Source organism: Bos mutus, chromosome 9, assembly GCF_027580195.1.
Source record: "Bos mutus isolate GX-2022 chromosome 9, NWIPB_WYAK_1.1, whole genome shotgun sequence".
In the NCBI taxonomy this organism is placed as follows: Eukaryota; Metazoa; Chordata; class Mammalia; order Artiodactyla; family Bovidae; genus Bos; species Bos mutus.
Window position 1 is genome coordinate 89553544 of NC_091625.1, and position 288358 is coordinate 89841901.

The following is a 288358-nucleotide window of genomic DNA, read 5'->3' on the forward strand; positions in this document are numbered from 1 at the left end:
CGTGTCTCTTTCAATTCTGGTTCCCTCAGTGTGTATGCCCAGCAGTGGGATTGCTGGGTCATACGGCAGTTCTATTTAGTTTTTTAAGGAATCTCCACACTGTTCTCCAGAGTGGCTGTACTAGTTTCCATTCCCACCAACAGTGTAAGAGGGTTCCCTTTTCTCCATACCCTCTCCAGCATTTATTGTTTGTAGTCTTTTTGATAGCAGCCATTCTGACTGGCATGAGATGGTACCTCATTGCTGTTTTGATTTGCAGTTCTGTGATAGAGTGATGTTGAGCATCTTTTCACGTGTTTGTTAGCCATTTGCATGTCTTCTTTGGAGAAATGTCTATCTAGTTCTTTGGCCCATTTTTTGATTGGGCTGTTTTTCTGGTATTGAGCTACTTGAGCTGCTTGTATATTTTTGAGATTAATTGTCAGTTGCTTTGTTATTATTTTCTCCCATTCTGGAGGCTGTCTTTTCACCTTATTTATAGTTTCCTTCACTGTGCAAAAGGTTTTAAGTTTAATTAGGTCCAATTTGTTTATTTTTGCTTTTATTTCCATTACTCTGGGAGGTGGTTCATAGAGAATCCTGCTTTGATTTATGTCAGGGTTTTGAGGTTAGGCAAAGTTCTGAGATGTAACACTCAAAGCATGATGAGTTAAAGACAAATGTTAATAATTTATATATGATCAAAAATACTCTTCCAAAGACACTAGGAAAATGAAAGATAAGACAAACTCTGATAAAACACTTGTACCGACTGTATACTCTCAAATACCAATAATAACACACAAATGATTTGATAGACACTTGACCAAAGAAAATGTACGATGGCAAATAACAATGGCAAACATCATCAGGGAGATGTAAATTAAAACCACAATGAGATACTGCTACAAACACATTCAAAGGCTAAAATTAAAGACAGACTATACCGTGTGCTGATGAGCACATGACATAAATGGGACTCTCATACACTCCTTGTGAGAATATGAAATAGTACTCATTGACTTCCCTGGTGGCCCAATGGCTAAGAATCCACCTGCCAATGCAGGGGACAAGTTTGATTCCTGATCAGGGAAGATTCCACATGCTGAGGGGCAACTAAGGGCATGAGCCACAACTGCTGAGCCTGTGCGCCACAGAGATCCTGCTCTGCAACAAGACAAGCCACTGAAATGAGAAGTCTGGGTGCCGCAAAGAAAGTGTAGCTCCTGCTAACCGCAACGAGAGAAAGAACAAGCGCAGAAACGAAGATCCAGTGCAGCCGAAAATAAATAAAATAGTAGTCACTTTGGAAACATTTTGGTATTTTCTTAAAAAAGTTAAACATATAATGACTATATAGCCCAAACATTCTACTACTAGATATTGGAAAGCAAAAGTGAGAGTTGCTCAGTCATGTCAAACTCTTTGTGACCCCGTGGACTACACACCGTCCATGGAATTCTCCAGGCCAGGCCAGAATACTGGAGTGAGTAGCCTTTCCCTTCTCCAGGGAATCTTCCCAACCCAGGGATCAAACCCAGGTCTCCTGCATTGCAGGTGGATTCTTTACCAGGTAAGCCACAAGGGAAGCACAAGCATACTGGAGTGGGTAGCCTATCCCTTCTCCAGTGGATCTTCCCGACCCAGGAATTGAACTGGGGTCTCCTGCATTGCATGGACATGGAACAACAGACTGGTTCGAAATAGGAAAAGGAGTATGTCAAGGCTGTGTATTGTCACCCTGCTTATTTAACTTATAACATCATGAGAAACGCTGGGCTGGAAGAAGCACAAGCTGGAATCAAGATTGCCAGGAGAAATATCAATCACCTCAGATATGCAGATGACACCACCCTTATGGCAGAAAGTGAAGAGGAACTAAAAAGCCTCTTGATGAAAGTGAAAGAGGAGAGCGAAAAAGTTAGCTTAAAGCTCAACATTCAGAAAACTAAGATCATGTCATCTGGTCCCATCACTTCATGGCAAATAGATGGGGAAACAGTGGAAACAGTGTCAGACTTTATTTTTCTGGGCTCCAAAATCACTGCAGATGGTGATTACAACCATGAAATTAAAACATGCTTACTCCTTGGAAGGAAAGTTATGACCAACCTAGATAAGCATATTCAAAAGCAGAGACATTACTTTGCCAACAAAGGTCTGTCTAGTCAAGGCTACGGTTTTTCCAGTGGTCATGTATGGATGTGAGTTGGACTGTGAAGAAAGCTCAGCGCCGAAGAATTGATGCTTTTTAAATGTGGTGTTGGAGAACTCTTGAGAGTCCCTTGGACTGCAAGGAGATCCAACCAGTCCATTCTGAAGGAGATCAGTCCTGGGTGTTCTTTGATAGGACTGATGCTAAAGCTGAAACTCCAATTCTTTGGCCACCTCATGCGAAGAGTTGACTCATTGGAAGACTCTGATGCTGGGAGGGATTGGGGGCAGGAGGAGAAGGGGACGACAGAGGATGAGATGGCTGGATGGCATCACCGACTTGATGGACTTGAGTTTGAGTGAACTCTGGGAGTTGGTGATGGACAGGGTGGCCTGGCGTGCTGCAATTCATGGGGTCGCCAAGAGTCGGACACGACTGAGCGACTGAGCTGAACGGAACTCCTGCATTGCAGCCAGATTCTTTACCAGCTGAGCTACCAGGGAAGCCCCTCTCGATATTTGCCAAGAGAAATTAAAGAATACAACTTGCAAAGACTTATATATAAATGATTTTAACACCTTCATTTCTGGTAGCAAAAAAATGGGTGAAAAATCCAAACATCCAACTACCAGGGTGAACATACATGTAAACAAACTGGCATATCCGACAGTGTATTTCTTATTAAGAGAAAGGATGAATTACTGTGCACATAAAATGGATGAAACTCAAAAGTAATATTCATTGAAAGTAGTCACATAGTACAAAGTGATTTCATTTATAGAAAATTCTAGAAAAGACAAAGTAATCTACAGTGACAGATCACTGATTGCCTGGGGACTAACAGGAGGGATTACAAATGGGCAGGAAAAAATGATAATATTCATTACCTTCATCTGGCAAGTGATGGCTTCATGCATGTGTATGTCAAATTACATACTTTAATGCTTTTGTTTGTTGAAAGTTCCTTTAAGAAAACCATTGTTAATTTCATTGGAGATTTTATTCCATTAGAAAGACACACCCATTTAAGATAATCCATTTAAGATAAATCCTCTATCTTGGTTTCCTGTTGAGATCAAGGGCAAAGCCCTTAAGCCTCTAAGAAGCCCATTGATTGAGATGAATCAAAGTAATCTGAATCAAAAACACTGGTCATTGCAAACACCACCCTCCTCCAACAACACAAGAGACAAACTAAACATGGACATCACCAGACGGTCAATACCAAATTACATTCTTTGCAGCAGATGGAGCTCTACACACTAAGCAAAAATTATAGCTGGAGCTGACTGTGGCTCAGATCATGAGTTTCTTATTGCAAAATTCAGACTTCAATTAGGGAAAACCACTAGACCTGCCTCCTGTGAAACCTGTATGCAGATCAAGAACAATTAGAACCCGACATTGGAACAACAGACTGGTTCCAAATTGCTAAAGTAGTCTGTCAAGGCTGCCTATTGTCACCCTGCTTATTTAACTCATATGCAGAGTACATCATGAGAAATGCCAGGCTGGAGGAAGCACAAGCTGGAATCAAGATTGCCGGGAGAAATATCAATAACCTCAGATGTGCAGATGACACCATCCTTATGGCAGAAAGAAAACAAAAACTGAAGAGCCTCTTGATAGTGAAAAAGCAATGAATGAATGAATACACCAGAATTTCCCAAAGTGTGTTTTATGATCTTGCTTTGATCCATCTTGAAATGCTTATTTCAAGACCCAATTCCACTACTAAGATACTGGGTGGCAAGAAAATTGAAACTGGAATATGTAATTCTACAAGTTTGAGTAAACTCCAGGAGACAGTAGAGGGCAAAGGATCCTTGCGTGCTGCAGTCCATGGGGTTGCAGAGTTGGACAGGACTTAGTGACTGATGAGATGATCTTCCCTGGTGGCTCAGACGGTAAAGCATCTGCCTACAGTGCGGGACACCTGGGTTTGACCCCTGATGGGAAGATCCCCTGGAGAAGGAAATGGCAAACAACTCCAGAACTCTTGCCTGGAAAGCCCCATGGACAGAGGAGCCTGGTAGGCTACAGTCCATGAGATCGCAGAGTCGGACACAACTGAGCAACTTCACTTTCACTTTAGTGACTGAACGACAATCTCACAAGGTTCCCATAAGGAGACAAAGACCCACTCAATGCCTTTCCACACGTCAGTCTCCTACAGCTTCTTCAGCTGTTTCTAAGATTTAAATGTTTACCTACATAAAAGATTCACATTATTTATCAAGCTTGTAATAATTTTATTCATAATAGGAAAAAAATTACTTACATATATATACAAAAGACATGTATTTTCTTACTCTGACATAAAAAACACAGAAATATGTACATATGTACAAAATATTAAAACATTCAAACTTTACAAATAAGGAAAACAAGCAAAACTTCACCAAGGATACTTTTTTGGGAAATACACTCTAAAAAAGAGGTAAAACAAAGGTGACGAGACATTTACGTGGAGACACCAGAAGCTGATATTTCAGTAGATATTATTAATTGGGTAAAGCAAATAAAATAATCTGTTAATAGATGGTAAAGAAGATTTACTTTTAAGACTGTTTAGGTAAAATGACATGGTCTTCCTTTGCCATAAAATGGAATGAATTTTATTTAACCTCTGAATCACAATCATCATAGTTCCCCTTTTTTCCTTAAAATATTTATATTTTCTGATTTACATTGAGAATTTTAAATTTTTTCACTATTAAATTGTAAAATATTTTAATAAGTTGTGTACCCTCTTTTTTCACTGAAGGGAAAAATCCCATGTATTACACTGATTTCAACATAAAATTGAACATCACAATACATTTTTTTTTTTTTAGTTAAAACCTAATATTTTTCTAACTAGCCTTCATGATCGATCTCAATTGATGTAATAAGCAATCATAACCGTCGTAAATTCTTCTTGCTTTTCTTAGTACCAGGCACAGGACCCATTTTATAACTGGCTTTTAGGGGCTTGCCATTTGAACAGTCTTCGGAGGTATGATAAGTACACAAACACTTTGTACAATAATCAAATCCACAGCTTTCTCGTTTACAGGTTGCCCGTTGTAAATAGCAATCATATTTTGCAGGTGAATTACAGCGAATACAGGCTTTAAGGCTTTCATTCTTTTTCAAAGTTTTGGCGACCTAGAAAGAAGAAAATCCATACACGTATTTTACTAAGAACTGAATGTAATTTAGCTAGTCAAAACAAGGGCACTTCCCCAATACATGTATTAGAGCACCAACACAACTCCTGCCTTTCAGGATCTTACTGCTCAACGTGGGAACAGACCACTGTCAACTGACCCAGTGGTTATTGTAGCATTAAGCTACAAATATGCTCTAATTCATAAATGCTACTCCCACATCAATGCCACCTTTTCTGTGGAACCAGGAGTTGGTTGCTCTTTTACCTCTAGCTTTTCTTTAAAAAAAACCTTTCACATTATATGGCATTTACCTTTATATAGCTATGAAGGTTACCATGTTTCCCTATCTATGTAGTGCCTGATAAAATTGACTTTTTGCTTAGCTCTCTCTTCCTCAGTTATCAAAGGCAATAATTGTGAAATGTAGTATTTAAGTTTTAGAAGAAACTTCAAGGTTTCTCCTTATTCTCTTAAGTGTTTCTAAATTAGAGCTCAACACCACTGAACTGTCATAAACAATGCCAAATAATATCTATTATTTTTGGCATAGAAAGACATCTCTGTGTACTTTCCTAATTTGATTACTTGAGTCATAAATGGTTTTCTTACTCTAAATCCTTTTAACAATAAATACCTCGTTTCCAATTTATTGATAAACAAAAAATTACCTCAGAGAATTCACTGTGTCGACTGTAAGTAGAATGTTTCTGATCACCTGGATCAGGTAACTTAGTTCGAGCATCTTTTTTGGGGAGAGTCTGGGTTGCTGATTTTTGCACAGATGCTAAAGGGGTTCTGAATAAAACATACTCTCTGGTCGAAGCGTGTGGTGAAAACTTAATGTTTTTTTCCTAATTAAAAAAAAGTTTGAATAGGATTAAAAATTATCCTCCTATATTCTCAATAATCAGAAATTTTTATCATGTTTATACATGTAAAAAAGGGCAAATGAGAATATAAAGGATTTATTCCTGTATTCAATTTACCTGCATGTGTGTAAGCACAGCCACCCACAACTATTCAAACATTTAAAGCCTAACAACTAAGTTACTGAGAGAAACTACGAATCAGAAACTGTGAGAAAGCAACTTTACATGCTTAGTACCCAGCATTTAATACATGATTTATAAAGCACTACCCCCAGAACAAAAGGTCATTCTTCCTACCCACCAGTAGATGGCAATAGTCACATTCAAGTGTCACATCAGTGCTGTGAAAGGATTCAAAACAATCTATTGAGGTAGAAAATTTTTCATTAACACCAGCTTATGGATAAAGAAACTGAACCTGGAGAATTTAAGCAACACTCGACCTTAGTCTGCCAACTCCTAAGTCTGAAATTTTAATCGTGTGTTGATCTTTATTCTCAGAAACATCTCCAAAGTTACTAAGTATTTTGCAAAGTGAGTGAATTCCCTTCCTACACTAAAAATCTTCTATATGTAGATAATTTTACTACTTTGTAACAGATAAAATCCCAGCCCCTTTATCTTTGTATTTTCTTTTAATGAGTTATGAATGTAAAGGATTTCCAGATCTGTTATCTTTACTATTTCTCTCTCCCATTTCAAAGGTAGAGAGCACTAGCTGTTATATCTTAAAACAACTGCATAGACTTACAGTAATTCTTTGTATTGCTTTATTATACAATTGCAATGCCACCTTGTCATCTTCCAGAATCTTCTTCCAAGTTGTGCTCACTTTAGACACACTGGAAAAATAAATGATTATAAAGGGAACAATTAAGCACCATGAAGGCTAAGATGAATATATTACAGAAACACAACCAGTGCAAAAAAGAAATTTCTATTAGCAGTGCTTCGTAAACCTGACTATACTTAGAACTGCCTGTGGCACGCACTTAAGATTTAAGGATGGCCCATGCCTAGTCACTTGGGTTTAGTTGGTCTAAAATGGGAGCCAGGGCTCGAGCTCCCCCCCGCCCCCAACCTTTTAAAAAGTTCACCATCAAGTAATTCTAAGTAGATCTAGGCTTAGGAACCCCAACACTTCATTTTTTCACAATATACACAAATATCAAATCGGAAACTCCATTGTGTATATAGCTATTTATTAACATTAGACAAATTTCAAACATGTGACACATTGCTACTAGTAGAAATCAATTTAAAAAATCCATTTTGTTAACAAAAATGTTGTGATGTTGATTATCCCTCAAGAAGCTAGTCAATAATAAAAATCAATACTTGTGCCTGTTTTGGTTCAGTTATATTTCATGGACCAGCATAAAGTAACAAAGAGTACTCCTGAAATTTTTTCAAAAAGCCAAAAATGAACCAAGTTGGAGGCAATCTAATCCAATACTCTGGATAATCATTTTCTCAATTGTTGTTTAGTTGCCAAGTTGTGTCAACTCTTGCGATCCCATGGACTACAACCCGCCAGGTTCCTCTGTCCATGGGATTTCCCAGTCAAGAATACTGGAGTGGGATGGGGAGAGGGGTTCAGGATGGGGGACACATGTATACCCATGGCTGATTCATGTCAATGTATGACAAAAACCACTACAATACTGTAAAGTTAGTAGCCTAAAATTAAAATAAATTAAAAAAAAAAAAAAGAATACTGGAGTGGGTTACCATTTCCTTCTCCAAATCTTCCCAACCCAGGGACTAAACCCAAGTCTTCTGCATTGGCAGGTGGATTCTTTACCACTGAGCCACTACTGCTGCTGCTGCTAAGTCGCTTCATTTGTGTCCAACTCTGTGCGACCCCACAGACGACAGCCCACCAGGCTCTGCCGTCCCTGGGATTCTCCGGGCAAAAACACTGGAGTGGGTTGCCATTTCCTTCTCCAGTGCATGAAAGTGAAAAGTGAAAGTGAAGTTGCTCAGTTGTGCCTGACTTCTAGTGACCCCATGGACTGCAGGCTACCAGGCTCCTCTGTCCACTAGGAAAGCCCTAATTCTCTGTTGCTGCTACATTGCTTCAGTCGTGCCCGACTCTATGCAACCCCATAGATGGCAGCCCATCAGGCTCCCCGGTCCATGGGATTTTCCAGGCAAGAGTACTGGAGTGGGTTGCCATTGCCTTCTCCAATGGCAATTCTCTGTTATCTCATCCTAAAAGGTTTTCTCTGGTTGGATAAGGAGGAAAGGGCAGTCAGTAAAACGTTTCTAAGAAATAGTCATAATCAGACCCATTTGTATGTTTCTGCATTTTTATCACTTTTAAACTTGAAAATGGTCTAAAAAGAACAGAAATAATTACTTCATACTTTCAAGCGCGACAAAAATCAAATTCCCATTGGACCTGTACAGCAGACCCCTAGGCTGTTGTTTTTATAGTTATGACCAGAAGATGTAGCTTAGATATGAACAATTTCAGAACCAAAAGAAACAAAGATCCTAACAGAAATAGCTTTCACTAGCATAATATGAAATTTGAAGTAACTGGATTAAAAGCATACTTTCATCACCTCAATTAAAACTACAGTGCAAGACTACACTACTATCTTTGCATGAGCTGGTAGCGCTGAGCTATCTAACAAAAATATTCACGGATTATACTAATACATACACTCAGAGCAACAATACTTACTTGATTAAGTCCATCTCACTGAGTTGTGTTAAAATATTTGCTAAGAGATGTTTGAGTCCTCTTCGAAATAGTTCACTGAGAATATCTACACATTCGAGGCCCATTTTCCTACCAATTATATTCTGTAGTCTAAAATTTCCACTGGATATAAATTCCTTCAGCTTCTCCCAATCTATTTTAGGATTTCGTTTACAATTTTTTTTTAACGTTGAACAAACCACTTTTTCAAAATGAAGAGCTGGCAGCAAGTTTTTGTTGGGATACTGGTCTGGGCTTTGTGTCTGTAGCAGGCAGCATTGTGGACTGTCATTGAAACTTTCCACCAGGGCAAGGCTACTGTCTTCATGTTCACTGAGGCCACTTCGTTGGGAAAATGAAGAGTAGCCACTGTCTTCATAACATCCGCTGGTCTCTAGTTCTTGTATGTTATTGGAACTATCAAGTGTTTGTTGTATGTGTTGATTTTCCTTGTTATGCAATGGCTTGCTTTCAGGTTCAAGTTCTACAATCCTGGGGCTCACAACGGGGGACCCAACATCTGATACCCTGTCATAGTCTTTAATGCAGTCTTTATAAGAACCTTCCAAATATGCAGTAGTATAGGAACCTTTTCTTCTACTGTCATCAGGCTTTACTGGTTTAATTCCAGAATGAACATGGTTATAGTTAAAATCACACTTCATTTTGACAGAGAGAGTGGAACTTTCTTCTTTACAACCTACAAAAAGAACATAACATTATGCCGGATGGCAAAAATTTCCATATATATCACTACTTCTTTAACTTTGGGATACAGATTTAATCACTTTGCATTCTTTCAGAACTGTGTACTTACCATGAAATTAGCTATGAAATTATCCAAGTATAATGTGAGAAAATATTACTAAAACCTAATAAGTACATATATCTTATTCTTGAGGGAGTACTTCAGTACAGTCTGCTTTTAAATCTGGTGTAACTATACCATCTGGCTTTTAGAGTCGTATCTGAATAGAAAATAGTGACAAAAGGGACTATTTAACAAATAGTCTGTGCTTACAGAATAAGGAAATATGATGCATCAAGAGTAGGGCCTGAGGTAAGAGACATCCCTAGAGAAATCAAATACTTCTAGAAATATGGTTAAGATAATGGAAGACGGAATGTATAAGGGTCAAAACAGTTTTGATAAAAGTTGCAAAAAACTTATATATTTAAATGTTAGTAATTATTATAACTGACTCATTGGAAAAGACCCTGATGCTGGGAAAGACTGAAGGCAAAAGGAGAAGGGGGCGGCAGAGGATGAGATGGTTACATAGCATCACCAACTCAATGGACAAGAACTTGAGCAGACTCTGGGAATACCTAAGAACAGGGGAGCCTGGTGTGCTACAATCCATGGGGTTGCAAAGAGCTGGACACAACTTAGCGACTAAACAACAATTTTAAGTCTTATAATAATTAATCACAAAACCTATAGGAAGTTTAGAGAAAGGACTAAAGAGCCAATAAATTTAATCATTTGTAAGTTAACCACTGGGGGTTTCCCAGGGGGCACCATGGTAGTGTTTAGAATCCGCCTAAGCGACTAAGCACACAGGCACAAATTAACCACACTAGTGACTTCTGGGGCAGGATGATTTTGCTGAGGGTTGTCCTGTCTGTTGCAGGATGTTTAGTAACTTTTAGCTATCTGATGCCATTAGCAGTCACTATTCCTCTAGCAGGACAATAAAAAATGTCTCCAGCAACCATTTATTGCCAAATGTTGGGAGTAGGGGGAAGTTGTGGGTGTGTGTGTTAGTTGCTCAGTCATATCCGACTCTTTGCGACCCCATGGACTGTAGCCCACCAGGCTCCTTTGTCCATGGGATTCTCCAGGCAAGAATACTGGAGTGGGGGAAGTTAGCAGAGGCAAATCTCCCCCATTCTTAGTTAAGAACTGCTGTTTTAAAAGATGATTAGGATTTCTAGCAGGCAATAGTGGCTGGGAAGGAATATAGTAGATGGGTTTAAGAAAACTGTTTAGCATTTTTTAAGGCAGAGTATATGGATTGTATGTGCTTCTAATGTACTCCCCCCATCTACTATACTATACCTCCTGCAAACCAATCACAGGTAGGTAACAATTTACCCTATAAGTAAATATACCTAAGTACAGTCAGTATGTTTAGTCTGTACTAAACATTGGTAATCTGTTTATATGGAATTTACTGTTTTTACTTAGAACAGAAATGCTAAGCACTAAAGGACACCTTGTAGATAGAAACTTTCTTTTAATTAAGTTTAAATTAAAAGTTTAGGGACATAAATATTCCCCCAATTAACCCTAACTCTAGAACAAATTATTCTGAGTTGTTCCCTTGTACTCAGAAAAGAGTAAAAAATTCTGAGATTTTCATTTTTGCCTCAAGTAAGGAATTAAGTACGATTTAGCTAAGACCACCCATGTTATCTGAAGATAAAGAAACCACCAACAAAGACACGTTTTATTTTGTTTAGTTCCCTAAAGGGAATGGGCATGTTCAGTCGTGTCACACTTTGTGACCCTATGGACCATATAGCTCACCAGACTCCTCTGTCCATGGAATTCTCCAGGCAAGAATACTGGAGTGGGTTGCCATGCCCTTCTCCTGGGGATCTTCTATGACCCAGGGATAGTATCCCGTCTTTTGTGTTTCCTGCAATGGCAGGTAGGCTCTTTACCACTAGCACCACCTGGGAAATCCTAAAGGGAAGAGGCCTGAAACTATATTTCAGAAACTCAATTCTTTTCAAAGGTATTCTTCCTCTGCTGCCTTTACAACTCAGTTACTGAAAGACTATCCTACAGAACCCTGTTCATTCAACATTATTCTCAAGAGTATGGACAGTTCCTTAAATTCAGAGCTAATAATGATTCAGCTACTTTATAATTGTTTAGAAGTCAACAATTTCCAACATTTCCAAACATATGTTCAAAACTCTGAGGTAGAATGTGAAGTGAAAGACGCTCAGCCAACGCTCAGTCATGTCCGACTCTTTGTGACCCCATGGACTTCTCCAGACCAGAATGCTGGAGTGGTAGCCTTTCCCTTCTCCAGGGGATCTCCCCAAACCAGGGATCAAACGCAGGTCTCCTGCATTGCAGGTGGATCCTTTACCAGCTGAGTCACAAGGATCATTAAAAAAGTATATATATATATATATATATATATATGAAAAAAGCTCACAGTTCGGAGACCTCTTGAATCAGAAAGAGGAGGACTAAGAGTCAATCCTAAAGGAAATCAACCTTGAATATTCATTACAAGGACTGAAGCTGAAGCTCCAATACTTTGGCCACCTGATGTGAACAGCAGACTCAAAAGACCCCGATGCTGTGAAAGACTGAAAGCAGAAGAAGGGGACGACAGAGGATGAAATGGTTGGATGGCATCACTGATTCAGTGGACATGAATTTGAGCAAACTCCAGAAGACAGTGAAGGACAGGGAAGCCTGGCACGCTGCAGTCCATGGGGTCGCAAAGAGCTGGACACAACTGAGCGAATGAGCAATAGAGAGTCTAGCTCTGCCACTTCATTTACCCAATGCCTACTTAGTGACAGTCTTGAGAAGGAAAGAAACTAGCCACAGATCTTTTGAAATCCTGGTATCTTGAAAGCCTTGTGAAAATCCAGACAGAGGTGGACCCTGGAAGGAAAAGTGTTGAACTTTCAAGGAAGAGGAAGGCCTGCAGGGCTGTGACTCAGTATACGATAGGGGGATAAGGATTGACAATTAATGTTGAAGAGATATAGAATGCTATAGGATTTTTAGGGTAGACTGGTTTAATTCATCGTGTAATAAAGAGCCTTTGAGGGGTTCTAAGTGAGACATCTGGTTAACACTAGGATTTCCCTGTAGCTCAAACGGTAAAGAATCTGCCTGTAATGCAGGAGACCAGGGTTCGATTCCTGGGTTGAGAAGATCTCTGGAGAAGGGAATGGAGATCCACTCCAGTATTCTTGCCTGGAGAATCCCATGGTCCTATGGACAGAGGAGCCTGGCAGAATAGTCTGTGAGGTCGCAAAGAGTCAAACATGGCTGTGCAACTAACACACAAACACACAAATAAATAAACAAATGATTGCCAGCTATGGAAAATATTGGATTATATGAATAGGAAGGTATAGGGTTGGTCAAGAAGTTCATTGGGTTTTTTCAAAAGACACTGTGGAAAAACTTGAAAACTTCTCCTGTGACAAAATTTGAACAAACTTCTTGGCTAATCCAATATAAGTGAAAGCAGGGAGGGTAGTTGGAAATGCTTATCACAGGAGTCTAGAGTTGGGTACCCAAGACTAGGATGACCGCAGGGCAAATAAGAGATAACTGAATAGATCTGAGATCTTTTCAGAAAGGTAAAGTCAACAGAGGTTGGTGATACACTGTATTAGATGTGAATACCCTGGGTTTAAATCATGAGCATCTCAGGTGAAAAACAAAAAACTGAGCAAGTTAACTCTTAAAGCTTGTTTCCTCATGTATAAAATGCAGGTAAGAAAACCAAACTGGACTAAATGCATGGTGGAGTTTCCATCACATATAGTTTAATAAACAGAATCTATTTTCACTATATTATTTTTGTAAGCCAAACCCTTCATATTCTTTATATTTAAATCACGAACATGTTCAAAGTGGCAAAATACATTCTACACAGACTTATGCATTTCAGATTATATTTTCCCCTAGGAATCAAATCCAACTTCAAATGAAAGTCCTGGCTCAGCCTTTTGCCATTTTGTGATCTAGAACATTGAACTGGTCTTTCAATTTCTTTAAAATGGAAATACTATATCCATAATATCTACCTCATGGAGTTGGTAAAGATTCACCATTGCATTTTTAAAACCTCTTATTTACCAACTCAATAGTCCAATCATGAAAAAGTGGTATTAGGTAGTTAACTGTACAAAGTTAACTTCTATTTAACTTCCCAATGTAGATTTAACATTTCATAGTAAAATATAATACTTAAAAAGACTATAGTGCTTAAAGTTAAAAAATCTTTACAGCTATCCCAATGCTAAATAATTAAGTACTACAACCTCCAGTACCTACAAGATAACCAGCATGTGTCCAATACCAATGAGGCATGGCTAGTCCTTTAAAAGAACCTCAAGACCTGCTGCCATAAACTGCAAAAATCAGTCATAATCCCCAAGAGAATATTTTAGAAAAGCCTATTTCAGAAATATTTGAACGCAACAGATTTTTACATTTCATTTTCTTAAATTTTCAAATATAGAAAAAAATCTAGGGGACAGCAAATACTCTCGTGAGGGGCAAGGTAGTAGACAACCGAAGTTAAGCAACCAAAAAAATCCCTTCTTAAAGCCACCAATCTCCAGAATTTCAGAGGGTTTTGAGTCAGGGATTTCTAGACTAAGACTTAACCTGTTAAATTATTTTTTGAGTCTTCTAGATTCCTTTTCTAAAGAAAGGACCGTCTTTCAGTGGTTACCAAATATACACCATCAAGTTGTTAACTTCTAAAATTTTTCACAATTTCTAAAGTAAAATGAATGCAGCTGGGTCTTTTTAAGAGAGAGCAACAAAGAGGATAAAAGTTAAGCATTCATTTGGGTGCCTTCCATTCCACCCAAGAGCTGGAATAAAAGACTGGGTCTCCAGAAGCACAGGGGAAAAAAAAAACAAACTAATTCTTCACTTCTCAGATGATCTTCCCCAATTCTTCAAAATCAGCTACATTTGGACAAATTCGGGGTTTCTGCATTAAAAATGCCCTTTTCCCTCCTTCCATTTCAGTCCAGGCCTTGAGACTGAGTCACTCACTGGGTTCAAGGAGGGAAAAAAGGAGAAATTAAACGTTTTTGTTCAGACATCCCCAACAGAGCCTTGGCCCGATGAGAGGGGTCCCTTCATTTGGCGGGCATTGGAGAAGGGGAGACCCTGGAAATCCCGAGGGGTCGGAGGGGTGGCCCTCAGGGCGCGGACCGGCGGAGGAGGCGGGAGATAACAGCGAGCACGATCTCCCGCGCCCGCCAGGAAGACTGAGGTGGCGAAAACCTGGGAGGACTGACTTCCGACCTGAGTGCGGGGCAGGAGTGCAGAAGGGGCGCTGAAGTGAGGGGTCGGGCACCCGGCTGGACCCCGAGGGCCGCTGGCTCGCGGGCCCTGTCAGCGCCGAGGCTCAGGTGTGGGGGAGGGGCGGCAGGGGGCATTTGGCGCCCGGGCCCGCGGGGTGGAGGCAGGCAGCCCTGCCCAGGGTGAGGAGGCCCCGACCCGCACCTCCCAGGGGGGCTGGCGCCCCGGCTCGCCGGCACAGCTGGACCCAGGCGCGCCGGCCATCCTGCCCCGGGACCTCTGCTTCCCCTCTCCGGCCTCCCCTGCCTTCTTCCTCCAGGTCCCGGGGGAACCGCCGTCCGCCCTCCCGAGACCCAGGAAAGGGCCACACGGCTGGACTCGGGAGGGTGTCGGGTCCAGGTTGTTGTCCACCGCCCCCCCACATCCCGCCACCGTCATTCCCCCGCGGGCACCCCTTCTGGAAGGCGCGCCCCGCTCGCACCCTCTCCTCTCACCCACCGTCCGAGGGGCAAGGGCGCCCGGCGGCTGTCAGGGTGCCGTAGCTGCAGCGGCAGGAACCGGAGAGCGGCCGTAGGGAGCAGCTGCAGGGCCGCCGGCTCATGCCAGGGGTAAGAGAGGAGTCGGCCTCAGGTGAGAGAGCTGCTGCCGCAGGAGGCGAGCAAGCGGCCAGCTTCTCAGAGCTCTTATCTTCCAAAAGGCGCCAGCTGGTACTTTTAAAATCTTTGAATTTGGTGCCCAAATCTGCACGGCCCAATGGGGCACGCAGCTCACACGCGCGATCCAATGGGAGGGCGGCGGGAGGGCGTCCCCTCACTCGCGCCCAATGGGAGGCTGCCGAGGCGGGGCCGAGCCGCCAGGCCCAGCCTCCTTCCTCCCTCTCCAGCACCTCTCGTCCGGAAAGATGCGGAGGCCGGGGGCGGGGCCGGGGCGGGGCCTCGGAGCGCGGGGAGGCCTCGGCTCGGCCGCACGTGGAGGGCTCCTACCACGCACGCGCGTTCCCGCCACGCTCTCCTGCAGTCTGAGGGACCGGCCTCCGGCGGGTCCTAATTTCATCCTGAAGGCGGCTCCGGCTTGTGTCTGAGCAGCTCCGATGGGTGCAGAGCACGGCCGACTTCCTCCGGTCATCTCTTCAGCGGGAGTTTGATGAGCGGCGACTCCTGACTGTCCGAGAATGCAGACTTTCCGGAAGATGAACCCTCCCCCCAGCTCGGCTTAGCCCGCCTCTCTAGGATTTAGGCGCGCTCCTCTCGCCTTCTAGTTTCGCCCCTCCCCCTGCTCAGCGCTTTCGCGCAAGCGCTGGTGGCGGGCGGCCGCCTTGGAGTTGGCGGGTTGGCGCTTGCGCGCTGGGGTCCCCCGCGTTTCTCTCAGGAGGCGGGGGAGGCGGAGAGCCCTGGGCAGCGGTGGGTGGGGCCGCGTCCCTCAGGCGCGCGGAGTTGGTCCTGCCTCCTCGGTGGCGGGAGACCCCGACTGACTTGAATCTCCTTGGGCCCGAGCTGAAGGGATGAGACTGGGACAGTCGCTTTTTTGTAAGCGTGTTTGTTTTTTTACTTTAGACCATTGTTCCTCAGCCACCTTGCTTTAATCACGGACGTTTAAGCTTATTAAATATATATCTACTGTACTCTCCTGGGTTTCCTTTCAAGTGCCAAGCACACACTGTAATCCTATTCCAGAATCAATGAGTGAATGAATCAGTCATCCTGTCCTGGGAGTTCCAAACCTAACTCCCTGAGTCTGAAGGCCCTTGGCCATGATTTTCTAGTGATGGAGGAAAGGGTGGAAGTATTCATTGCTAAGTCTTCTATTAGCAAGTTGTACCGTACGTGTCATACTGAAGTTTTAACTCTGTACGTTTAAGTGGTGACATTGCATTCCCCAGTTTCGATTTTGGTCAGAACGCAGTGAAGCCAAAGGATGTAAGCTCCCGAATGTCCGAATTCCTGTCTCTCGCAGTTTTCCCACTTTTGCCTTTCTGCAGCCTCCAGGAGAGTTAATAGTTGGCGGTGTGGTAAGCAAATGCAGAAGACAAGAGGTTCGATCCCTGGATCGGGAAGATTCCCCCCCCCGCCCGCCCCCAGGAACAAATGGCAACCCACTCCTGGTGGCCTATGGTCTGTGGTGTCGCAAAGTCAGACTTAGCATGCAACACACAGGTGCTCAGTTAAGTTGTTATCAAGTCCTTTGTGAAGCAGGGCGGGGATCAAGGTGGATCCTGCAAATGCTGAGTAACTAACATTTACAAAGTGCCTATCAGATCAAAAAGCTACCATAGTTTTAATATTCATTTAACAAATCACTCCATTGCAAACATCCCTCAAACAGTTAACCACAATCTATAGGATCTGGCTTCTACCTGACCTCCACTCCTACAGTCTTTTGCTCTGTTGGCTCTAGAATTCCGTCAAGTCCTGGAATAAGTCTTTGTGTAAAATTTTTTATAGTTCATCATGGTTTTCTGCGTTTATTTTTATTTTTTAGAATGTTGCCTTAAATTAATATTTTTCTTGGTTGCTGAAATTTTGGGCATCCTCTTAAATTTTGCACCTGAGTCCTGTCTCTCACCCCACCCTGGCCCTGGTGCTAAGTCCTGGAGACACATGGTTGAAAAGACAGAAGTCTTGACCTTCAAGGAGTTTACATTCTGATGGGAAAGAAATTGGCAGTTGACAGTTTTACTGAATGAAAGAGGAATATAAAACAACATAAGAATTTAAAACCTCTTCCCAACCCAGGTATTGAACCAGAGTCTTTTACATCTCCTGCCCACCTGGGAAGCCCTATAAAACAACATAAGAGGGTAGAGAATGGGCTGACTGGAAGGTCATGGCTAAGGACTTTGGGTGCTCAAGAAGGTTTCTGAGGCTTTGGACAAAGTTTGGAATGTTGAGGTGGCGATGCAAAGATCTGCATAATAAGCAGAGGAAGGAGGCCGAAGGTACATGGCTTATTCCAGGACTTGATGGAATTCTAGAGCCAACAGAGCAAAAGACTGTAGGAGTGGAGGTCAGGTAGAAGCCAGATCCTATAGATCGTGGTTAACTGTTTGAGGGATGTTTGCAAGGGAGTGATTTGTTAAATGAATATTAAAACTATGGTAGCTTTTTGATCTGATAGGCACTTTGTAAATGTTAGTCTTTAATTCTCACAATAACCTTAGCATTTTCATTTTCTGATTGTGCTTCAAAGTGTAAGTTCATTGTCATAGAATGACACAGCTAATAAGCAAAAATTCCAGCCTGAGTCTTTGGGAATAGAGCATGTACTTTCCTCTGTGTTACACTGGGGAGTAATATTTGTGGGAATCCTGATTGTTTGTATGTACATTTTCATGTTACTTTTGACAGGGGCAAAGTGAAGGGACAAAATAGGTGACGATAGTTAATCCAACTAGGGGATTTAAGTAAAAAATATGGGAGACCCCTGTAAGTTAATAATTTCTCAAGAAATTATTAATAATTACTCAAGAAAGAATAATTATTCAAGAAAGCAGGTTTGCTTAGCAGCAAAACCATGTAAGAGAAGCTCGTGACATGCCCCAGGAAATAAAACAATGGTGGCGTGACACCCCCATCCTGCCCAGTGAACTCAGTAAGTTAATGATCCATAGGACATGCTCTCTGCATAAAAACATAAAACATAAAAACAATAATTTGTGGACCTCGCGTGACCATGTAAGGACAAGAAAACTCCCCTGCTTAACCTGGACGAGGAACTAATGATGGAAGCATGAAATCTACTCAAGAAAGATGCAGAAGCTCTTCTCCCCACTTTTCCTTTGATTATGAAACTATTGCCCAGTAAGTTCATGCGACACCCCCTTTCCCACCCACTTGTTAACCTCACAAGCATCCTGTTCTAGTGTGCGTGTGTGTTAGTCACTCAGTTGTGCCTGATTATTTTCAACCCTATAGTCTGTAGCCCGCCAGGCTACTTTGTCCATGGAATTCTCCAGGCAAGAATACTGGAGTGGGCTGCCATTTCCTTCTGCAGGGGATCTTCTCCACCCAGGGATTGAACCCGGAACTGCCACACTACCATCTGTCACCTGGGAAGCCCAGGTGATTCTAGTAAATCACTTCTTATGTATCACTTTGCCTCTTGCTGAATTCTTTCTGCACTGAGACATAAAGGTCTATGGTACTGAAGCTCTTCAGAGCCCCCGAAACAACACCCCAGTTTCACTTCCCATTTGACCTTAGAGATCTTTATTCACCTCTATTTTTAGATGAAGACATATATATGAAATTTGAGGGGAGGGGGTTCTCCAGTTATTTTTAAAGTTTATTTTCAGAAAAAGACTAAGATGTTGGGAAAATTAAAATTACTATTGTAATGTAAGGTAAGATAAAGATTGAAGCATGTTTTATTGCATGCTGGAATAGTCTTTTTCTCTAGGTTTAAGTTACTTTATATTGATTTTAACTATTAGAGCTTTATATTGAAATGCTATTTTTTATACTTATTTTTGATTGATGATTGCTTTACAAAATTTGTTTGATTTTTGCCATACAGCAGCATGAATTAGTCATAGGTGTACATGTGTCCCTTCCCTCTTGAACCTTCCGCCCAACCTTTCCCACCCCTTCCCACCCCTCTAGGTATCACAGAGCCCTGGTTTGAGTTACTCTGAGTCATACAGTGTATTTCCGTAAGCTATCTGTTTTATATATGATAGTGTATATGCTTCCATGCTACTGTCTCCATCTCACTCTCTCCTTCCTCTCCCCAGCCCTTGTCCATAAATCTGTCTACATCTCAATTGCTGCCTTGAAAATAGGTTCATCAGTACCATCTTTCTAGATCCTGTATATGTGCATTAATGTACAGTATTTGTTTTCTCTTTCTGACTTACTTTACTCTGTATAATAGGCTCTAGGTTGATCTGCCTCACATTAGAACTGACTCAAATGCATTCCTTTTTATGGTTGAGTAGTATTCCATTGTATATATGTACCACAGCTTCTTTATAACCATGCATCTGTTGATGGACATCTAGGTTGCTTCCATGTTCTAGCTATTATAAAGTGTTGCAATGAACATTGGTGTGAAGAGTGAAAATGTTAAAGTGTTAGTTGCTCAGTCGTGTCTGACTCTTTGTGACCCTATAGACTATAGCCTGCCAGCCTCCTCTGTCCATGAAATTCTCCAGTCAGAGATACTGGAGTGGGGTGCCATTCCCTTCTCCAGGGGATCTTCCCAGCCCAGGGATTGAACCCAGGTCTCCTGCATTGCAGGCAGATTCTTTACCATCTAAGCCACCAGGGGAGTCATTGGGGTATATATGTCTTTTTCAGTTTTGGTGAATATTATTAACTGACAACTAACTTTCAATAGGCTCATGAGCACCTGTTAGTTTCATTCTTAGTGGGAAGTTTAGGCAGGACCTTTCTGAATTGTACTAGATGTCAACAGATGTATGTACCTCTTTGTTTTTGCAAATCTGTATCAGAATTGTTGTTTTTAGGTGGAAAATGAAGTGCAGAGAGAACTGTCTTTATTCTCACCAAATCCTTATTGTATACGTGGGGTGTCTGGAAATAACTGAGATGTGGTGCCTGCCCCCTTTGCTTACTGTCTGGGCCTGCAACCTAATAGATGTAGATTCTCAGTAAATAATCTTTGAATAAAAACATTATGAGTATGGGGGTAGAGGATAACGTGTACATAATATAGCTGTGAACACTGGATGAGTCAAATGCATCTAGTTACAGTGGAATTTTTATAGTGACTATATTATAGAATAGAGGAGTGACTTCTGTACCCCAGGGTACGAGTACAGGACAAGGTTTGTCAACCTCAGCATTCCTGGCATTTTGGGCAGATGACAGTTCTTTGTTGTGGAGGCTGTGCTGTGCACTGTAGGGTATGACAAGATCAGAACCTTGCGTTTTAGGAACATGAACCTGGTGGTTATGTATGCATGATCTGAATTAGAGAGGATGCAGGGGACTATGCAAGTAGTCCAGGGGATGTAATTTTGGACCAGATTTGAATGGAATCTTTGAAGATGAGGGTGTTTAGTAAGAGACTAGGTGTGAGCAACAAACTGCCTATGAGGAAGAGGAGCAGAGAAGCCCCAGCAAGATGGTAGGTGCTGGAGCAGTGGCTGTGCAGTACTGGAGAGGCTCTGAGGAGATACCCCAGATCCAAGAACAAAGGAGAAGCCCCAGCAAGATGATAGGAGGGGCAAAATCATATTCAAGAATCAAACCCCATACCCTCCATAGACGCTCACAGGGCTCAAACAAACCTTGTACACACCAGGACCCAGAGAACCCTCAGAGACAGAGACAGAACTGTGAGCATCTCCTGTGGAGTAGGGGTCAGCGGTGGACTGCCTCAGGTGCAGGGGCTCTGGGTGCAGCAGACTTGGGTATAGCATAAGCCCTCTTGGAGGAGGTCATCATTAACCCCACCATAGAGGCGCCAGAATTTACACAGTCTGGGAAACAAACTCTTGGTGGGCACAAACAGAACCTTGTGTGCTCCAGGAGAAAGGAGCAGTGACTCCACAAGAGACTGACCCAGACTTGCCCGTGAGTGTCCAGGAGTCTCTGGCAGAGGCGTGGGTCTGCGGTGGCCTGCTGCAGGGCACTGAGTGTAGCAGTACATGCATGGGACCTTTTGAAGGAGGTCACCATTATCTTCATTACCTCCACCATAGTTTCCGTTCAGTTCACTTCAGTTCAGTCACTCAGTAGTCTCCGACTCTTTGTGACCCCATGAATCACAGCACGCCAGGCCTCCATGTCCATCACCAACTCACGGAGTTCACTCAAACTCACGTCCATTGAGTCGGTGATGCCATCCAGCCATCTCATCCTCTGTCATCCCCTTCTCCTCCTGCCCCCAATCCCTCCCAGCATCAGAGTCTTTTCCAATGAGTCAACACTTTGCATGAGGTGGCCAAGTATTGGAGTTTCAGCTTTAGCATCAGTCCTTCCAATGAACACCCAGGACTGATCTCCTTTAGGATGGACTGGTTGGATCTCCTTGGAGTCCAAGGGAGTCTCAAGAGTCTTCTCCAACACCACAGTTCAAAAGCATCAATTCTTTGGCGCTGAGCTTTCTTCACAGACCAACTGTCACATCCATACATGACCACTGGAAAAACCATAGCCTTGACTAGATGGACCTTTGTTGGCAGAGTAATATCTCTGCTTTTCAATATGCTATCTAGGTTAGTCATAACTTTCCTTCCAAGGAGTAAGCATCTTTTAATTTCATGGCTGCAATCACCATCTGCAGTGATTTTGGAGCCTCGAAAAATAAAGTCTGACACTGTTTCCACTGTTTCCCCACCTATCTGCCATGAAGTGATGGGTCCAGATGCCACGATCTTAGTTTTCTGAATGTTGAGCTTTAAGCCAACTTTTCCGCTCTCCTCTTTCACTTTCATCAAGAGGCTTTTTAGTTCCTCTTCACTTTCTGCCATAAGGGTGGTGTCATCTGCATATCTGAGGTGATTGATATTTCTCCTGGCAATCTTGATTCCAGCTTGTGCTTCTTCCAGCCCAGCGTTTCTCATGATGTACTCTGCATAGAAGTTAAATAAGTATGGTGACAATGTACAGCCTTGACATATGCCTTTTCCTATTTGGAACCAGTCTGTTGTTCCATGTTCAGTTCTAACTGTTGCTTCCTGACCTGCATATAGGTTTCTCAAGAGGCAGATCAGGTGGTCTGGTATTCCCATCTCTTTCAGAATTTTCCATAGTTTATTGTGATCCACACAGTCAAAGGCTTCGGCATAGTCAGAACCACCATAGTTTCAGTCAGCTCAGTCGCTCAGTCGTGTCTAACTCTTTGCGACCCCATGAATTGCAGCACGCCAGGCCGCCATGTCCATCATCAACTCCCGGAGTTCATTCAAACTCATGTCCATCGAGTCGGTGATGCCATCCAGCCATCTCATCCTCTGTCATTCCCTTCTCCTCCTGCCTCCAATCCCTCCCAGCATCAGACTCTTTTCCAGTAAGTCAACTCTTTGCATGAGGTAGCCAAACTACTGGAGTTTCAGCTTTAGCATCAGTCCTTCCAAAGAAATCCCAGGGCTGATCTCCTTTAGAATGGACTGGTTGGATCTCCTTGCAGTCCAAGGGACTCTCAACAGTCTTCTCCAACATCACACTTCAAAAGCATCAATTCTTCGGCGCTGAGCTTTCTTCACAGTCCAACTCTCACATCCATACATGACCACTGGAAAAACCATAGCCTTGACTAGATGGACGTTTGTTGGCAAAGTAATGTCTCTGCTTTTCAATATGCTATCTAGGTTGTTCATAACTTTCCAAAGAGTAAGCATCTTTTAATTTCATGGCTGCAGTCACCATCTGCAGTGATTTTGGAGCCCCCAAAAATAAAGTCTGACACTGTTTCCACTGCTTCCCCATCTATTTGCCATGAAGTGGTGGGACCAGATGCCATGATCTTAGTTTTCTGAATGTTGAGCTTTAAGCCAACTTTTTCACTCTCCACTTTCACTTTCATCAAGAGGCTTTTTAATTCTTCACTTTCTACCATAAGGGTGGTGTCATCTGCACCATAGTTTGGCCCCAGGTAAATAATAGGGAGGGAAAACAGTCCCACCCATCAACAGAAAACTGGATTAAAGATTTACTGTACATGGCCCCGCCCATCAGAGCAAGACCCAGTTTCTTCCTTAGTCAGTCTCTCCCATCAGGAAGCTTCCATAAGCCTCTTACCTTTCTCCATCAGAGGGCAGACAGACTGAAAACCACAATCACAGGAAACTAACCAATCTGAGAACATGGACCACAGCCTTGTCTAACTCAATGAAACTATGAGCCATGCCTTGCAGGGCCACCCAAGATGGACAGGTCATGGTGGACAGTTCTGACAAAACGTGGTCCACTTCAATATTCTTACCTTGAGAACCCCATGAAAAGTATGAACAGGCAAAAAGATAGGACACTGAAAGATGAACTCCCCAGGTCAGTAGGTGCCCAATATGCTACTGGAGCTCAGTGGAGAAATAACTCCAGAAAGAATGAAGAGATGAGCCAAAGCAAAAACAACTAGTTGTGGATGTGACTGGTGATGGAAGTAAAGTACAATGCTGTAAAGAGCAATATTGCATAGGAATCTGAAATGTTAGGTCCAGTAATCAAGGCAAATTGGAAGTGGTCAAACAGGAGATGACAAGAGTGAACATCGACATTTTAGTAATCAGTGAACTAAAATGGACTGGAATGGGTGAATTTAACTCAGATGACCATTATATCTACTACTGTAGGCAAGAATCCCTTAGAAGAAATGGAGTAGCCATCATGGTCAACAAAAGAGTCCAAAATGCAGTACCTGGATGCAATCTCAAAAATGACAGAATGATCTGTTTGTTTCCAAGGCAAACCATTCAATATCACAGTAATCCAAGTCTGTGCCCCGAAGAGTAATGCTGAAGAAGCTGAAGTTGAACGGTTCTATGAAGACCTACAAGACATTCTAGAACTAAAACCCCCCAAAAGATGTCCTTTTCATTAGAGGGGTCTGGAATGCAAAAGTAGGGAGTCAAGAAATATCTGGTATAACAGGCAAATTTGGCCTTGGAGTACAAAATGAGGCAGGGCAAAGGCTAATAGAGTTTTGCCAAGAGAACGCACTGGTCATAGCAAACACCCTCTTCCAACAACACAAGAGAAGACTCTACACATGGACATCACCAGATGGTCAACACCAAAATCAAATTGATTATATTCTTTGCAGCCAAAGATGGAGAAGTTCTATGCAGTCAGCAAAAAGAAGACCGGGAGCTAACTGTGGCTCAGATCATGAACTCCTTATTGCCAAATTCAGACTTAAATGGAAGAAAGTGGGGAAAACCACTAGACCATTCAGTTATGACCTAAATCAAATCACTTACGAGTATACAGTGGAAGTGACAAACAGATTCAAGGGATTAGATCTGATAGAGTGCCTGAAGAACTATGGACAGAGGTTCCTGACACTGTACATGAGGCAGGGATCAAGACCATTCCCAAGGAAAAGAAATGCAAAAAGGTAAAATGGTTGTCTGAGGAGGCCTTACAAATAGCTGTGAATAGAAGGGAAGCTAAAGGCAAAGGAGAAAAGGAAAGGTATACCCATTTTAATGCAGATTTCCAAATAGCAAGGAGAGATAAGAAAGTCTTCTTCAGCAATCAGTGCAAAGAAATGAGGAAAACAATAGAAGGGGAAAGTCTAGAGATCCCTTCAAGAAAATTAGAGATAACATGGGAACATTTCATGTAAAGATGGGCACAATAAAGGACAGAAATGATATGGCCCTAACAGAAGCAGAAGATATTAAGAAGAGGTGGCAAGAATACATGGAGGAGCTATACAAAAAAGATCTTCATGACCCAGATAATCACGATGGTGTGATCACCAACCTACAGCCAGACATCCTGGAATGTGAAGTCAAGTGGGCCTTAGAAAGCATCACTACGAACAAAGCTAGTGGAGGTGATGGAATTCCAGTTGAGCTCTTTCAAATCCTGAAAGATGATGCTGTGAAAGTGCTGCACTCAATATGCCAGCCAATTTGGAAAACTCAGCAGTGGCCACAGGACTGGAAAAGGTCAGTTTTCATTCCAATCCCAAAGAAAGGTAATGCCAAAGAATGCTCAAACTACCGCACAATTGCACTCATCTCACACGCTAGTAAAGTCATGCTCAAAATTCTCCAAGACAGGCTTCTACAGTACGTGAACCGTGAACTTCCAGATGTTCAAGCTGGATTTAGAAGATGCAAAGGAACCAGAGATCAAATTGCCAACATCTGTTGGATCCTCGAAAAAGCGAGAGAATTCCAGAAAAACATCTATTTCTGCTTTATTGACTATGCCAGAGCCTTTGACTGTGTGGATCACAACAAATTCTGGCAAATTCTTAAAGAGATGGGAATACCAGACCACCTGACCTGCCTCCTGAGAAATCTGTATGCAGGTCAGGAAGCAACAGTTAGAACTGGACATGGAACAACAGACTGCTTCCAAATAGGGAAAGGCGTATGTCAAGGTTGTATATTGTCACCATGCTTATTTAACTTATATGCAAAGTACATCATGAGAAACACTGGGCTGGATGAAGCAGAAATGGAATCAAGATTGCAGGGAGAAATATCAATAACCTCACATATGCAGATGACACCACCATTATGACAGAAAGCAAAGAAGAACTATAGAGCCTCTTAAGGAAAGTGAAAGAGGAGTGAAAAAGTTAGCTTAAAACTCAACATTCCTCAACATTCAGAAAACAAAGATTATGGCATCTGGTCCCATCATATTATGGCAAATAGATGGGGAAATAGTGGAAACAGTTGACAGACTTGCCAAGAAATTAAAAGACGCTCCTTGGAAGAAAAGTTGACCAACCTAGACAGCATGTTAAAAAGCAGATACATTACTTTGCCAACAAACGTCCGTCTAGTCAAAACTATGGTTTCTCCAGTAGTCATGTATGGTTGTGAGAGTTGAACTGTAAAGAAAGCTGAGTGCCGAAGAATTGATGCTTTTGAACTGTGGTGTTGGAGGAGACTCTTAGAGTCCCTTGGACTGCAAGGAGATCCAACCAGTCCATTCTAAAGGAAATCAGTCCTGAATATTCATTGGAAGGACTGATGGTGAAGCTGAAATTCCAATACTTTGGCCATCTGATGTGAAGAGCTGACTCATTTGAAAAGACCCTGATGCTGGGAAAGGTTGAAGGTGGGAGAAGGGGATGACAGAGGATGAGATGGTTGGATGGCATCGACTTAATGGAAATGAGTTTGAGTATACTCCAGCAGTTGGCAATGGACAGGGAGGCCGGTTGACCACGGGGTCGCAGAGTCGGACATGACTGAGTGACTGAAGTGAACTGAGGAAGAGGAATTGAGTACAATTTAAATTTGAGAGGGAAATTCATGCCAGGAAAGAAACTGAGATCACAGCACAAGAAACAGGTTGTAGAGGAATAGGACAAGTTTCATTTTAGACAGTGATTATCTATTTATACTGGCTTCCCAGGTGCTTCAACCCTAAAGAATCTGCCTGCAGTGCAGGATAGGAGGGTTCAGTCTCTGGGTTGGAACAATCCCCTAGAGGAGGAAATGGAAATCCACGCCAGTATTCTTGCCTGGACAGAAGAGCCTGGCAGGGCTACAGTCCACGGGGTCACAAAGAGTAGGACACAACCTACAGACTAAACAACAAATCTGTTTATAAATCTTCAAAATTGCCATTCTGACTGAATGAGTTTTGATTAACTGATGTTGTAGGCCATTTTGTAATGAAGTTCAGTTTTGGTTCTGAACAATACACCAGATTTCTAGATAAATCATTTTAGATCTAACTGCCTTTTAGATGGAGAAGGCAATGGCACCCCACTCCAGTACTCTTGGCTGGAAAATCCCATGGATGGAGGAGCCTGGTAGACTGCAGTCCACGGGGTCGCTAGGAGTCAGACACGACTGTGTAACTTTCAAGTAGACAACCTGAGCGACTTCACTTTCACTTTCATGCATTTGAGAAGGAAATGGCAAGCCACTCCAGGGTTCTTGCCTGGAGAATCCCAGGGACCGGGGAGCCTGGTGGGCTGCCGTCTCTGGGGTCGCAGTCGGACACAACTGAAGCGACTTAGCAGCAGACTTTTATGTATCTTAGTGCCATAAGACAAATTTATTCCCTGACCAACCCTTTCCCATCCTTGTTAAGCATACATACCTGAGATAGAAGTATACCGGGGAATTTATTGCCTTACCATCCATGTTGTCATACTGTGTGGAAAGTACTGTGGAATACTTAATAATATAAACTTAAGATATATACCATTATCACCCTGTATTATGAACACATATATGAAGTAACTGACAAATTCTGGTCTGAATTGGCATTGGCTCCCACTTTACTCATTAATCTAGTTAATTCCTTCATGAGCAAAAGTAATTTTTGGAACTCAGACAAAGATGAGTAGAGCAACATAATTTTTGCAGGAAGCCTACTGGAACAATACACCTAATACTTTTAAGGATCTTAGAATTAACCATTTTAGATCAGACTGCCTTTTAGATCTTAGTGGAATACTAATGCAGAATAGTGAATTCGGCCTAGGGCTAAGATGCCCTTTAGGTGGACCTTGAAGTCTGTCTGTGGAGTGTGTGTTTTAGGCAGAGAGGGCAGAGAGAACAAAGGCAGGCGTGGTGACAACGCATACTGTGTAATTCAGGTAGCTGTGTAGATGCAGTTTGTACAAATACCTACAAAATCTAAGAGCCTTAAAGGTCTTATTAACCCTCTCACATTGTCTCTTTATAAACAAAATGGTTTTCTTCATTCTCGTCTCTTCAAGACCTAATGGCACTAAGATCTAAAAGGCAGTTTGATCTAAAATAGTTAATTCTAAGATCCTTAAAAGTATTAGGTGTATTGTTCCAGTAGGCTTCCTGCAAAAATTATGTTGCTCTACTCTTATCTTTGTCTGGGTTCCAAAAATTACTTTTGCTCATGAAGGAATTAACTAATTTAGATTAGTGAGTAAAGTGGGAGCCAATGACAATTCAGACCAGAATTTGTCAGTTACTTCATATATGTGTTCATAATACACAGTGATAATGGTACATATCTTAAGTTTATATTGTTAAAATTACCAAAGTATTAAGATTTCTTCTAACCAATAAGATGTTCTAACGGGAAGGTTTGAGAATTCACTGAAGGTATTTTCCCAACTTCATCAGTATGATTCTCACACTTTTTCTCCTGGGGGCAGAGAGGGAAGAGCAGAGAGTATTAGAGAATATTCTTTTATTAGAGAGTAAGAAACTTACTGGCTGTCCCCTGTTCCCAGAGTAAAATCTAATATTCAAGACCCTTCACAATTTCAATCCAACTTTTTTTCTTTTGGCTGAGCCATGAGGCATATGGGATCTTAGTTCCTCAGAGGGACAGAACCTGCACCCTCTGTATCAGAAGCATGGAGTCTTAACCACTGAATCACCAGGAAGTCCCTCAATCCAACTTTTTTATTTTCCCCTATAACTAATAAAACGAGAAATTAAGTCTATTATATACTGTATATTATATACTTTAGTATATTTAATAACCTGCAGCCATGTCCTTTTGATTCTAAAAGGAAACCTAAGACCCAAGGGGAAACTGATAAATCTGGGAGACCCAGGCTTGCAACGTGGACAGTGAATATTGTTGTAGGAACATGTCTTGCTGTAATCTTGGTTGCCTAGGTCACTAAAAGGGGCATTCATCAGCTGTTCTTGTGAAGGCAGAACAGAATGCCTCTCATGAGCAGAACATTCTGGGGGAGAGGGGTACTTTTCAAAATAAAACTCTCTGATGTATTTGGTAACCTTTGGCTAGCTTAAATTCTTAACTGTCTTTAATGGTTTTTCTGGAGAAGGCAATGGCACCCCACTCCAGTACTCTTGCATGGAAAATCCCATGGACGGAGGAGCCTGGTAGGCTGAAGTCCATGGGGTCACAAAGAGTCGGGCACGACTAAACGACTTCACTTCCACTTTTCACTTTCATGCATTGGAGAAGGAAATGGAAACCCACTCCAGTGTTCTTGCTTGGAGAATCCCAGGGACAGGGGAGCCTGGTGGCAGTCTATGGGGTCACACAGAGTCGGACACGACTGAAGCGACTTAGCAGCAGCAGCACACCTCCCTTTTACAGCAGAAAGAAGCTACCAACATAAAATTACTCTGAAATTTAGCACATGCTGGAACTCTAAAGGACATCTGGCTAACAAATGTTGACTTAAGAGGAAACAGTTACCTGACAATAATGTAGGTTTGAATGAATGTCATATGTATGACAAGGTGTCATACATATGTCCATAAAAATTCAGACAACTATTGATTTTAACAAATACGGAAAAATGTGCAATTCTGAGAGTTAACTAAATGTCTCCTAGTTCTCTAACCTATAAATCATATAACCTTAATAGTGAAATTGCTTTTCCTCCTCTGGAAATCCTAACTTGTTCTAACTACCATAAATTTAACATTTATTCATTATCTACTAGGTAGAGCTCTTCATAATTGTCATCCTGGAGTTTATGTTTTCAGAATATTCTTGAGCCAGCATTTCCAGCTTCTCTCACTTTTTTATAGGCTAACTGTCATGTCCTATTTCTTTTCTATAGTTACAGGTTGGATTTATTAATACTTTTTGAAGTGAAGGAGCACACACACCATGGGAGAACAGTGAGGGTCTGTTTATCAAGCACATGATTTATTGGTGTTGCTCTAAACACCAAGAGGTCTTTGACAGCTGTGCAGCCTCAAGTAGACGTTCCTGGGCTTTCCTTCCCTCTCAGGCCTCCATCCTCTGAAGTCAGTCTTATCATTTCATGTTTTCCCTTGAGAGTCAAACCAAATTTCTGATCATTCATTAAATACTTTACATAAAACAAAGGACTATTCTCTTTTGTCTACTTCTTGTAAGGAAGAGTTCAAAATATTCAGCCAGAGTCATGATTATATGTTTTTTCACTTAATACGTTCAGAGACATATATAAATTAGCTGTTTATTAAAAATGTTATTCTCAACTGTGTTAACTCATGTGTTTCAAGAGAATACTGTATATACACAACCTGATTTGCTATAACAGAATTTTCACAAGCTATACAAGTCTTTAATAACAAATCAACTTAAACTTTTTTGGAAATAATTTCTACTAAAGATTCATAATTAGCATAGTCCTTCAATGACTGTACAAGTTCATCCAGTAGGTACTCTCCTTGCATAAAAGTTTCAAGATCATGAAGTGACTTGTTTATTCTGTGATCTGTGACTCGGTTCTGTGGAAAATTATATGTTCTTATTTTCTCTGACCTTCCTTTTGTGCCAATCTACATATTAAAAAAAAAAAAGAATACAAGATAGTTAAACTCAGGGCAACTAAACCTACAAAGTTAATTTACCTGGAGATTAAGCTCTTGGTTTATAATTTGAAACACAATGTTAAAAACCATATTTTAAACATTTTGAATTCTCAAATTTAACATGGGCACTTGATACAGAAAAAAGAACACAGGCTTGAAAAGTCAGACAGCTTAGTACTTGAATTTTGAATCCTCTCTGCCATTTTTTTTTACTTTATAACTTCAAGTAATTTACTTCAACTTTAAACTTTAGTTTCCCCATTTATAAAATACAGATAATACCTACTAACACTGATAATGTACACATACAGCCTGGCACAGAGTTGATATCCAAAAATGGTAGCTAAATATATATAATCTCTGTGAATTAATCTGGTTATCATCAGTGATGACAAAGTGATCAATTCTCCATAATAAAGGAGTTAATAGAAGGGCTCTGTAATTATAAAATCAACTGCCAAACAGGAAGAAGGTAAGTTCAATTTCCTTTCCAACTTTCTTCCATAATTTTAAAAGGATTCAAAATGAACGGGAATTCGGTATATCTTTTTAAGATAACTTTGCTGAAAATTCTGAGAAAGACATTTTTGAATACAAAAACAGTGTAAATGTGTAACAAGATTACTATAAAACAAGCCCTTGGTTGAATGACATGAATTATACTTTAACTTTGACAAATACAATGAAATAATTTTAACACATATTAAAACTGGGTAATCTAAAACTATTTTTATCTTTTCAAAGCATTAAAAAAATTCAGTTTTACCTGAATCTTTCTAGCATTGTATCGTTTACTTGTTTCTTCTTCTAGCTGCAGGCTGTACAGTTTTGCACGTAACTTTTTCATAGCCATTTCTTTATTTTTCAGTTGAGATCTTTCTTGCTGGCATTCAGAAACAATACCTGAATAGTGTTATGAGAATTAAAAGAGTTTTAATAGAAACATCTTCTTCACGTATTATCAAGGAATACTCCTCTTCCTTCTTCCTTTATGAAGGGAAAAAATAAGACTCTAATATTAAAAAAGGAAAATGGCTGTCTGGGGAGGCCTTACAAATAGCTGTGAAAAGAAGAGAAGCAAAAAGCAAAGGAGAAAAGCAAAAATATAAACATCTGAATGCAGAGTTCCAAAGAACAGCAAGAAGAGATAAGAAAGTCTTCTTCAGCAATCAATGCAAAGAAATAGAGGAAAACAACAGAATGGGAAAGACTAGGGATCTCTTCAAGAAAATCAGAGATACCAAAGGAACATTTCATGCAAAGATGAGCTCAATAAAGGAAAGAAATGGTATGGACCTAACAGAAGCAGAAGATATTAAGAAGAGATGGCAAGAATACACAGAAGAACTGAACAAAAAAGATCTTCATGACCCAGATAAACACGATGGTGTGATCACCAACCTACAGCCAGACATACTAGAATGTGAAGTCAAGTGGGCCTTAGAAAGCATCACTACGAACAAAGCTAGTGGAGGTGATGGAATTCCAGTTGAGCTCTTTCAAATCCTGAAAGATGATGCTGTGAAAGTGCTGCATGCAATATGACAGCAAATTTGGAAAACTCAGCAGTGGCCACAGGACTGGAAAAGGTCAGTTTTCATTCCAATTCCAAAGAAAGGTAATGCCAAAGAATGCTCAAACTACCGCACAATTGCACTCATCTCACACGCTAGTAAAGTAATGCTCAAAATTCTCCAAGCCAGGCTTCAGCAATATGTGAACTGTGAACTTCCTGATGTTCAAGCTGGTTTTAGAAAAGGCAGAGGAACCAGACATCAAATTGCCAACATCCGCTGGATCATGGAAAAAGCAAGAGAGTTCCAGAAAAACATCTATTTCTGCTTTATTGACTATGCCAAAGCCTTTGACTGTGTGGATCACAATAAACCGTGGAAAATTCTGAAAGAGATGGGAATACCAGAACACCTGATCTGCCTCTTGAGAAATTTGTATGCAGTTCAGGAAGCAACAGTTAGAACTGGACATGGAACAACAGACTGGTTCCAAATAGGAAAAGGAGTTCGTCAAGGCTGTATACTGCCACCCTGTTTATTTAACTTATATGCAGAGTAAATCATGAGAAATGCTGGACTGGAAGAAACACAAACTGGAATAAAGATTGCCAGGAGAAATATCAATCACCTCAGATATGCAGATGACACCACCCTTATGGCAGAAAGTGAAAAGGGACTAAAAAGCCTCTTGATGAAGGTGAAAGTGGAGAGTGAAAAAGTTGGCTTAAAGCTCAACATTCAGAAAACGAAGATTATGGCATCCAGTCCCACCACTTCATGGGAAATAGATGGGGAAACAGTGGAAACAGTGTCAGACTTTATTTTTGGGGGCTCCAAAATCACTACAGATGGTGACTGCAGCCATGAAATTAAAAGATGCTTACTCCTTGGAAGGTAAGTTATGACCAACCTAGATAGCATATTGAAAAGCAGAGACATTACTTTGCCAACAAACGTCCATCTAGTCAAGGCTATGGTTTTTCCAGTGGTCATGTATGGATGTGAGAGTTGGACTGTGAAGAAGGCTGAGCACCAAAGAATTGATGCTTTTGAACTGTGGTGCTGGAGAAGACTCTTGAGAGTCCCTTGGACTGCAAGGAGGTCCAACCAGTCCATTCTGAAAGAGATCAGCCCTGGGATTTCTTTGGAAGGACTGATGCTAAAGCTGAAACTCCAGTACTTTGGCCACCTCATGTGAAGAGTTGACTCACTGGAAAAGACTCTGATGCTGAGAGGGACTGGGGGCAGGAGGAGAAGGGGACGACAGAGGATGAGATGGCTGGATGGCATCACTGACTCGATGGACGTTGAGTCTCAGTGAACTCCGGGAGTTGGTGATGGACAGGGAAGCCTGGCGTGCTGCGATTCATGGGGTCTCAAAGAGTCGGACATGACTGAGCGACTGATCTGATCTGATACACATAACAGATAATTTTACAGTTATTAGAAAACTGAAAATTGGACTTACAGCTCAAAATATTTACATACTGAAAGCATACATACTGAAGAGTAAGCATTAGTCATTTAATATGGATTATTTTCTGGTACTTTTACCTAGTCACAATTTTTTTCAAAAAGTAGTAACTACTCATTATACAAACTGAACTATAAAAGTTAATGTTATTACCAGAGATAATCACTATTAATATTTTTATTCCTGTTTATATACTATGTGTTACATAAAACATCATCTTAAAGTTTAACATGAGAATTTTCTCATTTAAAAAAAAGAGAAAAAATCAAGCAAGCACTGCCAGCAAGCACTACCAACCATGGGAATTATGCCTATCTGAGATCATTTATAGGAAGATTGATGTTTCCTATCCTTGTGCTCTTTTTCACATGTAAGTCACTGGAGCAACACTTGTTAAAACACATGTAGTTCTATCTAACACAATTCTAAAGACTTAAAAAAAATTACAGCTCCACTGCCTAACACTATAATCAGGACAGAACCCCCAGATGTCTGCAGATGGACTTAATGGAAAGAAGCCCCTGAAATTGCATGCAAAACTTTGTATATAAGCATGTTTCTGGGTAAAAGGTCCAAGTTTTCATTTTCTCAAAGGAATTCATTTTCTCCTCTCTCCAAAAAACACTAAAAACTGGTGATTTAGAGCATTTTCTTATAAAGGATCACCCATGATATTACTTCACTGTGAGGATTTTTTTTATAATTAGTGATATAATCACTAATGTGGAAATTTCCTGGGCACGGATCTTTCCCTCTTCCTGCCTTTGTAATTATCCTACAGAGTTTCAGCTAAGGAATCGAGATAAATCAAGTGTTGAAAATAAACAGTTCCTAGTAGCCTATACGTTGCTGGTAACTGAAGATCTGTTTCAGAGGAAAAGTCATTCAGAGTTTGATTTTTATGTTGAAGAAGGAACCACGCACCCGTTGGGAGATGAACGATCCGGACAGCACTGTCTGTGGTGTTCACATGCTGCCCCCCGGCTCCACTGGCTCGCTTAGTATCAATCCTCAAATCCTTAGGATTAATCACCAGGTTAATCTATACATAAGAGAAAAGTTGGGAGTTTTGAAAATTACATGTGTGATCTGTTCAAAGAGAATTATTTATAAAAATGCACGTCATAGATAATATTCGTATAAGATTTGGAAGGTTTAATTTTAAGAAGAGAAAATAATTGGAAGGATACCATTTTTTTAAAGACTTGTCTTATTTGAAGAGTGGGGCTCACCAGGTGGCACTAGTGGTAAAGCCGCCTGCCAGTGCAGGAGACATAAGAGACGCAGGTTCAATCCCTGGGACAGGAAGATCCCCTGGAGAAGGAAATGGTAACACAATCCAGTATTCTTGCCTGGAGAATCCCATGGACAGAGGAGCCTGATGGGCTACAGTCCACAGGGTCACAAAGCAACTAAAGTGTCTTAGCATGCACACAGTGGATAAGTATCAAAATATAATGCAAAATAAAAACAAAACCTCCCTAATCCTCAAAAACTAGACTTCTCTGTAAACTACCCTCTTATTACCAATGGCAGATCTCAGCTATTAATAGAAATGTGAATATAATCACTAAAATGATTTCTGAGTTCAAAAAGACTTTAGTGGAGGAAAAAAAAAAGACGCTAAAACACTACAGGAAGGTTTTATTTTGTTTCATTTTAAATACAGGAAGACTTAAACATACTTAGAGGCAGAGCAGAGATGAATGGAAATGGCTAATACAAGAAGTCAAGGATACAGATTCAATTCACAAATACACTGGATCTGATATCAGCATAATGCTCTGTCCTGGCAGTCACCATCCAAAGCACTGCATTTAAAGAGCTCTTGCATGAACTATACCCACTCTGTGAGATGTCCACAACTCTAGCAGCAGGCATCTTATCATTCACAGGCCTTCTAGGTCTCCCTATGTAGCTCTTAACTGTTGCTGCTGCTGCTGCTAAGTCACTTCAGTCGTGTCCGACCCTGTGCGACCCCATAGACGGCAGCCCACCAGGCTCACCTGTCCCTGGGATTCTCAAGGCAAGAACACTGGAGTGGGTTGCCATTTCCTTCTCCAATGCATGAAAGTGAAAAGTCAAAGTGAAGTCGCTCAGTCGTGTCCGACTCTTAGCAACCCCATGGACTGCAGCCTACCAGGCTCCTCCGTCCATGGGATTTTCCAGGCAAGAGTACTGGAATGGGGTGCCATTGCCTTCTTTGTCTTTACTGTTGCTGCTGCTGCTAAGTCGCTTCAGTTGTGTCCGACTCCGTGCGACCCCACAGACAGCAGCCCACCAGGCTTCCCCGTCCCTGGGATTCTCAAGGCAAGAACACTGGACTGGGTTGCCACTTCCTTCTCCAATGCATGAGAGTGAAGAGTGAAAAGTGAAAGTGAAGTCGCTCAGTCGTGTCCGACTCTTAGCGACCGCATGGACTGTAGCCCACCAGGCTCCTCCATCCATGGGATTTTCCAGGCAAGAGTACTGGAGTGGGGTGCCATTACTGTTGCTAGGAAGAATTAAATGAGATGATACATGGACCTCAGTCTCCATCTTTTCCTGAAAATCTCTATCTCCAAGATGCTTAAGCCAAAGTGACTAGTATCAAGGTGTTGCTTTTGCCATTTATCCTGCTTCCCTCTCTCCCTTAACTATCCTGTTCCTCACCTAGATTTCCTACAAAAATTAGACTAAAGAAAGGAACTCCATGTACCCTATTAGACAGTAATACAGACTTTCTCAAAAGTAATAAACAGAAATCCTCAAGCTTCCTTCTCACGTGCTTATTTCATTCTAAAAAAAGAAGTTAAAAATTTCCCATCACTTTTCAGTGTCAGTGATGTAAGCAAAATATAACTCCCCAACTAAGCTACTTAAAAATATATAGACTGAGAATTTGCTGGTGAAAATAAAGTATACTCATTGTGTACAATGTAGCGATGTGTTACTATTTTAATATGATTGGATTATAAACTCACAATTCTGTAAAGTAGTTACCCTTTATTAAAACAGGATTCTTGCTATTGATATTCTGGGAACAAGTCACACAAAGCGAGTCGCCATAAAGGCAAGCAGCTCGTAAACTCTATTTAATATTGTTTCTCCTTTATATGGTCTCAAAATACCTGCTGTAAGCTTAGTAGTGGAGAAAAATAGACAATGCAAGATTATATGACTTTGTAGTTGTTTAGTCACCAAGTCATGCAAAGATGGACACAATAAAAGACAGAAATGGTATGGACTAACAGAAGCAGAAGATATTAAGATGAGGAGGCAAGAATACATAGAAGAACTATACAAAAAAGATCTTCATGACCCAGATAACCATGATGGTGTGATCACTCAACTAGAGTCAGACATTCTGGAACGTGCAGTCAAGTGGGCCTTAGGAAGCATCATTATGAACAAAGCTAGTGGAGGTGATGGAATTCCAGTTCAGCTATTTCAAATCCTAAAAGATGATGCTGTGAAAGTGCTTCACTCAATATGCCAGCAAATTTGAAAAACTCAGCAGTGGCTGCAGGACTGGAAAAGGTCAGTTTTCATTCCAATTCCAAAGAAAGGCAATGCCAAAGAATGCTCAAACTATGGCACAATTGCACTCATCTCACATGCTAGCAAAGTAATGCTCAAAATTCTCCAAGTCAGGCTTCAACAGTACATGAACCGTGAACTTCCAGATGTTCAAGCTGGATTTAGAAAAGGCAGAGGAACCAGAGATCAAATTGCCAACATCCGCTGGATCATCGAAAAAGCAAAAGAGTTCCAGAAAGACATCTACTTCTGCTTTATTGACTACGCCAAAAGCTTTGGCTGTGTGATCACAACAAACTTGAAAATTCTTAAAGAGATGGGAACACCAGACCACCTGACCTGCCTCCTGAGAAATCTAAATGCAGGTCAAGAAGAAATAGTTAGAACTGGACATGGAACAACAGACTGGTTCCAACTAGGGAAAGGAGTATGTCAAGGCTCTATATTGTCACCCTGCTTATTTAACTTCCATGCAGAGTACATCATGGGAAATGCCGGGCTGGATGAAACACAAGCTGGAATCAAGATTGCTGGGAGAAATATCAATAACCTCAGATATGCAGATGACACCACCCTTATGGGAGAAAGTGAAGAACTAAAGATAAAGAGCCTCTCGATGAAAGTGAAACAGGAGAGTGAAAAAGTTGACTTAAAACTCAACATTCAGAAAACTATTATCATGGCATCCAGTCCCATCACTTCATAGCAAATTAGATGGGAAACAATGGAAACAGTGACAGACTTTATTTTTTTTGGCTCCAAAATTACTGCAGATGGCAAGTGCAGCCATGAATTTAACAGACACTTGCTCCTTGGTAGAAAAGCTATGACCAACCTAGACAGCATATTAAAAAGCAGAGACATTACCTGGCCAACAAAGGTCCATCTAGTCAAAGCTATGGTTTTTCCAGTAGTCATGTATGGATGTGAGAGCTGAACTATAAAGAAAGCCGAGCACTGAAGAATTGATGCTTTTTCTGAACAATGGTGTTGGAGAAGACTCTTGAGAGTCCCCTGGACTGCAAGGAGATCCAACCAGTCCATCCTAAAGGAAATCAGTCCTGAATATTCATTGGAAGGACAGATGTTGAAGCTGAAGCTCCAATCCTTTGGCCACCTGATGCAAAGAACTGACTCATTTGAAAAGACGCTGATGCTGGGAAAGATGGAAGGCAGGAGGAGAAGGGACGACAGAGGATGAGATGGTTGGATGGTATCATCAACTCAATGGACATGAGTTTGAGTAATCTCTGGGAGTTGGTGATGGACAGGGAAACCTGGCATGCTGCAGTCCATGGGGTCGCGAAGAGTCAGACACGACTGAGCAACTGAACTGAACTGAACTGAACTGAACGTGTTCAACTTGCAACCCCGTGGACTGCAGCCCTCCCAGCTCCTCTGTCCATGGGATTTCCCAGGCAAGAATACAGGAGTGGGTTGCCATTTCCTTCTCCAGGGGATCTTTCCAACCCAGGAATTGAACCCACATCTCCAGCATTGGCAGGTGGGTTCTTTACCACTGAACCACTAGGGAAGCCCTTAAGTTCACTTATATGTCCTTAATTCTTACCATTTATTGTTAAAATCATACCTATTGGACTGCGATAATATATTTGAAAAATGAATTAAAATACAAGATGACAGTCAAATAAGAAAAGGAGATACTCAGTTCAGTGAGGTGAGTGTTAGTTGGGGGCAAGGTGCTGTGCTGGGCTAGGACTCCCGGGAGGGGGGCTATGGTGCCTCACCTCGGTGGGCTGCGGTAGGATGGCTACAGTTATGGTGCTGGTATGGATGCGGCCTTGCTTCTCTGTCTTGGGCACTCTCTGGACTCTGTGCACACCTCCTTCAAACTTCATGTGCTTATAGGCTTCTGAACCCCCAATGCTGGCAGATGCATGTCTAAGGCCACCTTGAAAACATTGGTGAAAGACGTTTGTTATTCCTGCCAATTACAAATAACTGACCATCACTTCTACCATCTTGAAATATAATTAAAAGAGCTATAAACTTATATAAACACATCAACTGTGAAACACTGAAAGCCTTTAGCAAGTCTATGATATTCAGTGTTTTAGTATCTTTATTGTTTATAATTATTAAACATAAAGCATTTATGGTGTCAATAAACTGACTCAGTAACACCCTGAAGGACTACTTTTAAAAAACCATTAGCCACTGAATGACAAGTATTTTATAGGCCATTTCAAAACTGGTAATATTTCTGCATTCAACATTATTAAGTTTGAGCAAACTCTGGGAGATAGTGAAGGTCAGGGAAGACTGGCATGCTGCAGTTCATGGGGTCGCAAAGAGTTGGACACGACTTAGCAACTGAACAGCAACAATTATTAAGTAAATGATAAGCATAAAACTACTTAATCCTCCTTACACAAAAATTATAAAGCTTAATCATGGTCTTTCCAACCCTTTCCCTAAAATACACATAAATAAATAAAATCTATGCTTTTCTCAAAACAAACCAAACAGTTTACTGACCTATTTCACTTGGAAAATATTCCAGGGTTTCAAAATGCCATCTTTTAAATGCAGCATACTGCTGATACATATCAAATATCTCTGAGGTAAACAACATTGCCTCCTGACCCCCAACTCCTGCAGTTACCTCCAGGATCAAATCATTTTTATCTGTTTCTTCTGAGGGAACCAAAAGTAAGATAATCTGCAAATAAAAAATATCACCCCTCCTATAATTAAGATTTAAAATATTTGAAAAAGAGCTCAGTGATTAGATATAGAATTTTAAATATTTAATTTACTTAAAAAAGTTTCTCTAAGCAAATACCTTAATATTGCTGATTACTATTCAACCATCTTGCCAACTAGACCATACAATGCATAACTTCTAAAAATATTAATGTTATAACTACATTACAAATGCTATAAGGTTCAGCTAAAACTTACAAGTTTATTTCTTTTTGGTGTTCATGTATATTAGTTCTCTATTCAGTTAATGATTAAGTCCTTGCTGTGAAAAGGACACTGTATTGTGTGTAGCAAGCATAAGAAGCAATCCTTGGAGATTTATAGCCTACTATGGCAGGAAAAGAACACTCAGATTGCATTTGTATTTTTCCTAAGCTTCTTTAATATGGAAGAGACATGTGCAATTTTGGAACTGCAGAGGCTCTTAAGAGATGATCTGGTCCAATACCCTCATTTTACAAGTCAAAGAAAATGAGATTAACAGAGTGCAATGATGAATTAAAAAGCAAAGTGTCAGTTACTGGAACTCAGATCCTTGTGCCTAAGTCAGTCTTCCTTCCACTAAAATTGTATGTTTCACACTTTAGTGTGTGTTAGACACAGACACAATAGAAGACAGACTTCTCAGATGAGGTGGATCAAGAAAGAAAAGCCGCCAACATTTATAAAAATGGTTCTTTAATAGAGAGGCACTCTGCTAAGGACTTTATGTATTTTAATTCTTAATACATCTTGGGCAGGTACTATTAACAGCTCCACCTTAAGATGTGAAAACTAAGTTTCTCAAGTTTAACTTAACTAATAAGTTTAACCCTAGTTGGCCAATACCCTACAACTAGAAAGTGGAAGGGCTAGAACTTGAACCCAAGTCTCCCTGAGTTCTGAAGCATCGCCAAGGTGTGCTGGCCAGGAGCTGGCCTTGTTCTCCTGCTTTCCCGTAGCTCTAGCCTGTGCCAACAGAATGTGCCCATTCACATCCTGAACTAGCACGACGCAATTTACACCTGTGAATTACTAGCCAACAAACAGAAACCGTTAATACACGCATTCTTCTACCTCACAAAAAGTTTATAGAGTAGAAGCCAAGTTACCTGAAGCTTTTCAGTCTATTGTGGAACTTTTCTTCCAGAGTAGGTGGTGCGGAAATTAATTTTTGGTAAGTTCCACACTTAGGTAAAGAGAGAGAATTTCTATGTTAAGCATCCCAGTTCCAAGCTCCGTCCTCACTTTATCATGTTCTTTCACTTATATTTCCAGAGATAACTGCTGTAAACCTTAAAGCTCTGCTTTACAGAATTAACAATGGATCTAATTTCATGATTTTTCATCTAACTTAATATGTTCTTCTGCAGTTCTCCTAGATATAAAGCCAATACTCTTAGATATAAATGCAATTCTGTTTTCAAAATCCTAAGGGGCCTAGTCCAGGCTGGCACTCTATAAGAGTATCAAAGACAAAAAGATAAAGAAATATTCCTGCTTCCACCTACCATTGCTCCACAGTCTCTTCTACTCATGTCTACCCCCACCCTCACCTCTCTTAAAAAACAAAAGAGAGAAAACACATTATCAACATTTCATTGCCTTCTTGGAAAATTCTATTAATGTGACATTCATCTTTCTTTCAGATTTCTACAATCCTTTTAGTATGATAAAAACAGAGCTACAGGGAGTATGCTTTTTCTGCTTTAAAAACCAGGTTTATAATTGTAAATACTAGCATGCTGATTAGTTCTTGACTTGCTTTTATAAAGTTCTAGTAAAATATAATGGAAGTGATAGCAGAATGCTTTATTCTTTGCACAAATGCCATACCTGATGCTTTAATTGAGCTATTTCTTTTTCACATGAAGTTATTTCATTTTCGGCAAGTTTCCTTAAGTCCTCATTTTCATCTAAGAAAAAAAGGCAGCAGGTTGAGTTTTCCTTAATTAGTATTAAATAGCTGACAGAGTTCAAGGTAAAAGTTTTGTCACTGCTGAAGGGAAATATAACAATTACCCTTTTTTAATAACTGTCATTAATTTATAGCACTTTATGCACTAGTTTTTATGAGCATGCAGTTAAAAAACAAAAACTTTTTTCCTGATGAGAAGGGTAGAAGTTAAAAATAAAAATAATCTCTATGGGAAAATACAAAGAAGCTACTAAACTTTTCTATAATTCTTCCTCCCCCAACTATTCATATTAACAAATATGCTTTTAGTTTTCAGACTTAGGACTCTACAATAACGAATGAATGCACTGAGTAAGTTAGATCAGAGGGAAATATAAGGCACCATTAGTAAAGCCAAAACTGAGTTAAAAAGTAGAAAGTTATTTATTGTCTTATTAGGAAATGCTTCATTAATATAAAAGTATCCACCTAAACATTTAGACCCTGCCTGATATTCACAGAGTACCTACAAGAAGTACTCTTCTTCTCTTTCAGGCTTTACTCTAGTTCTATTTCATCTAGTTTTCACTTTTACCTTACAAAATATACCTCCTCTTTCCTCTATCTGATGGACAACATGCAACCTATAAAACAGAGAGAAGCGGAAATTGTATCAGCTATTACAGTTTGTTATCTCTGTTGAAAGATCAAACTCTGTATTGGCTGGAATGTCTTATTCATTTACTAAGAACCAATTATGCTGGGAACTGGGAATAACATGTAACACTTGCCCTCAAGGCAGGATTTTAGATCATTTTAGTTTCTTTATATTATTCTAGGGGAGAAAAGCTCACAAAAAATAACAGCCTAAAACATTATGTGGTTAAATATTAAAATAACAGCATGCAGAAGCAATTTTTTGTTTTAGAGATGCGCAGAATAAAGGAAAAAAGGATTAACTCAATGAGAAATAATAACAGCAGCAAATTGAGATAAACAAATACAGGGAGTGTTGGTGATATGGCAGGATATCATTTTGGTAAGAATGGGTTATGAGATTTGGTGAAATGGAAAAATGTGCTTCATTAAAAAAAGCAAAAGTGAATTAGAGCCCCAGTTCAACCACTAAGATTCTCTTAGAACATCTCTCCTAACGTCTCTGAATGTCAGTAATCTCAAGAGTAAATGAAAGATATGAGTTGGATAACTTCTAAGGGGCCTTATTAGTTCTGAAATGTAGGGTTCCGGTTAAGATGAAGAAGACTGGAACTAGGGTGTAGAAGTAATCTAACTTAAATACTTCATTTTATTTAATTCAGGTCCCCCAAACACTATCAATTTCAACATGTATTGAATATAATTTTTTTTTTTTTTTATATTAAGGCTTTGTGGCTGCTACGGGGACTTGAAGCTTGGCTTATGAAACTGATTTAATTTTCCCCTAAAAAAATACTTCTAATTTTTTTTTTCTTTAACACTCTGGGCAGCTTCTTCTCTTAAATCACTTAATTTAAACTCTCCTTAAGTCTCAACTATACAGTTGCATTAGCCTTCTGTCTTCCATGGCATCTTTAGTCCTGTTCCAGATTGCTTCTCAACTACCTCCCATCAAAGTTCCTAAGCAACAAAGCTATTCCCATTATTCACTCCCAATCCAAAAGCTTCTGCTGGCTTCCTTCTGCCAAAAGGATGAAACCAAACTTTGCAGGTTAGTATTTGAGCCTTCTTACAAAATGGTTAGCCCCACCCTCCGGCTACCCCTCGCCTCCCCAAACCTACCCCTTCCTCAGTTAACACAGAATGCAGTGTTTAAGAGCATGAGATTTGGAGTCAGTCCTATTCAAGCTCTATTCCTTAAGAGTAGTTTAACCTGGGCAGAGCTATGTTCTCTTTGTATCTCAGGTTCCTCTTCTGCTGCATGAGGCTAAAAGAACCTACTTCATAGTTTATTATGTGAACTGGATGAGTTAATAGACAAAGAAAAGCAAAGCCTAGAGGAGGCAAAGGATCGATTAAAGGTAAACTATTATTATATCATCTAAGGTTGGGCCTTTATACCTGTACAAGCCTTTCTCCTTCCAAGTTCTCCTTGCTCTCCCAGGTCTTTACTGATCTATGTTCTCACTTATCAGCTGTATCAGAATTAATTTTCTTGCTTCAGTAGACTGTGACCCTCTCTAGAACCTTTCCTCTGGCTGGCCACAGGCCAGCCACTAGGCATCCCCAGGAATTTGTGCAAATTAAGTAACTTGAGCCCCATCCAGATTCGAATGGGCAAGAATCACTTGGCAAGCTTGTTAAAACCGCCGCATGTTCTAGGTCTCAGAGTTCCAGTCTGGGTTTACTTAGCACGCATTTTTTCTGTCACTTTTGCGGGTGGCCGCTCTACCACACTGAGAAACAATGCTCTCAACTCCTTAACAGGAATAGGGCCTTGTCTTCGGTGAGCTCATCTCCTGCCATTAAATACGCAACCAATTAAAGTCAACTTAAGTTTTGTAAAAGGGCGTACAGCACTGTCAAAAGAGCACAAGGAGAGGATGGGGACCAGAACTAACATAATGATGTCTTGACCTCTGGTGTAAACCATAAAGAGCTGCAACTGAGTAAAAACTTCAAAATCAGAGTGTGTGGAGACGTGACCGGCGGCTTGGTGCAAAGGGCAAATGAAGAGTCAAGACTCCGCTCTGAATCCCGCTGCCCTAGGCCAGGCCCTTACCATGAAGCAGGTGCTGGGTCTCCTGCAGCTCCTGCTCCTTGTCGCTCAGAAGTTTGGCCACCGCCACCAGCTCAGGCCGCCTGACCTGAAACTGGGCTTCAGAGCCTACCTGGCGCTCTAGGAAGGTCCGCAGAGCTCCGCCGCGGGCGAACAGCTCCTCCAGGGGCAGGTTACTGCAGCTTAGGTGTCGGCGGGCCGGTACAACACCCCGGCGGGCCCAAAAGCCCCGAAAAACATTCCAAACTAACCTGGGGCGCATAACTACAGCCAGTCCACCGTGGCAAACAAGACCCGGAAGTTCCGGACAGAGCAAATCTCGCGATACCGCGAGGCTCGGACACAGGGGCGAGGCCTATCCGAGCTCCGCCCAGCTCATGCGCCAGTTTAAAGGGGCTTCCAGGAAGCCTGGTTGGGAACTTCCGGTCATGCATTATTAAACGCCGTAGTATTCGCGGAGGCCGGAAGTTGAGATGCAGAGCTAAAAGCGATAGGGGCGGGTCTGAGAGACCTCGGGCTCCTCCTCTAAAGGGTAGGTCAGAAACGCCTCCTGTAACGAGCCGGGGCGGAGTATTGGGCCGGAAGGGGAAAGGCATAGATTGTTATTACGCTTTCTGACGTCAAGATTGCTTCTCAGGTACTCAGTGAAGCTTTCAAGTACCGTGCTGGAGGGCCGTCCAGTGTCAGCTACAGGAGCTGAGATCACAGTACAGATGTCAGTCTGGACTGACGTTCCCAAAGGCGAATTGTAGAATGGCCATCAGTGTGTGTATGTGTGTTTACTCCTCTTCCATTTCTCGTTCTCCTGTTTCTCCTTTCGACGGTGGTTAAGGCTCGACTCATGGGGTCGCAAAGAGTCGGACACGACTGAGCGACTGATCTGATCTGATCTGATCTGAAGGCTCGTATTAATGGGACGTGACAAGTGGATTCGAAGACCAGTTACCGAGTGATTTAGCAAAATCTACTTTCCTGCCCTTTATCTGCCACTTAATTTACATAGCCTTTAAACGACTTGCTTCCACACCGATTCTCCTGCCTAGTCTCACTTATCCCTTGTTAGTCGGCTACTTTTTAAAGACGTTGAGCCATTCGTTTCCTGTTTGCTGCTAACCACTGCCAAGCAAAGCCTTGACAGCCCCGCCTCCGGGGGCCCCGCCCGCCAATTTGACATGGTGGATTAGTGCCCAGAATACTGAAGTTTATTCGTGTAATGCTTTTGAATTTTTAAAGACCTCTTCATAGACCACTAGAAGAATGTATGAAGTGAAGTGAAGTCGCTCAGTCGTGTCCGACTCTTTGCGACCCCATGGACTGTAGCCTATCAGGCTCCTCCGTCCATGGGATTTTCCAGGCAAGAGTGCTGGAGTGGATTGCCATTTCCTTCTCCAAGAAGAATATATAGGAGAGTATAATACAACCCAGAGAGGCCTGGGGACGCTACAGCTGAACTCTCAATTGGGGAACTCTCACCACCTAACTAGTTTGAGCAGGGCTTACTTACTGTACAGAGACCTGACATACTGAAAAAGTTTCTCATTTATTTATTTTTTAAATATAAAAATACAGGAGTCCTCTGCAAGGTTCAGTCATCCTTACTTAAGTCATCTAATCAAAATTGTTAAGTATAAAATTCTTATAAAATGCGCTTGCATTGCCTCTGCTGTATTCATTTCTGTACTCTACATACAAATGCAAAGTGAAGTAGAGGAATGAGATCACTCTCCAAACAATATAAAACAGAAATATGTTTGGCTACTTAGAAGCTTCCACTAACTCAAATCTTCTTTCATTTTGTATGTGAATTAAAGCCACACTACTTTTACAAAATTGTCTTGCTTTAAAGTAGTGATTGAAATCGAATCTTAAATTCAAATCCGAGTATAGAACAGGACTGATGAGGTTATCTACATCTCTTTTAGGAACAGGTATTTCTCAAGTCTAAACTCAACTTTGAATATTGTTTTAAGCACAGAATTGGGGGGAGCTACTTGACTCCAAACTCTCAGCTGAATTTTCAAAACAAGTCATTTCATGAACATACTTCATTACTTATAAAAGGTGCAAAGGTGCAAAAATGTAATAAGCAATAACCTTGTAAAATAATGTAAAGAATCCAGCCAGAAATTATTTTCCCTCAGATGTGTAAGCAATTTAAGTAATATAAATAAGTGTACCTTTACTCCTGTAATGTGACACCAATGAGGAAACAGTGACTTGTCTAAGGATACATGGGTGAATTCTTTATTAATTCAAAACATTTAAAAAAAGTCAGTGTGTAATGCATGTGTGTTTTACAGTAATATCCATGGGTGTCCACAGTGTAGTCAAATGAAAACAGCTGTAGTTTGATTTACTTTGAAAAGTCAAAGATCTATACCGTTTGAGATTTCTGAATTTTCTTACATTATTGTCATGCTCAACTTCTATTATATGTTGAAAATTCTAGCATTTTCAGGAAGTCTTATTGTACATAGGTAAAAATAATAAAATAGATTCAAGGAAGGAGGAATAAAAACCCAAAACAACTTAATTTAGAGGAAAAATAATCTGGATTATCTATTCAATTTATAAGTACCTACAGTTATTTTGGCATTTCAAAATAACCAAGCATGGTATCTCAAGTTATATTCATGCATTCAAAACTTCTTTATGGTCCATTAATAAATATTGATCAACTCCAAAATATGGATATAGATTATTAAGTACAATGAACATAGCAAAAATTTACACATGTTCAATATGATAAATTTTACAAGAATCGAACACATTGAAATTATTTTTAATATTTAGCAAACATCTTAAAATCATATACAAGAAACATTGTATTTATGACAAATAGGTTAAAGCAAGACGGAAAAAATCAAGTCTTACATTATTCCAGTATTCAGTGTTCATTGTTCAGTGAAAGGCAATATAGAAAAGTACTCACCAAAATGACCATCAATTGAGACTACCTTTTAAGACAGTAAGACTAAAATCTTCACTACCCAAGAGACGTAGAGGATTAAGGTAATTATACATGTAATTCAAGAGAAGAAATTCACTTTCACCCCCATTAAGTGAATATTCAAGTTAACACTATTTTGGAGTTTTACTTTCCTATATCAATTTCCAGTTCATTATATTTTCTTCATAATGTTTGTTAGCAGTCATTTAGTGGAAACTAATAGCAGCGCTGAGGAATCTGCTCTGAGTATTATGTCAGTGTAAATGTCCAGTAAATCTACCTCCAAAATACCCTCTTAAAAAAACGTATCACTTTACGTTTACGTATCACTTTACAGTGGAAAAATCTAACAGACACTACCTCAGTCAGACGATGACGTTCAACATCAACAATAAGTCATGTTGATGATGGTATGTACCTTTGATATGGTGTGATATGAATGGCACTTCTGTGGTCTTTCCTCCAAAATCTAATAACACCTGTCTATTCATGGGAAAACGATCAGAAAAATTCCAGTTGAGGGACATCTTACAAAATACTAGGCCTGTAACTCCTCAATACTGCCAGGGTTATCAAAAACAAGAGAAATTTGAGAAAACATCATAGCTAAGAGGGTAACATGATGACTAAATGTAATACCATATCTTGAACAGAATCCTGGAACAGGAAAAAAAAAAAATTATGAAAAGCAAAGAAGGGCAGGGAAGCCTGGCATGCTGCAGTCCATGGTGTCTCAGAGAGTCAGACATGACTGAGCAACCGAACAACAGCAAAGGAATCTGAATAAAGTATGGACTTAATAATGCATTGATATTGGTTCACTGGAGAAGGAAATGGCAACCTACTCCAATAGTCTTGCCTGAAAAAAATCCCATGGACAGAGGAGTGGTGGGTTACAGTCTCTGGGGTTGCAAAGAGTTGGACGGGACTTTGTGACTGAACATCCATGTATCGGTTCATTTATTGTGACAAATGTTTCATGGCTGTGACATGTATGGATCCTATCTGTACTATCTTTTCAATTTTTCTGTAAATCTAAAACTATTCTAAAATTAAAAGTTTAATAAAAAATTTTATGAACACACAACTACCTTTTATTCTCTTACTTTCGTGATAAACTTATTTTAAAAATCATACTACCTTAATAGTAAAAAGCATGCTTTCTATTCCATGGCAGTGTCAATGTTTTCTACTGGCTATCTTTTTTACCTTGGGTTTTAGCTCTAACTCCTACATATATACTTGGCAGATTAACTGAAAAATTCTTCCTATGCTTGGGAATGTTTATTTCCTGTGGAATTTAAATTTTCAAATGATTTCTCTTAAACTTTGATTTAAACCTACAATATTATACACCCACTCACACATCTGCATATACACATCTAAATATGTCTGTGTGTGTGTCATTGAAAGAAACATTTCTTGTTTGTAGATTGAGTATGATGTTGAACTGAGAACAGTGATTTTGAATCACATTATTGAACAAAGCAAAGACATATTCATATATTCTTCTGTCTTAAAATGAGCTTGATCGTATTTTTTGAATGAATAATTCAATCAGATTTTTAAAGTACAGTTTCAAAAAAATCTTGGCAAGTGCGTTGAAGGCACTTAATGCATTCATTCTTGAAATGGGAATTACTGAGCTAGAGAACTTTGATATAATAATATGTAACACTTCATTCTTTCTATGTTTAATTCATTCTCATGACAATCCTGTAAATTTTTATATTCTTCATTTGAAGAGAAAGAAACAGGTTCAGAGAGGATAAATGATTTGCCCAAGGTCACATGAGACAGAACTATAACTGGAAGACAAATGTATAACTAAAGCCTGGTATTTGGAAAGAAAATGTATCCCTCTGTGGATTGTTGTGTGTTCCAAGGATACTACTAAGAGTGCTGCAAGGAAGATCTGAAACAAGTTTTCGATATCAGTTTCACTGGTAAATATTTGCAGTTGTAATAACTAAACTTTTTATGGATTGTTTTCTCAGAAGAACAAACATTTTATATTGGTCAGAGATTAAAAAAACTGAAAAGGGCATACAAAGTGTTTGCAAGTTATATTTTGAAAACTAAGGTCATAAAGTGTCAGTATAAATACAGGTAAAAAAACAATTCTAGAAATATCTTTCCCACTTTTCAAAATAATTTGCCATCTAATGCAAAGTTTTCAAAGCTTGTGTTTGATAGGGCCCTATCCATAGACTTTTTAGGTGGCTTACTTTGTATTTTCTGACTGTATTTTAAATTTCTTCCTTGCATACTTCTTCCTCAAAGCATCTGGTATATTGCCATTTTGTAAATGTAGTTTGTTACAACTACAATATGACATATTTCTTCAATATAAGTTAAAAGTGTATAGAAAAAAAAGGATACATTCAAAAATAAGAATCAGGTATTATTTTAAATCAGCTTAATGGGGTGAAAGTGTATTTTTGCCCCTAATAAATAAATACTATTTACCTATTTCTATAGTCCTTTTGCAAAACTGAACTCTCAGGTAAATACATGATACACATTTCATTCCACACTAACAACCTAGGCAGCATGAAAGGATACTAATAAACACCCCATGCATATGACCAAATATCAACTGGTCATCTTATGTACATATTTTAAGATTAAAAAAAGTGACCACATTACGGTCTTAACTTTTGCACTTCATAGTGTTGATATCAAAATTGTGTTTTGCTATTGTTCTTTTGCCAGTGCACCTACTGAGCTTAGAGCTGCCCTATAACACTGTTGGGATATCTGTATTACCTTTGGGTAACGTAATAACAATTATTCAAAGTAAAGAAGCATCATCCATTCATTTTTAATGTGATCTAAGTTCAAAATGCATCTCTGAACAGATGTCTCAATTTATATAAATATATATGTATATTTATATATGACCTATATCCTCTACTTTTCTTTCCATTATAGACACATCTGAACTTAGGCATTATTTAAAGAGCATTAACCTCTTTCTGTGTACATTAGCAGATTCTAACAGTATACAAAGATATCTTGGTAATGTAAAACATGAAGTGTACCTTCTAAAGTGCTAATTTTTCCTCAGGGAGGAACTTACTCTCTAGAAAAAAATCAAACTCTACCAAAACAAATATTGTGCTCTTGGAATGGTAGCATAGACACCAGTTGAGGGCTTTTTTGTTTGTTTGTTTGTTTATTATAGCTCTGTAATTAAAACAGAAAGAATTACACCATACTTTAAAAATTGGTAGAGTTGCAGATACATAGACATACTGTTAGATACACTTAAAACATTTTGAAATTAAAAGAGTTGCTCTCCCCTCCCCTGAAAATAGGAATTTAGCACAGAGGTCCTCACATAGTGTGGTTATTGATATTTGATGTGTAAATCTACCCTAGACTCATTCTCAACACATTTCTAATCAGGTTTCAAAAGGGTATATCAGCTTCAAAATCTGTATTCTACAAATGCCCCGGGTTAGAGATTAGGACTCTTTATAAGGGTCCTATCTTTTACATTTGGTAAAATATTAAAAGTATTGTCAAACAGACAATTCATCTAATAGTCCAAAGTATCTTATAAAGATAACTTATGACTAGCAGGTCACCATCATATATAGTAACAACAAGAATATAAAGTCTACACTTAAAAAATTTGATTCATGCGGTGTATCTTAGTATATTACATATTTTCTAGTCATGTATACCATACATTGTGCCTCAAACACAGGAACAAATGTGATATTATAACATATATGTGTATACATCATTGTAGCATAACAAACTCAACTCTAATCAAGAAAAAAATAGTTTAGGAACAATAAACTTCACGATAGAAGTGATGATTCTTTTAGGTTTTTCTTCACTCGTTAGGAAAAAAATATGACTTTTTGTAAACATCTTCATAGCTCTCTTTTCCCACTATGTTACTGAAAACTATTATTCAAACAGTAAATATTTAATTGACATGGATAAAGCATGTCTTAACACTAACACTTTCAGACAAAAACAGGCATTTGTTAAAAGAAATGTTTATTATAAATATTTTCTATCTTATATTTTAACTACATTTTCATAAAGAATGTATTTAAAAGTGCTGAATACGGTAGGATAGTCAGCAACGCCAGTGTAAACAGAACGCTTTGTTTTCTACTCTGCAAACGTTTTTTTTTTAATCCCATTTTGTCAAACACTGCAACAGTTAAAATATTTGCATAGGGAAGATTATAGCCCTTTTAATCATATCTCCTGAATGCTATACAAATTAGAAAATCAAATTCACATAAAAAAATTCTTGAAATGTTTAACTTTATGGAAAAAGAAAATTACGATGCCAACCTTTCAAGTAAAGTAAATTTTAAAAGAAAACCCCAAACTTGTTTTTCTTAAAAAAGTTTAATAAATTAAAAAATGAGAGGTAGTTAAAAATGACAAAGGAAACTTATAATTTTAATATCATCCTTAATATAAGGCCAGTATTCTTAGTGGATATAAATATTTTTAAAACTTTCATTTTAGGTTACTCAATATTATACTTATTAAGTTTAAGATTAAAAAAATAGCCTCCAGGGGATATTAATATTCAAATGTAACACTTTGATATAAATATGACACTGTTGTCTGTGTGTGCACGACAGGATACTGTTTCCTTGAATGTCAAAAGTACATGCCAAGGTCAGGCAAGTATTTTTTGTCTTAAAAGATTTAGTGGTACTTATAAAAAAATAATATGGCAGCTAAAACATTTGAGCACTGTTCTGCCTTTCAATTAGGGATGAGAATTAATAGTTTGGTTTTAACATATTTTAAATAAGTTATTTTTAAGATACTACGTGAAAACAGTTAAGGTCTGAAGTAGAGAATTATCTTCTAAAGAACCCCTATAAAACTTTTCTTCGTTAAAAACCTTAGCTTTTACTGGATTTCACTTTCAACGAAAATATGCCACAGTCCAGATGCTATTCATCCAAAGTTTTAAGATGCTACATATAGGCATTCCTTTATTAAATCTTTTCTTTATATTCCAAAACTAAGTTATCAAGCTTTTTTTTTCTTGCTAAAGTACATACTTTATGCAACCATTTTAGAACTGGAGACCCAGTCTTTAATAAATTAATTACAGTATTGGACATCTGATATATACATAGATTCATTTTCTTCTATTACAACTAAAAACAATATCACTCTTTGATTCGTCATTGAGATAGAATATCTTCAAATTGTTTTGTGCTTTTTTTTTTTCCTCATATATATATGTATATATTATTTTTTACATAGCAAACTCTTCTGTAATGAAAATGCCACAGTTTTGGCAGTGAACAACCAGAGGAATTCCCCATGAGGATTTTCCAACAAACAGAGATAAATAGCTCTTTTTTCATGTACAGAAATATTGGCTTCAAAGTTAGTGTACTGAACACAGTATATAGCATGTTGACTATCAGAGTTACAATTTTAAAATTGGCTTTTTCTGTCTTAGAGTATATTTAAAAATGCAAACCACAGCCAACTTTGGGGCAATTATTTCTATAAGACCATATTGCACAAAAGTCCTTAAATACAGATATAAGTTATGCCATTTGGATTTAAGTGTTGTGAAAACTAAATGGCAAATGAAGCGGGTTTACTTGGCACATGCAGTCTCTGGGCACACTAGGAGACTGTTCATAGGACTACAAATACAGTTTGCTTGCAAGTAGAATGAATGCGTGTTCAACGAAATAAACTTAATTTGGCAATTCATTGTTTTATGTGGTATTTTCTCCAAAGTAACCACGGATAAACCTTGATAAAAATGGAGCCAAAGACCATATGGTTGTATTTTCACAGTAGCCTGAGGATTGCTAAACTGTAGTTCTCCAGGAACTCAGTTTCAGGTGTTACATAACTACTTTTATTTCTCATCGCAGCCCTCCAAAATGATTTTCTTTAATAAAAATTAAGATTCAGAAGTAGAGCTGGCAGTACTTTCAACAAATGACTTATAAATTTGAGAGTTCAAAAACCTGGGGAAAGAATCTCTGTGCATTAAGGTATATATCTGGAGTTGGGCATCTTCATACATGTGAGGATTAGGATCCAACAGATTTCTATTGATCACCTCTCTAACTCGAGAATCGAGACTGACCTAAAAAGAAATAAGAGCAGATTTATTACATAATATTTTTTCAAAAGATCTCAATCAAGTAACTATATGCTCATGACATTTCAGAGAAACCTTAAAGAGTAAATCTAAAAATCTTGAGGTTATGTTTTCAAAGCTCTCATAACCCTGCATACTTTTTTCCTTCAAAAATTGAATTAAACAAAAACCAACTGTAAACCAAAATTTGAGTTCAGATATCTTGGCTTACTTGGATGTACCCCTTCTATGCATTCATTCAGGAGTTTTTGACAATTTCTCTCATTGTTGCAGTGCTAGAGAGTCCCCTAGCTAGAATACAAAGGTGTGTGTGTGTGTGTGTGTGTTAGTCGCTCGGTTGTGCCTGACTCTTTGTGACCCCATGGACTGTAGTCCACCAGGCTCCTCTGTCCATAGAATTCTCCAGACAAGAATACTGGAGTGGGTTGCTATTCCCTTCTCCAGGGGACCTTCCTGATCTTCTCCTGGGTTTCCTGAACTGCAGGCAGATTCTTTATGGTCTGAGCCACCTAGGAAGCCCCTAACCAGAATACAAAGTTACCTCCTCCTATTACATGACTGCTGGGCTGACTCTCTTCATTGAACAAGATAAAAATCTAGCGGAGAGTAGTTCTCTGTCAAAACAACATGTAAATTACATACTGATACCTGACAGTTTCACGTCCCAACAAGTCCTACTGTGTCAGGATGACACCAGGAATGTGGAAGGGCTGAGCAGAGCAGAACCAGAGCACATACTCTTCAGGTGTTACAACTATAGACCTGTTCACACAGAACACGCTATAGTCCTTCCCTAGGAATACGTCCAAATCACTCTGTACTAAAGATTAGAAGAACAATTTCTTGAAATGCAGTCTTTGAAAGAAGAAATATCAGTAGGAACTCAGAGCACCCATTAAAGTAGCCATACAGTGTTATTTGAAAAGTGTAAAGTAATTTTAAGAAATTAAATTCTGCAAGTGATTCTGTTTTTTGTTTTTGTTTTTTTCTCCCTGAATGCTAATCCTGTTGGAACTGGTAGGGTAAGTTGGAAAAGGAATGGGGAGGATTAAATAGCAATAAAGGCATGCTATGGGGAACAGAACTAAGCTCTTTCCTGAAACGAAAGAAAAAAACCCTCCAAGAGGCAAAACACCTCTGAGTCTGATTGGTGTCTGACGTTCTCACTGTTGAACAAAGACCAAGGTATGGTGATCCATAGTTACCCATTTCATGATGTACTTCTATACAAAGCCTTCATATGTATAGCTAAGCTTTTGTCACAAGCATCTTGCAAAAGCTTTTTTGGTTCTGGCTTCATTTTCCACCCATTCTTTGGATAAGCCTGGGATCTGAGATGGTCCCAATGAGAGAAGCCACTCATATTTTCTGGTGTTCCCAGATTCCTAAACTTTATAGCCCATGTGGAGTTGAGTTCATAGAAACACCCCAGGATGACAGCTAGCGGGGGAAGATACATCAGGAAGTGGTGATCCAGACTAAATTTCTGTGGTTTTGCTAGACTAAGTTATACAAAGACAAAATTAAACGTTTCTTGGCTGAATTATGTGTTATTCTCTCTAGATTCTAAAGAAAAAAAATGTTCTGGAAATGGGTCAAGTTTAATTCTCTGTGTTATTGCCACAAGGATCATCAAGTACAAAGTAAAAAAGCACAGAATTTTAAGCTCAACTTCTTATTAAAAAATATTTGTGCCTCTCGCTCAACAGGAAAATGTTGATACTGAAGTTTAAACTGATAGGTCTTGTTCTGAAATGTGGTATTATGATAAAGTGAATCTTAACAAACATATTCTACTATTTTTTTTGCAGATGGTGCTTTTACTTTCAAACTTGTGTACTTTTTGTTTCATTGGAGAAAGGAACACTAGATTAGTGATAAAGAGATAAAAGAGGTCTTTATTTCGTAAATAATAGCATATTGAATATATGCTATTTAACACATACATTCCCTAACATATATATTTAACATATGATAAACTGATAACAGTTTATCAGTTGCTAGAATGATATTCGTTATCTTAAGACAGAAAGCAAAATAATTTGAATTATTAAATGTGTTGAGTCTTCATTGTATGATTTAAATTTTATTTTCAAACTAAAAACAGTAGTGAAATATCATAGAGAAAGTAATACCATTCAACATTTAGTAATCTGTAACAAAAACACATTTGCTATTTCCATTTAAAAAATAAAATATTTACCTTAATATCTGGTGGTTTGTTTGAAAAGGTTGTCTGTTAGTCAAAAGACGTGTAGAGAGGTCAAATAACAAGGATAAACCCCATGAGTATGACAATCTATGGTTTCATCTTGTGGCCTCTTTGTGCTTCGATTGTGGAACATCTATAATACAAATTAGTGCGGGTGGATCCCAGCATGGGCCTGAGCCTAGGCCCCCTAGGATTCACCCCTGAGTAGTGCCATCTCATCTGGGGTGAGATGCCTTAGTGCCTAAGGCCCCAGGGGATTTCCTGTACAGACATAACTTAAGGGAAAAGAAAGTTGAGTAGCACTAAGACAACAGCTATTCTAGGTAATGCAAATTCTTTTCTTACTCAGTCTTCCCAGACTCCCGTTTAGCGGGGTGAAGGAAACAATGTGTGCTCAGTCGAGCCCCACTCTGCGCAACCCTTTGGACTGTAGGATTTTTCAGGCAAGAATACTGGAGTGGGTTGCCATTTCCTGCTCCAGGGGATCTTCCCAACTTAGGGATCAAACCCATGTCTCCTGCATCTCCTGAATTGCAGACAGATTCTTTACGACTGAGCCACAGGGAAAGGGAGCAAAGCAGTGCTGTAATAATAGAGTAAAAAGACAATCTACTCCCGTGGGGCTGGGCACACGACAGCACTGATAGACCCGGCAGCCCTGACCCAGCAGTCTTAGCGGTGCTGGAAAAGTGGGCGTGTTGAGAGGCGGTAAGTGAAACTGATGGAACCATCCATTGCCACAGGGAGGAGACAGGGAAGAACAGCACGTGGCTTACAAACACAAAAATATCCACCAGCAACTCCACACGGAGAAGGCAATGGCACCCCATTCCAGTACTCTTGCCTGGAAAATCCCATGGACGGAGGAGCCTGGTAGGCTGCAGTCCATGGGGTCGCTAAGAGTTGGACACGACTAAGCGATTTCCCTTTCACTTTTCACGTTCATGCATTGGAGAAGGAAATGGCAACCCACTCCAGTGTTCTTGCCTGGAGAATCCCAGGGACAGGGGAGCCTGGTGGACTTCCATCTATGGGTTCGCACAGAGTCGGACACGACTGAAGCAACTTAGCAGCAGCAGCAGCAGCAGCAACTCCACAAACTAGTTGGGAGGAAAATGAAATGAAAGCTAAAGGTTCAACAAGAGTGTGGGGGTAAAATGGGCAGAATGAAAACAGAAATCTTGTTTGTGTGACTGGGGAAAACCTGGGTCAAACTGAATTATATACTATGCATGGAGCTAATTCACGTGAAGTAGGTGGATATGGCCAAAAGGCAGCACACCAAGTTTTGAGCCTGACTTCCCCTTCTGGTCATAGAAATGCAATGAAAATTTTGATTCTTTGGACATTGTTTTGGTGGAATTATACTGAAAATGAATTACCACAGAAAGTCTTTTATCCTCATAAAGACCCTCCTAAGTTAACTTAATTCCTTGAACATTTTCTTTTTTTACATACCATGATTTAATTTTCCCCCATTTTTTTCATTTTATTTTTAGTTTTACTGAAGCTGCTTTACTATTTTTTTTCTAAGTAAAATATTGATTAATTTTTTTTCCTTTGTAAGCCCATGTTAAATTTTTACCAACTATAGCTTCTGCTCCTGGAGATGTTCTCTATAATTTTAACTAACTTTGGTCTCATGTAAAATTTTGTAAATTTGAAGGCTATCTGATTCTCCTATCTGTTTTAGTACACTTTTTACCACATGCATTTTTAGCCATATTACTTTGTGTCGGTTACTTCTATGGAAAATAATTCTATATTGCAAATAAGACTGACTATTGGAATGCATTTCTTGAAGCAAAGATCATTGGTACAGTAAGGTGGAGTAAGCATACTCCTGGTGGCGAATAATGATGGGAAAGTTTATCTTGCTTCTGAAGGACAGTTCAGACATGTGATGAAGGTTGCTAGTTCTCACTGTGTCTCAAGTTCTAAGTTTGGGTTCACAGAAGTCCAGAGTTGTGTCATGAATAGAATACTAAACAATGGAATAACAACGAGCATATTGTAGTTGGAAGAGCTGCACTTGGAATCAGAAGATCTTGGGCTTATGTTCGCTCTCTACCAGATATAATTCTACTGTCCCTGCTTTACTTCTTTGAGAATCAACTGGTTTTGCTATAAAATGGTGCCATCTGTCCTAGAGGCTAAAGGGTTATTGTGAGATTTATACTGTAATAGTATCCATAAGAGCATTTTATCAACAACAAACTTTAAGCCCAATGTAAGATAATAATAGTACTGCTAAGTCGCTTTCAGTCGTGTCCGACTCTGTGCGACCCCACAGACGGCAGCCCACCAGGCTCCCCCTTCCCTGGGATTCTCCAGGCAAGAACACTGGAGTGGGTTGCCATTTCCTTCTCCAATGCATGAAAGTGAAAAGTGAAAGTGAAGTTGCTCAGTGGTGTCCGACCCTCAGCGACCCCATGGACTGCAGCCTACCAGGCTCCTCTGTCCATGGATTTTCCAGGCAAGAGTACTGGAGTGGGGTGCCATTGATTGATCATATGTATAACAATACCTTTTTCGTCAAACCCAATGCCTTTAGACTTCGTATCAGCTTGAATTTTACCTTCTCAGAGTGACCTTACCAGACTAACCTTATTCTAATGACATCACTTGACCTCCACGCCATCATAATGCTTATCACGATTTTTAATTACTTGTCTTTGACATGATTTGTCTGTCTTCCTAAAATGAAAGCTCCGTAAGGTTCACCATTATATCCCTAATATCTAGGCCAGTACCCAGCTCACAGGAAGTACTCAATGCATATTTTTGAATGATAATATGCATGCACAAAGAAAACTAGAAAGATACAATCAAATGAGTTTTGTTAGGAAAAACTGATTTAAATCATCAAAACTGTTAAATTCACATAATTTTGCATGAAGAGACATCTGTCTGTGTGCACACATGGGACCACATGTCTATTACATATACAATATTTTTAGATAATTCTGGTTTTTAAACAGGCTTTTTGCTTTCTCCTCCTAGATAGCAACTATGAATAGAAGGAGTTTAGGGTGAAATCAGAAGAAAACAGTACCTACTACTATAAAAACTGTCATTCAGCAGAACCTGAAAGTCATAGATTTAGTTGGTTTTAGAGCTTCACCCAGGCCATTATTCTATAAAATGAGGAAGCTGAGGCCACAGAACACTGAAGTGAGTTGCTTAGTGTTCGACAGTTAAGTGGCAGGCCTAGATTACAGCCATGGTTAAGGACAACACCATCACCAGATATCCGAACACACATGCTGCTGCTGCTTCTGCTAAGTCGCCTCAGTCGTGTCTGACTCTGTGCGACCCCACAGACTGCAGCCCACCAGCCTCCGCCGTCCCTGGGATTCTCCAGGCAAGAGCACTGGAGTGGGTTGCCATTTCCTTCTCCAATACATGAAAGTGAGAAGTGAAAGTGAAGTCGCTCAGTCGTGCCCGACTCTTTGTGACCCCAGGGACTGCAGCCTACCAGGCTCCTCTGTCCATGGGATTTTCCAGGCCAGAGTACTGGAGTAGGGTGCCATCGCCTTTTCCCCCGAACACACATAGTTTTCTGTAATTCTGATAAGTCTTACAGTTGTTGCAAGATTTACAATTATCTCTTTGTTCAATAGCTCAATGTTGCTTAAGTTGGTTACAACTTTTAATCAGACTGTTTGATTAAAGTTATTTTGCTGAGCTGATCTTTTCAATACTTAATATGAGCTGCCACTGACAACTGCAATGCATAGCAAGGCTACTATTCATCTTAAATTCCTCTCTATTACTTCCATTTGAGGTACCTTTGAGGACCTCACATAAAAAGAAAACTTACTTTTGAAAGAAATGACATTTTTTGTTTTTAGATTTTTTAAAATTTAAAATGTGGTCATTTCCCCTCTTGAAATGGGTGCTACACCAAGAATGAGAGATATAGTGAGTCCTATACATGTCAACATGTCAACATGTATCTTATAATATAATGTTTAAGTTGTTAAAAATGCATATAACATAATCTTAAAACAACAAAATGTAATTTTCAGCACACTGGCTTCATGAAGGAAATATGCTATGTTGATAACATTTTAAGAATGGGGACCTCCTCTACATTTAATAGGCTTCTCTGAAGACTCTTGAGAGTCCCTTGGACTGCAAGGAGATCCAACCAGTTCATCCTAAAGGAGGTCAGTCCTGAGTGATCATTGGAAGGACTGATGTTGAAGCTGAAACCAATACTTTGGCCACCTGATGCGAAGAACTGACTCACTGGAAAAGACCATGATGCTGGGAAAGACTGAAGGCGGGAGGAGAAGGGGACGACAGAGGATGAGATGGTTGGATGGCATCACCAACTCAATGGAGATGAGTTTGGTTAAACTCCAGGAGTTGGTGATGGACAGGGAGGCCTGGTATGCTGCAGTCCATGGGGTCGCAAACAGTCAGACACAACTGAGCAACTGGACTGAACTGGTGGCTCAGTTGGTAAGAAATGTCGGCAATGCAGGAGACGCAGGTCCTGTCCCTGGGTTGAGAAGATCCCCTGGAGAAGGAAATGGCAATCCACTCCAATAATCCTGCCTGAAAAATTCCATCAACAGAAAAGCCTGGCAGGTTACTGTCCATGGGGTTGCAAAGAGTTGGATATGACTGAGCAGCTAACACTTTCCTACATTTAACAAAGGAGAACATGATGACCCAATCAAATTATGGTAAAATGAAAGTCTGGTGAAGAAAACTGAGGTTCTGGTTAAGAATAAAGTCCTGACAGCTTGCAGCTATTTAGTTACTACCATTTTACAAATGATTCAAATGTTCACGTTCTTTAAAAAATATTTTAAGTAGAAACCGTCTTAGAGTTTCAGAGGTAGAGCCTGATTATCTAGCCCCAAAGTAGGAGACAGATTCCCGACTCCATTTGGTTCGCAGTGGCTGCTGTGCGGACTGTGCTAAGAGAGATTCTGAGGTTGAATCTGGGTGCAAAAGGCAGGGTCATGGTGTGTGTGCATTAGTCTCACAGTCGTGTCCGACTCTTTGTGACCCCATGGACTGTAGTCCACCAGGCTCCTCTGTCCATGGGATTTCCCAGGCAAGAATACTGCAGTGGGCTGCCATTTCCTTCTCCAGGGGATCTTCTTGATCCAGAGATCGAACCTGAGTCTCCTGGATTGCAGGCAGATTCATTACCACCTAAGCCACCAGGGACACCCAAGATGACGAGTAAACTGACCATGTCGTTTGCTGGGACACGGGGGCCTTAACAGCTGTCGTTCTGGATTTGGTTCACTATCCTCTGTGCCCCTTTATACTTTCAGTTTTGTAAACAAATCAGCTGAATACGGAGGCCCAGATAAAAGTGAATTAATTTATCCCAGGCCACACAATTAAGTTGGAGCTGAGTCAGGACTGGAATCCTATCCATCTGAGTGTTAATTTAGTGTTCTTACTACTATATAGTCCGGGATCTCTGAAGGTGAAATTAATACGCTAGTAAAATTCAAGTAGAACTGATGAGATGCTGAGGGTCTAAAGAGACCAGAAACCTGTAAAGTGTATCTTTAGGATGCAGAATTTTAATGGTGTTAGGAATACAAAGTGGTATCAGTAATACATGTTTGGAGGCTATAGAAAAAATCATCCCCACCTGGTTTCTATGGCTACCTTTCTTTACCTTAATGCAGGAAATAAAAAAATAAGACAATCTTTTGTGTATCCAATCCAAGCTTTCTCATGCAGAGACAATACTACTGGGGTAGTCTGGAATACCAACGGCACTTATAGAATGACTGATACATTAAAAAAAAATTACTTAGGAATACTTGATGGGAAGTGAAATGGCTTATATAGCATTTCAAATACAGAGTCAATAGACACAGTGAAAGTGAAAGTCACGCAGTCATGTCTGACTCTTTGTGACCCCATGGACTATACAGTCCATGGAATTCTTCAGGCCAGAATACTGGAGTGGGTAGCCTTTCCCTTCTCCAGGGGATCTTCCCAACCCAGGGACTGAACCGGGGTCTCCTGCATTGCAGGCAGATTCTTTACCAACTGCGCTATGAGGGAAGCCCAGAGTAGACACAAACTCATCTTTTGGATTTCAAGGTAAGGAGTGTAAGACAGGTTGGGGTCACATCAAGTGTGGTAACACGGCCTGTTTCCAGGGAACATAATAAATGTCTGTGTGCAGGAGAGGGGAGTGAAGGATAGAGTCTGGGGGCAGAAAGTACCAGGTCAGAACGTTTACATGGATAGGTGAAATCACAGTGGATTAAGAGAGATAGAAAAGACAAGAAGAGGGTGACATGCAGAAGAGAAGGCATTCCAGGAAACTCTAAATTCGCATTCCTAAAAGCCCTGGTGGAACTCACTTACTCAGCACTTCAGAGGCTGGGCAACTACGAACCGCTCCCCCTCCAAGTGCTTGTAACTCTGGGAACTGGACCCTTTCTCAGGAGCAAATTGATTTTTTAAAAGTTAATGGAAAGGTATTAAACTGATTGTTTGAAATGTTCCTTATTTATTAGGAACATTCTAGCAATGGGAAGAACAGCTTTCACTTAACAGGAACAGGAAAACTAGAACAAGGGAAATGATTACCATTACACATCTCTCCCCCAAGAAGAGTAATGGGGTGATGCCTGCAGGCTCAGTCACTCAGTTGTGTCCGACTCTTTTCAACCCCATGGACTGTAGCCCGCCAGGCTCCTCTGTCCATGGGATTTCCCAGGTAAGAATACTGGAGTGGGTTGCCATTTCCTCCTCCAGGGGAACTTCTTGACCCAGGGACCAACCCTGCGTCTCCTGTGTCTCTTGAATTGCAGGAGGATTCTTTACTGCTGAGCCACCAGGGAAGCCCAGTGGGTCATAAATGGTCATTTTTCAGTTCTATATAAATTCTAATACAAGCATCAACATCAACATGCTTTTCTGAAGCATCAACATTCCCACCCCTCCCCAGACCAGAGGTTTTCAAACAGTAGGTATGTGGGACACTGATTAAAGGTACAGATTTCTGGGCTCTATTTTCCAAAATTCAGGTTCAGAAGTTCTGACTCGGCCTCGAGAACTTGCTTTTCAAACAAATGCTCTAGGAGATTCTCAGAGGGTGATCTGAGGATCACACTTTGAGAAGCATTGCCCCAGTGTAAGTCCTTCTTTTCCATTTTAGTTGAATTCTTGGCCAATTGTATTTACCAGGCTTCCCAAGGTTAGTTCTGAAAAGCAAGTCACCATCACAGGAGTCAGCCAGAGATAAACGATCAAAGCACAGTGGGGAAACCTAACCTTGAAACACCTGCTCAGGTAGATTCTTAGAATGGAATCTAGATTATCTACCCAGATAAATCTTCTAGCCTCTCCACACCCAATGCATTACTCAATTCGGACAGAGGTCCTTTTAAGTTCATCCTTGGTCTTAAGAAGCCCACATCAATCCTTTACAGATTTTTACCTCTTTTGGTGAGAGTATAGAAATGTAATCGTCATATATCATCCTGGCCTTTTCTTCAATTACTTTTTTGTTCTGCTCTTTCTTTAAGTCTTCACAGGCAAGCCAGAAAAGTAGGTTCTCCTCACTGTATTCCGTTCGCAGGAACTCCCTGAAGAGATTTCTTCCTGCCGGGGCCTTCATCATCTTGTCAAAATTTTGAGACCAGGACAAGACTTCATCTGAAGTGGGGTTTTGGCTGCCGAGACAGAAGAGGGGCATTATCAAAAGCAACTTTGGTGCAGGGATGAGAAGTAGATAGAAATGCTGCCATCTAGTGGTCATATAGACTCAGTCCAGCCTGACCTGGCAAACATCTGCCAGGACTGGGCTAGTTATTTCTGGGTCTTGACAAAAATTATTGTAGGTATAAGCTATGTGTTTGGGAGCCAAGCATTCAAATAGCAAGGCTCGATACACACTGAGCACATGGTCATCATCAGTTCAGTTCAGTTCAGTCGCTCAGTCGTGTCCGACTTTCTGACCCCATGGGCTGTAGCACGCCAAGATTCCCTGACCATCACCAACTCCCGGAGCTTGCTCAAACTCATGTCCATCAAGTCGGTGATGCCATCCAACCATCTCGTTCTCTGTTGTCCCCTTCTCCTCCTGCCTTCAATCCTTCCCAGCAGCAGGGTCTTTTCCAATGAGTCAGTTCTTCCCCTCAGGTGGCCCAAGTATTGGAGCTTCAGCTTCAGCATCAGTAGTTCCAATGAATATTCAGGATTGATTTCCTTTAGAATGGTCATCAAAGATTCTTAATGAAGCTTGGACATTTTTGAACTATAACAATCTACCACAAATCTATTACATTACTTTGAAAGGCAAACTGAACTTTTTGTTTGCATCTGATGTAGATCTTAGTTTCCAGGTCATAAGATAGAGTTTCTCTTTTCATCTCTGGTAGCTGTATTTTCACTTTTCACTGAATCAAAAATAAGAACACATTGTGTGCTCTTTCACATATTTACCTAAACTTTAAGAATTATTCTGGTAAATATTATGAGTGAATTGTAACCACTGAATGGAGTTACCACAGCTTTTGAACTGTGGTGTTGGAGAAGACCCTTGAGAGTCCCTTGGACAAGGCGATCAAACCAGTCAATGCTAAAGGAAATCAGTCCTGAATATTCACTGGAAGGACTGATGCTGAATCTGAAGCTCCAATACTTTGGCCACCTGATGCGAAGAGCTGACTCATTAGAAAAGACCCTGATGCTGGGAAAGACTGAAGGCAAGAGAAGAAGGGGATGACAGAGGATGAAATGGTTGGATGGCACTACCAACTCAATGGACATGAGTTTGACCAAGCTCCAGGAGATGGTGATGGACAGGGAGGCCTGGCATGCTGCAGCCCAGGGGGTCCACAAAGAATCACACATGACTGAGCGACTGAACAACAGCAATGACAATTAAAAAGCATAGACCATTTACAATGACATCAGGGACTTTTTAGATACCTGTATTCAGGTTTTTTAGCAACTATTTCCCTGCAAAACCTCGTTTGCCTATACATCAAAGAAGTATAGGAGAGAAGCAAAGATAATTTTATGGCTAAATTGATCCTGATTTTGCTTTCCTATGCCTTGGTATGTTTAATAATTTTCCAACCTAAAATACATTAGGTCAGAAAAGTAGTCATATTTATTTTTTCCTTACCTTTTGGACCAAATATTTTAAGTTGATTTACTATTATTCTAAGATGTCTGAACCTCCTCATTTGTTAAAAAAAATTTAAAGGACAGAAAAATCACTATGAAGCCTCAACATTAAAACCTTCTCCTGAGCAGCAGAAAAAGAAAGCACCTGTCATTATACAAATAATCTACTTGTGTTTCAATTCTGTTCTGTAGATGCTGCGTTTCGAATTCTCATTTTGGAGAAAATACTTGGTTAGAGTCTGTTCCAATGGAAATGGGACCAAGGACCAGCTAGGTGCCTTTCTGACTTAGGTAACTTCATAAATCGTTTTTGTTTTAGACTCTACACCTATAAAGAGAATGACTTTAAAAATTCTTAGAAAGGGAACTAAAGAATTAGGGCAATTTGGGGGGGGCATAGTTAATTCACGTAGCAATCATTATTTTTGGAAAGAGAAGGATAAACTCAAGCAATGTTTTAGCCAATAGTTGAACAGATCTAACAGAAAGAGTGATAAAAAGGAGTTGCAATCACAAAACAAGATCTGCCAGATGGAGTGGGCATTCATTTCCCAAAACCGTTTTGAGAAGTACCAGGAAGCAAGAGACGCTGTTTAAGCCCTGGGAAGAGGTAAACAGCACAGATACGCAGACACAATTACAGCACAAGTCACTCACCATTCCTCTAGGACCTGGATACTCTCCATCTTCGTGGTATGCGTGGGTCTTCCTGCATTTTCCCCTCTTTCTTCATTCCTAACAGTGAGGCTGTAATGTAGTATAACACTTTATTTTGTCAAGGGAAAACAAATTATTTAAAGAAAAGAAAAAAAAAGTTCTAGGACAACACTTCATGGAAGAATTTTATTGCCAACTATGTGAGTGTATTCAGAGTACAAAAGGAGCAGCACCATTTTTAAATGACAGGTAAGCCCTCATCAATGAAGGGAGAGAGAATTACCATTTAATAAAGCAAGCCATAATCTCAAGAATGGGTGCTGTCACACCTTCTGACTTCATCCTTGAAAAATCTGAATTACTTACAATCTTTGTGACACCCTATGTGATTATATGCCTCAAAATTCTATATATATCATTATATTACTCTTTGGAGTAATGCTATTTTGACTTGTGGTTAGTTCTATTCTGATTTCAGCTGATTCTCCCCCCTTGATAGCTCTGCAGACCAGGCTTTCTGTGACTTCCCATCATTCCTCCACCCACTCAAGTTTGAGTGACAGCATTTGTATTTGACATTTTCTTTGCCCTTTCATCTCTTCAAGCAAACCTACAATAATCCTAGAGGGAAAGCCAGTCACTGAGGGTCTGAATAGGAGAGTGTTGGGTGGGAGGCCTTTCTGTGTCTCTGGGACATAAATTTGGGAATTCTATAAGATTATAGGAACTAGGTTATTGATATTTCTCCCAGCAATCTTGATTCCAGCCTGTGCTTCATCCAGCCTGGCATTTTGCATGATGTACTCTGCATATAAGTTAAATAAGCAAGGTGACAATATACAGCCTTGACGTACTCCTTTCCCAATTTGGAACCAGTCCATTTTTCCATGTCTGGTTCTAATTGTTGCTTATTGACCTGCATACAGGTTTCTCAGGAGGCAGGTCAGGTGGTCTGGTATTCCCATCTCTTTAAGAATTTTCCAGAGTTTGTTGTGATCCACACAGTCAACTGAGGGACTGAACTGAACTGATAGGAACCAGGATAATCCCAGGGGCTTTAGTAACCCAGAACAAGAATAAGATTTCTCTGATTCAGGTAAACTAGCCAAGCAGCATCGTGGTTCTAGGTGTAGACAATGTGATGGGGAGGTTATGGGCAGGGTGGACAGAATAACTCAGTGGCCTTGGAAAAGTCAAGCTATTGAATCAGCCAATTGATCCCCTCTGTCTAGAAGCCAAGGAGCTTCACAAGAGCCTACCAGAGAGCAAAGGAAGTTGGGATGACATCTCGTTCAGTCATTATTTATTCAATAAGGGGAAATAGAAACCATTACTTTCTAGTGCCTATTATGTGCCAGCCACTGTGGTTTTACCTTCAATTTTACTGTCCCCATTTTATAGATGAGCAACGAGAGGCACAGGGCTGTCTGTCAGTCATTCCGTTGTCTCTGACTCTTTGTGACCCCAGGGACTGTAGCCCGCCAGGCTCCTCTGTCCATGGAATTCTCCAGGCAAGAATACTGGAGTGGGTTGCCATTCCCTTCTCTAGGGGATCTTCCTGACTCAGGGAACGAACCTGGGTCTCCTGCATTGCAGGCAAGCTCTTAGCCACCAGTGAAGTCCAGTTGGCCCAAAGGCAGGCACTAAATATGCAGTATGATTGGAATTGGAACCCAATTCTCCTGAACAACCCTATAACTGTTATTGAGTGCCTGTATCTGTTATTATGAACCATGCTCTCTGATAGACACTACAACAATAGACTCCTTATGTGAATGCAGAAAAGTGTCACTAAATACAGTGGTAGCTTAGTGCATGAAGGCTTCCAGTAATTAGCTGTTATTAATCTGGAACATCTGGGGAAGGAAATGGAGACAATATCTCATTAATTCATTCTCAGGTGCCAGGGTGAAGATGGGAGAATGTAGCAAAGATTTGAAGGCAAAGGAGTCAATCTACAACTGAAAGTGAGACTAGATGGAAAATTCAGTCAGAGAGAACTTTCAATACTCTGAGATAAACGATAATGGAAAAGAATACTAAAAAGAAGGTATCTGTACGTGTTTGCGTGCATGATCAGCCGCTCAGTCATGTCCAGCTCTTTGCGACCTCATGGACTATAGCCTGCCAGGTTCCTCTGTCCATGGAATTCTCCAGGCAAGAATACTGGAGTGGGTTGCCATTTCCTTCTCCAGGGGATCTTCCTGACCTAGGGATTGAATCCATGTCTCCTGCATCTGTGTGTATTTATATATATAAATCACTTTGCTGTACAGCAGAAATCAGCACAACATTGTGGATCAAATACAATTAAAAAATGTAATCCTCAAAAAAAAAAAAAAAAAGTGGACGATCTGGAGAAAAGAGAAACCTATAGGAATTAGAAAGAATTCTTCAGTCAGAAAAAGGACACTTCAATGAAAACAGTCATAATGAAATAAATTCAGTTCTTCTCTATCAACTTCTAGGGCAAGTGGCAGATTTTACTGGTGTAGAAAATCTCTCACAAAGGTGGTGTGGCCCAGGGAATTCTAGCCGATTGTCACTCAAACATCCAGAAAACCGAGGCATGCCCTTGCAGGGAAGCAGCAATTCCTGACCGCTCTCAGCCTTCAATGTAGGGGAACCTGAGGAAATGGTGAGGTGGGATTCAGAGAGCCCCCCAGTTGGTTGGGGGCTGCCTGTGGGCACTGTGAATGCGCTGCAGCTCAGGTATGTGTTGGAGGAGAGAGTCATTAACTTCTCCAAGTGTCTTTGAGGACGAGTGCCTCTCTGGAATTTGACATATTTCCAGCAATGATGGGAAATTATACACCACTGATAATATTACGTGAAATTTCCTGGAAGAAGCTAATGACGGGAAACGTATAAAATATGCAATTTAGGGTGAAAGTGAAAGTCGCTTAGTTGTGTCCGACTCTGCCACCCCATGGACTATACAGTTCATGGAATTCTCCAGGCTGGAATACTGGGTGGGTAGCCTTTCCCTTCTCCAGGGGATCTTCTCAACCCAGGAATCGAACCCAGGTCTCCCCCCATTGCAGGTGGTTTCTTTACCAGCTGAGCCACAAGGGAAGCCTGCAAATTAGGAGGGAAATTCTAAATAGAAAGATCACATTTAAATAGAAAATTAGTACTCATTCTGCCAAGCTTCACTGAGCTCTTACGTATGTGTGCACACATAGGGGGGACTATAACAATATTAGGACATGAGGCTGCTTTGCTGATTAAATAAGAAACCCCTTAAGAATTTATTTTGGTTACATTTCCATACCGTGTCCTATGGAGTGTGCTACACCAATGCAGATATCCTTAATTCTCATAACATCTGTAAAAAAAATGTATTTTCCATTGTGTCTTCACTGTAGAGCAACAAATCTGGACTCCACACACATGATTCACAAGTTTCTGAACATGAATCCTGGCTCCTGTATCTGTTTCTGTGATATTTACAAACATCCCAAATGCCAGCATATTAAAGTGATCATTATGAAATATTGGGTTGTGTGTGTATCTTTTATTTCTACAGATGGTAAAATATGGACACATATTTGTACTAAAACTACTTATAACAGACATTCATTCAGTAAGTGCCTAACTGTTCACCGTTTGCTCCATTTCTTTTTTTCATTTTTATTTTAGTTTTGGATGTGTTGGGCCTTAGTTGCAGCAAGTGAGATTTTTGGTCGTGGCACTTGGGTTTAGATTCCCGGCACGTGGGATCCTAGTCCCCGGATCAGGGATCAAACCTGTGTCCTCTGCATTGCAAGGCATATTTCTAACCCTGGACCACCAGGGAAGCCCCTTGCTCCATTTCTTGATCCGGTATTGGACACAACACAGTCCTGCAGAAAGAAATTGACTTTTAGCAATCAATGTGTCCTTTTTAATCAACTGCCCTTTAGGACCATTCTCTAAAAATTGGTTTCAAAGTTCCAATTATCAAGAACTACCGATAATGCCATTTTAAAAGATGAAGAGAAATGGAGACAATGGTAGAAGACTTGATACTAGACTATTTTCCATCTATGTCTTAGACACATCTGTCCCAAATTTCACTAGGTCTTGCTCTAAGTAATACAGTCAGTGTTTTGTTTTGTTTTTTTAGGTAATAAAATACAGGACATATTTGCTGTGAATCAACATATACATATAATACGTGCTTAAAAAAGCTCTAAAAGAAAAAAAAAAAACAGTCATGAGGGGTCATGTGGAGACATGTTCTTTTTCACTTTTACACTGCTCGTAACATTTTAAACTAACATTTGCACTTTTTAACAACTAAAGCCATTGAAGAGAACAGAATGCATAAACAATGCTCACTGTAGAAGTCTTGATCAAAGCTTAAATGTTTTATGGGAGAGAATGCCGATAGTCTATGCTAATATTAAAATCAGCATATAAAATCCCGTTAGAGATTTCTTCAAATAGTGACTTTAGGAAGAGAAATACATTGGGTGTATTTTAGAAAATAAGGAAGTATGTCCTTTTTACGTGTGGGTGGGTTTTTTGTTTGTTCACCAAGGAGTTTGGATAGTGGAATGGGGAAACATTACATACTGCCCTTAATCCAGTTTACTTCCTGGTTCTTCGTCATGGCAATGTATGGGACCTATTTTGGAAGAAGGTCTACTTTTTAAAGAAAAACTGGTTCTTAGGGAAAATCCTTGAAATGGTTGTAAACAAGATGAAAACTTTATAGTAGCCCTGTTAACTCTGAGATAAAGGCTGAGGACAAAATCACATGTGTCTTTACACAAACCATCAACTGAGGAATTGATTAGATGTTTCAACTTAATACAGTATGACATCAAGGCTCAAGAAAGAATCAGTCATTGGTAAAAGGAACTCATTATTTTGACATTCTCACATTGTACTATCAGCTTTTCCTTTTTATGTGACTGTTCTACCTCAAATTTCCTAGTGCAAAAATGGAATCAAGTTCCTTCAGGTTCTGGAAAAAAATTGGTAAGTTATTCTTTAAATGTTTCATTTTTCTCAGTCAAAACATCATGATAAATCAATACTACAGCTTTACTTAGGAGTCAAAGACAATTTACAAATGTGTATGAGACACCTGATTTATGCAAGAGCGTCTGAGTTGGAAAGTCAAGATGAACAAGACAGAGGCTCTGAAACTGAGGCGTTCTGACAGGTAAATAGGCATCATAGAACATTGTACTGAGAGCTGAGTTAGATGTGTTTGCCAGATGGAGACCGAGGCAAAGGGAATTCCAAGCAGAGGGGGAAGAGTTGTGTAGAATTGTGAAAAGGCATGACATCAACATAGAACTAAGTGGGCAGATCAGATGTTTCAAGGTGGGAGCGATAAATTAGAACAGGCAGTGAGGCGTGATTAGGTGCTGAGCCAGGAAAACAATGAGGTGGAATCCAAATCTCAGATAGATCTCCTTTAAGATGATTTTGGCTTTCCAAGCTTTATTTTCCCTACTCACAATGGGAACAAAGACTAAACACTTGGAGCAAAAAGGCAAATTATTACACATGCTTAATTCAGTTCAGTTCAGTTCAGTCGCTCAGTCGCATCTGACTGCGTCCCCATGGATTGCAGCATGCCAGGATTCCCTGTCCATCAATGGAAAGGCAAATTGACTGCGTATTTAAATGACAATTTAAATGACTGCATATTTAAATGACAAGTTTATCCGAGTTTTTCCTTTCAACTTGAGAGAATAAACCCTTACACCTTGCTGTCATTATACAACCCTTTCTCATGCAACACCTTACCATTTCTTCTTCACAACAGTCCTGGAAAGTAAGCAGGATTTTTTTTTGTTTTATTAATCATTCCCATGAGTCAAGAGGAAGTACTCGCCAAGGTTGACTTACTGACTGCCCACAACTAAAACACATCAAGCCTAGCACTGGAACTCATGCCTTCCGCCTGGTTTCACACTCATTTTTGCTGTGCAGAGTTTCTTCTCTTGATATAGAGGAATGAATCGTGGTATTTTACCTTTTCAGGTATTTACAAAATGGGTTGCTCTTCAACGTTTGGAAAGGGTAAAACCTCGTATTGCAAACCCTCTCGTCACAGCGCTCAGTCTCTAGGAGGCATTGCCAGGACGACTGAATATGCGATAGATATTGGCAAGGAACAACTTCTCAGCTCCCTAGGACTTGAGACTGCCAGGGAGAAAGGAGCTGTTCTAGAAGCTCTGACAACAAAGCCTGACAAGGGAAGGAAGAGGTGACGCCACTCGTGACTACAGAACCGGGGTCGCTACCGCAAGGAGCCTCCCTGGGAGGCTTTGCTTCCACAAGCTAAGACCACTTTGGGGAGAAGCGGATTGGGAAAGGGGAGAAGCACCGATGCATTGCTTAGGAAAGACTATACAAAGGAAGAAAAACGGGAGCCGAAGGGGCATAACCATATACCCTCTGCCATTTCAGACAAATACAAATCCAGTGATAATCAAACCTATGACTTGAACCTCATCTCCTTCCTTTCTATACTCCGGTGAAACGACCTGGTTTTGAATGGGGTGTGTGAGGATGGGAACGGTGGTTAGAAATGTGTCTGGAAAGGTTATACAAGACTTGTCCCCCAAAAACATTGCCCCTAGAATTACTCCTCCTATTTTTCATAATGAGGTATCAAATATTGTAAAATAAATGTTTCATCTGGCTTAAGCTTTTATTTCATTGAGTTAAAACCTGTCAAAGTAAAATAATCTGCTACTAACACTCTGTCCGCTAGAGGGCAGTGTTGCATTTATAAACAATGTTTTCATCAAAATAAAAAAAAAAAAATGCAAGTTTCTGAGTTTATCCTTATTTGGAGAAAAAAAAAATCTATCCTTATATGTATGGGGTTTTCATAATTACATCTTTCTAAGGACTTTGAAAAGAGTCATCAAATTTTCTGTGAGTGAAATAAACTCAAAAGCGATAAATTTAATCTTGGGCTAAGTTGCTTCAGTTGTGCCCGACTCTGTGCGACCCCATAGACGGCAGCCCACCAGGCTCCCCCGTCCCCGGGATTCTCCAGGCAAGAACACTGGAGTGGGTTGCCATTTCCTTCTCCAGTGCATGAAAGTGCAAAGTCAAAGTGAAGTCGCTCAGTCGTGTCAGACTCTATGCGACCCGACCCCATGGACTGCAGCCCACCAGGCTCCTCCATCCATGGGATTTTCCAGGCAAGAGTTCTGGAGTGGGGTGCCATTGAGGTGTGTATAATTATACCTAGTTTTCCTTTTTGCTACTTACCCTAAGTCATTTAACTTAGGAATATTTTAGTCTTAAAAAAGGGTCAGGCATAATCCTATTAACATTGTAGTTATTCTTCCCAATGATAAGCTGTTTGAACTCTTAATATGTCTCTTGCTGGGGTAATATGGCCTGAAGATACATTCTTAGAATAAATTAATTAGAAAAGATTTTAAACTACCAACAGGCAGGAAATATTTTTTTTCCTTAAAATGTGTTCAAAGAGCCATGGTGAAAATGGATCCCAAAGGATTTCAATGCCAGTTTGTGCTGTATGTTAATCACTTCTTTTGCTGCCAGGTAAAGACAAAATCACTGCATCTTCTCACACGTGGTCTCTTTGTTACCAATTTCTCTCTACACCTGCTTCTGTTTGAAAAGATATGTTTCCAAAACTCTCTTTTTCTATTGGTATTAAATTTTTGTTTCTATCGGTATTAAATATTTATATTAGTATTACATTTTTATTTTACTTATTTCTATTGGTATTACATTTTTATTTTTATTTCCATGTATTTTAGGTTTATGGACATTCAATTGGTTTGGGATGCCAACTGCATTTAACAAGTTATTACCTGGTTAAAATCTGGATCTACTATGTTAGCTTATGTTTAGTTAAATAACTGAAGCCTCCTATTTGGCATGTAGATAGTTTCTTTTTCCCCCCCTTAAAATTAAGAGAATTACAGGATTGAATATTTAGATGTATTTTATATAATATATGCCAATTATTAGAATCCTCGACTTCAGTTCCCAACTTGACTGAAGCCCTATTTTAAGCTCTTTCTTCAGCCCACTGTAATTTTTGCTGTAAGTCATAATTAAGTTGGATGCTTCTGTGGGAAAGCAAGTATCTAGGATGTGAAAAGACCAACTGGACTTTTATTGACTTAGTAGACACTGTTATTAAAATGGCATGTAATCACCCATGTCCTTAAATGCTTCAGTTAAGTTGGAATCAGGCTTCTCGTTTTAGTTAACATGTGTGTCTATTATAAAAAGCAGAATGAAAAGGCTAAAACACCAGCAGCTGATACTCAGAAAAACATCTGCTAGCTGTCACTTACCCATCCATGGCATTCATTCCTTCCCAGGGATTTTCCAGTTACTATGTGTGTGACTATGTGTGGGATTAACAACAATTGAAGGTGATAATCCTGATCTTTGGGGAGACTTGCTTAATCTCAGGATATGATGAACTTAGAACACTCTGGGTATAAATGAGTGTGTGGTCCCTGCTCCACAGAACTCAGGGAATACTGAGTTCTATCTGTACTCCTTTATACGAGAGTTGGAAAGAAAGGACCAGGGATACCCAATGTAGAAAATAGGTTCTGTTGCATTAACTGAGATATAAATAGAACATGCTAAGCACACAGTGGCCAAATTCCATGAAATCTGAAAATTTCCCATCAGCCTGAGACTTGCAACTAATATCTATCAATAAATGATTATTTAGGGATTCCTTAGAAAGTACTGAACCCTAAAGTAACAGGTATAGGTATGTTGTGAATCCCGTCTTAACAGATGAAGAAATTGAAGCTCAGAGAGACTGAAGTGAAAGTCGCTCAGTCATGTCCGACTCTTTGCGATGTTATGGACTGTACGGTCCATGGAATTCTCCAGGCCAGAATACTGGAGTGGGTAGCCTTTCCCTTCTCCAGGGGATCTTCCCAACCCAGGGATCGAATCCAGGTCTCCTGCATTGCAGGTGGATTCTTTACCAGCTAAGCCACAAGGGAAGCCCCCGAGAGACTGAGAAACTTGCCAAATATTTCATAGCCATATGTTATAAAACCAGGATTCATCCAGGTCTAATTCCAGTGTGGTTTTCTTCCCTCTTCCATGCTGCTTCTTGAAAGTAGGCTTTATATGAGGAAGGCATGTTATTAGAATTTGTGTGTCATCTTTAAATACGGCCAGGCCACATCTATTCTGAAGGAAGCACATGGAGTTATTATTTGACTATTACTTATGAAATTGGTTAATTAAAAGTTTCTGTGCTTTTTTGCTTTATACAAAAAAGTAGCAATGAAATATACTTTCTGCTTAGGAGCACATGTTCCCAGGCATGAAAGTGAAAGTGTTAGCCGCTCAGTTGTGTCAGACTCTTTGCGACCCCATGGACTGTAGCCTGCCAGGCCATGGAAATTCTCCAGGCCAGAATACTGGAGTGGGTAGCCATTCCCTTCTCCAGGGGATCTTCCCAACACAGGGATCAAACCCAGGTCTCCCACACTGCAGGAGGATTTTTTACCATCCAAGTCACCAGGGAAGCCTCCCAGGCATGAGATGTATATTAATAAAGACAGGAATTTTGTGGCATTGAAAATGATCATATTTATGAAACCCAATGAAGCAGAAGTATTACACAATCAACTTCATATAGGCAAGAAATGGATTTTATTGTCTTATCTGGCAAGTACTTAGGAATTCTTCTTTTTCTTAGATTATTTTCCATGTGGACCATTTTAAAAATCTTTATTGAATTTGTTACAATATTGCTTCTGTTTTATGTTTTGGTTTCTTGGCCTTGAGGCGTGTGGGTGGGATCCTGGCTCCCTGACCAGGGATCAAACCTGCGTCTCTTGCATTGAAAGGCAAAGTCTTAACCACGGGACTGCCAGGGAAGTCCCAATCAGTCGTTCTTGAGTGAGGTCCTAAGACAGCAGGCAGATTTTAATAGGTTTACCAGGCCTAGATCTAAAGAAGCTAAACCTAAAAGGAATATAAAGAGTTCCATTGAGAGAGACGAAAATAATATTAATTTCCATCAGATGTAGGGAAACTATGACATTTTCCAGATAAGCAAGGGGTAGCAAAAATGTTGTGACTAGTTTTCATATTATTATTGATTTGAAGAGCCTGGGGTGGGGTGGAGGAGACAATTCTTAAATATTGTCCAGGTGGCTAACATATTTGGCTAGGATTTACAGGGGCTAGATTTCATTTTGTTTTAGAAATTGAATAATTTGATTAAATCAGAAAGGGAACCCCAGCTTCCCTCACCTTGAGTCTTCACTCCAAAGGATCAGGGTGTCTCAGAGCCTTTGGAAAGGGGTGCACTCAGCAGTGTTTCTCTCCAAGTTTTTCCTCCTCGTGCACCTTAAAGAGAAGTTTGATTCTCCGAGTTCACTGACCACCTCCCGGTCGAACAGACGACAAGATGTTTTACTATCCTTATCCCTTTGGACCTCCCTGGTGTGTTTGCAACATCCATCTTTCCCCTGTGTGTGAATCTCTCCGTTCTCCGGGCTGCTGTGCCAGCCTCGTGGTGTGTGTTGTGTGTTACCTCCCAGACCATCTCTTCTGTCTTCTGCATTTGCAGAGCTGTACCGCTCTTCCCTGAAAGGCTGGTTGGTATTTCCCGAGGTTTCAGCCTGTAGTTCATCGCTCTACATGCTAGGTCATCTTATCTCCTGTCTACTGTGTGCTGATGACTCCCTGCTTGTTCTACCCAATCAAGATCTGCCCTGCAAGCTTCAGCATCATTTCCACAACTAATCCTCGGGTACCACCAATGGAGCGAGTCCAACTGGGCCTAACCACCTTCTCTTCCAACACGCTCCCCCCTCTCTGAAGGCTCCGTCTCTCTACACCAGCTAAGGCGGCTCCTCGACACCACCACCACAGGGCCAGGTCAGGGTTGGCAGCCCCCACCACAAGCTCTGAGGCTTCTGCCCTCTGACCTTTCCCTCCCCAACCCCCCTTCATCCTCACTCCCCTCTGTGATTCCTCACCAGGCTCCTCACACTTGGACGCTCCCCTCTCTGACTTCCCTTCCACGTCATGGGAACCATGACCCAGGTAGCCCCGCAGGCATCCCCAAGACACCCAGCAGGACGCGTGTGTCGCTGGTTCCTCCCTGAGCTCAGGCTGTGAGCACCTGACCTTCCTGCTGGCTCTTGCTTTCTTCTAGCTGGATTTAATCTTCTTTCTCCATTCTTTTTTGGTTCATTCTTTCTACTCTTTCCAACAAGACTGGCTATAATGTTTTCATTGAGTATTTTATTTTCTCCATACCCATCTTTCCACTGACGGTCTAAGCGCTGCAAATGTGACTCAGAAAAAATATATATATACATTTACAGTAAACGAAGAGTTGAAAAGGAATGGATAAAGAAGATGTGGTTCATATATACAATGGAATATTACTCGGCCACAGAAAAGAACAAAAGAATGCCATTTGCGGCTACATGGATGAACCTAGAGATTATCATGCTACGTAAAGTCTGACAGAGAAAGACAAATATTGTATGATACCACTCATTTGTAGAAATTAATTTAAAAAATGATATAAATGAATTTATTTATAAAATAGAAACAAACTCACAGATTTTGAAAACAAACTTACCAAAGAGGGAATGTTGGGGGGAGGGAAAAATTAGGAGTTTTGGGATTAACAAACACACAGCTATTATTAATATATATAAAATAGATAATCAACAAGGCACATACTATATAGCACAGGGAACTCTATTCAATATTCCCTAATAACCTATATGGAAAAAGAATCTGAAAAAGAATGAATAAATGCATATGTATAAATGAATCACTAGGCTGTACACCTGAAACTAACACAATATTGTAAATTAACTATGCTTCAGTACAAAAAAAAAAAAGAATGGAATGCCTTCAATGGCAAAGGGTCAAGGAACCCTGATTCTGGCAGTTTTCCAATAGATAGCACTCAGAGGTAACACAGACTCGGCAGAGGCAGCCTCAATACTAAATTTTTCTGGAGGGTGACCTGGGGAGTAAAACCAAATAGTCATGTCTAGATTCAACTGCTTATTGAGAGTCTGTTCGCTGTCACACTGAGGCAGGGAAAATCCTGTGAAAGCTAATGACGTCAACAGTATCAGGCAACAATCAGCCTTCAACTTTAAATGACTGAATGAACAAGGGCATGACTTAGAGAAGGTCCCTAACCCCAGTGCCCACTTTTTGGTTTTGTGTATATGGCCTGGGAAACCTGGGTTCATTCTGGTACAAGTTTTTTGACTGTGTGTGTTTAAACGTTATGATAAGTTATAGAAACTTACTGATAAAATTTACCCATGACATGGTGAGACAGAGTTTTAAAACTAGAATTCTTTGTAAGCGATGTTTTTGATGGTCTGGTTACAAGTCCTTTGGAAGTCCTATGTAGCAAACCTGTGCTCCCACGTGAGATGAATCAGTCTCTGAGGGTGACAGGCAGAGAAAAGACTGCTTTTCTCTGAAATGACTCAACTGGCATGTGTGAGTGGATTTACTTCCAGGGGGATGGTTTCTTTACCATGGAGCAGACACGGATTTTGTTTTTCCTTTCAAAAAATATCCTTTGGCTTTTAAAGCATGCCTTTTAGTATTTCCACTGGCAAAGAGCTAACGTGTGACAGCGTCAGAGGATAAAATAGGACATTATTTTTGCACTGTTTTGAATTATACAGGCTGTGGTACTTGTTAAAAATGGAGGGAGGGGTGACCAAAAGTATGCTGATGAAGTGTTTAAGGTTCACTTAGTCAGATCTGTTCCATGGTCTGGAAACCAGTGTGTCAAATGGGATATAATTTTAACTTGCACAAGGCTATTTAACTCATTCATCTCTTGACCAGTTTCTCCTGAGAAGGATGCAGACCATCCAGTGCAGTGGACCAAATACTGCAGGCAGTACCCAGGAGCGCACGGGACTGTGAACTTCATTTGACAAGTCTTAGTTAATATAGTTCTTGAAGAGTTTACAAAGTAAAAAGCTTTGGAAACGGTTCATATCCAGCCTGTAAATGAAAAGTATGGAAGTGTCATCTTATAGTGGACAAAACAATGCATTGGGATACTAAGAGCCTTGCATTTTAGTCCCCCTACTGTCCTTAAGGAGCTTAATAACAGCAGGCAAGTCTTCAGTTGCCTTATCTGTCAAATCAGACATAGAATGTTCCAAATACTAGCTTTTAGCAAGGCCATTTTTCTTTCAAACAAAATCCTGTATCTTAATCTGATGAGTGAAAAAGCTAAATAGAGAACCATTCCCTTGGATACTGCCAGTGGGGAGCTTGGGACCGTAGCCAGTGACACTCCCCACCCAAACCCCCCAGAATCATCATCTCACTATCACACAGCAGCAGGAGTCGTCAATGGAACATTCTGGACACATGGTATCTGAAATCTGTGGAGTTCTCATCTTTTATGAGTAAACACAGAAATCAGTGTTGCTTGCTAGGACACCCCCAGGAGTAATGGAGAATTAAAACAGAAGTGGCTTAGTACCTAGAAACTTCCTTGAAAAAAAAAAAAACAAAACACCAGTCTGGGTTATTTTAGTGTAGCCTCTGAAGTTAGGTGAGAGTTCATGGAACAATTTGGAAATTAGGTTTAAGCTCGCAGTGCATTCTGAAATCTCTCCCTTTCTACCTCCTTTTTGAGGCACCTTGTTAGCACGATGCAACACGCTTTCACAGGTGTCTGAATGATCTCATGGATTCACACTGTGAGTGGTTTCGTAATGAGCCCACATCTTTAAAAGCATTCTTTCTCATAGAGAAGAGGGAAGGGGGTTAGCTACCTGAAGAGGCAGGTCGCTTTTTTGAATCCTGATCTAAGGGGAAACATTATTTTGACAAACCTGAACCTCTAGACATGTGGTCTTGACAACACCGTCCTGGTCGGGAACAGCTTGGTCCCCTCTGCAGAAGGGCTTGCAAGTCTGTAGGCCGTCTGGTTGATGGCCAAGACTCGGACATCCGTGACTTACTTGTGTAACAAAGCTTAAAGGGGCTAAACCCCATTCCTTTGCTTTCTCTTCTTGAAATGAAGGGCACTGGGGAGAAGAGAGAGATAGATGGACTTGGGGAAGGAACTGAAGTGGTTCTTTGACAAGGACAGAGGACATCGTGAAGAAGTCCTAACTGTTGAGATTTTTGAAGGAAAATATGGGAATATTCAGTAGTTATGTATTTATTCTCTTTATCATTGCCCCAAACAAACCATAGTGGTAATTTATAAGGACAGAAATAAATTTAAGCACGAGAGAGGAGCTGACGATGAAACGCGAAAGAGAAATGCAAATCTGAGGAAAATACTAAGTTGTTTCAAAAAGCTATAACATGGGAGGCTCCAGTGAGGTATTTATATTTATTACTAGACAGAGAAATTGATTTTCTTGGCACTCTATTTCCTTAAAAGGAGGTAAAATCAGCTACATGACAACTGTTCCTACTTAAGAATGACGGTTATGTCAGACTTTGATTTCTAACTTTTTTGTACTTAAATTACATTTTTTAGTGTTTCTTTTTGTTCTACTCCTTTGACCTAGCCTGGAAAATTTGAAGAACACTTCTTTCTTTTTATTTTCCCTCTCTAATAAGCTTTGACAATTTCTTGCCCTAAACTCAAAGTATAAAAGTTATGATATTTAAAGAATGGATGGGTAAAGGACATCTCCATTTATGAAGAGTTAACAGTTCCAATTAGCATCCAACTTATCGGGTTTTTTTTGTTTTTAAATAGTTGCTTACATTAGAAACTACCTGTGTGAGCTCAGTCGCTCAGTCGTATCTGACTCTTTGTGACCCCATGGACTGTAGCCCACCAGGCTCTTCTGTCCGTGGAATATTTTAGGCAAGAGTACTGGAGTGGGTTGGCGTTTGCTGTTGGATGAGTTGCCATTTCCTACTCCAGGGGATCTTCCTGACATAGGGAATTAACCTGCGTCTCTTGCATTGGCAGGTAAATTCTTCACCACTGTGTCACCTGGGAAGCCTCCATACTACCTTGATCTTAGCCAAAAGGCTGAGAGCAATTACATACTATTTATCAAAAAAAGACTTGTATGCTTATGGATTGTGCATTTTACGACCTAGACTTGGGTATCCATGACTCACTGATAGCAAATACTGTTCTTGACAACAATGTTCTCTTGTCTAAAACTAATACAATGCTCATCCAAGGCACCATATGTTTAGGGTCCAAATAGCAGGTTGGCCAAAAGATCACTCCGGTTATCTGTAAAAACCCAAAAGAACTTTTTGGCCAACCCAATACTTGTCACCCTAGATGTGTGGAGAGTTATTGTAGCTTCCAAAAGCTAATTTGTTCTCCATCCACTGTGTTCCGAGACAATCTGATGCTCACAAGCTCTCATTGACTATTGTGCTTAATGTACACCTGAAGAATTAATAAAAGCAAGTCTTGCTAAATATCTGAAGGACAGATAAAAGCAAACTGCACGAAACATCTGTTTGACAACAAAGATTACACAACAAAACTTCAGTGTTTGTTATTTTAATCCTGAAGCAATTCAGAAATGATTTCCTGCAGGCAAATACACTCATATCCTAATTACTGGAACATGGCATAGAGCAAGTGAGAAATAGAAGTCTAATTCTTAACAGGATGTAACAAAATATTTGCAATGTTTTATACAGACTTTAAAGTAAAACAGTCTTCCTTTCCAAAATAATTTTTTTTATTATATCCACAAGCTGACATTAAAAAAAAAATGCATTATTTGAAGCTGCTACTGCTAAGTCGCTTCAGTCGTGTCTGACTCTATGCGACCCCATAGACGGCAGCCCACCAGGCTCCCCCGACCCTGGGATTCTCAAGGCAAGAACACTGGAGTGGGTTTCCATTTCCTTCTCCATATTTGAAGCCAGGTCTTCTTTAAAGAGTTTTTATTTTTCCCATATGAAATGTTCCATAGCCCAGTAACCAACTCTTATTAAATGCACACTATGGGTCAGGCGCTGTTCTCAGCTAGTATGTGTTTTATCTCATTGAATGTTTAAAACGACCTTATTACGTAGGGATTCTTATCACTGTCATCTGATAGATGAGAAATCTGAAGACACTGAGCAACTTGTTGAAGGTCAAACAGACAGTGACAGATGAAGAGTCTGAACCCAGGCAGTCTGACTTGATGCTTTTGAACTGTGGTGCTAAAGAAGACTCTTGAGAGTCCCTTGGACAGCAAAAAGATCAAACTAGTCAATCCTAAAGGAAATCAATCTTGAATATTCATTGGAAGGACTGATGCTGAAGCTGAAGCTCTAATACTTTGGTCACCTGATACAATGAGCCGACTCACTGGAAAAGACCCTGATGATGGGGAAGATTGAGAGAAGGAGGAGAAGGGGACGATAGAGGATGAGATGGTTGGATGGCATCACCGACTCAATGGACATGAGTTTGAGCCAACTAGGAGATAGTGAAGGACAGGGGAGTCTGGTGTGCTGCAGTTCATAGGGTCACAAAGAGTTGAACATGACTGAGTGACTGAACAACAAGTCTGACTTCAGAACCACCATATAAAGTTGTTCCCCTATAATTCATGGATTAAGGCCAGAGCTAAATGATCTCCTGAAGAATGAGACAGAAAAAAATTTACACAATCGCACTAAAATACTTCCCTCTTTTAGAACTCTCTTTCTTCCATCTGAAATACTTAATTTACGGCTTAAGGTTGAAAGAAAAAGGAATCATAGCATGACTTTTCCCAACAAGGAACCATCATCTGGGAAGCAATTTTGATCTTTATAAAAACTATTTTAAACCTTCTAGATTGCTGCAGTATGGGATAGTTCTCTGGCAATGAAGTCTCCTAGAGAGCTGAGAGTGTGTTCAACACCAAGGCTGCCACTGGAGCATCACGTTTCATCTTCTGCTTTGGTCACTGTGATAATGCCACTAGATCACAGGACCAACCTCCAAGGATGTTGGGAAACTGTAGCAATCATGCACAGGAAGATGACTCCAGCAGCTGGGCATTGCTTTATGTTTTTAAAAAAAATTTATTTATTTTAATTGGAGGCTAATTAATTTATAATATTGTAGTGGGTTTTGCCATACATTGACATGAATCAGCCATGGGTGTACATGTGGGCACATGTGCTTTATGGTTTTGAAACAGGTTGGGGAGATCCAACGGACCATTGCTAACCCAGAAGATCCACCTATGAATTGGATCTTATAGGACCCTGAAACATGCAGTTCTACGGAAATTTCATTAAGTTTAGTTTGGCCCCTCCAACCTCCCAAGGGATGTCATCTTTGTAAATCTCGGAATTCTGGGTCCCACTGATTTTCTTATTTGAAGGCACTTTGTGGATTTGGAATGGAAACAGGTTTTCTGAAGTGCCCGAATCATGGACATTTAGCACTAGCCAGTACCTTGAGAATCAACTTTAACTCTCCATCACTTTTCTAGTGAGGAAACCACAAACCAGAGATTACAACTTTAATGTCAAAGAAGCTGTCAGTGACAACACTGCATTGGTAGCAGGTTCTCCGGCTCTAAGTTCAGAGTTTTTAACAAACTGGCTTGACCTTCATACCCATCATAGCCCCTGGCCTTTTAGATTTGTGGGCGTGAGTCTGTGGCACTTCTTTATCCTTTTTAGGAGTCTGTGGCTGAGGCTGCCACTCAAATCTGTGACAGAACAGTCAATCTCTCATGAAGGAACATAGAACTAAAACACTACATGGAATTCAATACTGCTAGAGATTACTTTAGTGTTCTTGCACCTTCTATTATGGGAGAATGCTGTCTACTGTTCAAAAAATACATAGCCGCAAATCTTATTTTTACTCATACCTTTAAGAAGCATGGGTGGAAAAAGTCATGATACAAAACAATTTTTCATTCTTTCCTACCAATTTCAGTGTAGATTCTGAGGAAGTATTATATTTTGCTTAGGGAAAGGTGTGCATTAAACCAATGAACATCTCCAATAACTGCTGCTTGTAAAGGGAATAAAAAGACAGATCGAGAAGTTTCTATGGTTCCAAGAGCTGACACGCATGTTCACGCCAGTTATGACGCAGCTCAGGTGTGGTATCACACAGATAAAAGGACGTACCAGGAGCAGCTGCAGCAACAGCACCAACAAAAGCAACACGTGTTGTTGGGTCTCTGGTTTCCAGGTGCCTGAGACACAGCAGGTGTTTCTTCATTCTGTGACTGCTGCCTTTTTCGCATTTCAGCTACTGCAGTGCCCAGGTGGCTGAAAGAAGAGAGAAAACATGAGATTGGAAAAAATTACGAGGGTAAATTGCCTCTGCGGAAGGAAGCATACTTTAGTTAAGGGGTTGGGGAGAAGACAATTTGAGAAAAGGTAAACACGAATAAGCTTTAGCAGTCAAGTTGCCAATTCTCCAGAAGTTTTTTTAGGCAAAATTCTAAAAACTACCACTATCGGCCGCATACAATCACAGTAAGTGTTGCCACGTAATCAGAATCAGTTGGGAAGGTAAATATGATAAGGTTTGAAAATGTATTTTCACTTCCTTCTTTACTCAAAGATGACTACACCTGCTTTCCTTTATGGACACCTTTACATGTTTATAGTGGGTGTGAGTGTTTTCTCCACTGACGTTTACACTAAGGTTATAAGTTTACGAATCATCGCTGCACGGTTTCTAACTCTATAACATAGTCAAGAAGAACAGTTTGATTTTAGCCCTCTCTGACCTTTTATTTTTTTCTCATCTCTTTTTAAAACATACAAACTCCTTTGTGGCACTTCTGGCTCACCGTCCCAGGACTTGATAACATTGGCAAAATTCCTTACTCTGGTAGGTGTCCCTGTTGCAAATGCATCAGCTCCCTTTCCTCCAGCACTCAAAATTTATGTTCATTTAGTAGATACTTGTGGAAAAATAAAAAGTTATCAAACCCACAAGAATCATTTTAGTGGAATTTATATATCATGGCAGATAAGAAAAATGCTGGGGTACAGACTGTCCTACCAGTGACCTTACTGGTAGGGTGAGTGGCCACATATTTATAAGCCAAGTGAGTTGCCACATATTTATAAGACCAACTCTAATCCAAAAGTTATTTATGATAAAAAATAAAGTTTTATTTTATTAAACTAAAAGATAGCATAAACTTCTAGAAAAGGGAATGATTCTACTGAATAATATTTTCACTAATATGTAATGTATGTAAACCACACATATATATTATCATATGTATGACTGTAAGCAATATTTGTTAATAACATAAAGTACTTTGGAATTTTTAGCATTGTGATCTCACACTTTAAAAAACATTTTCAGCTCTGAATACAATGATACTTAAAAAAATACCATATTCTTTTTTTTATTTTATTATGTTTTACTGGAGGATAATTGTTTTACAATGTTCTGATAGTCTTTGTCATACATCAATATGAATAAGTTATATCGATATATAGATACAGATATCCCTTCCCTCTGGAGTCTCCCCCTCCCCACCCCCCCCCTCTAGGTTATCTCAGAGCACCAGGCTGGGCTCCCTGTGTTACAGTAGCTTCCTGCTAGTTACCTATTTTAAACATGATAGTGTATATATGCCAGTGCTACTTTCTCAAGAGCAACCCTCTCCTTAGACCAGAAACAGACCAGAAAACCACAGTGGTGGATAAACAGGGGTAATTCAACTGGGAACAGAAAGCAGCAAAGGCTCCATATTCAACTGGGGTAAAAAATGCTCCACTGTGAGCAGTGGAAGGCCAGAGTTCAGGTCACCTGAATAAAATCAGGGGGTGGTGGTTCTGTCACTCATAAAAAGATGCTAAAAAAACGATCTGTACTATCAAGGGTAGCTAGTGCCCGGAGTGAGAGGATGCACAGAGAGCCCCCTGACCTGACCCAGGCCAAGCAGCCCACAGGTTCTGTGAGCGGGTTAAGGATATCTCCAAAACCATTCCTGGATGAGAGAAAATCCTGAGATGCCAATGAAAGAGCTACTTTGGAACTGAAGGTCTTGAGGGAGTATAGGAGATAACTGAGAAGCATTATAAAGAGTGAGAGTGAGGAATACACCTCTTAGTGAAAGCACAAAATCCAATGAACACTAAAACCAGAAAGTCACTCAACAATCATGAGATGACTACACTCCTGATCAAATGCGAATAATAGAATCATCTAAAATTAGTTTAATGAGCATATATTTAACATAAACAATATGACAAAGGAAAAAACTGTTCACGTAAGAGAACAAGAAATTATAAAAACAAATATAGGCAAAAATGAAACAAAAACAGATAAAATAGAAAATGGAGAAACAAACAACATAGCCATTAAAAAGATTCAAATGAAATAATCTCTTCCCATAGCAACCCCCAGAAGAATAAGTATCAAGGACTGTACTCAGAATTCAACAAAGAGAAAAGCTGAAACATATAAAAGGGAATTGAGACAACTATAGCAGTAACACTGAAAGATTCCTGTATGTGTCCAACAAGATTTTTATCATAAGGAAAGAATTAACAGACTGTCAGGGAAGTATTTTCCAGGAAGCTTTATTGGAAGAAAAAACAAAAAAACAAAACCAAAAAGACTTACGATGAAAGAGCATACCACATGCTTTAGCAGGATTAATAAAATCCATACATATATGCATTAAAATATAATCACAGAACTCTAAGATAAAGATATCAGCTGAATTACCCACAGAGGAGTAGCAAGGACTGACAGAAGAATAGCCACAGCAATCAGACAAGAAAAATAAAAGACCAAAATCGGGGACTGACCTGGTGGTCCAGGGATTAAGCATTTGCCTGCCAATGCAGGGAACATGGATTCGATCCCTGGTCTGGGAAGATCCACATGACATGGAGCAACTGAGCCCATGCGCCGCAACTACTGAGTCTGTGCTCCACAATTATTGAGCCTGTGCTCTAAAGTCTGTGAGCCACAACTACTGAGTCCGTGTGCTGCAATTACTGAAGTGTGTCTAGAGCCCATGCATTGCAACAAAGAGAAGCCCTCACTCACCACAACTGGCGAGACAGCCTGGGCAGCAACGAAGACCCAGGGCAACCAAAAAATGAATTCCAAATTGGAAGGGAAGAGGTAAAATTGACTACACATGAAAACTACCAGAACTAATAAGTAAATTCAGCAAGGTAAGAATCTGCCTGGAATGCGGGAGACCTGGGTTTGATTCCTGGGATGGGAAGATCCCCTGGAGGGCATGGCAGCCCACTCCAGTATTCTTGCATGGAGAATCCCCATGGACAGAGGAGCCTGGCGGACTACAGTCCATAGTGCTGCAAAGAGTCGGACACGGCCTCGCAACTAAGCACAACACAGCACACAGCAGGATACAAGGTTAACATGCAGAAATCTATTGCATTTGTTTATGCTAACAATGAAATATCAGGAAAAAAAACGCTTAGTTGCATTTGCTTCCTGTGTGCCATGATAAACAGTGATGCTAAAGGTAATTCACTGTGGTTTACCTATAAATAAAGAAAGAAAAATTTGTATGTCTGTTATATTTTTCTTTGAGTTCACCAATCAAGTTTTAAGCAAAATAAGTCTTCTTAATGTTATACAAGTGAAGAAAAAAAAAAAAAGTTTTGCAAAATGATCATATCTATGGACTGAAACTGTCAAATACTTTTGAATATGTGGAGGTCAATCCTTCTTCCTTCTCTTCAACCCCATAGGGAGAAAGACTGTCAAGAGATCACTTACTTTCAAAGATAGAGGAGAATGAAGTAGGAGAAATTCTCCTTTACAAGAACGCACCTGTGCACCGAACTGGGACTTCAGGCTTTGTGAAATGTGCAGCCCCAGGAGGATGCAGGATCCAGGGGCAGAGCAGGGCCGGGAGCAGGTGTGGTGGCATCTCAGATTGCTCCCCTCACACTGGCCAACTTGAAAACATTTCATTTAGGGCTTTCCTGGTAGCTCAGTGGTAAAGAATCTGCCTGACAATGCAGAAGACATGGTTTTCATCCCTGGTCTGGGACGATAATACATGCAGAGCAACTGAGCCTGTGTGCCACAACTGCTGAGCTTGTGCTCTAGAGCCCAGGAGCCACAAATATTCAAGCCCTCGGGCCCTTAAGCTCAGCAACAAGAGAAGCCACTGCAATGAGAAGCCCGCGTACAACTACAGAGTAGTTGTACTCTGCAATAAGAGAAAGCCCTGCTCTCTGCAATAAGAGAAAGCCCATGCAGCAACAAAGACCCAGCACGGCCAAAAGTAAATAAACAAATTAAAAAACAGAAATACTTCATTTAGTTCTCACTGAGGTTCTGCAAATGCTGTTATGGAATAAGATTAATGGCTCCAGCATCTTCATTTCCCCCTCCATGGCTTAGGAAAATTTATTAACCAGGAAAACCCATAAATCTATATTGTGATCAGAGAGGGCTTTCCTTCTGTTGTGAATTAATTGTATCTTCCAAGAAATGAAGAGAAAATTCTGATCTCACTCCAGTTGTATACAATTTTATCCCATGTAGCTCCTTCCATTTTTTCTGGATGAGATGCAATGATCAAAACCATCTTTATGCAAAAAAAATCAAAATTCAACATGCAGAACTACAGCAAAACAAAAAGCTCTGCACATCAAAATGAAAGTCAGTCTACAGAATGAGGGAAGTACTTGGGGACAACAGGTCTGATATGGTCCCCAAATATTTCCCCCATCCTTTAGATTGACTCAGTGATAAAGACCCCACCAGCAAGGCAGGGGTCACAGGAGTTGTGGGTTCGATCCCTGGGTCAAGATCCCTGGAGGAGGAAATGGCAACCCACTCCAGTGTTCTTGCCAGGAAAATCCCATGGACAGAGGAGCCTGGTGGGCTGGTCCATAGGGTGGCAAAGAGTCAGACATGACTGAGCGACCGAGAACATATGTCTGATAAAAGGTTAATTTGCAAAATATACAAAGAATTCCTACCATTCAATAACAAAAAGACAAATATGATTTGAAAACGGGCAGAGGAATTGAACAGACATTTTTCCAAAGGAGGCAGACAAATGGCCAAACAGATGGCAATATGCTCAGCCTCACTAGTCATCAGGGGAGTGCAAATCTAAGCCACAACGAGATTATCACCAGACACTTGTTAGAAGGGTTATCATCAAAAAGACGAGCGAGAACAAGTACTGTCCAAAAATGTAGAGGAAAGGGAACCCTTTGCAATATTGGTGGGAATGTAAATTGGTTCAGCCACTAAGGAAAACAATATGGAGGTTCCTAAAAAAATTAAAAGATAACCACACGATACAGCAATCCCACTTCTGAATATATGTCCAAAGGAAATGAAAACTGGATATCAAAAAGATACTTGCATTCCCATGTTTTGAAGCATTATTCACAAAAGCCAGGATATGGAGATGACCTAAGTGTCCATCGATGGATGAATGAATAATGTGATATACATATACACATACAAACAATGGAATATTATTCATGGATAGTTCTTGAGGGCATTATGTTAATGGTGATAAAGCAGACAGAGAACAAATATTGTATGACATCACTTATATGTGGGCTTCCCAGGTGGTTCAGTGGTAACAATCTGTCTGTCAGTGCAGGAGAGGCAAGAGACACGAGTTCGATCCCCGGGTCGGGAACATACCCTGGAGGAGGAAACGGCAACCCACTCCAGTACTCTTGTTGGAAACTTTTATGGACAGAGGAGCCTGGTGGGGTATAGTCCATGGGGTCACAAAGAGTTGGACAGGGCTGAGCGACTGAGCAGGCATGCATTACTTATATGTAGAATTAAAAAAAGTTGAATTCATAAAAACCGAGAATAAAATCATAGGTACCAGAAACTAGGGTGTGGGGGAACTGGGAAGATGTGGATCACAGGGCACAAACTTGAAGTTAGAAGATGAATCAGTTCTTCTTATTCATAGAAGATGAAGAGCTAATGCATGGCACTGTGATTATAGTTAACACTACTATATTGCCTATTTTGAAGTTGTTAAGAGACCTGAGGATGAGATGTTTGGATGGCGTCACTGACTCACTGGACATGAGGTTTGATCAAACTCCAGGAGATGGTGAAGGACAGGAAACCTGGTGTGCTGCAGTCCATGGGGTCACAAAGAGTCAGACACCACTGAGCGACTGATGATGATGAAGAGACTTGATCTTAAATATTTTCACCATAAAAAAAATGGCAATTATGTGATGGGATGAAGGTGTCAGCTAATACTACTGAGGTAGTCATATTGCAATATATAAATGCATCTGATCAACACACTTTACACCTTAAATTAATATTGTTATATGTCAATTATATCTCAGTTTAAAGAACATCTTTACAGTTTGAATAAAGAGTCAAATAAAACAATATAAAATTTAAAAGGATAAATACAAGCATCTAAAAAGCTGCATATGACAAGGATGGGAGAAACATGGCTTAATAGGACCATAACAAGGTAATTTATTGGACAATAAATTCATTATTAATCAACAGTATGATATAAACAAAATCATTTAGAATGCATTAATAAGAATATGGTTTGTAATACAAACTGGTGATAGGTCTTCTCTGGGCTGGTTAAATGATTACGTTCAATTTTGGCCCCACAACTTAGGAAGGAAAGTGGAATTTGCTCAGAAAATCAGGAAAGTTAAAAAAAAAACTTAAAAAAATCTCATGAGAATATTGCACTTAGAACATAAGTGTTTAAAGAAGATTCAGATAATCAGAATCAAAATTACCTAGTATTTGAAGTAACATCCAGTAGAAGAAAATGTCCATCTGCTTGTAAGATCCCTAATGTTAGAAGATGGATTGATAAATAGAAGCAACCGAAAGAGACTTGCTTTCATAAATAGAAAGTCTGTCTGATATTCAGGTAAGACCTTAATTTACCTGTGAGGTTAGTATCAAGTCAAGCGTTCTTGAACTTATTCAAGCTAAGGCTGGACATGCTGAAAGAGGTTGATGTACAGGGGCCTTAAGTTTACATGGATCGTTAGACTGAGAAAAATGTTCTTAGTTCTAAAGTTGTTATTCTTAAAATGGGCTGCCCAAGCTGAGAACTGTCTTTGAAAATACAGTTGGGAGGGAGAAGAAGAACTGTTTTTCTTTTAAATTTGTTCTCTTGTAGATAGCAATGTCAATTCTTGAGTACGCCCTGATGTTATTCTTTATCATTTTTGCTTATATATTGTTTCCCAATTGAATTATAAAACTCTTATGGGGAAGGAGAGAAAAATATATTTAATATATATTGGTTTTCCTGGAATTTAGCAGTGTTTTCTGTCAACAGCAGATGCTCATGATATTGTATAAGCTATTGTCAATAAAAAACAGTGGATTTTTTACAATAAAAATACAACACAATAAAGTAAAATAAAATAAAAATGTGTATTTTATCCTCTTAGAAACATTCATATCTTATCGTAGGAACACGACTCAGGAATTGAAGCTGGGTCTCCTGCCTTGCAGGTGGGTTTACTGTCTGACCCACCAGGGAAGCCCATATAAAACTTCAGTTCAGTTCAGTTCAGTCGCTCAGTCGTGTCCAACTCTTTGCAACCCCATGAACCGCAGCACGCCAGGCCTCCCTGTCCATCACCGACTCCCAGAGTCCACCCAAACTTAGAAATATACAAATGACAATATCCTCCATCCCTCCTGCTAAGTTGCAGTACAATATGGGGATTAAACCATCTTTGGAGTTGGGCTGTGTCCAGATCTTCCCTCTTGTCATCAACTGTACACCCTTTGGATAGTTATTTAATCTCTTTGTGTCCAATGTCCATATCTGAAGATATTTATTGATAATTACAGAACATATCAGTATATCATTACTACTATAAGGGTTAAGTGGATTGAAAATTTAAAATACTTGGGAAAAAACCATCATACATACAGTAAGTACGTAAGTCCTTACTTAAGTATGTTGTACTCAAGTCCAATGCTTGAGAGCATTGTACATAATGTCACCAACAAGCTGGTGTGGTAAATATTTTCAGGCTACAGATGCTGAAGATTTCTATCACTTCCTTCCTACTGACAGATCACTCCACTTTATACAGGGCGGATTGTACTGTTCTTGTGTCCACTGGTTAGACTTTTCCTAGATCAGAGATCTACACAAAGGCTTACTCAGTGAAGAAAGAAAACTAATGGTTTGAATTTTCACTTCACCACGAACACTGTAATTTTTATCACATGTAAATGAACTGAGTCTGAAGTGACTCATAGTATCCACAATCAACTCCTTACCCCTCAATCACACTTCATTATAATTGAAGCCGTCTTGTCATGTTTAGTGAAAGCATTCCGTTTTGTCATATAGTTGTTGATTCAGTGTTGAGCCCCAAAAAGGTATTTGCTAAATAAGCCAAATTTGTGAGGCCCTTTTTAGCATGAGGGCGGACAAGAAGCAATTCACCATATTTATTCCTAGTCGTGATATATTTTCCCTGTGAAGGAAAACAACCCACTCCTCAATTTAAAACTTCTGATAACTACCCTGCTTCAGCTAAGCCAGCATATATTTATGTAATGGAGCAAACTTTCAGTGACACCTTCTGTTTCACGACTTATTCTTCTAAAAAGGGTGGTATCCAAAACAGCTTTTCCCCCTTTTTTGAGGAGGGGAGAGTTTTGGGTATGCTTTTTTCAAAACTCACCATTTGGAAAAATCACCATTTTATGATTACATTAAATGAAACATTCAAGAGGTAAACTCTTCGTGCATTCAGAGTGAATAATCACTAGGAACAGGATTCGGTCCACTCTTGGCAGTTAGAATCTGGTTCCATCAGTGAATCCATCCATTCAATTCCTTTTCCTTAGGAAAGCTTGCTAAATGCCACATTATGTTGAATCAGCAATTCTGTCGTGTTCATATTTTCATACATATTTATAAATACATAAATATGTATCATAACATATAAATCTATAAAAAGACTAGAAAAATTTTCCTCCTGGGCTTTCCTCTACATTAAAGTAGAGACCCAGAACCTTGTTAGTCCCCTTCCTCTTTCAGCTCATGAGCATTTTTCAGACACGTTGAAAAGCATTAGTTGATGGAGCTATCCAAAACAGCACCTTGTGCGGCTCAGCTGCTAATTTTTGTCCCCCAGAAGATTCAGTCATTTCCATCTGACAGAACATCACAATTTCTACTCGTGTGATTCTGCACTTCTATCAATTTTCTATTTTCTTCTTTTGACTATGATTTTTGGAGTATAGTGTCTTTGGAGTGAAAGAGATCTGGACTGGAATCACAAAGAGCTGCCTGTGCTGGCTACATGGCATTAACGTACTTAATCTCTGCCTCTGTTTGTAAAACGGAGCATACCTGCTTCACAGGTGCTGCAGTGGCAAAAAATCTGCCTGCAACACAGGAGACGCAGATTCAGTCCCTAGGTGGGGACGATCCCCTGGAGGAGGAAATGAGACCTCACTCTAGTATTCTTGCCTGGAAAATTCCATGGACAGAGGAGCCTAGTGGGCTACAGTCCATGGGGTCGCAAAGAGTCAGACATGACTGAGCACCCACAGAGACACACACACATATCTGTAATTACAATAATAATAATTGCTCCTACTTTTATTACCTTTAGACAAATTACTGTCTTCATATTTGTTTACAAACATACTCCTGATGATTTCCTTCAAATTGTATGATAGGTTTTTAAACTGTAACTGCAAGGATGAGAGATTTACTTAGCAGTTGCCAAGGTTTTCATGCAAAGAGTTAAAACTTGGGTGCTTGCCATCATTCCAAGTGTAGTCTTTGGACCAGAAGCATGACACCCCCTGGGAGGTTTTTAGGAAAGAGGATTTCAAGTCCCACATCAGATGTGCTGGATCTGATTTTGCATTTTAACAATACAAAACAATATGGAGATACAAATGATGGGTGTACTTAGAGCCTGGGAAGCACTGGTTCAGGCCACACTAAGCTGTGAACTTGAAGCATCGTGGTTGTCGTGTAGAGGAAGTGTATTCACAAAAGTCAGAAAGACATCGTGTGTTCGAGTGAAGCACCAACTGGAAGGAAAGATCACCAAAGGCTCGTTCAACTGCTCCCTGTCAGGCTCATTCACTTGTTTTCCTCTCTCTAGGGCTTTCTTCCCAAAAGACCCTGATGCTGGCAAAGACTGAAGGCAGGAGGAGAAGGGGACGCCAGAGGATGAGATGGCTGGACGGTATCACCGACTCAATGGACATGAGTTTGAGCAAGCTCTGGGAGATAGTGAAGGACAGAGAAGCCTGGTGTGCTGCAGTCCATGGGGTCACAGAGAGTCAGACGTGACTGAGCGACTGAACAACGACAGGTGCTTTCTGCTCAGTGTCACAAAGAACTGTGTGCCTTCCTCTTTGAGCTATGACTTGTCTACAAGACTGTTTATATGAGAACTGGACTCTGACATCCTAAAGGGTCTCACTATTTTTGGTATCTCCAGCACCTGGTGGGGGTACTTCCTCCAGGAATCTTTGCAGAACTTCCCAGCCTGTGGGAACGTGCCGGGCACTGCTTACACTTCTCTGACCTGTAATTCCATATTGTTTTAGAGCTTTGCCATTTGAGAGCTTTTCTTACAAGACTGTGAGTTCTTTTAGGGCACAGTCTAGACCATTCACGTTGGTACTTTTGATACTCATGAAATAACACTCATGTGTCTTAAGCTTCCACTAAGAACTGGTATTTTGCGAGCTGATGGAGGTCATAGAACCAACCCTCTGTTTTATTCTTAGCGAAAGAGTTAGCTTCATGGGGAAAAATTTCTCTCATAAAGTTTATCCCTTTTTTTCCTTCTTCACATGTTGATACCTGCTCATGTTTGTGTATTTTGGAATCTAATATAAGTGAAAGTCACTCAGTGGTGTCTGACTCTTTGGGACCCCGTGGACTGTAGCCCACCAGGCTCCTCTGTCCATGGGATTCTCCAGGGAAGAATACTGGAGTGGGTTGCTCTTTCCTTCTCCAGGGGATCCTCCTCAACCCAGGGATAGAACCCTGGTCTCCTGCATTGCAAGTAGGTTCTTTACTGTCTGAGCCACCAGGGAAGCCCATGCAAAAGTTAGTTATTTGGATGCTTATATTGTCAAAAGGATATGTGGTAAAAGCACCATGTTTTCCAGGAATTTCACCACACACAAAAGCTTGAGAACCAGTAAGGTCGTCAGTGTTTGTTAAATGAGTGAAACAGAGAAAGAAAAGGCTCTTCTAGTGCAAGTGAGTAGGCAGATGCTCTAACAGAGGCCAGAGTTGCAGAGTTAAAATGAATGGAAAGGTTATTCAATTACTGGGTAATTTCAGAAAGTCTACAAAACCAATACAGACAAAGCAGCACTTTTAAAGGCCCAATTTTTACCTGACTCATTCAGGCTTTGCTTTAGTTTAAAACAGCAGCATTAGCTTAGGGTGAATGTTTTCGAAATGGGACCAAAAATACATTACAGTAAGAGCAACTCTGTCATAAACACTGCCTGGTGACGATGCGACTCCTTAACATGGCCTATTACTGTCATTGTGCCATTCGAGAAAATACCAGGGATTAATATGGAGTCATAATGTGTTTACTTAGGAAAGAACTGATAGCACTTTCCTCTTTGTGACATATTCATTTTGAGATTCATCAAACTGCTTTTCAAAGAGCAGACATGCTCATTATTTCAATCCACATAAAGAAGATAAGCAAGTTAACATGAGGAAAGGAAAAAAGAATGAAAATGTGAAAAGAAAAAAGAACGCAGTACAGAAAACAAAATCACAACATTTGGGAAAAGGGTGTGCCAGAGACAGTGTCTCCGAGCAGAAATTATTCATACAATTATTTAAGATGCTTACACAAGCAGGGATAATTACTGTGGAAATTCAACATAGGACACTGTTTATATAAACACGTTAAACGAGAATAGAGATTAATACCATGTGGAAGCATTCCCAAAAGGATCTAAAACATACAAAATATATCCCATTTATGTTTGTGTTTCATGTCATATCTCTGCATGCTATTCAAGTTCTTTTCCACAACTAAGCCGACAGGGGTTCCCTCTGATCTCTCTTGCATTTCGTAACACACCCATATGGAACAATAGTCAACTCACACATACTCAGCATATGAGGTAGTATACTATCTGTTCTTCCAGAAGCTACATTCTGTATATTTTGCTTTATACTCATAAACACCTAAAAAAGAACTTTAAAATATATAATCAGGTAACCAGTAAACTTGCTCAAAAGTCTGTGTTCTACTCAAGGTGAAAATTTGTCAAAGAGAATGATTTGTGGTCATCATTCCCTTCAGTACATTTGCTCAGTCGCTAAATCGTGTCTGACTCTTTGTGATCCCACGGGCTACAGCATTCCAGGCTTTCCTGTCCTTCACTATCTCCCAGAGTTTGTTCAAACCCATGTCCATTGAGTTGGTGATGCCATTCAACCATCTCATCCTCTGTCGCTCCCTTCTCCTCCTGCCCTCAATCTTCCTGAGCATCTGGGAATCTTCCAATGAGTCAGCTCTTTGCATCAGGAGGCCAAAGGAATGGAGCTTCAGCATCAATCCTTTCAATGAATATTCAGGGTTGATTTTCCTTTAGGATTGACTGGTTTGATCTCCTTGCTGTCCAAGGGACTCTCAGCACATTGCATCTATTTAATCAAAATAATGACTTCCCTTTACTGTCTTTAATATAAGTAATTTCAGCAAACGGATGCCTATTATAAAGTTCATTTCAGTTCAGTCTTTCTTTTTTTCAATAAGAACGCTGACCTCCAGGAAGTACACAAGTGATGGAATCAATTCAATCAGCTCTCTTCAGTTACACAGCAAAACATTTTTACTCATTGCAGGAAGAGTGGGCAGCTGCTATTAGAAAGGCTGAGTACAAGGATGAGGCTCTACTCAGGAGCCCCTGACCTGGCTACTCCCAGTCGCCCACCAAGGACCCTCCGAGATACAGAAAAGACACAAGAAATAACAGTTTTATTTTGGCAGGGGGTGGGGAGGTGAGGAACCATAATTATTCTTCACTCTCATATATTCATGGAAGAGCACTGGTAATGAGAGAAACTGTTAATTTAATTTTTAACAAAGACTAAATCTGGGGCAAAAAGTGAACACTGGCAGTAATATCCAGAACAAATCAGAGTCAGGTCTAGATGGATATTGACTAATGATAAATGATAGATGATATTGATAAATGATATTTGATAAATGATAAATGATATTGACTTCAAAGTTCTGGGGTTATTATAAAGATATTTAATATTCTCTATACACAGATATATACATAGATGGTATATATACATAGATGGCATATATATACATATGTATATAATACATATTTTAATATGTACATCAAGATATATATGCATATAAGTATAACATTGTTCAGTCACTAAGTCGTGTCTGATTCTTTGCAACACCCATGGACTACAGCATGCCATGTTTCCTTCACTATCTCCCCAAGTTTGCTCAAACTCATGTCCATTGAGTCAGTGATACCATCCAATCATCTCATCCTCTGTTGCCCACTTCTTCTCCTGCCCTCAATTTTTCCCAGTATCAGGGTCTTTTCGATGAGTCGGCTCTTCACATCAGACGGCCAAAGTATTGGAGCTTCAGCTTCAGCATCAGTCCTTCCAGTGAATATTCAGGGTTGATTTCCTGTAGGATTGACTGGTTTGATCTCCTTGCAGTCCAAGGGACTCTCAAGAGTCTTCTCCAGCACCACAATTTGAAAGCCTCAATTCTTAGGCACTCAGTCTTCTTTATGGTCCAACTCTCATATCTGTATACGACTACTGAAAAAACCATAGCTTTTACTACATGGATCTTTGTCAGCAAAGTGATATCTCTGCTTCTTAATATGCTCTCTATGTTTGTCATAGCTTTTCTTCACGTATACTCACACACACACACACAGACACATATACAGAGAGAGAGAGAGTCAAAGCAGAAACATAGACAGTAGTAAGCAGTCAATTATCATCAGCTAGTTACACTGCCATCATAACTACCACTTCATTGGTGACGCTTGCCCAGCTTGCTAATCCTCTGGTTTAGAAGAGGGACCCTCGGGACTTCCCTGGTGGTCCAGTGGGAAAGAATCTGCCTTGCAACGCAGGGGACATGGGTTCCATCCTGGCTGGGGAACTGTGATCCCACACGCGGTGCAGCAACTAAGCCTGCACGGCACAACTAAGACCTGACGTAATCAAAGAAAAATATATTTAAAAAAAGAAAAAGAGTGACTCTTACATTGTTGAAGGCAAAGAACCAGGGTGTTTTTTGTTGTTGTCGTTTTGTTACTGTTTTTAAATTTTCAAATCAGTCTTATAGCAATATTTTTGTCAAATAAAATAAAAAATAAATAATAAAATGAAAAAAAATGTACAAGCCCCAATTAGTCTCTGCTATTAGATTTGTGTATGTGTTAGTTTCTCAGTCGTGTCTGACTCTTTGTGACCCCTATGGACTGTAGCCCACCAGGCTCCTCTGTCCTTGGGATTTTTCAGGCAAGAATACTGGGGTGGGTTGCCATTTCCTTCTCCAGGGGATCTTCCCAACCCAGGGATTGAACCTGGGTTTTCTGCTTTGCAGGCAGATTCTTTACCATCTGAGCCACCAGGGAAGCCCTACTATTAGATTTAATAGATATAAACTCACTCTGTTAAATTGCTGTAAACATTTCTAAATGCTTCCTTTCCATTCCATTAGTTACTTTGTTGGGAACCAATAAGAAATGTTTTGCAAATTAGCACATGGATCACACGTGGCCACACACTGGGTAGCAAAGTTCTAACACTTACTGTCTGGACCAAATGTCAAAACTAGCTTTGCTGCAGGAAGATATTGGGCAAATGATGGCTATCGTCCAGCAGGGGTTGCTCTGTTGGCTCATATGTGTCCTGTGTACTGACTGACTGATGAGAAAATGTACTGAAGTAGTTCACATATCTTCGCTAAGGATGATACCCAGATCTTGCTGGGAAAGATTGAGGGCAGGAGGAGAAGTGGGTGACAGAGGATGAGACAGTTGGATTGCATCACCAACTCAATGGACAGGAGTTTGAGCAAACTCTGGGAGACGGTGAAAGACAGGGAAGCCTGGCCTGCTGCAGACCATGGGGTTGCTAAGAGTCGGGCACGACTTAGTGAATGAACAATACAACAAGGTAAGATAGAAGTGAAACTCGGATATACCTTAAGAGGTGTGTTAGAATTCAGATGTATTTTGTGGTAAGTGTATTAACGTAAGTGTTTCATGTCATTCTTGAGATATACAAAGAAGGAATTTTTTTTCAGGATTTAGAACATTTTTGAGGAGGAAATGAACTCTGCTATTTTCAAGAAAAGAGCTGCCCCTATGTATAAGGCAAATTTACACAATTTTTTATATTTCCAAAACTTATAGTGTTTTCTGTATAATTGTTACTGTGTAACAGTTTACTCCTGTCTGTTCAATGACACACAGATAGTACAGCCTAAAGTCAGCAGAGTTCTGCTGCTTGCAAGTCAGCATTTCTGAGTTTTAACACACAGACCAAATTAATTCAACATGAGTGGCATTTCTACTAATAATACATCCCTTTCATTGTGTTTGGCTCTGTGCCCTTTTTTTCAACTAGTCACATAAAATGTGTTAAAAACACTATTCACTTTCAACAGCTTCTGCACAACAAAACTCCCTGTTAAAGCAGAATGGATGTCAGAAATACTTGAAGTTCTCTAGTAACCATATTGAATCGACTGTGGAGTAGAATGAAAAAAAAAGTCTCCTTAGTTCTGTAACTGGGAGGAAAAAGGCTGCCTTCCTGGTTGCCAGGTATATAGATGTTATAAACAGGATGTACTTTATTAGAAACTTCTCCTGTGGCTTAGTTAATTGGATGTTGTGATCAGTCTTTGGTCTCCTCATTAACTGCATTGGCAGAACTTTAAAAAGGATTTCTGTACAGACAGTCATCTATGGTTTATATCAAAGATAGATTTTATTGATTGCCTTTCCTATGGAAACCTCAGGTTGGGAAAGGAACTAAGACCCACTCTTTGAACTTTTCTTTTGAAGTATACTATTAAGAGAGAAAGGGCTTCCCAGGTAGCACTAGTGGTAAAGAACCCACCTGCCACTGCAGGAGACATAAGAGACATGGGCTTGATCCCTGGCTTGGGAAGATCACCTGGAGGAGGGCACGACAACCCATTTCAGTATTCTTACCAGCAGAATCCCATGGACAGAGAAGCCTGGTGCGCTACAGTCCACAGGGTTGCCAAGAGTCAGACATGACTGAAGTGACTTAGCACACAGGCACGTTAAGAGAAAAAGACTTGGAAAGGCAGAGATCATCATCTGTTCCCCTGTTAGTGCAATTCAGCATGAAACCACGAGCTGCCCTCCCTGGATGCCGATCAGAATACAGAACAAAACTGGGCTGATTATTTCAACTAGATGAATTTACAAAATGATGAATAAGTAACAATATAAAGAAACAAATCTGTACATTTCATTCTGTGCTGTATTTGAAATGACTTACACAGATCAAGTTAGGTGGCCGAGCTTTAAATAAGCTGAAAATAATTTGATTTGTTATTTTGTAAAGTCCATTCTTATTTGTCATTCACAGGTAAACCTAGTTCAACACTGATCCCATGTAGAGAGAAAAAAAAATAGAAATTTAGTATAAAGCAAAAATGAAAAGGATGCTTTTAAATTGTATTAGAAGAAATTAATTGCCATTTGGAAAGAGATAAAATTAGTTAAGAGGTTTACATGAAGTGAAAGTGAAGTCGCTCAGTTGTGTCCGACTCTTTGCAACCCCATGGACTGTAGCCTACCACACTCCTCCATCCGTGGGATTTTCCAGGCAAGAGTACTGGCGTGGGTTGCCATTTCCTTCTCCAGAGGATCTTCCCAATCCAGGGATTGAACCTGGGTCTCCTGCATTGTAGGCAGAAGCTTTACCATCTGAGCCATCAGGGAAGGCCAAGAGGTTTACATGCTGCTGCTGCTAAGTCGCTTCAGCTGTGTCCGACTCTGTGCGACCCCATAGACGGCAGCCCACCAGGCTCCCCCGTCCCTGGGATTCTCCAGTACATATGTGGTCTCAAAAGAGTAGGACATGACTCAGTGACTAACAATTATATAGCCGACTGTGTTAGCTGGGTACCCAGGCTAACTTTGTTGGACTTACAAACAAATGGGAGTTACAAACCCGCTCTTGGAATGAAATTTGTTTGTATGTAGGGAAATTAGTGTATATAGTCAAAGTGTTAGTTGCTCAGTTGTGTCTGACTTTTGTGACCCCATGGACTGTAGCCCACCAGGCTCTTCTGTCCATGAAATTCACCAGGCAAGAATACTAGGGTGAGTTGCCATTTCCCACTCCAGGGGATCTTCCCAACCCAGGGATCAAACCTGCCTTCTGTAATTTTGAGTTGAGATGTTTCAAACAGGAGCAACGAAAGCTGTTACATTTCACTTATACACGGCTTTAGTTGCATTGTAAAAATTATGCTTTTATTTTCATTTAGCTCCAAACATTTCCTACTTCTCTTGTGTTTTTTGACCCATAGTTTGTTTAGAAGTATGCTAATTACTAAATATTTGAATATTTTTCAGATATTTTTCTTTTGTTAATTTCTAATTTAATTCCACTTTGTACTGAGAACATTTTGTATATATTTTAAAATTTTACTTTAATTTTTAAATTTAATAACTACTTATGATTCAGCAAATGCTCTATGGTAAAGATTTCGTGTGTACTTTAAAAGAATATGCCTTGTGCCACACTTGAATGCAGTGCTTGTAAATTTCAACTGGTTGACAGTGCCACAGAGTCTTTTATATCCTTTCCAATTTTCTATTTGTTCCACCGATTACTTACAGAAGACTGATGAAACCTCCAATTATTATTGCCAATTTTTTCTTTCTCCTGTCAGTTCTATTAGATTCCATTTGGTATTGTGAAGTTTTCTTATTGTGGCTATACACATTTATCATTGTTATTTCTTTTTGATGAAATGTCCCTTTTTATTTCCAGTTATACTCTTTATTCTGAAGTCTAGGTCTCTGATAGTAACATAGATTTTTTATAGTTACTTATTTGACAGTATATCTTTGTCTCTTCATCTACACGTACCTTTAAAGTGAGAGTTTTGCGGTAATATATATAGCCGAGTCTTGCTTTTTATGCAACCTGAGGATATCTTCTAAGTGGAATGTTTAGACCATTAAAATTTAAAATAATTATTGACATGGTTAGTTTTAAATCTATCATATTTCTCTGTTTTCTGTCTCATCTCTTCTTTCTCCTTTTTCCCCCTTCAGTATACATCCCTTTCATATGCCTCCATTCTTTTTGTTATTATTGTTATACCTTTTATTTTTACATGTTTTAAACCCCATAATAACACTGCTAATATTTTTGCTTTAACCAATCAATAAATATTTAAAGGAAGTGAAAAATAAGAAAAAAGTATTTCATATCTACACACATATTCATCATGTCTGGCCAGCTTCACTTCTTTATTCTGGCTGAATGACTGTCTTTAACACTTCATGTAGCACACTTTTGTATGGCACATATTTTCTTAGTTATTGATTATCAGATTGAATTTTAATTTAGATGTCAATCTTGGAAGATAGTTGGGGAGTGTAAAAATTCTAGGTTGACTTTCGGTATTTTAAAATGTCATTCTATTATCTTCTGACTTGAATAAGGTTTGAAGAAAGTTTGAAGTCATATTCATCTCTGTTTCTCTGTATATGGTGTGTGTGTATGTGTGTGTGTCCTGGTTGCTGTTGTGTGTGTGTGCTAAGTCACTTCAGTTGTGTCCGACTCTTTGGGACCCTAAGGGCTGTAGCCCAACAGGCTCCTCTGCCCATGGGGCTTCTCCAGGCAAGAATAGTGGAGTGGGTTGCCAGGCTCTCCTCCACGTGATCTTCCCAACCCAGGAATCAAAAACATATCTCTTATGTCTCCTGTATTGGCAGGTGGGTTCTTTACCACTAGCACCACCTGGGAAGCCCGTGTTAGGACATCTATTTATTACTAGCTTCCATATTGCTATGTCTGTTAGTGTGATTTATTTGGCTTGATGTTCACTGAGTTTTTTTCTGTGAATTTATACAAATTAATCAAATTGGAAACTTTTAGTTATTATTTAATAACTAATAACTAATAATTAATATTATTATTATTTCTTCAAATATCTTTTGTGCACTGTCTCTTCCAAACTCTGAATTCCAGTTACGTATATGTATATATATATATATATATACACATTACATAGCTTGGCATGGAGGTCTGTTCCTTTTTATTTACTGTATGGAAGGCACTGTATTTTTCATCTGTGTGTTCCATTTTGTTATTTTTTTCTATCTCCACTTCTCTTCATTATGTTCATGTTTTCCTTTAACTCTGAATACAGCAAAATAGCAATCTTAACATTTTTTACTAGTTCCATCATCTATGCCCTTTTAAAATTCCGATTCTGATCGTTCTGATATTTCTGTGGGTTATGAGTCATGTTTCATTGTGTCTTTGTACATCTAGTAAGTTTCTCCTGGATGCTGAACACCGTAATTTTATACTGTTTGGTGCCTACATTTTGTTTTCCTTCTTTAATGGGAGCTGGACTTTGTTCTGGCAGGCTATTAAGCTACTTGCAGATCATCATAATCCTTTCAAGGCCCCTTTTAAAGCTGTGCTAGCATGGCTTTATCATTCCAGGGGCAGTTTAGCGCTGCTCCTAACGCCTGATACAACTGGGGTCCCCACTGAATGTTCCACGTGACTGCTGTGAACTATGCATCTACTCTGGCTGGTTCAAGCTCGAGCGGCTTCCTGCCTAGCTGTGAGCTCTGGGAACTGTTTACAATTCTTCCCTCCTTTGTTTGACTGTGGAGTGTCACCTTAAACATATATGGCTTAGTACCCAGCAAAGACCTAAGAAGTCTCCACAGGTTTCTGAAGTTCTTCATCTGAAAAGTTACTTCCTCTATGAAACTCACAAATTCCAGTCTCTCTCTCCTCCAAAATAAGATCGTATCTCTAATTGGAGGTTCATATACATTCTGTGTCTCATTTCCAAGGAATACTTTATGAGACTGAGAAAGTTAGCTTCTGTCACTAGTTTTTAAGGAAAAAAATAGATGAAGAAATAGTTATTAGAGCTGTCAGCACAGCTGGATTTAAAAAAATCCTCTTTTGGGAAAATGCTGAAACAGATTAAGGTCTATGCCATGGCCAGCTTTATAGGAGGCAAACGTTTTCTAATTTCTTTTAATTTTTAAACAAATGGATCATTTCCTACAGGCAAGCTTGCAAAAGGAAAAGCTGGCAAAGTGTGAGTCTATTTTTATGGAAATAAGGTCATTAGTACTAATATTTGATGCACACAATTCATTAATTCTTGGACAATCTTGATGGAGGACGAGAGAAAAGAGAAACAAGCAAGAAACAGAACCAGTAAATATTATTCCATGGTTAGAGTTTGGAACTGAAATATAAAAACTGCTACAAAATGAATAAAGTTTAAAACCATAGCGCCACTCTTGAACAACGAAAAATCTGAATCACAAGCTAAAGTCACTTGAATATGTTGATACTGGAACCTATAAAATGGCACGTTGATTTTGAGAGGACAGTATCAGTTTTACCATATTAAAAACTGTAATATTTATTTCCAGATAAAGGGTTTATATTTTTAAACATGTACACACACATATTAAAAATATCGTGTTAAACCTTGTTATCATGAACTAAGAACGTTGACAGTATTCATGCATAACATTCAGGTATGATGTGTGATCTTGGGTTGTGAGAATTAATGATAAATAAACCACTGAACATGCGTGAATGACTAATCTATTTATTTAGCAGAGGGAAGAGATGACTGCATTGAAAAGACTTGGTCTTCTGGCATGAAGGTGGTAGGAGGGTCTGGCAATTCCCAGATGGGAAGAGCAGAGTTTCTACCATCAGCTGGAAGTTCTGCTGCTGTTGCCTCAGCTGGGCCTTCCTCCTGGATATTTAGCTAGAGTCTGTCTCACTGGCCCTCTTAGAAATCTGTGTGCTATTTAAACTCCCTTAACAAATTTACTTTCTCTTTTATTGTAAAGTGAATCCTGTACCTGAAACCAAGAAAATTTACTGAATTTAGCTACATGGTGGGGGGGTCAATGACAATCAGATGACAGGCCGTTTGAGTATAGTCCTAGGATGTTGGATTAATTCAGTTCAGTTCAGTCGCTCAGTCATGTCTGACTCTTTGCGACCCCATGAACCGCAGCATGCCAGGCCTCCCTGTCCATCACCAACTCCCGGAGTCCACCCAAACCCATGTCCATTGAGTTGGTGATGCCATCCAACCATCTCACCCTCTGTCATCCCCTTCTCCTCCTGCCTTCAATCTTTCCCAGCATCAGAGTCTTTTCCAATGAGTCAGTTCGTCACATCAGGTTGGAGGAGTGTAAATCGCTGTCATGTCTGACTCTTTTGTGACCCTATGGACTGTAGCCCACCAGGCCCGTGTGTCCACAGAATTCTCCAGCAAGAATCCTGGAGTGGATAGCCATTCCTTTCTCCAGGAGATCTTCTTGACTCCCGGAGGGATTGAACCCAGGTCTCCCGCATTGTGGGCAGATTCTTTACCACCTGAGCCACCAGGGTGAGGTACAAACTCGAGGTAAGGAAAGGAAGTCAGTCAGCTTAAACAACTCTTTCAAAAGTTTGGTTGCATTAATCCCGTATTCCTAACTCGTCCTGCCTTGGCTCTCCCCTTTGGTAACAAGTTTGTCTTCTATGTCTGTGAGTCTGTTTCTGTTTGGCATATACATTCATTGTATTATCTTTCAGATCCCACATATAAGTGATACATACAGTATTTGTTTTTTCCTGATATATTTCACTACGCATTACATTCTCAAGTCCATCCATTTTGCTGCAAATTGTAAATCAACTATACTTCAATTTTAGAAGTTTGGTTGTGCAGAGGAGAGGAATGGGAGAGAATAGTTGGAAAAGGATATAGAGTCAAGGGAGGGAATTGTAATTTCTAAAGATGGAAATGATTAAGTCTTCTGAGAAGGATGGAATGTAATACAAAGAACAGCTGGAGGTAGTCTTAGCTAGAAGAAGCTGGTCCTCCTTTAATACAATAGAAGGCTGGAAAGATTGAAGGTAGGAGGAGAAGGGGACGACAGAGGATGAGATGGTTGGATGGCATCCTTGACTCACCAGACATGAATTTGAGCAAACTCTAGGTCAGAGAAGTCTGGCATGCTGCAGTCCATGGGGTTGCAAAGAGTTGGACACGACTTGGAGACTGAACAATAACATAGGTACTGTCCAGGGAAAAGCTTCTTTGACTCCAGAGTGGCTGGAAGTATACAAATATTTGCTCTGGAAGAGCCTCAGCTAGTACACGAAGAAGGAACTGAGAAGCGCCATAGAAACATTCATTAAAAGACATCAGTCCTGAATACTCATTGCAAGAACTGATGTTGAAGCTGAAACTCCAACATTTTGGGCACCTGATGTGAAGAACTGACTCACTGGAAAAGACCCTGATGCTGGGGAAGATTGAGGGCAGGAGGAGAAGGGGATGACAGAGGATGAGATGGTTGGATGGCATCACTGACTTGATGGACATGAGTTTGAGCAAACTCTGGGAGTTGGTGAAGGACAGGGCAGCCTGACGTGCTGCAGTCCATGGGGTCGCAAAGTCAGACACGACCGAGCGACTGAACTGAACTGATATGGAGAAAAACTCAAAATTTTGTAGCTGTATAACATTTAATTGACTGCATTTGTATGCTATTCGTCATTTATATTTGTGAACAATATAACCACATTATAAAAATTTAGGTAACAGAGGGGGAAAAAAGTCAATGTACAGGCCTCCTAGTTTCACGATGCTTTTAAAATTGCGTTTTTAAAAATTTACGCTTGGTCTTTTGCTTGTTTCCATCTTATGTAGTATTCAGTTATTATTCTAATACTATACTATTTAGTTGCTATAATTTATGTAGCCTTTTCTCTATTGCTGCTGCTGCTGCTAAGTTGCTTCAGTCGTGTCCGACTCTGTGTGACCCCATAGACGGCAGCCCACCAGGCTAGCCATGACTGTATCTAAACTTAATCAATGCATAAATGTAAATTATAGCTCTAAGAAGGAGCTCAGGGATTATCAGATGCTACATCCTCTTCACATAGAGGAGAAAACGAAGATACAAAGTCGCTGAATATATTCCATCAGAATCACACAGCAAATGAGCAGCCAAATCAGGACCAGACCCCTGAACCATAACACAGACAGAAGGCAGGCTGGCAGAACTGATTGGACCTGCTATACTCTTGCTCAGTGTTTTTCAAAATTCTAGTCTGGAAAATGTTCACTACTGGTCACCCTGAGATAAGGGGCTTATGGAAGAATATGGAGAGAAAAGCATTGATTTATATTTTGTCACTGGTCAGTTACCATCAGCTCCCATATCAGCATCAATCTGTATATCAGCCTTTGAGTAGGACAGTGCTAACTGAAAAATCACTCACAAAATCTCTGGTTCTTTCTATATCCATCACTAGCATTAGTAAATATTATGTTGGAGTTTCATAGCCACATTTAACTTATATCTTTCCTTACAAAATCAAAACAAATGCCCAAAGACTGATGTTTTGAAAACAAAGCACTCACACTTGCTCTGTAAGTATGAGCATGAAGTGCTTACCATGCAGTTTACATGGCTTTAGCTGAAGAGATGCACATATGAACAAGGAGTGTACAGGAGATGGGCTGTCCTTTTAATCTGGTCCATTTTCTTGTTTGATAATTCAGCAGAGTTCTTGGGGTTCATCTTCTCCTGTGTTCTGAGAGAAGAATATGTGTATTCCTGATAACTATAGGCTTCACTCATCCCTGACCACTACAGAAATAAATATTTCAAGAAATGTTTTATGTATTTAAACACCAAATGCACATGATAACTATAACCTTCCCTCATCCCCAACAGCAGAAAATGACAATACTAAGAACAAACAAACAAAAACCAAAATAAACAAAAAACTCAGGATGGCATGATGCCATGATTCATCAAACATGATGTCAACTGATTTTCAGAACTAATGATGAATTTGGATACAGGGACGGGGGAATATGGTGGGCTTCCATCTTTGGGGTCGCACAGAGTCGGACACGACTGAAGCGACTTAGCAGCAGCAGCAGCAGCAGCAGGTTATACCTGGTTGTGGTAGATAGCATATTTATAGCTACTTTGATTCCTACAGCTCCTCCCAAACTAGGTTATCTGTTTTCAGATGCTTAAGCATCATTATTACCACCGTTAAAGGCAGCACACTGAATATTCTAAATCATTTGTCACAAACATCCTAAGAGGTAGGCACTATTCTTTAACTCTATCATATAAAGGAGAATGGGCTCCAAAATCACTGCAGAAGTGACTACAGCCATGAAATTAAAACACATCTGCTCTTTGGAAGAAAAGCTATGACAAACCTAGACAGCATATTAAAAAGCAAAGGCATCACTTTGCTAAAAAGGTCTATATAGTCAGAACTCCAGTAGTCATGTATCGATGTGAAAGCTGGACCATAAAAAAGGCTGAGCACTGAAGAATTGAGGCTTTAAATTGTGGTGCTGGAGAAGATGCTTGAGAGTCCCTTGGATTGCAAGGAGATCAAACCAGTCAATCCTAAAGGAAATCAACCCTGAATATTCATTGGAAGGCCTGATGCTGAAGCTGAAGCTCCAATACTTTGGGCACCTGATGCAAAGAGCAGACTCATTGGAAAAGACCCTGATGCGGGGAAAGATTAAGGGCAGGAGAAGAAGGGGACGACAGAGGATGAGACGGTTGGATGGCATCACCAACTTAATAGACATGAGTTTGGGCAAACTCCAGGAGACAGTGAAGAATAGGGAAGCCTACCGTTCTGTAGTCCATGGGGTCACAAAGAGTCAGACATGACTCAGTGAATGAATAACAACAATAAAGGAGCAAACTAAATAAGAGAGGTTTGTAACATAACTTGCTCTAGACCAGCCATACAGATGTCAGATGTGAACCCAGGTATCTGGCCTGAGAGCCTGCGCTCTTAACTGCTAACTGATTGTTTCTCAATGATTTAGGATGAGTTAATTCATGACAGTACCTGGAAGTGCAATTGAGCAAATTCCATGGTTCTTTTGATCTTAATAGTCTTCTGAGCTGTGCAAAATGGTAGCTACAAGCCACATGTGACTACTTAAAATTAAAATTAATTAAAATCAAATACTATTAAAAATTGACTTCTCCAGTCACACAGTTAGTAGTTAACTGGGACAGCGCACTTCCATCACAAAGAGTTCCACTGGATGGCACTGGTCTATAGTAACACCAAAATTCTCAACAATGGACCACCTACTTTGCTTTTATATATCTTTCTTTTGTAATGCCCTCTGCAAATAAAGATGGTAGATAGAAGTGGCAAGGTTTATAGAAGAATAAAAGTCTACCAATGTCTAAGTGACTTAAATCTTTAAACGGTAATTTAGGAAGTGCAACCAAAATATTTTTAATAGGTACATGATAGGTAACAATAAAGTAACTCAGAACTCAGAGTAAAATTAGTGAAAATATAAACATAAAAGTATTCATTATTTTCAAGAATGAAACCCTGTTTTTTATAAACATGGGGACAGAGTGGTTTAGGAGACAATACAAATGCAATTGCATTTTTTAAAAATGTTTATTTATTTGGCTGCACTGCGTGGCTTGTGGGGTCTTAGTTCCCCAATCAGGGATCAAACCTGTGCCCCTTGCAGTGGAAATGTGGAGTCTTCACTACTGGACCACCAACGAATCCCTGAAATAGTATTTTAAAGGACTGTAATATAAACTACTGAATTTCATTCTGTGAGAAAAACTGTAATAACAATCAGGAGACGGTTTCTTTACCCAGAAAAAGTATATTTGAAAGGAAAAATCAGCCGAGTTCAAGTAAATGTATGGCTTGATAAACCGACTCAAAATAATAAAACTTTCCAGAGTAGAAAGATTTATCAACTTAGCATGAGGACAAGAGTCACTTATCCTATCTCTTTTTCTAATTCAGTGCTCACCAAGCAGTTATCATGGACTTCCCTGGTGGCTCAGACTGTAAAGCGTCTGTATACAACGTGGGAGACCTGGGTTCAATCCCTGGGTCGGCAAGATCCCCTGGAGAAGGAAATGGCAACCCACTCCAGTACTCTTGCCTGGAAAATCCCATAGACAGAAGAGCGTGGTAGGCCACAGTCCATGGGGTTGCAAACAGTCAGACATGACTGAGCGACTTCACTTTCTTTCTTTCTTTTCTTTAAGCAGTTATCATAATCAAGAGTGTTTATTTCTATAAGAGGTAGAGGAAAAAAGTTCACATTTCACTCCTGTTTTTTAATACCTACAATAAGACCATTTAATGATTAATAAAATAATAAATAATTTAAGCAGTAATTTAAGCAAGTATTTATAGACTAAATAAATATTTTAAAGAAAAATTTAGTATTTAAAATTATCTAATTCTACTTAGTATGATAATCTCTAGGTCAATCAATCATTCATTTTTATGGCTGAGTAACATTCCATTATGGAGAAGGCAATGGCACCCCACTCCAGTACTCTTGCCTGGAAAATCCCATGGACGGAGGAGCCTGGTGGGCTGCAGTCCATGGGGTCGCAAAGAGTCGGAAATGACTGAGCGACTTCCCTTTCACTTTTCACTTTCATGCATTAGAGAAGGAAATGGCAACCCACTCCAGTGTTCTTGCCTGGAGAGTCCCAGGGACGGGGGAGCCTGGTGGGCTGCCGTCTATGGGGTCGCACAGAGTTGGACACGACTGAAGCGACTTAGCAGTAGCAGCAACATTCCGTTATACACATACACAAACTCACACACACACACATACATATATGTTATGTGTGTGTGTGCATGCATGCTCAGTTTCTCAGTCTCGTCCAACTCTTTGCAATCCCATGGATTATAGCCTGCCAGGCTCATCTGTCCACAGAATTTTCCAGGCAACAATACTGGAGTCGGTTGCCATTTTCTTCTCCAGGAGATCTTTCTGACCCAGGGATGGGACCTGCGCCTCCTGCATTGGCAGACAGATTCTTTACCACTGAGCCACCTGGGAAGCTGTGTGTGTGTGTGTGTGTGTGTATGACATCTTCTTTATCTATTCATATGGTACTGGCACAACAACAGAAATACAGATCAATGTAACAGAATAGAAAGCCCAGAAATAAACCCATGCACCTATGGTGAATTAATCTATAATAAAAGAGGCAAGAATACACACAATGGAGAAAAGACAGTCTCTTGAATAAGTGCTGCTAGGAAAACTATATGTAAAATAATGAAATCAGAGCATTCTCTAACACCATATACAAAAATAAATTCAAAATGGATTAAAGACCTAAATGTAAAACCAGATACTATAAAACTTCTAGAGGAAAATATAGGCAGAACACTCTAACATAAATTGCAATAATTTTTTTTTGAATCTCTGTCTTACAGTAATGGAAATAAAAATAAAAATAAACAAAGGGGACCAAATTAAAAGCTTTTGCATAGCAAAGGAAACCATAAGGACAACCTACAGAATGGGAAAAAATATTTGCAAACGATGCAGCTGACAAGGGATTAGTCTCCAAAACAAATAGCTCATATAGTTCAAAACAAACAACCCAATCAAAAAATGGGCAGAAGGTCTACATAGACATTTCTGTAAAGACATACAGATGGCCAAAAAGCACATGAAGTTGCTAATTATCATAAAAACACAAAGCCAAACTACAATGAGGTACCACCTCCCACCGGTCAAAATGGCCATTATCAAAGGCATACAAATAATGTTGGAAAGGGAATGGAAAAAAGGTATCCTCCTACACTGTTGATTGGAATGTAAACTGGTACAGCCACTATGAGAGCAGTATGGAAGTTCCTTAAAAAACTAAAAAGAGAACCACCATATGATCCAGCAAACCCAGTCCTGGTCATATATCTAGACAAAAACATAGCTCGAAAGCATACATGTACTCCAACGTTCATTACAGCACTATTTACAATAGCTAAGACACGGAAGCAATGTAACAGATTATCATACCAAATGAAATAGGCCAGAAAGAGAAAGACAAATATCATATGAAATAACTTATATGTGGAATCTAAAAAAAAAAATACAAATGAACTTATTTCCCAAAAGAAAGAGACTCACAGGTATAGAAAACACAATTATGGTTACCAAATGGGATGAGATAAATTAGGGAGTTGGGATTAACACATACGTGTTTGTGTGTGTGTGTGTGTGTGTGTGTTAGTCACTCAGTCATGTCTAACTGAGACCCCATGGACTATAGCCCGCCAGGCTCCTGTGTCCATGGGATTCTTCAGCCAAGAATACTGCAGTGGGTAGCCATTCCCTCTCCAGGTGATCCTGACCCAAGGATCAAACCCCCAGGTCTCCTGCATTGCAGGCAGATTCTTTACCATCTGAGCCACCAGAGAAATGCAACATATACATACTATCACTTATGAGACAGATAAAAAACAAGGGCCTGCTGTAGAGCACATATTATTACTCAATATTTTATAATACTCTATAAGGGAAAAGAATCTGAAATATATATATATATATATATAACTGAATTGTTATGCTGCATACCTGAAATTAACACGATACTGTAAATCAACTATATTGCAATAAAACAATAAAAAAAGAAAGTTATCTGATTTTATAGGTCAAAAAGTCTTTAGGAAAAGAGTTTGGTTTAGAAATAGCATGAATCTGGGATAGATTTCTACTAATTAATCTCACTGTAAAATAACAGTCTCATGTTGCTACCTAGCAATCCAATCCAAAGCACAACTGATTATAAGTGTGTTCCAGTGGCTTATTGAGACACTGTATTCTACTCTTGAACATGAAAAAAAATGGCTGTTTTGGAGGACTGTCATATGGTTTTGTCAAGTGCAAATCCATAAATATTTTTGAGGAAACATCTTCGTTAACAGTCATGGTGCTCTCAGAGTCCCATAATGACATATTAAGCAAAGATACAACTCTGGAAAAACCCAGACTTCAAGTATAATTATTCTAATGCAAACATTTGACTTCAAAATACCGTTTCCATTGAATCTGGTCAATTTGGGGGAACCAAAAAATGAAAATCAATTTTAAATCAGTGTTTGACAAGACATATATTTTTAGATCAAGCTATAAGAGTTTTAGACAAAAAAAAAAAAAGAGTGGTTTAGGGAAACTGGTTGAAATACAATGCCCGATTCAACTGGAAGTATCCTAAGATGGATGGTCACTACTACAGTATGTAAAAATCTTAACTTGAGCCGATCATTAAAAAATTTCCCCCAAATTACTGGATTTACTTTTTGCATATTTTTATTTTAAAAAGTCCAGACACAATTTATCTTCTTTTAACCCACAGTATATGATTATCCACTCTGGACCATTCTTGGCTTGAAGAAAATGTTCTCTTTTTGATACAGCTAAACATTAAAGTGTAATTTTAACTTTTTGATTGTCATGGCACTAGTTAGGTAAGACAGGCAACATTTCTATAGGAGGGCCAAAAGGGTCTTGCTGTTCATTTTTCGACACTGAAGCATTTATCAATATCTGTTTTATTAAGATCTCTCCAAGAAACTACAGAATTTTGGTATCAGCATTCTAAAGTAATGCCCCATTAGTTTGGTTGTTTTGTCATGGTCTTCATTCACCTTCAACCCCATCTTTACTTATTCTGCCTTTTAAATAAAAAATGCACAATTATACATGGCCTGGAGCAAAATGGGCTTGGGATATCACAAAATTAAAGCGACACAGTCCTCTTAAAAAATACCTCTCAGCTAGAAAGTCAAGTGAGACTTGGAAATGCTAGAGGTCAGAACATTGCTCACCAATTATCCCAGTACAATTTAGCTTCTCAATGTTTTAGAATTAGACAAACAGCATCTGATGACTCATATAACTTGTACCTTAAATGTGTTTTGCTGGTGTGCATTCCTTTCAGTCCAAGTACCCCCTGAGGAACAGAGTGTAACAGAAGCAGTTACGGTTTCAATTTCCCCTGTATGATTTGCTTTCATTTGAAAACCAGTAAAAAGTGGGGAGGAGGTTAGGGGAAATGGACTGGCTAACTCGACATTATCAGAGCTTCAGAGTACCAAGTTTCCACTTTCCTTTTATCAGGGGAGAGAGCCCTTCCAATGACAATAAATAACATGGGGAAACCAAGAAATATGACGATGTTACTTAGGAAAAGTTATTATCAACAGTAATTAATTAGTCTTACCAGGTTCTATGTACTTGAGACATTATTTTTTAGTTTTAAAACTATTGCACATCTAGTGTTTCATTTGATTCCAGATTTGGGTTGGTGTCCTTCAACTTGGATATTTTTACGGTATGCTCAAACTATCTACAGGCAGATGAACTGCATTTTAGATCATCAGGGTAATCTGATCCGATTCCTTCTGTATCTCTGAGACTTACTGTTCTTCAGGGAGGTCTTCCACTGATATCCAGTATGGTGATTCCTTTGCTAAGTTAATAACGCATGTGTGACTCAAGTGCTGGTTTGGTTCTTCTTTCTTTCTTCTACCAGGAGAAAGTTTACTTTACCTTTCACAAACTCCTTAACTAACAACTCCTAATTACGATCATTCCTCAGCTTTCTTCAAGGATGAGGAGTAAACAAGGGGACAAGTGGTAGGGACACTGAGACACATTTGGAGAAGGTAATTAAAGGGTAGGATACATGGTGCGTATACTTTACAGAGTCTACAGAGACAGGGAGAGCAGAGAGGTACCCAGAGGGCACCTACCCTCTACAGTCTTGACTTAGAAGGTAAGGGGATGAACATGCAACAAATTTCCATTTATAGCTTTCTGGGGACTCAAAAGTGATCTAGAAAAAGATCACTGGTCTTGGAACCAGAAGACTTGCGCTTCAGCCCTTGGCATACTAAATCACTGGGTAACATTTGACAAGTCTCTTAATGTTACTGTGCCTTGGTTTCTCCATCTGTGAAATAAGGATAAAATCCTCTAGTACCTACAGGGTTGTTCTCAGGTTCAGATGTCACAGTGTGTATGAAAATGCATTATGTAAATATGATTATGTTTTATCTGGTTTCATCAAGGGATGAGATTTCCTGTATGTGTGTGTGTGTGTGTGTGTGTGCACGTGTGCTCAGTTGTGTCTGACTCTTTGCGACCCGCATGGATTATAGTCCGCCAGGCTCCTCTGTCCACGGGACTTCCAAGGCAAGAATACTGGAGTGTGGGTTGCCATTTCCTTCTCCAGGTGAATCTTTCATTTCCTGCATTGGAAGGTGGATCTTTATCACTGTGCCACCTGGGAAGCCCTGACTTTACTGTATGTACTCGTCTACAATGTTCTACACATCCATGAATTGGAAGGTACGTTGAACTATCTATGTGATACCCATTTATAATTGACGATTAGAGAAAAAAAAAAACCCCGTTGTACTAAGGACAACTCCTAGTTCTCTGCGTTTCTGTACCTAATTTCTATGTTTTCGTGATACTCTGAAAATGAAATAAAGAAAATTCAGAGTGCTGAACACAATTAAGGAGGCTGGCTTCTTGTTACTAGAATATAGATGAGCTTCAGTTTAATTACTTTAATTCTTTGTCACATATTTTTTTGTAGCTCTTTGAGATGTTTTCAATATATTGGTAACTTGAAGACTATATAAGCAATCAATGGCAGAAGGGAAGATGTCTCAAAATAACTTTCCAGCCTTCTTTCTTCTTTTCCATTCTTTACCTACTCACAGCTGTATATTTTTAGTGAGGGCTTTTATACCTCTCCCAAATAAAAATATACAATTTTGTTATCAATTAAAGATCTGTTAAAAATTTTAAATTAGGATGCTCAATTAAAAAAAAAATAGCCTTTTTAATAATTATCATATTTACATATGAATATAATATTTTCTTTTTTAAAATTTATTTTTAATTTGAGGACAACTGCTTTACAATATTGTGTAGGTTTCTGCCATTACATCAACGTGAATCAGCCACAGGTATACATATGTCCCCTCCTTCTTAAACCTCCCTGTCACCTCCCACCCCATCCCACCCTTCTGGGTTATCACAGAGCACGGGGTTGAGCTCCCTGTGTCACACAGCAAGTTCCCACTGGCTACCTGTTTTATACATGGTAATGTATATGTGTCAGTGCTAGTATTTGTCCCACCCTCTCTCTTTCCCCCGCTGTGTCCACAAGACTGTTTTCTCTGTCTGCATCTGAATTGCTGCCCTACAAATAGATTCATCAGTACCATTTTTCTAGATTATCATATATATGCACTAATACACTATATTTATTTTTCTCTTTCTGACTTACTTCACTCTGTATAACAGGCTCTAGGTTCATCCACCTCACTAGAACTGACTCAAATTAGTTTCTTTTCATGGTTGAGTAATACACATATGAGTGAGCTTCCAGGGTAGCTCAACTGGTAAAGAATCCCCCTGCAATGCAAGATACCCTGGTTCGATTCCCGGGTTGGAAAGTTCCCCTAGAGAAGGGATAGGCTTCCCACTCCAGTATTCTTGGACTTCCCTGGTGGCTCAGATAGTAAAGAATCTGCCTGCAATGCAGGAGACCTGGGTTCAATTCCTGTGTTGGGAAGATCCCCTGAAGCCTCCTTCAGGCTTCATGGCAACCCACTCCAGTATTCTTGCCTGGAGAATCCCCATGGACAAAGGAGCCTGGCAGGCTATGGGGCTGCAAAGAGTTGGACACGACTGAGTGACTAAACACACAACACACATATGAATGTAACTTTGTGGTTAACATAGTCTTTATAAATAAAAAACTCAGTATCTCCAAAAATAGCAATAATAACATAGTATCTAAGATATGTCCATTAATAGTTTGGCATTTATTTGGTATGCTTTTGTGGAAATTAAAGAGTCATCCTACTTTTTAAAGTATGCCTATCATTTTTATCAGTCCATCATGGATATGCTATTTATTTCTGCATAAGGATTCCTATGAGGAGGGCATGGTAACCCACTCCAGTATTCTTGCCTGGAGAATCCCCATGGACAGAGGAGCCTGGCGGGCTACAGTCCATGGGGTTGCAAAGAGTGGACATGACTGAGAGCACAGCACATGGATTCCTCTGTTCTCAGCAGCATGTCTGTTGTGGAGTGTGAAATCAACGATGCAATTAACATGTTTTTTTGATTAAACTATCATCTAAGGGCTATCATCTAGCAGAAAGCTGAACATAAAGTGAGCAATCAATAAATAAACTGAATTAATAATGACAGAGTTGAAATTAGAGCACCATATTTTTGAACTGTTTTCAATAAGTTCTGACAAAAATTTGGAGAAATACTGAGCAACTCTGATTTCATGTTAAACTTTTCCCCAAGGTGAACAAACTTTCAGGTGACTCTTACAACTTGAGTTTTTCCTAAATTTTTTTTTATTGTGGTAAAGTACACAAACATAAAATTTACCATCTTAACTATTTTCAACATCAGTTCAATGGCATTAAATAACATTCATAATGTGCTACCCTTACTGCCATTCTCCTCCAGAACTCTTTCATCTTGAAAAACTGCAACTCCATGCTCTTAAAAAATTATTCTCCATTCTGCCCTCCTCCCTAACCCCTGGCAACTACCATTCTACTTACTGCCTTTATTATTTTGACTACTAGTAATTATTGTATTTTTTCAAAAAAACAAAACAGTTTGGGGAAAATAGAGACTTAATGGACTTGTTCTCTGAGGGAACATAATATTTATGAAATTCAGTCTTGTTCAATTACTGCCAAATTATTCAGAGATCCTGAGTAGAAGAGAAAGAAAATCATCATGTTTGATAATGAAATATATTTTGATATTAAAGAGAGTCTATTAAAAGGAATTTAAGGGGATATATCTTAGCCATTCTGTGATAGGTATTTAAAAAACAACAATAACAACCAAACAGAATAGCGAAAAGGACATGAATAAAATAGGAGAAATATTTTGCATTTCTGAAATAGCATTGTTATATTAATAATTTTAAATATTTCTACTTTGTGTTCTGGAAAAATGTTACAATTTAATAAATAATTTTGAAACTGAATACCAGATGTATTTACTCTAGAAAGATCTATTTCAATATTTAATAACTGAATCTGTAGAACAGCAGGCTTTCAAATTATATACACTATTCTATAGAAACACAGAAATAACGTTCTAAAACTATTCCAAATGATTCTCTGAAATAAGCATTTCAAGAGAGAGGATCTCAAAGTGTTTTTTATTTACCAGAAAGCCATTTCTTCCATTTTATTGGAAGATTATGAAAAATGATCTAATTATATTATATATTACTCGTATTTCCTGAGTCATAAAAGGAGATGCGTAACTCTCCAAATGGAAAGGCACTTGATTATTTAGTCTATGAGAAAGACTTGTAGCTTGGTGTGCAAATAATTACAAACAATACTTAAGGTCCAAATTGTTTCAAGTCCCTGAAAATCTGCATATATCAGCTCAGGTCTTTAAAACACACAGTTTGTCTTAGAATTTAGTTATCTAACCAACGACTGTTAGACATCTTCTACGTCTTAGATAACTGTTAAATCCAAGAAATATAAATAAGGCAGAGTCTTTAAGAAGCTAATAGTCTTGTGAGAAGAAAGACACATGAAAAGATAATTTATAATAATACAAAATAAGGGCTTTGATAGAAGTGTGAACAAAGCGTTACTAGACTCCAGAGGAGATGGCTGGAATGGTTTGTGAAAAGTACTGACATTTCAGTGTTTTGTGTTTTTTTAATCTTTTTAAAAAATATTTATTTATTTTAATTGAAGGCTAATTACTTTACAATATTGTAGTGGTTTTTGCCATACATTGACATGAATCAGCCATGGGTGTACATGTGTTCCCCATCCTGAAACCCCCTCTCACCTCCCTCCCCATCCCATCCCTCAGGGTCATCCCAGTGCACAGCCCTGCACACCCTGTCTCATGCATCGAACCTGGACTGGCGATCTGTTTCACATGTGGTAACATACATGTTTCAACTTAGGGATGGGGGAAGAGACCTACACCAACAGGACTTCCAGGCAGAAGGAACATGAGCAAAGGCACAGGGATGGGAAAGGCATAAGGTGCTGGGGAAACAAGAGCTCAGTGTGGCTGGACCTCACTTGCTGTGTAATAGTGAAACATTATTTAGCCTCTCTGAGCTGTTTCCTCATTTGAAAAACAAATAGGGCTGATGGTAATAAGACTTACCTCACTACCTTGTTGTGAGGATTTTGTGATGCATGTAAAACGCTTGGCAAAGTGTTTGCTCCCCACTTACATGCTCAATAAGCATTAGTGGCTGTAAACAGGAGATCCTGGGTGTCAACCTGGGTTCATTTCCTTATCACATTAAGCTGCCCATTTAATCTCATTGGGTTGCTCCTTCCTTTCTTTAACAGCAGAAGGATCAAACTAGATGATAGACATTGACCTCTAGTTTTTTCCACGTCACGGACGACTACAGTTATATGGCCACTGCCACATAAATAATAGTCCACTTAACATCTAAAACTTAAAATTCTGTTTCTATAAGGAAAATTTTCCTTTATAAAAATTTGACAAGTAAATGGATGCAGAATTGGCTTTCAAGTCTTCAGGTTGAATTGATTATAACTGAAAACCTCTGATTTTCATGTTTATTTCAGATAAATTTAATTTCAAAATTTATATTAGAGTCTAGTTGATTAACAATCTTGTGTTAGTTTCAGGTGTACAGCAAAGTGATTCAGTTATACATATATGCATCTATTTTTTTCTAATTCTTTTCCCATTAACTTTTTCTTGAAGGATTTGAGAAAGATGATAGAAAGCATCTGAAAAATGTGGCCAAAGGTATAGACTGTCCCTTTATAAGATGGCCTCTTTCTCTATATATAACACTGATGATAGGGGAACAGTCTAGAATCTTGTTTGTTTTGTGGCTGTTTCAACTTAGTATCTTGTTGGATTTTAACTTAAGAATGAAGTGTAACTGTTTAACGGGCACTCTGACTTATTTGTTCCTTGACAAATCATGGAAAAAGCAGTGAACAAGTCAACTGTAATTTGTGGCTTCAGATAAAACATGCATTGTAACTGCATGAGAGAATGGTCAAATGTTTCTTTTTTCTTCATGGAAAATGGTTTTTATTACTCTTGGTCAAAGCAGGATGATACCTGATGGGTTTGTTTATAACATTAAGAACAAAAATAGCTTTAGTATCAAACAATATACTGTTGCAAAACTAAATTTTGGTTTTCTCTCTCTTAAAATGACATTTTTTGGATTATTGGTCTATTATGTATTTATTTATTTTTAAATTAATTTTTACTGAAGTATAGCTTCTTTACAATGTCAGCTTCTACTGCATAGCAAAATTAATCACAAATGTTTCTTAAAAGCAAAAGCAGAAGAGGTGGTATGAATACATAGAAGAACTATACAAAAAAGGTCTTAGTTACCCGGAAAACCACAATGGTGTGGTCACTCACCTAGAGACAGACATCTTGGAGTGTGAAGTCAAGTGCGCCTTAGGAAGCATTACTACAAAACCAAAGCTAGCGGAGGTGATGGAATTCAGCTGAGTTATTTCAAATCCTAAAAGATGATGCTGTTAAAGTGCCATACTCAACATGCCCACAAATTTGGAAAACTCGGCAGTGGCCATAGGACTGGGAAAGCTCAGTTTTCATTCCAATCCCAATGAAGGCCAATGCCAAAGAATGTTTAAACTACTGTACAACTGTGCTCCTTTCACATGCTGGCAAGGTAACGCTCAAAATCCTTCAAGCTAGGCTTCAGCAGTTTGTGAACAGAGAACTTCCAGATGTACATGCTGGGTTTAGAAAAGGCAGAGGAACCAGAGATCAAATTGCCAACATTTGGGTCACAACAAACTGTGGAAAATTCTTCAAGTGATGGGAGCACCAGACCACCTTACTATCTCCTGAGAAATCTGTGTGTGGGTCAAGAAGCACCAATTAGAAGCAGACATGGAACAAATGGCTGATTCAAAAATGGGAAATAAATTATGATAAGACTGTATGTTGTTATCCTGTTTATTTAACTTGTATGCAGAGTACATCATGCAAATGTTGGGCTGGATGAAGCACAAGCTGGAATCAAGATTGCTGGGAGAAATATCAACAATGTCAGACAAGCAGATGACACCCCTCTAATGGCAGAAAGTGAAGAGGAACTAAAAAGCCTCCTGATGAAAGTGAAAGAGAAGAGAGAAAACCTGGCTTGAAACTCAATATTGTAAAAACTAGGATCATGGCTTTGGGTCCCATCATTTCATGGTACATAAAGGGGAAAACATGGAAACAGTGACAGATTTTATTTTCTTGGGCTCCAAAATCACTGCAGACAGTGACCGCAGCCATGAAATTAAAAGACGCTTGCTCCTTGGAAGAATAGCTATGACCAACCTAGACAGCATATTAAAAAGCAGAGACAATACTTTGCCAACAAAGGTCCATCTAGTCAAAGCTATGGTTTTTCCAGTGGTCATGTATGGATGTGAGAGTTGGACTATAAACAAAGCTGAGTGCCGAAGAACTGATACTTTTAAACTGTGGTGTTGGAGAAGACTCTTGAGAGTCCCTTGGACTGCAAGGAGATCCAACCAGTCCATTCTAAAGGAAATCAGTCCTGGGTGTTCACCGGAAGGACTGATGTTGAAGCTGAAACTCCAATCCTTTGGCCACCTGATGAGAAGAACTGGCTCATTTGAAAAGACCCTGATGCTGGGAAAGATTGAAGGTGGGAGGAGAAGAGGATGACAGAGGATGAGGTGGTTGGATGGTGTCACTGACTCGATGGACGTGAGTTTGAGCAAGCTCCGGAGCTGGTGATGGTCAGGGAGGCCTGGTGTTCTGCAGTCCATGGGGTCACAAAGAGTCGGACACGACTGAGCAGCTGAACTGAATTTTACTGAATCCAGTGATGATTTTCTTTTTTTAAAGCTTCAGCAGCCAGGAGTGAGCGGACATGAAGGGTATGAAGGACAGTGAATGGATCAAGTTGTAGCCCCCATGTGGTCAAAAGGTTGCTGAAATCTGGGAGAAGAATGAACACACGATGCAGGCAATACAGTCAGAGAAGATGATGTCCAATATTGAGATTATGGAGGAGGTGCAGAAATTTGCCACGTGTCAGTTTAAGGAGGAATGACATGAAAGTGAGTGTCTAGCACAGGATGGAAAGCAAGATCATTGGGAAAAAGAAGGGCAAGGAACTCAAGGAGGAATCTTTAAAATTATTAAGAACAGAAGGAAGGCTGTGAGAGGGACAGTACACCAAGAGTGACCCTGGGTGAGAAATGAGGGGGAGTGATCCAGGATTTAAGTGGATGAGAGCATTGAGTGGTAGAGGGTTATGTTAACTGATTCCCTTCTCCAGGGGATCTTCCCAACCCAGGGATCGACCCCATGTCTCCCACATTGCAGGTGAATTCTTTACAGCTGAGCCACAAGGGAAGCCCATGTTATCCAATTACATGAGGTTTAAACGTGGAAATTTTTAGGGAGGAGGGGGAGAGACTGGTCTGGAAGGCGAAATGGTGAGCAAGAAGGATGACCCAGGTATAATGTTCCTAGGGATAATTATAAGGAAGTGCATCAAGGGAGTGAGATAAAGAAGGGCCAGAAATACCAGAGTGGGAGATTGTTAGGGGACCCATTCATTCTGATTTGCATGGAACTAATCATATTCACATCTTAGTTCAAGGTGAAAGCCTTTCTAAAATGAAACTAACTTGGATGATAAATTTTATGATTTGATCTAGACACAGTAGATTGCAGAATGAAGGTGAACCCACACACATCCATGTGGCATTTAGTTGAAATAAAAATTTAATTCACTCACTCCCTTGAACACACTTTTCAAATGAAACCATGATTTTTGGAACTTTCCTTCTCCTTCTAGCAGAGTTGAATGAAAAGTGACTTTGTCTTTATTTTTAATATTTAATGTTTATTGATTTACATTTAGGTACTTGCAGAACTTTTAATTAATCTATTTTTTAACATTTAATGGAGAAGATTTGGACTAAATTTTAAATAGCTCTTGGCAGGGGATAAAGTTAAAATAAGTATAATCTGACTTAATTTGAATTATGTTTCTTCTCTCTTATTAGAGAAGCATGTTATAAGGAAACTCTTCTAAAATAGCTGTATCTGTCTTTGGGGAAAGTGTGCCATTCTGTCCACATCAAATTTCTCTCTCATTTGAATCTAAGTTACTTTGGGGACGGCAGAGGATGAGATGGCTGGATGGCATCACTAACTCGATGGACAAGAGTTTGGGTGAACTCCGGGAGCTGGTGATGGACAGGGAGGCCTGGCATGCTGCAATTCATGGGGTCACAAAGAGTCGGACACGACTGAGCGACTAAACTGAACTGAACTGAAGTTACTTTGTATTTTATAAGTCTCTTTATAAAGAAAAATAAATATGAGATTGGGTGGGGAGAAAAAAAGGTTAGGCTTTTGAACCAGAAGCCTAATCTTTTTTTTTTTTTCCCCCTGGATTCAAATTCTACTTACACCATATATTACTTCAATAACTGTAAGCAGATTACCTAAATTCTCAACATGTTCATTTCCTCTTTTGTCCAATTATTACTCCACAAGGGGAATATGCATGAAAGGACCCATCATAGCACTTGGCACTCAGTTCCTCAAATGTTATTGGGCTCCAGGTGGCTCAGTGGTAAAGAATCCACCTGCTAAGGCAGGAGATGCAGGAGACTCAGGTTCAATTCTTGGATCATGAAGATCCCATGGAGCGGGAAATGGCAACCCACTCCAGTATTCTTGCCTGGGAAATCCCACGGACAGAGGAGACTGCCGGGCTACAGTCCATAGGGTCACAAATAGTCGGACACGACTGAATGACTGAACACTCTACCTTCAGCTTCTTCTGTTTAAATCTATAACCCTTTAAGCGAGAACAAGTTTTAATAATATTTTTGAGATGTTACCAGTCCCCATTTATATTCAGGACATTCTTCTTGAGAGGGCAGAAAAGCAAATGAATACATTTTCAATTTGACAGGATTTTTCCCCAAGAAATTAAAGGAAACTTGTTGAGTCTTAATTAACCTAGCAGATCATTTACCTAGAGGCTTCTTTCCCTTGAGTGTTCTGATTAATCAAATTTTTATGTAAAAGTAGTATCAGATAATTTGTGTATTTAAAGACAAAATACTTTTGTGTTTCACATACTGCCATGCTCAGTTGTTCAGTCCTGTCCAAATCTTTTTGATCCCCTGGACTGTTACACCCTGCCCCCAGGCTCCTCTCCATGGGATTCTCCAGCAAGAATAATGGAGTGGGTTGCCATTTCCTATTCCAGGGGATCTTCCCAACCAAGGGATTGAACCCACATCTCCTGTCTCCTGCATTGGTAGGCGGATTCTTTACTATATACTGCCACAATGTATGTATTTTATTTTTTTTTCTGTAAGAGGCAATAATAGGCTCCTATTTGTCATAGTTTATCTGTTCTGTCTTGTTTATGAAAGTGAAAGTCTCTCAGTTGTGTCCGACTCTTTGTGACCCCATGGACTATACAGTCCATGGAAATGACTAGGCAAGAATAATGGAGAGGGTAGCCTTTCCCTTCTCAGGGGATCTTCCCAACCCAGGGATCAAACCCAGGTCTCCCGCATTGCAGGCAGATTCTTTACCAGCTGAGCCACAGGGAAGCCCAAGAATACCAGAATGGGTAGCCTATCCCTTCTCCAGCAAATCTTCCTGACCCAGGAATCGAACCCAGGTCTCCTGAATTGCAGGTGAATTCTTCACCAACTGAGCTATCAGGGAAGCCATCTTGTTTATATTCCGATGTAATTCTCCATAGCAACTTTTCTGTAGAATCAAATGTTATAACTGGGGTTAGAATTCAGAGAGCAAAAAGAAATGGAAATAATAGTTTAAGTACTAATACATATGGGACATTATTGCCTGATGTTTTAATTGACCTAATTTATTCCTTTTAATTCTATCACATAAATAGTCTCTCTACTTTATAAGTGAAAACCTGAACTTCAAAAAATCTAAGTAATTTGCTCATATTCTAAATACTGGAATTAATATTCAAACATAGTCTTGTAGGCTTCAAAGTTCATGCTTTATTCTACTCTGTATGTGACTATATTGTACACTATTGCTTTAAAAGTAATGGCAGATGTTATTTCTATTTACAGCAGAATCTGTTTATAAAATAGAAATGGAGACTATAGGATTGACCTTACCGGTTAATAGTATATGCCACCCTTGGTGATTACTTATGTTGGATGGTTGTGAAGTGGTAACTACCAGTGGAATACAAAATTCATTGTCTGGCTTCCATCAATATAGTGACCTGCCTTTATACTTGAAGACATTTTGCTCCTTTGCAGTTTTCTATCAAGGGGCACGATAACACTAATCACCTAAGTCCTCCAGTAAGTCCTAACAGTGGACAGTAGATGATGCTGTGAAATGTCCAATGGGACACCAGTAGGGAGGACAGGAAATATAATAATGCCAGAGACACACTCTGTCATCTTCTAGAAGGGTAGAGCTGGCAAAACTCAGACCTCTCCCAAGTTAAGCAGAATTACAAATACGACGTGTGTGTACAAACATATGTGAACAAACAGGAAGACTAGTTCTAGAGTTGCTACATTCCTAGAGATATGATTTGGGCTACGAAGAAGTATTATAATGAACTACACTGGAATTTTTTACTGGGTACAAATCTGTAGCCTTTTCTAGTCAAAGAAAAAAATGTCTTTAGCTTCCTCACTGAAGTCATATCCACATCATTCTGTAATCTATTTTCACTTTTATTTAGGGAAGAAGCATACCCAAATGGAAGCTAATACTCTCATTTTTAACGTACAGATCAAAGGGGGAAAAGAATGGGAGAATCAGTTGGCATGGGCTCATGATTTAGAAGGGCTTTCTACATGTTGATCTGGTTAATCACTTCTTCATAGAAAAGAAAAATGGAAGTAGCTGAATTATAAAGGCTTTGCAACTAGATGAATGGAATCAGATGTCCTGAGTCTAAAAATGTAGATATAGAATCTAATACACGTACACTTGAGTTTGGACTTTGTCCATAACCTATTAAGCACACAGTGAAACCATTAGGATGGACAACTATTCGAGTCCCCTTGAAATGATTCAGGGATAGTTCATTGACATTTTTTTAGTCCATCTCATTCCTGTGGTTATAACACAATGTCACAGACAGCAGTGCCCCTTAGGGTCCCTCCAGACACTCTGTGCCTGTGGAGGAATCTAATCACAGTTGCCACCCGAGGGCTGGCTTATGTAGATGGATGCCCAAATATTTATCTTTCTGAGTATTAACTTTCTTTCAAATGCTAATAAGGGCTAAACCCAAAACATTTTGGTGCTCTCCTCACATAAAGGAAAAGTACAATGCAAACATAAGCATTCTATTTTCATTGTGTATGTGTCCTGTTTCATGTGTTCTAAAATATTTAATTTTAGCCACAGCCCTGACACTTACTGGCTAGTACTTGGTAGAATTTCAACCATAATGGCTGAATGAATACAATGAATTGTGCAATGAGTTTTTCTCGATTGAAAGTCATTATGGACATTTACTACATCCATCTCAGAATTTTTATGGCTTGGTGAACGAAGAACATGGCTAATGTGTGCAGAATTTCTTGCAATAACCCATATAGCACTCCTCTTTTCCAATTCTGTTCACTGGAAACAAGGACACTACACAAGCCCCAAGATATATAGGAGGATATAATATTTGAGGAATGACCTACTGCTAGACAAGAAACCTGGATTATTTGTTTTCAGTTTAAGAAAAGTGTATGAGGAATAATGGGCTGAAATGTTGCCTATCTTTTGATGACATCTTTAGCAGTAACTTTTTCATTCCCTTTGTGTTTATATTTTATTTAAAGTATAAAATATTACTGCCATTGATGGAGGGCAGTTATGATAAAAGTGTTCTATTTCCATGCCCTTCCACAGAAGGCGTGGTGGAGAATGCTGCTTCGATCTGTGGGTTTCTGCCACAGCCCACTGGCTCCTCTGGGATGACAGAGCCACGTGTACTTTTCAAGTGCAGCTACTACCCTTTTCTCCTAGCAACCATATTATGTTAAAGTGTGGTTGCCGGGGTTGCTAGGATATTCTTCTATTCTTGTCCTCCATGACCAAACCAAAGGGAAGAGAAAGTGTAAACCAAACCAGAATTGAAGATATAGGGAGAGAGACTCAGGAAAACAAAGTGCCCTCCTCTTATTTCGAAGAAAAAAAAACGAGCAAATTACTTTGTGGTTAATGCCTTAAGTAAATTAATAATTTCTTTTCTTTGGGTAAAATCAGAAAAAGTTTAAAGACAACCTACAAAATAATGGCTATTAAATATTTTAAGGTGATGTGACTACTTTAACATTATTTATTGAAGGCCATTTTTTCCCAAATAGAGGAAGAGGGGAAAGTATCTGTTTTTAAAAAACTTTTTGTTTGTTTGGGGAAGGCTGAGCATCGAAGAATTGATGGTTTTGAACTATGGTGCTGGAGAAGACTTTTGAGAGTCTCTTAGATAGCAAGGAGATCAAATCAGTCAATCTTAAGGGAAATCAACCCTGATTACTCTTTGGAAGGACTGATGCTGAAGCTGAAGCTCCAATACTTTGGTCACCTGATGTGAAGAGCCAACTCATTGGAAAAGACCTTGATGCTGGGAAAGATTGAGGGCATGAGGTGACAGAATATGAGATGGTTGGATGGTATGATCGACTCAATGGACATGAATTTGAGTGAACTCTGGGAGATGGTGAAGAACGGGGAAGTCTGGCGTGCAGCAGTCCTAAGGTTGCAAAGAGTCAGACACGAATGAGGCAACAACAACAAATAGCCAATTAGGCCTTACCTGCTAGCTCAGCTGGTGAAGAATCTGCCTTGAGTGCAGGAGATCACCTGCAACGCAGGAGACCCAGGTTCAATCCCTGGGTTGGGAAGATCTCCTGGAGAAGAAAACAGCAACCCAACTCCGGTATCCTTCCCTGGGAAATCCCATGGACAGAGGAGCCTAGAAGGCTACAGTCCATGGGGTTGCAAAGAGTTAGATATGACTTAGCAACCAAACCACCACCATTGCAGATTAACAATGGTATGATCGTTTCAGGTGAACAGAGAAGGAACTCAGCCATACATAAACACATAGAGAGGAAAATATCTTAAAATTGTCAGAGTGATCTGAAAGATTCTGAACTATAATTACCATCATGTTTCACATATGAAAGGTTTGAAATACACACCATGCATCACTGAACTGAAGACATCATCAGCTATATAGTACATACTGATTTCTGAAATGTTAAAATGTGAAAAAGTGTGCATCTTAGAATTGTTGAAACGGCATACTATGCTACTTCATTTGATATTCCAATCTATTCTGAGATAAAACATCTTCCTTATTTATGGAAAAGGAGGCAAATTTTCTCAAGAGTCATATGCTAATAAGCGCTAGAGTCAGAACTCAAATCCCTATCTGTTTAATTATGTTCAAACTCTTCATTATGCCATGCTGCCTCTTTGGCTTTTCACACAGATAATAAATAAAAATAGTTACCAACTAGCATGCTTACAGAAGTTTATAGTTTGTCATATTCCCAGTAATTCATTAGGTATTATTAGCCCTGTTTTTAAAAAAATGAGACAAATTGGACCCAGCAAGATGCAATGACTTGTTCAATGTCACATAATTAGAAAGTGACAGAGCCAGGAGTGAAACCCAAGCTAAATCCCTCTAATCCAAACCATGTTTGACTAAGGTCAGACATTAACTAACCACTAGGCCTGAAACTGAATCATGGACATAAAGTTTATTCAAAGAGAAATATATTTGTTGGATGTACAAGAAGAGCTGTTGCACATATCAAATGGCTTCATTGGTTTATTCAATTAATATTTATTGAACAGCTACTTTGAGATTGGCTCTGATAGCTGGTATATAGTAGTGAATAGATGACATAAAAATCACACAGACTTCTGAGTACTATTTAGAGAAACAAGGTGAAAGAGAGGAGGAGCCTGCAATTTTAAACAGTGGCATAAGAAGGTGTCCCTGAAACATGACATTTGAACAAAGAAAGATAAAGGAGGTAAGGGAGTAAGCCACATGGATATCTGTGGGAAAAACATTCCAGGTAAGAGGAACACAGGGTCTGAGTTGGGAATAGTCTGGCCCACTGCATGAACAGACAAAAAGCTGTTCATGGTTGGGCCAGGGCTTTCCTGGTGGCTCAGTGGTAAAGAATCCACCTGCCAGTGTGGGAGACTTGGGTTTGATCCCTGGGTCGAGAAGATCCCCTGGAGAAGGAAATGGCAACCCACTCCAGTAATCTTGCCAGGAGAATTCCATGAACAGAGGAGCCTGGCACAAAAGAGTCAGACGTGACTTAGTGACTAATCAACGGCAAAAACAACATGGCTGGGCCAAGCAGCAAGGGTGGAGAGCGGAAGGTGATGGATTCTGAGAAACGGGGGGTTGGTGCGGGAGATGTGGACAGATCACACAGGGCCTTGTGGGTCAATGTAAGGATCCAGGGATTTTCTCAGAACAAGAAAATAAAACTTAGGCAGAGGAGCATCATGGAATTTGGAATCTGATCAACTTCAACACATTGATCCTAGGCATCCCAAGTATGTCTACTTCATCAGGCCATATAATCTTGGGGTACCTGGCAAACAGATGTTACTCTATATCTACCTTGCTACTGGATTACAAAGCATGGCTTATTTCAAAGAGGGTTGACAGATAAGCTTCCAGCTTCACGGACAGTTAATACATAAATACTTATTGGAGACCTTGGGTGGGACATTTATTATTATTATTTGTGTGGGACATTTAAAAAAAATCTTCTGCTCCCCTCTAAAAAATTGATCCCTGTGTTCAATAAGCTTATAACCTGGTTGTGAGATCATAAAAGTCTCTACCAAATTTTCATTTGTGGAGGAGTAAGCACAGAATTATGCTGGGGGTAGCTAGAAACAGTTCTATTGAAAGCAATGTGTGAGATTTTCCAAGTAGATAAAGGCAGGTAAAACATTCCATCTAGAGGTAATACTATAAGCAAAACCCAGGAGACTTATAATAGCATGGCCTGTCTTTTAAAGATAGATTCACTCATTGATTCAATGTGACTGGGGTATTAGGTGCCTGAGAAGAAAAAAGCAATCAGGGACAGATAGGCAGGCAGGGAGGAATCAGGAAGAGAGACATGCAAAGTATTTGAATTTTATCTGTAGGTGATAGGAGACAGTGCATGCTTCCTAAGTCTACGGCAGCATCAGGAGTAATATGCTTGCTCATTCTGGCACTGGCGTGGAGGACAGGTGGACAGAGAATGCTGCCAAGGAGTCCAGGCAAGCTGCGGACAATGAACTGGAAGAGCAGAAATGGGGAATGGGGCAGAAGTAAGAAGTTCCCAAGAGGCAGAGCAAGCCTTTTGGGGATAGTTAGATATGAGCGAGGGTGTGATGGCTGTAGTGGGGAGGATCAGTCAAGGCTGATTGCTGGAAGTCCAGTGTGGGTGACTCTGTAGATGCCACTCTTGGATAAGAATGTGGAAACAGAAAGGGTTTGCTCATGGAGAAGACAATACAAGTGTCTAAATTAAAAAAAAAAAAAAAAACTATGGAGAAAAAAATAAAGAACATGTGTCATTGTTATGATACAGGCAGTTTCCAAAGAAAGAGAGGCCACTTGGAGGAGGCCAGATGAGGGTTCATGAAGGTCTTCAGACTTGGGCTTAGACCTTCAAAGATGGTCAGGATTTAGGAATGTGAAGGGACATATGTACAGCGATCCAGGCAGAAAAATGTCGAGCAAAGGCACAGACGTGGCAGAGCAGAAATCACTTTCTGGAAGTAAGCATATATATTGGTCTTTGCAGGTAGAAGAGTGGGGGAAGAAAGAAAATGAAGACATTCATCCTCAAACAGTGCAGAGTCTGCCTCTGAAATCTTCCTTTAGGAGGAAGCATTCACTACATTGTAAAGCATCCAGATCCATGGTCGATCAGCAATCCCAGATGACTAGTGGGAACCAACATAAATATCGTGATGACATGACAGTGATCTCATCTGAATATTACAGTTCTTAGGCATGCTAGGATTCAGAAGTTCATAAATTAGCTTTACGGCCATAGCTAGGATTCAGTTCTCCAAAATCCCATCTCAAGATTAAACACACATTTTAGCAGTATAGTATCATATACTGTGGAGAAGGAAATGGCAACCCACTCCAGTTTTCTTGCCTGGAGAATCCCATGGACAGAGGAGCCTGGAGACCTACAGTCCATGGGGTTGCAAAGAGTCGGACATGACTGAGCAACACACACACACACACACACACACACACACACACACTATATACTATAACCACTGGCATGCCAAGTTTTTTGCAAACACCTCTTAACAGTATTACAGTTATATTTAAAGTGTCAAAAAACAAGTTTAACACAAATGTAATAATTTATTTAAATCGATTTCATTTTACTATGAAGTCTTTAATTGTTCTTTTAAGTTAAACTAGATAAATTATATAATACAATTTTCACATTGTACAAAACAATTACTGATAAAAATAAACTTCTTAAAGTCTGTATTGTATTTTCTATCACATCAGGTACTATGATAATTACATTTTAATTCCTTCCCCAAACACTTAACTTTAAAACTTATTATTTTAAAGTCTCAGCTGTAAAAATATCCCTTCTTCTATTGTTGTCCAGTCACTCAGTCATGTCCCACTCTTGCAACACCATGGACTGCGGCATACCAGACTTCTCTGTCCTTCACTATCTTGCAAGTGGATATGGAATACTCATACATTTGTAAAGTCCATCATTGCAAAACAAATAAAACCAACCAAAGCATTAGCTATAGTTACTTATTTTCTTGGAATACATTCAGATTTCTTTGTTTAATTTCCCCTTGGTAACAATCAAATCCCTAACAGCTCTTGATAAGTCTTCATTTCTTGCTTCAATACTATCCTTGAAAACAAAGGCATTCTATGATTCTGTATATGTCATTATGAACCAAAATAAATCACAGATACAAGAGGAGGTCAGATTGCTCCACTTTAGGAAATATTGTTTCTCCTATAATTGGAAACTTTGCATACATGTCAGTTACAGGGAGATCTGCTAAACATCTGTCAAAAAAAAGAGTACCATATCCTTCCTTGTAATTTTAAGCTGCCTTTGCTTCTTCTCTGTTACAGTTTTATTCATTTTTATTCACTTTACTTCCATTCTGGCTCCACACACTAAACAGTTACCATATATAATTTTTCCAGGGGCTTAGACACAGTAAAATTGCATTCCTATCTTATTACCTAAATATGCATTTCAGGAACATATTTCTTTTAGTTTTCTACCTCTGTTAAATATGATCTAAATTTTCTGATGCTCCTCAAAATTCTCTATCAGTTCATTATGCTCTGAATTCTCTGAAATGTACCTCAGAGCCCAGAACACAGGGAAGCATGAGCAAATGTGAGAAAGAGCTAAGGGATGAATATAAAACAGCCAGCTCATTCCTGGGAAATTCCTGGAGGGAAGTCAGATTTCTTGCCTAAGAAAAATAAGCTCACTTCTCCCCCTGGTGCCCGGAACCTGGGATGCTATCAGCTCGATTTCCTTGAATGAGGGAAGGCAGGAGCATGGACTCTTCTTCCTCTGACCTCTCATTCCAGGGTTTTCTGAACTGCAACTAACGTATTTGGAGTAGTACAATACATTGGTTTGAAATGGACTGATGTCATGTCAGTTTACAAAGAATTAAATGTAGAAAATTCCTTTCATACTTCAGTCTGATATGGTTATTATGCCTTTCAGTTCAGTTCAGTTCAGTTCAGTCGCTCAGTCGTGTCCGACTCTTTGTGACACCACGAATCGCAGCACGCCAGGACTCCCTGTCCATCACCAACTCCCGGAGTTCACCCAGACTCATGTGCATCGAGTCGGTGATGCCATCCAGCCATCTCATCCTCTGTCGTCCCCTTCTCCTCCTGCCCCCAATTCCTCCCAGCATCAGGGTCTTTTCCAATGAATCAACTCTTGGCATGAGGTGGCCAAAGTACTGGAGCTTCAGCCTCAGCATCAGTCCTTCTAATGAACACCCAGGACTGACCTCCTTTAGGGTGGACTGGTTGGATCTCCTTGTAGTCCAAGGGACTCTCAAGGGTCTTCTCCAACACCACAGTTCAAAAGCATCAATTCTTCGGTGCTCAGCTTTCTTCACAGTCCAACTCTCACATCCATACATGACCACTGGAAAAACCAAAGCCTTGACTAGACGGACCTTTGTTTGCAAAGTAATATCTCTGCTTTTTAATATGCTATCTAGGTTGGTCACAACTTTCCTTCCAAGGAGTAAGCGTCTTTTAATTTCATGGCAGCAATCACCATCTGCAGTGAGCCCCCAAAAAATAAAGTCTGACACGGTTTCCACTGTTTCCCCATCTATTTTCCATGAAGTGATGGGACCAGATGCCATGATCTTTAGCCTTATTTATTTGCAATTAATGGAGGAGTAAAATAAAATATTAATATACAGAAATATGTATATATTTTATTAGTATTACACACACACACACACACACACCCATATACACAGATATCTATTTGATAGCCCAGCTTTACAAAGGACCCTGAATGCCTTACAAAGGATTCCCTTTATGAGTCAATTTAAAAAATCAAAGATCAAACATATATGCCTCCTAGAGACAGGCATTTTTGTCTGTTTTGTTCTTTAATAAATCTGAATCTCCCAGAACAGAGCCTGTCACTTAATAGATACTCAATAAGTTTGGCCACCTGATGCAAAGAGCTGATTCACTGGAAAACACCCTGATGCTAGGAAAGATTGAGGGCAGGAGAAGAGGGCAACAGAGAATGAGATGGTTGGATGCTATTACTGACTCAATGGACGTGAGTTTGAGCAAACTCTGGGAGGCAGTGGAGGACAGGGAAGCCTGGCGTGCTGCAGTTCATGGGGCTGCAAGGAGTCAGACAAGACTGAGTGACTGAACAACATTGACAAAGTATTTGTTAAAAGAGAAACTTCACTGGGTGAGTCACACAAAAAGTCTGCTTCTCATTCAGCATCAATCCTCTTCTACTTCACAACTTTTTTTCACTTGTTCTCCATCCCCAGATTATTCCTATAGAAGCCAAATGCAGTGGGACATTAGAAACAACCAACTCCAAGACATTACACAAAGTGAATTTGATTTCTGCTTTGTGGTCTGAAAGACCTGCAGTTAAACACTGATTTCTTCCTTTCGTTTTTATGATCTGAACTTTCGTTTTCTGTTTATCTCTCTACTTTTGAATGACAGCTCACTACTCTGCCTTCAAATAAGAGAATGAACATAAACAAAAATTAACCTTATTTCATATCACATTCAAAAGACTGCTTTCCCAGTGAATTTGTGACTTTTAGCACTCATTTTCATTTTGAAATTTGTATTCATAGCTGGTCAAAACTATGGTAATTTACTTTTGCTCATTTCACAAGGCAACACTTACTAGATTGACAGCCCCTTGTGGAACAAGTTAACAAAAAATAAGTAGAAAATTCTTTGTTCACGTTTTTATGAACTTTTTTGACAGCCAAACATTTGGTCAGTTGACTAAATAATACATTTAATATTATGATCAAAATTTCTCATTCAGCATGCAAAGAAAACTAGATTATTATTTTTATTCTGTCTTCTAAGCTGAAAAAACTTTTTGTCATTTTGGATGTTTTCAGTAAAACCATTAGGAAAAAAAGCAATTTCTAACATTTGTTCCAGGACATCTTTCTTCTATCTCTGAGCTAAAATATTAGAGTTGAGAAGATGGTAAAAAAAAGAACCCATTATTTTTGTGGACTCAGATAGTTTCAAGGTACCTTGCTAATATTTTCTTGATTTATTATTATGATTCTTTAATCCATTTTGAGTTTTAGTTTTGTATTTTTGAGATTCTAAACTTCCTTGTCTGTCTACAACCTTGGGGAAATATTCAGGTGGGTCTCCACTACTGGTCTTACGTTTAGATCTTTAAAATGCTATACTTCATACTTTTACCTAGAGTCTGAAGCAAAAGCCCAAAACAGGGCTCAAATAATAATAGCCAAGACATGGAAGCAACCTAGATGTCCATTTCAGATGAATTAGGTCTAACCTTGAATGAATGAATGATGAATAATATATGCTGTTTTTCAATATCTGCTTTTGTTTTCATATAGAAACATTTTACATTTCTCAGGGATGAATAAAAGCAATACTCCAGGAAATTTCATAGCATTCCCTGGGAACTTTCTCCATTGATGATTTTGCTTCTCACAACCAGCAAACCTAGTCCTCTCTAAACCTAAAATAAATGTTGAAAAACACTTTTCCTGATTCATTTTGGTTCTAAAATAAAACCCACCTATACTTGTACCCTAGAGGGCTCAAAACGGGGCTCAAATAATCACAATTTCTTTCAAGGATTAGGTCTAACCTTGAATGCCCTCTTCTCTATTTAGTCCTCTTTTGTTTTCATATAGAAACCTCTCAGGGATGAATAAAAGCAATACTCCAGGAAATTTCATAGCATTTGCCAACCAGTTCATTCAAACAACTAGTCTACATTCCTTGGTTCTCAGGTTCACCTTTTGTTGGCTTCAGTCTTAACATCAGTTAGGTTCATTTTCTTCTCCAATACACAGGTGCTTGCTTCTTTCAAAGGGCACCTCTGCTTTTCCATTTGGAAGTCAGTGAACTGATTTATACCTGAGGCAATTATTATGCATTTCTTGGACCACCCACAGACACCTCCCCCAACAGTGACACTTCCCAGCACAATAGGGGTTTTATTGTTAACTGTCTGGAGGGGCAATAAAGGGAGGTATAACTAACAGCAAAGTACTTGAGTCCTGCGACATTATTTATGCCAAAATAGCAAACAACATTTTTGAAAGATATTCTTCAAAAGTTAAGTGGGTAAAGTTAAACAGTCTCATTTCAAAGGAGAAAAAAAAAGGATTTGCCACAAAGAGTTGGACACGACTGAGCGACTTCATTTTCACTTTTCACTTTCATGTATTGGAGAAGGAAATGGCAACCCACTCCAGTGTTCTTGCCTGGAGAATCCCAGGGACGGCGGAGCCTGGTGGGCTGCCGTCTCTGGGGTTGCACGGAGTCGGACACGACAGAAGCGACTTAGCAGCAGCAGCAGCAGCAGGGCCGTTTGTGGGCTTCCCAGGTGGTGCAGTAGTAAGTATCACCCGCTAATGCAGGAGACGCAAGAGACATGGGTTCAATCTCTGGGTCAGGAAGATCTCCTGGAGAAGGAAATGGCAATCCTCCAACATACTTTCCTGGAAAATTCCATGGACAGAAGAACCTGGCAGGCTACAGTCCAAGGGGTTGCAGAGAATCAGACATGAATGAGTACGTGTGTGCGCGCCACACACACACACACACACACACACACACGGCCCTTTGTGCTCTTCCTACTTAAGCTCCTCCCATTAGAACCTTGATCAATGAATGAATATTCGTGAACATAACATTCATATTAGGAACCTTGCTTCTTATAAGTGGAAAGGCAAGTGTACAGAGAATCTGTGCTCTTCTTCCAAGTCCGAGTGTTCTTAAAATTCCCAGAACAAAATCTGTCATGATGATAATCATCCTTCTCAGCTAGCACTTTAGGGAGAATTTATTCCATTCCCAGAACCACCATTCGTTTAGTTTATACCATCAATACTGAGCTGAGTTCCTCCCCATCCACAAATCATTCATTCCTTCCACACACGGTGCACCTGCTCTGTTCCTGGCATTTCCCAGTGTACTAATTTGCATTCTCTTTGGCAGAAGGAGGGAGATATGATAAATAAAATAACAGTACAGTAAATGCTGTGGGTTAAATAAAGTAGGCTATTATTAAAGAATGACAGATCAAGGGAGGAATAAGGATGGGCCAACATTAGAGAGTACAGAAAAGGTCTTTAAAGAGGTGACATTTGAACTGAAGTGTGGGTGATGAGAAAGATCAAGAGGAGAGTTGCTTAGGTCGAGGGAGTGGATGTGCAGAGGACCTGAGGCTTCAGGGCATATAGTGTCTCCTCTCCACTGTGTTCCTGGAACTACCCTAGAGTCTCCTACTGAGAATGCCCTTCCTTCTAATGCTACCTCACATGCTGATTTTTTAGACTCAGGAGTAACCAGATGCCTGGCTCATCTAAAATTATCACTGCCTTACTGGCTTTTACAGACTTCATCTTAATACTACATACTTGACCTTCAAGGGCTTAAAAAAGAAACTAATTCAAAGCAAGCCAGCATCTGATTCAGCAGCACCATGGTAGTGTAATATGCTACCGTTTCTTAACTGAGAATCCATAGGATATACAACTCACAGAAATTCATGCCAGGGGAAAAAAAAGACTTCTGAAAGACTGTTTTCTTCATTTACCAGTGGGTTCCAGGTAACCTGTCCAGTTAAACCCTATTACTTTGGTGGCTGGAACTTGAGAGCTGAAACTGAGCACTTCCGTTATGACAACATGCCCATCCATGTTCTGGGGCGTGCTTACTGCCCACCCCCGTTTATTTCTCTCTGTGGCTTCTTACCTATATATTGCTTACTTTTCATTGCCCTCTGTGAAAGTGCTTTTGTTTAAGCTGCCGCAAACCTTTTGGAAACAGAAAGTGCATAAATCATTAATCACAAGTGCTTTCTAGACAATCCCATGGAATTTCCTGATCTTACCCTCTCTGCTACATGACATAACCAGCTGCTCTTCCTTCCCTGTCTCTTTTCCAATCTTTTTTGGGAGAGAACTATAAATATGAATGAAACTGGCTAAGAGTAATTCCACTTTCTTGATTTCATGGTATATTACAGTGCCTTCACTCTCTTTTTTAAATTAATTTTTACTGGAGTATATTGTTGCTTTACAATGTCATGCTAGTTTCTACTGTACAGCAAAGTGAATCAGCCATATGTGTACATATATCCCCTCTTTTTTGGATATCCTTCTCATTTAGGTCACCACAAAGCCCTGAGTCGGGTTCCTTGAGCTACACAGTAGGTTCTCATTCATTATCTATTTTATATTCAGCCATAAAAAGAAATGAAGTTGGGTCATTTGTAAAGACATGGATAGACCCAGAGTCTGTCATACAGAGTAAAGTAAGTCAGAAAGAGAAAAACGAATATCATTTTCTTTTTAACCCCTTTTTTCCCCATTCTGATCATTTTACGAATGAATGTATTGATATATATGTGTATGTACTTTAGTTTCCTTCTTTTCCCACATGTCCATTCAACACAGATACTCTACAGGATTCTATTCCAGGTTGCTGCTGCTCCCTAAACATTTTTCTTTGGTAATCACTTACTACCACCACCTGTAATAAAAGATTTTCAAGGTTTATCTCTAGCTGAAACCTCTCTCCTGAGTCTATATTCCAGATTCCCCGGAGCCATTTGAACTGAGGAGTCAGAATGAGGCCTTGCCGTTCTTTTACCCTCCAAACCCTTAACTCATCTCCATAACATCTCTGCCAACTGTTTATCCACTGAGCATTTGGCAGTAAACTCATCATTTTTCAAGGCAGCCCATCTACCAAGCCGGCTTTGACTGTTAAACAGTTATTCTCAATAGGATAGCAAAATCTATCTCAGTGACACGTGCCCACTGGTTCTAATGCTATTTTTAAGACAGTGGTAAAGACAGTTCGTGATGGAAGACTGGCGTGCTGCAATCCATGGGGTCACAAAGGCTCAGACATGACTGAGCAACTGAACTGAACTGAAGGACAGTGGTTCAGTGGTAAAGAATCTGCCTGCAGTGCAGGAGATGTGGATTCGATCCCTGTGTCAGGAAGATCCCCTGGAGAAGGAAATGGCAACCCACTCCAGTATTCTTGCTTGGAGAATCCCACGGACAGAGGAGCCTGGCAGGCTATGGTCCATGGGGTTGCAAAGAGTCAGACACGACTGAACAACTAAACAACAACTAACAGCTAGGTTACTTAAATGCCAAATTTACATTTGATACAGGGCAATGTCTGTATTATCTCCTTACTCTGCCATGTGGTTTTGTTATTCCCGTTATGTCACTGGGGCAATTTAAAATGAGTCTAATCATTTTGCATGGCTCTTTTCCAAATGGAGAAACACACATATTCTCTAGGGAAACCACTCTACTCTATGTTAAAAAAGTACAAATGCCTCCAATAACCACTTCTCCCATGAATGACTGGTTTCTGTTCATTTTACTATTTGTATCACAAAAGTGTAACCAGGGTGTCCAGAAGGAAAGAAATTTAAAACAGCATTCTAGTTGTGGTTTGAAAAATGCAGAACAGTACAGAAGTGTCCTCAACTTCCTTCTAGACACTCTGTGCCTCTACTGACATAGCTAAGAGCAGACTTGTTGCTTACTACTGAATCAACCGGGCTTTTAATCAACAACCCTGATAGATCTGGCAAAGCCTTCCCCAAGCTGAATTCAGCCTCTTCATTAGCTTGGTTTCTCCAGGTCTTAATGGCATCTGCATTACCTAGATATACAGGCTCAAATCTATGTTGGGTTTAACGGTCTTTTCACATCTTCTAAATTTCAATGGTGACCAAGTCTTGAAAACTCTGAGTGGAATAGGTTTTCACGATATCATCTTCCCAACTACCTTCAGTTAGCCTTTGGATATTTTCCCAATTCAGGCCTCATCTTCTCTCACCTGAAGAGTTGAAATCGTGTTCCTGCTGCCTTCTCCTCCCCTCTGCCCAGACCTGACATGTACAGTCTTCATCCTGTAATGTCCTATTTATTCGATACCCATGGCACTCTGCCCCGATCAAGGACGATGCTAGCTTTTCACTTGGATATTAACACCCACCAGTATCTGTCTCCTTCTCAACTTTATCCTGTGATTTCCTGCCCGTGCTTTGTACTTCTGGAAAACTGTGCCACAAAGTATTTTTCGACTTTCCCTAGTTCTGCGCCTTTCTTTCTTTACATTGTCTCTGAGCCTGGAAGGCCATTCTTTGTCAAATTTCCATCTTTCAGTACTTTGAAAAAATGTTACCACCTCCAAGAAATGTTTACCAGATTCTGGTCTGACCACCTAAAATGAATCGAAAGTTCCTCACAGCATTTTATTTCTCTCCTAGAACAGAATAGTAATAGCAATTTACATACCCATTTTCTTTCTTCAACTAGTCTTTAGGTTCCTTCAGCCTCGGCTATGATTCACTTAATGATACTAAATCCCAATTCTCAGTGGTAAAGAATCTGCCTGCCAATGCAGAAAACGCAGGAGACTTAGGTTTGATCCCTGGGCCGGGAAGATGCCCTGGAGGAGGACAAGGCAACAGACTCCAGTATTCTTGCCTGAAAAGTGCCATGAGCAGAGGAACTTGGCAGGAGGGTACCGTCCACGGGGTCACAAAGAGTTGATCACGACTTAGCGACTGAGCACACATATTCCCAATTACAGAGTAAGGCTCCAGTGAGTTGCATTAATTGTGAATAAGGAGGCAGGAAACGAAAATGGTGAGAGGGATGAGTAGCTGAATCTGAAAGCTAGTTGGGAACAGAATGCAAACACTTGGAAAACCAGACCCACGTGGGCCATTAACAGGTGCACCAAAAGACCACTCTTTTTCCATCATTTCTGCCTGTTCATAATTTAATTTTTTAGATTGTAGGGTCCAATATCAAGCACAGTTCCAGTTCTTCCTTCTTTTTCCGTGAGATCTAACCAGACTTGACCAGACTTGGACTTTCCTGGGACTAGTGGTCAGGGGCCAGAACACTCAGTGCAACATAGATTTTGGGTGTAATCAGCAGCTTCACTGTAATTACTTTCAGTGTTTCTGCTAAGCCATAAATCCACATTCCCTTAAAAATAATCTCCTCCAAACACACTTGTCACTCCCTCAAAGTCTTAATAAATAGTTTGGACGTTAAGTCATTGTGCTGTCCACTGCTCAGTAAAACAATGTGCATTTATTCATTGCTGGTATTTTAAAGCAAAATGTAAAGATCTCTTTGTCACACAAAAAAAGTTAATTTTATGCAAGATGGACTTAGGAGTAGTGACATTTAAAAAGAAAATTTGGAGCAGATTTTCTATCAATGCAGTTGAATTTGAGTATCACCTACAAGAATTTTTAACTATTCAACATAACCTATGTCAAGTCAAGAAAAGTGCTCTACATTTTTTTCCATCCTGGAATTTACACTTATTTGATGAAATTCTACCTCATGAAACACTACTTGTATTACTCAGATGTTCAGTCAATGAAAAAACTGAATTAAGGGGAAAAAAATTACCTTCTTAAGATTAGATCACATGAATTTACAAAACTGGAGGTGGTTACATAATACAGCAGAGTTACATAATAATGTACTGAATGACATTATACCTTAAGAAGTACTAAGTTTGTAGCTAATAGTCTTGTTTTCTGAGCCCAGTCTTTCTGTTTTTTACTTGAGTTTCATTCTTACCTCAGTGTACCTCCCCTTGGATTTTCAAGTATGTATTTTCCCCTCCCAGCATTTGGCTATGACTACACAAGCATCAGGTCAGTTATTTCCTGCTCTCAACTCATAAACAAAAAGGAAAGCCATACCCACATACTCAGACACTGACACTCAAAATCATCTTTTTAAAATATTAAACTTTGATAACAATTCCAATGTACAAGAATTTCTCTATCCTTGCTTTTCAGCATAAAAAAATATACAGAAATATATAGCATAGCTATGCCTTGCTGCTGCTGCTGCTGCTAAGTCGCTTCAGTCGTGTCCAACTCTGTGTGACCCCATAGACGGCAGCCCACCAGGCTCCCCTGTCCCTGGGATTCTCCAGGCAAGAACACTGGAGTGGGTTGCCATTTAGTGCTTTCAAAAAAGATACTCATTTTCCTTTGGTTTTATCTAGTGAGTCCTGCCCACACGAAACTCATAGGTCATCAGCAAAATGCTGTATAGTAGTTCTGAGTGAAATAAATTGAGAGATAGGTTCAAACCCCAAATTACTACAAATGGTTACTTATTAACAGCCCAATTAAAGCTTTGAAGATAAGTAAGTTAAATCTGCTGGCTGAAATGAGCTTATTTTCAAGTTAATTCATTCATAATGCCAATTCTTTCATTACTATATACAGCTAAATTAACTGTACATTCACAGCATTTTGCTAGGACGGACTTGAAGCCTTCACCCTGGTTTTACAAATAATATCAAATCATCCTAGATCAGGAAAAATCTAGTTGCTAGACTTAGAAATCATGTAGGTGATTTCAACAAGTAGGTGCTGAAGATGGTTTTCTTTAAAAACAAATTTATTTTTTTTCATATCTGAAAAGAGTATTCTGGATTTCTGGTCAATTGTGTTGTTTTAGTTGCTAAGTCATGTCCAACTCTTTTGTGACCCCCATGGGCTACAGCCCACCAGGTTCCTCTGTCCATGGGATTTCCAAGGCGAGAATACTGGAGTGGGTTGCCATTCCCTTCTCCAGGGGATCTTCCCAAGCCAGGGATTGAACCCAAGTATCTGGCATTGGCAGGCAGATTTTTCATCACTGAACCACCAGGAAGCCCCTCTGGTCAATTTACTATATTACAAAAAGATTGTTATCAGTGAAAGAACTGCGATCATACTGGGGGAAAAAATGACAATATATTTATCGTATGGGAAATGTGGGTCCTCAGGAAGGGTGGGGTTATCACTTTCTCTATCTCCCTTTGCTTACCCCCTCCCCCAACATACCCAAAATAACATCCCAATTATATATACCCAGGGTAGCCTTTAAGTGGGGGGAGAGGGGTAGGCACAGTACACTTGTATGCAGACAAATGCGGTCACTTTAAAGAGGGAGATTTGGGAGTTGGGGCGGGTCCACAAAGACGGCTGAGCCTCAGGTCTTCTATGGTTTGGACTTGGTGGCTGGTAAATCATCCACCGAGCTCCAGCGAACCACTTCCTATTTTCCCTTCCCCTTATCTGAGCCTCTGCTTAGAGCTTTCTTTAGGAGCAGAGATTTCTACACTTGGAAGTCAATGAGCCTAAAATTCCTAAATCCTCAGGAGATCCTTTCTCATTACTTCCACATCATCTCCAGTTATGACTTGTAAACTAAGAACACCCAGGGCTCAACTGATGCAAACAAAATAATACTAAGTTGAAGAAGCTTCTATGTGAACTTGCAGAAAGAGGCCATGTTTAATCTTTTTTTTTTTTTTTTTGCATCCAAAATCATATCGCAGGGCCTGGCATATAATATATGCTTGAGAATGTTTATAAATGAATGAATGTTCACTTAACAGGTTGGTTAAACAAGCTGCTCAGGAAAGAATAACACGGCAACATGGCAGACACTAGGGGAACAGCTTTCATATTAATTAAGGACCCATTAGTCAAGACAACTACTGACAAGAAACAAAAATGCCTTTAAGCACTTACCATCCACTGGATGCTTCTTGGGTTTATCTTAATTATTGTAATTATTCTTGGGTTTATTTTTCATTGTTTAACTCTAGTACAGTATCAGAGAAGGCAATGGCACCCCACTCCAGTACTCTTGCCTGGAAAATCCCATGGATAGAGGAGCCTGGTAGGCTGCAGTCCATGAGGTCGCTAAGAGTCGGACACGACTGAGAGACTTCACTTTCACTTTTCACTTTCATACATTGGAGAAAGAAATGGCAACCCACTCCAGTATACTTGCCTGGATAATCCCAGGGATAGGGGAGCCTGGTGGGCTGCCGTCTATGGGGTCGCACAGAGTTGGACACGACTGAAACGACTTAGCAGCAGTACAGTATATAACAGTTGCATGTGCGTCCTAAGTCACTTCAGTCACGTACTCTTTGTGACCTTATGGTTGTGACCTTATGGACTGCAGCCCACCAAGCCCCTCTGTCCATGGGATTCTTCAGGCAAGAATACTGCAGTGGTCTGCCATGCCCTCTTCCAGGGATCTTCTCAACCAAGGGGTCAAACCCATGTCTTTTAAGTCTCCTGAACTGGCAGGCAGGCTCTTTACCGCTAGTGCTGCCTGGGAAGTCCCATAACAGTTCCATAGTGATTGTCAATACATGACAAATTATGGATATTATTTTATTTAATCACTCAACATTTTTAAGATACATACAATCAGTCTTCAATTTACAGATAATGATACTAAGACTCAATAATGTTAAGGCTAAATCTCTGGCTGTTTGCATCCAAAGTTTGAACTCTTTGTACCAAATTGCATTCCCTGCTTCTAAAGTCTCTTTCAAGGGGAATTTTCCGTATGCTTTTTCACACCCTTTAAATTAAATCACACAGTTGCCACTCTTGTTACAGCAGACTTTCAAATCTTTGTTGATTTTGATTAACTGAAGCCTGAAAAAGGAAAAGAGTTGAGGGAAAAAGGGCGGAGATTTGAGGTAGTTTTCTTAGAACCAAAATGGATTCGTAAAATCTCTAGATTAGACAGCCTGTCATAATATGCCAAAAAACATAAAAACTAAGCCCCTACCATTTATTGAAATACAGACTGTTGTCAACTTTCACAAAAGAATTTTCCTTGAATTTAACTCATGATGCCACTGGGAAGCCCCAAGATAATTAAAGAAATGAAATAAACACTTACCTGCTCATTCATTTATGTCATAATTTCCCCTGGGTTGTGTCTGTTTAATGTAATGCCATGGCTCTTGAATTATAACCTTTGTATTTCAACAGCCAATCAGAAGTTCCTTGAAAAGCCTGTGACCTAATCCAAGGAAGTAAATATTTGCTTTGTGAACCACATTCATTGTCTATAATAAAATTATATTTATTGACACAGTTTTTTTTTTTTTAATCTCAAACACAAAGTTTAAGGAATTCAGAGAGATTTTAGATGTTTACTACTCATGCTAGAATTTCAAGTATAAAGCACTTACAGAGTTTAGCAAAAAAAGCCTGCGCATCTAGTAAACAGTAGAGCAAGAATGAAAATCCAGTTCTATTTGAAACTTTGAAGCTTTTCTGTTCCACCAGACCTCACTGTTCCTCCTATAGGGGCCTCTTGTTCATTATAAATTCCAGGTTCACACATTCTGTATTACTGAGGCTTTACAATATTTGATAAACTGCAACCAGTAACAATTATAAAAAATTTTACACTTTCTAGGTAGTTTAACAGCTAAGGGGCTTTATAGATTTTCCAAGCTAAATATTTAAGCTTTTGAAACCAATTGTCTATAGACACAGAATTAAAAAATTAAAAACCAGGAACTTATCAGAGCACTCAATCACATGAAACACTACAGCACAGACTCATTAAGGTACCAGATTAATCTCAACTTTTAAATATTTAAGTTTCACCTCCAGTTAAAAAATGAGGTAAGTTAGGATTCCAATACGACATGGCCTTATAATGAAACTTACTTGATTTCATTCTGGTGAGAAACTTCAATTAATGCTCTGGAGGACCTCCATCGACTTGCCTATTTCCTTTCAATCTCACTTATCTAGGGAAATCTCAAAAGTTTACACTGGCAACTGGCAGAAACAGTCAATGGAAATCTGAGAACTTGTCATGTCGTGTGTTGGGTTGCCACAAAGTTCAGGTTCTTCTGTAAGATACATCTTCTTGTTAGTACGGTGTGAGTGCACATGCATAGTACACAAGAACGATAGACCTCAGTGAGTAAGAGGAAATATGTGCTTTGGAAGGCCCAAGCATGGTGGCAAGTGGCGGTAAGTTATGGATACCACAGCAGCCCGAATCACACGGCTGATCCTTCTCCAGCCTTTGGTGATGTTTACTTCACTCCACGTGAGAGGGAGTCAGTTCAACTACAATCATCCCAGTAGTCTGCCACTTGTCTTCTCTGTCACTAAGCACTTGCTTTCTTTCTTTGCTTGTGCCTTGTCTCTTAACATTAACATTAGCATTTCAAATACATAAAATCATTCAGAATACAGTGGACAAGGTGGCAGAAGACTTGAACAAGTGATCCTCAAGACAAAAAAAAAAAGCTGCTGTAAGCATGTCGAATAAAATTATAAGCATTCTTAGTCACCAAAGAAATAAAAGTTTGAAAATATCGTTTTCACACATCAAATTAGTAATGATTTTTTAAAAGATGATATTACTTTGGAGAGATCTAGATACCCTAAGTATCAAGCCTAAAGGGAAAAAATGCCATAAAAACCTATGCCTAAGAATGCACATCACTTAAAACAGTAAAATATTGAAAATAACATAAACATTGAAAGATTAACTAATAAACTGAAATGCATAAGGTGAACTATTTTGCAGTCACTAAATTATATTAAAAATACTGATTTCAGTTTCTTGGAAAATGCCAACAAAGTAATGTCTGTTGTTTGTAAAAGCAAGTATGAAACTCTATAATGTGATTCTAATTCTTTAAAAAAAAAAATGCCTGTTGACTCATAGGAAATGAATTGGTCATAAACTGCCTCATATATTCAGTAGCAGTTTTTTAGGCTTTGGAAGACATGCTAGGCACATACCCAGCACTTTATATACACTGTACTATATTTATGCTTGCAAACATCTCAGGAAGTGAGTGTTTATCCTTATTGTCATATCTGAAGAAACTGAGGCTCAAAGCAGGTAAGTGATTTGACCATGGTGACAAAGCTATTAAACAGAGGAGCCAGGACAAAAACTAAAGTCAACTTGCCCCAAAGCTTGTGTTCATCATGCCCATGCCTGCCCACAGGTAATTTAAACTTTAATCAAAGTTTGAAACAGATCAACAATAGCAGTATTATGGCAAAAACACGAATATTCACAAAGTGACAATTCTAAAAATGGCTTCCTCCAAAGATGCAGGACTATGAACATGATCCTTAGACTCTCAAACTAGTATATTTGGTAATGTACATGAGCACTCTTCTAAACAAATGTAAAAATCAAGGAAATCTTTTGTGATCTTTGCCAACTCTGCAAAATTCATTCATTGAATAAGCCCTTATTTAATATTTGCCTGTTGCCAGATATTATGCTAGGTATTGGCACAGCAGCAGGAATAACAAGAGAAAGGAATTTTGGGGGGATATTAGGGAAGTCTCTGGGAGGAAAGTGGAGATGGGAAGAGATGGTGAGGGTAAATATAATATAACATTAAAAGACCTGGCTACCTAAATCTAAGGACTGTTTCATTTCTTTAACACTTCCATAAACATTTATAGTATTTCTGAGGATCCAGGTCACTCCCTGGAAATAACATATAATTTTAAACCTCTATAATGAATTCACGTTTATACTCTACCTGTAATAATCAAGTGAAATAAAATACTTTTTACTATCATGTTACCTGATGGTTCAGTGGATAAAGAATCCACCTGCAATGCACGAGACACAGGAGATGTGGTTTTGATCCCTAGGTCAGGAAGATCCCCCTGGAGGAGGAAATGGCAACCCACTCCAGTATTCTTGCCTGAAAAATCCACAGATAGAGGAGCCTGGTGGGCTACAATCCGAAGGGCTGCAGAGAGGTGGACACAACTAAGCACAGCACATAAGCAACTTTATTCTCATCCACGGTGTGTACAGTGGCCCTTGTATTTGCCCTTCTGGGTGGTGCAATACATTTTCATTGTTAAGTAAGCAGAGTTGGGCTATCCGAAAAAGAATTCTCAGCAGAAATGCAGTTGAATAGGTTCCCATCTCTCTTGGCTCCATATTTCCTTATCCATGCCCCCCTTTGACTTTTCCAGAAAAGCCCATGTCTTTTAGCAAATGGGTTTCTAATATGAAGGCCACTATCTCTACAACTGCAAATTAACAGGTAAATGCTTTCTTACTTTTAATCCTCAAGTCAACCAGAATTTTTATCAATTTACTTTTGGATTTGGCTGTGATAATAAGGTCAAATGGGTGAGGATATAAACATTTCTCCTTTTCTTCAAAGGCCCTGGCCCTAGTGGTAAGAAATGTTAAGGAATTTTTGAAAATTATTACTATTATTTTAAAAAGCCTAAGACGTTTAGGACAACTCTTCATGAGCCCACGGACTGTAGCCCACCAGGCTCCTCTGTCCTTGGAATTCTCCATGCAAGAATACTGGAGTGGATAGCCATTCCCTTCTCCAGGGGATCGTCCGGATCCAGGGATTGAACCTGGGTCTCCTACATTGCAGGCAGATTCTTTACCATCTGAGCCAACAAGAAAGCCCAGATCTCTGTAGAAAGATTCCTAAAGGCAGAGAGAGATCTATTTGAGCAGGAAAAGCTGGATGTCTTATTAATGAACAGGAATAGCAAATTAACTCTTTCTGTTAATTCTCTTTCGTAGGGATTAAAAACCAAGGAATAGTTGAGAAGCCAGAGCAAAAGGGTAGAATTTGGCACAACAAACACCTTCTGTTGCTTGTTTTGTAAATTAGGTGGGTCTCTTGAAATGGCAACCCACTCCAGTGTTCTTGCCTGGAGAATCCCAGGGACAGGGGAGCCTGGTGGGCTGCCGTCTATGGGGTCGCACAGAGTCGGACACGACTAAAGCGATTTAGCAGCTTAATCTTTCAGACTACAAATTCAGGAAGAAGGATAAAGTGCCCATGGCTCTGAGATCAGGTGGCATTGTCATGGAGATTCATCTCATTTAATAAATGATACCATCCAATCCTTTGTAAATAAACACTTTTCTCATCTCCAAAAACTGTAAATAAACTACCCTACCATGACTTCTTTAAATATAGTTTTTTAGATTATTAAAATAGTGAATGTCTACTCTCCCATGAGTGTGCTAATTATTGTTTTAGTTAATGCTAACAGAAAAAACAGCTTAATAATAGAAACTTAGTTGGAGGAGGTCAAACGGCTCATTCATTTGAATTAATGAATACAAATCAGCTTTTCATTAGGTATTAGTGCAAAATGTATGTTTCACAGATAACTGCTATTGTTGTCATAAGAAACAATACAATTTACCCAAAGTGTTTCACAGTTTTCGAAAGTATTTAATACACATAATGTCTAGCAGCTATGAAACCAAGACAGAAAGATTATTTCTCATTACAAGAGTGAAAACTGTTTCTCATTTCTCCAATTAAATGATTTTCAGAGAGTTCACCACCCGGAAAACCAGTGTATGTGAATGCCGGAAATGCAGACGACAGTCTCAGAAACGCTTATTGTAAACGGGAATCAAATACAAGATTGCTCTCATTATTATTTGTGACAACCATCCCATGATGTAAAGAGTCTGGCTGTATAACAATTTTTTAAAAGAAAAAGAAACAACTGTGGGAAGACTGCAAAGTTCTCTAGACAAACCTTCGAGTGCCTCTTTTTAAAGAAGGAAACGTTTATGTAAAGGTCAGAGTGGCTAGGAAAACTACTATGCCAGGAGCCAGGGTCAGTCTTGCCAGAGCGACCGAGATTGTCCCAGGTGAGTGAGTGTCCTTTCAGGGGGTTCCGGACGGAGGTGGGGGGCGCAGGGCGTGTCTCCCGCACACTGGGCATCTTTTTTGGCCAAGGCGACCCCTGCTCTGTCTCCAGGAGCCCAGGGACTCCCGAGGCTGGCGCGGGCTGCGGGGGAAGCCCTGCCAGCAGCCTCCCGCTCGCCAGGAGCATCTCCCCATCCGTGGTTTCCGAGACCAGCTCTGTCTCTCCGCCATCCTCAAGTCCTCCGACATTTTTCAGAGACAGGGAGGCAGGGAGTAGAGGAAACGGCCGAGTGTCTGCACCCAGCCTCCGCCGCAGCACAAGAAGAGGCAGAGGAGGAGGAAGGCTGGCGAGTCAGCCGCTATTAAACTGGAATTCTAGCGATAATGGAAAGAATCAGCATCACCTATAGCAAGAGTCCCGGATACACCCACCCGGGCAGCGGCTAGGGGTTTGGTGGGCGTTCCACCTCCTCGCCCCTGGATGGCTGTAAAATCTACCCCAAGCAGTGCACACTGGAACTCCCTTTCCTCTGACCAAAAGGAGGGCAAAGAACAAAAGAGAGGCCCCCATCCCCTACACACACACACACACCTCAGCTATTTTACCGACGCTCAAGGTATGCATTTTTGCACTGACCCCACCCCCCCTCCCCTTACACCTTCCCCACCTGCATTTTCCCAAAGGTAAAGAGAGAAGAAAATACCACCCCGAGGTGCTCGTTCGATTGGACACTGTTAATTTCACATTCGGTTTGCTAACAAGCAGCCGACCAAATCTACTGGACCTTGCGCCCCCGCGGGGTCTCCTGCCGCCGCCGCCGCCCCCCGGCCCTCGCTCGGATCCCCAAGGCGCCGGGATCTCCGCTGGGGGAACCCGGCTCGAGGTTCCCGGGGCGGGCAGGACACTCGCCCAACGGGTCCGCAGCAGCGGGAGGGCGACGAGTGCACCGCGCCGAGGCTGCAACGCGGGATTCAACTTCCCAGACCCGCGGCGCGGCCCCCGCTTCCTCCCGCGGGGCCCCGGAGCGGCCCAGAGACCCCCCGCGCCGGCCGACTCCCCCGCCGGCGCACCGACAGTTGCACTCTCCGCCCCCTCTTTCCTTCCCCTCCGCACCCAACCCCTATTACCTTTAAAAAAAAAAAGGACCCATCGGTGCAAAGCAGACATTTTGATGCCATTGACTTAGCACCGCTCAGGATCGGAAGCAACATCTTACCCAGTCGCCTGGAGGTGTGGGCAGCGCAGCGATGGGTCCGGGGGCGCGGGGCTGAGCGGCTCGGTCCTCTAGCGGAGCCGGTTTGCTGCCATCCGCCCAACTTCAGCACCCGGCGGGCGAGGAGAGAGGGAGCCAGGCGGGGATGAAGGGGCGGGGGAGCGGGGGAGGAGGGAGAGGTGGGCGGGGAGGGAGCCGGCGCCGCTAGGTAGCGCGCATGCGCCCCGCGGGCGGGCGCAGCCCCTCGCCCGGCTCGGCCGGAGGTGCAGCCGCGGCCCCCAGCCGCGTGAGTCACCGCCCCGCCCCTCCCGGGCCTCCGGCCCCCGCGCGCCCGCCTTGCCTCGGCGCCCGCTGCGCTCGGGGACTCGGTGTGGAGCTCCGGGTCGCCGCCCCTGGGGTCCGCGGCTTCGCGGGCACCTTGGGAGACCTGGGAGCCTCCCTGGATGAGACAGGCTCTCGCGCCTAGACGCCTTCCAACTTCAGGTTCCCCCGCAGCCCGCGTTCATTTTGCGGTTTAGATGATGTGAAAACAGAAGCCTGTCTTTTAAGAAACAAAACAGGTGCAAGAAGGGCGGGGGGAGGGTGGGAGTGTCCCATTGGAAGCCGTCCCTGGGGGTTCAAAGAAGTATGAGGCTAAATTAAGCAAGTGTTGCTTCCCAGGAGACTCTACTTTTATCAAGTGTTCTTATTTTACTGAAGTCCTCAGCCCCGAATCTAACCCTCTTCCCTAAGAATGATCGCAGGTGCTCTCTCTCTGGCCTGGGCATATGTCTTGTCTCAGACATCAGGACCCCTGGAGCCAGAATTTTGAGTGAGAGAAGCTGATGTCAGGGCAAGAGTCCTGGATTACTAGCTGAGGTGTTGATGCTCAGGCTGGAAGCAGCCTTCCAGGTCAGTTCCATAGCGATCAGGTCTGATAATTGTGCAGTTCGCAAGCGGAGCCCAGCTTGATAGTGAAGGAGCTTTGGGTACTTACTGCATCCTGAGCGTTAGATTGCATCTCCAATGATTAGATTGAAGTGTTTGTGAGGGTGAATTAGGGAAGCGGGTGTCTCTTCAGATGTGACATCTGTGGGAAGAGAAGTGAGTTTCTGGCAGGAATGATTAGGCTTTTTTCCCCCCTCATTCTTATTTAAAATGGATTGCCTGTAAATATGGGCTTCCCAGGTAAATCAGCCCGTAAAGAATCCGCCTGCCAATGCAGGAGATAGGAGACCCGGGTTCATCCCTGGGTGGGGAAGATCCCCTGGAGTAGGACATGACAACCCACACCAGTATTCTTGCTTGAAAAATTCCATGGATAGAGAAGCCTGGCAGATTACAGTCCATGAGGTCATAGAGTTAGACTGGACTGAGCACCCTGCACACTTGTAAATCTGTATGGTTTCCCATTGCTGTGTGTTCATACATTCAAACACTGTTATCATTATATCAGGCTCCTTTACTGAACACCCACCTAGACTCCCCCATCTCCACCCCCTTCTCCACTGAATTGTGTCTCTGCTTGCTCCAGGGCCTTCCTCTCTAGCTAACCCTGACTTTGAGTACTAGTGCTCTTCACAGGGTATTCCCTGGGCTTGTGCTGGTCTGCAGATTGTTCCATATTCATCTGTGGTGAGAGCTACCTATAGAAATTGAGAGGAAGAGAAGAAATTGAGAAGAAAATGATAGCAATTTGGTATTGCCTTGGCATCCAAGCACATTAGTTAGTTGGACTTTGTTTTATTCGTAAAGGTTTTTGTTGAATTTTCCTAGAATATTGGTCCACACGGTGCATCGAAAAGAAAAAAGTCCTCCTCCAAAAATTGGTTTGAGCAGCACCACATTCTATATAACTTGCAGATTTATATCTCCATCTGACCTCTCACAGAGCTCTTTTACATCCTCAGCTACTTTTACATCATTGTGTTTGTGCTTGGTCACTCAGTTGTGTCCAATTCTTTGCAACCCTGTGGACTATAGGCCTCCAGGCTCCTCTGTCCTTGGGGATTCTCCAGGCAAGAATCCTGGAGAGGGTTGCCATGCCCTCCTCCTTTTATATCTCTGCTAAGTCACAGTCGTGTCCGACTCTGAGCGACCCCATAGACTGCAACCTACCAGGCTCTTCTGTCCATGGGATTTTCCAGGCAAGAGTACTGGAGTGGGGTGCCATTGCCTTCTCCTTTTTACTCCTAGATCCAATTAATTAACAAGTCCTGTCATCTCTAAAAGGTGTCCCCAATTCATCTACTTCTCTCCCGTCCCATTGCTGTAGCCTCGGTCTAAGCCTCTGTCAACCCATTCTCCAAACAGTAGCCGGGTAATTTTTTAAAAATATGACCAGGTCACATCATGCTTCTCTTTAAACTCTCCAGTGAGAGTTTGTTGCACTTTAAATACAAACCCTAATCCTTACCACAGCAGAGAAGTTTCTATTTAATCTTGCCCCAGCCTGATTCTCTTATACCATGCTCGAATAGGCCATAGCTTTGAGTGCTAGAGCCACATTGCCCTGTGACTTTTACTTTCCTGAATAAGTCTACTTGCTGTTCCTTTTGTCTGGATGCCTCTGCACCCCCGCTACTCCTTTACATAGTAGGCTCCTAAATATCCCACAGGTCTCTGCTGAGATATCACTTACTCCAATAGGCTTTATCTAACCAACTACCCAGTGTAATGTACCCCAGCATTCTTCTCTCTTGGATCCCCTTGCTTTATTATCTTCCACACATTATTCACTCTCTGAATCAGCTTGTATTTGTTTACTTGTATATTATCTCCTCATTCCCCTCTAGAAGAGAGTCTTTCATTGTTTTAACAAGATTTGACACATCCTACATACTCAGTATTTAGTGAATGAGTGCATGATTGAATGAATAAATAACACACTGAGGAAGAATATTCTGTTTTCCCTGACACTTCATCTTGGGTCCTCCTTGCTGCTGGTCAGAATCTCTTGGGTCCCAGAAGCGCACAGATAGACCGTTTTGTTTCCCCTGTCCCCTCATCAAAGACAGCTCCATGGAATGACATGCGTTTCAACTCGATGCCGGAGTAGCATTCCTAGAACCAACTTTAATGCAAATATACTTGATAAGAAAAAGATCCTTGCTTCTGTAAACTTCCCTAAATTGTAATCATGGCTGTTTGGGCAGTTGCTTGCACGTGGGACAACTTGACTCTTCTGCTGATCATTCATTGCTGAATCCTAATGTAACCGCTTGGTGACTTCCTTTCCTAGCTGTCGGGTGTTATGTCATCCTTTATATGTTAGCCAGAAGCTTCAATGACAGCACTCTAGGAACTGGATGAGTTGCCACATTCTAAGTGTTAGAGAAAATGAGTGGAACCAGCCACTTCTTAATGACTTTCATCACTTTCAGTGTGTATGTCTGGGTCTTAAGAACCATCCAGAGCGCCAGTGATAGCAAATGATGGTCAAGTCAATATTTCAATTCAATAAACTTTATTAAGGCTTATCATAGCCTGAAATTATGTTTTCAAGTTTATTTCACAAAATGTTGTGTAAAATGATTATAAATGACTCAGAAATGGATTTCAGTTCATTTTGGACATAGAGAAGCCTTCTCTTCTTTTTATATGGAATTTCAGAGCTCCCTTGGCTTAGCATCATTAAACAGCTGTGTGGTAAATATGAAAAGCAGCATTTGATCATGAATATTTCCATGACATTCTGCACGTGTTTTTCAGTGAATCTGGATACAGCAGCAGATTTTGGTATGGGAGGCACACAGGAGATTTGAACACAAGGTATTTGCAGACAGGAGGAATTGGAAAAGTACAGAGCATCAGACTATTTACAGTTCATTTACTCACAATTAGGAATCTCAGTTAATTTGGTATCCTTCAAAGGTTATTTCAGAAGGAAATTATGCAGTATCTTTACATTTTATTCTCTTTTTTCTCCCATGCTTGTTTATTTAATGATTGCTTTTCTTTTGAAAATGGAGGGAAGAGGGAGAAGTTTTGCTTGAATCTAGGAAACCCTGATTGTTCCATTCAGACAAACTTCTCCAGAGTGGATTGTTTCATCCAGACAAAATTCTCCAGAGTGGAATGTGGAAGGATAGTTTGTCTGTTTAAATACATTTTTTCTTTATTTTTAGTAAATGGGGCTCATTATGTTTCTTTAACTAGTTTTGACCAAACTTCAGAGACATCCTCTTCTTAGGGAACTTATTTCGGATGGAAACCGAGTCACTGTGCTATACACCTGAAACTAACACACCATTGTAAATCTACTATACTTCAGTTGAAAAAAAGTGAAGTCATAAAGTTAAAAAAAAAAGAAGTGTTTAGGATGAATCAGAGAAGACAAAAAAATACTTGTATTTCTTTGATAATATTTGGAGATGAGTAAAAGGGAAGAAGACAGTCTGCCTCTCAAATATATAAATGAGATGTAGAGTTACGCATTTCATATATATTTTATTTTTTAAATAAATCATTGGTTGTTAATATCCCTTTAATTGTTTAACTGACCATTATTGAACTTAGAAGGCTCAATAATATTCTTTCAGAGTAGCATGAGTGAATTTATATTTCAGTGCCATTGAATGAGTCCACAGAAGTAGATATTAACACCTTCATGTGGTTTTTGTCAGTTATGCCCAACTGTGCACACCATATATTCCCACAATGGCTTGGCAATATAGAGTTGTTTTTGAGTCATAATATCAATAACCTCAGATATGCAAATGATACCACTTTTATGGCAGAAAGTGAAGAGGAACTAAAAAGCCTCTTGCTGAAAGTGAAAGAGGAGAGTGAAAAAGGTGGCTTAAAGCTCAACATTCAGAAAACGAAGATCATGGCATATGGTCCCATCACTTCATGGCAAATATATGGGGAAACAGTGGAAACAGTGTCAGACTTTATTTTTTTGGGCTCCAAAATCACTGCAGATGGTGATTGCCGCCATGAAATTAAAAGACACTTATTCTTTGGAAGGAAAGTTATGACCAACCTAGATAGCATATTGAAAAGCAGAGATATTACTTTGCAAACAAAGGTCCATCTAGTCAAGGCTATGGTTTTTCCTGTGGTCATGTATGGATGTGAGAGTTGGACTGTGAAGAAAGCTGAGCACTGAAGAATTAGTGCTTTTGAACTGTGGTGTTGGAGAAGACTCTTGAGAGTCCCTTGGACTGCAAGGAGATCCAACCAGTCCATCCTAAAGGAGACCAGTCCTGGGTGTTCATTGGAAGGACTGATGCTGAAGCTGAAACTCCAATACTTTGGCCACCTGATGTGAGGAATTGACTCATTGGAAAAGACTTTGATGCTGCAAGGGATTGGGGGCAGGAGGAGAAGGGGACGACAGAGGATGAGATGGTTGGATGGCATCACCAACTTGATGCACATGAGTCTGAGTGAAGTCCGGGAGTTGGTGATGAACAGGGAGTCCTGGCGTGCTGCGATTCATGGGGTCGCAAAGAGTTGGACACAACTGAGCGACTGAACCGAACTGACTGAAGTACTTTATAGAAGTTCTCAGTAGATGAAGCCCGCATACTCACATTCTGTTTGGTACAACAGATCTCTCGTGTAATGTTGGACAACAGTCCTCTGCTCCACCATGGAAAAATAGTCAAGTGTTTATCTCACTTAGAGCACATGATAGTCATCAATTATTACAGTTAGATTCTTTGCAGATGGAGAAAAGTTCCAGAACTTAATGGTCTATGTTGTATTATTGTGAGATTTTTAAAAGTCTCTAAATAATGATTGCCTGATTGGGGAATAGGCTTCTGCTTTGTCAGACCTACTTCCAGAGCTTGATGAAGGAAGAGGGGAGAGAGGCAGTGATTTAATTTCTCACCATCTTTTCTAGGTTTGGCTCATGGCAGGGCAAGATCAGAGATGCAGAAAGTCAACACAGATCTTTCTATTTATGTGTATGGAGAGGAGTAGTTTTCTAAATGTGTCTAGTATTCAAAAGGGTCCAAGTGATTAAATTTTGAGTCCCATATTGAAATATACTTAAGTTGCAGATCAGAAAATCTATGCTCACATTGCCAAAGGCTTCTTAAAGTCTCCATGATTTCTTGATTTTCTTTGAACTAGTTTTATAGTGTGGATATGTTGCTATAGTATTGAAAATCCTGTACAGTCTCACCTGTCTTCACATTTGAATATTAGTATCATTTACCTAATGCTAAATGATTGCCTATTCAAGTTTCTTCCATCTAATCATTCATTTATTCATTCACCCATTCACTTAAAATGCTCTTTGAAAACATCTGTACTGGCATCATGGGGAATAAAAATACAGTAGGAAATATTGTAGTGCTCAATGAGAATTTATAATCTAAGTGAGATAGGCTTTACTTCCATGAAGTTACCAGAAGAAATCAATGAAAGCACTTCATTTTTTTTTATCTTTTATCCAGGAGGGAGACAAGAGAACGATGAAAAAGGAAATTGTATGTTTTACAATCAGAACTCTCAACTGCACAGCATAGAAATGACACAGGATCAAAGTAGCCCATTGAAATGCACCTGGAGAACTTTCTTTGTATTGCCCAGGACTGGTTTTGAATGGTTCTCATATTTACAGTAAGAATCCAAAGGAAGGATTGAGAATATAACATATTTAAATAGAAAGTTACTTGATATACTTTTGGTTGACAGCCACTTAGAAAATATTAAGCACCTTCAATACTCGAGGCCCTGTGCAAGGCTCTGTGAAGGTTGTATAGATGAATCAAAACATAAGAAATGAAGCGGTGATCATGCTGGGGAGCTGAAGGGTGACTGTGGCCCTTTGAATAACTAGGAAAAATCAGAGACCATTGGCAATATATGCTGAGATGTGAAGAAGGGTATTTGGGTTAGAAATCACAGTATGGTGAGAGAGGGGTTAAAATCTCAGATGTGGCAAATTCATTTTATCTCCACACCAACTCTAGTTAACATCTGCTAGTACTGTGTTGTACGGAGAAGGCAGTGGCACCCCACTCCAGTACTCTTGCCTGGAAAATCCCATGAAGCCTGGTAGGCTGCAGTCCATGAGGTCGCTAAGAGTCGGACACGACTGAGCGACTTCACTTTGACTTTTCACTTTCCTGCATTGGAGAAGGAAATGGCAACCCACTCCAGTGTTCTTGCCTGGAGAATCCCAGTGACGGTGGAGCCTGGTGGGCTCCCGTCTATGGGGTCACACAGAGTCGGACACGACTGAAGCGACTTAGCAGCAGCAGCAGCAGTATTGTGTTGAGTAGAATTCTGAGGTCACATCTAAGATTAAGGAAGAAATATGATGGTAATTGTTAGCAATATCTGGTATGTTTCTAATATGTTACATCTGTCTGGTGTTTGAAATCCCTGTTCTAGTCAATAGGGAGTCCAATGAATCTGAAAGGGGTAGCTGTCTATATTCAGGATAATAGGTCTTGAAACTCTGAAACTGTTGTTTTCCTTTTAACATTGGTACTTGGGAAACAATGAATTCACTTGATAAATAAACTAGGATAATGGAAATTGATCTCTAAATTTCTTTCTTGGGATTTGGCAAATACATATTAAAGGCTTTGAAAAGTTTCTTAACAAGGAAAAGAAAAAATAGAAATCCCTAACCATGGAGCTTGGAGAAGGCAATGACACCCCACTCCAGTACTTTTGCCTGGAAAATCCCATGGACGGAGGAGCCTGGTAGGCTGTAGTCCATGGGGTCTCTAGATTCGGACACGACTGAGCGACTTCACTTTCACTTTTCACTTTCATGCATTGGAGAAGGAAATGGCAACCCACTCCAGTGTTCTTGCTTGGAGAATCCCAGGGATGGGGAAGCCTGATGGGCTGCCGTCCATGGGGTCGCACAGAGTCGGACACGACTGACTCGACTTAGCAGCAGCAGCAGCAGCAGCAGCAGCAACCATGGCTTATATTCATAATGATGGAGACAAGCAAAAATCAAGGTTAATAAAAAAAAAAACGTATGGCAAGTTAGACAACTGTAAGGGGAAAGCTTAAGAGGACCTGTGATTGTGTGAGAACATCTGAGTTGAAAAGGATTCTGAAATTGTACACAGGGTAAAAAAAAGTCCTCACTAAGGAAGTGATATTTGAGTAAAGACATGAAGGGAGCAAGAAATTGAGTTAGTGGATCCCTGGAGAAAGAACATTCCAACAGAGCTATCAACCAGCACAAAGGCCCTGAGGTGAGAGTGTGTGTGTCACAGTCACAACAGCAGTGAACACCCTGGGGAGGGCGGGCTGGGGGTTGTGAGAGATAAGGTTAGAGAGAGAAAGAGAAGGTAATCGTGTCCTGCCTTGTAGCTCAGGATGTTGGCTTATACTTTTGGAGAATTGAAGAGCCATCAAAGGATTTTGAATAGTGGAGTGCTGTGAAAGAAGATTGTTTGCAGTGTGTATATAATACAACATCCTAAAAGATTGTTGTTGTTCAGTCACTAAGTCATGCCCGACTCCTTGAGACCCCATGGACTGCAGCATGCAAGACTTCCCTGTCCTTCACTCTCTCCCGGAGTTTGTTCAAACTCCTGTCCGTTGAGTCGGTGATGTCATCCAACCATCTCACCCTCTGTCTCCCTCTTCTCCTCCTGCCCTCAATCTTTCCCAGCATCAAAGGATTGCTAATTATCAGTAAGAAAATGATAACAACCAAAAAAAAGAAAAAGACAACAATCAAATAGAAAATGGGGTGAAATGAAAATAGGACCACTCTGGCTATGACCTAGGGAGCGAGGACAAAAGCAGAAGCCAGGAGGGGGGTTAGGGAACAATTGTATTCAACTCCGTGAGGGATGATGGTGACGTGGACCAGAGTCACCATGGAAGTCTGTAGGAGTAGTCAGAGGTTTGATACATTTTCAAAGCAGCGCTTATAGGATTTGCTGACTGCCTGGATGTGTGGTATAAAAGAATTTGAGGAATCAAAGATGACTCCACTGGTTTTGGCCCCATCACAGAAACTTTCCGTTAATAATACTGTGCCCAACTTCCTGCTTTCATAGCCCGCCTATCCCCACAGCTGAGACCAATAAATTGCTATAAACAGGCTTAACCAACAGTTCCTGTGGGGCCTCTTGGTTCAAAGAGCAGAAGGAATTCCAGAAAGAGGCAATCCAGAGAGACCTGTAGGCACAGCCTGTGGGCTCTGCACCTATCAGAGCTCCCCAAGGTGCAGTTGTGACCTTGGATCCTGGCCTCAGATCACCTCCTTTTGTTTTGCTCCTACTGCCTCTGAACGCCTGCTTTGATCGTCTGGAATAGAAGGGCCACTCTATTATCCAAGTCCTTAAAAGCAATGAGGTCCCACTTTAGTGCTGCATGACCGGCTACCTGCTTCCAAAGCCCTTGCTGCCAACCACCTGCCTGCCTGCTTGTCCATCCGTTTCCCATTGCCAGATCCTTGACACCAAGATCTGCCTAGCTGCCAGGACATCTGCCTGTTGCCTACTGTTGGACCTCTCTGGTGCCGGCAACTTGCCATTCTGGCCTGGACCTTTGCCTGCTCCCCACTGTCCCCAACTCCTAAAGTTCTGTGGCTTTTCCCATGTGTTCACTTCTTTCCGGTTCTTATGAGAATTCATTCATATAAGGATTCGTTCATTCATATCTGCTTTCATGCATTCAAATTAACGTTTAATCAGTGCTAACTCTGAGTCATCTATCTGTTGGAGACTGTAGGTAATAAGTGAATAATACATAAGCTCTATTTCCTATGTCATAGAGAAATCTCCCTCAGAGAAGGCAGTGGCACCCCACTCCAGTACTCTTGCCTGGAAAATCCTATGGACGGAGGAGCCTGGTGGGCTGCAGTCCATGGGGTTGCTGAGTCAGACACGACTGAGGGACTTAACTTTCACTTTTCACTTTCATGCATTGGAGAAGGAAATGGCAACCCACTCCAGTGTTCTTGCCTGGAGAATCCCAGGGACAACAGAGCCCCGTGGGCTGCTGTCTATGGGGTCGCACAGAGTTGGACACGACTGAAGTGACTTAGCAGAGAATCTCCCAGAGTCTAGGAGGATGTGGACTGATGAGGGAGAGAGTCATGTAAACTATATTTATAGAAAATTGTGATAATTGCCCTCCATCTACCATCATCTTTTAAAAAATGGGATCATTTTGCTGCTATCCAAGAGTGTCGTGGAGCTTCCCCTGGCTCAGTTAGTAAAGAATCCGCTTGCAATGCAGGAGACCTGGGTTTGATCCCTGGATTGGGAAGATACCCTGGAGAAGGGATTGGCTCCAGTATTCTGGCCTGGAGAATTCCAAGGACTATATAGTCCATGGGGTTGCAAAGAGACAGACACGACTAAGTGACTTTCACTTTCACTTTCAAGAGCATCTTGCAGTGTTTTACAGCCTGGGGTACAAGTTCATATGATGGAGACTGGGGTTTTTGCTCTCCCCATCGTTAGCTGGGTGACACCGGCCAATAGATTTACCTCTGTTACTTGAGTTTTTTCATCTTTGAAATGGGAATAATAACTCAATGTCTTACAAGGTTGTTGTGAGGATTATGTAAGACCTTCTTGGAAAGTGCTTTATCATAACTTTTGACACAGACTAAAGCAGTCAGTTTTATCATGTCTTCCTTTTTTTCTCTTCCTTCTCTTGCCTCTCCTAGGAATCTAAGTGGGAGTGACAGGAACCAGGAAGAGAATCCTTGGCTTGAGGGAAACATTCTCTGCTCCCACGGGTTTAGATTAGAAGTCTAGGACTCTCAGGGCGCCCTGTACTGATCTGAGTTCTAATACTGTTTAGTCATTACCTATTTATTTGGCCATCTCCCTCGAAGACTTTCACTCTTGTGGGCAAGGACTTTGCTTCCTCAGCATCTTGCTCAGTGCCATGTATGAAGACAGACCAGTAAATATTTGTTGACCTTGAACAAAAGGATGCCAAGTCTTCCCAGTGGTGGTGCCAATTGCATTAAATTTGAAAGAAGGCATTTATCACATGAAAGAGGAATAAGACTGTTTCAAGCATTAAGAATAATGTGAGCACAGCTCTGTGACAGGGCACCTCTAATGTATTCGGGAAATCTCAGGTCATGCTGGAGTCATCTATTTATCTGTCTGTGCATGGCATATGCTTTTGAATTTTGAAAAGTGGGCAGAAGCCAGGTCTAAAAGGACCTTGTATGCATAATAACTGAAAAGTTTGGACCTTTTACTGGGATGCAGAGCATGGAAGGATATAAAGAAGGGCCCTTGAGGCTTTTTGTGATCTAGTCCTCATCTGTCTTTTTCAGACTTGTTTCTTTGACTGACAGCTTAAACACGAAAATATTTGCACACCATCCCTTCCCCACCCCTGAAACATCACAATGCTTCTGTTTCCTGCTTTCTTTGCTTATACTGTTCTCACTGCCTGGAATCTCCCTCGCCTCCTGTTCACCAAGGCTTCCAGGGGCCCCTCTCTGCAGGCTAAGCATTATTCATCCTATAGCCCAGAAATCACCATTTCCAGAAAGTCTTGCCAAGTTCTGAGTTCCCTAACTCTCAGGCAGTTACTGAAGTTCACATTCAATGAGCACACACTACATGTTAAGCACCCTGGTGTCTACTTGGTGTCTATAATTTGATTTAATCCTTACTAGTCCCACCCTAAATACTATAAAATAGATGCTATTCCTTTTGTTAGAAAACTGAGCAAACTGATATACTTTTGGGCGGATTTAGTCTACATTTTTAGATGAGTAAAAAAAAAAGCTTGGATAAATTATCTAGGGTTCAAGAGTGGCTGAGTCACAACACTAGATGTAAGGGCTATACTCCCCACTGTCTTTGAACTTGAACATGACACTTGGCTACCTATGTATTTTTTTTAAGCGGTATCAAGTTGGTGGAATATTCAGTTGACACAGCTTTCTTTTTTCAGTTACAGTCTTAAAACTTTCTGTGTCAAATCCCTTCTCCCTATTCCTTGATGATATCTTGGGCAAGTTCTATAATTATCTGGTCACTTTCCATTATTAAACTGACCTCCGCCCAGTTTTAGTTTTCCAAAATCTTTTTCTTCCCATTGCAGGACAGGCTCTTGGCACAAAGGACCCGGAATGAAGACTGGGCACAGTCTGCTCAGTCACTCTCTCCCCACTTCCTCTATCTAAGACCCAACTTCACTGGGTTGGAGGGAGTCAGGGAGGAGAAGAGTAGAGAAAAGGGCTCACGTCTCTTGACTACTGGTCTTGGCTCTCCTTGTTGACTGGATGTGCTTTGGAGACAGACACCAATGGGCTCGCATTTTCATTTGATGGCACACATCCAGTCACTGGTTGTCTGTGAGCACACACGTAGGTTCTTAGGAGGTCCATGCAGGGGCACCCACATACAATTCCCTTATATTTTCTCCAACACCTCCACAAGTCCTCTAACACCAAATCCTGCCACTCATGGTCTCCCCACAGGCTCGTGTGGATGGAATGTTCTCGCTGAGTGGGCAGTCCTCTTAGCTTGGATGCCAGCAAGTTGGCTCAAACACAGGTAAGTTTCACAGTGTCCACATGATCATGAGAAATTCCCATGACCTTGTTATCCTCAAGGGCATAACATGCAGAAAGGTATCCTGGCAATAACTCAGATTTTTATCCGTCTAGTCATGGGGTTGATGAACAAATCTACCACCTTAGCAGGTGTCCACTCAGGGTGTGAAGTGATGCCCTGCCTATAGCATCACCCCTCACCTATGACTTTGCCTTTAAAAACATTCTTACATATAAAATATATCATTCATAATAAGGTGTCTGCACAATTTAGTGAACAATAGTAAAAATAATGACTGCCTTGCATTTACCATTTTGAGAATTAAAACATGGCCTAGTACCTCAGTTGTCCCCGAGTATCCACTCTGATTGTGGGGTTTTGTTAATTCATTCTTACACATTAAAAAAAATCTTAGCACAGACATATTGTATTCATTTTGTTTTGCTGACATAGTAAACTAGCACAAACTCACTCGTGGCTTAACAAATGTAATCTGTAGGTTTGGAGTCTGACATGGGTCTCGCTGGCTATAAAATCAAAGTGTTGATAAGGCTGCTTTTCTTTCCAGAGGCTCAAGGGGAGCACGCATTTCATGCCTTTTCCAGTTTCTAGAGACCACTCGCATTCCTTGGCTCATGATCATCTTCCATCTTTAGAGTCAGTGATGTTGCATCTCTGACTTTCTTCCTTAGTCACACTCAGTCTCCCCCTAAGTGACTCAATTGCTTTGTCTCCTTCTGACCACAGTGAGAAGAGACTCTCTGTCTTTAAGGATTCATGTAATTATTGGCTGGGTCAAAAATTCCATTTGGGTTTTTCTGTAAAATGTCGTAGGAAAATCCGAATGATCTTTTCTGGTCAACCCAATAGCTGAATCTACCTGAATGATCCACCCATCTCAAGGTCCTTAATCACATCCTCAAATCTCTTTTCCCAAGTAAGATACATATTACCAGGTTTTGAGGATTACAATGTGGACATCTTTGGAGGGAGCATTATTCTATGTACCACATAAATATGTTGCTGAAAAACATTTTGTACAGTTTTACTTGGACAGAGGAGCCTGGTGGGCTTCAGTCCATGGAATCAAAAGAGTCGGACATGAGTGAGTGGCTAAGCAGAGCACATTCTTTTATGACTTGCTTTTTCTCTTAATATTAGGTTTTGGGTTTATCCACATTGATTCAGGAGATACAGAACATTTATTTTTGTTACTATGTAGTATTCTATTGTAAGAATATACTGTGCCATGATATGACTATAATATACCATTTATGTATCAGTTCTACTGCTAATAGATGTTTTAGTACAGTTGTCCCTCAGTGTCCGTGGGGGATTGATTCCAGAATCTCCATAGATACCGTAATCCATAGGTGTGCAAGTTCCTTCTGTACAAGTATACCTCGTTTCTCATTTTGTAGTGCTTTGTTTTATTGCACTTCTCAGATACTGCAATTTTTTTTTTTTTTTTTTACAAACTGAAGGTTTGTGGCAACCCTGCATTAACCAGATCTGTTGATGTCATTTTCCCAAACAGCATTTGCTCACTTCCTGTCTCTGTGTCATGCTTTGGTTTGGTAATTCTTGCAATATTTCAAACACTTTTGTTTTTCACTATGCTTGTTATGGTGATCTGCAATCAGTAATTTTTGATGTTACTATCATAATTGTTTGGGGGCACCACGAACTGTGTGCATACAAACTGGGAAACTTGTTTTGTGGGTGTTATGACTGACCCATTCACCAGCCATCTCCCATCTCCTTTCCGAAGCTCCCCCTATTGCCTAAGACAAATCAGTACTAACATTAGACCAATTAATAATCCTATTGTGGCCCCTAAGTGTTTAAGTGAAAGTTGCATGTCTCTCACTTTAAATCAAAAGCTAGAAATAATTGTGTTTAGAGAGGCAGGCATTTTGAAAGGTGAAATAGGCTGAGAGCTAGTCGTCTTGAGCCAAACAGCCAAGTTGTGAATGCAAAGGAAAAGTTCTTGGAGGAAATTAAAAGTGCTACTCCAGTGAACACATAAGTGATAAGAAAGTGAAACAGCCTTATTGCTGATTCAGAGAAGGTTTTAGTGGTGTGGATAGAAGATTAAACCAGCCACCGCATTCCCTTAAGCCAAAGCCGATTCCAGAGCAAGTCCCTAACTCTCTTCAATTATCTGAAGGCTGAGAGAGGTGAAGCAAAGTATGAAGCTGCCAGAGGTGATTCCTGAGATTTAAGGAAAGACGCCATCTCCATAATGTGAAAGTGCAGAGCGAAGCAGCAAGTGCTGATGTAGAAGCTGCAGCAAGTTATGCAGAAGATCTAGTTAAGATCATTAATGAAGGTGCCTGTACTGAACAACAGATTTTTTAATGTGGGTAAAATAGCCTTCTGTCAGAAGATGTCATCTAGGACTTCCGTAAACAAGAAATCAATGCACAGCTTCAAAGGACAAGGTGACTCTCTTCTTAGGGGCTAATGTAGCTGGTGACATCAAGTTGAAGCCAATGCCCATTCACCATTCCCAAAATCCTAGGGCCCTTAAAAATTGTGCTGAATCTGCTCTGTGCTGAGTCATGTCTGACTCATTGCAACCCTATGGACTGTAGCCTGCCAGGCTCCTCTGTCCATGGAATTATCCAGGCAAGAATACTGGAGTGGGTTGCCATTTCCTCCTCCAGGGGATTTTCCTGACGCAGGGATGAACCTGCGTCTCCTACATGGGAGCCCAAGTCTGCTCTACCTGTGCTCTAGAAATGGAACAACAAAACCTGATGACAACAACCTGTTTACAACATGGCTTACTGAATATTTTAAGCCCACTGATGAGACCTACTGCTTAGAAAAATAGATCACATTCAAAATATTACTGCTCATTGACAAAGAACCTGGTCACCCAAGAGTTTTGATTTAGATGTACAGTGAGGTCAATGTTGCTTTTATCCCTGTTAACTCAACAGCCATTTTGCAGCCCATGGATCAGAGAGTAATGTTGACTTTCAAGTCTTACTATATAGGAAACACATTTTGTAAGGATACAGCTGCCATAGGGTTCCTCTGGTAGATTTGTTGTTGTTCAATTGTTAAGTCATGTCCAACTCTTTGTGACCACATGGACTGAAGCGTGCCAGGCTTCCCTGTCCTTCACAGTCTCCCAGAGTTTGCTCAAACTGGTGCCATTGAGTCAGTGATGCCATCCAATCATCTCATCCTCTGTCGTCCCTTCTCTCCCTGCCTTCAATCTTTCCCAATAGATGTAGACAGAGTAAATAAAAAACTTCTGGAAAGAACTTACCATTCTAGATGCATTAAGAACATTTTTGATTCATAGAAAGAAGTCAAAATACCAACATTAACAGTGGTTTGGAAGAAGATGAGTCCAACTCTGCTGGATGACTTTGGAGGATTCAAGACTTTGGTGCAGGAAATAACTGTGGATGTGGTAGAAACAGCAAAGAACTAGAATTAAAAATGGAGCCTGAAGATATGACTGAATTGCTGCAATTTTATGATAAAACTGTAATGCATGAGGAGTTTCTTCTTATGGATAAGCAAAGAAAGTGGTTTCTTGAGATGGAAGCTACTCCTGGTGAAGGTGTTATGAAGACTGTTGAAATGGCAACAAAGACTTTAGAAGATGATGTAAAACTTAGTTGATAAAATAGTGGCAGGGGTAAGAAGATTGACTTCAGTTTTGAAAGAAGCTTTGAAAGACTTAAAAAGCTATCAGACAGCTTTGAGTGCTACAGAAAAATTGTTCATGATAGAAAGAATCAATTGTTGTGGCAAGCTTCATTGTTGCCTTATTTTAAGAAATTGTTACAGCCACCTCAACCCTCAACAATCACCACCTTGATCAGTCAGCAGCCATAAACAATGAGATAAGACCCTTTACCAGCAAAAAAGATTGCAACTTGCTGAAGGCTCAAATGATGGTTAAAGTTTTTTAGCAATAAAGTATTTTTAAAGTATGTACAGTAATTTTTAGATATATGTGCACTGGGAAGCCAAAAAATTCATTTGACTTGGTTTATTTCTATACTCGCTTTATCATAGTAATCTAGAACCAATACACAATATCTCTGAGATATGCCTGTAAAATGATGTAACGGTTGGCCCTTTATATCAATGTGTTTTGCATCCACAGATTCAATCAACTGTGGATCTATAACTGTGGATGCAGAGGGCCAACCATATTTTTAAGTTTTGGGCTATCATATACATTACTGATATGAATATTCTTATGAATATATCCTGATTTATGTGAACACATAGGTCTTTAGGGTTTTCTTTATGTGTGAAATTGAAGAAATTTCAAATATTTCTGTTTCATATTTGCTCCTGAGAAGTCAATCATCATCAGTTTATTAGTCATTTTTCTTTTATGTTATCCAATTTTTTTTCTGGATTCTTTTAAGAATGTCTCTTGTCATTATTTTCCTGCAATTTTACTACAATCTTGCTGTGTGTTTTTTTTTTTTTTAATTTACATGTTTGAAATTAATCAGATTTTTGGAGCTGAGAAAGGCTGAAAACAAATATGTTAATTTTATCCTTCAAAATGTTATGAAAAAGAACAACATAATCTGAAGAAAAGCAGAGGAAGAAATTACTAAAGAAGTAAGCAGAAATAATTAAGCCAGAACAAATAAAAAGTAAAACAAATTAAAAAACTGATAAAAATCATTAAAAAAATCAAAAGTAAAATTAATGACTAAAAATAATGTGCAAATACTAAAAATAAGGAATGACAGGGAGAAAACCATCAAAACAAAATGAAGTTTTATAGATCACAAAAGATGTCTTTGTACAAGTTTATGCAAATAAATTTCAAAATCTAACCAACTGAAAAATGATTAGACAGTTTTTGGCAAAATTATAGATAAGGCACAGTGAATTTATTAAACTGTGCATTTAGGCATTTTTTAAAATTTGTGATAAATGAAACAATAGCATATATGTGTGTGCTTTGACAGTGTAAACACATCTGAATTGACAAAAAATGTAGGGCTGAATGGGAAGAGAAGCTGGAAAAGGAATGAACACACAAACTTCTTCCTAAATAATAATAGAGAACGAAAGACCATCATTTAAAATGACAAATCAAATAGCAAAGATCTGACCATATTTAAGTATAGTGCTGAGCACTAAAAAAGACAATGAGTACATTAGATGGTGAAGGAAAGGAGGGAAAGACTAGAAGAGAATTTTATTATTTCTAGTTATATAAATGTCCACACACACATCAATATACTCAATATAAAACTAAATTGTATAACACATTTGAGACTCAAAAGGGCTTTCATATTAATACACGTAAATAGAATTATCATTCTTATCACAAGAAAAGATTTCAGGTTAGATCATGCAGCTGCTGCTGCTGCTGCTGCTAAGTCGCTTCAGTCGTGTCCGACTCTGTGCGACCCCATAGATGGCAACCCACAAGGCTTCCCCGTTCCTGGGATTCTCCAGGCAAGAACACTGGAGTGGGTTGCCATTTCCTTCTCCAATGCATGAAAGTGAAAAGTGAAAGGGAAGTTGCTCAGTCGTGTCCGACTCCTAGTGACCCCATGGACTGCAGCCTACCAGGCTCCTCCATCCATGGGATTTTCCAGGCAAGAGTACTGGAGTGGGGTGCCATTGCCTTCTCCGGGTTAGATCATAGTAAACCCCAAATCTGAGATATATGCTAACGACATGACTGAAACCGAGATATTAAAAAGATAAGGAACATATAAAGTAAACTTATTAAAATGAAAGGGGGTGTCTCAAACTTGGCGTTGGACAAAATAGAATTGAAACTGAAATGCACTGACTGAGACAAAGAAGGGTACTATATAAAGCTAAAGAACAAACTCAAAATCAGTTCAAATAGCACAGGATTATTTTTAATGCTACAGAAATTATAGAAAATGTAAGAAAAATATTTTGAAAAAGACATTAAGAATAGTAACTTAAATCAAGATAGGAATCAAAAAGTGAGCAATCAAAAAGCAATCAAAAAGATTTATTTTTATTATAAATATTTGAGCTCATAAATTTTATATTAAAGATTGCTGAAGTGATGTCCCCAACATTAGAGCAATTTTTATTCTATTTTTTCTATTATAGCAATTATAATTTAAATTTCTATTTCCCCTTTGAAAAAAAAGAATTTGTAGGTGAAAAAGCCTTTTTGTACACTAATATTGTTATCGATAGCGTCACTGACTCAATGGACATGAGTTTGAGCCAATTCTGGGAGACAGTGAAGGACAAAGAAGCCTGGTGTGCTGCAGTCCGTGGAGTCACAAAGTCTGACATGACTTAGCAACTGAACATCTGTTATCAATTGTGTCTTACTGCCTTATGATAAAAGAATGTTTTCTATAGTATTTATTTTCAATATATCTTTCATTTTTTTCAGTTCTTAAAAATAATGTCTGATTTATATTATCCGAGCTACTGTGTTGATTATGTCATTATAAAATGTCTTTCATTGTCTCTCGTAACAGTTTCTTCAAGTCTATTTTTTTCATGTTACAAGCATACATGGTTTTTTTTTGGTTCTTCTTTGCATGGTATACATTTTTTCCATCCTTTTACTTTCAAACTATTTATGTTTATAAACCTGAAGTTTATTTCTTATGGACAGCATACAGTTGGATTATTTTTGAAAATTTATTTTGCCATCCTTTGCTGTTTAATTGAAGAGTTTAGTGCATTTACATTTAAAGTAATTACAGATATGGTAGTGTTTACATCTTCCATTTTGCTATTTCTTTTCTCAATGTCTTATATCTTTTTCGTTCCTTACTTCCTCCATTACTGTCTTCATGTAGTGTCAAACAGATACTTACTAATTAAAATTTCCATTGGTTTTAAATTTCTTTTACTATTTATTTTTGAGTTATTAGTGATTGTCCTGCAGATTACCATTAATATCTTAATTTACAGCAATCTAGTTCAGATTAGTATCAATTTCAATAATATTTCTAAAGTATGTTGTTGTTGAGTTGCTAAGCTGTGTCTGATTCTTTGTGACCCCATGGTCTGCAGCTTCCCAGGCTCTTCTATACTCCACTGTCTCCTGGAGTTTGTTCAAACTCTTGTCCATTGAGTCAGTGATGCTATCTAACCAACTCATCCTCTGCAACTCCCTTCTCTTTTTTGCCTTCAATCTTTCCCAGCATCAGGGTCTTTTTGAAAGAATTGGCTCTTCAGAAATAAATGCAAAAGAAACAAAAGAGACCATAGCAAAAATCAACAAAACCAAAAGCTGGTTCTTTGAAAGGATAAATAAAATTGACAAACCATTAGCCAGACTCATCAAGAAACAAAGGGAGAAAAATCAAATCAACAAAATTAGAAATGAAAATGGAGAGATCACAACAGACAACACAGAAATACAAAGGATCTTAAGAGACTACTATCAACAATTATATGCCAATAAAATGGACAACGTGGAAGAAATGGACAAATTCTTAGAAAAGTACAACTTTCCAAAACTGGACCAGGAAGAAATAGAAAATCTTAACAGACCCATCACAAGCATGGAAATTGAAACTGTAATCAAAAATCTTCCAGCAAACAAAAGCCCGGTCCAGACGGCTTCACAGCTGAATTCTACCAAAAATTTAGAGAAGAGCTAACACCTATCCTGCTCAAACTCTTCCAGAAAATTGCAGAGGAAGGTAAACTTCCAAACTCATTCTATGAGGCCACCATCACCCTAATACCAAAACCTGACAAAGATGCCACAAAAAAGAAAACTACAGGCCAATATCACTGATGAACATAGATGCAAAAATCCTTAACAAAATTCTAGCAATCAGAATCCAACAACACATTAAAAGATCATACACCATGATCAAGTGGGCTTTATCCCAGGGATGCAAGGATTCTTCAATATCCATAAATCAATCAATGTAATACACCACATTAACAAATTGAAAAATAAAAACCATATGATTATCTCAATAGATGCAGAGAAAACCTTTGACAAAATTCAACATCCATTTATGATAAAAACTCTCCAGAAAGCAGGAATAGAAGGAACATACCTCAACATAATAAAAGCTATATATGACAAACCCACTGCAAACATTATCCTCAATGGTGAAAAATTGAAAGCATTTCCTCTAAAGTCAGGAACAAGACAAGGGTGCCCACTTTCACCATTACTATTCAACATAGTTTTGGAAGTTTTGGCCACAGCAATCAGAGCAGAAAAAGAAATAAAAGGAATCCAAATTGGAGAAGAAGAAGTAAAACTCTCACTATTTGCAGATGACATGATCCTCTACATAGAAAACCCTAAAGAGTCCACCAGAAAATTACTAGAAATAATCAATGACTATAGTAAAGTTGCAGGATATAAAATCAACACACAGAAATCCCTGGCATTCCTATACACTAATAATGAGAAAACAGAGAGAGAAAATTAGGAAACAACTCCATTCACCATTGCAACGGAAAGAATAAAATACTTAGGAATATATCTACCTAAAGAAACTAAAGACCTATATATAGAAAACTATAAAACACTGGTGAAAGAAATCAAAGAGGACACTAATAGATGGAGAAATATACCATGTTCATGGATTGGAAGAATCAATATAGTGAAAATGAGTATACTACCCAAAGCAATTTATAGATTCAACGCAATCCCTATCAAGCTACCAACAGTATTCTTCACAGAGCTAGAACAAATAATTTCACAGTTTGTATGGAAATACAAAAAACCTCGAATAGCCAAAGCGATCTTGAGAAAGAAGCATGGAACTGGAGGAATCAACCTACCTGACTTCAGGCTCTACTACAAAGCCACAGTTATCAAGACAGTATGGTACTGGCACAAAGACAGAAATATTGATCAATGGAATAAAATAGAAAGCCCAGAGATAAATCCACGCACATATGGACACCTTATCTTGACAAAGGAGGCAAGAATATACAATGGATTAAAGACAATCTCTTTAACAAGTGGTGCTGGGAAATCTGGTCAACCACTTGTAAAAAGAATGAAACTGGACCACTTTCTAACACCATACACAAAAATAAACTCAAAATGGATTAAAGATCTAAACGTAAGACCAGAAACTATAAAACTCCTAGAGGAGAACATAGGCAAAACACTCTCTGACATACATCACAGCAGGATCCTCTATGACCCACCTCCCAGAATATTGGAAATAAAAGCAAAAATAAACAAATGGGACCTAATTAACCTTAAAAGCTTCTGCACATCAAAGGAAACTATTAGCAAGGTGAAAAGACAGCCTTCAGAATGGGAGAAAATAATAGCAAATGAAGTAACCGACAAACAACTAATCTCAAAAATATACAAGCAACTCCTACAGCTCAACTCCAGAAAAATAAACGACCCAATCAAAAAATGGGCCAAAGAACTAAATAGACATTTCTCCAAAAAGACATACAGATGGCTAACAAACACATGAAAAGATGCTCAACATCACTCATTATCAGAGAAATGCAAATCAAAACCACTATGAGGTACCATTTCACGCCAGTCAGAATGGCTGCGATCCAAAAGTCTACAAATAATAAATGCTGGAGAGGGTGTGGAGAAAAGGGAACCCTCTTACACTGTTGGTGGGAATGCAAACTAGTACAGCCACTATGGAGAACAGTGTGGAGATTCCTAAAAAACTGGAAATAGAACTGCCTTATGATCCAGCAACCCCACTGCTGGGCATACACACTGAGGAAACCAGAAGGGAAAGAGACACGTGTACCCCAATGTTCATCGCAGCACTGTTTATAATAGCCAAGACATGGAAGCAACCTAGATGTCCATCAGCAGATGAATGGATAAGAAAGCTGTGGTACATATACACAATGGAGTATTACTCAGCCATTAAAAAGAATACATTTGAATCAGTTCTAATGAGGTGGATGAAACTGGAGCCTATTATACAGAGTGAAGTAAGCCAGAAGGAAAAACATAAATACAGTATACTAACGCACATATATGGAATTTAGAAAGATGGTAACAATAACCCGTGTATGAGAGACAGCAAAAGAGACACTGATGTATAGAACAGTCTTATGGACTCTGTGGGAGAGGGAGAGGGTGGGAAGATTTGGGAGAATGGCAATGAAACATGTAAAAAAATATCATGTAGGGAAACGAGTTGCCAGTCCAGGTTCGATGCATGATGCTGGATGCTTGGGGCTGGTGCACTGGGACGGCCCAGAGGGATGGTATGGGGAGGAGGAGGGAGGAGGGTTCGGGATGGGGAACACATGTATACCTGTGGCGGATTCATTTTGATATTTGGCAAAACTAATACAATTATGTAAAGTTTAAAAATAAAATAAAATTGGAAGAATAAAAAAATAAATAAATAAATAAAGAGGCAGGAATACAAAAAAAAAAAGCGATTAAGAGCGCCTATAATACAAAATAAATGAATTAACAGAAAAAAAAAAAGAAAGAATTGGCTCTTCACATCAGGTGGTCAAATATTGGAGCTTCAGCTTCAGCATCCGTCCTTCCAATTCAGGGTTGATTTTCTTTCGGATTGACTGTTCGGATCTCCTTGCTGTTCAAAGAACTGTCAAGAGTCTTCTCCAACACCACAATTCAAAAGCATTAATTTTTTAGCACTTGTCCTTCTTTATGGTCCAACTCTCACATCTGCACATGACTACTGGAAAAATCATAGCTTTGACTATACAGACCTTTGTTGGAAAATTGATGTCTCTGCTTTTTAACATGCTATCTAGGTTGGTCATAGCTTTTCTTCCAAGAAGCAAGTGTCTTTTAATTTCATAGCTGTAGTCATTATCCACAGTGATTTTGGAATGCAAGAAAATAAAATTTGTCACTATTTCCACATTTTCCCCATCTATTTGCCATGAAATGATGGGACTGGATGCCATGATCTTAACTTTTTGAATGCTAAGTTTTAAGCTAGCTTTTTCACTCTCCTCTTTCACCCTCATCAAGAGGCTCTTTAGTTCCTCTTCACTTTCTGCCTTTAGAAAGGTATCATCTGGAAGTCTCAGGTTGTCAATGTTTCTTCCGGCCGTCCTGATTCCGGCTTGTGCTTCATTCAGCCTGGCATTTCACATGATAACTCTGCATATAAGTTAAATAAGCCAGGGAACAATATACAGCCTTGACCTACTCCTTTCCCAGTTTTGAACTAGTCCGTTTTTCCTTGTCTGGTTCTAACTGTTGCTTCTTGACCTGCATACATATTTCTCAGGGGACAAGTAAGGTGGTCTGGTATTCCCATCTCTTTAAGAATTTTCCACAGTTTGTTGTGATTGATCCATGAAGTCAAAGGCTTTCATGTAGTCAATGAAACAGAAGTTGATGTTTTTCTGGAATTTTCTTGCTTTTTCTCTGACCCAACAGATGTTGGCAATTTGAACTCTGGTTCCTCTGCCTTTTCTTTTTTCTTTTTCTTTCTTTCTTTTTTTTTTACTTTACAATATTGTGTTGGTTTTGCCATACATCAACATGCATTCGCCATGGGTGTACATGTGTTCCCCATCCTCAACCCCCTTCCCACCTCCCTCCCCATCCCCTGCCTTTTCTAAATTCAGCTTGTACATTTGGAATTTCTCAATATCTGTTCTGCTGAACCCTAGCTTGAAGGATTTTGAGTGTTACCTTGCTAGCATGTGAAATGAGCACAGTTGTATTGTAGATTGAACATTCTTTGGCATTGCTTTTCTTTGGGATTGGAATCAAAACTGACCTTTTCCAGTCCTGTGGCCACTACTGAGTTTTCCAGATTTGCTGGCATATTGAATGCTGCATTTTTTTTTTTTTTTTTAGGATTTGAAATAGCTCAACTAGAATTCCATCATCTCCACTAGCTTTGTTAGTGGTAATGCTTCCCAAGGCCCACTTGACTTCACATTCCAGAATGTCTGACTGTGGATGAGCAGTTACATCCCTGTGGCTCTCTGGGCCATTAAGTCCATTTATGTGTAGTTCTGTGTATCCTTGTTACCTCTTCTTAATCTCTTTTGCTTCTATTAGGTCCTTACTGTTTCTGTCCTTTATTGTTGAGACATGTAACCAATTTTAATAGCATTGGAATTATCTCCTATTAGCCCAACCTCCAGCTTTCACTGAGTGGTTGACCTCCCTGACCTTGCAGTCATTTCACGTTTCACCTGTTGCTTGTAGTACTTAAGGTTTTAGGCACTGTGAGAACGTCCCAAGTTGCATGTGTTCCTTCTGCATTTGAGTCCTACCTTCTCTTTTCTCCAGGGAATTAACAATTATGGTCAGGAAACATTATTGGCCCAAGAACAGTTATAAAGACAGTGAAATAATCTTCTACTTTAAAAATCTAGAAAAACAAGAGTAAAATAAATCAAAAGTTACAAGGAAAGAAATAATAAAGTTTAGACAGAAAATCTAGAGAAGGGAAAACAATAGAGAAGACCCACAATAGCAAGAACAAGAATTTCAAATTCATCAATAATATTGATAAGATTCTTCTTTCATGTCTTAGCAATGAAAAATGAGAGAAAACACAGTTGTAAAAATTAAAATGGAAAGCTCAGATAATTTTTCAGATGCACAGCAATTAAAAGGATAATGAAGGAATGTAACATGATTTTTTCCCAATAAATCTGATAGCTCAGATGAAATGGACAATATCCTTGAAAGACACAAAATATCTAATCATACATAAGAAGAAATTAAAAATCAGGACCTTCCTATAATTTATGAAACAATTTAATATGTAATTAGAATTTTCCCCCCAAATAAAAATCTTTGCCCAAATGGCTTCACCAATGAATTTTACAAAATCTTAAGAAACAAACAATTCTAAATGTTTATCAATGCTTTCAGAAAATAAAGGAAGATTTTCCTCTATTTCAAACTGATTTAAACCTACTGATTTTCCAACTAAAGTAAGCCTACTTTGATACAAAACCATGATTTTGTTTAAGAAAAAATACAATTACATGCCAATAACACTCATTAAATGTAAAGAAAATATTGTCAGTAACATTATTAATATATCAAATCACCAACAAATAAAAGGGATACATAAGTCCAACAGTTTATTTTAGGAAGGTGAAGTTGTTTCAACATTAGAAAAATCAATATAATTTACCATATTAACAGAATAAAGAAGAACAAACAGTCGTCTAAAGTTGAGATAAAGTATTTGAAAAAATGCAACACGTGTTTATGATTAAAAACTCTTAGCCAACAAGACAAAGTGAAGAACTTCCTCAGTTTTACAGGAGATTCTGTGACTGTTATGGCAAAACTGTAAATGCTTTCCTCCTAAGATTAGGCTTCTCCTTTTCCTCTCTTCTTCTTCAGTCTTGTTTTCTTCCTCTTCTTCTTTCTTCTCCTACCCCATTTCAGTTTTTTCTTTTCCAGAACCACAAGTGGCGTCCATTGCTTCTGTCCACGTCCATGTGTTACATGGACCCAATCTAAATGCACACGAGCTGAAAAATTCACCTGCTGCACATTTGAGCTTTTTTTTTTTTCAGTGAAATTCTCTTTGAACACTTACTACTTTTTCAATTTTTATGTGTAGAAATTCTTTATATACTCAATGGACATGAGTTTGAGCCAACTCCAGGAGATGGTGAAGGACAGGGAAGTCTGGCATCCTGCAGTCCATGGGATCACAAAGAGTCAGACATGACTGAGTGACTGAACAGCAATATACTCTGATAAATACATTATTGCATATTATATATATTTCAAACATTCCCTGGTCTATTGTTTGTTTTTTAATCTTGTTTAGAGTTACTTTTGTTATATGGATATGGTAATTTTGTACTGGATTTTTCTTTGTAATTTGCGCTTCCTATGTCTTAAGAAATTTCTTCTTGTCTTGATGTCATGAAGATATTCTGCTATATTTTCTTCAAAGAGTTCTAAATTATTTAGTTTGTTTTTGCACTTGCTTATTTAAATCCATTAGGGATGATATATTATTTTTTCCTGTGACCTAGTTTGTGATGCCACTTCTGCCATATGTCAAGTTTCCATGTTATGAGCAGCTTCAGTTTTTGTTTCTAGTGTTTCTGAAGTTACTTCCATTGATATATTTGTATATATCTATGGAATAAAATGTTTAGTTACAATAGTTTCAAAATAAGTCTGATTCCTCATTTTTCTGTTTATTTTTTAAACTTCTTGGCTATTTTCCAACATTTACTTTCTCATGTACATTTTAAAATCTATTTGTCAGTTTTTAGCAAAAATTCTATTAGTATGTTGATTTCAATTACATTGATCTCTAGATAAATTTATAGAGAAGTTAAACACACATCATATTGCATCCTCTCTTTTAGGATATTTTTATATCTATTTGTATTTTTATGTCTTTAATGATATTTACCAATTTTCTCCAGGTAGGTGTTATTTATTATTTGTTTGGTTGATCCTAGGCTATTCATGGACTTCCCAGGTGATGCTAGTGATAAAGAGCCTGCCTGCTAATGCAAGAGATACAGGAGACGTGGGTTTGATCCCTGGGTTGGGAAGATCCCTGGAGGAGGGCATGGCAACCCACTCCAGTATTCTTGCCTAGAGAGTCCCATGGACAGAGGAGCCTGGGGGTTATAGTCCATAGCATCACAAAGAGTCAAAGAAGACTGAAGTGACTTAGCAGACACACACGCACGTGAGCTATTTATACATTCATATCTGGGACGCAACTTTTAAATTCCATATTTTCTTTCTGGATTTCAATATTTGCAGGCCCCTTATTTTATTGTATATGTTATTCATGTATCCTATTGTTTCCTGGATTTTTAAAAATTATAATATTTTATCCCCAAAATTATTTTTTGGTAAAGGATATGTTTGTTAGTAATCTCTTTTATTAAGATACTGTAGATAAACAGCTTAGAAAAGTGCCTGATATAGAAGGGGCTTAATAAATGTTGCTGCTGCTGCTAAGTCGCTTCAGTCGTGTCTGACTCTGTGTGACCCCATAGACGGCAGCCCATCAGGCTCCCCCGTCCCTGGGATTCTCCAGGCAAGAACACTGGAGTGGGTTGCCATTTCCTTCTCCAATGCATGAAAGTGAAAAGTGAAAGTGAAGTCGCTCAGTCGTGTCTGACTCTAGTGACCCCATGGACTGCAGCCTACCAGGCTCCTCCGTCCATGGGGTTTTCCAGGCAAGAGTACTGGAGTGGGGTGCCATTGCCTTCTCGCTGTTAGATAGTATTATAATTGTTATCATTACTACTGTTTTTTTGGAACATGAACTTTTCACCTGCAAATAATGACATATTTTTCTGTAACATTTTGTAGTTACATCCTGTTTCTTTTTCCTGTTATATTGTGTTAGTTTGGAGTATCCTGAGTGATAGTAGGAATTCACCTATATTTCAATCTGAGATGATTTTTGCTGTGATTGTTTTATCAGGTTAAGGAGGTCAACTTCTATTTCTTGTTGGCTAAGAGCTTTGAAACAATCATGAATACTGGTTGATTTTTGCAGACATTTTTGCATCTATTGAAATGATTTCTCCTTTGGTATGGTAATATACAAATTCCATTGCCAATCACTGCAATACAGGAAGATAAGCTTGAGGGAGACTGCAGTGGGTGTTGAGTGAACGTCATTCTCTGCGTGGTGCACCTCTTTGGTTTTCAATATTCAACTTCTACCCATCTTCTAATATTTAAAATTGCAAATAGCCTCACAGTAACTCCTAAGTGCTACTGTCTAACATAATATATTCATTCCTGTACTAACAAAAACAAATCTCTCTGAAAGCGATGGCACAAAGTCTCATCAGTTCCTGCATTAATTTCTGCTTTATGTTCATTCTTCTTTTAGTTCACAACTTAGCAGCATCTTTATATCCTGTAATCTCTGCACTGAGGAACCATTACTCACACATCCTGTATAGTATCATAGGTAAAAGTGAGAGTGGAAAAGAAAAAAATCATATGCAAATATGAACATACCAGAACAAAGGAAAAATATGGGTAATCACTATGGACTTCATTTACAAAGCTGTGCAAAAGGTCATATTTGATACATAATATTTATTTCCCAGGTTACCCTAGTGGTAAAGAACTGCCTGCCAATGTAGGAGACATCAGAAACTTGAGTTTGATCGCTGGGTCCAGAAGATGCCATGGAGGAGGATATGGCAACCCACTCTAGTATTCTTGCCTGGAGAATCCCATGGACAGAGGAGCTTGGCGGGCTGCAGTCCATAGGGTAGTTAACAGTTGGACGTGACTGAAGCGACTTAGCACACATTTATTTTCTGAACTACTCCGTTTTCTCCTCTGCTTTTAGCCATTATCTTTACTGGGAAGTTTCTGTAGCTGACAGGTGATTTAATTTGTTTTCCTTAGAGATTTGAACTCTTGACAATCCCCCCTGTTATTAGGGTGCTGGGTTATTTCTGTCTCTCGTACAACTGCATGTGGGTACATTGTGGGTGGTGGCAGGCCCAGCAGAATTCCCTGAATAATGAACATATCCCTCCTTGTGGTATCTTTAAAAACCCAAAATACATTCAGTTACACTCCTCTTCAGGTTATCTATGTCCATTTATCAAGCAAAGATGAAAGTATTTATATTGATTGATGCTTAGAAACACCTTTATTTTTATTTTCTTTATTTGTGGTAAATGAGAAACTCCAAGTGATGTACAATAACTGACCAAAAAAATCCTGAGCACCACTCTTTGTTAGAGAATGGCTTGAATATTTACAAGTGAGCTAGTGACTTATCACAGCCATTTTCTTTCAGATAAGCTTTTGAAGGACTCTGTGTGTGTGTGTGTGTGGTGTGTGTGTGTGAGCACGCATGCATATATTGCTCAGAGTTTCTCAGATATCTCCCACACTTAGCTGAGAGCAGAACCCCTTATCACTTAGATGTTTTCTTTGCAACCGAGAGGCTTGGGAGTTTCCTGCTTTTGTTCCATAGCGCTTGTGGTCAAGCTCAAGAGAAGAACTGAGATGGAGCTTTTTGAGTATAGTGAATCAGGTGTTGCATTTTTCTTGGACATGGTTAGGGGCAGTCTAACTACATCGCTCACTTAGATCCTAAAAGAAACCCAAAGGAGAGGTTGTAGGGTAGTCTTGCATTCCACCATTCCATTTTCTGGGGTCAGTCTTTCAGATTCAGACATGGCTTAAGCATTTCTTGTAGTATCAAAGACAAATATGACTCTAAGATTACATTTTTGTTGCTTATTTTGTTGTTGTTAATAAGACTACACATGCTATCAAGGAACTGAAATGTTTATATACTGTCCAGAAAATAATAAATCTCTTCATTGGTAGCAAGTCTAACTGAGAGAAGAGTACAATGCTTGTCAGTTTTTAAGATCAGCTATTTCTACCTATTTTCTGTCCTCTTAGTAAATGTTCTGTTAATTATTTCCACTATTATTTAAAAAATTATTAAGAAGAGGCATTATTAGGGTTTTCTGGACAATAAATATTCCCAACTTTAATTAACAGCTAGCACACTTAGCTATTTATTAAAAACTATTAATTAAAACTTCCCCTCACCTTATTCAAAGTTAGAGCTGTACAAGAATCCCTCCCCATATTACTAAAATGACTCGTGTGTGAGTGTATATTTTGAGAGAGGAGTTTTTTTCTGTGTATTTTTCAGGATTAGTATCAGTTTAATCCTCCAGAAGGAGATGGAAGTGAAGCAACCCACTCCTGTTTTCATATCACAGGGCATATATCCTTTTCACATTCTCAGTGTGTCTATTTCCACGCTTTTGAGTGGGAGAGATCTGTTGGTGAGCATGGCTTGTTGGAAACAGACAAGAGAGAAAAACTTAAAGACAAATTGACAATCCTTTTCCTAAATGACTCCGTTAAAAAAAGAGAAAATAGAAAAACTCCCGTTACTCCTTATTTTAGAACTTTTTATGGAATGCTATTTAGAAATGAGAAATGTTTAATAGTCATTGGACTATTGAATATAATTTAGTCATAGTACATACATGGATCCATTACTCATTTTTTTTCTACACTAATGTGAGTTAGGAAATAAGAACAAGAAATAGCAAATTAATATATACTTTTATGGTGAATATATTGTGAAAATAAAATAAAGTATTTGGAAAGAACTTAGAAATAATCTGCGTCTTATTTGCAGTTTACAGAGTACAGAATTTAATGCTTCAGAACCACTGGATATCTAAATTGTAGGTTAATTACCGATATCATCTTTAAAATCACTTTGCTTATGTTTAAAATATGATAATTAATTCATGTGTTGCCATATCCAACTGCTCTTAGAAAATATATTTCAATTTTTACACTGTGAGAAAAAATAACAATATAAAAACAGGAATGAATTAAAAAGAGGATTAAGTAAGAAGACAGGCAAATATTTTTATTTACGTCTTACAAAGTCATGTAGATCAGGTAACATTCTGAAGTTATTTTAAAACGAAGTTATGTTTTTAAAATAAATGGCATATAGTTTGCTAAACAGGACTTCCCTGGTAGCTCAGATGGTAAAAAATCTGCCTGCAATGCAGGAGACCCGGGTTCAGTCTCTAGGTTGGGAACATCCCCTGGAGAAGGAAATGGATACCCACTCCAGTACTTTTGCCTGGATAATTCCATGGACAGAGGAGCCTGGTGGGCTACAGTCCATGGGGTCACAAAGAGTCAGACATGGCCGATAAACTTCGATAAACAGATAATTCAAGGAAAAGTTTCTTTACAAAATATTTTAAAGAATCTCTCACAGAACTAGAAGAGTTTTTATATATTATTTAAATCAAATGAATAAGAACCTTTAATTAAAGAGTTTAAAAATATCTGGACATTGAATATGTTCTCTGCTGCTGTCAGTTTTGTTTGAAATGCTCCATGTTGTTGAGAATACTGTGAAATCAGAACCTTCATACATTGCTGGTAAGAATGTAAAATAATGTAGCCACAGTGGGAAAATTTGATATTTCCTCAGAAAGTTAAACATAGAATTATCAAATGATCCAGAAATTCCACTCCACTTTTGAACAATTGACAAGGACTCGGATACATGAATAGCAACATTTTTTGCAGCATTATTCAAAGTAGTCTAAAGGTGGAAACAAGCCTACTGTTTGTCAACGGATGGATGGATAAAGAAAACATTATATACATATATAAGGAATATTATTTAGCCATAAAAATAAATTAAACCTTGATATATGCCACAACATGAATTAACCTTGGAAATAATATTGTGTTAGTGAAAAAAAAAGACACAAGATGGCAAAACATTGTATAATTCCATTCATATGAAATCTTTAGGCAAATTCATAGAGACAGAAAGCAGACTAGAGGGTATCAGGGGATGGAGAAGGGAGGAGTGGAGAGTTATCATTTAAAGAATACCATTTGGGGTGATGGGCTTCTCAGGTGGTGCTAGTGGTAAAGAACGTGCCTGCCAATGCAGGAGATATAAGAGATGTGGGTTTGATCCCTGGGTTGGGAAGATCCCTTGGAGGAGGGCCTGGCAACCCACTCCAGTCTTCTTGCCTGGAAAATCCCATGGACAGAGAAGCCTGGAGGGCTATAGTCCATAGGGTTGCACAGGGATGATGGGAAAGTTTTGAAAATATTGGTAGTGATTGCATAACACTCGCAGTGTAATTAATGCCACTGAATTATGCATTTTAATATGGCAAATATTGTGTTATGTTTTACCATAATCAAAGTATTTAAAAATAAATTTGCTACACCTAGGTTTAAATGAGAATATTGTTTTTGTAAATGTTCATTCTCAAATAAGGAAACAGTATGAGAATGTAAGGATGAAAAATAAGAGTTGAGCCCAGGTTGGGGTTTAATTTCTATAAAGATACTGTTCTTCCTTACATATGACAATATTTTCCTATGCTATTCTCACATGTAGCATGAAAATTTCCTTGAGACATTTAACTGGATTCTATCTGAAAATATTCTATATAGGAAATGACAATATGTACCTCTAAAAGTATATATCTCTAAAGCTGTGCTTATGGTGTTCTTGATCCCCATCCCTTCCAAACTGTTCTTACAGCATAAGGCAGAATTCATAAAGAGAACTTGCATCAACAAACTCTGGTTTTAATAACTTTAAAAGTAAAGAACATTTATGTGGTCATGAAATACTAAGCATCTGATACCGTGTGAGTCCTTGAAAATTTATGAAATGTAATAACAGGGAAGAGTTGAAAGAAAAAAGTTTAGTCTGTTTCAAATTATCTGCATAGTTGGAGCAGGTAACAGAACAGATAATCTTAAATGGATGATAATACACAAATCGATTAACTTTGGTATGGTGTTTCTGAATTTCCCTTTGAATATGAGTGGATCTGGCAGTCTGGATGTAAATACATAATGGAGCCAAGTAAAAGTATGGCACCCAGCTTTCCCATCCCACGCTCTGTAATAAACAGTACATCAGTTATCCAAATTTGCATTGATTTGCAATGATTCTTTCAGCCCGCATCATTGCTTGTCTGTACTGTTGCTTTCTAAGTTCTCTTCTCTAAGTCTTCTCTTCTGAGATCTTCGTCTTGCACAGCTGAAGTCAGGATATCCTCATGGCCTTGATAAAAAGTGCTCAGTACTAAGGTCTAGAGTGGTGGAAGTGTAAGGAGTGGCGGTGGGTTAGTACACAATGAAACGGCTGGTTCTCTTGCCTTAGGCTCCTATTTGCCTGAGTTCATTGAAATGAGCTTTGAAATGATTTTATGCTCTTTACTCTTGAAGCCACATTCAAATCCCCCTTACCCCTGATAGGACTTTTCAAAATACCCACATGATAATGCCATTTGTTTAAAATTATTTTCATAAATCTCTGTAATGCTATATTGCTATGCATTCTATTTAAGATAATAGGAAAATAATGGAGGGATAAAAATTATCTCTGATGTGTCTGCCATTCTAAACAGAGGCACTTTCTTTCCAAAATTAAGCTTAATGCACTTTAAGATATATTGAAAAATCAGGTAGACATGCTGGTTACTATGAAGCTACCACTAGGATCAACTATGCTAGACATATCTTAATTTTTATCTTGCACCACCTCTACTTATTGGATGATCAATGTAAATAGAGCAGGGCAAAAAGAGGAAGTTCTGAAATTTTAGGAGAATCTCATGTGATGACGTCAAAGACTCAATTTTCGTAAAATAAGTCAATTTGCATATCCCCATGTGCCTTTGAGAAAAGAATCTTCAGCAAGATTCCTGAAATTTATACCAGTCTTCTTGCAACATGATTTCTGAGATCACCCACTTGGTTTCCATGTCTGTTGTTTTTTATTTCTCCTTCCAGAGTTTCAGCAGTTTCTTCACCAATTGTGAAATCTGTAGAGAGACTGGGGCTAGGGTTTTCCCAGTGTACATTTCAGAAAAGAGGCAGTGCTCTTTCGGTTGTAATAGTCCTTCCAAAAATATGTGGCCTACGCTTGCTAATATTTCAGACTCCATAATTATATAGCACTGACTGCGTTTCCTCTCCTAAAGCCTCCGTCCTCCCCAGAAGACTCTGTTACCTCAGTTTATAGTTCTTTTCACATCACCCCAAGCATATAAGGCTACTGTCTGTTTTCAAGCAATGTTTTACTTATAAAAATTTGTATTTATAATAGCACTGTGACTTTTACAGACATAGATTATAATTTGGGGATTATTTTTCAAATTAATGCACCATCTCTTGGTTTCATTGGTTAGAACACATGAAAAAATACTCATGATCATGACCCAAGCCTTGAACAAGTTGCCTTTAATGGGAAACCATGCAGCCTAATATGAAAACAATTCTTTATTGTACATTCACACTCTCTCTAAGCATGCAGCCAAGGTGAAAAATCCTTTTTGTCTCCTGTCTTGTGAAATGAAGGGGGAAAAAAATCTACGTGGTCCTAAATGGATTAGGGAAAATGGTAAAAAAGACCCCAGTGACTGGTATTATGAAATTGTCCTTTTAAGCTCTTGGTGACTTAGAGTCCCTGCTGGAAGTCAGAGAGGGAGAGTCTTTAATCACTAGTACTCAAAAATGTTGATGGCCACAGTCATTTTGTGGAACAAATCTGTACATATTTATAGGAAATGGTTTAGAAATTATAGTAATTTGATGTTGATTTTTATCAACATTATAAATTAATATAAATATCTTGTGCTATATGTTTGTTTTGCTGGAAGGCACTTGTTGAAAATTAAGCGCTGAGTCATAGAAACATCTGGGCAAGAGTGAGGATGACTCAGGACAAACTCATCACCATTATTGAAATTTAAAGAGCATGGCTTCCTGACAATGAGTCATGAGCATCAAATTTTCATACAGAGGGTAGGGGTCTCAATTACTTCTTTACACCTCCCTCACCCACTCTCTGCATCCCATCCCTCCTTGAATTATTAGAATTGATTTGTGGACTTCACTTGTAGAAGGAAAACATGCCATTTTTATATATTTTTTCTTGCATTTCTTGCATTGATATTTGATGACTTTATACAGCAGGAATCACAGAAATCATATCACACAAATGATACTGATAAAAAACATAAAATAGAAGAACCATGAATAATAACATGGAATAGTCCCTTTGGATTATTGCTTACCTTAGAAGTTCAAGAAGGAACTGAAAAATGATGAGCCATTTCATTTCAATGAAATTCTAATTTATGAAACTTGCTAGTCTCAACAAAAATTAATGAAAATCTGTCTTTTCTGTGGCTAAGCCATAGTTTTTGTGATGATGGTTACACCTGAAGTTAATGAATACTGAGGTTAATATAATATTGTATATGAACTATATACTTATATAGTATATCATATATACATATCATATGTACATACACACATGCACATAGCATATCATACATATATATCAACCACATACATGTAGTATATCAACTATACTTCAACAAAAGAAAGAGAGAAAATAATATTACCTACATTCCTTTCAAATTAAGTCAGATAGAAAATTACATTAATATATCTTTCAGAGACTCTTGCCTTGAATATGTTTTTAATTATATAGTACTCCCGGGCCTGCAGCGGTCAAACCACATGTTTAAATCAAAGAGTTTCTAGTGAAGGATTAGAGCCACTTATATTCCATAGAGTGCTGGCTTTTTTCTTTCTTTTCCTTTTAGAGCTTGTCACTATTTGGCACAGGCTGAACCTTTGATGTACATATAAGGTTTAGTTTTTACTTTAATGTTTTAGCTTGTGATCTATTCTGTAGATTGAAGATGACATACTGGAGTTAGAAAAATGGTAAAGTCTTTTCTAGAACAAACAAAATTCTCCAGCCTGGTGCAGCCATTTGGAAATTATTTAGTTGCTTTAAGAATAACCTTAAAAACATTAGGTCATTTGTCAGATGGTATTCCCAGAGATGAACAGCCAATTTCCCAGCAAGAACCACCTCATCTAGGATTGACATTGCCTCAGTATCAGAAACACAGAGCAGTTCTGAGCCATGACAATTCCTATTAACCAATAGTTTGGAGAAATCTGAGTAGTTTTCCATGTGATGCCTGGCACTGGGAAGGTTGGTTGCTATATGTCCAGATTGAAGTTTAAAATGAATTTAGCCAATTTAATACTGTCAAAGAATTCTAATCAAGCAATGTACCATTAATTCCTTTAAAATGTGAGAAAAATAGAAATAAAAATATAAGAAAATGTAGACATTTTGACAAGTCTGCTAATAAAAGTAGAGAAAAAATTGTTCAGAACTGTAAAAATAGTACTATATTTAAAAACACGAAAACACTGCAACTGAATTTTGTGTGTGATCATACTTCATCGGCAAACAAAGTATTACACATCTAGAGTTGCAGTAACTCTCTAGCATTTAATGAGGACTTACTATATGATCAATGTTGCAGTGATTTTGCTGGTATAATTTCCCTGCCGTTTAGTATTGGGAGGTGGATCCTGTCCGTGGGTCTGCATATTTTTGTCTTCCTGTTCTTTATTTTTTTTAAACTAGCGGACTTTTCCAAGCGCTTCCTGGTTCTAACCCGAGGATGTTCAGGAAGCAGCATTGCTGCGAGCTGGGACACGTGGATCACAGGCTTCAGACTTTAAATCTTATTTGTATTTGGGATTTCAGGGTCAACTTTTCAAGCTGTCATTATGGTCTTTGACCAACTAACCCAAATATGGATGATCATTGGCATATTCAATGAGAGCAATGGCCAGACTGACCAAGAGGAAAGCTACTGTTGAACACCAGGATTTTTATTTAGTAGCTATTATTTTTATGATCATAACACATATAATTTATAACCTATTTATTCACTAAACTTTATTTTAATGAATAAATATTTATACTATGTGAAGAAATATTTATTAATTATTTAATAAATGAATATATGAATAAATATTTACACTTATTTTATACTATGTGTCCAACACTGTTAGACAATTAGAATACAAAAATGAGTATTAACAGACATGGTCCTGGCAATCGCAGAACATGCTGAGGGGTGAGGAAGGTGAAGAGCACAGAGAAGGACAAAACTTAAAAAAAGAAATGAATATAAAAGTGCACCTCTGACAAATATCAGAAAATGTTATCCACAATACTAGGACAGTCTTAACTCTGGGAAGTAACCTAGTGAGCAAGGACAGGAAAGACTATTTTGAGATAACGATGAGATCTGAAGGAAGATTAGGAGTTAAGTAGGCAAAATGTGGGACAAACTCATGGAGAAGAACATGTGCAAAGGCCCTTTGGCATGGGGAGCATATGGTAGAAGGTACTGAAAGAAGGCTAGTAAATACCCACAGAAGAGAGCCTGGAATAAAGGATGTTAGGTGGAATCTGGGTATCGCAAGTCTTCATAGTTCAAGCTAAAGCATTTTGTCTTGGTCTTAAAAACAATGAGTATTAAAATGGAACGTTTTTTGCTAGATGTGAGAGGGTAAAGTGGTTAGACACACTTTTTTCCCCTCCACAAGATCACATTTGAGGGAGACCAGAATGGATGCAGGTAGGCTTGTCAGTAATTGAAAACAGTGGTCTAATTGAATTTTGTTGGTAGCATTTATATCTAGTTTATGAAAAGGTCTATGCTTCATTAAGCATAAATGTGAAATATAACAGTTTTGTTTTCTCCTCTTATTTTCTTTAAATAAACCCTGTCAGATGTTGATTTTCCATCCTTTAGTGACATCTGAACAGATGCAAACCTTTTGGACACATTTCAGTCATTTGGTCCAGTTTACACTGGCCTCATTTAAAGCTTCAATCCGTTGTCAGCCTCTCCTCCCGCTTTGCTCTCAGCATTATCCACGCTTTGGTCAGAAGAACTTCCAGTGATGAGGGGGTATTGCCTGTGCTTTCACACCGTTCTCTCCCCTTTCTGTTAGCGATTCGCCTATTGGTATGTTGAAAATCTGGAGACGAGATTAAGAGAAAAGGGACCAAATGTCTTTTCTTTCACCTGATGATGGTGCCATCCTCCCTTGACCATCATTGATTCTCCAGTGAATTCAAACGGACTGAAGACATTCCCTTTGGAGCAGACTTCTAAATGCCATTCTCGTTGATGAAATACATGTATCAGTTCTTTACAGAGCATTTTTAGATCCTCCTCACTACCTAGTTGCTTCACTGCTCCTTCTCCCCGTCTGGTGTCCCATTCACATCTTTCTGCTGCTGGCTTTGTCTTGCCCAACAGCAAGTCCTCCTGCATAAGGTTCTGGCTAGATGACTCACACCCACGTCACTTCCGTGGTGTTTACTGGACCCTGGGACACTTACTCATCTTTACTCTAACAAATGCGGAAATTCAAAACAAATGTGGCTGCACCTCTGAAATGACATCCTTTTCCGGTTCTTTTTTCTCTTCACTCAAACAGTCACAAGTAGCATATAAGTCAGAAAGAAAACAACAAACACTGTACATTAACACATATATGTGGAATCTAGAAAAATGGCACCGATGAACTTATTTGCAGGGCAGGAATAGAGATACAAATGTAGAGATGGACATGTGGACATGGAGTGGGGGATGAATTGAGACTGAGGTTGAGATATAAGGTATATATATGATCTGTTTACTGGTGGGAACCTGCTGTAGAGCACAGGGAACTCAACTCGGTGCTCTGTGATGTCCTAGATGAGTGATATGAGGTGGGGTGGGAGGGATGACCAAGGGGGATGGGATATATGTATACACATGGCTGATTCACTGTGTCGTACAGCAGAAACTAACACAGCATTGTAGAGCAGCTATACCCTGATTAAAATGAAAGAGAAGCGTATAAACAAGTCTACCGGTAGAAGGGAAGCCAATGAGAAACCATTGTTCGATCTAGTCACCTGACTTGTCGGAGGTGGTGATGGTGTTGGTGGGGCCATCAGTGGTTCACAAAATTACAGAATTCTCCCTTGCCCTCCTCGTAGCCATCTCCTTTGTAGACTGGAGGGAGACAGTTAAGTTCATGGCTGTAAGTTCCAACAGGTCTGGATTCTTCTTAATAAACCCCAAAGAGGTATCTGGATACCATATGTTTTCTAGTGTCTTTAGAATACGGAATAATCTTTACTTTGTATTCCCAATTTTAGCTCCTGCTTTGATCTATTCCAACGAGAACCATCTTATTTGGACTCCCAAATGGTTTCAGTTATAGGGCCTCTCCAGATATTCAGTGGTAAAGAATCTGCCTGCAATGCAGGAGACACGGGTTTGATCCCTGGGTGAGGAAGATCCCCTGGAGAAGGGCATGGCGACCCACTCCAGTATTCCTGCCTGGATAATCCCATTGACAGAGGAGTCTAGGGGGCTACAGTCCATGGGAGTTGCAAAGAGTTGGACGTGACTGAAGCAGCTTAGTGGCAACAGCAGCATGGTTTCAGCTGTAATGGAGTTAAAGGAAATGGAGATGGTGGTTAACCAGAAAGAGACATGATAAATTATCCAGCACTTCATGAGAGATTGGTATTGAGGATGAAGGGGAAGGAAGAAGAAAAGGTGACTCAGATTTGTCTTTATACTTCTCAGTATGTGGTGGTATGAGAGAAACACTTGAAGAAGACCAAGGTTCCCCTTAATTTCAGCTTGCCCCAAGGGAAGAGGAAGAAAGATGAAAACTATGTGTTCAGCTTGAGAAGATATCAAACAGACAAGCCCAGAACTCAGAGGAGATGTCAGGGCTAGAGATGTACACCTGTGAGCCACCTTTTGTAGGTAATAAAGGAGGACAAGTAGGGATGATGTTGCCAGAGAGAGAATTTAGGGTGAGAAGAGTCCATTAAGGTATCCATGTATACATATGTATGTACAGATGCGCATATACACAAACACAGAGGAGGAATGGGAACACAGAAATCTACAGGAACTCACAGAAGTTAGGATGACTTTTGATGAAGTTTATAAATTGCTGTCATTATGTCATAGTCACATATACCATTGCTCTCTTTCTCTCCATATCAAACGGGACATGGTTTATCCTATGAATAAAAGTGTAGTCACTCAATCTTGTCTGACTCTTTGTGATCCCATGGACTGTAGACTCCTGGTTCATCCCATAAACTCATGTAGACTGTTGAGAGGCCCACTTGGTTCCCATAGAAACAAAAGATGCATAAGTTCATTTGACAAGCAATGACTTCAACTAGATTATTTGCTTCTGAATATAGTGTTCAGAGAGTTGAAGAGGAATGGGAAATATAACTAATTGTCTTGAAAAATATGGCTGGATCATAAATCTAGCTTTTCTAGGAGGTTACGCTGCATACATTGGGGTTGGAGGGCATTCACACCCACCTCAGAACAGAAGCCCTGGTAGGAGCAGTATTGTGCCTGGCTTGGCACGTGGATGGGAATATTAAGGCCCCGTGGTCACTCTAGAAGGGAGAAGTCCCATGGAAGAGAGAGTGAGAGAGTGAAGCAGAGGCTATGGCTGCAGCAGGTGAGATTTCAAACACAATGACCTTGCTGGTGAACTTGGGATAGAAGATTCAGGGATTTTGATAGAGACCATCCAAAAAACAAAGAGTATTCTGAGAATTGAAATTTTTTTTTTTGTCATTGCTAATACACCTTTTCTTCCCGAAATAATTATTTTTTATCAAGGTAGAATCACTGCAAGCACGTTTAAAAGTTTAAGAATATGTGCACAATGAATAATAATGAGAATAATGCACAAAATTAATATTCCTTATTACTAAGTGAAAGTTTTGCCCTCTTAGCAACTGTGGTACGTTAAGGTGGCCTGGTGGCTCAGATGGTAAAGAATCTGCCTGCAATGTAGGGGACACAGGTTTGAATCTCTGGGTCAGGAAGATCCCCTGGAGGAGGGCATGGCTACTTACTCCAGTATTCTTGCCTGGAGAATCCCACGGACAGAGGAGCCTGGTGGGCTACAGTCCATAGGATCGCAAAGAGTCAGACATGACTGAGAGACTGACAGAGGATGGATTTCCCTCACAAGTGGCTGTGCCTGTCACATTGTAGTCCACATAGGGAATTGTCTGTGATGGCAGGTGAGTGATTCTGGACAGCCTCAGCAGAGTAGCCACACCTGTGACCTCTTGGGATCCGTGAAGTTGCTCTGGTGCTAAAGTGTAAATCCCAAGTGCTCCAAAAACAGCCAAGAAATGACAGCTTTGTCTTGAAAACTCAGGCTGTCCAGAGAACATTTCCTAATGCTTTATTAATAATCCTCTCTTACTCTAGGAAAGAAACATCTTACTTTAATCAGCCCTGGGTTTGAGTCATTTGAGGTACTCAAAAAGCAGTGTGTGTGTGGCTGAGGAGTGCGTCTGTGCTCTGCTTTGCATGTTTAAGGGGTTTTCACACTCTTAGGACCTGGCTGACTCCCTGTTAGAGATCTGTCATTTCTCCCCCTTAGCATTCAAAAGCACTCGAGATTGGAAAATAATTACTTGCTCTAGTGGTTTTCACACCGTTTTTCAAGAATAGAAGAGTCTAAAAGAGGTCAATTAAATGTTTGGCCAAAAATATCTAAATTAGCCAAAGCATGCTAAGTGCTCAGTCGTGTCTGACTCTGGGAGAACTGTAGCCTGCTAGGCTCCTCTGTCCATGGAATCTTCCAGGCAAGAATACTGGAGTGAGTTGTCATTTCCTCTTCCAGGGGATCTTTCTGACCTAGGAACTGAACCCGTGTCTCCAGCGTCTCCTGCATTGGCAGGCAGATTCTTTACCACTGAGCCACCTAGGAAGCCAAACCAATGGATGAGATTTCTTTCTTTCTTTTTTTAATATAAATTTATTTATTTTAATTGGAGGCTAATTACTTTACAATATTGTATTGGTTTTGCCATACATCAACATTTAAGCCATAGGGCTTCCCCCCCACCCGGGGGTAGGGGTGGGGGAAGGGTTATTTTACATTGTTATAAAATGACTTGATTTTTGTCATGTAATAGTTTCACTAAAAGCAGTTCATCCTCCTAAAAATTTGTGACAATTTTCCTGGCTTCCACTTTATTCAGTGGAGTGAAGCCTCAGCTGTCTTAAAGATCCCTTAAATGTCTAGCGGGGAGAAGTGGGCAGGTTGGTGCCAGAGTCTCAGTGGGGTGAGGTTCTTGCACATGTGAGTTACCAGGTGGCTTTGGTTACCCAGGCAACCAAAGAAAGGTGTGAACCTGTCAAGGCTCCTTCGCTCCTGCCCTCACTGCTCAAATTAGAGAACCTAGGATAGAAGGCAAGGGCACCCCACTCCAGTGTTCTTGCCTGGAGAATCCCAGGGACAGGGGAGCCTGGTGGGCTGCTGTCTATGGGGTCGCACAGAGTCGGACATGACTGAAGTGACTTAGCAGCAGCAGTAGCATCAGGATAGAAATGGAATGCTTTTGGCTCCATGCCTTCAACATTGTTGTTGAGTCACAAAACATCAAAAATTCTTCTAGAGAATACGTTTTCCCAACTCACACAAAATAAGTGGGGACAAATTATTCTATTTCCAGATGGTGTAGAATGAGTTTCCAAATAAATATCACTATCAAGAAGCTTTTCTTTCACTCCACTTCTCAAAATAATAATAATAGAGATAACTGTAATTGCAATAGCTATCATTTAGTGAGCATATAGTGTATACCAGCCTCTGTGCTAGATGCTTGACCTGCACTATCTCCACTCTTAACAATAACTTTGGAAGGTAGATGTTATTACTATTTTTATCTTTAAAAAAAATATGAGGATCAAGGAGGTTCTGTGATTTTTTCTTCAACTTACACAACAGATGTGTATAGAACTGGAATTCAGAAACAATTTCATGTGACTTAAAAGTTTGTATTTTTGCTTCGGTGCTAAACTGTGTAGAACCAGTTTATCCTATGGAAATCTAGACAGGAAATCTACACTGAACTGAACTGAAATGGTTCATTGCTAATTTTGTCTCAATCTACTATTTGCATGGTATTCCAGGAATTAACCATGTTTTGTTTTTCTGAAGGAACATTTCCTTTTGCATTTACACCATCAATGGAGAATTAGGAAGTGTGTTGTCATTCCATCACTCATTCTTTATCTACAGCTTTGCTCAGAGCTTACCTTCTGGTTGAGACGTTCTATAAACACCATGTTTAAAATTGCACCACCCACAAAACCATTCCTTACTTTTCTCCATAGCACTTATTACTGCCTGAAGCATCTTGTCTTATTTATTGTGTTTGTTATCCATTTATGATCACTGGAATACAAATCCCATGAGGGCAATATTTTTGTCTGCTTCATTCACTACTATGTCTCAGATCTTAGAGCTTTGCCTGCTCCACAGTAGATGCGCAGTAAACATTTGTTCACTCTCTGAGAACAAAGCAAGCAGATCCTTAAGATCAAATCCATGTTACTGAGAACACAGTCAGCAATGGTAAATGGGCTGTAGGTGAGTGGTTATCTGGATCATGGTTATCTGGATCATGGAGATTTTTTTGTATAGTTCTGTGTATTCTTGCCACCTCTTCTTAATATGTTCTGCTTCTGTTAGATCCATACCGTTTCTGTCCTTTATTGTGCCCATCTTTGCATCACGGTGGTGTGATCACTCACCTAGAGCCAAACATCCTGGAGTTCGAAGTCAAGTGGGCCTTAGGAAACATCACTATGAATAGAGTTAGTGGAGGTGACGGAATTCCAGTTGAGCTATTTCAAATCCTAACAGATGGTGCTGTTAAAGTGCTGCACTCAATGTGCCAGTAAATTTGGAAAATTTAGCAGTGGCCACAGGACTAGAAAAGGTCAGTTTTCATTCCAGTCCCAAAGAAAAGCAATGCCAAAGAATGTTTTAATAACTGCACAATTGCACTCATCTCACACACTAGCAAAGTAATGCTCAAAATTCTCCAAGCCAGGCTTCAACATTATGTGAGCTGTGAACTTCCAGATGTTCAAGCTGGATTTAGAAAGGGCAGAGGAACCAGAGATCAAATTGCCAATATCCATTGGATCATTGAAAAAGCAAGAGAATTCCAGAAAAACATCTACTTCTGTTTTATTGACTATGCCAAAGCCTTTGACTGTGTGTATCACAACAAACTGTGGAAAATTCTGAAAGAGATGGAAATACCAGACCACCTGACCTGCCTCTTGAGAAACCTATATGCAGGTCAGGAAGCAACAGTTGGAACTGGACATGGAACAACAGACTGGTTCCAAATAGGAAAAGGAGTACGTCAAGTCTATATATTGTCCCCCTGCATGATGCAGAGTACATCATGCAAAGTGATGGGCTGGATGAAGAACAAGCTGGAATCAAGATTGCCGGGAGAAATATCAATAACCTCAGATACGCAGATGATACAACCCTTATGGCAGAAAGCAAAGAACTAAAGAGCCTGTTAATGAAAGTGAAAGAGGAGAGTGAAAAAGTTGCCTTAAAACTCAGCATTCAAAAAATTAAGATCATGGCATCCGGTCCCATCACTTCATGGTAAATAGATGGGTAAACAATGGAAGCAGTGAGAGACTTTATTTTTGGGGGCTCTAAAATCACTGCAGATGCTGATTGCAGCCGTAAAATTATAAGACGCTTACTCCTTGGAAGGAAAGTTATGACCAACCTAGACAGTATATTAAAAAGCAGATATATTACTGTGCTAACAAAGGTCCGTCTAATCAAAGCTGTGGTTTTTCCAGTAGTCATGTATGAATGTGAGAGTTGGACTATAAAGAAAGCTGAGCACTGAAGAATTGATGCTTTTGAACTGTGGTGTTGGATAAGACTCTTGAGAGTCCCTTGGACTGCCAGGAGATCCAACCAATCCATCTTAAAGGAAATCAGTCCTGAATATTCATTGGAAGAACTGATGCTGAATCTAAAACTCCAATCCTTTGGCCACCTGATGTGAAGAGCTGACTCATTTGAAAAGACCCTGATACTGGGAAAGATTGAAGGCAGGAGGAGAAGGAGATGACAGAGGATGAGATGGCATCACGAACTCGATGGACATGAGTTTGAGTAAGCTCCGGGAGTTGGTGGTGGACATGGAAGCCTGGCATGCTGCAGTCCATAGGCTCACAAAGAGTCAGACATGACTGAGTGACTGAACTGAACTTGCATGAAATGTTCCCTTGGTATCTCTAATTTTCTTGAAGGCATCTCTAGTCTTTCCCATTCTGTTGTTTTCCTCTATTTCTTTGCACTGATCACTGAAGAAGGCTTTCTCATCTTTCCTTGCTATGCTTTGGAACTCTGCATTCAAATGAACCATTCAGGAAAGAAGAAAATGCATAAGTGTTTGGTGCTAAATACTAAGCTTGGTGTCAGAAGTACAGGCAGCTGTGAACAAGACTCCAGATCTACTTTTTGCTTTACTTATAGAGTGGCCCCGAGTAAGTAGATGGTTATGCTAGGGAATGAGATGCCATTATGGAGCTGACAAAGAAAGACACCTATAGCCACCCTAGGGAGGCTGAGCAGTGACTACTGGCTGAAATGTGATTGCTAACCAGGTAAATGATGGCCAGAAGGAAGGAAGGGCACTTTAGGTCGTGTGACTACCATATGCAAAGATCAGAGGTGAAGAAAACATGGCACCTTAGAGGAAGTAGAAACATGTTACTAAGAGTGGGATATAGAGATAAGGAGGGGAGAGAGAAGACATTTTAATGTATTGATAAATCAGTATTTTTCGCATAACATTCTGTGAAATACTGGCCCCCTCTGTTTCACAGGAGGCAGAGGTAGACACTTGGCAACTGGGATCAGCACTCCAAAGCATCAGCAGTAATGAAGAGGCTCTTTTTTTCTTTAACTTTTCAATCTCTGTGTTAGTAGTTTAGGTTTATTACATAACATAATTAGAAAGCACTGCTTGCATGAATTTGAAGATCTGAGCAAATGAGACAAATAGAAGATTTCAGTTTGGTTAGTAATTTTGGCTGATTTTTTTTTAAAAAGAGAAAATAGAATATTCTATTAAAACAGAACTTGAAATATTAATTACTGATATCTGAGAACATCCTCTATAGCAGACAGGGCAGTGCTCATCACTCATAATGATGTACTGTGAATCAGTTATATAAGGTGTCCAGAAGAGCCCTTTCTTCTGTTTTCTGGTGAGGTCAGGAGGGAACTGGGTCAGCTCCAGCTGCGAACACTCTGGTCTGTTTCACAATTGTGCTATACTGTCATTTATGTCTTCCTCCAAAGACTGCACTGACTCAATATAGGAACCCAGTCTACACTTCCAAAACATAAATGTTCTGCTTTCAGTTCAGTTCAGTTCAGTTCAGTCACTCAGTTGTGTACGACTCTTTGTGACCCCATGGACTGCAGCACACCAGGCCTCCCTGTCTATCACCAACTCCCAGAGTTTACACAAACTCATGTCCATTGGGTCAGTGATGTCATCCAACCATCTCATCCTCTGTTATCCCCTTCTTCTCCCGCCTTCAGTCTTTCCCAGCATCAGGGTCTTTTCCAATGAGTCAGTTCTTTGCATCAGGTGGCCAAAGGATTGGAGTTTCAGCTTTAACATCAGACCTTCCAATGAATATTCAGGATTGATTTCCTTTAGGATGGACTGGTTGGATCTCCTTGCAGTCCAAGGGCCTCTCAGGGTCTTCTCCAACACCACAGTTTAAAAGCGTCAATTCTTCAGCACTCAGCTTTCTTTTTTGTCCAACTCTCATATCCATACATGACTACTGGAAAAATGATAGCTTTAATTAGATGGACCTTTATTGGCAAAGTAATGTCTCTGCTTTTTAATATGCTGTCTAGGTTCGTCATCACTTTTCTTCCAAGGAGTAAGCGTCTTTTAATTTCCTGGCTGCAATTACCATTTGCAGTGATTTTGGAGCCCCTCAAAGTAAAGTCTCTCCTGTTTCCATTGTTTCCCCATCTATTTACCATGAAGTGATGGGACCAGATGCCATGAGCTTAGCTCTCTGAATGTTGAGCTTTAAGCCAGCTTTTTCACTCTCCTCTTTCACTTTCATCAAGAGGCTCTTTAGTTCTTTTTCACTTTCTGCCATAAGGGTTGTGTCATCTGCATATCTGAGGTTATTGGTATTTCTCCTGGCAATCTTGATTGTTCTACTTTAGCAAACCATTAAAAATATTTTATTATTAGTGATCCCTGTTTCATGGAAACTTGAGGAGAATTATCACACAATCATACAAGGATATAATTATCATATAGTTTCTGAGCATACACTATGTTCTAGGCACTCTGATAAATCTGTGGGGTTGGCACATATGTGCGTGCTAAGTCGCTTCAGTTGTGTCTGACTCTTTGCAACTCTATAGACTGTAGCCTGCTAGGCTCCTCTGTCCTTGGGAGTCTCCAGGCAAGAACACTGGAGTGGGTTGCCATGCCCTCCTCCAGGGGATCTTCCTGACCTAGGGATTGAACCTGCATCTCTTATGTCTCCTGGACCGGCAGTCAGGTTCTCTACCACTAGTGCCACCTGGGAAGCCCATGGAATTGGCATATTAAGCACCAAAGAGGACAGACATTTGTGTAAAGAGACAGTTTAAATTCTAGCATTGCTACTCACCAGCTGTGTGACTTTAGGCAAGTTACCTGCCATCTCTGCACCTCAGTTTCTTAATCTGCAAAATGAGGAATAATTATCACATGCTTCACCAGATAGAGGGTAAAAATGAAAACCCTTACCAGTTAACTGATGAAAAGTAAAACCCCATGTGCTTGTTGTGGGGATTAAATCAGATATAATGTCCATGAGATTCAGAATACTACCAGGAATGAAGTAAGTGCTGTAAAAATATTAGCTATTATTTTTATTTTCAGAGATTCTAAAGAAAGGTAGAAAGCAGGGCTGATGAGATCTTTCTGCCTGGGCAGAGATTCAAAGATGAGGGGGATTTGTCTGAAACAAATCACTGCATCTGAGATGCCTCTTATATAGGTCTCAGCGATGTGTTAGCAGAATGTTTACATACATTATCTTACCTCCCTAATTTCTGATCACTTTATGAGGCTGTAATGCACTATGTTCAGACTTTGAACAATCTAACATCCTTTGAATACATTCCTTTTCTATTTAAATTAGTCTGAGTTGTCTCTGCTGTTTGTGAATAAAACCCATGATTGGTACATCTCCACGTGGATGTTTTAAAGAAAAGGTTAGATGGATTATGAATTTTGTTCAAGTTCGTGAAGCTAGTGAATAGTAGAGAAAGAATTTGACATATATTATTCTCACTCCAGGACTTTATTAAATCTCCTTTTAAGTGATCAATACGTTCATTTAATAAATGATTTGATTTCTTTGGTATTCAAAAGGAAGGTCTAAAATTTTTTAACAATGTAAGGTTGAATACCAGTTGAATACTAAGATATATAATGACACTTTATTTTTTAGCACTCTCATTGGTAAATGTTTCACCTAATATTATGATCTTGAGGTTTCTCATTGTTCTCCTGGAGTACATGCTGTCAAAGTAAAGCAAATACTTTCCAAAGTACATTATGGTATGTGCAATTAGGATTAAGTGGTAAGTGTAAATTATAGTATTAATTTTATGATAAAAATGTCTAACAGTAGGTTCTACAGAAAATTATTTATAGAATATATAAAATATATAAATTTATAGAGGCATATTCTTGAAACACCCTTGAGAATGATGAATGCTATAAATTTAATTGCCCAGTTTCCTAGATATGTGATATTCCCTTAAGTTACTGGGTCAATTCATGAGCCTTGGGGGTGGGTGGAATCATAATTTCTTCAGGATTGTATGATGTCTTATAGAAGTGATCTGGCCTCTGCTAGTTTCATGCTATGGTATATATTGATGATGATAATGGGGTCATTAGAGCAGTTTGAAACCCCAAATTTCAAATGTAATCATAATTCCAAGGAATTAGAGTTGAGATATTAAGCTAGAGAGGAGTTTTGAGTCAAGCCACAGTTGAATGTAAAATTAGAAATGAAGGAGGCCACAGTCTTAAGAAAAATTAAGAAATTAAAAATTAAAAAAATTAAGAAATTAAAAAACCAAGAGTAAAGCAAGATCAGAGGCAGGAGGATTTGAGGGGACAGTGTAGTGCAGTGCCCATAGCAGAGGCAGTGAGATGTGCATGCAGGCTTTCTCAATGTCTGATGCCCAAGATGCTGATTCTCCACTTTGGGTCACAGTAACTACTCTGTGACAATCCCTGTGGGATTTTGGCTAGGAGTTCCTAGGAAACTAGATCAGACCTTTTCATGTAACTAAGGACCACTTAGCCAATCCAATGACACTTGAACTCATTGAGGAACGAATTCAGTAGTTATGGCACATGGCATGCAAACCATGGAAATCTAGCCACAAATCAGAGAAAATAATTCTCTTTGGTACTAATCTCCAGCTTTAATTTTTTTACATTAAAGTAATGTGTGTGCAATATAAAAATGAAAAAGAACAGATGAGCTTAGGATGAAAAACAACAGTCCCCTGTATACCTTCAATATTCCTATTTCCATTTCCCAGAGGAAAGAATATAGTTTGTATATTTATTTATTTTCATGATTGCTCATATCACTTGATTTATTGATACAGCTACTTACTTGCAGGTGTGAGAGAATAGGATTTAGCTGACACTACATTCTCTTTTCCCAACCTCTTATCATAATTTTTTACATACTGCTACATTTATGCCTTTAAATGGTATATTCTTTCTTAGATCATCAAATTTGAGCAATATCTCTTGACAGTCTTTGCTAGCTTGAATGATGATACCACTGACGACTATATCCTTGATTTTACTTCTGTTTCTTCTGCCCCCCCCTCCTTTGTGTCTGCCTCACTTTTACTCTCACACTGTCAAGGTTATAACATTTATATTATATTCTGCAACCACAAGAAGGATTTCAATTGTATATGAAGGTCAATTATAAAAAGTTAAAAATATACTAGGGAAATCTATTCTGTTTGTTCTTTTGGAGATTTTTTTCAATGCTGCTGTTTTTCTTCATGTTTGTAGTGATCTTTAGCTGTTTATTCAGGTTTAAAAATTGAGGACTTAGTTGAATTTAAAGGAAACTAGTCTGAGTTTCTCTCCTGTTATTGTCTGTGGGGACTTTTCCCACTAGGAATGTTCAATGAATAGAAAATATTACTCTGAACTCTCTTGATGTAAAAGGGGTTATCATTGCCTTATCAACTTGAGGATGAAAAGGAAAGAAACTAGTTTTTAAAGTGCAGGGAGAAGGAAATGGCAACCCACTCCAGTATTCTTGCCTGGAGAATCCCATGGACAGAGGAGCCTGGTGGGCTACAGTCCATGGGTCTCACAGAGTCAGACACGACTGAAGCGACTTAGCATGCTCCAACATGCAAGATTAGGAAGGCTTTCTTCTGGAGTTCCAGAAGCCCTATATTTCTAAGGTAGCTTGGCAAATTTATTTGGAATTTTCAAATGCTTGCCAGGGAAAAACCTGGGTTGTCTTGGAAGTGAAGAATGAAGGAAATCTCAGGCTTAAGACATGTTCTTCCTAAAAAAAAAACAAGAGTAAAAAAGTGGTTGCCATGAGAGGATGACAGGCAGAGAGGGCAATAGGCAAAGGTAAGTAAAAGGGTACAAATTTTCACTTATGAGATGAGTAAGTTCTGAGAAATGTATGCATAGCATGGCGACAATAGTGGATAACATTTCATTGTGCAATTTAAATTTGCCAAGAGAGCAGAATTGAAATGGTCTCACCCCCAAAATATAAATAAATATAGCAGAGATGTTAATTAACTGGATGGGAGAATCCTTTCACAATGTGTGTATATATATATTTCAGATCATCACATTAAACACTTTCGATGTTTTACAATTTTATTTGTCAATTACACCTGAAAAAAAAAGACATTATTTCTGAAGGTATTTCTATATCATAGTTCTTTCTCTATCTTGCCTTCATTAGTCTGAGTTTGGAACCTCTCTGGAGTTGGGCTTGAAAGATAAACTCTCTCTTTTTTTGTGGTCATCCTCCTTGGCATATTTTGCACTGCTGTTTTAAATCTGTTATGGGTTTCCACTCTATTTCTATTTTTCAAAATTTGTTAAACTTTTTCTTTTAATCTTTGTGTGGACAATTTTTCTCTGATGTAATGGGTTTATTTAATACCATTTCACTGGGAATGTTGAAAAGAGATGGAGATGAACACTGGGTCTGTGTTCTTGAATCAGAAAGCCAACAATGACTTCGACATCTCTTTAGAAAGACCTCATAAACTCCCCTCAAATTAAAAAGAAAAGGAATTAGGTTGCTATATTTATAATGCTTTGCAATATGCATGAAGCCACTTACATTTTTAATATTATTCATCAAGGACATAGAGTAAGATCGTCATTTGATATAATTGAGGCATCAGTTTTCTCTGTCAAGTGAATCCCTGAAAATTTTCTGGAAGCTTTTCTGCAAGAGAGACATTTAGAGTAAATTTTGATCTTACCCATGGGACAAATCAAGGTTGTTTTTGTTTGTTTGTCTCTGAGGGGAAAAGAATAATTGAGAAAACCACAAAGAAAAATTTTAAAACCACAGAGAAAACCTCAGAGAAAATATTTCACCAGAAATCTTTAAGACTTGGCTGCTTCTGTTTTCCTGCTGGCTGTTTTTGAGGTCAGTGTTCTGTGGTGACCTAAATGGGAAGGAAATCTATAATAGAGCAGGTATGTTTATGTGTATAACGGATTCACTTTGCAGCACAGCAGAAATGAACACAAAACTGTAAAGGAACTCTACTGCAATAATTTTCTGAACAAGCCTCAGAGAGGAGTCACTTGACCATGAGTTGAGACCAGAACCAAGACTACCCTTTCAGTTTATACAGTGAGGCGAAGGGAGCCAGGGAGCCAGGTTTCAGCAGCCAAACCTCTAAAATAAGCATGAGATTAAAGATTTCTAAAAAATAGAAATTAGGAAGGACTCAGGTGCAAAAAGATGGAAGCTCAGGAATGTGGCCAGTTATTGAATAATCAACCTGCATGATGTTTCTAGTAATGTGGAGGTTTTGTGTCAAAAACTGAAAATCATCCTTTGAGAGTTAACTTATTGATCATCCATTTGTTGATTGCACAAGTGTTTACTGAGCAAGTGTGAAGCTTCTTACTATGAGGATTCTGGAGATCCAGTGGGGAAAATTCAGATTTTGTTTCTGTTCATAGAGAGATTAAGATCTTATGTGAATCTTGACAACTAAAGAGATAAGAGTCTTTCTCAACAGCTAGCTAGAACCAAAGCATATCAAGAATGTCTGCAGATGTACCATGACTTGTGTGTTCTTCCATGCTAATTACAGTTAAGTGTGTGTGTTACTCGCTTAGTCATGTCTGACTCTTTGTAACTCCATGGACTGTAGCCTGCCAGGCTCCTCTGTCTATGGGATTCTCCAGGCAAGATACTGGAGTGGGTTGCCATTTCCTTCTCCATACAGTTAAGTAATTGATGAGATTTTTCAAATACAAATATTGACATTAATGAAGTGAATAAATGAGAGTATGGGCAAGCTTAACCATCAGTTGAAAATTACCCCTGTAAAATACTGTTCTCAGCAATGTGTGTGTGTGTGTGTGTGTGTTTCGTCTCTCAGTCATGTCCAACTCATTGCAACTCCATGGACTATAGCCTGCCAGGCTCCTCTGTCCACGGAATTCTCCAGGCAAGAATATTGGAGTGGGTTTGCCATTTCCTTCTCCAGGGGTCTTCCTGACCCAGGGATTGAACTAGGGTCTCCTGCATTGCAGGCAGATTCTTTACCATGTGAGCTACCAGGGAAGCCAATTCTCAGCAATATTTAAATGTTAATGATGTGAGTTCTCCAAATTTTGCAAAGAGAAGCTATGGTTAATTTTCTGAAGCCATAATGGTACTAAAGGTTTTGATGAGGCACATATATTTGATTGCATTTCCAACTGAGAAAATAGAAATGTGGTCACTCATTCATTCTGGTCAGATTCCAGAATCAACGTGCTGGATTTGGTTCAACATGCGCTGAACCTTTTTCCCTCCTGATGGTTAGTTACCTTAATGTCTGTTTGCAATTCAATTATGGGATTTGATGTAAGGCAAGTGGAAGAGCTAGTGTAGAGTTTAAAAATATTATCTCCTTTAGAAATCAACCTGAGAAAAAGGTTGATGGAAAGGAATGAACTGAGCATGCATTTAACAAGCCAAAGATACATCAATGGGACAAGAAGAAACCACTTTACAGTAAAAATGTTGCTTTGATTGAAACTGGGCAAAAGGCCAAAAGTACTGAAAGTTGACTAAAACATACTGAATTTTTTTCTGGATAAAACACTCCATTAATCTAGGTAAAAAGTGAAATTTTCTAGTAAATTTTGAGGCTACAAAGAAATGGGCTTCTTGCTGAGCTCCAGAGCTGAGCCATTGATCGCAAAGTTTCCTTCTTTCTAAGCAAAGGATAGGCATAGATACATGCATTCATGTAAAAATGGATTCATGAAATATCAACATTGAGCAAGAATTTCTCATCTGTAATTCTGGAAAAAAAGTTACAGGTTTGTGTTTCTTTGATTATAAAAAAGCCATTTAACGGATTTCACAAAAGCCTTGTTATGACAACTAAGGATTCTTAGAGTGTACCAATGACTATACTTGGTAAAGCAACTTTTATATTGATATGATGAAACTAATCACTTACTTTGTTATATCTCAGGCTATTGCATTCATTGTTTCATCAGTGTTGGAGATCAATTGTTTAAGATTTGTTTTCCCTATTATACTGCAGAACACTGAGGCAGGAACTATGATGATTTTGTTCAAGACTGGCACATAGTACATTAAATTTTATCAAATTAAGCTGTCAAACATTGGGATATATTGATAAAACTAGTTTGTATTATTTCATATTATTCCCATTCACAATCATGATTTATGTCAAAGTGGGGCAAACTTTATTCCATTCAGATCACTTGTGTATGGCTCTATCTATAAACTCACAAGCAGCTATATGAGACAAAATGATGAAAATCCAATAAGTCAAAGTGCAGATTCAGATAGAGAGTTGGTGTCCTACAGTTACGACAGCTGCAGGACAGGGAAACTTTCTTTTAGGGAGGCTGAGTGCCAGGTAGCCGAACACTTTTCCACTGGAGTACGGGGATCATGCTGGCAGAGCCATGCCATATTAGGAGCTTCAAAGAGCAGGGCCCTAGCAAGGAGGTTCAGTGGAGGGCAGGACTAGATAAATATTAATTTTACTTATAAATACGACTTCGTTGAGAGGATAAAAAATAAAAATAAGTAAATTATCGCATTAAGTGCAATGATGAAGAATGTAGAAATGGAGTAAAGTAAAAATATTTCTACACAAAATGAAAACAAAGGCATTTAAAATGTGTAACATTAAAAATCACATAATAGTGGTCGGTGTATAATAACTCAAATTATATTGATAAAGACCATTGTGTGAATGAGGAAAACTTTGAAAAAAAGGTTAGCACTAGTAGAATAAGATACATATCTTCTAACACTATAGATTATAGAAGTAAAATAAAACTTTTTAAAAAGCTCACGTGGTAAAAAAAATAGCTAGAACATTGAACAAGCTAACATAAGCCAGACCAAAAAGAGGAGCTATAACTGAGCTGAGGAAAAAAATTGTTCTGCTGTTTGAGAGGAATCAGTCATTAGAAGCGACACCTTTAAAATGAAACCCACTCTAGATATTTTGCTGCAATTTTTAAAACACAAAAACAAAGTAAAAATTTGAAAAGCATATAACAAATGTAACTCAGAAGGACTATTTTAAGAATGGAACTCTTAGGTGAGGTAAAAAAAAAAATTAATTGAAACAGTGTCATATAAAAAAGTTCAAAAGGGTTTCAAATAAAAGAACAGGCAATTTTATCAGGCAAAAATGGAGAGTTTATAATATTAGCATCAATATGTAGAATTTTAAGTAGAACAGTTGGAGAATATTAAATGGGGAAAAGAAAAATTAAAGACTTTAATGTAAAGTACTAAAATTTTAGTCAATTTCTATGTAACTTTACAAGTGGGCTGGTGGCTTTCCAAGCTTGTCAGAAAGACAAATATAAGACAAAATGTAAGACAAAATGCATAAGACATAAAACAAAAGACATAACACAAAACATTAAGATATAAAACATAAGACAAAACATAAGACATAAAACATAAGATAAAACATAAGACAAACATAAGACAGATAAGACAAAAGCTTGTCATAAAGAGAAAAACAGGTGGATCTTTCCATTTGAAAATTTCAAACTTCTTTATGTTAAAAAAACAAACAAAAAAAATAGACAAAGCAACAATACAATGAAAAGATATTAGTAAGTCTGGGTAAATATTTTCAATATTTATGACAAATGATAAACATTTTTATTATTAAAAACTTAAAAATATTAAAAATAATTTTACAACTCAGGGGAAAAATAAGTAAATCACAAAATAAAGCAGAGATAAGAGAAATGAAAGAAACAAATAAACCTGCAGAAGTTTAACCTAATTAGAAATCAAAGAAATGCGAAATAAAATATGTTTCACCTGGTGACTTGGGAACTGTGGTCTCTCTGTTTTTTGTCATTTTGTTTTTAGAATAATAATGGTATCTTTGAGTTTTCAGGTAATTGAAAATTCTCATACACTGTTGACTGGCATAAATTAGCAATCTTTATTGAAGGCAATTTGTTAACCTGTCAAAAGCCTTAAAATATTCATTCCTTTGATTTAGTAATTTCAGTTCTGAATTTATTCTGAGATTTATTCACACAACAATGTGTTATAAAAGAGTTCAGCATAGATGTATTTATGCTAGAAAAAAAGGTTTATTTTTCCACTGTATTTTATTGAAGATAAATTTTAAAGTAGACTACTTTGCAGCCATTAAAATCTATGTTCTAAAATATATGTAATGATAGAAAATCCCCATAATATAATATTAAATGAAAAAGACCAACTTAACAAACATTCATTATTCAAATTCTATTTTAAATATATTTATGAGAAGAAAAATGAATAAAAAGAAATATAAAAATAACAATAATATTTTGAGGTGCAAAATTATGAGTGACTCTCATTTTACTGTTATATATATTTCCAAAATTAACTATTAATATAATAATAAATCAACTTTATAACAAAATGCAATTTAAAAATACACAGTAAAGAAATGAAGGTAATTTGGGATTTTTTTCCTTAGCCTGTATTATTTGAATGTTTTTCTAATTTAAAGTTATTTCTCATTCCTCAGGGAGGATTTGTCACCCACAAAAGAAATACATATATATATATATTTAATTTGTTAGTGTATTTGTTTCTATCTCTTGGACAATAAGCTCCTTAGTTGTAGGTATCCTATTTTATTTATATTGGAGACACAAAATGCCTAGCTGTTTAGGTGTTTTTCACATATTGTTAATGCTTGTTAAATATCTGTTGAGTTGAATAAACTGATTCTAGCTCAATTACAAATGAAAAGTTAAAGAGTAAATGGTTTCTAAAACTACCCAATAATATAAAATACTTTGACACTGAGTTCCTTAATTAGTATCTTTTTAATTTAACAACTTGAATGCTCCTATGTTTAAGAAATTTGATCTGATTTTGTTTTATAAATCTTCTTTTATGTTTCATAACTATTGACATATTTCTAAATAACCTATAGAAAATCTTTGGGGTCACAAAAGAGTCAGACACAACAAAGTGACTGAAAACAACAACATAGAAAACCTTTTTATATACACATTTGTAATAAATACAGGATTTGGAATAAATGTATAATACTTATACCCTGTTGATGTATGGCAGAAACCAACACAATACAGTAAAGCAATTATCCTACAATTAAAAATAAATTTAATTTCCTGCTATCTCTAAAAAAAAAAATAAATTTTAAAAAAGAAAAAAAAATACTGTGATTACATATTTTCAAAGCCACCACTCTTGAACTGAGGACTGTTCTGATTGAAACTCTAGGGAGTTTCCACAAATTCTAAGGTCTAGAATCAGTCCATTTTACTAATTTTATATATGTTGCATTTTTCCTTTCTATAGGAAGGTAATATTTTTTTTCTCCCTTTGGAATTCTAAAAGCAGGAAAATAATGGGATGGCGTGTATTATAGAAACTTGTTGGATAGCACCATGGCTTCCTTCAGACATAAGGGCACGCAGAGCAGGCATGCTTTGAGAAGGGCGTAGTAAACAAGAGTTGGATTAAAACTACCTGAAGGGACCCTGAAGCTAAAATAAGTGCATCCTTTCTATGAAGAGTCTTGCATTTATCATCTTACTATAGTCAATCTTGATTCCAGCTTGTGCTTCTTCCAGCCCAGAGGACTGTGGTGTTGGAGAAGACTCTTGAGAGTCCCTTGGACTGCAAGGAGATCCAACCAGTTCATTCTAAAGGAGATCAGTCCTGGGTGTTCTTTGGAAGGACTGATGCTAAAAGCTGAAACTCCAATAGTCTGGCCACCTCATGCGAAGAGTTGACTCATTGGAAAAGACCCTGATGCTGGGAGGGATTGGGGGCAGGAGGAGAAGGGGACGACAGAGGATGAGATGGCTGGATGGCATCACTGACTCGACGGACATGAGTTTGGGTGAACTCCGGGAGTTGGTGACAGACAGGGAGGCCTGGCATGCTGCGATTCATGGGGTCGCAAAGAGTTGGACATGACTGAACGCCTGAACTGAACTGAACTGATAGTCAATCTATTGATTTTTTTGTGTGTTTTAGAAAAGGTCTGTCTTCTATTGTGATATATGAAGGTTTAAAACCTGATTGAGCAGAGTAAACAGAAGAAAAATATGATAAAAATAACTGAATGTATAATAACCTCAATATACAAAATACAGCCGATTTTCCTGTGATAATTATTGGCAGCATTTCTTTTTCATCCTCCTGGTGTTGGAGATCTTTTTTTTAAAATCATCACTGTAACTATAAGGTACACTTGTTGTTGTTTAGTTGTTAAGCTCATGTCCAATTCTTTTGCTACCCCATGGACTGCAGCCTGCCAGTCTCCTCTGTCCATGGGATTTCCCAGGCAAGAATATTGGAATGGGTTGCCATTTCCTTTTCAAGGGGAGCTTCCTGAGCCCAGGAACTGAATCCACCTCTCCTGCACTGACAGGTGGATTCTTTACCACTAAGCACCAGGGAAGCCCATAAGGTACTTTAAAGAATGTCAAATGGCTGTATTAGTTTGCCTTCCTACCAACAGTGCAAACTAGTGCAGCCACTATGGAGAACAGTGTGGAGATTCCTTAAAAAACTGGAAATAGAACTGCCATACGACCCAGCAATCCCACTGCTGGGCATACACACCGAGGAAACCAGAAGGGAAAGAGACACGTGTACCCCAATGTTCATCGCAGCACTGTTTATAATAGCCAGGACATGGTAGCAACCTAGATGTCTATCAGCAGACGAATGGATAAGAAAGCGGTGGTACATATACATAATGGAGTATTACTCGGCCATTAAAAAGAATGCATTTGAATCAGTTCTAATGAGGTGGATGAAACTGGAGCCTATTATACAGAGTGAAGTAGGTCAGAAAGAAAAACACCAATACAGTATATTGATGTATATATATATATAATTTAGAAAGATGGTAACAATGACCCGATATGCAAGACAGCAAAAGAGACACAGATGTAAAGAACAGACTTTTGGACTCTGTGGAAGAAGGCGAGGGTGGGATGATTTGAGAGAATAACGTTGAAACATGTATATTATCATATGTGAAATAGATCGCCAGTCCTGCATGAGGCAGGGCACTCAGGGCTGATGCACTGGGTTGACCCTGAGGGATGGGATGGGGAGGGGGGTTCAGGATGGGGAACACATGTACACCCATGGTTGAGTCATGTGAATGTATGGCAAAAACCACCACAATATTGTAAAGTAATTAGCCTCCAATTAAAAAAAAAAAAAGAATGTCAAATGGGTGATAGATGCCTGTGAGAGAAACGGAAGGACTTGAGACCTGTTTTCCACTGTGGCCTTCCTTTGCACTCATGTCTGGCAGCTGTTCCACCCACCTTTGCACAGGACGTAGTCCTGAACTATTCCTCTTCATCCTTCAGATAAAACCCAGGCTGCCAAACGGTGGCTGCTAATCCACATGAACCATCCCTCTCTTCCTATTTCCGGAACCAGTTGAACTTTGCTTGATCCCCTTCCTCCTGTTAAAGCCCCTAAACAGGCCACCCCTCTCCCAAATTTAGATGCTCCATCACTGCCTTCTCATGCCAGGCATTTTCAAATAAAGTCTTATCTGAATGGTATCCTGGTTGACTTTCTTCTCCAAGTAAAAATACTCTAGGAATTCAGAATGAGGTGGGAGAGAGTATTTCTACATTTTGCGATCAGTGAGGATCGATCAAGTGGGGAATATTTGAACTGAACTTAAATGGATGGATTTTTTTTACAGATTAAATAATAAATTTCACATACTTACAAATTACTGTCAGGAATCAGTTTTCACCCAGGTATTCCTATATACATCAAGGCTAAAAATATTGTAAGATAAAATCAGAAGTTGGAAAACTCCCATGAAGGTGAATACACGAGTATAGGTACGAACTAAAGTGTAAATAAAGCCATTGAGTGTGGAAAGTCTCATTCTAGAGGGGACTTTAGCTTGTTCCAAGGCTTTTTGAATAGTAATATAGTCTTAAAACCTAGAAACATTCTAATCCATGTAATCACAAAGATTTCGATTCACAAAGAGTCATTAAACTAAAAATCATTTTTTCTGTATAGCTGAAGAGCCAAATATTTCAGGGAAATATTTCAAGAACCTTTGACTTATTTTAATGTGACAGGACATTATTGCAAATAATTTAATGTGTAAATTGCACATTATTTCACCTTTATCAATGTGTAAATTATTGCACATTCAATTAAATACACATTAAATTACCTAATGTCTCTTTAATGTATTAATGCAGAAATAATATTCTCATCAAGATATTTATTATGTGTTCTAAGCTGCTGTAACTAGGATGAATACATGTCCATAGTTACAAATTTAATTCGACCCTAGATGTATCCTTTTCCTCTCTTCAGAGTGAATATATGCTTTAGACTTAAGAGACCAATTCTTTTCAGATGTGGGAGAATTAAAGTGATATCTATTTCTCTTTCTTTCAAGTCTGAGGTTTGAGTGTTACCAATCATTGAATCTACCTGGCTTAACCTTTGGGTAATATCTTAGGTTAAAGGACCAAAGCTTAGATTAAGGGATCAGTTCTGTGTCAGTAAATGTTTGGAAAGAGGGGGAACTGATCTGTAGTGTTTGCCAATTTCTATGTTTTGAGTACTACCACCATGGCCATTTCAAGTGAACAATGTGATGTTACTAAAAGCAGAGTTGTAAAGCAGGGTTCAGCAGGACCCCATCCTACAGTATTTTCATCATACAGACATAATAGATGTGAATAACTTCAAGAGCATGGCTAAAAATAAATTGTGGAAAATGAATCAGGAAGTGAAGAGTTTTAGATATATATTTCCTTTGTTTAGGTATTTCAATTTATTTACTTGAAATTTTACACAATTTAACTTTCAATAGTAGCTATGTTGCTGCTGCTAAGTCGCTTCAGTCATGTCCGACTCTGTGTGACCCCATAGACGGCAGCCCAACAGGCTCCCCTGTCCCTGGGATTCTCTAGGCAAGAACACTGGAGTGGATTGCCATTTCCTTCTCCAGCTATGTTAACAACTAGCTTACAAAATTCCTGAAATGTAAAAATAGACTGAAAACATGAGCTAAAAACAGGCTCCAGCACAGCACATGCTTTGTCTGTTAACTCCTTTGTTTTCAAAATATGGCTGCACAGATTGGGCTCCCATCAGCATCATCTTGGAACTTATTAGAAATGCAGAGTCTTGAGCCCATCCCAGCTCTACCAAGTCAGATTGTTCATTTTAACAAGCTCTTTGGATAATATTTACTCAAATTAAAGTTTGAGACGTCCCAGAAATCTTACTCTCAGTCTGGGTCAGCCTTGGGGTTGGGAAGATTCTTGATTAATAGAAGAGTTTATTGCTGGCACAAGTTTTAAAATTGAAGGAAATATTTTTATATCTTTATCTGTGACTGGAAAGCCTTATTAGATTATAAATCTCTAGGGAGAAAGTGGAATTGGGATAAAGGTGAAAATAGTAGGGGAGATGTATGATCCACATGACTTTAGACACTGCATATAATTAAAAAACAAACACCAACTTAACACTTAGAGGCACAGGACATACCTAACACTTAGAGGCACAAGAATGTATCATGGCATTCATTTTTTTCACGATGGAGAAATCTAATTATAAGTTGGACATCAACAATAATAAAAATTATTTTTCCTACAAATAGGTGTTTAAAATTCTCCTCCATTCATGCATAGCAAGCAGATCTGCACATGGAAAAGAGAAACACTCGAAATGAAAGAGACGCCTGATGATGGGCCAAAAGTTCTGCTGAATGTCGCATTCTAGGGGTGAGGTAAAGTAGAAATCCAGACTTAATAACCTCAATAATCATATGGTTAAAATGACAAATGAATGTCAGTCAGCTTTTTTCCCCAACCCCTTCAGTGCACGTCTGATGGCCCAGGAACAAAGTGACCAGGATGGCAAGGATGGAGAGTCACCCTGAGTTCAACAACTTGGGCTTCTCCTTAAAAAAGGATAATCCGGCTACTGCTTATTGCTGAGTGCCCAACCTCCCAATGACAGACAGCATCTCTGAATCTGGTGTTAATATGGTGGTGATATTTGAGGGGACCAGCCAGTGACACTGGGCTGATCGATTACATTGAACTATTTCCATCACCGTGAGACAGAGTCATCTTCACTGAAAAAGACATGTTTTCCTGGGGCTTCCCTGGTGGTCCAGTGGTTAAGAATCCACCTCACAATGAAGGAGACATAAGTTCAATCCCTGGTTGGGGAACTAAGATCCCACATGCCAGGGAACAACTAGAGAGCCCACTCGCCGCAACTAGAGAGTCTGTGCATCACAACAAAAAAAGGTCCCCTGTGCCACTACTAAGACCCAATGCAGCCAAATAAATATATCTTAAAAAAATAAAAGATAAATAAAAGAAAAAGATATGTTTTCTGGATATGAATTTGGCATCCCTGACTTTGATGCTTCTGCCAGCATCACCACCCATGGACTTGCAAAATGCCTTATGAGCACTCATGATATCCTGGACTGCATTGCTTCTGAACAGGGAGCCAGTCTTGCAAGAAAGGAACTCAGCTCATGAAAGGTGCTCGGCTCATGCAGAAGGAATGAACTGGTCTGATGGCATATTATCTCTTAGAAGTAGCTGCTCTGCTTTAAAAAAATGGGATAGCTATTGAAGTCTCCATTACAGTTTTACTTAGAAGACTACACATTGAAAGAAGGAGCTTTCATCTTTTAGGATACAATGTATGTTTTGAATCAGAGCATTATGTGCTGTTTTCTCTCATATAGTTGGAAAAATTGGGTCTGATAATCAAGCAGTGAAGTAGCTATATATATATATATATATGAACAGTATATGAATTTTGTAGAAAAATAACTTTACAATTTAGTCTTTAGCGACTTTATGGACTGTATCCTACCAGGCTCCTCCATCCATGAAATTTTCTAGACAAGAGTACTGAAGTGGGTTGCCATTTCCTTCTCCAGGGGATCTTCTTGACCCAGGTATCGAACCCGGGTCTCCTGCATTGCAGGCAGACTCTTTACCGCCTGCACCACCAGGGAATCAAAAGAATATTCAGTGGGACTGTAACTGAATTGGTGGAATGACTGATACAATAGGTGTTGAGACAGTGTTTTTCCATTTGGGGAAGAGGATGAGAGCTCCTTTACTAATGTGAGGGAAATTGCCATCCTGTTAGATAGAAACAGAGATGTGTTGTAGGGAGGCTGAAATGTGTGTTCAAGTATGTGTGTGGTTACTGAGTGGCCAAGGGGTGGATTGTGCCAGTTAGGATTTATGACTTCTCAGCTCCAAACTCACCCTTGTTTGCCCTGCTTTGTGATGATGGAATTAGACTCTGCAGATTACATTTACCTTTTGCCAGCTGGCTTGGTATTAGGCTCTGCTGAGAAGACAATAGAGGGTCTGGAGGGCAGGAAGAGTAGGAAGGGATGCTTATCCTTCTGTGCTCTGCTTCCCATGGGACATGGAGAAGGTGGGTGTGAAATGGATGCTGGCACACAAACCACAGCTGAACGTGCTTTGCCTTTTTCTGAGGACACCTCCTAGCGTGTTTCTTCATCGTTTTGCAGTTCAGGGGCAGCCTCCTCCAGCAGGTGTCTTGATCACCACAATGACAAGATATTTTCATGGTTCCACAGTTTTGTAAAGAGTGCTTTGATTGACTTTCTTCATCATCACAGTGACAGGCAGCAAATAGCAATGACACCATCCACCCTGAGGTCTGGATCTCAGCCTTGCAGCCTCCCTTCAGTTTCTGAGTTCCTTCCTTATCCATTTCCCCCTCCACCCTAAGGGAGTAACCAGCCTGCAGCTGCTCATTTTAGCAACCACATGTTTACTAGTTAGAAATCCTGTCTTCCTCATTCAAATTCCTGATACATTTTCTGTCTCCTGAATGGACTGTGATTGAGAGTTTTACAGCTTTATTATTAAACTTTTTTTTCCTTTGGTTAAGAATTGTGTGTAATAGTCTGAGTAGTATACTATAATTACCATATTTATTATATTAAACTTTAAAGACTAAATGGCGTTTTCATGCTACTCTATGGATTGAAACCCTTTCTACTAATCCTTTTGCTGAGTTGAATCATTTGGCAGGGCCCATAAAGCTTGATGCATTCTAGGGAAACCTCAGGGGATGGTCTTTAATTGTATTTGACATTTTTTTCATAAAGAGTTGAAGCTTAATATTGTTGGAGGAGGTCACGGAGAGGACACGACTACTGGTGGACCTGAGAGCTGGATTCTGACAATCAAAGGCTTCTGACACTTCCTTCCCCTGGCCCTGGCCCTTGGGAAGTACATTCTTCCCACCATCCTGCCCCACAGGAGGATCCATTTCAAGAATGCCATGTTGAGTGTGTTGTTGAGACCATCTGCATTGTGTATGTGACTGAATCCTGTTAAGCCCTCTAGAAGTTTTAAGATTCTGGATGGTGGTCGTGGAGATCTATGCTTTCTGTGGATGCCCAAGACAAGTCTTGTGTATGTGTTCCCTTGTTTACTGAATATTCATTGGAAGAACTGATGCTGAAGCTGAAGCTCCAATATTTTGGCCATCTGATGTGAAGAGCTGACTCATTGGAAAAGACCCTGATGCTGGGAAAGATTGAGGGTGGGAAGAGAAGGGGGTGGCAGAGGATGAGATGGTTAGATAGCATCACTGACTCAATGGACATGAGTTTGAGCAAACTCTGGGAAATGGTGAAGGACAGGGAAGCCTGGTGTACTCAGTCAGTGGGGTCGCAAAGAGTAGGACACGACTGAGTGACTGAACAACTGAAACACCACCAATGAACGTGGAGTGGTCTGCCTCTTTCTTTGGTCTCCTCTTGCCCTTTGAGTATGGGGGCTGGTTTTGAATTTAACTCAGGGAACTCCCAAGGTGGTGTTCAACCAAATACATCAGAAAATAAATTTGGTGCACTTGGATATATCTACCTGTTCATTTTTCTCTGGGGACTCACCATTCTCACCCATCTACAAGGTCAAGTTTTGCCACTGAGAAGCCCAGTGTGATGCTATGTCACTCTGCTCCCTCAGCCATGATCACTTGAACTAAGATGAATACTTGATTCAATTTGGGCAGAGTCTGTTCAGCAGAAATTTGAACTTGTCAATAATAGATTCTTGCCTTTGTTTGGCTCTAGCTACAAAGCCTTGAAATCATTTCAGTTTTCAGTAACAAATAATAATGAAATGTTTTCTGCCATATAGTGATGTTAAAGGGAGCAGAATTTCATGAAATCAATTTAAATATAATCAATTTACTTTTAAATGGTAATGAAGTACGCAGTCAGTTACTAAGGATTTTATATATTTTCCTAGCAACTTTCATATAAAATTTGGTAAGCCAAATCTTATACTGAACTCTTACTGTGTTATTTACACAAAGACACTGAAAATTTCAGGGCAAGTAAATAATCTCCACATCTGTAGCCATGGATTCTTTTTCTTTTCCTCTGTTGGAATAAGAGACTCAGAGAATAAACTTCCTCTATATTCAGACATTTGTCTTTCAAGAACTTCCCAAATTTTGTATATTTAGGATTCAGTCAAGTGGAAATGTCACTTCTCCTCTTTACTGAGGTTGATCCAACCTCCAATGCAGGTCACAGGGTAGCTGTTTTGTCCTCTGTATCCACTATCCGTACAGAGTACACTCCTGAAATCTTTCTCATCCTTCATTAAGCGAATGTGAAGTGAATGTTTGCTCTGTGCCAGATACTATGTGTTAAAACTGAGGCTCTGGTAGTGACAAGATGGAGGCTTTCCTGACCTTATTGATTTCAAAGGTTGATGGATAGAAACAGTAACTTAATATTTAAATTGGTTTTTAATTAATAAATATTTATTGAATATTTACTTTACAGCCATCACTATCCTAGGTGCAAGTGATAAAGCAGTGGAAGGAAAATAAGGTGAATATCCCTGTCCTTAAGAAGACTGACTTCTAGTTGATATAAAATTACAAATGCTCAAATATAGCGGAAGAAGAATTGTAACATTCAATGATGTAACCTAGCAAGCATTTCAAGATGACCTGAGTCGTGATGTCTAAGCTGAGCCCTGAAAGATAAGAAGGTGTTAACCAGGTAAAAAGGATGAGCAAAAGAAAATATTTCAGGTAAAGAGAACACATTTTGAAGATCTGGTCTAGTTACTATACAACTGTGGGAAAAAAGCCCTGAAATATTAAAATTCAAAAGTGATTAAAATTTCTAGCAATTAATTTTTAACCCCTAACAAATTAATGTTAATCAAGTGACCAAGGGGGTACTTCTCTTGGGACTTTGAACAACATTCAATTTATGCTAAAAACAATTGATATATTCAAATATGAATATTTATCAGGAAATTCTGATTGAGGATAGAAAAACGGTGAAGTTTATATTTCTCTATTTAGGATAAATTTCTTGTTCAGTTGCTCAGTTGTGTTCAACTCCTTGTGGCCCCATGAACTGTAGCACCCCAGGCTTCCCTGTCCTTCACTATCTCCTGGAGTTTGCTCAAACTCATATCCATTGAGTTGGTGATGCCATCCAAACATCTCATCCTCTGTCACCCTCTTCTCCTCCTGCCCTCAATCCTTCCTAGCATCAGGGTCTTCTCCAATGAATTAACCTTTGCATCAAGTGGCCAAACTCAGAGCTACCAAATAATATGTAACATGTATGCAGTCATAATTATATAATATCTTAAAAATCAAATAATAATTTAACATTTCTACATTTTAAATTTGAATATAAAGGAAAGGGAATAAATTCATTATTGGTAGGAATACAGAGCTAAAAAGTAATTTTTATTATTTTTGGATGCTACTGAGATACATGTTCATCGGGTCAGTAAAATTTTAAAAGTAGACAAAATTATAAAAAAGGAAATGAAAGTTAATCATTATTGATCTGCCAAAGTTTATATCAGTCTTTGTTATTTTTGATTTAAAAGCCAAATTAAAAATAATTGTATATTTTCATGTAAAAATATGCTAAAATTAGATTGTAAGATACAGACATAGATTAAGGTAACAGACTACTGTTTTGAAGTTTATGTAGCTAGGATATTTACATATTTTACATAATAAAATAGAAATATTTTTAGATTTCTTGTTTCTATCATAATTAAACTTAAATGATGAATTTTAGAAAATCAGGACATTATATAATCCCATAACTTTATATCATTTAATCATATAAGCATTCAATTTTTACGGTGTAAATATTTACACAGTAAAATAAAATTTCTAGTATTCTGATTATTTTTGACAGTAACATAAAATATAATAATAGTCTAATATAAAATATGGATAGTGCACTGCAGATATGGGGCTTAATAGATTTAGCTGAGGAATGAAAGCATTAATAATTGCTAGATTTAAAAATATGCCAATGATCACTTCTGTGTTTATTTTATCCTAACTTCTTAATTTAACATATTATTTTAACTGTAGTAGCTTGTTTTTCTCTAAGAAAATTCATTCATTTTTTCCCCCTAAATATACCCAATGGCTGAGGAAACTGAAAGGAATGTGTAAAATATAGATATAATAATCTATAGATGGCAACCAAAATTCATCAAGAAGATGATGCATAAGATCATTTACTAAATAAACTTTAACAGTGGACTAATGTCTGGGCCACAGGTGGGTTTGTGACTTGAGTCTGCCCACGTGTCCCAACTAAAACCATGGTAGACCATTCTGGAGCCACCTGACCCCAAATACTTGAGTGCTCAGCCAAGATCCCAGAGTCTCTTGCTGACTCCAAGCTAGCTATGGAGGCCTGACTGAGTCAGCCATGATCAGAAAGCATCTAGCTGACCTGAAGTCATACAAGCAATAATAAATCCTAGTGTCTTAAGTCCATGAGTTCAAGGATGTTTTCTTACCTGGCAAGGACTATTTTACTTGCATGCTCAGTTGCTCAGTTGTGTCTGACTCTTTGTGACCCCATGGACGGTAAACCGGCCAGGCTCTTCTGTCCAGGGGATTTTTCAGACAAGAATGCTGGAGTGGGTTGCCATGTCCTCCTTCAGAGGATCTTCCTGACCCAGGGATGGAACCAGAGTCCCCTGCAGCTTCTGCACTGGCAGGCAGATACTTTACCCACTGTGCCATCTGGGAAGCCCTACAGTCTAGTTTAGACTCCAATAAATGAATTAGAAAAGACACAACTTTAAGGCTTTGGAAGAAAAATTGGTGATTTAATATGTGATTACTGGTTAGTGATGTTGAAACTACACAGGGAAGCCAGTCAATCAAGTTAGAAGCACATCTCACATCTTAAATTGTATTAAATTTGAGATGACTCAAAGATGTTGAGAATACAGGGAGTACTCTTTGTAAGCATAATCTTACAGTAGTAAAATGAAAAAACAAGTAAATTACACAGTAGTGTAATGGGAAAGGTTATATTTGATTAAGTAATGAAATAAAAAATCTTTTACTCCACACAATTCTCCTTAGGAAAAAAATTATCCTTGTTTTGGAGAATATACTGAAGTACTTTCTCCATTAAGCCTGAACACTGAAAGCAAACAAGCTTCTGATAGAAGAAATCCCATTACATTAGTATGCATAGCCTGATGGATTTTATAACAAGTGTTAACTGATTACTTCTGGATGATGATATTAAAGGTTTATTTTTATTTACACTTCTATGCATTTTTAAATTATTTTCCAAGAGGAATGTTTTGCTTTTTCTTCATCTTACAGGTTTTTTTTTTTTTTTGGTGTTATCATTTTCATTATTGTTCAGTTCTAAATGCTTTTTATAGTATATCGTTATTTTCTTTCTAACCCAAACATTATTTAGACGTTTGTTTTTTGTTTCTAAAATTTCTGATCCCTTCAGGTGGAAGGGATTGGCTCATTGTTAACTTATAATTTTCTTAGAGTGGGTCAGAGAATAATCTATACGCCAAATAATTATGGGACTCATTGAGACATTATTAGTAGCCTTGCATGTAGTTGATCTGAAGTATTTTCTCTTTTGAGGAATGATGGCATAGGAAACTACCTATGTTCATGGGACCAAGCTTATTAGTTGAGTTTCTCAAATCTTCCTTACTCTTGCTACTTTTATCAGTTTTGAGGGTGGTATGCCAGTACCTCCTGATAATAATTTTAGCATATCAAACTCTCATTGGAATTCTATTAGTGCTGGCTGTTTTTAGGTACATTTGTTGGTGTTTAGTCTCTAAGTTGTGTCTGAATATTTTTGTGATTCCATGGACTGTGACCCTCTAGGCTCCTCTGCCCATGGGATTTCCTAGGCAAAAATACTGGAGTAGATTGCCATTTCCTTCTCCAGGGGATACATACATATGGCTAATGGTTATGTAGTTGGCTTTCTTAGAAACTATGCAACACATGATTCTCTTTCCTTGACTCTTCAATATCTACTTCTTCATTCTCAGCAGATATTTTATTTTAGAAAACAGAGACAACCTGAAGAGATGTTCCACTATCTTTTCTTCATCAAATCTGCCAAACTACCTCCAATGGTACCCACTTTCCTTCTTGACACCATAAGGGATTGTCCATCTCTCCAAAGTTGAGTCAGCTCTCTAGAGGACACACAAATTTGCCCCTGCAATTGTCTCTCTCTTTCATCGTTAGTTTCTTCCTTTATACCATGTGACTCCCAGCAACATAGGAACTGCTATGTTTCTCCTAAATTAAAAGCCTTTCTTTCATCCTAAACTCCCTTAGTGAAACACTGTATTTCTCTTATTAATGCGTCAGTTTTCAGATTCTTGAAGCTTGGACTGGGATCTAAGACTTAATCAAATGATACGCTGGAGGTCAATGAAGAAGGCATGAAATGAATGTAGGTAATCAACTGACAATGGCCAATGTCAATATTGGGCTTCCCTGGTGGCTCAGATGGGGTCTGCTTATCAATATTGATACTCCTTCAATTTCTCTTAACAACCTTAATTGGAGTTCTACTTGGTCAGGCATCTCAGGAGTCCTTAAACTCCACAATGTAGATATTCCTTGGGGTTCTTCTCATTGAAGAGGATTAGATATCCATAGTTAGATCTCCAAAGAGACAGGTGCTTGAAGACTCTCTCATTGTTTTCTATTTCAAGGGTTTCTCCTGAGGAAAAGAAGAAAATTAAGCTCCAGACTGAAACTCATCTGGCTCTGGATGGGGTGGAGTTAAGCTCCATGGAAACTGAGATGCATGACCTCCAGTGTCCTGTTATTCCTTGTGAGAATTTTCTTCTTTGAAATGAAATTAGCATGGCAGGCTCCTCCTTTCTCTACCATGTTGGGCTAGGTATCAATGGAGTTTTCCCATGCTTAGCTGCTCGTCCTGGGGCCTGGAGTCTTTTGAGGTCTATTCTATTGGAAAGAGGGAAGGTCTCTAAACCCATATATGCTTCCTGTATTATTGGTTTTCCAATCTCAGTTATTCTGTACCAATGTTTCTTCTGAAAATACATAAAGGTGGCCCATCTTTCCAACACAAGAATTAATTCTCTTTCAAAGACTGCTAGATCTGGTTTATGTGAGGGAGGCATGTTCTTTTTGCTAATATTGTATAACTTTCTTGTAAAAATGATAAAGCTGACCTTATCATGTAAATACATTTTTTTTTCCTGGCTTGCTTTTCATTAGACAGGCTTATTATCTTAATCAATGAAGACCTTATTGCCATGATATAAAATTTCCTCCTAGGATACATGTTCTTTCCTAATAGAAGGGGTCATATATGTATTTATGGGGCTGGGTGAAGAAGAAGAGTTGGGATATTTTCAAATTTGTCCTAACAGTAGGAGTAAATCTGTCTATTCCTGAAGTATTCAAGCTATTTTCATAGTCTTATAAAAATTTTTTATCTCATCTGCTTTGAAGACCATACCCATTGCTGGCTTCTCTGTTCTCATTGATGGCAAAGAAATAGAACCATCTACCTGATGGACTTTCCAGGGTTTCTCTAGTTCTCCTAGGTATCTCAGTGAAATGTAATGATGGAATGTAGTTTTAGAGTCATGCAGAACTGGGTTCAAGATTTAATTTCCCATTAGCTGTATGGTTTAAATAAAGTTATTTAATCTTTGTCTGTTTTTGTAGAAACAGATAAACCTAGCAGACTCTGGGAGAATTATACCTGATAGGGGTTTTATTTTATTTTATTTTTTGACTTTTTATTTTATTTTTTAACTTTACAATATTGTATTGGTTTTGCCATATGGGATTACATACAATGGACAAAAAGTACCTAGTATAGTGCTTGTCATATAAGTACCATATAAACATATTTCATGTTTCTTTCCTGTATTTTCGCAAATACAAGTGCTGGACTCTTATCGGACTATGGTAAGATCTCATTCAGAAAAACTCACTCTTCTAGCTCTTTCTCTTTTTATAGTCCCTACTGATTTTCATGCCTCTTCTTATAAGTGATACAGGCAAATGATGTTTTAGAGGAGCTAGACTTTTGCATTGTACACAGAAAGTCTACAACTTTATTTCAGTTCTTAAGCTGGTACGGGAGGAAATACACTTGACACTCCAGCTAGCACTAGGAGGATCTCTTTAAGACACAGGAATAGAACAATCTTCAGGATTCTGCCAAGGGAAGAAGCTGGAAGTTACATTTTCCTCAAGGGGTCTCTGCTGTGACATCATTTGCAGACTGCTCTATATCCAAATCATATCAGAGTATTTCCAGGAAATCCAAACTTTCTTTTCTTTCCCTTTGGGCAGGCTGAGTTATCCTAAATCCCATAGGATTTGACAACTTGCAAACCTAGAGAGACACCTGCATGCTGTCAGTACATATTATCAGTGAGCAGCTAGGAGAGCCTCTTCTACACAGTTGCTCCCTCTGTCACAAGGAACCCAGTGGGACCCAGGTCAGCAGAGCCTTGTGTACCCCAAGGGCAGACATGGGGCTGACTCTCTTATTTGCTTGCTCTAGACGGGATTGCTTGTTTGCAAACAAGAGATGACTGGTAAAGTGGCTTCACTCCATCTTGGACAAAGAAGGAATTTACAGAGATAAAGAAGATGGTCAGTCTTTTTCCATTCCTGCTTTGGAAGTAGTTACTAGTTCCAGCGGTGGTCCAGATGGGCTTCTCTGATGGCTCAGTGGTAAAAGATCCATCTGTCAATGAAGGAGACATGGGTTTGATCCTTGGGTCGGGAAGATCCCCTGGAGAAGAAAGTGGCAACTCACTAGACTATTCTCGCCTAGAAAATTCTATGGACAGAAGAGCCTTGCAGGCTACAGTTCATGGGTTGGCAAAAGAGTCGGACATGACTTAGACTTAGCGACTAAACCACAACAACTAGTGATATCTTAATAATAATGTTGAAACCCTCACCACCTTTTTAGAGTAGAGATGTTAGATGCCTTCTAGTTTTAAGAATTAGCAATCCATCTTTATGATAATGTCTACAAGTTCTAATCAAAGGAAATTGCAATTAGTTACGGTGTGCTCACATTTTTCTCTTTGGACCTCCAGCATCTGATAAAATGTTTATTTTAATACTTGTTGGAAAAATAAGAATATTTTTACTTTTTAACTATTCATAATGTATTAATTTACTGTGGCTGTTTTAACAGTTCCCATAAACTTGGTGCTTAAAACAACAGACATTTATTCTTTCTGTTTGGAAGCCAGGAACCTGAAGTCAAGCTGTCAGCAGGGTCATGCTCCCTCCAGAGGCTCTAGGGGAGGACACTTCCTTGTCTCTTCAAGCTTCCAGTGGTCACTGGCATTCCTTAGCTTGTGGCCACATGACCACAATCTTCCATCTTCATATCATTTCAGTTCAGTTTAGTCACTCAGTCGTGTCCGACTCTTTGCGACCCCATGGACTACAGCACACCAGGCCTCCCTGTCCATCACCAACTCCCAGAGTTTACTCAAACTCATGCCCATTGGGTCGGTGATGCCATCCAACTATCTCATTCTCTGTCGTCCCCTTCTCCTGTGGCCTTCAATCTTTCCCAGCATCAAGGTCTTTTCAAATGAGTCAGCTCTTTGCATCAGGTGGCCAAAGTATGAGAGTTTCAGCTCAACATCAGTCCTTCCAATGAATAGTCAGGACTGATTTCCTTTAAGATGGACTGGCTAATGTTTTTCCAGTAGTCATGTATGGATGTTAGAGTTGGACTATAAAGAAAGCTGAATGCCAAATAATTGATACTTTTGAACTATGGTGTTGGAGAAGACTCTTGAGAGTCCCTTGGACTGCAAGGAGATCCAACCAGTCCATCTTCATACGGTCTTTACGTTTGTGTGTGTGTGTGTGTGTGTTAGTATAATCTCTCTATGCTTTTTCTATAAGGACACATGGCACTTAGGACACAGATAGTCCAGGATAGCTTTTTATGTCAGCATTCTCAGTTTAATTACAACTTCAAAGTCTCCTTTTCCATATGGCACCATTATTGAAGATTCCTGGGTTAGGACCTGGTATCTTTGGAGCCTGTGTTCAGTCCTCAATATTTGGTAAGTAGCATTGTTAAATACAGCACTTGTTGTTTTTCAGTCACCAGATGATGCTGTGAAAGCACTGCACTCAATATGCCAGCAAATTTGGATAACTCAGCAGTGGCCACAGGACTGGAAAAGGTCAGTTTTCTTTCCAATCTCAAAGAAAGGCAATGCCAAAGAATGCTCAAACTACCGCACAATTGTACTCATCTCATACGCTAGTAAAGTAATGCTCAAAATTCTCCAAGCCAGGCTTCAACAATACGTGAACCATGAACTTCCAGATATTCAAGCTGGTTTTAGAAAAGGCAGAGGAACCAGAGATCAAATTGCCAACATTGGCTGGCTCATGGAAAAAGGAAGAGAGTTCCAGAAAAATATCTATTTCTGCTTTATTGACTATGCCAAAGCCTTTGCCTGTGTGGATCACAATAAACTAGAAAATTTTGAAAGAGATGGGAATACCAGACCACCTGACCTGCCTCTTGAGAAACCTATATGCAGGTCAGGAAGCAACAGTTAGAACTGGACATGGAACAACAGACTGGTTCCAAATAGGAAAAGGAGTATGTCAAGGCTGTTTATTGTCACCCTGCTTATTTAACTTCTATGCAGAGTACATCATGAGAAATGCTGGGTTGGAAGAAGCACAAGCTGGAATCAAGATTGCTGGGAGAAATATCAATCACCTCAGATATGCAGATGACACCAGCCTTATGGCAGAAAGTGAAGAGGAACTCAAAAGCCTCTTGATGAAAGTGAAAGAGGAGAGTGAAAAAGTTGGTTTAAAGCTCAACATTCAGAAAATGAAGATCATGGCATCCGGTCCCACCACTTCATGGGAAATAGATGGGGAAACAGTGGAAACAGTGTCAGACTTTATTTTGGGGGGCTCCAAAATCACTGCAGATGGTGACTGCAGCCATGAAATTAAAAGGCACTTACTCCTTGGAAGAAAAGTTATGACCAACCTAGATAGCATGTTCAAAAGCAGAGACATTACTTTGCCAACAAAGTAATGCCAACAAAGGTCTGTCTAGTCAAGGCTATGGTTTTTCCTGTCGTCATGTATGGATGTGAGAGTTGGACTGTGAAGAAGGCTGAGCGCCGAAGAATTGATGCTTTTGACCTGTGGTGTTGGAGAAGACTCTTGAGAGTCCCTTGGACTGCAAGGAGAACCAGTCCATTCTGAAGGAGATCAGCCCTGGGATTTCTTTGGAAGGAATGATGCTAAAGCTGAAACTCCAGTAATTTGGCCACCTCATGTGAAGAGTTGACTCATTGGAAAAGACTGATGCTCGGAGGGATTAGGGGCAGAAGGAGAAGGGGACGACAGAGGATGAGATGGCTGGATGGCATCACTGACTCGATGGATGTGAGTCTGAGTGAACTCTGGAAGTTGGTGATGGACAGGGAGGTCTGGCGTGCTGCGAATCATGGGGTCACAAAGAGTCAGACACGACTGAGCGACTGAACTGAACTGAACTGAACTGAAGTAGTGTCTGACTCTGTGACTCCATGGATTGCAGTACACTCTAGGCTTCCCTGTCCAGTCCTGTTTGCTCAAACTCATGTCCATTGAGTCAGTGATGCTACCCAACCATTTCATTTTCTGTCACCCCCTTCTCCTCCTGCCCTCAACCTCCCAACATTAGAGTCTTTTCCAGTGAGTCAGTTCCTTGCATCAGGTGGCCAAAGTATTGGAGCTTCAGCTTCAGCATCTGTCCTTCCAATGAATATTCAGAGTTGATTTCCTTTAGGATTGACTCCTTTGATGTCCTTGCTATCAAGAGTCTTCTCCACCACCACAATTCAAAAGCATCAGTTCTTTGGTGCTCAGCCTTCTTTATTGGCCAACTCTCACATCCATACATGACTACTGGAAAAGCCATAATTTTGACTGTATAGACCTTTGTCAGCAAAGTGATGACTCTGCTTTTCAATATACTGTCTAGGTTTGTCATATACAACATTTAGAATTTCTTTAAAAAGTGGTAGAAATGAACAAAGGAATAAATACATTTAAAATATGCCTGAAGATAAATAACACAAAGGTGCATGAGACCAGAGGAAAAAGAGGTTTATGGATGAGGTTGTGAGAGATGGCAAGGGAGGCAGATGGAAGAGATAGGAGAAGCCAGGAACTTTGCTTCTGAGAACATTCACAGCCTTCTCATTGCTAAGGAAACCACTTCAAAATTTCCTGCCTCAATTTCAGCTCTGAACAGCTGCTTTACTTATAATTTGGCTTCGCTGAAGGACTTTAATTGCAAGGTTATGAAAAGCCAAAGTGTCAGTGTTGGAGAGGAAAGAAAAATTATGATGATGCAAAATAACATAAAAACAAATTATTTAAGATAATTGGTAAATCTGGTGCTTTTTAAAAGGAAGTTAGTACTCCTCTTTTTCTCTCTAATGGTACCTGAGTGATGGTGGCAAAGTTAAAGTGATTGCTTTAAACAGGTGCTTTTAAGTTTTCTATGGATGGAAAAAATTAATTAAGCAATAATGCTAATTCACTTTCCTCAGTTAGAAATGTCAAGTGGACATTTTGATTTTTAACCTTCTTTTCCCTCAGTTATGTCTTTGCTAACAGGAGTCAAAATGAATGTACTGCTGAACCCTCCAAGTACCTCTCTGAATGAACAAGAGGAAATCTTCAAAAGTACATGCCTAGCTAGAATTTCGCTACTTTTACAGGAATGTGGCTTTATCATGGGCTTCCTCACATTGGTGGCTAAGCTTATAAAGAATCTGCCTGCAATGTGGGAGACCTGGATTTGATCCCTGGTTTGGGAATATCCCCTGGAGAAGAGACCGGCTAACCACTCTAGTATTCTGGCCTGGAGAATTCCATGGACTGTGTAGTCCATGGGGTCACAAAGAAGTCAGACATGACTGAGCAACTTTCACTTTCATCACATAGAATTCTATAAAAGTAACCTTCTTCTCTGTTCTACTTTCTCATTCTCCTCTTTGTTTCATAGGTTTTCAGTAGCCAGCTTCCTCCCTTACTGCCTCCAACACTACTGCTGCACATTTGGCCTTTCTTTTTGTCTGACTTTGCTGCTAAAAAATCAATTTTGCTCCTTTCAAAATAATTTTTTTACAAAGTACAAGGCAGCTGTAGAAATGAGTGATGACAAACTAAAGATCTTTTTGTGTGTGTGTATAATACTAGACAGAAATCTAGAATTACTCTGTCTTTTAAAAATTTTGTACTGGAAATAGTTGATTTACCATGTTATGTTAGTTTCAGGTATACAACAAAGTGATTCTGTTACAGACATATATAGACAAATTTTTATTGGAAAAAAATTTAAGGCCTGAAAAAAACTCAAAATGCATTTGGTAAGGGCTGGGCTAGCCTGACTTTTGATAGTTATTTAGGTAACAGATAAATAGTGGAAAAGTACTTGTCATAATATAAGAGGGACTATTTTGCTATGTATTTAAATCAACAGCTGCCTATTCATACACAACTAGTCCATCCAGATGATTCCACTTGGTTTTTCAGTTTGTTAAGTTTGTGTCTGTTACCTGTAGAGATTATAATTCTTACAAAAATAACAGATGCAGGCTAAGTGCATAGTCTAAATCTTGCTCTGTCCAGTGTAGGGCAGACACAGGTGCTAAAAAAATATGGGAAATCAAATGCTCTAGGAAAACATTGCTCTAGCCCGTCACTTCAAGAGATTCTGGAATCTCACTCTCTTGCAGAATCTGTCTGGATCTGGTGGAAAATCAGGCAGTGAGTGATGAATGTGTCAGTTCCGCCAGCCCCCTAGTTCTCAGCCCCTAGTCTCTCTCTAGCTCTCCATCTGATCATGAACTGTTACCCTTCATGTCACTATGTATAAAATAGATAACTAGTGAGAACATAGTGTATAGCACAGGGAGCTCTACTTAATGCACTGTGGTGACCTGAATGGGAAGGACATCCGAAAGGGAGGAGATATATGTATATGTGGGGCTTCCAAGGTGGCACTAGTGGTCAAGAATCCAACTGCCAATGCAGGAGAAGTAAGAGACATGGGTTTGATGCAGGTGACTTAAGAGATGTATGTTCAGTCCCTGAGTTAGGAAGATCCCTTAGAGAAGGACAACCCTCTCCAGTACTCTTGCCTGGAGAATCCCTTGGACAGAGGAGCCTGGTGGGCTACAGTCCATGGGTTGCAAAGAGTTGGACATGACTGAAGCAGCTTTGCATGCACATATGCATGCGTCTATGTATGGCTGCTTCATTTTGCTCTACAGTAGAAACTAACACAACACTGTCAAGCAAAGCTATATGCCAATGCAAGCTACTTCTTAAAAAAGTGTTCTGTCTCAGCATTAAAAATGCATATGTCAGGGGAGTGTGTGATTTCCTTAGTTCTGTCTTGCTGCAGCAAATATTTTAAATGGTGTACCAGTGTTACAGCTCGGTTACACCTCAGGGTTTTATTCGGTAAGTAAAGGAAAGTACACCCTTGAGGCGTGAGGGCGGGCTGACCCCAAAGGAAAGGCCTCAATGTGTCTTGGCTTCCTCTTTTTATATGTTTTGTCTCCTCTCCGCTGAGCCCGCCTTATGCAAATTTGGCTAGCCAAGAAGGGCCATGTTTGTTTCACCTGAAGTTCTCTCTCCAGTCCTCGGATTTTCTTTTGTTCCGTTTTTGTGGGCTTTTTCCTTTCTTTGTCTTTTAACCACTGCCATTTTGGACTCATTTTTCCTATTCTAACTACCTAACAATTACTTAATGTAAATACAGCTGGATTAAAGGTTTATATAGATGTACAAAAATATTAAATATAGCAATAAATATCAAAAAGTTTTCTTTTAAAAAAACCCATCTATGTTGTCGATGTGTTATTGCTCTTCTGGTCTCATGTTCTTATTCCATTATTCTTTATAAATGAATGACATGATGGTTTACCATAGATTATAAACTTCTAGTGGGTAGGATGATGCCTACCTAATCATTTATACTCAGTGTCAATCCAAGCATCACAAAACTTTAAACACTAAAAGAAAAAATCAATTTTTTTCCTGCTGCTGCTGGCTGAGAGGAGCTCCAAACTGCAGCAGAAGGAACATCTCTTTTTTTAAAATTGACATCCATGAAATGATCATGTCCAACATTACTCGAAAAAAGTTTAAATATTTTGCAGATGCAGAGTGAGGAAAATAAAGGCAGGAATCTGGTGTTTAGTAAATAGTGCAGCTGCTTCTGCAAACACACTGAGCCTGGAAAAGGTAGAGTTTTATATGTAACCAAGCAGGACCCTAAGGAGCCTTCCCAAGACAGGCCTTCCCTCATACTCTCTGCTTCAGCTCCTCTCTGAAGTACCCAGATAATAGTATCTGATGCACACTTCCTGAGTTGTTTTACAGATATGAACCCTGACCCCCTTCCCTCCCCCAATTAAAGATGTTAACTACTTGATGACCAGGAGCACATAGCCCCAGACTCCCGGAGCCTAAGGACTGATAATGTTAAGCTCTGTCATACCACCGTGCAACCTCACCACCACCCAGAGAATTGTGCCTGAGCTGATCACATTCGCTGTGATCCCCCAACCCCTACCCCCACCCTCACACCAACCTGGCTTTTAAAAGCACTTTGCTGAAACCCTTCCTAAAATCCCAAGGCTTTTTAGGTCATGAGCCACCACTTCTCCTTGCATGACCTTGCAATAAACTTTCTCTGCTCCAAACTCTGACATTTCATTTTGTTTGGCCTCACTGTGAGTTGGGCACATAAACATGCATCAACAAAAGAGGAGAGGCAAATGCCAGAAGGTGGGGCTCCTGCCTTCATTCCCTTTGAAGTTATTTTCCTGTCAAGGAGTAAGTCAAGGCTGTATATTGTCACCCTGCTTATTTAACTTATATGCAGAGTACATCAGGAGAAATGCAGATTGGATGAAGCACAAGCTGGAATCAAGATTGACAGGAGAAATATTAATAACCTCAGATATGCAGATGACACCATCCTTATGGCAGAAAGCAAAGAAGAACTAAAGAGCCTCTTAATGAAAGTGAAAGAGAGTGAAAAAGTTGGCTTAAAACTCAACATTCAGAAAACTAAGATCATGGCATCTGGTCCCATTACTTTATGGCAAATAGATGGGGAAACAATGAAAACAGTGAGAGACTTCATTTTTTTGGACTCCAAAATCACTGCAGATGGTGACTGCAGACATGAAATTAAAAGATACTTGCTCCTTGGAAGAAAAGTTATGATCAACTTAGATAGCATATTAAAAAGCAGAGACATTACTTTGTCAACAAAGGTCCGTCTAGTTAAGGCTATGGTTTTTCCAGTAGTCATGTATGGATGTGCAAGTTGGACTATAAAGAAAGCTGAGCACCGAAAAATTGATGCTTTTGAACTGTGGTGTTGGAGAAAACTCTTGAGAGTCCCTTGGACTGCAAAGAGATTCAACCAGTCAGTCTTAAAGGAAATCAGTCCTGAATACTCATTGGAAGGACTGATGCTGTAGCTGAAACTCCAATACTTTGACCACCTGATGAGAACTGACTCATTGGAAAAGACCCTGATGCTGGGAAAGATTGAAGGCCAGAAGAGAAGGGGACAACAGAAGATGAGATGGCTGGATGGCATCACCGACTTGATGGACATGAGATTGAGCAAGCTCTGGGATTTGGTGATGGACAGGGAGGCCTGGCGTGCTGCAGTCTATGGGGTCACAAAGAGTTGGACATAACTGAGAGACTGAACTGAACTGAACTGAAGCACTCCGAAAATCTAATATTCCTAATCTGAACTCTTTGGCTTACCATGGTGTGTATTACTCCTTATTTCATTTTCACTATATAATTATAAAACTGATATCATGTGTTGCTTTTTTCAAATTGTGAATATGATCCAGGGGTGAAAAATGAAAACTGAACTAAAATGTTTTTAAAATAATTCAAATCCACATTTTTATGTTTTGTGAAGCACCCCAGTGTTTTCCCTCTTAGCCTATTCATTTCTACATCCTGAAATTTGGAGGCATCCTCTTTGCATGTCAATGAATCCCAACTCCCACTTTGGGATTAATAAAATAAGTGAAAATGAATGTTCTTGCTACTCCATTTATGGAAATAAGTGCTACATTGGGTCTTGCTTTACTATTCTGTTTTTAGACTTTTTTCCTATTTTTTTTTTATTCCCTTCTATAGTTCCAAGAACACATTCCAAGTGGCCAAATTGTTATTTTGGAAATTGTTTTGGCTTAATGGACATGTTTAGATGTTTATTCTTTCTAGAGACGAGGCAACTTAAGATCTTGGAACTGACTCTGTTAGGAGAGAAGTAGAAATGAGTGACCGTGGCCAGAGCTGCCTCTGCTCCATAGCGAAGCCAAGAGGCCGGTGTCTGGAGCCATTTGTTGTCTGTACATAACAGCGCAGAGGTATGGGCAGCTGGTGGTCAGTTGCAGGCCCTGTGAAAGGGAGATATGAGAGGTTATCCTAAAAGGGATCTCACTGAAGAGTGCTGATTGGAGAGGAGCTGTGACCCCAAGATGTGGTCGTGGCTACAGCCCAGCTACTGAGAAAGCAGAAAGCTGCCATTGCAGACACATCATCCTGAGGAGGATAACACCTCGCCTCTGACCAGCAGCTGTCTGTGCTTAGTCGCTCAGTCGTGTCTGACTCCCATTAGTGTCTGCAGTGGTGGCTTTCTGCTTCATTGTTCCAAGCTTATTTTCATCTCCTCAGCCTCAGCCGTATGGTTCTACTGTTTGCATTCGGGAAACTGAGTTTTCAGGGCAAAAGTAGCATCTTGTAGAGTTTGTGGAATCGTGTCTAGGGGCTGGTGGCCTCTCAAGTCTTTCTTTGGTGGGATATTCTTACGAGTTTATACAAAATACTTTGAGACACTGATTAACTTTGATGTTCAACTGTTTTTTAGACTTGACTATCAGTGAGAACTATGTTAAACTACATGGATCTGTTTATTTAGCATTGAATTTCTGCAATGCCAACGATCAAACTAGTCACGAAGATACAGAAAGTATAAAGAAAATTATTATTACAGAAAAATTATTTTTGCAAAGGAGTAGTAAAGCTGATGATTGCAATGCTTTTAAAACTATTCTGGAAATGGAAAAAATAGTGAATATTTAAAATGTTTCTATATAATTAGAAAACATTGCTACCAAAGCCCAATAAGAAGATAACCCAAAGTAGAGTCCAGTTTTCTTATACATATTAATGTAAAAACTCTAAGTATTTGCAAACAATTCATCAACATATTAAAAGAATTTTACAGCATGGATAGGTCCATTATAGAACTGATTGATATATAAAATAAATTTTAAAATGTCATGTTAATAGATATGGAAATATGGAAATATCTATTAGAGAATAAATATCTAATAGGAAAACCAGAGCTATATAAAATTTGTTAGAATTGGAATACTTATTAACATGATTATTCATGGTTTATTTAATTTATTGAAATTGTGCATGCTTGTGTGTATGCTTGTATGTGTGCATATATCGATCTATCTAAATTTATATTTGTTTTGTGATTTACTGAATGAACTAAACTCAAAGAGATACAAATAGGAAATGTGTTTCTCTCTTGATCTTCAAGCAAACATGTTCCATTACATCTTCCTTCCTCATTTTTTAGTAATTCAGGCAGGTCCATCCACTTCCGGGTATTAAGTATTCCAATCAAATTTGAATGCTAAAAGTTCAATCTCGCATACAGTGCAAAAAATTCCCCTTTCTTTCCAGCTCACGCCCACCTATCACTCTCAGGCCTGCAAGAGAAAAAGGTAGGGAGGAAGCTGGTTTGTTCTTTCACGCTTTCTTCAATTTCACTTCTGCTTTCTTATCACTTTGATGCTTCTGAATTTTCCTTTCTTTCTTAGTTAACATCAGTTCCCCAGATTCAGGGCATGAAAATTGATCTCTCTTAAGAACTTTTAACAATTTGATTTTGGTGCACTGGCATGAGGCTAAACTTTTCAGCAACTCAGTAAATATCAAAGCCAGGGATTGAGGGCTCATCTACGCTTCCTGCAGAAAACTTATGTCTTTGCAAGTGCATTGCTTGGCATGTCACTCTCTCACCACTCACTGGGCAATATTTATTCCCTTATCTTCTTTCTGAGGCTGATATGAGCTGGGCAGGATAACAACCAGTTGCCATCCCTGGGCAATCCCTAGAGAAAGAGGTCTGGCAGCTTCTTGGCCGTTTTCTTTAGAATGCAATGGTGGTGGTGAAGTCGTTAAGTTGTGTCCGACTCTTGTGACCCTATAGACTATAGCCCTCCAGAGCCTTCTTCTGTCCATGGGATTCTCCAGGCAAGAATACTGGAGTGGGTTGCCATTTCCTTCTCCAGGGGATCTTCCCAACCTAGGAATCAAACCCAGGTCTCCTACATTGCAGGCACAAGGGAAGCCACCTTAGGATGCAGAGTTCTTATCTGTTGTCCTCTGCTTTGAGGCTTTTCACCAAAATTCTAGGAACAAGAAGAGTCTCATTCTTTACCTTGTTATATGAATGTGTTGCTAGGTTTTCCAGACTTTGGCCACCTGATGGGAAGAACTGACTCATTGGAAAAGACCCTGATGTTGGGAAAGATTGAAGGCAGGAGGAGAAGGGGACGACAGAGGATGAGATGGTTGGATGGCATCACTGACTCCATGGACATGAGTTTGAGCAAACTCCGGGAGTTGGTGATGGACAGGGAAACCTGGTATGCTGCAGTCCATGGGGTCGCAAAGAGTTGGACACGACTGAGCGACTGAAGTAAACTGACTGAAACAGATATCAGCTTTATCTTTCTGTTTTTTCAAACTGGATCTGTGAGTTATTTCTTCTCTAGATCATGGGAAAATGCTTAGGCAGGAGTTCTCATGGGTTTTCCTGTCATTTTAAGATGACTTTCCCCTGCTAGTTTAATAATTACTTATTTCTTATAGTGTCATAGTTCGAACGTTATCCCATTTACAGCTTCCTTCAGCCAGAGCATGAGCAGGTTTAGAGCTCAAACATGCGTGGCATTCAAAATGATGGGGCGGGGGTGGGGGAGGGGAGGGCAGCACCCACGGCTGTAGGCCCCATCTCCTCACTCTGCTGAAGCAGGTTGCTGCAGTCAAAGGGCAAGTGGATGGCATGGAAGGTAATGATCTTTGAGAAGCCCCACAAGAAAGGCAACCTGCTGGGAGGACCTCTAACACTAAGATGATATGGGTTGGACTGTCAGAGCCTTGAACCTGGGGATAAGCTACAGGAGCACAGCGCCTCACATCAGGGGACTCTGCAGGGCAGAGACAATTTGAAGAGGGCTTCAAGAACTCAAATTCAGTTGTAAACCACTAACAAAAATTATTGCTCACTGCCCGGCACTTGGAAGTTGAACAAATAAAACCAATCATAGAAATACTTTCAGAATTTAGAAAATATATGGAACTAAATATAGCAAAATATTGTATATCAAAACTTATGGATACAGTTAAAACAATACAGGAAAATTTATAGTCTTAAATATTTATTTTAGAAAAGTCTTCTTAAGGACAGATGGAGTGCATAAATAATAATGATAATAAACTTATAGTTTAGAAAACCAAGAACAACAAAAATGCAGAAGAGTCTTAAAGAAAAGCAGATTTAACAAACTTTTGGCAAGATTGATCAAGATAATAAGAGAAAAGTAAGAAATATTTTTTAAAAGGATGACAAAAGGGCCATTAGTTTAGATGCAGGGCATATTAAAAGATAACATAGGATGTCATAATAACTTTATTGCTGAAAGTGGAAAATTTAGAGTAAGTAAACATATATTTGGAAAAACTGCTGCCAAAACTGATTCAGGAGGAAAAAGAAAGCTAAATATTTTTTATATAATTAAAGAAACTTAATTATTATTTAAATGTTTAACTTATGTGTAAATATTTGGGTGTGCATTTGAACATGGAATGATGTATACCATTTGTTATCCTCAGTTAGCTGAGGGCTCTAAGACTTGAGGGGACTCCAAACTTGACTCTTTTCTTACTTTATCATTAGAGTTGCCTTCCTTTTATCCTCAGCATGTAAATAAAGACCAGAATTGCACATAAATTTATTTCCAAGCTTATATTCTCTGAGCCTGCATAAGATGCAAATATGATTTTTTACAGCCTTGAGGAAGAAACAGCCACTATTTTTTTACCCCCCACCACAAATTTTTAAAAATTAATTCATTTTGGCAATGTAGTTGCATTACAATGTTGCATTAGTATCTTCTGTGCAGTAAAGTGAATGAGCTATACATATACATATATCCGCTTTCTTTTGGGTTTCCTTCCCATTTAGGTCACCATAGAGCACTGAGTGGAGAAAGCAATGGCACCCCACTCCAGTACTCTTGTCTGGAAAATCCATGGACAGAGGAGCCTGGTGGGCTGCAGTCCATGGGGTCGCTAAGAGTCGGACACGACTGAGCGACTTCACTTTCACTTTTCACTTTCATGCATTGGAGAAGGAAATGGCAACCCACTCCAGTGTTCTTGCCTGGAGAATCCCATGGGCAGGGAAGTCTGGTGGGCTGCTGTCTATGGGCTCGCACAGAGTCGGACACGACTGAAGCGACTTAGCAGCAGCAGCAGCAGCAGCAGAGGTCTGAGTGGAGAAAGCAGTGGCACCCCACTCCAGTACTCTTGCCTGGAGAATCCCATGGACGGAGATGCCTGGTAGGCTGCAGTCCATGGGGTCGCTAAGAGTCACACACGACTGAGCGGCTTCACTTTCACTTTTCACTTTCCTGCATTGGAGAAGGAAATGGCAACCCACTGCAGTGTTCTTGCCTGGAGAATCCCAGGGACGGGGGAGCCTGGTGGGCTGCTCTCTCTGGGATCGCACAGAGTCGGATACGACTGAAGTGACTTAGCAGCAGCAGCAGCAGCAGCAGAGCGCTGAATGTGCATCCCTGGTGGCTCAGCGGTAAAGAATCCACCTACAATGCAGGAGATTCAGGGAACTCGGGTTCAATCCCTAAGCTGGGAAGATCCCCTGGAGGAGGAAATGGCAATCCATTCCAGGATTCTTGCCTGGAGAATCCCATGAACAGAGGAGCATGACAAGCTCCAGTCCATGAGGTCACAAAGAGTCGAATACAACTGAAGCGACTTAGTACCACACAGCATGGCACAGCACAGCACTGAGTAGAGCCCCCTGTGCTATACAGTAGGTTCTTGTTGTCTATTTTACATATAGTATCAGTAGTGTATGCATGTCCATCCCAATCTCCCAATTCATCCCACCCTCTCTGCTCTGCCCTGGTGTCCATATGTTTGCTTTCTATGTCTGTGCCTCTATTTGTGTTTTGCAAATAAGATCATCTATATGTGGAATATACCCCCAATTTTTTCTTACCTTCTTCTTTGCTAACATAATTTAATAAAGGTATGAAAAGGTACCACCAAATAATATATTTTGTTTCCTTTCCCTTACAGCTAGATAGTAGCCCTTTCATTAAGTTCTTGGTAAATGAGAGGCAAGTGGAAGTATTACAGAGTTAGCACTGCCTTTCTTTCCTCGCCTTCATTCTGCTGCTTTGAACAAGGAGAAGCCTGAGACATCCTTCTGAAAGTCATTGTAGAACAACCAACACTAGTACTGCCTAATTTTGGACCCTTTTGCATCAGCTGGAAATAAAACTATATCTTCTGTAAGCCCATATTATATTCTTAAAATTTTTATTATGTGTAATCAAACCTTCCCCTAACACAAGGCAGACAACATGCAGTTGGTTCTTCCCAGTGGAACAGGAAACCAGAATGTTGCCTCCCAGGTCACTGGCATTCCACCTCTGAGTTCAGTGTCTCTATGGCAGTATTGTCCCAGTCATAGTTTGTTTTAGCAAGACAGATCTTAGCAGCAAGTCAACTCTGTGGCTTGCAAAAAGAACCTTGTTTTTAGTTCAAAACTTTGTAAACTTTTATCTGATTATGAGATTTGTTCTATTTACTGTCTCTGTGATAGGATTTACCTTGAAGAACTCAAAGTCCTTCTTTCTATACACTACAAATTATTTCCTAAGAATGTTTCAATTTTCTGGTTGTCAGTAGCCTGTATCAGGGTGTTCACAGACTATTAAACCCCAGTAGAGGCTTACTCCTTGGAAAGAAAGTTATGACCAACCTAGATAACATATTCAAAAGCAGAGACATTACTTTGCCAACAAAGGTCCGTCTAGTCAAGGCTATGGTTTTTCCAGTGGTCATGTATGGATGTGAGAATTGGACTGTGAAGAAAGCTGAACGCTGAAGAATTGATGCTTTTGAACTATGGTGTTGGAGAAGACTCTTGAGAGTCCCTTGGACTGCAAGGAGATCCAACCCGTCCATTCTGAAGGAGATCAGTCCTGGGTGTTCTTTGGAAGGACTGATGCTAAAGCTGAAACTCCAATACTTCCGTCACCTCATGCGAAGAGTTGACTCATTGGAAAAGACTCTGATGCTGGGAGGGATTGTGGTCAGGAGGAGAAGGGGATGACAGAGGATGAGATGGCTAGATGGCATCAGTGACTCGATGGACGTGAGTTTGAGTGAACTCTAGGAGTTGGTGATGGACAGGGAGGCCTGGCGTGCTGCGATTCATGGGGTCGCAAAGAGTTGGACACGACTGAGCGACTGAACTGAACTGAACTGAAGAGGCTATGTCCACAAGGATATATTGCATGGAGCCAGGCAGAAACTGTACCAGCCCTGAGAAGTCTGGCATCTTTGTAAGAAATTTGGTGTCAACTTAAGAATCCAGTTCTTGGTCATATTCACTGGGAAATTTCAAGCATTTTCTTAATTAATCAATTGACATAACATTGTACAAGTCTGGTTTTCTGCCTGGAACATCCAGTACCAAACCATGTATTCTTCCCAAATTGAAATTCCAATCTAGTGTGGTCGCTACCAGATCCCTTTTACTTTCTGGGGGTAGTCCAAAAACCGTCTCTCCTCATGCTTTGTTCAGATTTTCCCTCTCCTCCTGTCTTTGGAATCTAGGCAGACAACAAGAATGCTCATGTGACTCAGGTGAAGATTTAAGTCTGAAATCCAGCTGGTACAACGCCTTGGCTTTAAAACTCCACTTTTACTCCATCACTACCATCAACTAAAACACTTTCAAACATTGACCTCGGTGACTCAACCCCACCATTAGAAGAAAAATGTCCTGGAAAGCAAGAGTAATTCCAAAATGACACGCAAAGGAACAATCAGTCCCCCCAAAACTTGAAATCTGCCTCATTTCCCATTTACCAAAGCGGCTTGCATTCCCAGTGTGCTCCAGACCACAACTTTTTCTGTAGGCCTCACCTTTGTACATCTTCTTGTTTCCTTAGACCCTCTTGCCTGTCTCCATTTCTCCCAAAGGAAGCCAAAATATTTGGGCCAATAAGAAAGCTTTTCCATAGAAAAACAGGGGTAAAAAGGAGACCAAAATGGGATAGAGAATTCTTTTTTTGAAGTTAGGGGAAAAGAAGGCTGGAACACTTGTAGGTCTTATAGGTTTATCTTGGCCTAGAACCAACTGAATATTTATTTTTTCTCATGTTATATTGAGAGTATATTTAGCTGATCAATCTTGCTGCTGCTGCTGTTAAGTCACTTCAGTCGTGTCCAACTCTGTGCTACCCCACAGATGGCAGCCCACCAGGCTCCCCCGTCCCTGGGATTCTCCAGGCAAGAACACTGGAGTGGGTTGCCATTTCCTTCTCCAATGCATGAAAGTGAAAAGTGAAGGAAGTCGCTCAGTCGTGTCCAACTCTTCGAAACCCCATGGACTGCAGCCTACCAGGCTCCTCCATCCATGGGATTTTCCAGCAAGAGTACTGGAGTGGGGTGCCATTGCCTTCTCCTGATCAATCTTGAAGTCTGTGGATTTGAAGGCACTAGAAGATTCCTCGATTATCTAACCGTCTATGACCATTATTTACCTAAATTACAGGCATCGTGCTTCTATATACCAGAAAAAAAACCACATTTCTCCTACAGAGAAGCTAGAGTCAGGGTGACAGCTATACAGCTATAAATATTTATTACCCATGTTCCTTCTTTAATGCCTTTTTGATGAATAGACTCAGAAACTTCACTTTCCACTGACACAGTGTAGGTGGTGACAGGAAAAAAATACTTTACATCAGATATAAAATCAGCAGATAAAAATGGATAGGCCAGGAAAGTTCTTGGAGGAGGTATTGTCTGCTTTTTTCTTTTCTTGTTACTTTTTTGAAAAGAAAAATGACTGAACTATTTATGAATTCAAGAATAAACTCCAATGATCATAATCAGATGATAAAATACTAGAAACCATTGCATTCCTTTTCAGTCCTTCAGTTTCACTCTCAGTGGAAGTAAAGAACTGAAACTTTCATTAGAATCAGTGTACATCACCCAGACCTCCAGGCTGGGGGATGAGAAGGGGACTATGAAAGCAACCAGATGAACAGTGAAGGGACTGAGGATAATACACAGAACTTTTATTTTGTAACTTAGCAGTTTTCCATACAATAAAAGATAAAGCAATAAATTGGACTGGCTGTGGATAAAACTGGGTCTTGCTCTAATGATCAGGGCCATACTCAGTTCAGTTTAGTTGCTCAGTGGTTTTTGACTCTTTGCAACCCCATGGACAGCAAGACGCCTTTTAAGATTTTTCTCTTTATGTTTTGTGTTGGGGGCCTGAGTGAGGCACTCGGCCCGTGGCAAAGGTCATGAGGAAGGAGGCTCGACATACGCAAAGGCGGGATCGAGCCTCAGGAGTCCCCCTGGAACTCCTTGAGCATCTACCCCCATAACCAGAGCCTGCCTACTTTACTACTTTGTGCTCTCACCTACACCTCTGACTTTACGGGCGGCTGTCCCCCACTACCTCTTTCAGAGAAGGAGTTAACTTAGAGCTCCAGTTAATCAAAACTCCTGGGCGTGACAAGAGTGTTTTAACCTACAAACTCCTCTGAAGGTTCTCTAGCCTGCCTGACAGGCTTGTCCGGCCACATGTGATTGCTCACAGCCTCCCAACTGAGAAGCACGAGATGCTTTAAACCTTCTAAAAACAGGTTCCTTACAAAAGTTAGAAAACCATTAGTATAAGTATAGTGGGCTGATTAGAAACTGTATTGGTGAAGGGTTTTTCATTTGTTGAGCCAATGTTTGTTGCTAAGTCTCCACATCCCCTGCCCTTACACACATTAATGAATATATAGAAGAAATAAGTATTAACCTTTGATATAAATCACGTTAGACCTTAGGCTAAGTAAATTCTTTCCTTAACTAAAACCCACTATACCCTCACCCTATAGGAATGTAACTTTATTTGGGTGGCGTCTGTTTTAAGAATAATCACCCCTGGAGAAATAAGTGTCCTGGTTGACTGACCGCTGTCACAAGGAGAGGGTCATAAATTGTCAGCAGGCCCCCTGGCCAGAAGATGATGTAACACCCCTAAGACCTCTGTATACATTTGTATGAAGCACCTGACTTTGATAAAAGTCAGGACTGCTGACCCCAAGTGACTTTTGCATAATGTCTCAGTGTATAAAAGTAGACCATGGAAAATAAAGAATGGGGATCAGTTTCTCAAAATACTGGTCTCCCCATGTTGCTCTCTCTCTCACTCTGGCTGAATCTCCATCTGGAGCGCAGAACCCACCAAGCTTACTAATTTTGCCTGGGCTTCTAAGATCCGACCCGGGAGGCCTCAGTGTCTCCTCTCCTTCTGGGAGAATGGAAGGACACCTGTGGCCTCCGTAAGTGGTGCAAGCTTCTTGTCTTGAAGTTTTATTGGTCTCCCTGCGTAAACCAAGCTACTCAGCCTCTTTTCTCCACTGAATTTTCCTACTGAGCCATCCTCATTCTATTACTCTTTACATCTCTAATTAATATCTAATTGAAGCTATTGTATCCTGATCCTCACCGACGCCATCTCCACTTCGAACTCCCTGGATCAGCCCGGGGCTGGACCCAGGCAGTTTTCTGCAGTTTCATCAAAAATTTCGGTTCAGTTTAGTTGCTCAGTCATGTCCAACTCATTGCGACCCATGGACTGCAGCACATCAGGCTTCCCTGTCCATCACCAACTCCCGGAGCTTGCTCAGACTCACGTCCATCAAGTCGGTGATGCCATCCAACCATCTCATCCTCTGTCATCCCCTTCTCCTCTCACCTTCAATCTTTCCCAGCATCAGGGTCTTTTCCAATGACTCAGTTCTTCCCATCAGGTGGCCAAAGGATTGGAATTTAAGCTTCAGCAACAGTCCTTCCAATGAGTATTCAGGATTGATTTCCTTTAGGATGGACTGGTTTGATCTCCTTGCAGTCCAAGGGACTCTCAAGAGTCTTCTCCAACACCACTGTTCAAAAGCATCAATTCTTTCATGCTCAGCTTTCTTTATGGTCCCCCTTTCACATCTATACTGGAAAAACCATTTTGCATAATGTATTCTGCATATAAGTTAAATAAACAGGGTGAAAATATACAGCCTTGACATAGTCCTTTCCCAATTTGGAACCAGTACATGCCCAGTTCTATCTGTTGCTTCTTGACCTGCACATAGATTTCCAGGAGGCAGATAAGGTGGTCTGATATTCCCATCTCTTTCAGAATTTTCCACAGTTTGTTGTGATCCACACCATCAAAGGCTTTGGCCATAGTCAATAAGGCAGAAGTAGATGTTTTTCTGGAATTCTCTTGCATTTTCTATGATCCAACAGATGTTGGCAATTGGATATCTTGTTCCTCTGCCTTTTTAAATCCAGCTTGAGTATCTGTAAGTTCTCAGTTCACGTACTATTGAAGACTAGCTTGGAGAATTTTGAGCATTACTTTGCTAGCATGTGAGATGCATGCAATTCATCTTTGAACATTCTTTGGCATTGCCTTTCATTGGGATTGGAATGAAAACTGACCTTTACAGTCCTGTGGCCCCTGCTGAGTTTTCCAAATTTGCTGGCATATTGAGTGCAGAACTTTAATAGCATTATGTTTTAGGATTTAAAATAGCTCAGCTGGAATTCTGTCACCTCCACTAGCTTTGTTCCTAGTGATGCCCTAAGGCCCACTTGACTTCGCATTCCAGAATGTCTGGCTCTAGGTGAGTGATCACACCATAGTGGTTATCTGAGTCGTTAACATCTTTTTTGTACAGTTCTTCTGTGTATTCTTGCCACTTGTTCTTAGTATCTTCTGCTGCTGTTAGGTCCATACCATTTTTGTCCTTTATTGTGCCTATCTTTGCATGAAATATTTCCTTGGTATCTCTAATTTTCTTGACGAGATCTCTAGTCTTTCCCATTCTGTTGTTTTCCTCTATTTCTTTGCATTGATCTCTTAGGAAGACTTTCTTAACTCTCCTTGCTATTATTTGGAACTCTGCATTCATTCAGATGGATATATCTTTCCTTTTCTCCTTTGTCTTTCACTTCTTATGGCCCATTTACTGGGCCATTCTCAGTAAATATACAGCCTTGATTTGGTCCCATTGCTTCAAGACAAATAGATGGGGAAACAAGGGAAACAATGAGAGACTTTATTTTGGGGGCTCCAAAATCACTGCAGATGGTGATTGCAGCCATGAAATTAAAACACGCTTGCTCCTTGGAAGAAAAGCTATGACCAACCTAAACAGCATATTAAAAAGCAAAGACATTACTTTGCCAACAAAGGTCCATCTAGTCAAAGCTATGGTTTTTCCAGTAGTCATGTATGGATGTGAGAGTTGGACTATAAAGAAAGCTGAGTGCCGAAGAATTGATGCTTTTGGACTGTGGTGTTGGAGAAGACTCTTGAGAGTCCCTTGGACTTCGTGGAGATCCAACCAGTAAATCCTGAAAAAAACAGTCCTGATTACTCATTGGAAGGACTGACTGATGCTGAAACTGATGCTCCAATCCTTTGGCCACCTGATGTGAAGAACTGATTCACTGGGAAAGACCCTGGTGCTAGGAAAGATTGAAGGTGGGAGAAGGGGATGACAGAGGATGAGGTGGTTGGATGGCATCACTAACTCGATGCACATGAGTTTGAGTAAGCTCCGGGAGTTGGTGATGGACAGGGAAGCCTGGCATGCTGCAGTCCATGGGGTCTCGAAGAGTGGAACAAGACTAAGTGACAAAACGGAACTGAACTTTCAGTAAATCTTTAATCCAATTTTCTCCTGATGGGTGGGGCTGTGTTCCCTCCCTGTAGTTTGGCCTGAGCCTAAACCATGGTAGGGGTAATGACTGCAATGGAAATCTCTTTCAAAAGGACTCCTTCAAAGGCAACATATCTCAAAAGGCCTGACTGCCAGGACTGTTGTAATTAGTGTCCCTGACCCAGCGCCAGGCCACTGTCAACCCATACCTCCACCAGAGACTCTGGGACACTCACAGGCAAGTCTGGCTCAGTCTCTTGTGGTATCTCTGCTCCTTTCTCCTGGGCCCTGGTGCACACAAAAGTTTTGTTGTGCCCTCCAAGCATCTATTTCCCTGGAGATTCTTAGTCCTTTTACCGGATCCCTAGACTGGGAAATCTGTTGTGGGCCCCAGAATTTTTGCATTAGTGTGAGAACTTCATCGGTGTAATTGTTCTCCAGTTTGTGAGTTGTCTGCTCAGTGGCTCTCTAGGGGGCTGAAGGTGACCTCCGCCAGGAGGACTTATCCCACAAGCTATACCTCCCTGGGCTGCTGCAACCAGAGCCTGTGTCCCCACGGCAGGTCAGTGCTGGCCCATGCCTCTGTAGGAAACACTCATGCAGTTCTGCCTCGGTCTCTTGTGGGAGTCACTGCTCCTTTCCCTTGGTCCTGGTGTGCACAAGGTTTTGTTTTGTTCACTGAAGCTCCAATACTTTGGCCACTTGATGCAAAAAGCCAGCTCATTAGAAAAGACCTTGATGCTGGGAAAGATTGAAGGCAGGAGGAGAAGGGGATGACAGAGGATAAGATGATTGGATGGCATCACTGACTCAATGGATATAAGTTTGAGCATGCTCCGGGAAGTGGTGAAGGACAGGGAAGCCTTGGCGTGCTGCAGTCCATGGGGTGACAAAGAGCTGGGCATGACTGAGTGACTGAACCATAATACATTGAAAAAAAGGCAGCAGTAAAACCAACCAAGAAGATACAATAGAGAGATTCTGTAAAATGGAAGATGACAGTTACAGCAGAAAAATGATATCTTTACAAAAAAACTTTAGTAATGCAGTTTAAAAGGTGCGTTTTCCCCTTCAGAAATACATAAACTATATGAAATTAGAAATAAAAAAACAAGATAATGAAACAATACAAGAAGAAGGAGCTGAGGCACATATAAATTTAAAAAGAGAAAAGTCAGCTGAGGTGAACAAATATTTCTATTTAATCTAATATACTCACAGAGTTTACATAAGCACCTTGGAATAGACTGAGCTGTGCCCTCTCAAAATTCTTACATTGAATCCACAACCTTCAGGGTGACTGTATTTGGTGATGAAGACTTTCAGGAGGTAATTAAGGCTTCATGAGATGACAAGGGTTGGGCCCTGATCCAATAGGACTGGTGTCCTAATAAGAAGAGGGAAAGACAGCAAGAGTGTGTGTGCACAGAAGAACGTGAGGACACAGTGGAAAGGCAGCTGTCTGCAAGCCAGGCAGAGATTTACAAATATTTGGAGAGTACATCTAAGTGATAACTTTTACTGATAAAAAATTGTTTCACATAAGCACAATTATTTAATTATAAGAGACTAAATCTTTCATTTAATATCATAATATTGGATAATTTCAAGATTAAAGAAAGAATCTTTTAACCCCAGGTTTCCCAAACTTTGTGCTGAAATGCATTTGGGCATGACCATAAGCTCACAGTGGGCTATTTTACATTTTGTAGGGGAAATGCAGTCAGATATTTGGATATCTTTCAGATGTTGCATCTATAGCTTAAGGTAATTCATAATTTCAATGTTAGATTGCACTACATTCCTTTCTATAATGTCGTAACTATGTGAAACTGAGTTTTTTGGTAGGTGCTTTGATAAAAACATGTGAAAGTCAATGTGGAATGAGAAATGAGTTTGCAAGTGTGCAATCTGATTCCAGGGTTTGAGAAGGGGTGCTGTGATCAACGGGAACACACACATTCCCTTATTACATCATTGTGATAATTAAATGATTGAAGGGGTAATTGAGAAATAGTTAATTACTTAAGGGTGCCATGAACCACAAAGCTTTGGGAACCTTAAATCAATCAGAAAGACATTAGAGCAGGAAAAGCAAGAGAAGGAAACAAAGCCATTTATTATAAAAATAAGGCAAATTACCTTGTCTCAGATTCTCTCATGAAAGTAAACTTCAACTGGCTCAAGCTCCTTTTGGTTTAATCCCAAACATATATATTAAAATCTTTTTGTGAGGATATGCACATTGTACACATTTTATTAGTTCTTAAATGTTTTCTATTGTCATTTAAATGAAAGGAGTTCCTACAAGATACTAAACATGAGAATGATAAACAAGAATGTGCTTAAACTAAATGAGACAAATCGAAATTACTAAGCGGTAGGGAGATCATGATACAAATGTACTGAAAACCAGTACTTTTAATATAGCACAATTATTTGTACATATGGCTTCAAATCAATTAAAAGAACAATAAATTATTATTTTATAAAGAAAAAAATTTTAAATACATTAAGAAATAAAAGTCTATAACTAAAATCCTACATTTTTGGATAATAAACACTAATGTAATTAATGCAAATATTTTATTTAATTACATGTTTTTTAGAATCTGTGTTTCATGCTTTGTTGAGAGAATTCCATGTGCCAATTGCTTCTGAGGTTTTGACCCAGTTTCCCAGTATGTAAAGATTTCCTGTGAGATTTTATTTATACTCTAGGTTATTTAGAGAATGAGTCTTTAGAACTTATATACAAATAATTTTCAGTGACATAATATGATTAATCATAAATTGAAGGGAAAATAATCAAATAAATGTGATTTTGAGTTTTGAGATTCCAAAGCCAGTATTAGCAGAAATGCAAATGAACACTTTATTTTCTTTCCTTTAGTGTTGATTTCAGTAACAGGAATTTATGGAGTAAAGATATTAACAAAAATGCAAGCAAAAATGAATATTCTTCCCAGCTACTTCAAAATGCTACATATATCTACATATAATAGATAACATGTATTTTAAGGATTTTATAATATAAAATATTTTTTATTTTATATTAAAATATAACATGTGTTTTAATGATTTTATAATAGAAACTGTAACTGGTTAGGCATATATACTTGGTCTTTATTATAGAATTCACTTTTTTTTTTTAAATTTCTAGGTAATTCTTATCCATGCTTCAGTGAAATAGTACTATGAACTAAACAAATTAATCCCAATTGTACATATTTGTTTTTTTTAATTTAAATTTATTTAATTAGAGGCTAATTACTTCATATTTGTTTTAAATTCAATAACACAAATGCCAAAAATTATTTACTTTGCCATCAAATTCAAAGAGCCAACTCATTGGAAAAAACTGAAGCTGGGGAAGATTGATGGCAAGAGGAGAAGAGGGTGAAGAGGATGAGACGGTTGGATGGCATCACAAACTGCATGGACATGAGTCTGAGCAAACGCGAGGAGACAGCGAAGGACAAGGAAGCCTGGAATGCTGTAGCCCAGGGCTGACAAACTCGGACACCACTGAAGCAGCTGAGCACACACGCACGCAGTAATGATTACTTTGAGTTTTTCTTGATTAAAAGCTAAAAAAATTTTACATTTTAAGATCTAATTCAAGAAGCATTATTTTCTAGATTTTGAATAAAAAATGTTCAATTTAAATCCAAACAGCTTATTAGAGAAAGCTAAGAAATGATCTTCCTAGCACGATGGTGGCTATAGTATCATTATTATGCTTATTTTACATGAAAGTGAAAGTGTTAGTCGCTCAGTTATGTCCAGTTCTTTGCAACCCTGTGGACTGTAGCCCGCCTGACTCCTCTGTCCATGGGATTCTCCAGGCAAGAATACTGGAGTCAGTTGCCATTCCCTTCTCCAGGGGATCTTCCCAACTCAGGGACTGAACTCAAGTCTCCTGCGTTGCAGACAGATTCTTTACCATATGAGCCACCAGGGAAGAAGTATTTTACATGGTAAAGGTAAATTATTTCACTTGTGAAAGAGAACATAATGTCTAGCAATATTAAACTTTTTCATATTTCTTAAATTTAACAGCTGGATTATAGACTGTGTTGCTGTCTTAAATTATTTTCTTTCTGAAGCATGTTGGTTTGGATAATTCTTACATTATGGAGAGTTTTAAATGTTTTAAAATATCTTTCAGGAAAAATTGGTTTGCTTGTGTCTTTCTCTCTGTGTAGGACTTAAATTTTTACAGAGGAAGAGATGGTCCTAATGATACGTGAGAAGTATGGATCAGTGGCTTTTTGGGGAGTTTTTAAGACTATTCCTTAGCAAATGGAAAAACTCATTTGCTAAATGGGCCCTTACTGTATTAGGAAATGTTGACTTTGCTCTTTTATGTAAGTTCAGCTTGTTTAGTTCCAGTATTAACCTGATTTTGATAATTTCTCCTAATCTCTCTTTTCACAGCATAAAACTATTCATTCAGGATTCTGCAAAAACACAACTCAAACTACTTTGAAGTTATTGGTTTTTTTTTTTCAGTTTTTTTTTAAAATTTTATTTTATTTTTAAACTTTACAATATTGTATTGGTATTTTAGTATTTTATTTTCAAAGCTGATCTGCTGAGAGTCTTTTTTCTTATCTGTGTAATAGGAGTTACTCTGTGGAAAAATAATTTTTAAAAAATGAGTGAGGTAGTTCCAGCCACCTTCATCCCCTTATTATTTATGGTTAATATTTTTCTTAAAAAATTCAAAATGTAAAAGAAACTCAGTAAATGAGGATTTTCTCTACATGGACTTAACTAGTAAGTTTTTAGAGACAGCATGTTCTTCCCTGTTCTTGTTCAAAATCTTTTCTCTTGAGAAATAATGACATCTAATAGATATAAAATCATGCAGAATTTAAAAGGCTGAAATTGTATTTTCTTTCAACAATTGATAAATACACCTTTACATTGAGGTATTTTTGTCAACTACAGTAGAAAATTCCATGTAAACATGAGGAAGATCAGTACACGTAGCATTTTAAAATGGTGTAAATTATGCCAACTGCGTTTCTAGGCATCAACACCAGAAGGCACTAAAACACTGCAGTTAGTGGTCTGCTGGCTGTCGAGGTGGTGTTCACAGCGTGTTCTGCACGTAGGGATAAACTGAAGCATTGGCGGCGAGGGGCACGTTCTAACTACGTGGGATGTTAGGAAATGTTTAAATGCCGGGTGTTTTCTGTTTTCTTTCTGTACACGGGCGCTCAAGAATGCATTTCATTTCCCTTTATCTCTTTCATTCTTGATGGCAAAAATTAGTGTTTCAGTGCCTGTGATGAAAGGAAAGACCTAGCTGGCTGTGTCTGTTTAAATTTACCAGTGGTCATGAACACTAGCGACAGGAGGGAAAAGATCCTCAGGCAGAAGCTCAAGGATAATTTATAAAGGATTAGAAGTGTATTTGCTTTCAGGCAAAAACAGAGCATTTCTGTTGGAAACCATGTGAAAATCTCTATCTGGTCATGAGCAGTAACAGAGTTATTTTGCTTCTGGTATCAAATGATGCCCTATCATTGGAAATTTTTCAAAAGACATCAGTGGCCACAGATCATTGATGTTAGTGGGCTAGGCTCAGGTCATGAGTAGAGTTGGGCTCCCCATTCTCTGAGGTTTTCTAGAATTCTGTGATCATATAATTCCATGACAGTGAAAATCGTTTGACAGCAGTAGTGGAGACGGCATCAGGAATATTGACTCATTTAATTGTGTTAAGATGTGAACACCTGTAAGTAACTTTGCCTCTTAATGGCCATACTGAGGGCAGGAGGAGAAGAGGGTGACAGAGGTTGAGATGCTTGGATAGCATCACTGACTCAATGAACATGAGTTTGAGCAAACTCAGGGAGATGGTGAAGGACAGGGAAGCCTGGCATGCTGCAGTCCATGGAGTCACAAAGAGTAGGACACGACTTAGCGACTGAACAACAAAAATGAGCATATTGTATTGAACATTCTCATAAAAAGTTTGTTAAAGAATAAAATAAAGTATAAAAATCTCAAAAGTGAATTTACTGTTCTATTTCCGGTTCATTAAATAAAATAAGAGAAAATGAAAAAAACAATTTTGACCACAAAATTAAATTAGTGGATTTAATGAAGTGGTTTATTCTTTAAGAAATGTGACAGTTGAGGATCCCTAAAGAAAACTACATATAATAGATAATATATTTTGAATTTCTTTTGAAGAAGATTCTGATGCCTATTACTTCTAAGTTTATTGTACATGAATTTATTCACATTTATGTCTAATAATCTGAAAAGGAAAACTTACCATTTTGGAGTCTCTCTCCTTGTATTCCTACAAATAATAAAAGAAAAAATTAACTATTTAATTAAGAACAGAAAAACATATTGTTGTGGTTAGGCAATACAAGCTCTGCAGATTTTCTTGAGAAGGTAATTGAATGACAGCACTGCAATTACTTTTATTAAGATTAAAACAACACAATGGCTATTTAATGGTGAAGAGATATTCAAATTTATTTCTCAGTTCTTTTTTCTGAAAATGAAAACTTCATAAACACTTAACAATCTGTTAATTTTCAAGAGATAAAATTCAATAAAACCTTGATTTAGTATACCACTGATAAAAAAGAAAAAAATCATTATTAATATTTTTAAATCTTTTTTTTTGGTTGATTTCTAATTACAAGGCTTTGAAAAGACCATGACTTTTTGAAATAGTTTCAAGCTCATTAACCTGTAGTTATTCTTGTAAATAGAAATAAAAATGTGAAAATAATGAGCTTTAACAGTCAAGCTAAACTGCACAATTACATTCCTTTTTTGAATCAACTTATTCTTTTATACTGCACATAGTTTTAGTGGTTTTATATATAGTTAATAGTTTTATATATAGTCTCATTAGTTTTATGAGTGTATAAATTATGGAAAATATCTTCTATTTTCATAAATCATGAATGGACTTTTGGGCCAAGTAAAAGATACCAAAGTTAAACTTTGTTATATTTTATTTTTCCTTATTATTGTTGCATATCATGGTTTCAAGATTTAAACTATCTTGTTATTTTATACCTTTATCAGAACAGAAAGTAATGTGAACTTTATATACATTTAACCTTAAATTTTGGTGTTCAGATAAGGGAGACATTGATGAATATCTGAGGTTGTCTGGTTCTTAAAATATCTAGAAGGGTATGAGTTTTGAGACTAGGGCAGTGAAACTTATACATGTGGAATTGTAAGGAGGGACATTGAAATGGTAATTATTAAATAGAAGGCTAAACAATCTGATCCCAGAGAGTTTAAGTATCTGTGTATTAAGACTCTCCTTAGTTTGAGTGATTTAAGAATAGCTTGTGAACTACAAGGATGAATGTTAATAGAAAAAGATTCTTCAGAAAAGATGCATATTATAACACAATGAAAATCTGGAAAACAAGCTAAGATTTATGATGGAATCCTAACCTGGGAAGAATTCAATCTGAGATTCATTTTTGCTAACTCTGCTAACACTGTGAAGCAAATATACGTGTTGATGACAAGGTCACAAAAACTAATAATAAATGTAGTAACATATCTTTAATAACCTCTTATAAAAATGATAGATTACATTCTTTTTAAACCAAATTTAGTAACTACTGTTTGTTAAGATGCTCTTTAGTGAAAGCTTGACCACAAAGTTAAAAGAAAAATAGAAACCACAAGTAAAAACCACACATTGAAATACTTCCTGATTTTCAATACTGTCAGTGTTTTATATCATTAATTTTTTTTGACAAACCACAAAAGCACAATCGCTAGAGCAGGGACAGAATGAAATTCATAGTTTTGATAGACTGCTAATATTTTCAATTCTAGCTTTCTCTTTATGTGAAGAAATTCCATCAAAGTCTATGACAGGGGCTTCCCTGGTGGTCCGGTGGCTAAGACTCTGCACTCCTAATGCAGGGGCCACGAGTTTGATCCCTGGTCAGTGAACTAGGTCCCATAAACTGCACCTAAAAGATCCCACGTGCTACAATGAAGACTTGGCACAGCCAAATACACAAATAAATAAAAATAAATATTAAAAAATAGTCTATGGCAGCATAGGATTTTGATAGACACCATACAAGGTCATTTCAAACCATCATGCTTCCTTTCAGATATTCCTACAAGTAATTTAAAATTGTAAAATTATTACTATTATATGTGTTATTATCATAAAGTAACAAGTCAGATTTCCGTAATTACATAAGTTCAGCAATGAACTGATATTAAATATTACGCAATTTTTACTCACCTGTGCTAAAATGTACTTTAATGTATCCCTTGATAAATTTTAAGTGGGTTGCAAGCTTTAACACATTACTTTTTTAATTGGAATTCATTTAACACTTTCTTCAGTTGCAACATTCATAGCAACTAGCTATGCAACACTTAAAATCATTCATTCTTAGGGGTGGAGTTTATCAACACTATCTTAATAATAATCTTTTGATTCTTATCATTAACAAAGAGGAAAAGAGCATCTGTCTTAGAATTTGAAGTAGAAAGAGATATAGTTTAAAAGGCTAAGACTGATAATCTCTGTATAATGGGGCTTATTCTGTCAGCAGAGAAATTGGAATGTTTCTGAGTTTTTCCTCAGTTGCCTTACATTCTAATCTCAAATAACCTTTTCTTTTTAAAAGGAAGCCAATGATTTCTTATAAGAGATTTTTTGAGATATGGTGATATTTCAGCTTTATGGTTTTGCTAGCTTTTCATCAATATATAAATTGGCTTCTCACTTGTTAGCAGAGTTAGCAAAAATGGATCTCAGATCAAACAATTCCTCATTGTGAAACCCCCAAGTGACATCCCATTCACTCAGAGTAAAATCCAAAGCTCTCACAGTCACCTTTCAGACATGACAGGGTCTCTGAACATGCTCTGATGTCCAATCTCTTTCACACTCATGCCACTCCTCCCACACGGCTCACCTTGCCGTGCTCTTTTGCCCAGCACCCTCCCCTTTGCAATGATTGGCTATTACAATGGGGAGTTTTAGACAGCAAGGGATTGGTTAAAAGTAGTTATCTTATACCATTTTTAGGAAAATGACAAGTGTTTTTTTATGTTTATCAGAGGCATTTACAAGAAATAACCTGTTTTGCTTATGTTCATGAAATAAACTAGATTTAGTTTTTGCTTAGGTGGCTTACATAATTTTTGTCTGTTGGGGCATTTTCAAGCCAAGTCTCCCTTTTATTTTAACATTCAGTATAGTTTAATTTCTTTGCTGAGAGTCTTCATTTTCCTTTGTTTCAAGAGTTTTGTAATACATCATTGAACTTTCCTTTTTTTTTTTTTAAATCATGGTGGCTTTAAAATTCTTGTGAGATAATTCTAATATCTCTGCTCTCTCAGTGTTGGCTTCTATTGGTTGTCTTTTTTCATTCAGTTTGGGACCTTCTTGGTTCTTGATATGATGGAAATTTATAATTGATACCTGAACATTTTTGTATTGTGTTATGAGTCTTTGGATCTTATTTAATCGTTCTATTTTAACTCTGCTTTCCTGACACTGCTCAGGCACCTGCTAACACACGAGGTGGGATATACTCCTTTGTTACTGCTGGATGGCGTGGGTGTTCCCATTCCCCAGGTCGTCTTCACTGACACTGTGGTAAGGTAGCCTAGTTACCACCAGAAGTGGCTATCATTCTGACTCTCTCTAGGCTTTCTCTGACAAGTCACCAGCAGACAGGAGCTTCATCACTTCCAGGTGAAGGTGAGTCCAGGCTTGCATGTGTTCTGTGCTAACACCGAGCAGACGGCCCCCTAACCAGCCAGTAGAATAGATGGTCCTAGCTCTCTACTTGGCCTTCTCTGCCACCATGGTGGCAAGGTGATCTTCTTTACAGCTTCGTAAGGATGCATGTCTAGCTTCTTACTCTGTCTTGGCTGCCTGAGTTGGGGAAGGCATGGATTTCTCTGGATTGCTTGGTTAAAATAGAGTGGTTATTGTCTGCAAGGTTTTTGTCTTTGTAGGCTGCCTCCTTTCCTGGTTCTTTGGCTAGAGAAAGTAGGCATTTTATTGATGTCTGTATGTTTTTTCTTTGTACCTCTTCGTGTTTCCAGGTTGTTGGTTCCTTCAGCTCCAATTCTGAGATATAAGAGGCTAAAAGAAAACCCATGGAGGTCACAGCTGGGCAATGTACTGAGTTCTGAGATCTCTGCTCCATTGTCTCTCCACCTTTCACAGTCTTCTTTCCAGGGTTTTTAGTTGCCCTAAGCAGGAAGAAGAGGAGGAAGTATGTCTACTGAATGTTCCCAGAAATGTGAGTCTGTCTCAAGCATGCTTTTGTTTTTCTGTGTAACTACTGTATTAGGGGGAATTTGGGGTCCATCATCAGCTGTTTACTTTCCCTGGCAGAAACTGCTTACAGGTAAAACATTTTTGCTTTTCGTCAAAGCAATCAAACTAACAAAAATGATAGCATAAACTCATACTTCCTGGAATTACCTGTGTTTTCATTTGTCTTGAACATGTTCTTTCTAAGTGCACAGCCCTTTTCAAACCTCATTTGCATACAGGAAAAAATGTGCTCATTTGTGTTTAGAGGCTGTTGATGCCTCTCAAATCACTGGCTACAACTGTTAACCTCAATTCTCCAGTCAAGATGTACAGTGAATATAGTCGTAGTGTGGTTCTTAACTGAAGGTTGTTTTGCCCCTACAGGGGGCATTTGGAAATGCCTAGGGAGATTTTTGGCATTAGCTACTGAGAAAGGACGTTCTCATAATGCCTCATGATTAGACTCTAGGGATGCTGCCAAAAATCCCAGTGTGCACAGGGCACACCCTCCCAATAAAGAATTTTCCAGTTCAAAAATGCCGATAGTGATGAGGTCAAGAAATCCTCATCACTATTGACATTATTATTGAGGTGGCGTAATGGTAAAGAATCCTCCTGCCAATGCAGGAGACTCAGGAGATGTGGGCTCGATCCCTGGGTCGGCAAGATCCCCTGGAGGAGGAAACACACTCCAGTATCCTTGCCTGGGAAATCCTATGGACAGAGGAGCCCGGTGGGCTACAGGCTGTGGAGTCACAAAGAGTCAGACACGGCTGAGGACGCTCCCATGCATGAACAGTAAACTCTGCTCTCACGTGCTCCCTCCCTAGATAGACTAGTACTTATTATTCAGCAAGAAATAGGTGGGAATTGCCTTCTGAGAGAGCAACCTTGGGAGACAGAGTAGCTTTCAGTTCAGCACAGAGGGTCAACATAAGCACTGTAGTCTTAGAAAATTAGAATTGAAAATATGATTGTATGAGAGAAAGCAATAGTCTAATCATGTGGATCATATAAACAAGTAATCTGCACCATGAGTGCAGCTGTGTAGCAAAGGGGATTCTCATACATTGCTGGAGGGAATGTAAATTGACACAAATACTTCGGAAAATTGCCCAAGAGTGTCTAATAAAGTCAGTGATGCACGTATGCTCTGACCTGGAATTCAAGGTCTAGGAATAAAGCCTAGAAACCCTTCCACACTGGTACCAGGAGACCCATAAATAATGCACAGAGCAGTACTTTTCACAGTCATCAGGAAACTGGGGACAATGAAATTTCCCTCAATAATAGACTGTACACAAGTTACGGCCTCTTCACATAAAGAAAATAAATGATTTATAGCTATATGTATTGCCACTGAAAATTTCACAAGCCCTACAGCTAGAGAAAGAAGCCTGTTATCAAAAACTACATACAGTATGATTCCATTCATAGGACATTTAAAAAATAAAATATATTTTATAGTAGGAAGCACAGGCTTGATAAAATTAAAAAATAAAATCATTACATAATCATCACAAAAGTTAGGGTGAAAGTGAAAGTGAAGTCGCTCAGTCATGTCCGACTCTTTGCGACCCCATGGACTGTAGCCCACCAGGCTCCTCCATCCATGAGATTCTCCAGGCAAGAATACTGGAGTGGGTTGCCATTTCCTTCTCCAGGGGATCTTCCTGATCCAGGGATTGAACCCAGGTCTCCTGCATTGCAGGCAGATGCTTTAACCTCTGAGCCACCAGGGAAGCCCAAGAATATTGAAGTGGGTTGCCATCCCTTCTCCAGATATTCCAACCCAGGGATTGAACCCAGGTCTCGTTTCCTAAGAGACGGGGAGACGGATACAGGAGAGAGGGAGGTAGAGGTCACTTAGAGCACAGGCAATGTTTGTTTCTTAATTTGTGTGTTGTTTACAAGATTATATACTTCATTCTTTTTATGTATTACCACTAAATTATATGCATGCATTTGGTATACTCCATGTATGAAATATTTAGAGATATTAAAGAGCTATTAAGAGATATTAAATAAAAAATATCTAAATAGCTATTAAATGCAAAATATGGGGCTTCCTAATGGCTCAGATGGTAAAGAATCTGCCTGCAATGCAGGAGACCTGGGTTTGATCCCTGGGTCAGGATGATCCCCTGGAGGAGAAAATGGCAACCCACTCCAATATTCTTGTTTGGGAAATCTCAGGGACAGAGGAACCTGATGGGCTGCAGTCCATGGGGTTGCAAGGAGTCAGACATGACTGAGTGATTAACACTTTCAAATAAAAAATAATGTAAACAAAATGAATTGTTAAGAAATAGTTCTTCATGACATATATTTTTAAAAAGATACTAAACAAAAATTTTTTTATGAGTAAATAGTAACATCCAAGGCAGAAAGAAGTCTAATCAGTTGGACAAGAGATTATAAAAACAACCGTATACCTGTTATTTTATCTTGGATGAAATAAACCCTGCTTCTTTCTGGCCCTTCAACTTCCTAACCCAGCTGTCCATCTAAGTCTCTTTGTTCTGAGTTAGATTTAAAAGTTGAATTCTGATAACAACTTCAATTGATATTACAAGTTGATGACAAGAGTATTCCGGTTGTCAGAAGACAACTGAAGTAAATGCATTGGCATTCTGGTTTATAGACAGTTATGCCAAGACACCACTAGCTTGCTATGGCTTCCCAGACCAGCAAAGCTCAAGGCCCTTCATGAACATGGCAAGTCCACATTTCCTATCTTCCTCATTCTATCTCTTAAGCTTTGTTGTCATCTCTATTATTATGGTGCTCTGCAAGATACTATACTTAACATTTGCAGAGAAATTTTTAATGTTCGCCAAGAGTTTTTCATATGTATTTTCATATTGAAACTTCATAATCACACAGTGAGATGATCAGAATAGTTTCTATTATCTACTTTCATCAGTTGAAGAATAACAAGTCAAGGGGCCAATATAAAAGATTATTTGTAAACTAGCTGTGTACATAGCAATATAGATAAATTTTAAAAATACAGAGTAAAAAAAGAGGAAAATAGAGAGTTGTGAGAACAACACAATGTGTATAAGATAACACATGTGTCCAAAATAACTTCACGTGTTTTAGAAGGAGATGCATCAATAAATGTGTGTAAATAAAAGATACTAAAATGGTTGCCTAGGATGGGAGGAGAATAATAGGGATTGGAAATAGGACAAAAATGAAAATAAATAAACAACAGAAGTTTCTAGTATAGACAAAATTAAAATGATTTGGAATGAAATTTTGAAACTAAAAACTTACCAGCTGCATCATCAAAATATCCAGTATTAGAAACCAGGTCTCCCGAATAAAATAAAGATATTTTTTCCTCTAGCTTATACTTGTAACCATTATAAAGCAATTCAGTAATAATAGTGGAGGGACTAAAATTCCAAAACATAACTTTTACCCTTGAAGGACTTAGAGCAAATTTGAGATAAAATATATAATTATAGGAAATATTCACAAAATATAAAAGCAGATTGAAATTATAGTTTATGTTAACTATAGAATTGATGTCTCAATGCTATGCTTGCATAATTGCCAAGTAGCTGACTTAGGCTAACAAAAATTGCTATGTGTCATTCATACAAATAATATGTATTAAATATCAACTCTGTTCCAAATTTGAGATATATCAACTAAAGAAACAGCCAAAAATTCTTAACCTCATGAAGCTGATATTCTATCTGGGGGTGTGAGACTATAAACAACAAACGTAATGAATATGAAAAGTACTGTGCTTAAAGGCTTATAGTTAAATATTAAAAAAAACTAAGATCGTGGCATCTGGCCCCATTACTTCATGGCAAATAGAGGGGGGAAGGTGGAAGTAGTGACATATTTCCTCTTCCTGGGCTCTAAAATCACTGTGGATGGTGACTGCAGCCCTGAGATCAGAAGATGTATGATTCTTGGCAGGAAAGCTATGACAAACCTAGACAGCGTGTTGAAAAACAGAGACACTGCTCTGCTGACAAAGGTCTGTATGGTCACGGCTATGGTTTTCGCCAGTGGTCAGGTATAGTTGTGAGAGCTGGACCATAAAGAAGGTGGAACACCGAAGAATTGACACCTTCAAACTATGGTGCTGGAGAAGACTCCTGAGAGTCCCTTGGATAACAAAGAGATCAAACCAGTCAGTCTTAAGTGAAATCAACCCTGAATACTTGTTGGAAGGACTGACGGTGAAACTGAAACTCCAGTATTTTTGTCATCTGATGCAAACAACTGACCCATTGGAAAACTTCCTGGTGTTGGGAAAGATTGAGGGCAGCAGGAGAAGAGGGCATCAGAGGATGAGATGGCTGGATGGCATCCCAGTGCAATGGACATGAACTTGGGTAAACTTTGGGAGATGGTGAGGGACAGAGAAGCCTGGCGTGCTGCAGTCCACGGGCTCACAAAGAATCAGACGTGACTGGGCAACTGAACCACAACAGCGACAACAAATACTGTGTATAGAGCCTCAGAACACAGGAGAGGCTCGGGGGAAACAGCCACGTAAGGGGTTAGTAGTGCTGAATGTGAAGGCTTAGGATGCAAAATTTTATACTAGGTTAATTGTTAGAGATGCTGGGCCAGAGGAAGCACAAACTGGAATCAAGATTGCCAGGAGAAGTATCAATAACCTCAGATATGCAGATGATACCACCCTTATGGCAGAAAGTGAAGAAGAACTAAAGAGCCTCTTGATGAAAGTGAAAGAGGAGAGTGAAAAAGTTGGCTTAAAGCTCAACATTCAGAAAACTAAGATCATGGCATCCAGTCCCATCATTTCATGGCAAATAGATGGGGAAACAGTGGAAACAGTGGCTGACTTTATTTTTCTGGGGTCCAAAATCACTCAGATGGTGATTGCAGCCATGAAATTAAAAGACGCTTACTCCTTGGAAGGAAAGTTATGACCAACAGAGATAGCATATTGAAAACCAGAGACATTACTTTGTCAACAAAGGTCTGTCTAGTCAAGGCTATGGTTTTTCCAGTAGTCATATATGGATATGAGAGTTGAACTATAAAGAAAGCTGAATACTGAAGAATTGATGCTTCTGAACTGTGGTTTTGGAGAAGACTCTTGAGAGTCCCTTGGACTGCAAGGAGATCCAACCAGTCCATCCTAAAGGAGATCAGTCCTGGGTGTTCATCAGAAGGACTGATGTTGAAGCTGAAACTCCAAAACTTTGGCCACCTGATGCAAAGAGCTGACTCATTTGAAAAGACCCTGATGCTGGGAAAGATTGAGGGCAGGAGGAGAAGGGGACAACAGAGGATGAGATGGTTGGATGGCATCACCAACTCAATGGACATGGGTTTGGGTGAACTCCGGGAGTTGTTTATGGACAGGGAGGCCTGGCATGCTGTGGTTCATAGGGTCGCAAAGAGTCAGACACTACTGTGCGACTGAACTGACTGAATTATTAGAGTAGACCTCACTGAGAAAGTGCCATTTAAACAAAGATCTGAAGAAGATGAAGCAGTCAGCTCTGTGGATATCTGTGAAGAGTATTTGGTGTAAACTGCAGGTGACGTCTTTTCGGAGAAGAGATTAGATGTTCAGTTTTGAGATGTTTGCTGGACAGTCAAGTGCAGATGTGGCATGGGCAGTGTGTATATGAGGCTGGAGTTCAGGAGAGCTGCCTCACTGAGGAATACTATTTAGGAGTCATTGACATACGGTTTTTAAAGTTGTTCTCTGTGAGCTGTCTAATGGAGTGTGTGTAGCTAAGGTGAAACAAAACAAATGCAGAAACCTGGAGATCAAGTGAAAAATGTTGGAAGGAGGGAGTGATTAACTAAGTCAAATGCTGCTGAGCCAGAAATGAAACACAAGACTTTTTTTTTTTTTTGTATATATATTTTTTGGCTTCTTAAGGATGTAATCTTAAAAAAAAAAATTTAACAGACAATTTTTTAGAGCAAGTTTAAGTTCTATGTTCACAGCAAAATTGAAAGGCAGGTACACAGATTTCCCCTTTTGCTTCGCAGGTGGCCCAGTGGTAAAGAATCTGCATGCAATGTAGGAGACCTGGGTTTGATCCTTAGGTCAGGAAAATCCCCTGAAGTAGGAAGAGGCAATCCACGCCAGTATTCTTGCTTGGAAAATCCCACTAACAGAGAAACCTGGCAGGCTACAGTCCATGGGATCACAAAGACACAACTGAATGACTGAGCACACACAGATTTCTCACATACTCCCTCCCCTCTGTTCATTCCTTAGAAGAGGATGAACATACATTGGTTACAACCGATGAACCTGCATTGATGTATCACAATGACTCAAGTTGACAGTTTACGTTGATGCTCACTCTTGGTGTTATATATTGGATTTGGACAAATATAAGACACATATCTATCTTTATAGGGTCAAACAGAGCCTATAAGTCCTAAAAAAAAAACCTTAAGAAAATAAAATGAATAAAAAAGTAAAAAGATGTTACAAATGTGCTCACAGATTTGAAGGAAAACTTGAACATATGAGGTGAGAAAGAGAGACATAAAACTATGTCAAGTAGAATTTATAGAGATGAAAAGTTCAGTTTATCTTTAAAAATGCATTGGATGGGATCCACAGCAGATAACAAACTTTCCAAAATAGAAGGTCACTGGACTTGAATACATAAAAATATGACTATCCAAACCGAAACAAGAAAATGTCAATAGGAAAAAATTGAGACAATATCAAATAGTCTAACATACATGCAACTGGAGTCTGAGAAAGAGGGAGAGAGTGGAGATAATTTTCCTGGTACCCCATCATAGTGGGAGGTTCTGGCTGAAGAGTTGTCTGTGGGGTCATTTTCAGTAACAAACTAGATACCAGTCTGCTGTGTCCCTTGAACTTTAGCAAATCAAATTAGGCTTCATAAGTGTCTCCTTGAAAGCCCTGTCACCAGGTCTGAGATGATGAGAGGGAGGCATAGACACTGCAAGTTCTCTCCAAAGAAATTCTTTCTGTTGACTTCTTCATCTCACCTTTTTTATTGTCTTCAGGGTGGCTCGAAAGTTGTGCAACCTACTTTTAACCTCTCCATTCACAATGCCAACATAGGTGGGCCAGCACTTCTTTTGGAATATGAGAGTACTTACACTCATTATTTTGTTCCAAGCTTTTTGAGACTCTTTCCAAAATTTTAATATTATACTGCATTCTGATAAATTTTGAACAGGTCTTCATCCTCAGATTAAGAATATTGCTAACATTAAATCAGCACTTTTAAGTTTCTAGGTTACCATTATTAATGCTGTAAATGTGCTTTGAGATTTTTACAAAATGAAATGTGATATAAATACAAAGAGATAATAATAGTTGAGCATAGGTCTTATATAAACTACACAAATAACTGAATTGACTAATCTCTCTGAATATAATGTTGCTGTTTTACAGGTTTTAAAAAGCTAAACTTACCTGTAATCTTTGATTTTAATTTTCATCACAGGAAAATTGTTCTTAGACCACTTCTTTGCCTGGAATGACTTTCCTGAATTTTTTTTTCCCGTATGGTCAAATATTGCTCCTTCAAATTTACATTTCAGTTTCATCAGACCCATTAAAATTTTCTAGATTTCTCTATTTACAATTTTCTTTTTTCTCTTAATTGATATAAAAATTCTAGCTTGAAATCTGTGACTTAGCCCTTACTGTGAATTATAATGTATTGTTATGCTTCTTGAGTTTAACTATATGGAGGTTGCAGAGTGGTGGGCACACCGTATAGGATAACAGATTGTGGTCTCCTGGGGTGATGGGAAATAGACTCAGAGACCTTCTACAGGATGGCACCCTTATTTCAATGAATTCAATACTGTCCAGTTTCATCTCCTTAAACACACAGCTCCTCCTCAACTCTCATCTTGCAGTATCAGAAGTTTAACATATATATATATATATATTTAAGCTTATATATATATAACATTTATATATAAACATCAAGAATGGATCCATCTTTCAAGAATAACTTCAAATTAAATAAGATTTCAAAGGCTGGTACATGAACCAAAATATTTATAATAAGAATTAGAAAACTCAAGAAGGTTGTAAAATTATGTTTTCTGACTTACGCATTCTTTCCTTGAAAAGATGTGTGAGAAGCCAAGTTATAATTAGAATTACGCTTGATGAATGTGAGATTCAAATGAGTTAGGCAGATTTATACACTTTTAATATTTTGTAGTATTGGGCTAGGACAGTCTGATACATCTGTTTCTACAACTATAAGTTGCCAACTCTGCCAGGATTCTCTTGTTTTGGGGCCAAAACTATCTCTTTCCTGGACAATTAAGATAGTACTGTTAGGTTTTCTCTTTGGTAATATTCCTTTTTATATCATGTCAGAGCAGAGATATTACCTTAGATTGTATGTTCAAATAGGTAGCAACCAAGTTTTGCAGTCCTTGGAGATATCCACTATTTCTAACATGAGTCCACATATCCCTGATCCATTTTGTACTGAATTGAGAGTTTAATTACTTTCTTTATTTATAAAATTTTGGGTATATATTGCTCTTTATGACAAATTCTTCAATATTATTTTTCTTGAGAGATTTTAGATTACTAGGTGTAGAACAAGATCTGATATGTCCTGGATCTCTCTTAAATACCTAGCACAGTTTCAGTTCAGTTCAGTCGCTCTTTCGTGTCTGACTCTTTGCGACCCCATGAATCGCAGCACACCAGGCCTCCCTGTCCATCACCAACTCCCAGAGTTCACTCAAACTCACTTCCATTGAGTTGGTGATGCCATCCAGCCATCTCATCCTCTGTCGTCCCTTTCTCCTCCTACCTCCAATCCCTCCCAGCATCAGAGTCTTTTCCAATGAGTCAACTCTTCGCATGAGGTGGCCAAAGTACTGGAGTTTCAGCTTTAGCATCATTTCTTCCAAAGAACACCCAGGACTGATCTCCTTTAGAATGGACTGGTTGGATTTCCTTGCAGTTCAAAGGACCCTCAAGAGTTTTCTCCAACACCACGGTTCAAAAGCATCAATTCTTTGACGCTCAGCTTTCTTCACAGTCCAACTCTCACATCCATATATGACTACTGGAAAAACCATAGCCTTGACTAGACGAACCTTTGTTGGCAAAGTAATGTCTCTGTTTTTTAATATGCTATCTAGGTTGGTGATAACTTTCCTTCCAAGGAGTAAGCATCTTTTAATTTCATGGCTGCAATCACCATCTGCAGTGATTTTGGAGCCCCCAAAAATAAAGTCTGACACCGTTTCCACTGTTTCCCCATCTACTTCCCATGAAGTGTTGGGACCAGATGCTATGATCTTAGTTTTCTGAATGTTGAGCTTTAAGCCAACTTTTTCACTCTCCTCTTTCACTTTCAACAAGAGGCTTTTTAGTTCCTCTTCACAGTTTAGGTGCTTTAATAATCAACTAACACATATACATTTGGTTAACAGTTAAAAATATTGCCCAAATATTTTTTTAGTTTGATTGGATGTCTGTTCTATACAGAATTAGTCTCAAGTCACTTGCATGATTGAATCTTCAACCTTCTTAATTATTCACAGAATTTTCCTTCTAAACACCCACAGTCATGTTTCTCATTTAATGTAGGAATTACTCCTATTGTTGTTACTCACTGTTTCTAGAAATTTATTCTTCTTGCTCTAAACTTTTCTCATTTTCTACCTCCTGATGGCACTCAATTTTGTGTATTCAGTTTCTTTCAAATCCTACTTTATGAAGGAAATCTTTCCAGTATGTATGGTGAATAGAAAAAGTTTAATTTCTTCTCTTTCTTGACTATGTTCCATTTCATTTATATTAGGGAGAAAAGTAATTTAAAAAAAGTAAAAATAAAAACTGAAAATAAAAATATTTGTAATGTTTGATCTCTCTCTTTCTCTGCTTATGTGAGCACACATGTAAGCTAAGTTACATGTGTATATGAGAAGAGTCGATAAATTCAGTTTAGACTATAAACTTTATAATTGATGATTGTGCAGAAACAAATGTGTGTATGTACATAAATCTCGGTGAGATTTGCGAGTCACCATACATCTTAACAAAAATTATTTTTATAACTAATATATGCTATATGATTGAACCTATAATTGCAGATAAATACAGAGCTGTTAGAAAATATGAGTAGCACAGGAAAATGCAATGCACAAGCTGTAAGATTTTCTACTTTCCCTTTCCATTCCCTTCTCACAATATCCTCCTCACAGAAAACCACTGTTAATAACTTCTTGATTTCTTTTAAAAAGCTCTATGTACTATTCAGAAACTTGCCCTTAATTGTTTAATTTGTGGTATTGTAGTTGCATGAATGTTTCCCCTGTGGTAACTTGGGAGGCTTATGGTTTGTTTGTCATTCTTCCAGCGGTTGCTTTATGCCATTGTTGAATATGCATAAATACTGTTATTGCTTTAGCTACTGTAGATGGTCTCTACTACCTCCCTGCTGGGAAAATGGAAAAATTATTCAACTATGTCTTTTCTTTAGTGTCCTTTTCTTTTTTGCTTTTCACTCATTTTATGACTGTTGTAGTCTTTTTAGGTTAATTCCATAATGTCAGCCCATTTATTGCTCTAAATAATATGTGTAATCTTCTGTTTCTTGATTATACAACTTTAATGCTACCTGTTGACTCTGTGAAAAGGAAGTTGAGGAAATTAAAACACTTTAAAATTATTTCTTTTTTATTTTTTCTTCACTATCAAAATATGATTATTTAATTTTATGTTTTCAAATTTACTTTTAACGTGTTAATTCATATCTGACACAGTTTTTTAGGTACAGTGTTTTAAAAAATAAAACTTCAGTGTTTCCCATTGTCCTTTTTAGCACAGTTTCTTCTTTCATATTTTTAGTTGCCTCAATTCCAATATAGATTTATTAAGATTTGAACTGTGCTTGCTATATTCCCTGAGATGTTTCATATTTGAGAATGTTTGCCTGTCAGCTTTTTTATTAAATGACTAGTTATATAATATTGAGTCAAACTTTATGTCGACACTCTGGATATTGTTTCATTTTCTCTTGGTTCTGGATGCTTCTGTGAAGAACTCATAAATCTGTCTGACTTCTTCTTCCATGTAAGAATTCTTTCCCTCTTGCCAAGATGCTTGAAAGATTATTTACTTTTCCTTTAAATTTAATAATAATCAGGAGATAGCTGGGTGTCAATTCACTATGTCCTTGTTTTCTCAAACTTGAAGCCTCTTTTAATCTGAAGATTCAGTTCTTTTAAATTTAAAATAGATTTCTTTTTATATTTTGAAATATATTTTCTGTTCTTTTTTTTTTAGTGTCATATATTTTATAAAATATAATTATAACATTTTATAAAATATAATTTATCAAGTGCTTTAATGTTTATCTGACCTTCGTTTCTGTTATGGGGTATGAAAAATAAATTCTACCCTCCTTGGTTCTTCTGGCTGCTCTAAACATTAAATTGATGAGAGACAGATTAAGAGAAGAAAAACAAAGAAAAGTTTAATAACATACATACTTCTTGCATACATGAGGAGACCCAGAAAACTGAATCACTCCTTAAATGGCTGAAGCCCTTACTTTAAATTTCATATTCAGCAAACACAGAAGAGGATATTGGGAATAATGCTTTGGGACTGCAAAGAGAAGAAAAGCAATCCACAGAAAGATGCAAAGGGCAAATGTTTGGTGAGCAAGTATTTGCTGAGCCATAGAAAACAATAGGACATAGAGAGGAATTTTAACAAACAGACTTTGCTAGGCTCCTCCTAGTCTACCATACCTAGCTAGTTCATGCTATCCTATAGCTATCTGTGGTGGTAATTTCATTCCTAGAACAGTTCTTCTATCTAAATTCTTTTAGGCAATTAGAGAAAAGTCAAAGATTCGTCCCATGTCTTCTGCTTCTATAAAATAACCAGTCTAAAATAATCTTCATGGTAAAGGACTACATCTTACAGTGATCAATTTTGCTTCCTTACACTTTAATCTTCTAATAATTATTTTGTTTCTTTTTCATCTACATTCACTATAATTGCTTCATGCACTAATAGTATTCAATGTCTTATTTTCAGCTTTGTTTCTTGCTATCTTTTTTTTTTTTTAAATTGAGGTATGATTGCTATAACGTTATATTAGTTTCTGGTGTATAACATAATGACCTGATATTTGTATATATTGCAAAATAATCACTATAATAGGTTCAGTTAACATCCATCACCACACATAATTAAAATACGTTTTTCTTGTGATGAGAATTTTAAAGATGTCTTCTCCTAGTTACTTTCAATTATGCAATACTTTAAAAGGATTGTACAACATGATTAAGTGGGATATATACTAAGGATATAAAGATGGTTCAATACATGAAAATTAATCAACATGACATACCACGTTAACAAGATGAATGGCAAAATCATGCAATCATCTCAATAGATGCACCAAAACCTTTTGACAAAATTCAACATATATCTATGATAAAAACTCTCAACAAATTTGGTATAATGGGAGCACACCTCAACATAATAAAGGCCGTTCATGACAAATTCACAGTTAACATTGTACTCAATGGTGAAACTTTTTCCTCTAAGATCAGGAATAAGACAAGAATGTCCACTTTTACCACTTTAATTCAACATAGTATTGAAGTCCTTGCAACAGAAATCAGATAATGAAAAGAAAGAAAAGCATCCAATTTGGAAAGGAAGGAGTAAAACTGTCACTGTTTGCAGGTAACACGATAGTATACATTGAAAACTCTAAAAGCTCCACCACAAAATCTGTTATAACTGATAAATTAATTCAATAAAGATGCAGATACAAAGTTAATATACAGAACTCTGTTGTATTTCCATACACTAATGACAAGCTATCAGAAAGAAAAAAAGTAATTCTGTTACAGTTACATCAAAAAGAATAAAATATATAGAAAAAAATTCAATCAAAAGTGGAGGACTTGTACTCTGAAAACTATAAGATATTGATAAGAGAAGTTAAGGATGACACAAAGAGATGGAAAGATATACCAAGTTCATGGATTGGAAGAATTAGAATTCTTAAACTGTCCATACCATCCAAAGCAATTTTCAGACTCAGTGCAGTCCCTATCAAAATCCCAGAGACATTTTTAAAAGACCTAGAATAAATAATTCTAAAATTTAATGGAATCATAAAACAATCTTGAGAATAAAAACAAAGTCGGAGGTCATGTTCCTTGATTTCAAACTACTACAAAGATATGGTAACACAACAGTATTGTACCAACACACACAGACACACACAGACACATACATGACACACAGATCAGTGGGAAATAATTGAAAATTCAGAAATAAGGAGACAAGTATATAAGGCAGGAAAAAGATACTCTCTTCAATAACTGAGATTTGGAGAAGTGGGCAAATATATGCAAAATAATAAAATTGGACCACTTTCTTACACCATATCAAAATAAACTAAAAGTGAATTAAAAAATTAAATATGACATGAAACCATAAATTCTTAGAAGAAAATGTAGGCAATACATTCTCTGACATCAGTATTAGCAATATCTTTTGGATCTATCTCCTCAGGCAAGGGCAAAAACAGCAAAAATAAACAAATGAGATTATATCAAACTTAAAGATTTTACACAATGAAGAAAACCATCAGCAAAAGAAAAAGGTAACCGACTGAATGAGAAAATATATTTGTGAGTGATATATTTGATAAGAGGCTAATATCCAAAATAGACAAAGAGCTCATACAACGTAATAGTAAATTATTGCCTCTGTACTAATTCATCACTCTTCTCCAGTAGCATATTGGGCATCCCCCGACCTGGGGAATTCATCTTTCAGTGTTATATCTTTACGCCTTGTCATACTATGGATGGGGTTCTCAAGGCAAGAATGCTGAAGTAGTTTTCCGTCCCCTTCTCCAGTGGACCATGTTTTGTCAGAACTCTTACCATGACCTGTCCATCTTGGGTGGTCCTACATGGCATGGCTCATAGTTTCATTGAGTTAGACAAGGCTGTGATCTATATGATCAGTTCTGTTAGTTTTCTGTGATTATGGTTTTCATTCTGTCTGCCCTCTGATGGGTAAGGATAAGGAAGGGGATGACAGAGGATGAGATGATTGGATGGCATCACTGACTCAATGGACATGTAATTGATCAAGCTCTGGGAGTTGGTGATGGACGTGGAAGCCTTGTGTGCTGCAGTCCATGGGGTCTCAAAGAGTTGAACATGACTGAGTGACTGAACTGAACTGTACTAGGTCTCAGAGTGTGAGATTTTGTGTGTGCCCTTTCAGAGTGGAGTTCCTGTTTTGCACAGCCCTTGAGCTCACTCCCATAATCAAGCCTACTGGCCTTCAAAGTCAGACATTCTGGGAACTTATCTTCCTGTGCAGGAATCCTGGACTGAGGATCCCAATGTGCAGCTTGAACCCCTCATTCTTGGGGGAAGACCAATGCAATCGTGATTATCCTTTTGTATGTGGTTTGCCTACGTCTGTCTTGACCATCAGATCAGATCAGATCAGTCGCTCAGTCATGTCCGACTCTTTGCGACCCCATGAATCGCAGCACGCCAGGCCTCCCTGTCCATCACCAACTCCCGGAGTTCACTCAGACTCACGTCCATCGAGTCAGTGATGCCATCCAGCCATCTCATCCTCTGTCGTCCCCTTCTCCTCCTGCCCCAATCCCTCCCAGCATCAGACTCTTTTCCAATGAGTCAACACTTCGTATGAGGTGGCCAAAGTACTGGAGCTTCAGCTTTAGCATCATTCCTTCCAAAGAAATCCCAGGGCTGATCTCCTTCAGAATGGACTGGTTGGATCTCCTTGAAGTCCAAGGGACTCTCAAGTGTCTTCTCCAACACCACAGGTCAAAAGCATCAATTCTTCGGTGCTCAGCCTTCTTCACAGTCCAACTCTCACATCCATACATGACCACAGGAAAAACCATAGCCTTGACTAGACGAACCTTTGTTGGCAAAGTAATGTCTCTGCTTTTGAATATGCTATCTAGGTTGGTCATAACTTTCCTTCCAAGGAGTAAGCGTCTTTTAATTTCATGGCTGCAGTCACCATCTGTAGTAATTGACCATACTGCATCGTTAACCTTTCTATCCGTCTCTTGTGATTCCTTCTTTATGTCTATAGTTGTGGAACATTTTTTTCTGCTGATCTTCATATTGATAGATATCATTGATAGTTGCTTTGTAAATAGTTGTATCGTTGGTGTCCCCGGTTCATGAGAGGAGGTGAGTTCAGTGTCTTCCTACCCTGTCGTCTTGGCCACTCTTCTAAATTATTATACAAGAAGCATTTGATACTTAATCTATGTTAAGGTGACCAGAAAGTACATTGAAAGAAAAAAATATATCTTAATATTAGCCAAGAAGCTTTCAAAAGGTATCATGGTAGTAATACTCATCTAACATCTTATTTTCAATTTATGTAATAGGAGGTCCACAAATATTAGCTATCTTTCTACTCATTTCTTCCTTTTCTTTTATGATTTTCACTTCTACAATGTAGTAATAATTTTGTCTGGCTATAGTTGAAGCATGTGATGAAGTTCTATGTAGCCTAAAATATTCTGAGTCTAAGGAGATGCCATGTAGGATCTCTTTCTGATAAAGCCATTGGTTGAGTGGACCATGCTAGAATAAAAAAGTTGACAGTTCAAAATATATTATTCCAAGAAATAAATCTATTTATTTAAAATCGAATAACTTTTATTAATTGATCTGTATACATGTGTAATAGATCAAATTGCCAACATCTGCTGGATCATCGAAAAAGCAAGAGAGTTCCAGAAAAACATCTATTTCTGCTTTCTTGACTATGCCAAAGGCTTTGACTGTGTGGATCACAGTAAACTGTGGAAAATTCTGAAAAAGATGGGAATACCAAACCACCTGACTTGCCTCTTGAGTAACCTATATGCAGGTCAGGAAGCAACAGTTAAAACTGGACATGGAACAACAGACTGGTTCCAAATAGGAAAAGGAGTACGTCAAGGCTGTATATTGTCACCTTGCTTTTTTAACTTCTATGCAGAGTACATCATGAGAAATGCTGGGCTGGAAGAAGCACAAGCTGGATTCAAGATTGCCGGGAGAAATATCAATCACCTCAGAAATGCAGATGACACCACCCTTATGGCAGAAAGTAAAGAGGAACTAAAAAGCCTCTTGATGGAAGTGAAAGAGGAGAGTGAAAAAGTTGGCTCAAAGCTCAACATTCAGAAAACGAAGATCATGGCATCTGGTCCCATCACTTCATGGGAAATAGATGGGGAAACGGTGGAAACAGTGTCAGACTTTATTTTTCTGGGCTCCAAAATCACTGCAGATGGTGATTGCAGCCATGAAATTAAGATGCTTACTCCTTGGAAGGAAAGTTATCACCAACCTAGACAGCATATTAAAAAGCAGAGACATTACTTTGCCAACAAAGGTCTGTCTAGTCAAGGCTATGGTTTTTCCAGAAGTCATGTATGAGTGTGAGAGTTGGACTGTGAAGAAAGCTGAGCACCAAAGAATTGATGCTTTTTGAATTGTGGTGTTGGAGAAGACTCTTGAGAGTCCCTTGGACTGCAAGGAGATCCAACCAGTCCATCCTAAAGGAGATCAGTCCTGGGTGTTCATTGGAAGGACAGATGCTGAAGCTGAAACGCCAATACTTTGGCCATCTCGTGTGAGGAGTTGACTCATTGGAAAAGACCCTGATGCTGGGAGAGATTGAGGGCAGGAGGAGAAGGGGACGACAGAGGATGAGATGGCTGGATGGCATCACCGACTCGATGCACATGAGTTTGGGTAAACTCTGGGAGTTGGTGATGGACAGGGAGGCCTGGAGTGCTGCGATTCATGGGGTCGCAAAGAGTCAGACACAACTGAGTGACTGAACTGAACTGATATATGCAAAACAATTATATACATGTATTTTGTTCATTGAAATATATAAATGCATAGTACCTGTAATATCCAACAATTTGCAATGTATATGAATTATATTCTTTAACTTCTTTTAATCTTAGATGAAAAAAGTATTACGCAGCAAAATATTCTTATTTTTGCCATTTAGGTAAGTATAGTAGCAAACTATCCTAGTAAGAATCAATAACAGGTTGAAGGAAGAATTAAGACCTTGAGAATTAGTTTATAGTTGAAATTTTATTATAAGGAATTATTTTCTGTCACTGTCTAAATTATGGACTGCTTAATGTTTATTCTAATGAATCAGTAAATGTTTCACATGATTGATTAATGTCCATATAAAGCATATATACAGCCTAAAAATAAGTTGTAAAGTCAGTAAGCACATGGAAGATTAATAATATTATTTTATTGCAAGTGGGTACACTGGTCCACTTAAAATGAATCATTTATTCTTTAAATCAACAAACAGCCAAAACACAGAATGTAAAGATTGTTCCAGGTATTAAAATCAACGAAGTTTGTTTAAAAAAAAAGAACAAAAGTGAATGTAAAACAATCAAACTACCAAACTCTTTATCGATTTAACTATGAGTTTTAAAAAACCAGATATTAAGAAAATTCAGAGTTCAAAAAATTGTGACCATGTTTTATTGACTTGATTGTTTTTAAAGTACTGCTTTTCTCAGCTCAATATAATGGATGTCTCAATAGATTACTTAGAAAGCATAAAGAAATATAACCAGCTGAAGACAGCTGGTATTTACCCAAGATAAAAAATATGATTGAGCATCAACAGACATTTAATTTTAGATCATTGGCAAGACAATTGCTATCTGTCAATCTAAACTTCTTGGTTATATGGATGTTATTATATCTATAAATTATTGTTGCTGTTGTTCAGTTGCTAAGTCATGTCCAACTCTTTCCAACCCTCATGCACTGCACCATGCCAGGCTTCCCTGTCCTTCAATATCTCTTGGAATTTGCTCAAACTCGTGTCCATTGAGTCAATGATGTCGTCCAACCATTTCATCCTCTGTTGCTCCCTTCTCCTCCTGCCCTCAATCTTTCCTAACATCAGGATCTTTTCCAATGATTGGCTTTTTGCGTGGCCCACGGATTGAAGCTTCAGCTTCAGCCATCAGTCCTTCCAATGAATATTGAGTGTTGATTTCCTTTAGGATTGACTGGTTTAATTTCCTTGCTGTCCAAGGGACTCTTAAGAATCTTCTCCAGCACTGTAATTCAAAAGCATCTATTCTTTGGCCCTCAGCCTTTTTTATGGTCCAACATGACTACTGGAAAAACTGTAGATTTGACTATATGGACCTTTGCTGGCAAAGTGATGTCTCTGCTTTTTAACATGCTGTCTAGGTTTGTCATAGCTTTTCTTCCAAGGAACAAGCGTCTTTTAATTTCATGGATTATTACTATGTTAAATAAATCAACTATATTTTAAATATATATTGCTTAAATAATGTTATAATAATTGGCCTATTTAAATTGTCAAGTTGGGAACTCATTCTCACCATGAAAAATATGAGAGATTAATTAGAAACACTGGAGATAGAAAATTTTAAAACATTACAATATAAAATGAGGAGTCACTGATCAATATTGGTCAATTTCAGAAAGTAGTCACTACATGGTCCTTTCTGAGAAAGTTTTCACACTTAATCTATATTATAGATTTGATTGCTTTGGTATGTTTGATCTCTGCTACCTCCTTGAAAAAGCTTTTTTTCTTTCTTTCTCCTGATCATACTGATTTCTTCCCTTAGACTCCCTCTCATCATCAACCCAGCCTCAACAGCTTAGAAATCCCCTGGACTCAGTTTGGGTCTCATATCTTTTCTAAGGACGTGTATTTCCAAAGTGAAGGCATATAGTTTCAAGGCTTTCATGCTTAAATCTTAAAACTTTAAAATATGCAATTGAATCCCAGGTTTTCATCTCCATATTGACTCTCTCTTTGAAGTTTTGGACTGGTATTACTATATCCCACAGTCCATTTCATATCTTTGATGTCAATTTTCTATATTAATATTTTTATCCTTTGTTTTTTCCTATTAAATATAAACCTTGTGGATGCAAGGATTTTGTCCTTTGGTTTTACTATGTTGATAAGTATCTGATGGTCACAGTGGAGGCTCAACAAAATATGACTTAACAGATTGACTAAATGGGTGTGTATTTTTATATCCGTAGAATGCAAATGAGGCAACAAAAAATGAAAAGCCTATGGTTTTGCATAAAGAGAGAATACTGCTTTGTAGGAGGAAGCATTTTGGTGAGAGTTGCTCTCTATGCCAGAAACCAAAGAGCCTTCCTTATTTCTTCTTAGGTCTTATAGAATAACTGCATATTTATATTACTTTGATAGATTCTAGAGTGTTTGAAACATTATACAAATATTTGAGAAATAATATGGCTACTAACTGATAAAATGACCACGCTTTTGAATAACAGTGCCTGAAATAAGCAGACTTTCCTATGGTAATTTCTTCAGTAGCACGGAAATCTATAACAATTAAGAACAGAGAAGGTTTACAGGAATAACTGCTTTTCATTTCTTTGCTCACAAAAATGCTGATTATCCTACAAATTTTATTCTGGATCCCTTATCATCTATAGTTGCAAAATTATCTGTCAATGACATTAGTGCATTTAGGCATAGCATGGTGAATAACTCCTTTTGCAAAATAAAATAAAATAATATAAGAATCCATTTCCCAGAAGCAAAGAGAGTTAAAAACTCTGTAGTTGGTAACTCTTCAGTACTAAACTAGGTGGCATAATTCCTTTCCTGTATGTCCAAACTATTTTTCTCTCCAGTAAATAGTTATCTCTTTGATTCAGTACCCTCTACTCTGTATATAATGATTAAAGGTCTGCCCTACACTGACATTCACAACTTCCTGCAGACAAAAGAACTTATCTTCAAAGATTAGGGATTTCGTGAATGGAGTGTTCACATCTGAGAAATATTTTGGACATTTTGTAATAAGAGCAAAGTAATAACTGCTACTTACTGAAGACTTATCAAGTGCCAGATAGTATGCTAATTATGTTATAAACATTCCCTAACTAACTTCTCACAATAACCTTAGGATATTTGTAATATTTTAAGCTTTTTATAGGGAGGAAGCTGGAATTAATATATGAATAACTTGCCTTGGGTCAATAGTAAGTAAAAGAGGTAGAAATTTGAACTCATGCTGGTGATTCCCGGACCCCCTGCCCAAATAATACATCAGTGCAACAGATTAATGGATTTCTCCTGAATTCTTATTCTCTATTTATTGGTCACTGTTAGCATGCTGGCTTTGTAGCCTCTTTCTACTTTAGCAATTATAGTCAATTAAAAAAAATGATGGCAGTTCCTTCCAATGCTTTAAATATGGGAACTTTTTTTTATCATCCATTTTACAGACTCTCTCTGTAATTTTTCCTATCTGGATTTAATTTTTTTTTTTCATTTTTAGCTTTCTGTATTTTGAAAATGAAGTGCCTAGGTGCAGTTTTGCTTGTTTGTTTGGCATTTATCCTACTTGGTGTTCTGTGAACTTCCTGATCTATGGTTTGGTGTCTGACTAATTCAGAGAAACTCTGAGTCATTACTGCTTCAAATACTTCTTCTGTTCCTTTCTCACTTCTTCTGGGATTCACATTATGTATATATCTCACCTTTTATAGTTGTCCAACAGTTATTGGATATTACAGTGTTTTTTTCTCCAAGCTTTCTTCTCTACTTTTCCAATCTGGAAAACATCCTCAAGGTCAGAGATTCTTTCCTCAGCCATGTAGTCTGCTAATGAGCCCATCAAAGGCATTTTTTTTTTTTTTTTAATAGTTTTTATTTATTTATTTTTAAAATTTAAATTTATTTATTTTAATTAGAGGCTAATTACCCATCAAAGGCATTCTTTATTTCTGTTACAGTGTTTTTGATCTCTAGCATTTCTTTCTGATTCTTTCTCAGAATTTCCATCTGTCCATTTACATGGGCCATCTGTTTTTCATGCTGCCTACTTTATCTACTGAGAGTCATTAGCATATTAATCATAGTTGTTTTTTTTTTTAATTAATTCATGGTCTGAAAATTCTTACATCTACATATCTGAGACTGGTTCTGATACTTGCTCTATCTTTTTAAACTATGTTTTCTGCTTTTTAATATACCTTGTCATTTTTTCTTGACAGTCAAACCTCAATAAGTAGATCTTTAGTAACTTGGTGGTAAGGGACTGGGGAAAAGGAAGCATTCTGTAGTCCTATGGTTAGGTCTTGGTCTTTTATTGAGCCTGTGCTTATGAACTATGAAATATCACAAGTCCTTTCCCTACTTAGGTGGGACAAAATGGCTGGAGGGGTATTTACAGCCCAGGGTATTCCCAAACCCAGAGAGCATGGGTATTTCCCTTCCTCCAGCTCAGTTCAGTGCTGAGAAATCACCAGTAACAAAGCCTCCAGTAAAAGAGTTCCCCCTGAGGGCAAATCTTGTTAAAAAGAACAGAATTCTCTAGAACTCAAAGTGCTTCCTTTTGCTCTGTCCTCTGCCAGAAAAATGAGGGAGTTGTTCTTCAATATTTACTGAGAATCTGATTTAGCTCCTGGAAGTTAAACTCACAGAAGTATGGATCCCACTCCCCTCCATGGTTAGGCCTCCCTGGAGATTTTAACTCTCAGGGTTGTTGATTTTTAAGCCTCCAGCAATTTGTGAATTGCAACTCAGATTTCCCCGCCCCACACTGGTTCTTGCAGAAAGTTTTGATTTGGATCCCTCAAGGGTTTCTGCTTGGAGGTTTTGCTCTGATAAGTTGCAAATCTTTGTATTCAACTAATCTCTGTTCAATTTTAAGAAAATAGTTTGCTCTCTGATCTCACTTCTCTGATGGATCTGAGAAAAATATCGGTTCTTCAGTTTGTTCAGATTCTTACTTGTCTTCAAATGGAATGGTAATTTCTAAACTCCTCCTATGTTGGACCAAGAACTCAAAATGTTTATTTTTCACAAAGGTGAAGTGAAAGTGTTTGTCACTCCGTTGCATCCAACGCCTTGCTGGGCTGTACAGAGCTGGTGGACTGTAGCCCACGAGGCTCCTCTGCCAATGGAAGAATACTGGAGTGGGTAGCTATTCCTTTCTTCAGGGGTCTTTGCAATCCAGGAATTGAACCCTGGTCTCCTGCATTGCAGGCAGATTCTTTACTCTCTGAGCCACCAGGGAAGCCCTTTCACAATGGTATGGCTTATCAGTTCCCAAACTGCTGTATCTATAGCTATATTTATAGCTATATTCTTAGCTTAAACAAACAAATCAATATTCATTGGAAAATGAGACCTAGATTTTTAACTATTGGAGAGAAGCTTAAAATAAGGAAAGGGAGTGGAATGCCTCACCGGCTCCCCGCTCGGCATACGCAAAGGCGGGATCGAGCCTCAGAAAGGGAAAAGTTAGAATAAATCTTATGGTGTTGGATTAGAACTGTAAATCTCTGTGAATTTAGTATGTATGTGTATGCACAAATACATATATCTAGATCTATATACGGAGAAGGCAATGGCACCCCACTCCAGCACTCTTGCCTGGAAAAATCCCATGGATGGAGGAGCCTGGTAGGCTGCAGTCCATGGGGTTGCTGAGGGTTGGACATGACTGAGCGACTTCCCTTCCACTTTTCACTTTCATGCATTGGAGAAGGAAATGGCAACCCACTCCAGTGTTCTTGCCTGGAGAATCCCAGGGACCGGGGAGCCTGGTGGGCTGCCGTCTATGGGGTCGCACAGAGTCGGACACGACTGAAGTGACTTAGCAGCAGATCTATATAAGGAAATAGAAGATGTGTTAGCATATATACACATATTTCTTAGGTGTTTCCTTTGAGAAGGCCTAGTACTTACAACATCCCAACATTAGAGAGCCTGGCAAGATATTGTTTTCTGTACACAAACTTTCAATAAAGAGGAGTCTGAACTCCTTGGGCTTTCCTGGTAGCTTAGCTGGTAAAGAATATGCCTGCAATGCAGGAGACCTTGGTTTGATTCCTGGATGGGGAAGATCTGCTGGAGAAGGGATAGTCTACCCACTCCAGGATTCTAGCCTGGAGAATCCTATGGACTGTATAGTCCTGTATAGGACTATACAGTCCATAGGATTCTCCAACAGTCGAACACGACTGAGAGACTTTCATTTTCTTTCAAGAACTCCTTGGAAAAATGACTGATTTCAATGCCTAGACAGTGCTATTGGTTGAATTGTGTCCTTTCTAAACTCATATGTTGAAAATCTAATGCCTAGAATCTCAGCGCATTTCCTTGTTTGGAAATAAGGCCATCGTAGTAGTAACTACTTAAGATGAAGTCAGTAGAGTGGATACTAATTCAGTATGATGTGTGTCATTATAAAATGGGAGAACATCATATGAAGATACAGAGACATGCATAGAATAAAGTTGGTTCAAAGATATAAGGGGGTAAGGTGAATTTCTATAAGCCAAGGAAACAGGCCTGGAACAGACCCTTCCCTCACATTATTCAGAAGGAACCTGCCCTGGTGACACCTTAATTGTGGAGTTTTAACCAAGAGAACCATAACAATCAATGTCTGTTATTTAAGCTATTTAGTCTGTGGTTTTTTTGTTACAGCATCCTGAACAAACTAATACAGGCAGAGAGAGTTTAAAATAAGCCTGGAATATCTTTGATTACAGAAAATAGAATTTCAAAAAATAGGGATATGTCAAAAAGATGCCGAGACCATCATGAATACAGGACAAACTGAACTACAACAAAAAACTAACAAGTAAAAAACTATAATCATTGAATATTTTAAAAATCCAATGTATTTATACTTAAGTGAACAAATCAATGACTAAATAAAGGGAAAGTTCTTCTCTGTAGGAAACTGAAACTAAAACTCTTAGTTGTTCAGTTGTGTCCAATCAACTCTTTGTGACCTCATAAACTGTAGCCTACAAGGCTCCTCTGTCCATGGAATTCTCTAGGGAAGGATACTAGAGTGGGTAGCCATTCCCTTCTCCAGGGGATCTTCCTGACCCGGGGATCAAACCCAGTTTTCCTGCAATACAGGTGGCTTCTTTACCATCTGAGCCACCAGGGAAGCCCCTTCTCTATAGAAAGCTTCCAACTAAAAATGTAGAAGAAATGATGGTATTAGGAAATCACTGTTTGCCTAAAATTGCAGTAATAATAATCAGTGGATATTAAAAAGAGAGAGATATGATATAGAAAGTATATTTGCGCAGATACAAAGTAGATTGATGCAAGAAACTTATTATAATAGAGACATTAAGGTGGAGAAATCTGGAGAACATTGCCTGAAGTAAGAAATGGAGATTAACCTCACCAATAAGTGGACAACTGATATAACGTGCCTCCTGTCATTAAAGGTATTTTAATAGAAGAGCTTCTTTCAGGTTGTTAGTATATATTTAGGCTACATGCGCGCTGAGCTGTTTCAGTTGTTTCCGACTCTTTGCAACCCTATGGACTGTAGCCTATCAGGCTCCTCGGTCCATGGGACACTGGAAGCAAAATTACTGGAGTGGGTTGTCATGCCCTCTTCAGGGTGTCGTCCAGACCCAGGGATCAAACCCATGTCTCTTGTGTCTCCTGTGTTGGCAGGCAGGTCCTTTGCCACTAGTGCCACCTGGGAAGCCATATTTTGGCTAAAGAAACCAAATCCAAGTGCAATTAATCATGACTCAGTTTTGAAGTGTCTTTATTTACAAAACACTTGTTAGACATCATGAGTTCAGTTCAGTTGCTCAGTCGTGTCCAACTCTTTGCGACCCCATGGTCTGCAGCATGCCAGGGTTTTCTGTCTTTCAAATCTCCCGGAACTTGTTCAAACTCATGTCCATTGAGTCAGTTATGCCAACCAACCATCTCATCTTCTGTCCTCCCCTTCTCCTCTCACCTTCAATCTTTCCCAGCATCAGGGTCTTTTCCGAGTCAGTTCCTCCCATCAGGTGGCCAAAGTAATGGAACTTCAGCTTCAGCATCAGTTCTTCCAATGAGTATTCAGGATTACTGATTGGTTTGATCTCCTTTCAGTCCAAAGGACACTTAAGAGTCTTCTCCAATACCGCAGTCCAAAAGCATTAATTCTTCAGCTCTCAGCTTTCTTTATGGTGCAACCCTCACATCCATACATGACTACTGGAAAAACCATAGGTTTCACATATGGACTTTTGTTGGAAAAGTAATGCCTCTGCTTTTTAATATGCTGTCTAGGTTGGTCATAGCTTTTCTTCCAAGGAGCAAGTATCTTTTAATTTCATGGCTGCAGTCAGCATCTGCAGTGATTTTGGAGCCCAAGAAAATAAAGTCTGTCACTATTTCCATATTTTCCTCAATCTATTTGCCATGTAGTGATGAGACCAGATTGTATGTAGGTCAGGAAGCAACAGTTGGAACTGGACATGGAACAACAGACTGGTTCCAAATAGGAAAAGGAGTTCGTCAAGGCTGTATATTGTCACCCTGTTTATTTAACTTATATGCAGAGTACGTCATGAGAAACGCTGGACTGGAAGAAACACAAGCCGGAATCAAGATTGCCAGGAGAAATATTAATAACCTCAGATATGCAGATGACATCACCCTTATGGCAGAAAGTGAAGAGGAACTCAAAAGCCTCTTGATGAAAGTGAAAGTGGAGAGTGAAAAAGTGGGCTTAAAGCTCAACATTCAGAAAACGAAGATCATGGCATCTGGTCCCATCACTTCATGGGAAATGGATGGGGAAACAGTGGAAACAGTGTCAGACTTTATTTTTCTGGGCTCCAAAATCACTGCAGATGGTGACTGCAGCCATGAAATTAAAAGACGCTTACTCCTTGGAAGGAAAGTTATGACCAACCTAGATAGCATATTCAAAAGCAGAGACATGACTTTGCCAACAAAGGTCCGTCTAGTCAAGGCTATGGTTTTTCCTGTGGTCATGTATGGATGTGAGAGTTGGACTGTGAAGAAGGCTGAGTGCCGAAGAATTGATGCTTTTGACCTGTGGTGTTGGAGAAGACTCTTAAGAGTCCCTTGGACTGCAAGAAGATCCAACCAGTCCATTCTGAAGGAGATCAGCCCTGGGATTTCTTTGGAAGGAATGATGCTAAAGCTGAAACTCTAGTACTTTGGCCACTTCATACGAAGAGTTGACTCATTGGAAAAGACTCTGATGCTGGGAGGGATTGGTGGCAAGAGGAGAAGGGGACGACAGAGGATGATGAGATGGCTGGATGGCATCACTGACTTGATGGATGTAAGTCTGAGTGAACTCTGGGAGTTGGTGATGGACAGGGAGGCCTGGCGAGCTGCAGTTCATGGGGTCACAAAGAGTCGGATGTGACTGAGTGACTGATCTGATCTGATGAGACCAGATGCCATGATCTTAGGTTTTTGAATGTTGAGTTTTAAGCTAGCTTTTTCACTCTCCTCTTTCACTTTCATCAAGAGGCTCTTCAGTTCCTCTTTGCTTTCTGACATAAGAGTGGTGTCATCTGCATATCTGAAGTTACTGAATTTCTCCCTACAACTTGATTCCAGCTTGTGCTTCACCCAGTTTGGCATTTCACATGATGTACTCTGCGTATAGGTTAAATAAGCAGGGTGACAATATACAGTCTTGACATGCTCCTTTCCTAATTTGGAAGCAGTCTGTTGTTCCATGTCTGGTTCTAACTGTTGCTTGCTTCTTAACCTGCATACAAATTTCTCAGGAGGCAGGTAAGATGGTCTGGTATGCCCCTTCTTTAAGAATTTTCTAATCTTTGTTGTGATCCACACAAAGACTTTAGCATAACCAATGAAGCAGAATTAATTGTTTTTAGTGAATCTCTTGCTTTTTCTATGATCCGACAAATGTTGTCAATTCAGACACTGGTTCCTCTGCCTTTTCTAAATCTACCTTGAACATCTGAAAGTTCTTGGTTCATGCACTGTTGAAGCCTGGCTTGGAGAATTTTGAGCATACTATGCTAGCGTGTGAGATGAGTTCAATTGTGTGGTAGTTTAAACATTCTTTGGCATTGCCTTTCTTTGGAATTGGAATGAAAACTGACCTTTTCTGGTCCTTTGGCCACTGGTGAGTTTTGCAAATTTGCTGGCATATTGAGTACAGCACTTTCACAGCATCATCTTTTAGGATTTGAAATAACTCACCTGGAATTCCATCCTTCCACTGGCTTTGTTCATAATGAGGCTTCTAAGCCCCACTTGACTTCATACTCCAGAATGTCTGGCTCTAGGTGGAGTGACCACACCATTGTGGTTGTCTGGGTCATGAAGATCTTTTTTGAGTAGTTCTTCTGTGTATTCTTGCCACCTCTTCTTAATATCTTCTGCTTCTGTTAGTTTCATACCATTTCTGTCCTTTATTGTGCCCATTTTTGCATGAAATGTTCACTTGGTATCTCTTATTTTCTTGAAGAGATATCTAGTCTTTCCCATTCTATTGTTTTTCTCTATTTCTTTGCATTGAACACTGAGGAAGACTTTCTTATCTCTCCTTGCTATTCTTTGGAACTCTGCATTTAGATGGATATCTCTTTCCTTTTCTCTTTTGCCTTTCAGTTCAGTTCAGTTCAGTTCAGTTCAGTCGCTCAGTCATGTCTGACTCTTTGTGACCCCATGAATCACAGTACGCCAGGCCTCCCTGTCCATCACCAACTCCCAGAGTTCACTCAGACTCACGTCCATCGAGTCAGTGATGCCATCCAGTCATCTCATCATCCTCTGTCGTCCCCTTCTCCTCCTGCCCCCAATCCCTCCCAGCATCAGAGTCTTTTCCAATGAGTCAACTCTTCGCATGAGGTGGCCAAAGTACTGGAGTTTCAGCTTTAGCATCATTCCTTTCAAAGAAATCCCTGGGCTGATCTCCTTCAGAATGGACTGGTTGGATCTCCTTGCAGTCCAAGGGACTCTCAAGAGTCTTCTCCAACATCACAGTTCAAAAGCATCAATTCTTCGGCACTCAGCCTTCTTCACAGTCCAACTCTCACATCCAAACATGACCACAGGAAAAACCATAGCCTTCACTAGATGGACATTTGTTGGCAAAGTAATGTCTCTGCTTTTGAATATGCTATCTAGGTTGGTCATAACTTTCCTTCCAAGGAGTAAGCGTCTTTTAATTTCATGGCTGCAAACACCATCTTTTGCCTTTAGCTTCTCTTCTTTTGTAAGCTATTTGTAAGGCTTCCTTAGACAACCATTTTGTATTTTTGCATTTGTTCTTCTTGGGTTTGGTTTTGATCACCGCCTCCTGTACAATGTTATGAACCTCTGTCCATAGTTCTTAAGGCACTCTATCTATCAGATCTAATCCCTTGAACAATTTGTTACTTCCTTTGTATACTCATAAAGGATTTGATTTGGGTCATACCTGAATCGTCTAGTGATTTTCCCTGCTTTCTTCAATTTAAGTCTGAATTTGGCAATAAGGAGTTCGTAATCTGAGCCACAGTCAGCTCCTGGTCTTGTTTTTGCTGACTGTATAGAGCTTCTCCATCTTTGACTGCAAAGAATATAATCAATCTGATTTTGGTATGGACAAGCTGGTGATGTCTATGTGTAGAGTTGTCCCTTATGTTGTTGGAAGAGGGTGTTTGTGATGACCAGTGTGTTGGCAAAACTCTGTTAGCCTTTGCCTTGCTTCACTTTGTACTCCAAGGCTGAACTTCCTGTTCTTCCAGGTTTCTCTTGACTTCCTACTTTGGCATTCTAGTCCCCTATGATGAAAAATCATCTTTTTTTGGTGTTAGTTCTAGAAGGTCTTGTAGGTCTTCATAGAACTGTTCAAATTCAGCTTCAGCTTCTTTGGCATTGGTGGTTGGGGCATAGACTTGGATTACTGTAATATTGAATGGTGCCTTGGAAACAAACAAAGATCTTTCTGTCATTTTTGAGATTGTACCCAAGTACTGCATTTTGGACTATTTTGTTCAGTATTTGACATCATAGACATCATATACCAGATAAAATTCCAAACCCTGAAAAATGGTCATCAGTAGGCTTTCACCAGTGGTGGCAGGTTGAAGGTACACTTGAATATTTACCCTGCATGGGAACCACCTGGGAGAGAGCCCTCAGGAAGTGTGCTTCTCTGATTCTATCAAAATCAATGGATCATTACATTTTATCATACTGTAAACAGGTGCTTATCATACACTCTTTTAAAATTGTTTTTCTTTCAGTTATCAATACCCACTATCCACGGATGTGTAGAAAATAACTTGATTTTTTTCTTTTTTCATTGAAAGCTACATTATTGTGCTTCATTAAACACAGACTGAAAGTTCGTCCATCTCCCCTTTGCCTGTTCTCTCCACCAAAGTTTTTCTTTAAAAAAAATTTTTTTTTAATTGAAGGATAATTGCTTTCCAGAATTTTTTTGTTTTCTGTCAAACCTCGACATGAATCAGCCATAGGTATACATATATCCTCTCCCTTTTGAACCTCCCTCTCATCTCCCTCCTCATCCCACCCCTCTAGGCTGATACAGAGCTCCTGTTTGAGTTTCCTGAGACATACAGCAAATTTTCTTTGGCTATCTATTTTACATATGGTAATATAAACTTCCATATTACTCTTTCCATACATCTCACCCTCTCTTCTCCTCTCCCCATGTTCATAAGTCTATTCTTTATGCCTGTTTCTCCATTAGGACTTCCCTGGTGGCTCAGATGGTAAAGAGTCTGCCTACAATGCAGGAGACCAGGGTTCAATCCCTGCGTTGGGAAGATCTCCTGGAGAAGGAAATGGTAACCTACTCCAGTATTCTTACCTGGAAAATCCCATGGACAGAGGAGTCTGGTAGGCTACAGTCCATGGGGTTGCAAAGAATCGGATACGACTGAGCGGTAAATTCTTCAGTACCATTTTTCTAGATTCCATGTATGTGCATTAGAATACAATATTTATTTTTCTCTTTCTGACTCACTTCATTCTGTATAATAGGTTCTAGGTTCATCCACCTCATCAGAACTGACTCAAATGTGTCTCTTTTTATGGCTGAGTAATACTCCATTGTGTATATGTACCATAAGTTCTTTTCCATTCATCTGTCACTGGATGTCTAGGTCACTTCCATGTTTTAACTATCATAAATAGTGCTGCAATGAACAATGGGATACATGTGTCTTTTTCAATTTTGGTTTCCTCAGGGTATATGCCTAGGAGTGAGATTGCTGGGTCATATGGTGGTTTTATTCCTAGTTTTTAAAGGAATCTCCATACCGTCTTCCAGAGTGGCTGTATCAATTTACATTCCCACCAACGGTGCAAGAGCTCTCCTTTTTCTCCATGCTCTCTCCAGCATTTATTGCTTGTAGACTTTTTGATGATGGCCATTCTGACCAGTGTACGGTGATATCTCATTGTCGTTTTGATTTGCATTTCTCTAGTAATGAGCAATGTTGAGCATGTTTTCATGTGTTTGTTAGCCATCTGTATGTCTTCTTTGGAGAAATTTTAAATTTCTAAATGTCTGTTTAGGTCTTTTTCCCACTTTTTGATTGGGTTGTTGGTTTTTCTGGCATTGTGTTGTATGAGCTGCTTGTATATTTTTGAAATTAATCCTTTGTCAGTTTTTTTCAGTTGCTATTATTTTTTCCCATTCTGAGGGTAGTCTTTTCACCTTGCTTATAGTTTCCTTTGATGTGCAAAAGCTTTGAAGTTTAATCAGGTCCCGCTTGTTTACTTTTGTTTTTATTTTCGTTACTCCAGGAGGTGGGTCATAGAGGATCTTGCTTTGGTTTATGTCATTGAGTGTTCTGCCTATGTTTCTCTCTAAGAGTTTTATAGTTTCTGGTCTTACATTTAGGTCTTTAATTCATTTTGAGTTTATCTTTGTGTATAGTTTAGGACGTGTTCTAGTTTCATTCTTTTACATGTAGCTGTCCAGTTTTCGCAGCTCCAATTATTGAAGAGGCTGTCTTTATCCTCATTGACTTCCCTGGTGGCTCAGACGGTAAAGTGTATGCTTACAATGCAGGAGACCCAAGTTCGATCCCTGGGTGGGGAAGATCCCCTAGAGAAGGAAATGGCAACCCACTCCAGTACTCTTGCCTGGAAAATCCCATGGACGGAGGTGCCTGGTAGACTACAGTCCATGGGGTCACAAAGAGTCAGCCACGATTGAGTCACTTCACTTTCACTGGCCTCATTGTATATTCTTGCCTCTTTTGTAAAAAATAAGGTACACATAGATGCATGGGTTTATTTCTGGGCTTTCTATCTTGTTCTACCGGTCTATATTTCTGTTTTTGTGCCAGTAGCATACTGTCTTGATGTCTTGATGACTTGAAGACTGTAGCTTTGTATAATCTGAAGTCAGGAATGTTGATTTCTCCAGCTCCATTCTTCTTTCTCAAGACTGCTTTGGCTATTCAGGGTCTTTTGTGTTTCCATATGAATTGTGAATTTTTTTGTTTTAGTTCTGTGAAAAATGCCATTGGTAATTTGATAGGGATCACACTGAATCTGCAGATTGCATTTGGTAGTATAGTCATTTTCACAATATTGATTCTTCCTACCCAGGGACATGGAGTATCTCTCCATCTATTTATATGATCTTTGATTTCTTTTATTAGTGTCTTATAATTTTCTGTGTACAGTTCTTTTGTCTCCTTCTGCTGCTGCTAAGTCACTTAAGTCGTGCCCGACTCTGTGTGACCCCATAGACAGGAGCCCACCAGGCTTCCCCGTCCCTGGGATTCTCCAGGCAATAACACTGGAGTGGGTTGCCATTTCCTTCTCCAATGCAGGAAAGAGAAAAGTGAAAGTGAAGTCGCTCAGTCGTGTCCGACCCTCAGCGACCCCATGGACTGCAGCCTACCAGGCTCCTCTGTCCATGGGATTTTCCAGGCAAGAGTACTGGAGTGGGTTGCCATTGTCTCCTTAGGTAAGTTTATTCCTAGATAGTTAATTCTTTTTTTATTGCAGTGGTGAATGGGATTGATTCCTTAATTTCTCTTTCTGATTTTTCATTGTTAGTATGTAGAAATGCAAGTCAGTTCTGTGTATTGATTTTGTACCCTGCAACTTTGCTAAATTCACTGATTAGCTCTAGTAATTTTCTGATAGTATCTTTAGGGTTTTCTGTGTACAATATCATGTCATCTGCAAACAGTGAGAGCTTTACTTCTTCTTTTCTGATCTGGATTACTTTTATTTCTTTTTCTTCTCTGATTGCTGTAGCTAGGACTTCCAGAACTATGTTGAATAATAATGGTGAAAGTGGACACCCTTGTCTTGTTCCTGATCTTAGGGGAAATGCTTTCAGTTTTTCACCATTGAGAATTATGTTTGCTGTAGGCTTATCATATATGGCCTTTACTATGTTGAGGTATGTTCCTTGTATGCCCATTTTTTGAAGAGTTTTAATCATAAATGGGTGCTGAATTTTGTCAAAGGCTTTTTCTGCATCTATTTAGATTATCATATCATTTTTATCTTTCAATTTGTTAATATGGTATATCACATTGATTGATTTGCATATATTGAAGAATCCTTGCATTCCTGGAATAAACCCAACTTGATCATGGTGTATGAGCTTTTTGATGTGTTGCTGAATTCCGTTTGCTAAAATTTTGTTGAGGAATTTTGCATCTATGTTCATCAGTGATATTGGCCTTTAGTTTTCTTTTTTTTGTGTTGTCTTTGTCTGGTTTTGGTATCAGGGTGATGGTGGCCTTGTAGAATGAGTTTGGAAGTGTTCCTTCCTCTGAAGTTTTTTGAAAGAGTTTTAGAAAGATAGGCATTAGCTTTTTTCTAAGTGTTTGATGGAGTTCTCCTGTGAAGCCATCTGGTTCTGGGCTTTTGTTTTTTGGGAGATTTTTGATCACAGCTTCAATTTTAGTGCTTGTAATTGGGTTGTTCATAATTTCTATTTCTTCCTGGTTCAGTCTTGGAAGATTGAACTTTTCTAAGAATCTGTCTATTTCTTCCAGGTTATCCATTTTATTGCCACATAGTATTCATAATAGTCTCTTATAATCCTTTGTATTTTTGTATTGTCTATTGTAACCTCTCCTTTTTCATTTCTAATTTTGTTGATTTGATTCTTCTCTCTTTTTTTCTTGATGAGTCTGGAAAACGGTTTGTCAATTTTGTTTATCTTCTCAAAGAAACAGCTTTTAGTTTTATTAATCTTTACTATTGTTTCTTTCATTTTTCATTTATTTCTACTCAGGTCTTTATGATTTCTTTCCTTCTACTAATTTTGGGTTTCTTTGTTCTTCTTTTTCCAGTTGTTTTACATGTAAAGTTAGGTTGTCTATTCTATGTCTTTCTTGTTTCTTGAGGTAAGATTGTATTGCTATAAACTTCCCTCTTAGAACTGCTTTCACTGCATCCCATAGGTTTTAAGTTGTTATGTTTTCATTGTCATTTGTTTCTAGAAAATTTTTGATTTCCCTTTTGCTTTGTTCAGTAACCTGTTGGCTATTTAGAAACGTGTTGTTTACTCCCCATGTGTTTGTGTTTCTTACAGTTTTTTTTTTCCTTGCAATTTATATCTAGTCTCATAGCATTGTGGTTGGAGATGATGCTTGACATGATTTAAATTTTCTTAAAATTTACTGAGGTTTGATTTGTGACTGAAGATGTGGTCTATCCTGGAGGATGTTCCATGTGCACTTGAGAAGAAGGTGTATTCTTCTGCATTTAGATGGAATGTCTTGAAGATATCAATGAGATCTATCTTATCTAATGTATCATTTAAGACTTGTGTTTTCTTATTAATTTTCTATTTTGATGATTCATCCATTGGTGTGAGTGGGGTGTTAAAGTCTCCTACTATTATCGTGTTACTTTCAATTTCTCCTTTTATGTCTGTTAGTGTTTGTCTTATGTATTGAGGTGCTCCTATGTGGGTTATCTAGATATTTGCAATGTTATGTCTTCCTCTTGGATTGATCCCTTGATCATTATGTAGTGTCCTTCCTTATCTCTTGTAATCTTCTTTATTTTAAAGGCTATTTTGTCTGATATGAGGATTGCTACTCCAGCTTTCTTTTGCTTCCCATTTGCATGGAATACATTTTTCCATCCTCTCACTTTCAGTCTATGTGTGTCTTTAGGTCTGAAGTGAGTTCTTGTAAACAGCATATATATGGGTCTTGTTTTTGTATCTATTCAGACAGTCTGTGTCTTTTGGTTGGAGCATTTAAATTTACCATTTTATATTTATATATATATATATTTATATATATATATATATTCCTATTACCATTTTCTTAATTGTTTGGGGTTGATTGTGTAGATCTTTTTCTTCCTTTTATTTTTTGACTATATAAGTCTCTTTAACTTTTGTTGTAAAGCTGCTTTGGTGGTACTGAATTCTCTTAACTTTTGCTTGTCTGAAAAGCTTTTGATTTCTCCATCAATTTTGAATGAGATCCTTGCTGGGTACAGTAATCTTGGTTGTAGATTTTTTTCTTTCAGTACTTTAAATATATCTTGCCTTTCCCTTCTGGCCTGCAGAGTTTCTGCTGAAAGATAAGCTGTTAAGCATATGAGGTTTCCCTTGTATGTTACTTGTTACTTCTCCCTTGCTGCATTTAATATTCTGTCTTTGTGTTTCAGTTCAGTTCATTTCAGTTGCTCAGTTGTGTCCAACTCTTTGTGATCCTGTGGACTGCAACACTTGAGGCCTCCTTGTCCATCACCAACTCCCAGATTTTACTCAAACTCATGTCCATTGAGTCGGTGATGTCATCCAATCATCTCATCTTCTGTCATCCCCTTCTCTTTCCATTTTCAATCTTTTCCAGCATCAGGGTCTTTTCAAATGAGTCAGTTCTTCACATCAGGTGGCCAAAATATCGGAGTTTCAGCTTCAGCATCAGTCCTTCCAATGAATATTCAGGACTGATTTCCATTGGGATGGACTGGTTGGATCTCTTTGCAGTCCAAGGGACTCTCAAGAGTCTTCTCCAACACCACAGTTCAAAAGCATCAATTCTTCAGTGTTCAGCTTTCTTTATAATCCAACTCTCACATCCATACATGACTACTGGAAAAACCATAGCCTTGTCTAGATGGACCTTTTTTGGTAAAGTAATGCTGTGTTTAGAAATCTATTTGATTAGTCTTTGTTAGTTTAATTAGTATATATCTTGGCATGTTTCTCCTTGGGTTTGTCCTGTATAACACTCTCTGTGCCTATTGGACTTGATTGACTATTTCCTTTTCCATGTTGGGCATGTTGGGAAAATTTTTGACTATAATCTCTTCAAAAATTTTCTCATACCCTTTCTTCTTCTCTTCTTCTGGGACCCCTATAATTCGAATGTTGGTGTGTTAGATATTGTCCCAGAGGTCTCTGAGACTATCCTCAGTTCTTTTCATTCTTTTTACTTTATTCTGCTCTTCAGAACTTATTTCCACCGTTTTATCTTCTAGCTCACTGATCCGTTCTTCTGCTTCAGATATTCTGCTATTGATTCCTTCTAGAGTGTTTTTAATTTCAGTAATTGTGTTGTTTGTCTCTGCATGTTTATTCTTTAATTCTTCTAGGTCTTTGTTAACTGATTCTTGCATTTTCTCCACTTTGTTTTCAAGGTTTTTGATCATCTTTATTATCATTAT

The 288358-nt window shown here is 39.2% G+C and overlaps 3 protein-coding genes and 1 non-coding gene across 12 annotated transcripts; all 4 read right to left on the reverse strand.

Moving 5' to 3' along the window:
• Positions 1-4371: 4371 nt before the first annotated feature.
• Positions 4372-16222, reverse strand: FBXO5 (F-box protein 5). Of its 2 annotated transcripts, XM_005891544.3 has the most exons (5): positions 15401-16211; positions 8851-9568; positions 6910-7000; positions 5958-6140; positions 4372-5284 (listed from the first exon to the last, which is right to left on the reverse strand). In XM_005891544.3, exons 1-5 carry the CDS (start codon positions 15501-15503, stop codon positions 5033-5035), a joined length of 1347 nt encoding a protein of 448 aa, XP_005891606.2. In that variant the 5' UTR covers positions 15504-16211; the 3' UTR covers positions 4372-5032. The 2 variants fall into 2 exon arrangements, with proteins under 2 accessions (XP_005891606.2, XP_005891607.2); XM_005891545.3 differs by lacking the exon at positions 5958-6140 and having other exon boundaries at positions 15401-16222.
• A 13889-nt stretch (positions 16223-30111) lies between these two features.
• On the reverse strand, positions 30112-44909 carry MTRF1L (mitochondrial translation release factor 1 like). Of its 5 annotated transcripts, none has more exons than XM_070376889.1 (8): positions 44724-44862; positions 41835-41914; positions 41111-41187; positions 39792-39975; positions 39041-39204; positions 34698-34815; positions 31552-31688; positions 30112-30752 (listed from the first exon to the last, which is right to left on the reverse strand). In XM_070376889.1, the coding sequence occupies exons 4-8, from the start codon at positions 39886-39888 to the stop codon at positions 30552-30554; spliced, it is 717 nt and encodes a 238-aa protein (XP_070232990.1). In that variant the 5' UTR covers positions 39889-39975; positions 41111-41187; positions 41835-41914; positions 44724-44862; the 3' UTR covers positions 30112-30551. The 5 variants fall into 5 exon arrangements, with proteins under 5 accessions (XP_070232990.1, XP_070232991.1, XP_005891608.1 ...); XM_070376890.1 differs by lacking the exon at positions 44724-44862 and adding an exon at positions 44615-44661; XM_005891546.3 differs by lacking the exon at positions 41111-41187 and having other exon boundaries at positions 44615-44909.
• Positions 44910-46848: 1939 nt separating this feature from the next.
• On the reverse strand, positions 46849-150571 carry RGS17 (regulator of G protein signaling 17). 4 transcript variants are annotated; one of them, XM_070376894.1, is made up of 6 exons: positions 150416-150571; positions 83765-83908; positions 65693-65782; positions 63339-63573; positions 55892-56033; positions 53555-53673 (listed from the first exon to the last, which is right to left on the reverse strand). In XM_070376894.1, exons 2-5 carry the CDS (start codon positions 83881-83883, stop codon positions 55932-55934), a joined length of 546 nt encoding a protein of 181 aa, XP_070232995.1. In that variant the 5' UTR covers positions 83884-83908; positions 150416-150571; the 3' UTR covers positions 53555-53673; positions 55892-55931. The 4 variants fall into 4 exon arrangements, with proteins under 4 accessions (XP_070232993.1, XP_070232992.1, XP_070232995.1 ...); XM_070376892.1 differs by lacking the exon at positions 55892-56033 and having other exon boundaries at positions 46849-53673; positions 65693-65770; XM_070376891.1 differs by lacking the exon at positions 55892-56033 and having other exon boundaries at positions 46849-53673.
• TRNAC-ACA (transfer RNA cysteine (anticodon ACA)) lies at positions 100536-100607 on the reverse strand. The gene has a single exon. It is a non-coding gene; the product is annotated as a tRNA-Cys (tRNA).
• Positions 150572-288358: the final 137787 nt, after the last annotated feature.

Bases quoted from the DNA above. Each gene is read 5' to 3' on its own strand.
- FBXO5 (XM_005891544.3), bottom strand. From the start codon at position 15,503: ATGAGCCGGCGGCCCTGCAGCTGCTCCCTACGGCCGCTCTCCGGTTCC. The intron at 6,141-6,909 runs GTAAGTCTATGC...TTTTTTAATTAG, and splicing joins AAGCAATACAAAGAATTACT to GAAAAAAACATTAAGTTTTC. The intron at 5,285-5,957 runs GTAATTTTTTGT...TCTTCTTTCTAG, and splicing joins GACACAGTGAATTCTCTGAG to GTCGCCAAAACTTTGAAAAA.
- RGS17 (XM_070376891.1), bottom strand. From the start codon at position 83,883: ATGCGAAAAAGGCAGCAGTCACAGAATGAAGAAACACCTGCTGTGTCT. The intron at 65,783-83,764 runs GTACGTCCTTTT...ACTACATTACAG, and splicing joins TGTTGCTGCAGCTGCTCCTG to CCTCACTGTTAGGAATGAAG. The intron at 63,574-65,692 runs GTGAGTGACTTG...CTGTCTCGGCAG, and splicing joins ATCCAGGTCCTAGAGGAATG to CCAAAACCCCACTTCAGATG.
- MTRF1L (XM_005891546.3), bottom strand. From the start codon at position 44,873: ATGCGCCCCAGGTTAGTTTGGAATGTTTTTCGGGGCTTTTGGGCCCGC. The intron at 39,976-41,834 runs GTATGGCATTTG...TTTTATTTGCAG, and splicing joins TAGCTCAATTAAAGCATCAG to ATTATCTTACTTTTGGTTCC. The intron at 30,753-31,551 runs GTAAAACTGAAT...TTTAATATGTAG, and splicing joins ACAATGCTAGAAAGATTCAG to ATTGGCACAAAAGGAAGGTC.